At 44.4% G+C, this 234,894-nt stretch overlaps 1 protein-coding gene and 1 long non-coding RNA gene across 2 annotated transcripts; both read left to right on the forward strand.

The window, feature by feature from the left end:
• Positions 1-14,815: 14,815 nt before the first annotated feature.
• LOC134408486 (uncharacterized) lies at positions 14,816-16,589 on the forward strand. The gene is made up of 3 exons (XR_010026100.1): positions 14,816-14,874; positions 15,516-15,539; positions 16,525-16,589. It is a non-coding gene; the product is annotated as an uncharacterized LOC134408486 (long non-coding RNA).
• A 3,743-nt stretch (positions 16,590-20,332) lies between these two features.
• On the forward strand, positions 20,333-197,440 carry LOC134408390 (uncharacterized PE-PGRS family protein PE_PGRS10-like). Its single transcript, XM_063140649.1, has 23 exons — positions 20,333-20,353; positions 20,764-20,787; positions 21,368-21,433; positions 23,317-23,382; positions 24,046-24,069; positions 24,816-24,881; positions 26,325-26,348; positions 27,155-27,220; positions 29,744-29,770; positions 55,955-55,993; positions 60,496-60,540; positions 61,609-61,674; positions 66,669-66,731; positions 67,015-67,044; positions 68,393-68,455; positions 68,739-68,768; positions 71,689-71,766; positions 72,021-72,050; positions 73,460-73,537; positions 73,791-73,820; positions 75,232-75,309; positions 75,562-75,591; positions 197,237-197,440. The coding sequence occupies exons 1-23, from the start codon at positions 20,333-20,335 to the stop codon at positions 197,438-197,440; spliced, it is 1,248 nt and encodes a 415-aa protein (XP_062996719.1).
• Positions 197,441-234,894: the final 37,454 nt, after the last annotated feature.

A 234,894-nucleotide genomic window follows, 5' to 3' on the forward strand; every position in this document is an offset into this window, starting at 1 on the left:
TTTAATTTCAAGATCACGACCACCCCCCCTCTCTCTTTAAGAATGTTAAGAGAGGAAGCGTACAAGAAGCTATGGGGTATTAATGACAGAAAGCACATGAGAATGTAAGAAGAGCCCATCTGGATCAGACCAAGGCCAGATCTACACCAAGCAGGATATAGCACTATGAAAGCTATATGAAAGCGGTATAGAAAAGGCAGGAGCCACACTGCTGCTTTATAGTGGTATTGAAGTGCACTGAGAACTGTTGGGGCCCATTGACACAGACCATATACTGCTTTCATAGTGCTATATCCTGCTTGGTGTGGCTCCTGCCTTTTATATTCTGCTTTCATAGTGCTATATCCTGCTTGATGTAGATCTGGCCCAAGAGTCCATCTAGTCCAGCACTCTGTTCACACAGTGGCCAAGCAGCTGTCAACCAGGGACCCACAAGCAGGTCACGGGTTCAACAACATCCTCTCACACATTTTCCCCAGCAACTGATATACCTAAGCTTACTGCCTCCGATACTGAAGGAAGCACAGAGCCATCAGGACTAGTGGTCATCGATAGCCTTCTCTTCTAGGAATTTATCACATCCTCATTTAAAGCTGTCCAAATTACCATATCTTGTGGTAGTGAATTCCAGAGCTTAACTACAGCGGTGTGAAAAAGTACTTCCTGTGAAGAAAGGGTGTGGTGGCCCTGCCCACTGCTGGATATACCCCTGCCCCCTACCAGCAGGTGGTCCCTGAGGAGATGTCCTTTGAGGTGATGTGGCCCTCAATTGCAGAAAAATATCTCTCTCTCCAGCTCTGGCAGGAACAGGGTTCCTGGTGTAGTACCCACTTCTCTCATTGGCATAGCTCTCTTCTCAGGATAGAACCCTCCATCCTCACACAAACACCTACTCTGCTGGTCCTTCCTTTAGTGCTATACAAGGCACAAAGCAGGAGGGCTGCTGGCCAAATCTGACTCCCAGTGACATCACTGGGAGCATGGGAAGGACGTGTCTCAGAATGGGACCAAGCCAAAATGAGCTGAATTCAAACTAAGTCAAATCATATCCAAGGCCATAGCTAGACCTAAGGTTTATCCCTGGATCGTCCAGAGGTCAAACCTGTTCATCTAGGTGAAACTCAGGGGATCCAGTTCTCAGGCAGTGGTGAACCCTGGATGATCCCAGGATAAACCTTAGGTCTAGCTGTGGCCCAAATGAGTCAGTAGTTGTTTCGGAGTGGGGTACCTCCAGTCACATTCCAATTTGGTGATTGAAGACTTTCTTTTTGTCATTTATTCATTACAATAGATGCATTACTGCCCCACCAGTTTTTGAGGACCCTTGGGCAAGGCACCCTCCACAGGCTCCCTTACTCAGTGAGTCTAACTTCTTGCCACCATGGTCACTAGCTGTCCTGATTCCAAGCCCTCCCACTGGAGTGCGAGACAATAAAGAGGTCTGCCAAGTAATCTTCAAAGTTTTATTCAGTAAGTAAACATCTAGTTGCACCTCAAGAGACTTTAAACTTAGGGACCTTCCTTTAGGCTAGCACTTGGCTAAACTAAGCGAGACAATTGTCCTTTCAACAAAGGCAATGGTCTTTTCCCTGAGTCCCTTTCATTTCAAGCAGGATTTCTTTGAAGCAGTCTTTGGCGAGAGGCTAGCTGAGATGACCGCTTCTTGCCTACCTTTACTTCCACCCATTTGAATCTACGGCTTACTCTGGGATTGGACAGCTCTGAAGTCCCTTTCCCCTCAGAGGATTCCTGAGTTCCCACAAGCTGTGTGTTGTTAGTGTTCTCACTGATAATGTCCTGTGAAGATTCATCCCTGGCAGGTGAAGAGCCTGGGAGAATCACCTCCCCCATTTCCTGTGTAGGGTGAGATGTTTCCAGTCCTGTTTCTTCAGCTTCAGAATCTGATTCTTATTGATAGCCTGAAACCCCTTCCCTCACACCAAGAGGAACAGGCCTGGTCATGACACTAGCAGCTCTTGCTCCTCCTCTTTTCTTCCTTGACAAGCAACCAGCCAGTGAGCAAGTGGGCAGCAGCACCTACTGCTTCTCCTATCTCCCAGATAACCTCAGTTATCTGGGCCAGACTGACAGGCAGGTGAACAACCAGGTTGCAACAGTGAAGAAGACAAGCAGGTCCAGATGTTTCTGGTCAGTGTACCCTTGTTGGGATGTGGTCTTCCAGCAGGTGCCCATCCATGCCTATCCTTGCTGACCAATGCTAATCAGAGACATTTCAGTAATTACCTTTGTTTTCATTGTTATTGTGCACGGTTGTCCCCCTTCCAACTTTTTGTTGTTTGGGTGGGGTGGGGAGCACTACCACCTCCCCTTTTATTTCCCCCTATTGGCCATTTGGAGTCCTACCGAAGAGGTGGGACACTGACTATGAAACACACACACACCATTTTTTCACTTGTACCATAGGGGGACATGGCCATAACACCCACATGTTCCCCCCTTCATTTTGATTCCCATTGAAACTTGTTAAAAATGTCATATGAACAGAAACTTACCAGTACATTTGTGGACACTGCCCCAAGATCTTTTCCTGCCCCTTTGGTAGGGCTTTATCTTCAAATCATGTTCCTAGGACTCATGCACCATCCACCTTAGGCAAACAGGAATCCCAGCCAAATGGATGTGTGTTCGTGTGTGATCATAGCTCCTATAACTTGCTGTCCAGTACATGTTTGTGCCTATGTAAGTATCTAGGGATGTATGGATATATGGATTTTGTAAAATCATTTCCATCTGCATTTCACAGATTCTCAGATGCCTTTCATTCCATTGTACATTTATTGGCAGAATCAGTTTCCCCCCAATTTCCTCAATTTGTGCAAATTCACATTTATGCAAATTTGCACTTGCAAAAATGTACAAATTCTCTCTTCCTAAATGTGCATTTTCGTGCGTTAACCTAGGAAGGAAATGCAAATTTAACTGCATCATCATCATCATCATCATCATCATCATCATCATCATCACCATCAATTCTTTTATGTAGTTTTCTATGGCCTAATATACACCAAGCAGGATATAGTTCTGAAAGTGGTATGAAAGCGGTATATAAAAGGCAGGAGCCACACCAAGCAGGATATAGCGCTATGTAACTGTGAACCACCCAGAGAGCTTCAGCTATTGGGTGGTATAAAAATAAAATAAAATAAATAAATAAATATAAAAGCGGTATATGTCATATGTCAATGGGCCCCAACCATTGTCAGTTCACTTCAGTACTGCTATAAAGCAGTAGTGTGGCTCCTGCCTGTTTTATATTGCTTTCATAGTGCAATATCCTGCTTGGTGTAGATTAGGCCTATGACTACTTTCTCCTATGAAGCTAGTGGGATGGCTACTTATGACTTGCCCATTTACTGACACACACACCCCAAAAAATGAAAAAAGAAAGAAAAGAAAGATGAAATGCCTCATCCAGAAAAGAAGAAAGAATAAGACAGCAATTTGCATACAATTTACACATGCTATTGATATGGTGAAAAAAAATGAAATAATTATTATGATTTAAATAAAAATACAGTACATCCCATCATACTGTGGAGGCCTGTAACCAGATCATAGAATCATAGAATCATAGAATAGCAGAGTTGGAAGGAGCCTACAAGGCCATCGAGTCCAAACCCCTGCTTAATGTAGGAATCCACCCTAAAGCATCCCTGACAGATGCTTGCCCAGCTGCCTCTTGAAGGCCTCTAGTGTGGGAGAGCCCACAACCTCCCTAGGTGTTCTTTCTTATAGTTCATTATCTTTATATTGGAATTGGACCAGACAGACTTTCAAATAGACAAAGCCTTCAAATAGAAGACAGTCCTCTGTAAAAGGGGACACCAGGCCGCCTTAGAGCCAGGAGAAGGCAGGAGACTTCTTCCAAGTCTCTGCAGGACTGAGGCAAATTCTCTCTGGCCTTCTCCTGGATTCTCCATAATGCTAAACGAATGAGAGAAGGCTGCAGTGCACCCTCTCTCTCTGTTTCTTTCCCTTGCTTTCCTTTCCAGTTAATCATGTTGACAATATGCCTTATCAACGCTCGAGCAAATCCCAGCTTATCGGTGGATTTGCCGACGCCTTCCCAAAAGCTTTTCTTGCCCCTCCCACAGGCTTTATCTCCGAACTGAGGTCCCCGAGGCCTCGGTGCACCTTAGCCCAATTTACGCAAACCAACTTTCTGTCCACCTTAAGCAAATAAGAAGAACATAAGCAAATAAGAAAGTCAGGATGGTGTAGCAGTTGGAGAGCCAGATCAGGGAGAGATGAGTCCAAGTCCCCCCTCAGACATGAAGCATGTTGATTGACTAGGTGAGTCTCTCCCACCCCACCCCACCCCACCCCGCCCCTCTCTCAGTCTAGGCTACCACAAAAGAGTTCTTGTGAGGATAAACAGACAAAGGGAACCACATACACTGCCTTGAGCTACTTGTAGAAGGTATAACAAGTGAATAAAAATAAAATGAAACATATATGAAGGGAGGAAATGAGGACAGGGCTCCTGTATCTTTAATAATTGTACTGAAAGGGGAATTTCAGCAGGTGTCATTTGTGTGCATAGAATCATAGAATAGTAGAGTTGGAAGGGGCCTATAAGGCCATCGAGTCCAACCTCCTGCTCAATACAGGAATTCACCCTAGAGCATACCTGACAGATGGTTGTCCAGCTGCCTCTTGAAGGTCTCTAGTGTGGGAGAGCCCACAATGCAGCACCTGGTGAAATTCCCTCTTCTTCACAACAGTTAAAGCTGCAAGAGCCCTGCCCTCTTTTGTATCTGGTTGAGAGCAGAAGACCAAAGATCCATAATGCAGAATGAGCAGGAGTTCCCGTAAACACCACAGGGCTAGTTTACCACATTTTGAAACAAGTGAAGTAATATCCATCACCATCCAAAGTGTGTCTGTGTGTGCAAGACAGTGTAACTTCATTAAATTCAAAAGCTGAAATTATCTAACTGGAATATGTGGATTCTGGCACAAGCCCCAATTGGAAAATTCAGATTTGATCTTTCTATCATTTGCCATGCTTTTGACAGACCCACCTCTGGTTTATATTTACAAGCACTAGCGTGATTTATTCTGACAGTGTTTGCATTGCTTTTTCAGCGTCTTCAAGCCCAAACCATCTTCCTTCACTCTGTCAGTACACTAATGCTTTTGTGCCAAACTGAGTTAAACATGCTGAATGATTATTTCTGCAAAATGCCTGTGCCAAAAATGTGGTTAGGATGTGTTTGCATAAAGCAAAAACCAAACCAAAACACATAATAGTGATCAAATGGATATAAAGCTGTTCCCCTCTGAAATTTAAATAGGGCCACTGAGTTTCCCATGAAAAGGCTAGAAAAAAAGAAAGGCAAAAGCAAGCAAGCTAACAAACAAACCAGGATTTCTCTCCACCGTGTGGGTTTTAATGCTCTGCAAAAACAGAAATGGGGAACAAGAGGGACAGGAGCAAAGGAGTTAGATGAGGCACAGGAGAGAGGACCCTGGGAAAGGTTAGAGGGCGGGGACCCTGGATTGAAAGGGCTGGGTGAAGCAGGCATTTGGTCCTTCCAAGGGTGAGTCATCAGGCTCAGTCCACAAGGTTCAGCCCTGCCCATGATAGCAGCCAGTATAAATAGAGCCCTCCGCTTTGCCGTCATTCCAACACAATTCGCGAGTGAAAGGGACTAAGAAGCACAGCCAGCCAAAGATGAAGATGCACGTGGTGGCTGTTTTCCTTGCCACCTGCCTGCTCAACCTGCAGAGCGCCAGAGCTGCACCTGCGGTAAGGATGAACGATGTGGTTTACTGGGCGAGGGACAGCAGCCACGAGGCAGGCTGTTTCAAGCCGGACTTCAATTTCACACACATTGAAATCTGGCCCAATTTCAGATGTCAGGTTTGACTTCTCAAATTCCAAAGCTTTCCATTATTATTATTATTATTATTATTATTATTATTATTATTATTATTATTTCTTACCTGCTTCTTCCTCTGGATCAAGGTGGGGAACAACATCAAATACAAAAATAATATAAAATGCATCAAACTGATTAAAAGCATATGAAACTTTTAATTTCATATTAAAAGAGGCAGCTGGACAAGCATCTGTCAGGGATGCTTTAGGGTGGATTCCTGCATTGAGCAGGGGGTTGGACTAGATGGCCTTGTAGGCCCCTTCCAACTCTGCTATTCTATGATTCTATGAAACCAATACATTATTTTTTTTAAAAAAAACAGCCAGGCAGCTTAAAATTCAACTGGGTAGGCCTGCTGGAAGAGATCAGTCTTTATAGCTTTTGTTAAATTCAGAAAGACTGTTAAGCTGGCGAATCTCTCTTGGCAGGCCATTCCATAGTCTGGGAGCAGCAGAAGAGAAGGTCCTCTAGGTAATGGTTGTCAGCCTAGTTGTTGTTGTTTTTATATAAGTGGGGTGCAGTGACACCTGCATGAAACATCATCTTAAGCTGTGTATCAAAATATTTCAAGGCAACCATGAGGACCGGCCCTACCATTACGCAGAGCAGGGCAGCTGCCTTAGGCTGCATATGTTGGGAGGGCAGGGTGAGATTTTGAAGGACTGAGCTGCAAGTATCATGCAGCCTGTCACGCACCCTTCCTGCGCTCAACTGTGGTGGAGGATGCTGTCATGTCATCAGTATTGTACTATGATTTAATTGCTAATCCAGTTTGGTTTACATGCATGGAACGGCGGAGGCAGGGCATTTGGCAACAAAATGTTTCTGACAGGCCTTGGCAATCATGTTAAATATTGTCCTGACAAACTCCATACTGTGATGTATTGCTCATTCTTTTCCTGGATTAACAGAGTCCGTAACTGAGCAGGAATATTAGGTGGAACATAGCCAAATATCATTTTCAATGTTTGTAAGTAAATTTGAGTTAGGAAGGTGTTTTTACAACTGGACCATTACCCAGACCCCTGTAATAATTTTAGCTTAGTGGTAATAGAGTGGCCACTAACGGATCGCCCCAAAATAGGACAAAACGGGATGCTGGTTTGCATAAAATTTGCATATGCTAATTTATATGTATAGCCACAAAATTAGAAACTATTAGTATAATATAAATAGAAATGCAGTAGATCTCACCATAGTGCAGAAGTCTGTGTGTAGGAGACCAGTGTACCTGCCCGTTCAGTTTGCTGTCCAGGTGCTAACTGTTGATACACAACAGCGCTTTTGGTTTTCCTTCCTTGTTTTCTTCCTTCCTTCTTTGTTTTGTGCCCTCCTTTGTATGTAAAAAAGGTGCTTCAAGTTAGAATAGAGGTCTGCAGAGAGGACATATGACCACCCTAAGTGGAAATATGCTGGACATACAAAGGAAAATGTTGTGCTGCTCGAAGAAAAAGAAGAAAGAGAGGAAACTCTGGGTCCTAGCTCAATTTCTACCGTGATTTGCAGTGGCCCTCAGGCAGAAGTCTTTCCCATGAAAGTGCAGCCTGATCCCTCTTGCTGGAGATACCCTTTCTATACCTAAGGATTATCCCAGGCAAATGGAGGGATTGTCCCTGCCTGCTCCCGGGATCCCCTGTTTTTCATTTGGGGCTCATCTACACCAAGCAGGATATTCCAGTATGAAAGTGGTATATAAAAGGCAGGAGCCACACTATTGCTTTATAGCAGTATTGAAGTGCACTGCAGGATCTACACTACTGCTTTATAGTGGTACTGAAGTGCACTGACAAGTGTTGGGGCCCAGGACACATCTACACCAAGCAGGATATAGCACCATGAAAGTGTGTATGGAAGTGGTATATGGTCTGTGTCATGGGCCCCAACAGTTGTCAGTGCACTTCAATACCACTGTAAATCAGTAGTGTGGCACCTGCCTTTTACATACCGCTTTCATACTGGAATATCCTGCTTGGTGTAGGTGAGCCCTTGGATGCACAGGGCTGATCCCTGGATGATTCAAGGATATAGTCATGGTGTAGACATGCCTACTGAGTATTAAACTGGAGATCTTTTTCCATGCTCTCCCACTGAACCATGGTCCCTCTTAATGAAAAATTTAACCAGGAACCCAGTACTATCTGGACACAGCAGCCTTGGAAAGCAGATGCTCTTTCTACGATTGTACTACTTTAAGCTATAGTTAAAGAATTGCATGTCTGAGATCCCTAAAGTGTGTGTGTGTGGGAGATTCTCTGCAAATGGAAAGCTAGCATATCAGATAATCAAGAATTCTACTTGATATGCTACCTTTCCATGTGTAGAGAGCTTTCGCATGTAGATGTAGACATTCAAACTTGCAGTACCAACTGACCAGGGGGGAAAAAGGTCCAAATTCTTCCAATTATTTATCAGTAGTCTGGGAAGTGCATATCTCATTCGTTCACTTAAAAATGCGAACAAAATCCCCCCATCTCTACTCCCAGCCCAAATCTAGTACTCATTTGCCTTGTGTACCATTCACTTCCAACAGCTGAATCACACTTTTAGATGACTAAAAAACAAAGCAAAAACCCGATAGTATTAACATTTCCACATAAACAATTTGGTTAAGAAAGAACAACAAATCCTGTCTTTGATGTTATTATTGTGGGGGGGGGTGCGGTTGATATCATATGCTGTTGCCCAATTAAAACTACATAAATACCTCATATTTTTGTCCATTGATTTATATGGGTAACTCTCACTTCTACCCAATGAAAGAGGTGGGGGAGAAGAGAATCCAGAGCTGTGTATCGTATATACTAATAGCAAACTCAGGCCACAGCTAGACCTAAGGTTTATCCTGGGATCATCCAGGGTTCACTCCTGCCTGAGCACTGGATGCCCTGTGTGTCACCTAGATAAACCTTAGGTCTAGCTATGGCCTCAGTCACCAAAGGTAGGTCCTTCTGTAGTCAAAAGGGCATCATCCATGCACAAAAGGGAGGTATTGCATATTTGAAGGTATGTGGGAACACCAAGGTGTTTGCACTTCCCAGAGTACTGATAACTAATTGGAACAACACACATTATATCAAGTAGGGGGAAAAATCTTTAGAGAAAAACATCACTGAGATGTGAGCATGTTTAGTGAGCAAGGAATTCTGTGGGGGAATGGAATGGAATATCCCAGAAGTGGGCATGGCTGGCTGGAATCCTGAACATGAGCTCACTATGCTGCATTTTTTTGTTGCAAGTCCCATTTGAGTGATAACAACTTTACCAAGAGAACTACATAATGTTGTTTCCTAAAAATGAATTTGCTAATGCTCAATCCTGTCTGGTAGCCATACCTATTTACCTGGAAGCCATTAATGCCCAAAGCCCACGTTTCTTGGGTTTTATATTACCTGTATTATATCTAGCTATGTTGGAGGAATCCATCTGAGTGAAGAAGTTCACTGAGCTTTCATCAGCTCCCCACCACCACCAACCAACCCCCAAAAAACTTTGGCTCATTTTTTCCCTGCAAGCTGGCCCATCTCAGTCTTGATCAAATTGGGCCACTCACAGAATTTCTGTTTTGTGGGGTTTTTTTTTTTTAAAAAAAATGTAAATAGAAATTTGTGGATTTTGAGAAAAACCCATGGCTTGGCTTACAAATCCAAGCTGAGCCAGGAGCACCATGAAAATCTGGTGAGTCCAAAAAGAGCCAGATTTCCTGGCAACAGACATCCCTGACTATTCTATACTATTCTGTTTTCTGAAAATATGACCGACACTTTAAGTGCCAGAAGCTTATTGTCAACTTCAGTTTGGCCATTCCAAACTCTGTCCGGAAGCATGTCCCAGATCACTGAATGGAACCTATTCACATCTCTGATACAGAATAGGCCCCCAGAGCTAAGTTGGGAGGATTTTTCCATCATCCACCTAACAAGATGGTCTTTCTTTTTTTTTTTTCCAGAATGGAGGCACCATTGATCAAAATGATGTAGTAGGTGTCAATAAAGTAGGAGGCAACGGTGATGCCGTAAGTAGCAGGTCCCAGAATTCCTCTTTATTTTGAGCTGATCACTTTTGTGCAGTGCTCAGTAGAAACATGGCATCGCCCATTTTTTGAAAGCAAAAATGTGTGTAGCAAATGTTTCAGCTTCTTCTGCTTCATTCCCTTTATGATACCCTATAGCTGCATTATTGTGATTGGTGCATAACTGAATGCTGATCAGAAAAAAAAAGGTCCCTTTCGCAAGGAGTTTACCATCTAAAGTTTAAACATGAGGGAAGAAGAGGAAGAAAGATTTAGGTGGGGTGAATGGCAAGAATATGCCTTCAGTTTGGTTCTATGTCTTTGGACGTTGTTCCATCTGGGGATGTCAAAGGTATATGGGAAAAGGGGAGTTGAGAAAGAATTAGAAGGAAGAGAGAGTGAGACAGGCCAGATCACAAAAATGTTCAGGGCGGTGGTTCCAATTTTTGTGAACCGCCCAGAGAGCTTTGGCTATTGGGCAGTATAGAAATGCAATAAATACATAAATAAATAAATAAGGGATTCTTACTTATGCTAGTCCTGCTCTCGTGCTCGCAGTACATTATCTGATCTTCCTGGGTGGGCTTTGTATTGAGATAAAACTTTTGTTATAGGGATATAATGGTTGTTCTTTGCTGCTTTTAAAATGATTACGGTCATAGCTAGACCTAAGGTTTATCCCTGGATCATCCAGGGGTCAAACCTGTTCATCTAGGTGCCACACTGGGGATCCAGTGCTCAGGCAGGGGCAAACCTTGGATGATCTCAGGATAAACCTTACGTCTAGCTGTGGCCAAAGTAAGGAGACATGTGCTCCAGTGACAAAAGCTTGAATATTGGTGGATGTTCTTAATACCTCCACTTTTTTTTTTCATTGCAGAATGTCTATGCAGCTCTTCCAGGAGTAAGTATCATCAAGCAGTTGTGATCTGTCTAGTAATCCTGTTTGTGTAAATAATGGAAATTATGGGTGAAATTATGGCTATCATTTGCATGCAGTTTTCACTTGTGAAAGCTACTCACATCTCTCTTGCAGAGATGTGAGTAGTCTTCACAAGCTCTGTTGGGAGGATTTTCCCATCATCCACCTAACAAGATGCTCTTTCTACCCTTTCCCAGAATGGAGGAGACATTGATCAAACGAATGTAGTAGGTGGCAATAAAGTAGGAGGCAGCGGCGATAACGTAAGTAAACGTTCCCCAGAATTGCTCTGTATTTTGAGCTGATCAGTTTTGATCAGTCCTTAATAGAAAAATGGCATTCCCGTTTTTGGGAGCGGGGGAATGTTTGTAACAACAGTTTTTGCTGCATTTGCTTCCTCCCCTTTAAGAAACTCTATAGCTGCACCATTGTGCTTGGTGCTTAACTGAGTACTGATAAGAAATGTCCCTGCCCCAATGAATTTACAATCAAAGATACAGTACATGGGAGCATGGTGGGAGGAAGATGTAAGATGAATGGCGAGAATACTCATTCAATTTAGTTCTACATACTTGGGCAGGACTTCACTAGGGGATGCCAAGGATTTATGAAAGAGGTGGGTTCTGGGATGTAGTTACAGGCATGTGGGATGGAAGGGGAGAAAGGGCAGAATTGTTTGAGGGAGAAGGACACCCTTATTTATGCTATTCCTGCTCATAGTATGTTCTCTCACCTTCATGAATGGCCTCTGTAGGGACAAAGTAACTTTCAGTATGGGGGACATAAATTGTTATTATTTGCTGCTCAAAAAACAAACAATCTGGGATATTGATGGACATTCTTAACATCTCCTTTGTTGTCATTTTCATTTTTTCAACTGTAGAATGTCTATGCAGCTGTTCCAAATGTAAGTATCATCAAACAGTTGTAATCCATCTAGTAATCCCACACTTTCATATTTAGTATTCAGTATCACTGCTTATTTCCTGGATTCTAATACCTTCTTAAAAAACAAGAACAAAAAATAAGCAAAAAACCAAAGACAGGCTCAGGAGAAGGGAAACTGCATTAGGGCAGAATCCTATGCATGCTCAGACAGGGTAAAAAAGGCCTACAGCTCCCAGCATGCCCCAGCCAACTACGCTGGGAGTTGCAGGCCTTCTTCTGTCTAAGTATACATACATAGCATTGTGCCTTTAGGCATCCTTTTTGGTTGGAAAGATGTTCTAAAGAAATCAACATTTGGAGGAGGGTCCAAACTTGTTGACGTGGGATTAATGTGGTAACATGGTGGGTAGGTGGAGTAGAGAAGGTTCTCTGGGGGATCTCCTAGGATGTTTGAACTCTTTTGAAGAGTTCTGAATTCACATTGGGGCTGCCAGGGCAAAGTTCTCTGATATCTCCTCCCCCACAACCTTGAATTTCCATGCTTCTGTTGCCCATCTAGAAAAGTTAACATAAAAAAATCACCTGTCCTGTAATGTAACCCCCAGGTTTATGGTGACCATATGAAAAGAAGGACAGCACTTAAGGAAATTCAGCAGGTATCATTCTTATACATGCAACACCTGGTGAAATTCCCTCTTTATCACAACAGTTAATGCTGCAGGAGCCCTGCCCTCTTTTGTATCTGGTCACTCTAGTATAGCTCCTGCAGCTTTAACTGTTGTGATGAAGAGGGAATTTTACCAGGTGCTGTATGCATACAAATGACACCTGCTGAAATTCCCTTTTTTCTACATCTGTTAAAGATTCAGAAGCCCTGTCCTCCTTTTCATTTGGTCAGTCTATGTTGGGCTGTCAGATTGATGACAGGACAAGGCTTTTGTGCTTCTTGGAGTTACTATCTGGTTTCAGCAGGTGCTCTGATGTTTTATAAACCTTATACTTGATCTCATTGTGCCTTGGGTACATTGATATTTAAAGACTCCATTGTTGCTCCTCCGCCATGGGCATTGGGATTCTGCATTTCCCATATAACAAGGATTCCAGGGATAGATACCTGCTGAGCCTGGGAGATTCCACAGAGGGGAAATGGCTGCAACTCTTTGCACATATAGCTGGGAGTAAGCCCCATTGCATCCAATGGGACTTTCTTTTGACCAAGGATGTATTTGATGGCACTGAATGCTCTGGTTGTATTTGGCTCAACTAAAGCCAACTCCAAAGATCCACAAGCTGGAGAGCTGGGTTCTAAAACTATTCTACCTGAATCTGGATTAGTTGGAATGGCAAAACTTTGGACAAGTGTCTTCTGTGGTTCAGATCTGGCTCTATAGATCTCAACATTAGCAATCATGGTGTCTTGACCTGAATATCTTAGTATGGTTTCAGTTTGACTCATCAAGGGTCTGTGGGACCTATATGGATCCCAAATAAAAATGTAATAGGAATACTATTGTATATATTGAAGAGATAGAATCCCTCGGCTTTGCTTTCACGGATGTGATGGGGGTTCTTTAATGGCTATTGGTAGCTAGAAGGTGTTTGCTTAAATTATTCTCATATCTCTTATTATACAAAAAAATTCCTATATACAAATAACAAACTCATCCTCTCCTTATGGACTGTTGTATTGCCCAAACAGTACAATCCGTGTGCAAGAGAGCTGTATCCGCAGCATCGTGGAATCCCCAAGGTTTGTAGAAGTTCCAAACCGAACCAACCAAAAAAACCCCAAACCCCAAAACTAAACCCTAAGTGTGGGGGGGGGATGGGGAGACCCCAAAACATCCAACTCCAGACTGAGCTTACTTAGTGACTTAGTGCTGGAGGGGGTTGAAAAGGGGGGGGAGTATAGAATGGAGTATCCTTGAATGTATTTATTTTATTTACTATTAATGTTTTGAATTTTGAATTTGAGATTTGAAAATGCTCTGCAAAACTTGCTGTGTGCTGTGTCCTCCACAGCTAGCAATTTTAAAACTGTTGTGGACCATATCTAGCAATTTTGGCTAGCTAGCTGGCTGGCTGGAACTCCAAGTAAGAATACTTCAGATAACAAGGTTGTGTTGCAAATCCTGTTAGCCTAGCTGTTACAAAGAGTTTACAGAGAGTTAGGCCATGGCTAGACCTGCCGATATCCTGGAGATCACCCCGGGATCATCGCTGTGCATTGACATGATGCACAGGGGATCCCAGGAGCAGGGAGGGATGATCTCTCCCTTGCCCCGGGATATCGGCATAGCCTTAAATCCCGATTTTCCCCACTGTCTTGGGATGATCGTGAGTCCTTTGTACAGAAAAAAAGACCCTAGCCACTGCCTCTGTGGTTGGTTTGTTCATCCCTGCCAGGAAGTATTCTAAATACTGCTCAGATGACCTTCCAGGGCATTTCCTCATGAAAGGACCAAGAAGTCTATTTTAAAATTGGACTGGGTAGGCCTGCCAGAAGAGATCAGTCTTTATAGCGTTTTTAAATTCAGAGAGACTGTTAAGTTGGTGAATCTCTCCTGGTGGGGCATTCCACAGTCTGGGAATGGCAGAAGAGAAAGTCCTCTGGGTAATGGTTGTCAGCCTAGCTTTCAGTGACTGAAGTAAATTCTTCCCAGAAGCCCTGAATGTGCGGGGCAGATTGTACGGGAGAAGGTGATCCCACAGGTAACCTGGACCTAAACCATGTAAGGCTTTAAAGGTAGTCTAGACGTTATAAGTCTACCTTTACCAACAAATCTACCTTTAAAAGAAAGGTACACAACAATTATTTCCTAAAAAGAAACTTCTTAGGTCTGAACTCTCTCTCATAGCTACAACCATTGGCCTGGAAGTTCTTAATCCAAGAAATCCAAGTTTCATGGATTTTATCTTACATGTATCAACTCCCATGTTCTGGTATGTTCTGAAGGCACATCTGGGACTTTCTAAGACAAAACATGTCTTATCTACCACTGTTACTTCAGTCCAAATTCTACTCAAACTCCAAGTAGTTCTGCTGCTTTTCCTACTAAAACAATCTTTCTTCTTCTTTATAGAATGGAGGTGGAATTGATCAAAATAATGTATGGGGCGGCAATAAAGTAGGAGGCAATGGCAATAGCGTAAGTATTGGTAGTACCCAGAATTCCTTTGCAGTTTGAGCTCATCAGTATTGCTCTATCCTCCATAGAAAAATGGTCTCTTTTTTAAAAAAATGTACTGAACATATCCACTGAAGCTGCTTCCTTCTGCATGTGATATTTCATAGCAGAGTCAATGTGCACAATGCTTAACTGAGTATCTATAAGAAGAAATGACTCTGCCCCAAGGAGTTAACCATTTACAATTCAACACAGGGGTGGAAGGGGAAGAGAGAGGGTAAATGGCACGTGTACACATTCAGTTTAGTTCTACAATCCTTGGGCTTTCTTTCATTTGGGGATGTCATGGAAATGGTGGATATTAAGGAAGGAGGTAAAAGGGAGGGGAAATCATCACATTTGTTTTCAGGAAGGTGGTTCCAGATATATGGGGCAGAGGGAGAGAAATTGCTGCATCGTTTGAGGTGCAGGACTCCCATATTTATGTTATTCCTGCTCTAGTTTTCTTACTAAGTCCTTCCATCATCATGAAAGGGATCTGTAGGAACAAAGTCCTGTGGTGGATATAACTGCTTGTCATATTACTTTAAAAACAGTTAATCAGGGATGGAAAAGCTTGAATATCTGTGACATTGTTAACTCCGCTTTTTTAAAAATTGCAGAACGTCTATGCAGCTGCTCCAGGAGTAAGTATCCACAAGTGCAGATGATCTCTCTGTTAATCTGTTGCCTTCAAAAATTTAGTTTAGTTGGTCTAAACAATTTAAAGACATCAGCATTTGGACTAGTTACCCAACTCGTTGGTTTTGGATTAATGTGGTAACATAATGTATGGGTGGAGTACAGAAGGGTCTTTGGGGAACCCTAGAGAAAACAATCCTTAGTGCTCAGTTTGATGCAGAATTACTCTGGTTGAGGGAAATGGGGGAGTACCCTAGAAGAGGGCTAGGAATTCAACCAAGAATGCTCCAGACTTAAAAGTTTTGTTGAAGGTCCCACATTACTTTAGATATTACAAGGCCATAGCTAGACCTAAGGTTTATCCCTGGATCATCCAGGGGTCAAACCTGTTCATCTAGGTGACACACAGGAAATCCAGTACTCAGGCAGGGGTGAACCCTGGATGATCCCAGGATAAACCTTAGGTCTAGCTGTGGCCCAAGTCTCTATTTACCAAGCGATCTTAACAATTACTGTTTCTTAAAAAGAAATTTATGAGGTCTCTACCCTGTCTAGTAGCCACATCCATTAAAATGGCAGCACTTAATCTAAGAAGGCCAGGTTTCATCTATTTTACTCTAGACCAGCCTTCCTCAACCTGGGCGCTCCAGATGTGTTGGACTACAACTCCCAGAATTCTCCAGCCAGCTGGCTGGGGCATTCTGGGAGATGCAGTCCAACACATCTTGAGCGCCCAGGTTGAGGAAGGCTGGTCTAGACATATTATTTCTAATGTAGAGTTCTGTTCTGAAGTTACATCTTGCATTTCAAGAGACAGAAACATCTTATCTGCTTCAATCTCTGCAATCCAAATTTTGCTCGAGATGTATCTCCCAGATCCTGTCCCAGAAAGTGCTGCTTATGTCCTCCAACATAGATTCAGCTCCAGGATGTAAAGTTGCTTTTCCCCCAGTACCCACCTCACAAGATCCTCTTTTTGCTCCTTTCCAGAATGGAGGTGGCATTGATCAAAATAATGAATGGGGTGGCAATAAAGTTGGAGGCAGTGGCAGTGGTGTAAGTATTGGTACCCAGAATTCCTCCATGTTTGTATTGATAAGTATTGCTCTACCCTCAATAGTAAATATGGTCTATTGTTAAAATTGTCTCAGACTTTTCAGTTGATTCTGCTTCTTTCACTTTGAGAAATTGTCTAGCAATGTGACTGTGCATGGCAAAATTGCCAAATTATTTAAGGGAGCAGGGATCCCATATATATCCCTTTTTATACTCTAATAATGATAGCACATTATCCTGTATTCATACATGCAATTTTTAGTGATAGAGACATTTTTTTCTGTGGTGGATATAATTATTTTTCCTTGCTGCTTTAAAAGCAATAAATCAAGGTGGGGAAAACATGGAGATTAGTGGATGTCTTTACAAATCTCCCCTCTTTTTAAATTGCAGAATGTCTATGCAGCTGCTCCAGGAGTAAGTATCTTATAGTGCAAGTCATCTAACACTGCTGCTTTCAAATATTCAGTGTGGTGACTGACTTCTTGGGTTCCAATAACCTGCCAAAAAACACCAAAACATTGACCATGACAGGGAAAGATGGTCCAGGGCAAATGTCTCTCAGATCCACACCCTCTCCACAAAATGTTCATGCTTCAGCATCCTATCTGGTGCAGCCCATTCAGCATGTGCGCTTTTCCTATTTGAATGAAAAGAAAAAGAATGGGAGTGAGTTGAACTGAACTGCAAAGTGGAGGTCAAAGAATTTCAGTGAATGTGAGAATCACTGGTTCTTTCATGCCTGACACTTTCAGAGGAAGAAAGTTCTTATCTTCCTCCATTTTTTCAGCCCAACTTCTGCCCAGATATATCTCCCGGAGCTTAATCCAGTACATGCAGTCATATCCTTCACCATAAGCCATAGCTTGATGAGGCGATCCCCTGGGGTGATCCCCAGGATCGTCCTTGTGCATCCACATGATGCACAGGGGATCCCAGGAGCAGGGAGGGATGATCCTTCCCTTTCCCCGGGATGTCACCCTACCCTTTCAGCCTGCTTTTTCCACTGTCTCAGGATGATCCCAAGACCACGGAATGTGTGGGCAGGTGTCGCAGTTTGTCCTGGCTCCTCGCGGTTAGTCACGAGGAGCCAGGAACTGTGCATGGGGCATAAAGCACCTCAGGAGCAGTGCAACCATCAGGGGTGGGATGGGGGAGTGGGGAAAATTGTTAAAAATAAAAAAAACACTCACCATTTGCGCACAAGTGCAAAAAGATTTTCCTTTAAGTAAAAACAAAACAAAATGGCAGGCACGACGTCCTGTTCTTCTGAGGCCATTGCGTGCCATGTGTACAGAGGGGGAGATCTCATGATAAAAGTATTGCAAGATCCTCACCCCTCTGTCACGCTAGACCCGTAGGTCTAGCTGAGACCATAGACTCTGCTCCAGGGTGTAAAGTACTATTCCCACAGCGTCCACCTCACTCACAAGCTGCCCTTTCTGCTCCATTCCAGAACGGAGGTGGCATTGAACAAAATAATATAGCAGGTGGCAATAGAGTTGGAGGCCGTGGCAGTGGCGTAAGTATTGTACCCAGAATTCCTCTGTGTTTTGTGTTGATAAGTATTGCTATACCCTTGGTAGTAAATATGATCATTCCTTCAAATTGCCACAAAATGTGTAGGGGGGATTCCGCTTCCTTCTCTTTGAGAAATTCTCTAGCAGTGTAAATGTGCTTAACTGAGTACCGAAAAGCAGCAAACTCCCTTCCCTGAAGAGTTTGCCATCAAAAATTCACATGAGGAAGAAAGGGGGAAAAGATGAGAATAGATAGTAAGAATATGCTACAGTTTAGGTCTATGTACTTGGTTTTAGCTTCACTAGGGGATGCTAAAAGCTTATGGGAAAGGGGGATTGAAGCCTCATCTACACCAAGCAGGATATTGCACTATTATTATTATTTATTATTATTATTTATTTATATAGCACCATCAATGTACATGGTGCTGTACAGAGTAAAACAGTAAATAGCAAGACTCTGCCGCATAGGCTTACAATCTAATAAAATCATAGTAAAACAATAAGGAGGGGAAGAGAAGGCAAACAGGCACAGGGTAGGGTAAGCAGGCACAGGGTAGGGTAAAACTAACAGTATAAAGTCTGCACAACATCAAGTTTTAAAAGCTTTAGGAAAAAGAAAAGTTTTTAGTTGAGCTTTAAAAGCTGCGATTGAACTTGTAGTTCTCAAATGTTCTGGAAGAGCGTTCCAGGCGTAAGGGGCAGCAGAAGAAAATGGACGGAGCCGAGCAAGGGAAGTAGAGGCCCTTGGGCAGGCGAGAAACATGGCATCAGAGGAGCGAAGAGCACGAGCGGGGCAATAGTGTGAGATGAGAGAGGAGAGTTAGGAAGGAGCTAGACCGTGAAAAGCTTTGAAGGTTAACAGGAGAAGTTTATATTGGATTCTGAAGTGAATTGGAAGCCAATGAAGAGATTTCAGAAGCGGAGTAACATGGTCAGAGCGGCGAGCCAAGCACTATGAAAGCGATATGTAAGCAGTATATACAAAGCAGGAGACACACTACTGCTTTACAGCGGTATTGAAGTGCGCTGACAACTGGCCCATGGACACACACCATATACAGCTTTCATAGTGCTATATCCTACTTGGGCCACAGCTAGACCTAAGGTTTATCCTGGGCTCATCCAGGGTTCGCCCCTGCCTGAGCACTGGATCCCCTGTGTGTCACCTAGATGAACAGGTTTGACCCCTGGACGATCCAGGGATAAACCTTAGGTCTAGCTATGGCCCCGGTTCCATTGATAGGGTCTTTAGGGATAGAGTCTTTTTTCCATGGTGGGTATAATTGGTTTTCCACACTGCTTTAAAAACAATAAATCAGGGTGGGAAAGCTTGGATATCAGTGGATGTTCTTACCCAACTTCCCTCTTTTTAAATTGCAGAACGTCTATGCAGCTGCTCCAGGAGTAAGTATCCATTAGTGCAAGTAATCCAAAACCATGTCCTTCAAGTATTTGATATGACTACTTACCTCCTGGGTTCTAATAACCTGCCCCAAAATCCCACACACAATGTCTATGATAGGGGCAGCAGCACTAGCTTAAAGGAAACTTCCTGGGGTATCCCTTTCATTTGGAAAAGTGGTCTAAAACTATTGAGGAAGTCAACATTTGGACAAAGTACCCAAGTTGGTTTGAGATTAATGTAGGAATACACTGTATTGGTGTACCAGGGAATGTTCTTTGGGGATGCTACAAGTCTATCTTCACCAATAAATGTACACAACACTTATTTCCTAAAACGAAACTTCTTCAGTCTCAACTCCAGGGAATGTTGTTGTTTTCATTCTAACTTCATCTTTTTGCTCCTTCATAGGATGGAGGTGACATTGATCAAAATAATATATCGGGTGCCAATCAAGTAGGAGGCGATGGCAATGGCGTAAGTTGGGGTACCCAAAATTCCTTTGCAGTATGAACTGATCATCATGGTTCTACCACCTAAGAAATTGGGGCCACAGCTAGACCTAGGGTTTATCCTGGGATTATCCAGGGTTCGCCACTGCCTGAGCACTGGATCCCCTGTGTGTCACCTAGATGAACAGGTTTGACCCCTGGACAATCCAGGGATAAACCTTAGGTCTAGCTATGACCATGGTCTCTCTATAAAGTCTTAGCACATGTTTCAGTAGATTTTGTTTTGGTCTCTTTCTCATATTCTATAGTAGCACCATTGTGCGTTGTGCTTTGACCTGAAGAGTTTGCCATGAAAATTTAACAAAATGGCGGAAGGGGAGAAAGACGTAGGTGAGGGTGGATAGAAAGAATGTGCCTGTAATTTAGTTATGTTTACTTCACTTTAGCTTCACTAGGGAATTCCAAGGGTTTATGGAAAAGGTGAGATGTTGAATATTGGAAGCAGGAGGGAGAGCGAATGTTAATCACAAATGTGTTTAGGGAGGTGGTTCCAGGCAGGAGAGAAATTGCCAAGTCATCTGAGAGAATAGGGGATCCTTATTTATGTTAGTCCTGCCCTAATGGCTGTAGTACATAATGCCGATTTCATTGATAGGGTCTTTATGAACAAAGTATTTTTTTTCCCCATGGTGGATATAATTGGTTTTCCATACTGCTTTAAAACCAATAAATCAGGGTGGGAAAGCTTGGATATCAGTGGATGTTCTTACCCAACTTCCCTCTTTTTAAATTGCAGAACGTCTATGCAGCTGCTCCAGGAGTAAGTATCCATTAGTGCAAGTAATCCAAAACATGTCCTTCAAGTATACTTACCTCCTGGGTTCTAATAACCTGCCCAAAAATCCCACACACAATGTCCATGGCAGGGGCAGCAGCACTAGCTTAAAAGAAACTTCCTGGGGTATCCCTTTCATTTGGAAAAGTGGTCTAAAACTGTTGAGGAAGTCAACATTTGGACAAAATACCCAAGTTGGTTTGAGATTAATGCAGGAATATGGTGTATGGTTGTACCAGGGAGTGTTCTTTGGGGATGTTACAAGTCTATCTTCACCAATAAATGTACACAAGAATTATTTCCTAAAACGAAACTTCTTAATTCTCAACTCTATCTCAGAGCCCCAATCATTGACCTGGAAGTTCTTAATCCAAGAAGCCCAGGTTTTATGGATATTAATTTTTATCTATGAGTTCCTATGTACTGGTGTGTTCTGAAAGCACATCTGGAACTTTAAGAGACAGAAATGTCTTATCTACCACAGTACCTTTAGGCCAAATACTGCCCAGACTCCAGGGAATATTATTGCTTTTCATTCTAACTTCATCTTTTTGCTCTTTTCCAGAATGGAGGTGGCATTGATCAAAATAATGTATGGGGTGGTAATCGAGTAGGAGGCAATGGCAATGGCGTAAGTTGCAGTACCCAAAATTCCTTTGCAGTATGAGCAGATCAGCATTGTTCTACCTCCTAAGAAATATGGTCTCTCCCTAACGTCATAGCAAATTTTTTAGAAGGTTTTCTTTTGGTGTCTTTCTCATATTCTGTAGTAGAGTCTTTGTACATTGTTCCTTGACCTGAAGAGTTTACCATGAAAATTTAACAAAAAACGTGAAAAGGGAAAAAGATGTAGGTGAGGGTGAATAGAAAGAATATGCCATAGTTTAGTTCTATTTACTTCACTTTGGCTTCACTAGTGGATTCCAAGGGTTTATGGAAAAGGGGAGATGTTGAATGATTGGAAGCAGGGGGTGGGGGGAAGAGAACGTTAATCACAAATGTTATTTATGGAGGTGGTTCCAGGCAGAAGGAGAGAAATTGCCAAGTCATTTGCGAGAATAGGGGAGCCTTTTTTATGTTAGTCCTACCATAATTGCTGTAGTACATAATCCCAATTTCATTGATAGGGTCTTTAGGGATGGAGTCTTTTTTCCGTCGTGGATATAATTGGTTTTCCATACTGCTTTAAGAACAATAAACAAGGTTGGGAAAGCTTGGATATTGGTGGATGAACTTACCCATCTTCCATCTTTTTAAATTGCAGAACGTCTATGCAGCTGCTCCAGGAGTAAGTATTCATTAGTGCAAGTAATAATAAAAAAAACCCAATGCCTTCAAATATTGAGTAGGACTACTTACTTCCCGGGTTGGAATAACACACTCTTAATAACATGCAAAGGAGTTGCCCATGACAGAGGCAGCACTAGCTTAAGGAAAACTCCCTTGGCCATCCATTTGTCTTGGAAAGGCGGTCTAAAACTTTTAAGGAAGTCAACATTTGGCAAAGTACCCAACTTGTTGGTTTGGGATTAATGTGGCAATATGGCATACGAGTGTTAGTTGGGAGTGGTTTTCGGGGACCACCAGGGATGTGTGCTTTGTGTAAGGCAAGATCTCAGTTATTGCCATGCAGGGCAATTCTCTCTTGGATTCACTGCTTCTCCCCAGAATGTTCATGCTTCAGCATCCCATCTAGAAGAGACAACTTGCACTGAGAATTGTGTGTCCCATATTCTGCTGCCAGAATGAAGACAGGACAAGGCTTCCAGGCTTCTCAAAGCTGCCAAATCAAGATTTAGCATGGGCTAACTTGTACCCTTTGATGAACACCATTTCCCTTCCCCTCAGACCATTGAAAACTGCTGCCCTGATCTCACAGTTCAGTGGATGTATTTTCCTGCCCTCTAGTGGTTACAGAGAAAAACCCTTAGAGCTCAATTCCATGTAGTTGGGCTGTCTTGTAGAGAAGGGGAGGGAGGATAAAAAAAAAACAGCTGGAGTGGGAACGGGATGAAGGAATCTAGAAGACATGATTACCTAGCTGGAAATGTGAACAGTAATTCTCCACATTACATTTTTGGTTTGTTTGCAAGTTTCTCTTGTGCGCCCAGATGTTACAAGGCTAAGTTTACCTAGAGATCTTCTCCTTCTCCTTCTCCTTCTCGCAAGATTCTCCTGTGAGCCCAGATGTTACAAGGCTGTGTTTACCAAGAGATCTAAAGAAGTTGTAAAAGAAATTTGCTAGATCTCAATGCTCATAGCCACACATATTGATTTGGAAGCCCATAATTAATGATCTCCAAGTTTCATATATATATATATATATATATATATATATATATATATATATATAAATTTTCTATGAGTGGTATGTTCTGAAGGCACATCTGAAATGCCTTGTCTTCTTCAGTTTCTGCAGTTCATATTCTCTCCCATCTGGCACAGAGCACCAGAGAGTTAACTTATTTTTTAACAGCATTCACTTAACAAGATGCTCTTTCTGTTTCTTTGTAGAATGGAGGTGGTGTTGATCAAGATAATATATATGGTGGTAATAAAGTAGGAGGCAACGGCAATGTCGTAAGTTGGGGTACCCAGAATTCCTCTGCAGTTTGAGCTGATCAGTATTGCTCTACCTACATAGAACAATGGTTTCTTCTTAAAGGTGTCACGATTCCCACCCCCCCAGTAGATTCTGATTTCTTTCTCTTCATCATATTCTGTAGTTGTGTCATTGTGCATTGTGCACTGTGTATGTGATAAGAAGAAATTCCCTGGATCTGGGGAGTTTACCAACAAGATTTAACAAAATGGTGGAAGGGGGGAAATGTGGTGAGGGTGGAGTGAAAGAACATGCCTGTAGTTTAGAGTTCTATGTTCTTGGACTTTTCTTCACTAGGGGATGTCAAGGGTTTATGGGAAAGGGCAGATGTTGAGTGATTGGAAGCTGGGGGGAGAGAGAATGTTAATCACAACTGTGTTCAGGGAGGTGGTTCCAGGCAGAAGGAGAGAAATTGCTAAGTCATTTGAGAGAATAGGGGATCCTTATTTATGCTAGACCTGGGCTAGTGGCCAAAGTACGTGATTCCATCTTCATAGATGGGTTTTTTTTAGGGACAGAGTCTTTTTTCTGGGATGGATATAATTGTTTCTTCCTTACTGCTTTAAAAACAATAAATCAGGGTGGGATGGCTTTTACATTGGTGGATGTTCTTACCCATCTTCCCTCTTTTTAAATTGCAGAACGTCTATGCAGCTGCTCCTGGAGTAAGTATTTAATAGTACAAGTGATCCAGGACCATTGCCTTTAAATACTGAATATGACTACTTACTTCCTGTGTTCTAATAACATGCTCTTAATAACATGCAAAGAAGTTGTCCATGACAGGGGCAGCACTAGCCTAAGGAAAACTCCCTTGAGCATCTCTTTCCCTTGGATCTCATAATTCAATGCATGTATTTTCCTGCCCTCTAATGGTTAGAGAACTTCAGAGCTCAATTTTATGTAGAGTTGGGCTGTCATGTTGTTGTAGGAAAATGGGGTGGTGGTGGTGTTTTAAAATAACAGATGGAATAGGAATGGGATGGTGTAATCGAGAAGAAGAAAGGATTACCTGGATGGAAATGCAAATCTTAGTACTTCACACTTCATTTTTTTTGCAAGTTTTTTGGTGAGCCCAGATGTTACAAGCCTATGTTTACCAAGAGATCTAAACAACATTTGTTTCTTTAAAAGAATCTTGCTATATCTCAACCCTATGCAGTAGCCACACCTGTTGGTCTGGAAGCTCATAATCCATGATCACCATATTTCATGGATATTTCTTACATGTATGATTGTGTGGTATGTTCTGAAGGTACATCTGAAATGTCTTGTCTTCCTCAGTTTCCTCAGTCCATATCCTGTCCAATATTCTGATATAGCAAATGCTGCTCATGTCTCCTGGCATGTAGTTAACTTGCTTTTTTTAACAGCACCCACCTAACACTATGTTCTTTCTGCTTCTTTGTAGAATGGAGGTGGCATTGACCAAAATAATATATATGGTGGCAATAAAGTTGGAGGAAACGGCAGTGGCGTAAGTTGGATACCCAGAATTCCGCTGCAGTTTGAGTTGATCGGTATTGCTCAGTAGAAGATATGGTCTGTCCTTAACACTCTAGCAAACTTTTCAGTTGATTCCACTTCCTTGCCTTTGAGATATTCCATAGCAACATCTGTTTCAATGGCATTTAACTGATTACCAATCAGAAGAATGGTCACTGCCCCACGGAATGTAGGAGATGGTACATGGCAAGAATATGCCTATGGTTTAGTTGTATGTACCTGGGCTAAACTTCACTAGGGGTTGCCAAAAATTGAGTGACTGGAAGGGGCAGAGAGCTTTTATCACAGAAATGTTTGGGGAGGTTGTTTCAGCCAGAAAGAGAGAACTTGCTAATCTATTTCAGGTAGCATGGGAGCTTTATATAAGTTGCTCCTGCTGTAGTGGTGGAAGTCCATTATTCCATCTTTATGGGTGGGATCTATGGAACTATGGCCATAGCTAGACAGGACAATATCCCAGGGATCGCCCTGGGATTATCCCTGTGCATTCACATGATGCACAGGGGATCCTGGGGGCAGGGAGGGATGATCAACTCCCTTTCCCCGGGATCTCACCGTACACTTCTAGACCACTTTTTCTGTGGTCTCAGGAATGTGTGGGCAGGCGTTGCAGTTTGTCCTGGCTCCTCGCGAGTAACCATGCATGGGGCACAGAGCTCCTCAGGAGCTCTGTGACCATTGGGGGTGGGGTGGGGGGAGTGAGGAAAGTATTTTTTTTAAAAAAAAACCTCAATTTTTCACATGAATGCTTGTGTGCTTCATCAGCTTTAACAAAAAAACCAAAATGGCAGACACGATGTCATGCACCGCGTGTAGACCAGGGCAACGATCTCGCAATCATAAAATCACAAGATCGTCACTGTAATACCCCCTGGACTAGCTGAGGCCAAAGTCTCTTTGCTGTGGTGGATATAATTCTGAATGTGCCTGGTAGTTAACTGAATACTGATAAGAACCAAAGTCTCTTCCTGAGTTTAGGATCCAAATTTTAACATATGGGAGAAAGGGGGGAAGGTGTAGGTGAAGTTAGATAGCAAGAATATGCCTACAGTTTTTATATATCTGGGCTTAGCTTCACTAGAGGACGTGAAAGGTTTATGGGAAAGGGAAAGGTGGGGGACTTAAATCAGAGGAGAGAGGGAACTTGAATTACAAATGTGTTCAGGGAGGTGGTTCCAGGCAAAAGGGGTGGAAGGGGAGTACAAAGCTCTTATTTACAGTATGCGAGTCCTGCTGTAGTGTCCATAGAACATGTTCCCATCTTCATAGATGGGGTCTTTACACAAAAAGAGTATTTTTTTCCACCATGGTGGATATTTTTTTCCCCCTTGCTGCTTTAAGAACAATAAACCAGGGTGGGAAAGCTTGGATAGTGGTGGACATTCTTACCATCTCCCCTCTTTTTAAATTGCAGAATGTCTATGCAGCTGCTCCAGGAGTAAGTATCCTATATTGCCAGTGATCCAATGCCATTGTCTTCAAATATGTAATATAACTTCCTAGAACCTGGGTTCTAACAGCCTGCTAATCCCAAGATCTATGATATCCACATCATTAGTTTAAGGGGAACTTCTTTGGCATTCCTTTGGGGTGGAAAGGTGGTCTAAAGCTTTTAAAGAAGGCAATATGTGGACAATGTACCCAACTTGTACATTTGGGATTAATGTGGTAGTGTGCAGAATGGGTGGAGTGCAGAAGGTTCTTTTTCAGACCTTCAAGGATCAGTTTATTCGTAAGACAAGTTTTCAGTATATGGCACTCAGGGCAAATTGATCTGGGGTTAAAGTGGTAACAAGTGTGTATGAGCAGAGTACGGAAGGGTCTTTGAGGGACATCCAGGGGTGTGTGGATTGGGAGAGGACCCTTTAATTGGACCATGTAGGGCAATTGACTATCAGGTCTACCTCCCACCCCCAGAATTGCATTGATTCAGCCTCAATGTAAAATCATCCTACCCCAAATTCTATGCCCCATACAGGATTTCTGTACTGAAGATATGATAAGGAACCAATGAGACATATCTTTACATCCATATCTAGCAGCTTTTTTCATTTTTACTGTAGAGTGGGGATAGGGAGACTGATCAGGATTGTGATCTTTGTGTAGGGAGTAGGGGAACTTTTAAGATCCAGTAGATGCTGCTCACATCCTCTGACATGGATTTTACTGCAGGGTGTCAAGTTGCTTTCCCCACCCACCATCATCCATCCACCTAACAAAATGCTTTTTCCTGCTTCTTTCCAGAATGGAGGCGACATTGATCAGAGTAACACATATGGCAACAATGGTATAGGAGGCAATGGCAATGGCGTAAGTAGTGGTACCCAGAGTCCCTCTGCATCTTGAAGCTGATGGGTAGTGCCCCATCCCCAGTAGAGAAATGGCCTCTCCTTACCATTGCAAGAGAAGTTGGGATTGATTCGGCTTCCTTCTTTTTGAGACATTCTATAGGAATGTCAGTGCACAGTGTTTAAGAGCTAATAAGAAGAAAGGTCTCTGCTTCAGGGGGCTTAATAAGAAGGAAGGAAGAAAAATATACAGGTGTGGAGAAATGGCAAGAATGAACATTCAGTTTAGTTCTACATCCTTGGGCTTAGTTTCATTATGGGATATCAAAGGTTTATAGAAATAGGGAGGGGGTTCAGGAAGAGCCTCACGGGTCAGAGAAGGAGAGAGGTTGCACCACAAAAAGTGTTTGGAGAGGTAGCTCCAGATAGAAGGATTAGAAAGGGAGAACAGGCAGTATTATTTGAAGTGTTTATTTAAAAGAGGGCCCTCACAAGATGGCTCACACAGTTATATTACATCAGATTATATATATACACATTATCCCATCTTCATGAATGGAATCTTGTAGGACAGAGTGTCTTTGCAGTGGAAATATAATTGTTGTTCATCACTGCTTAAAAATCAAAATCAGGGGACTCTGTGCTTTGATATTCGTGAACATTCTTAACTGTCCCCACCTTTTATTTATTTATTTTTAATTTCAGAACGTCTATGCAGCTGCTCCAGGAGTAAGTATCCCCAAGTGCATGTGATCCATTTATTAATCCATCACCATGAAATATTTAATATTGCTATTTACTTCCTGTTTGATTAACCCCCCCCCCCAAATCCCAAAGTCTTCATTCACCACAGGCCCAGCACTCACAGAAGGGAAACTGTGTTGGGCATCCTTTGGAGTTGGAAAGGTGGTCTAAACATTTTAAAGTCCCCAACGTATTATCCATCTAGGAAGGAACATGGGGTATCAATGTAAATAGGAAAGGCTTTTCTGGGGTGGATTTATTAGAGGACACCTCCGTTGGTGCTACCTAGGGCAAATTCTCTGGAGAGCTTTAAAACTTAGCCAGTTCTTGGAATGATTATGTCTTACCTTCCCATCTAGCAAAATCAACATAAAATCAACCTACCCTGAACTGGGTGTCCCATAATGGGCTACCAGATTGAAGATGGTTTGAGTCCTCTGTGCTTTCATTACCAAGTTTCAGCAGATGCTGAATTTATCCCTTTGATGAGCACAATTGCTCTGGCCACTGGAACAGCAACCCTGATCTCATAGTATTTTCTTGCCCTCTAGTGGTTAAAGTGAACAATTGTTGAGCTCTATTGGGGATTTTGTAATTTTTGTCATGTACAAAGCCTTCCAATGATTGAGTCTTGGGGGGAATCTACACGTTGTCGCGAAGGCGCTTCATTTAGGTACATCTTTTAAAAAGGCGCACGGAAGCGCCTCTTTCTTCACTGTGTGTACTGGAAAACGCTCCACCTCAACTTCCCAGCCCCTACCAATGGCTCCAACGCTCATCGTAGAGCTCCGGCTTTTGGGCGGTATAGAAATGTAATAAATAAATAAATAAATAAATAAATCGTAGTTTGTGAAGGAGCGGCCGCTCGGCTCTTAAGGAGCACGGTAATGTATCTTTGCAGAACTAAAAGCATCTGCCTTGTAGAAGTGGGGGTGGGGGTGAGTGGAGATGTACCCTCCGTGCGCAGGGGGAACTTACTTCTGAGTAAACACATCTTCCTGCCCACATCTATTCCTTCCTGTGTCAGAGTAACTTAAACAAATGCCATGCTTAGCACACACCCCCCACAGAAACACCGCCACCCCCAGCTCCACTTTTTTGGTGGAGAGAGATGAGTGCGGGGTGGGTGGAGGGAGAATCCGATTTTGGCGACGGAACATGTTGGAGGGGACGGGGTGGGGTGGGTGGCTCCAATGCTCGTTTTCCAGTACACACAGTGAAGAAAGAGGCGCTTCCGTGCGCCTTTTTAAAAGATGTACCTAAATGAAGCGCCTTCGCGACAATGTGTAGATCCCCCCCTTGGAGATTCCACAGATGGGATATGCTCTGATTGCTCTGAGCTCAAAGGGGGTGGAGCCAGGAGAAGGCACATGACCTTCTGGACAACCCAAGAACATTGAGATGGGAATCTCAGAGGGCCAAATTCAGCCCCTGGCCTGAGGTTGCCCACCCCTGCTGTAGAACATGAAGCACTTTGGATTAGCAACATTGGTTTTAATTATGTAGCTACCATGGCAAATCACGCCACTGTATAAATAATATAGTGATGATTATCAAATAATGATGAGGGGCTTCATGCAGTTATTGTAAAGAATATCTGGTTGTTGTTGTTTTTAAGAAAACATTCCTCTTGGGTCAGTATAAAGTGGGCATGATTCTTGATCAATGCTTGAGCATTCTCCAAGTCAATGGGTGCTGTGCTACAACAACTCAAGAAATCATGGATTTGAGCTAGGTATTTGCAAGTGTACTAGTGCAGGAATAACATTCTTCTTTTCTTTGGTTTTGTTCTGCCTTACAGAATAATAAGGACAGTATCGAAATTGTGGTGAGTATTAGTACCTGCTTGTTTGAACCTTCTATCAGTTATAGAGTTTAGGGGCAAAAAGATACTGAGACCACCTCACCGGGGAAAGTCAGCTGCTAACCAGATGTTGTTGATATTATACAGAGTTACCTTTCCACAAATGAGATAATAATGACATATTGTTTCAGAGCATTTTACCAGGGAAAATCCCACAACTTTACAATAGCTTTTCTCCTTTAAACAAGAGTTCTACATGTTTTATTTATATAGCCACAAGATGGTGCTGTAGTCAGCCTCTTCTTATGTCCTGATTTCCTCTTTACATGCTGAAATGGAAAGGGGGGCTTTTTGTTACTAGTTCCCCTCCCCCCTGTTTCAAATTAAGCTGCGGGAATCCTTCCAAGGAACAAGAGAGGCACTGGAGGTTTACAGCATCATTTACACCACCCAGAAACTTCCTAGAGTGGCCAGTCATGCGCACATTGTAAATAGCTCATTAAGAGAAGCCCTCAGTCTTCTCAGCAGGGACTGGTGTGGCTCTGTGATACGTGATACTTGCCTGGCTAAAATACACCACAACTCCATCTAATAGAGATGGGAGGATCTCTCATTTTGCTTCTTCCACATTCTTTTTTTAAATAAATAAATCTCAAGTTCCTTCTTTCCTAAATATGAACTTCACAAATTTTGGAAAATTCTTATAAAAAACAAACTGCAATGAAATTCTTGCCTGTTTGCACCAGCTAGGTTCAATAGCTACAGCTATTCCCATCATGGAAATGGTAACACTTGTCTGCCAGGCAGCTATTGGGAATAAAGGAACATAGGAAGCTGCCTTATACTGAGTCAGACCACTGGTCCATCTTGCCCAGTATTGTCGACACCGACTGCCAGTGGCTTTTGAGGGTATCAAGCAGGAAGGTTCCCCAGGGTTTCAAGGCAAGAGAATGCAGCCTCCAGGAGCCTCTCTGAAATTGAATCCAGCCCTCAAGCTGAAAAGGGGTTCAGCAGTGTATACTATCACTGGATATGGAAGCTCCATCTAGTGACCACAGCTAATAGCTTGGGAAAGGTCAGGAATTTGTCCTCAGGGTTTAAGTGCAGGCTATATCACTGGCATAGGGGCCATAGATTTGACATCATGTAGCAATCCATAGAACCACAACTGCTGTTGCCACTGCTGTGTGCTTCTTTCTCCTACTGGGGCTTAAGTCTTTCTACACCTAAGGATTATCCCAGGAAATTGGAGGGATCATCCCTGCCTGCTCCCAGGATCCCCTGTGTGTCATTTGCATGCACAGGGATGATCCCTGTGGAAAAGGCAGGTGTAGAAATGGCCTTTATCTCAATACCAGACCTAAAAACTCAGCTTTTCTTTTTATATATAAAAATGCCCCATTACAGCTCTTTTTGGTTCAAAATCTTACCATTGTTTCTTTTTCTTCTTTTACAGTATTAAACACTGAAAAGTCCTCCACCAAGCTTCTCAGATGCTATTCACCATGTTTCTGTCATGACTTCTTGAGTGACTCTTGTAGAAGATAAGCTAATCTTCACTGCAGTTTTTCCACCTAGCCCCTTTTGCAAATAAAGAAACCTGACTTCTCAAAAAACAAAATAAGTCTCTCTCTCTCTCTCTCTCTCTCTCTCTCTCTCTCTCTCTCTCTCTCTGTGTGTGTGTGTGTGTGTGTGTGTGTGTGACTTTCTGGTCTAATAACACAGATGAGATGTTCTAAGCTTTACAAGGCCAGAGATTAGGGTGACCATATTTGGGAAACCAAAAAAGAGGACACCTAGTGTGTGTGTGTGTGGGGAAGCAGCTTTCTGAGTCCTGCAGAAAGTACGTTATTCCCCCGCCACCTTAAAGAACCTGATTGGAGTGGAGGAGGGGAAAGGATTTCATTCTGCACCACCACCATCCACTCCAATTGGGGCCTTTTCTATAATGTCCACGAATGACCCACTTTCCCCTTTAAGACCTCAATTGGAGCTCGGGGTGGGGGAATGATGTGCCCCAAGAAAGCATGTCATTCCCTCCTGCCATGCTAATGGAAGCCTTAAAGAGGAAGGTGTGTCATTCCAGGACATTATTGAAAATTATAGAAAATCCCCCCTGACACCATGGAAAGAACAAAAACCAGGACAAATCCGGGGAAATCCTGACAGTTGGTCACCCTACCAGAGATTGGAGTGAATACTGGGCATAACTGCCAAGTGCATCTCCCTAATATTTTATTATTTGCCCTACTTCTTGGCTGAAAAAAGCACCTTTCAAAGCAAGTTACATGGGTGAGTAGTATGTGAGTCCCTGGCCTAAGGCTTATAATCTAAAACAGGGGTGACCAGAAGTTAGATTGGGAACTATTGTTGGAGCCCTGGGTGATTTGCAGCAGATCAGCAAATGTTTCTTCCTCCCAGTGGTCTATGAAGAGCAAAACACAATGTACTTGCCCACTTCCACCACCTCAGTTAGGCTGCTGAAATCTTAGATTGGGAGGAGTGGACTTTGGGGCAAAAGGAATGTGAGTTCAGCTCTATTCCAGTTCATAGGTTCAGGATATTTGCTCAGAGGCTCCCTGTTCTTTCATTGGATGATATATTTTACTCCTGGATGTGGTTGGTGGATCTGGAGGTTCCAATGAGGTGTGGGGGGGAGTACGTCCAACAAGACTTCTAGGCAACGGAAGTGTAAATAAATTGAAATTGAGTTGGTTCTTCTTTCTTTTCTTTTTTCTAGTCTCTGTGTTTCACAAATGACTAACATGGCTGTATTTGAGAAGGCAGCAGGGCCAGATTCATTTGGTGGTTTATTATTATCATTGGAGGGAGGGGGCTTCAGCCGGCTGCCCTCAGTGGCTGCTCAGCACAACCTTCCCCCACCCCGATGTGCCCACCACATGCGGGGCTGTCTGATAATAGTGTTGCTTCAGCAGTGGTCTGCACCTTCCCCTCTCAGTCTCATGAGGGAGCAACTTTATTTAGCTATGACAACAGTTCTGTAACGGTCTGGGAGCCGAGTGGCTGCTGCCATTTGGTACGCCCAAAAGGAAGTGTGCGAGGGGGTGGGGCCAGTGCCAACCTCCCGCTCACACTCACAACAGTGCCTCTGGGTAAGCATGCAAGCTGCCAAGTGACCAGGAAGCTTGTGGTTTCAGAAGCACCACTGCAGGGGGTGAGTAGTATATGCTGGGTGGAGGTAGGCCTAGTGCCAGCCATGGTGGGCTCTGCCATAGTACATGGGCTTCAACGAATGTCCCAGGATGCCTGGTGATGGTGTCAGGCCCAGAACAGAACAAAGATAGCATTTCTTGCTGTTGCGTAGTTACTGAGGACTAGTAATAATTTCCATGGCATTTAAATTAGAAGAAATGAGAAATTAGAAGAGCGAGTGCTTTATTGTCATGAAGCTTTCTTAAACGCAGCAGAAAGTAGCAAGGTCTATGGGAGAATCTACATCTTTCACTAGGAACCACCAAACATCATCACCAAAGCTCAGATTATTTCATCATGTGTTCTGTTGTCTCTGATTAGAAGGGAACAGGAGATATTGTCTAGTTGCCAGGCCTTGCTTCAGACATCAATGGAATTTAGGTGAAGTCTGGAATGAAGAGAAGGGCAAATTGAGAAAGCTGTAAACAAATGTGAATCTATATACATTAGAGTAAATCTTCAAGAGGTGGTGAACATAAATAAGATCCTGGCCTCTCAAGTCTCCTCCCTGCCCTGACTACAGGAATGCCCCTTCCCCCCCTCTTTTTTGGACCCAACAGATCCTCGCAGCACTCCTGACTCAGCTTGCATTTGTGAGCTGAGCTGCGGGTTAATTCCTGAAACTCGAGAACTTTATCGCATTTTTAAAAGTGTAAATAGTGCAATTTGCACAAAAACACACACCCTATACCTGCATTTTTGTGCAAATCATGCTATTTTCAGTTGTGGTTTTGTGTAAATCATGACTTGCGCAATTTTTTAAAATCCCCGAAAAGTCCGCACGCTGGCCTGGCTCATCATATACCGCGTTGGGGCAGTTCACGAATGAGTGAGCCAGACTCTGGAGGTCTGAGCTGGTGAAAACATGTCAAGCTCCACCCCATGAATAGACCCCTCCCACTGCCAACCTCTCGTACCCTGTTGCTCCTCCTCCTTACTTTCTCTGCTTTTCATCTGCCCCTAAAAGTGAACAGTGATTTGAAAAAGGGAAAGAAGAGCCTATGAGTGGCTCTGCAGATTGGGCCCAAAGGGCTAAAGTGAAGGACCATGGAAGAAGTCAATCCACTCCAGGAAGGGTCCACTGACAGCACTTTGGCCAAGAGCCCCCCTCCCCCTCACAAACCAGGACCTGACACTGCCCATGTTGCAGCTTGGTGTTAAAGTTGGACCTTGACTTAGGCCACAGCTAGACCTAAGGTTTATCGTGGGATCATCCAGGGTTCGCCCCTGCCTGAGCACTGGATCCCCTGTGTGTCAAATAGATGAACAGGTTTGACCTCTGGACGATCCAGGGATAAACCTTAGGTCTAGCTATGGCCTTAGAAAAAGTTGAAGACTACAGACCTTGAATTTTAAGAAATTGATCTCCTGCATTCGAGAACTTACCAATAGTGACATCAATATTGCTCTTCTTCATCCTAGAGTGAACACAAGGTTTGGTACATTTTGATCCTTATCAATAGACAAACTTGACATTTAGTAACAGCCTAATTAATAGTACACTGAAGGGCCTAATACAGGGGTGAGCAACACAAATGCACCACAACCCTTGTGTGGCCACCCCACTTCCACACCACCAGAAACACATTTTTAATGCCTTCCTGCAATCCAAAAGTCAGCAAACAGGAAAAGGGCTGGGACATTGTGCTTTCTTTTAGTAACAAAGAGGAGCATTCCAAGTAGTGTTTGAAAGGGTGCAGTCCACGTTTCTTGAACATCAGCTCTCTGTTCAACTCTCCATGATTTGCACTCACATTTGCAATTGTTGTTTGTTTTGCATGAAGAGAAAAACTGTGCAAATCGAACAACTATAGAACTTGAAAGTTGTGGAAAAATCCACAAATTTCCACAAATTTTCTCCAAAGATGTGTGGTTGGGGCGGGGGAGCACATTTTTGAGATTTGTAAAAACAATAAATCAGAATTTGCTCAAATTGAATGTGAACATATGTTTGAGAATTTGCGAACATTTTGGGTGGCGTTCTCCTTCTTGCACTCACGTTCTGGGTTGTGAATAGGACATGCTCACATATTTTGTAAGCAGAAATGATTATTTTTCTACATCCCTAGTCCATTCTGCCTCCTCATTCTGCCACATGTGTCAACTCAACCCGATCAAGATTGAGAATGATGGAAGAACCAGCGGATTGATTGGGGCAAAGGGAAAGGCAGAGGCTGCAAAGCTGGACAGACAGCAGGAATGGAAATGAACAGCAGCAGGAATGGAAATGGAAATGTTTGGCCTATGGAAAAGGAGATCTCAGGACCTATAAAAGGGTTTGGGGGAGGAAGAGCTCTTTTGGGCATACCCATGGACTCCTGCACCCAGTGTGGCTTTGAGTATTTCCCCTCTGAGACAGTAGCATTCAACAGCATCTCATGCAGTATAAGGCCATAGCTAGACAGGTCAATATCCCAGGGATTGCCCCAGGATCATCCCTGTGTGTTCACATGATGCAGAGGGGATCCCGGGAGTAGGGAGGTATCATCCCTCCCTTTCCCCGGGATTTCACCCTACACTTCTAGCCCACTTTTTCCACAGTCTCAGGCAGATACCAAGACCATGGAACTTGTGGGCGGGCATCACAGTTTGTTCCGGCTCCTTGCGAGTAACCGTGAAGAGCTGGGAAGCATGGATGGGCCACAGAGCTCCTCAGGAGCTTTGTGACCATCAAAGGTGGGGTGGGGTAGGGTGGTGCAGGGAAAGTCTTTTTTTAAAAACACACACAATATGTTTTGTGTGCTCAGTCTGCTTTAACAAAAATAAAACAAAATGGCGGACGCGATGTCACACACTGCTTGTAGACCAGGGCGATGATCTCGAGCTCATAAAATCACAAGATCGTCGCTGTAATACCCCCTGGACTAGCTGAGGCCAGACAGCAAACAAAAAGGGTGGGTGCATGGACTGTCATGTTTCTCAGAAGACTCCTGCTTTCAATGGGAGGCAAATAATGAGGCTTGCTAAGTAATCCACAAAGCTTTTATTAAGCAAGGCACTTCTCAAACGCCCATAACTTCAGAGCGCCTGGTGCGGAGGCAGGTTCTGGCATAATCTAACTGACTTTCTCACACCTTCCTTCCATGCCGTGTGTTTCAGCTTCTGGCGAACGCTTGCATCAGCTAGCTTGTCGGGACGCTCACCTTTGGAAGAAACCTCACTGTCTGTGGGATTTGGCCTTGAGGAGATAAGCTCTAGAGAGAGCTGACTCCCAGCTGGGGAATCACCTGTGAGAACTTCCTCCCCAACTGGTACAGGCTGGCTGGTGTCTGGTGCTGCTTCTTATAGTTCTGAATCTGATTCTGATTGATTACCTGAAACATCTTCTCCCAAAACAGGGGCAGTAGGGTTAGACATGACATGGACCATGTCAGATTGTGGCCATTGGTAGTTGGGGCTTGGCACACACAACTGCTGCCATATTTTGCAGCTTCCTTTATAGAACTCTGGAGCTGAAGGATGACTTGTAGGCCATCTAGTGTAACCTTCTGCCCAGTATATGAAATTCAAAGCTCAAGCATCCCCAACAGATGGCTGTCCAGCCTCTTTTCGAGATCTCCAGTGTGGGAGAACCCCTCACACCAGCCAGTAATTGACTCCATTGTTGAACTGCCCTTACTGTCAAGACTTTATTATTATTATTATTAATTATTTATATAGCACCATCAATGTACATGGTGCTGTACAGAGTAAAACAGTAAATAGCAAGACCCTGCCGCATAGGCTTACAATCTAATAAAATCATAGTAAAACAATAAGGAGGGGAAGAGAATGCAAACAGGTACAGGGTAGGGTAAGGAGGCACAGGGTAGGGTAAAACTAACAGTAGAAAGTAACAGTAGAAGTCTGCACAACATCAAGTGTTAAAAGCTTTAGGAAAAAGAAAAGTTTTTAGTTGAGCTTTAAAAGCTGCGGTTGAACTTGTAGTTCTCAAATGTTCTGGAAGAGCATTCCAGGCGTAAGGGGCAGCAGACGAAAATGGACGAAGCCGAGCAAGGGAAGTAGAGACCCTTGGGCAGGCGAGAAACATGGCATCAGAGGAGCGAAGAGCACGAGCGGGGCAATAGTGTGAGATGAGAGAGGAGAGATAGGAAGGAGCTAGACTGTGAAAAGCTTTGAAGGTTAACAGGAGAATTTAGCTCAGGAATAGAGAACCTATGGTGCCTCAGATGTCCTTGGGATGCAACTCCCATCAGCCCTAGCCAGTGTGGCTAATGATCGTGGATGATGGAATGGGTAGTAGTAGTCCAACAACATCTGGAGGCCCCCACCCCTGCTTTGGGCGCTGCCTAGAAGTGGGTCCTCTGTAATTCAGCCATAGGATGATGGACAGGAAAACCAGGGCCTCCTGAAAGAAATCCTTGGCCGCAATGTAGGGAGGGGCGGATGAGATATGCTTGTCCCCATTCTGGATTTCCCAACCAAAGGCATGAATCAAAGACAAAGGGCAAAGCTAGAGGGAACTCAAGGGAAGCAAGAGATGGCAAGACACCCGGGAACATGCATCGAGGACCTTGGGGCAAAGGTCGTAGCATTATGCAGCGTTATGACTGCCACCCAGGTTGAATTGGGTAGACAGTCGAGCATCAGAATGATGGATGGAATGGGGAGACTATCGGGAATGTATTCTCCTTTCTCACCTCAGGTTCTTTGTCTTTTTTTCCTTTGCCTTTGCCTTTGCCTTTGCCTTTTTTGCCTTTTTTGCCTTTTTTGCCTTTCCCCTTGCTTCCTTTTCCACCTCCAACTTCCTCTAGGTCCTCCTGAAAGCAAAGAAACATTATCATGTGATTGTCATGAAATTTTAAGCTGGTCTAAATGACCTTTCAGGGGTTTTCCTCACAGCATCTTTCTCCAAATTGGTTTATCTCCAGATGCATTGGACTTCAGCTCCCTTGGGCATCTCAGAGGTTAGGAAAGGCTGCCTTAGAGCTGGGTGCACCCTTCCACAATCTGGTATTTGTTTGTTTATTTTATTACATTTATATCCCACCTTTCCCCCCTCCAAGGTGGCATACACAATCCTCCTCCTGCTCCTCCTCTCCATTTTATCCTCACAACAACAACCCTGTGAGGTAGGCTGGCAGGTTGGGCTGAGAGTCTGTGACTGACCCAAAGTCACCCAATGAGCTTCCATGGCTGAGTAGGGACAAGAACCCAGAACTTCTAACTCCCACTCCAACACTCTAGCCACTATACCACACTGGCTGGAAATGATGGGGTGAGTACAGCTCAAACCATCTGGAGGGCACCGGGTTGCAGAAGATGGGCCTAGTGACTCTAAATGAGCCAGTGTGGTGTAGTGGCTAAAGTGTCAGATTGGGAGTTGGGAGATCTGGGTTCTTGTCCACACTTGGCCATGGAAACCCACTTTGGGCAGTCACAGACTCTCGACCTCAGAGGGTTGTTGTTGTGAGGATAAAATGGAGAGGAGGAAGTTTATGTACACCACCTTGGGTTCCTTGGAGGAAAAAGGGTGGGATATAAATACAATAATATAATACAATACAAATGTATCAGGATTAGTGGGAGGCCAAAACTGGCTGAACAAGTTTAAGTCTGACGTGTCCCCATTGACCCATTGGGTGTCCGACAGCTCTTAAAAGGCAGTTAAGGGGCAGCAAAGACCTGAAATCACCCACTCATACATCCCTATTCAGGATGAGCAAATTCCCTCTGTTCTGTTCTTTTATTGCACCATGGAGTCCATCACTTTCCCCCACTCTGTTTGGGTTCACTTGGAAATAATCAGAGCTTTTATAAAGGGTGGGGTCAGAAATACACCAATCAGAGGCCTTAGCTAGACCTACCTTTAATCCCGCGACAGAGGAGGGAAGATCCCGGGATCTGTATATCGCGAGATCCCTCCTCTGTTTACACATGACATGCGACAACCTCAGCAGGTGAGGCCTCACATCCTCCATTTTTAAAAAACAGGAAAGAGTGCATGAACGCTCGTGCACTAAAGGTAAGCGGGGTTTTTTTAAAAAAAAAATTTAAAAAATCCCGCTCCCCCCACCCTACCCCCAATGGGCGTAGTGTGGCTCCAGGCGAGGAACTGCACAGAGCCGGGTCAACCTGCAGCAAAGGGCTACACATTCCGCGATCTCAGGCTCAGCCAGGACCATGGAAAAACTGGGGCCAAAGTTTAGGGTGGGATCCCAAAGCAAGGGAGGGATCATCCCTCCCTGATCCCGAAATCCCCTGTGCGTCATGTGGACGCACAGGGACGATCCCGGGATTCGCCCCTTGATAAAGCCCCGTCTAGCTAAGGCCAGAGGCTCCAAAATGAGCACAGCTTCCCCCCGCATTCATCCCAACAGCTCTCTACACCCCTGAAGCATACTTTCCCTTCCAGCTACTCTCCAATATGGCCCTGGCATCTTGATTCTGGCTACCATGTGAAGCAGTCCTCTTGTTTGTTTGGGGCCTGAGCCTTGCGCTGCCCACAGAATACTAAGACAATGAAACAGAAGCCCAGATGCTACTTGTGGGTCCCCCCCCCCCGATCTCTAATTGCTTCCCTTGAGGGGGAGTTGGGTGCATGTCATTCGCCAATGTGAAAAGTTACAGCATACTCACAGCAACTCTTTTCACCAGGAGATGTCCTTGGAGGCCAACAGGAGGGACTGTTTGGAGGCCAACAAGAGGGACTGATGGGACGTCAACAGGAGAGACTGATGGAAGGCTAACAGGAAGGTCTGGAGACTGAGGAAGGACAAACAATAAAGTATGGTTACTGGATTCCGCTGTCCCATCTCCATTCATGGAAACAGAAATGACATTCTGTTGTCAGTTCCTTAGAGTCAGAGGCCATGGAAAGCCCATCCCCAGGGCTTTGGTTTTCTCAACTGCTATGCTGCTGGCAAAGCTTGAGACAAGGACCCACTCTATAAATCTGACATGTGGAGGCTTGGTGTCCATTCTCAAGCTCTGTTCCATGTAGGCTAGTGGGAAGAAGCATTCTCCCTGTAACTTCTGATCATTGAGATAATTCTGGAGCATATGGGAGGAGGGCTCCTCCTCCCCACACCTCAGTTGAGCTGGCTTGCACGACCATGGGTTTCTCCAACCACTGCAAACCTGAGTGTCACAACTTCCTGATGTCAACCAGGAGTTGGCAGCAGGGGTTAATCTGAAGAGGTTCATCAGTTCTGTGCTAAGGGATAGGTTGCCACCAGTATCACTAGATCATTTGCAATGCACACCGCCACATTTTCAGGAACAGTGGGCTGTGCAAAGGAAGGGAAACAAAAACCAGATGTTACTCATGACTTTTTTGTGTGTGCCCCAAGGGCAGGTGTAGAGTGCTGCCCAATGGGGTCTGCAACAATCAGAAAGAATGACTAGGGGATGCTATTGCTGCTGCCATCACCACCACCATCACCACCCCAGCTGTGAATTGCCTCGGTTAAAATGGCCACTGCTGAATTAAAGGACATAAGAAGAGCCATGCTGGATCAAACCAAAGGTCCCTCTAGTCCAGAATTCTGTTCACACAGTTGCCAACCAGCCATCAGCCAGGGATGAACAAGTAGGACATGGTGCAACGGCACCCTCGCGCCCATGTTCCCCAGCAACTGATGCATACAGGCTTACTGCCTCGTATACTGGAGATAGCACACCACCATCAGAGCTAGTAGCTGTTGATAGCCTTCTCCTCCAGGAATTTATCCAACCCCCTTTAAAAGCCATACAAATTAGGGATGTGATCCGCTCCGATTAGAAGTGGCGAATCAGAAGCGAATTGGCCTGCTCCGCCTTGCCCAGACGCGGAGTAGAAGCGGACCGGGGACCCGTAGAAGCAAGGCGAAGAGAACCGGCCATTGGCAGAGCACTTCTCTTTACGCGGAGCGATCCAATCGCCATTTTGAAAAATTTTGCCCATAGGATTGCATTGTGGAAAAGAATCGGGGATAACTATGTTGTTTTTTAAGCTATCTTTCTGAAACTTATTGTGCTTAGAGAGTCATGGATGGGGGTCATTTTGAGCCTACTCTCAGCTCTCTGCGTGCTGTGGTTCGCTTGCTAGAATTTTTGGAAAAGTCGGAAAAACAAACAGGGACAGCGGGTAAACCGGCGGTTTTTTGGTTTTTTTTAAGCGATGACAGGCACATTCAACTCCCAATCCTGATGAGAATTGATCACCTCATGAAGCATCCTCCAATCCCAGCGTTGGAGGGGGCGACTAAGGCAGAGGCACCCTCAGAGCTTTGAGCTCTCAGCGTCTTGTGGGTTTTGCGTTCATGGGGAGAGGGGTTAGTTAGGTGCTGCTGCTGTGTTTGGAGATAGATTAGATTTAGCTTGGCATGTGTGTGTGTTTGTTTGCTTCTTTCTGACTTTTTGCTTAGTTTGCTCTGTGTTTTTCCCTTACTTAGATTTAATACAAACTTTATTTTTAAATTTTGGAGTGTTTGTTTGTTTGGTTGGTTCCCCCCCCCTTCCCTCTCTTAAAGCCTGACTGCGTTTCATCTTCCTTCTTTCTTCTAAATACAAAAAAATACCCCCAAAAAATTCTCTATTTCTTCTCTCTGTTACTTGGACTGTGTGTGTGACTGTGTTATTGTGTGAGTGTGCTGTGTGCACTGTTTGTGAAGTGCAACAGCCACAGATTGAGCATTTCAAATCCTGTTTGGGCAAAGCATACACACTTCATGTCCCATTTCCCTACATATAGTATTAGTAATATTCTTATACATGTTATTATTAGTATTAGTATTATATTCTTATACATATTATAATTAGTATTAGGGTGGCATCTGGGAGGGTGCCCGCTTCAATTTTTTTTATCTGTCAAACCGTCGGAGAACAGCCCATGTCTGCAAATGGGGTGTCCAATTTTCATAAATTCCCCAAAAATCAGGGGATGATGGGATTGGCTTGAAACTTGGTGTCTATGTGGACACATGGATGAGCTGTCATGGACCAAACATCAGGTTTCTGACATGCAAATTGACGTAGTTGTAGCATGGGACTTGATTTGGGGTGAGTTAAAAGGTTAGAGCCCTGCCAAAAATCAGGGGATGATGGGATTTGCTTGAGTCTTGCCATGAATGTGGCTGTAGATGGCATCTGTGAGGGTGCCTGCTTCAATTTTTTTTATCTGTCAAACCGTCAGAGAACAGCCCATGTCTGCAAATGGGGTGTCCGATTTTCATAAATTCCCCCAAAATCAGGGAATGATGGGACTGCCTTGAGTCTTGGTGTGCATGTGTTTCCCTGGATAAGCTGTCATGGTGGTGAGTTTGAGGTTTCTAACATGCAAATTGACGGAGCTATGGAAAGGGGTGTGAATGGGATGCCCGATTTTCATAAATTCCCCAAAAATCAGGGGATGATGGGATTGCCTTGAGTCTTGGCGTGCATGTGTATACATCCATGAGGTGTCATGGTGCCAAACTTGAGATTTCTAACTTTAACAGAAAAAAAGTTGTATACTTTTTTAGCTTAATGCAAGCCTATGGTGGGGAAAACAGAGCTCCGATGCGGATCCGGAGCTCCGCAGCGGAGCGGAGCGGACATAGGCGGAGCAAAGCGGCCCGATCCACAAATCATGGATCTGGAAGAGAAGCGGAGCGGGGGGTCCGTGCACACCCCTAATACAAATTGGTGGCGGGCTCCTTACCGGGCTCTGCCGCCGTTGCCGCATGGGCGGCGATGGCAGCAGGGCCTGGTAACCCCCCCTATGGGTGGGGAACGGAGCTCCGATCCGGATCCAGAGCTCCGAGCGGAGCGGAGTGGGCACAGGCGGAGTGGGGGGCGGGGCGGAGTGGGCCAATCCGAAAATGGCGGATCTTAAAGTGAAGCAGAGTGGGGGGTCCGTGCACACCCCTAATTAGCATATGCAAAAGGAATACAAATCTGTATCGGCTTTTGTCTGCTTTTGCAGTGAAGCAGAAGTGGTGGTCCTAATGATCTAGCCGGTCTTTCAGAATGCCTTGGGTCAATAGTCCGTCCAGGGATTTATACTAGAAAGAGGGATTCTGGGAGGGAGAACAGGACTCTACTTGGAGCAGTATGCAAGGAAGGAAGCAGAAGCAGAAACTCAACATCATGAACGCCTCTGAACACAACATGCAGGTGAACGTGTTTGCCCTTGTTCATGAATCAGAGGCATAGCACCCCTGCTCTACATGTTCCAAGAATATCTGAAGCATGGAGTGGATATGCAGACACAGATCCTGCCATGTTTACAGCAAGAAGAATGGAACTCAAAGGATACTATAGCCCCAGAGCCCCACAACCAGTTCTTACCACTTTGGGTAGTTCTTCTAGTTTCTGAAAAACAAAACACATACTCGGGGCCTTGCTAGACCTACCAGTTAATGTGGAGAGGAGAAGGAGCAAGGACGCGCTGCAGCTAGTGCAGGCCGTCGCCCTTTTCTACACGTAAGATGCAACGGGGAAAGGAAAGCCCCGTCGCGTCCTGCATTTCAAAAAAACCTTAAAGGGCCATGTGTGCAGGAGCGCACCAATGATAAGGGAAGTCCTTATGATAAGGGAAGTTCCCCACTCCCCCTGCCCCCGATTCTCCCCCACAATGTATGATGCCCCCCGCTTGCGCCTTCGCTCGCCCGTCCGTCCGCTCACCCCCCCACTTGCCCACTCACTCGCTCGCCTGCTCGCCCCCACTCCCCCCCCCCGCTCGCCATGTCCACCCCCCGCTCGCCATGTCCACCCCCCGCTTGCCATGTCCACCCTCCCCGCTCACCTGTCCACCCCTACCCCCGCTCGCTCACCCCATTTGCCATGTCGGATACCCCCTCCGCCGACCCTGTCAGTGATCTCCCCCCCCCGGCCTGATGGACACAGCGCCCGTGCTGTGCCCAGTGTGCAGCTTCTCCCAGCTACTCGTGAGTAAGTGAGCAGCCGGGAAAAGCCATGGAACTAACTAGACCTTCTTCCCGGGGCTGTGGAAAAACCGGGCCATAAGCGGATCCAGTTATCCCAGGTCAAGGGAGGGTTTAGCCCGGCATGACCCCGGGATCCCTTGTGTATCGTCTGCACGCACAGCAGGGAGCCCGGGCCTCACACCGGGCTAAACCCTCATCTAGCAACCACCTTGTTGTCAACTGTTTTTAGGAAGCTTTGGGGCTGGATGTAACCTAAGCTTTTTGCTTCAATTCAGGAAAGTATTGCTTTGGTCTTTTGAAGAGCACAGTAACCCACTGGATGGGACAGTTCGCAAAAGTTCTTTAGTTGAACAGCATCACGTATTTTAATTTATACCCCCAGATGCTGAATGTGATCCAGTGCTTGGGCTTTTGGAAAGCTTCCTGTGACTTACTTCTATGCTACGAACTGACACCCTTTGTTCACTCTTGTTTTTTTTAGCAGAAGTGGCTGAATAAAGCAGACTGAATCCAGAAAGTGAAGGACTTGGCAAGCTTCAATAAGTCCTAAATTGATAGTTTCCTGGCTAAGCAGTGAATATATAAAACAGTAGAACAAATCAGGCCAGCCTTTTAACAGAATGAAACCATTACTATTACAGAACATATTGAACTTACTAAAAAAAATTTACACAAGTCACGCAAGCTAAAAAGGAAACTTGGGCCTTAGCTAGACCTAAGGTTTATCCCGGGATCGTCCCAGGGTCATCCCTGTTCATGTAAATGACACAAAGGATATCCCGGGAGCAGACAGGGATGACCCCGGGATGATCCCAGGATACACCTTAGGTCTAGCTAAGCCTTTATTTGACCTTACCTGGCTGCTAGGCAATATCCCATACACCCTTGTGACCCCTATTTGCATCCAATGGTCTCTGTAAATTAACTGTTCTTTACCCTTGCAGAACCTTCCCATCTTTGTTGTTCTCTTGTCTTTTTTCAGACTTGATTTGTGACTGTTGTGAGTGGGGGGCAATGACTTAAAATGCAATTGCTATGCCAGCCTGTCTAGTGTAAACTAGGGCTGTGATCCACTTCTCCTCGGATCGGAGAATAAGAAGCGGATCGGGGTGATCCACCTCCACTACAGGCGGAGGAGAAGTGAATCACGGGGCTGGGGAAGCATGGCGAAGAGAAGCAACCATAAGTGGATCACTCCTCTTTTCGCGGAGCGCTCCGCCCGCCATTTTAGATTTTTTTGCCCATAGGATTGCATTGCAGAAAAGATTAGTGGATAACTTTTCTGTTTTTCAAGCTATCTATTTGAAACTCACTGTGCTTAGAGAGTTGTGGCTGGGGGTCATTTTGAGCCTACTCTCAGCACTCTGCGTGGTGCAGTTTGCTTGCTATATTTTTTTTAAATAGGGTAAAAAAGTGGGAGAGGTACCTTTTTGAAGTGCTGAGAGGCAGATTCAACTCCCAGTCATGATCACCTGATGAAGCATCCTCCAATCCCAAGGTTGGAGGGAGGGATAAGCAAAATGGGATACTTAGTAACTTGGGATACTGGGAAACTTTTCTTTCTTAGTCTTTGAACGGACTTTTCCCAGTGTTTTTTGAAACAGTAGCCCCACCAAACACACAAACACAACCTGAAATCATATGCTGAACAAATAAATAACAGATACAAAACACAGCACTGCTACCCACCCTAACCTTGGTGAACAACTGAATAGATGTGGGTGCAAGGGGATGAGGTCCCCTAGGGCATGTGGACGTGCCCAGTGCACACACTCCTGTCCTTGGAGGGTCATCAGAGCCCTCCAAAGTTTAACCAGTGGAGAAGCTATGCCTGTCATGAGTTGAAGTGTCAGGTAGCTTCTTAAAGACTGGTACTTACTTAGGGCCAGTCAAATTGGCATATCCCCCTCCCCCTGGGCACGTCCACTTTCCTCTTACTGGTAAAAGACAGACATAGCCTTTTTTAAAAAAAAAATCTTCTTGTTGTTTATTCAGCAACACTGCTGCTTTTAATTCCACCCCTCCTTTGTTTATTTATTTATTTATTACATTTTATACACCCCATAGCCCAAGCTCTCCTGGCTTTTCCACTTCAGTGAAGTCAGGCAGGCTTTCATTGTGGTTCAACTCCTTATTGTTGCTGCTGTTGTTGTTGTTTTTATTATTATTATTATTATTATTATTATTATTATTATTATTATTGCTATTAATATTAATTAGTACTGCTATTATTAACATTATTATTTTGTTGTTGTTTAATAATGGCTGTGATCACAATGCAGTCAATCAACTCTGAAGCAAGGATCACAAAGCTTTACTCTTATCCTCCTAGCCTCCTAGTTATGGGATGCAAAAGAAAAGGCTGCTCCCACCTCACAGGGATGGTTTGCATTACTGGCTTTGAAACAATCCTTGGCTCACTTCGTTGTGCCCCCAGAAATGTCTGCTGCATGCCTGCCTTCCCGTCTCTGCCTGGGTGCTGTTGTTTTGGGGTATCTGCTGGGAGTGACTTCCCCATAGGTCTATGGCATATCTCTGCCTGCCTCTCTGCCCACCTGATGCCTGGGAGCTGTACTACATGATGGGCTTTGTGGTTCAACCCCACAAGCCTCCAGCGTGCTTGCTCCCAGTGCTGCCTGTCCTCCTCTGTGCCCACCTCACAGGGATGGTTTGTGTGTGTGTTGCTTTGACTCAGGGGATAAGTCCTTCCCGCGCTCACTTAGACTTTTTGAAGTTCCAAATAATTTTTTTCAAGTGTGGAAGAAGATTCATATTTAGGTTTATCTACTCCCCAATTCATAACATGTTGGGATTTCCTTTGAAATGGCCATATATAAAGAAAGCCCACTGAGCTGTCTGCAGCTTTAAAAATCCTTGAGATACTGGGGTGTAAGATTTTCAAAAATCCCCCCAAAATCAGGGGATGCTTGGATTTGCTTGAGGTTTGGCATGCATGTGTATACATGGATCAGCTGTCATGGTGCCTAATTTGACGTTTCTAACAAGAAAATTGACAGAGATATTGATAGGGGTGTGAATTAGGGTTAGGGGTGATGCTTTAAAGGTTAAAAACCCTGCCAAAAATCAGGGGATGATGGGATTTGCTTGGAACTTGCCATGAATGTGGATCTAGATGGCATCTGTGAGGGTGTCCACTTCAAAGTTTTTATCTGTAAAAATGTCAGAGTAAATCCCATTTCTGAAAATGGGGTGTCGGATTTTCAAAAATCCCCCCAATATCAGAGGATGCTTGGATTTGCTTGAGGCTTGGCATGCATGTATATACATGGATAAGTTATCATGGTGCTGCGTTTGAGGTTTCTAACATTAACAGAAAAAAAGTTGTAGGCATTTTTGGATTTCAATGCAAGATCCAGAGCTCCACAGTGAAGTGGAGTGGACCATAGGCGGAGTGGAGCAGAGTGGAGTGGACCCAATCCAGAAGTTGCAAATCTGGAAGAGAAGCGGATCGGGGGGTCCATGCACAGCCCTAGTGTAAACTGGAAATCACTATTGAGTTATTTGGGGGCTAATTGCATTTAATAAAAAGCTTCCTCTTTGTCTCTCTTCCCCCCTTTGAAAAGGGCTAATTGTTTATTTCCTGTTCACCCACATAGAGCATTCCTGAATTGCCCTTAATTAGTCTACTCCATACTGGCTTAGATAGACCAATGGTCTCACTCAGTATAGGGCAACTTCTTCCTTTCCTAATATTATGATATATCATGCCATCATGACTGACTATATCATGCCATCATGATTGACTATTATTAAGCCATTGATAGCCTTCTCCTCTATGAATTTGTCTATTCTCCATTTAAAGCCATCAAAATGGGTGGCCATGACTACATCTTGTGGTAGTGAATCCCATAGTTTTAACAGTGCACTGTGTGAAGAAGACCTTTAATATGCCTTGATTCATCCACCATTCAGCTTCACTGTATGATCACGGGTTCTAGTATTATGAGAGAGGGAGAAAAAACTTATCCCTATCTACTTCCTCTGAACCAAGCATAATTTTGTAGACTGCTATCTTGAAGCTACAATGTAGCTTTCCAAAAGCTGATAACTCTAAGGAAGATCTATGCAACCTTGAGAACTCGAGATGTTGCAGCCCGTCTACTTTTTCAGTTTAGAACATGCCATTTTTAAGACTTTACAGCTTCTGAAGGTCCTTGTGGTTCTTGCTGCCTATATTGTATAGAGTTTCTTTAATCTGTATTTTAACCACTAGCTGTATTTTGTTTTTACACAAATCACTAAATTTCATTGAAGAGTACTCTAGAAATACTTCAAACAAACAAACATTGAATGGGGTTTGAATCAAATTCAGGTTAAGCAGTAAATTTTATCCACTAAGCCAAAATGTTCTGAGAATATTCTTTTCAGACTCTGGGAGAATTCCATCCCTTTTCACCAGAGAATATTTGTTAAAATGGCCACCCCAATGGTTATGCTCTCAAATAGGGAGAAGAATCCTGGGAGGCCATTTTCACACCAGGTATCCATGGGCTTAATTTCTCTGGCCAATAAATGGTTGAGGGGAAGGAAGTAAGTCTATGTAAAAGACAATATTCCAGTGGAACACTTACATCATTAAGTTTAGGATCAACTGGACTCAGCACAGGTAGTAGTTCATAAACATAGATTTATCCAGGACATTCTGATTGGAAAATTCACATCTTAAAATCTCAGATGATTTTTTTCTTTTTCCCTCAGGGGGAAATAATAATAATAATAATAATAATAATAATAATAATAATAATAATAATAATAATAATCCTAACATTGGTATTAGAATTTATGGAAGAGAGGCCCGTATATAGTGGAGATCCCCAGAGGTGGAATGCATGCTGTGTACACAGAGGTACACAGTGGTTAGAGAATGCCACCCAAAGTTGGAATTATTGCCCAGTTCAATAAATGAATTTGTTGGGCTCCTATTGATCTTGGTTCATGCTAGTTCCATAGGGAAGTCTTTTCCATCTTGGAATGTGAAAAGAGATTTTGTACATGTGTGATCAGCATTCAACAGATCAAGAAGCCCTCTGTTTGGTCAAAAAACAGTTGCACTGGAATCTAAAACTTCAATAAAAGAATCAAAAACAGTTGCACCTGCTTTACATTTCCACATTGCAGGGAATTACATCCATTCAACCAATAAGGGAAGATACAACCCTCAGCCATTCAACCAAAGACAATACAATTGCTCTGAGGATTTCAACAAATGCTACTGTGGGATAGTTCTTGGGACTGACAGGCAAAATCAAGCAAGTAAAGCTAAGGTTCTTTGGTGAAGGATAATACAGGTTATTACATGCCACAGAGAGAGGATTTGCAATACTGACTACTGAGAAGCTACTTACCGCTGAAAGTTTCTTAAAAAGAAGAAGAAAAGAAAAGAAAGTTATTCCATCAAGTTTCCTCGCAGCAAGTGTGGTTTGAAATCACTTCTGCTACACTGAAGCTGCCTGTCTGCCTTCATCCTTGGAAAATATTTCTTAGATGCAAAATGGCCCATTATACTGGATTATCTTGACACCCCTCCTTGCTAAACCTAAAACAATTCTGGGAACCCTGGAACTGAGCAAGTATCAGCAACCTTCACATGGCAGGAGAATATGTTGGAAAGCCATGACAATGAAATTCATATAAAAATGATATAAAGGACTGATCCAGGAGAATGAGGGGATAAGAAGAAGGCCAGAAAGCCGAGCCTGAGGATAGGAGAGGAAAAATGGGTGAGTGAATAGACAGAGGTTCACAGGATCCCAAGCATAGATAGCTGAGGATTGATATGTGAAATCTTCAGCGGAAGCCTCTAATTTGCTTTTAACCTTGCCAATACGAGAAGAAAAGCAGCATGCTAAATGAATTCTCTCTTACCAAGCTGTGGGCGGACACCACCAGGAAAAGAGCAGCTAGAAATGGGAGCATCGTCATCTTGATTCTCTGCAACTTGTTGCTCTTTCACAAATCCTGGACAAACTTTTGTGCTGCTGTCTGAACCTGTGGCATTTATAGTTCACTTTGCAATCTTCACTGGGCTCACATCAAGGCCTTCATTGTCAACTGGTGGGGAATGATCATTTCATCAGTATGGAAAGGTCACAGGATTCATTGCATCATTAGCCATCCTAAGGAATAATATCGCTGCATCCAACAAAAATAGGAGCTCAAAGGGCAACTGGACGCGTGGCATGATGTGGAAGGTGGCATTTGGAAATCTTGAGCAGGCAGGGGAATCTACACTGGATCTGCCACTTCTCTGATGCTTGGAAGAACATTGAGTGCCAACTCCAGGCACTCTTGGATGAGACGGATTATCTGGATCCATTTCAGTCAGGTTTCAGGCCTGGTTTTGGTATGGAAACAGCCTAGGACACCCTGTATGATGGCCTATGTCAGGAGAAAGACAGGGGCCATCTGATTCTCCTTGATCTCTCAGCAGCTTTTGATACCAACGACCATGGTATCCTTCTGGGACGACTGCCTGAGTTGGGAGTGGAAGGTACTGCATTGCAGTGGTCCCACTCCTATTTGATGGGTTGGCTCCAGAAGGTGGTGCTTGGGAGACATTGCTCGGCCCTGTGGATTCTCCAGTATGGGGTTCCAGAGGGGGTCAGTCTTATCCCCCATGCTGTTCAACATCCACATGAAACTATTGAGTGTGGTCATCCAGAGTTTTGGGGGGTGTTGTCATCAGTATGCTGATAACATGCAGCTCTATTTCTCCTTTTCATTCTTATTAGGTGAGGCTGTGGATGTGCTGAACTGGTGTCTGGCCACTACAATGGACTGGATGAGGGCTAATGAACTGAAACTCAATCCAGACAAGACTGAGATGCTTTTAGTGGGGGGTTCTGCTGACTGGATGGAGGGTGCTCAACCTGTCCTGGATGGGGTTGTGCTCCCCTTGAAGGAGCAGGTTCATAGCTTGGGGGTTCTCCTAGAACCATCTCTGTCCCTTGAGGTTCAGGTGGCCTCAGTGGCATGGAGTGCCTTCTACCAGCTTCAGTTGGTGGCCCAGCTATGCCCCTATCTGGACAGGGATAACCTGGCTTCAGTTGTCTACACTCTGATAACCTCCAAGTTAGATTACTGCAATGCACCCTATGTGGGGCTGCCTTTGAAGTAGGGGTGTGCTCTGCTCCATTACGGATCCAAAGTGGAGTGGACCATTCCAAACCTCCAAAGCCTGGTTCCGGAGTGGATTGGGGGAGGTCTGAATCAGCCCGAAGCAATTCAGACTGGTCCGAAGCTCCGGAGCCAGATAAGTGGGGAGGGGAGCTTACCTGGCTCCCTGTCCACCGCCGCAGTGGTCGGTGCAGTGATGGTGGGGGAGACAGGAAAGTAGAGAGGGGGGAGGGGGCTTACCTGCCTCCATCATGGTATGGGCAGCAGCTTCAACTGACGCCCAAGCCTAAGGCCAGAAACAGACCATGGTCTGTTTCCGGTCTTAGGCCTGGACGTCAGTTGAAGCCGCTGCCCGGACCACGATGGTTGCCGAGACAGGTAAGTGGAGGAGAGGGGCTTCCCTGGCTCCATCATGGTCTGGGTGGTGGCTTCAACTGACACCTAGGCCTAAGACTGGAAACAGGCCACGGCCTGTTTCTGGTCTTCGGTCTGGGCATCAGTTGAAGCCGCCACCCGGACCACCATGGAGCCAGGTAAGTGGGGCAGGGGGGCAGGGGGCTTACCTGGCTCCACTGTTCGCTGCCACCACGGTCCGTGCCATGGCAGATGGCAGAGCCAGGTAAGGGAAGGGGAGCTTATTTGCCCCCCATTTTGTCCCCCCTTCCCCACGTACCTGCCTCCGCCATCCACCATGGACACAAGTAAGTGGAGAAGGGGGGAAATGGGGGCTGAATATTGATCTGGACCTCCAGATCTCGCTCCGGATCTGGTCCCGGAGTGGATCAGGGGAGGTCCAGATTGGGATCCGAAGTAGTTCGGGGGCCCTGTGCACAGCCCTACTTTGAAGATGTTTTGGAAGCTGTAGCTTGTGCAAAATGCTGCAGCCAGAGTGCAAATGATAAGGTCATGGTCTCATGTAGCCAATCTGATATGGCCAGGTGGTGGTATCAGTCGGAACTAGCTGTCCCTTTGCCTTGACTCAAAGCAGTATAATCCAGTCAGTTAAAGCCACAATGTTGTTCTGACTCAAATGTGTCTTTGCTACTCTTGGACCAGCCTCAGATGGCTTTGACGATTGTTTGTTAAAGGAAAATGAGAACTGATAAGGGAAGGTGAAGCAATGAATCTTATCACCAAAAGGGCATATGACTGAAAGAGCACCACACGTCGTCTTAGATAAAGTCACTTGGCAGACCTGTTGAGGACCCAAAAGATGAGCCAAAACCATCAAGCTTCTGGCAGGGATAGAGAGAAAGCATAAGCAAGAAAAGCATCTCATGAAGTCCCCAAAACGTTCTCCTCAAAGGAAGCTCAGATTATGCCTTGTCCATACATGCAATAGAATGAGGTGGGAATTAGGGATGACTGAACAAGCAACATTCAAGGTTGCTAGGATTCTCTGAATGTTGCCTTACAACTCATCTCATGCCCTATTTCTGTTCGCATTTGAGATTGCTGCTCGCTCTTCACGAACGGGAAAACTGCACAAATCAAGCAGCAACTGAACAAGAAATGTGTGCAAATTTCCCCAAAGTTGCCTAAATCCTCCAATTTGCACAACTTTCCTCCACAGACTAGAGCAGGGCTGACTCAGTCTACAGGGGAAATTTGTGCAAATTCAGAACTCAGTCCAGAGAAATGGTTGCTCTGTACTGTCATAGCAGCTGTAACAGTATTTGCTACACATAAGAATGAAGATAAAATAACAGCAGCAAATGTAATGCTCAAGAAGATGTGAAGTTATCCAAAAAATGTCCAAATGCATGTTTTTATTCCTAAAAGGCATATGTTCATTACATTTTTATCCCACTTTCTGTCCAATGAACTCTGGGCCTTTATTTTACAACAACCCTTTGAGTAGGTTGGTCTGACATATGGTCACCCTAGTTCACCCAAAACTAAGCACTGGCTTATTTTAAATTTGTATTTTAAATTTGTATTTCTGCACTGCTGCAGATTTTATCCTGGTTGTGCTTTTACATCATATTTTATATCATGTTTGTTTTATACTTGGAATGGTTTTAATTTTTGTGAACCACCCAGGGAGCTTCAGCTACTGGGCGGTATAAATATGCAAAAATAAAATAAAATAAAATAAAATAAAATAAAATAAATAAATAAATTCTAGTTGACACACCCAAAAGAAATATTTTCTGAATACTACAAAAATAGCCATGTTTTGATAAACATGATTTGATCATTACTCATTGTTGTTGGTAGTGTTTTGTTTTGATGTTTGAAGACCCCATTCATACTGAGCAAAGATACAGTTTATCCTGTGTTACTTCTCTTAGCTGTGGACAACAAACTCACTTTATGTGACGCAGTTCAACCTTCAGCATTTCCTTGTAGATGAACGGATAGGCGTTGACAATAGAGGCATTTGATCTGGGCAATCAGGCCTGCCAAATGAGGTATTAAAACTAGCTGAGGAGCTGGGTAATGTCACTGCAAGAACATCAAAGTCTGGAAGAGTCCGAGAGCAGCAAAGAAGATGCAGCTCATTTTCGTGGCTGCTCTACTCTTTGTGGCCCCTGCACAAAGTTGGGTAAGAGAGAATGTGCCCTGTGGGTAAGAGAGAATGTGCCCTGTAGGTAAAAGAGAATGTGCCCTCTTTGGTTGGTGTGCCTCAAGGCAGTGCCAGATCTAGGTGTTGGAGGGCCCTTGGAGAAAGCAACCTCCATGGGCACCCTCTCTAGTGAGTCTGCCTTCTCACCCCCATTGTCGCCAGCTGCCATTGCTCCTCATCGTCTTTCTCATTATCGCTACCACTTGTTTGCTCGATAGGAAAGAGAGGCACTGAGCGTCATTGTCTGGGACAGAGGGAGAGGCAGGCAAACAAGCAGGCCCCAATGGCAAAGAGGAAGAGCAGGTCCAAGAGGCTCTTCCCAATGGGTCCTTGCTGGTGTATGGGCCCAGGGCAGAAGCCTGACTATGCCTAACCTTGATGCTGGCCTTGCCAGAAGAGCCTGGGTCCTCTACCTTCACTACCCAAACTCTTGACAGGTTTAACTTTAACCTTTGGAGTTATCCTTTGTCTAAAGCAACCAATCCAGATTTAGTCAGACATATCAACACATGCATGACCTGAGACAATAATGTAGCATCACTTTGGGACAATGTGGGAAATTAAAAGGGGGTGGGGATAAATAAATAAAAGATAGGCATTATTGGTGATGGTTTTGCTGGGTGCTAATGGTTGCAGATATGCATTCCTTATTTATTTATTTATTTATTTATTTATTTATTTATTTATTGCATTTCTATACCGCCCAATAGCTGAAGCTCTCTGGGTGGTTCACAAAAATTAAGACCATGCATTCCCAAATGTAAGGATGGCCAACCAGCAGCAAAGGAATAGAAAAAAAAAGATAGCTGGCAGGGTTCTCCTATGACCAGCTTGGGGGCCATGGGTTGGATCCGCCATCCAAGACCATTTTCTCTGGCTCCTGTTGACACCTTGTCCAATTTGAATTGATGGTCAACGATTTGGTCACAGTTTCATTTGTGAAGAAAAGAGACAGTTTTTGTATTTCTGCACTGGGTTATTGTCTGACCTTTTAATGCGACATCTTTGTTTTGGTTTGGATTTAGCAAGTTCATAACTGATATGCACTCGCATGCATAGCGTAGCCACATGAGCCTTAACAGGGAACCAGATGTTGCTAGTTATCGAACGGGACCCCATGGGATGGCTTTAGCTTGTGCAGCAAACTGTGGTGTGGACTTTCCTCCTCTTCAGCACCATTGCTTCTAGCTCAGGGGGTCCCCAACATTTATGGATCTGTGGTCACATTTGGGAATACGAGAAAGGGCTACGGGCGACACCACAAAATAGCCGCCATGGAGGATGCGACTAGTCATATTAGGGGTGTCGTGGGGGACTGGCTAGTCAAAAGTGAACTAAAGAGGTGTGTGCGAGGGGGAGAGAAATAGTGAGGCTAGAGGCTGGGAGGAGAAAATGACAAGAAAACAGGGGAAAGGGGAGAGAGAAAGCAAAGCTAGAGGCTGGGAGTTGGGAGAAAAGGCATAATAAGTAGGGCTGTGCAGGAACCCCCCGACCCACTCTAGATCCCGATCCAGACCTTCCGGATCAGGTCTGCACTGATCTGGATCGATCTGGACCTCTTCCGAATCGATCTGGATCCAAATCCGGAGCAAGATCTGGAGGTCTGGATTCCACCACCCCCCATAGACTTACATAAGAATTTAGAGGGTCCGGATTGGCCTGATCCACTCCAGATCCGAGGATCCGGAATAAGTCAGAGAGAAAGAGCAGGGCTATGGGCTAGGAAGGGAGAGAAAGAAGAAAGCTAGTGATAGGGAAGGAGAGGATTAGAGAGGAAAGGGTTTGGATGGAGAGGAATAGCAAGGCTACAGGCTGAGAGTAGAGAGACAGAAAGGCCGTTTCTACACCTGCCTTTCTCCCCAGCATCGTCCTGGGATTGTTCCTGTGTATCCAAATGACACAAAGGCGATTCTGGGAGCAGGCAGGGATGATTTATTTATTTATTTATTTAATTACATTTATATACCGCCCCCAGCCGAAGCTCTCTGGGCGGTTTACAACATTTGATCCCTCCATTTTCCTGGGATACACCCTTAGGTGTAGAAAGGGCCAAAGAGAGAAAAGAGGAAAGGTCTGCAGAGATGGAAGAAGATTTGGTGGGGCCAGGAAATGACACTTTCCTTCTCTTCCTGCCCACTGAGCAGCTCATCCGCACCAAGGAGGACCGAGATGTGTGCAATTTCAAAGGAAATGAGTACCTTTTAGAAGAAGCATAGACCGGGCAACATCCATGTTCTAGACTCATCTCTACAACTGTTGAAAGCAGGGGTGGGGAACATGGGGCCCTATAGAGGTTGTGGGACAGCAACCCCCATCATCCCCAGCCAGCATAACCAAGAGGAGGGTTAATGGGAACTGCAGTCCAACAACCATGCCTGCATCCCTCTCAGGTTGAAACCATCCCTCTGTAAGTGAAAGTCATGAAGTTTTGTTTTGCAGGACGCCGGCGATGACGATGACAATGAAGGTGAGATGCCGGTAAGTCATGTAAAGCTCAGTTTCAGACACAACTATTTCACTCCAAAATCCTAACTCAAGGGTGAGGGTTGGGGAGAATAGGGTTATACTCCCTCTAAGGAGTTGAAAGAAGCCTGCACGGTCCCCCCAGACCCATTTTGTCCTCATAACAAACCTATAAGTAGGGATGCGTGGGTTGTGATTAATCCAGTCCAACTATGTTTTGTGGATTGTCAGATGCTGTCTGCTCTGTCATCCTCTGTTTGATGGACTCAGATCCTAACCCAGGGCCTTGCTAGACCTACCACATAATCCAGTGGGGAGTAGGGGCGACGGCGCGCTACAGCTAGTGTGCACTGTCACCCTTTTCCAGACGTAACACGCGACGGGGTAAGGGAAAACCTCATGGCGTCCAGCATTCTTTTTTACACTTAAAGGGCCATGTGTGCAGGAGCGCACCGCCGCACCAGGTAGGTTTTTTAAGTAAATAAATAAATAAAGGGTTCCCCGCTCCCCCTGCCCTGATTTTTTCCCCACACAATGCTTGATGCCCCTTTGACCGCTCACTCACCTGTCCTCCCCCTGCTCCCCATGCCCGTCCCTGTCCCCGCTCGTCATGCCCTGTCCCTGTCCTTCTTCCCTCCCGTCCCCGATGCCCATCCCCGTTCTTCTCCCACCCCCTCCTGCCAGGTCCGGTCTTTCCCCCGGCCCCCATCTCCACCACCACCCGTGATCCCCCCCCCGGCCTGACGGGCACAGTGCTCCTATGAGCGCTGTGCCCAGTCCATGGCTTCTCCTGGCTACTCACGAGTAAGCGAGCAGCCGGGAAAATCCATGGACCTGGCTAGACTTTCCACAGCCCCGGCCTCAGCTCGGGGCTGCGGAAAAGCCGGGCCATAACCGCATCCGGTTATCCTGGGTTAAGGGAGGACTTAGCCTGGCCTGACCCCGGGATCCCCTGTGTAGCATCTGGATGCACAGGAGGGAGACCGGGCCTCACACCGGGCTAACGCCTCGTCTAGCAACGGCCCCACTCCTGCTTTGGAAACACACACACACACACACACACACACACACACACACACACACAAATACCCACAATTTATGGAACATTTGCTGGTTGATAACACTGCATATTTTTCTTAGCTCACTGTAAAATCAATGAAAAAAATAACGGTTGCTACACAGCTGAAGCTGAAGAGGGATCAGAGAAATATATAGCATTGTGTGTGTGTTTTTAAAAGGCTTATACATTAGTGTCTTTTGTAATGGTGTTCGACCAAATTTGCATACAGTTTCAGAAAGTTTAAAAAAACACTAGGGCTGTGCACTTGTTTGCATACAATTTCAGAAAGTTTAAGGGGGTGGGAAGTAGGCACTGCCAAACCAGCCATATCCAACTCACATTTTTGATGGAGCGAGTCCTTGCTCTTGCACAACCAGCCCTGCTGCTTCGAAAAAGAAAAAAAAGAAAGAAAGAAAATGTCCCTGGATGTGGTGAGGGCATATGGACCAGGGGGAGGATCTCAGAACCAGGAAATTCTGAGATCCTCCCCCTCCCTCCCAGAACACAGGAAGTGTAGAAAGGGCATCACACAGTTAGGACACAGAGGAGGACTCCTCCAACAGATCTCAAATCTTGGGGAGGCATATATAGGGAGAGTCGCACCCTCACGTATTGAGGTCCCAAACCATTTAGGCCTTTAAAAGTCACTGCCAACACCTTGAATCCTATCTGGAAGTGTATAGGCATCAGAGTGGTGCTATATGGTCTTTAAGTTATGTTCCGGTTAGCAGTCTACCTGCTACATAGCTGCAGCTTCCAAGGCCTTAGCTAGACCTAAGGTTTATCCTGGGATTGCCCTGGGATCATCCCTGTTCATGTAAATGACACACAGGGGATTCCGGGAGCAGGCAGGGACGACCCCGGGACGATCCCAGGATAAACCTTAGGTCTAGCTAAGGCCCCTGTCATCTCATCCAGTATTAAGAACACAAGATTTCCACCTGGAGATGACTTGAAAGGTTGGCTAACCTAACCTTGACTATTTTCTTTATGCTCAAAAAAATTGTTACACTGAACAATCACAAAACTGGCACATGAAACTCAGCTTCCCAGAAATTAAATCAATCCCTGTCTCTCAGCACCATGTCAGAAGATTTCCTGACCCATAAAACGAGCAATTCATGAATGAACTGCTCAAGATGGGGGAAGGATATGTCAGGAATTTTCTTTAGCAGAGATTTAAGCAGTAATGCAGCAGCTTCAGTGATTGATTCCTCTGTATGGATATTGAGCTATTGTCCCTCAGAGAAGAAATAATACTCATGACACGTATAAATTTTGTCAGTAGAGTTTTACTGAGGTATAACGTCATCTATACATAGTCTTCCAGCATACAAAACATCCCTCATCCAGCATCCACCCACACCACCATTACATCTGGACAACTTTATATACATTTTCATACAAGGTATTGCACTCAGTTCATTCATTCATTTATTGTTTGTAGCCAATGGCCATCACAACATCATAAAACATTAAAACATTAATCTAATTAAAACCGTTGAAACAGAAAAAACAAGTTAACACATTAAGCAAAGTAGAACAGCAACAAAACACGTTATCTTGAATCAATGCCATACTCTTTGTGTTATTATCTACCTTGCCCAAGGTCAGAATCCAGACCCGCCACAAAATCTCTCCTTAACTTTCATGCTGCTAGGGCAAATAGGGCCACCCTGTAGCTTACAAAGTTGTCCGTGTCTGCCAGCAACCACCTGATTTTGAACTCTTCCATGTGGCCTTCAAGGACGTTTAGAAAGAGGAAGATGAATTTGGTCCGTGGTGATTTATCTAAGTGGCAGTGAAGAGCATAATGAGCCAAGTCCTCAACTTGGCCTGCTCCGCATTTGCATAAACGCTCACTTAAGGGACAGTTACCATATCTCCCCTTCAAGAGTTCCGTAGGCATCTGTTGAAATCTTAATTGCGTAAATGCTTGCCTGACAGGGAAAAGGGTTCATTCCTTAAAATATGAAGCCATTTGTGGTCCTGCTTGAACTTAGGATATCAGATGACCAACTTACATTTCCTAACCTGTTCAAGGTCGATCCCAATATCATTATTGAATATTAAATCACGGATTTGGCGAACAGGTAAGTCGTGTAAGGTTGTGACTGAGAGAGGTGAATAGGATGACATCAAACTTCTACCAGTACACACCCATCCCTCTCTATCCTGTAGGTGCAAAAAGCACACTTTTGCCAGGTGTTGCTCAGACATCTGACAATTAACAGTTGTGTCATGAGGCCTTGACATTTTACAATCCAGTAATAATGTCTAACACCTGTTGAGAATTGAGTATCCAGAGATTGTGCAAATGTCCATTCTTCTTCTTCTTCTTCTTCTTCTTCTTCTTCTTCTTCTTCTTCTTCTTCTTCTTCTTCTTCTTCTTCTTCTTCTTCTTCCAGGGCTTAAGCCTCTGTAGGTAAAATTTCCAGCCCTGACAGGATATCCATGAGTGTTCATCAGAGGAAGACTGACACCTTTCCTTTCCTTTGTAGGATCTAGGGGATATGCTTGGAGGTGGTGGAGGACTCATGGTAAGATGTCTGTTACCTTCTCCCATTTCCTTCTGTGAACTTCCTATGCTGACGTTTCAATTCATCCCAAAACATGACTGATGTCTCTATTGGGCAGCACATAGCATCACCCTACGGGACTCCCTTGTGACGACATCCCCTTTGGGTCCCCTTTATTTCTCTCTATAATCAAAGGATTTCAATTCTGGGACTAGTCATCAGAATGCTGCTCACTGATTCTGTGGCTCACTGACTCTTTTTGACCTCACAGCAACCAGCCCAGCACTCTTTATTCATAGAATCATAGAATAGTAGAGTTGGAAGGGGCCTATAAGGCCATCGAGTCCAACCCCCTGCTCAATGCAGGAATCCACCCTACAGCATACCTCACAGATGGTTGTCCATCTGCCTCTTGAAGGCCTCTAGTGTGGGAGAGCTCACAACCTCCCTAGGGAACTGGTTCCATTGTTGTACTGCTCTAACAGTCTGGAAGTTTTTCCTGATGTCCAGCTGGAATCTGGCTTCCTTTAACTTGAGCCTGTTATTCCGTGTCCTGCACTCTGGGAGGATCGAAAAGAGATCCTGGCCCTCCTCTGTGTGACAACCTTTTAAGTATTTGAAGAGTGCTATCATGTCTCCCCTCAATCTTCTCTTCTCCAGGCTAAACATGCCCAGTTCTTTCAGTCTCTCTTCATAGGGCTTTGTTTCCAGACCCCTGATCATCCTGGTTGCCCTCCTCTGAACACACTCCAGCTTGTCTGCATCCTTCTTGAATTGTGGAGCCCAGAACTGGATGCAATAATCATTTATTATGATTATGATTTTGTACAAAATATCGGGAGGGCGAAAGGTGGCCTATTCTGATCTAAGGCACAACCAAGACAGAATCGTGATTATGTGCGTCAGAGAAGATGATGTTCTTCTTGTCTTCCTTGTAGAGCATGATGTCTTTGGCTTCAGGAGGCGGTGCTGGAGGTCCTATGGTAAGGAAATATCCATGTCTATGTCAGGGCTATTTTGTCATGAAGTCAGAAGTTAACTTAAAACAAGATAATTGTTTTAATACTGTCAGCCAACATTAACATTAAACATCTAACACAAACTCTACAAGAGTTTCAAAATTCTAAAAGTTGATATGAATTTATCAATGTTGTCATATTTGGACAAGAGTTCACATCATGTCTACCAGAAATATGGAGAGTGAACTTTTTTCTTCCCTTGTAGGGCATGTTGGAGAAATTAAAAGATGTTGCGGTAAGAAACTATTCATCCTACTGCTTCTATTGTTATCACTGTGAAATATTTCTAGGCTTTAGGAGGACATGAGAAGAGACCTATGGGATCAGACTGAAAGCTTATCTAGTTGAGCCTTGTGTTCTGACAGTGCTGAACCTGCTGGGCCAATGGGAAGCCCACCCACTCAAGTCTGCAGTAGCTGGTACTGAGAGGCATTCTTGTTCTGATACTGGAAGTAGTGATAGTTAGGGAGGCTACACACACTCTGCTCCCACACCCTCTTCTCCATGTGACAAGCCTACATGTGAGTAAGGTCTGAGTCCTTGTATAAAGGAATCTTTATAAGAAGCCCAGTGGTATCTCCTGAAATGACCCCAAATGAGGCAAGTGGCAGTATGCGAGCTCACCCATCTCTACTCAAACTCATTTATATATATTGCATGCTAACCTTTCAGTCTTGAGGAAAGTTATTCAAAGGAACTTGCCTGCTTGGTGGATGTACTTCCACCCTGGAGCCCCTGAATGTTTCAAAGGATTCTGGGAGATGTATTGTAGAACAGCAGTGTGAAAGCTGTCCATCAGGGGAGATTGCTCCCCATTACTGAACTTCTCAAGGACTACCAAGCAATCCCAGGTTCCCCCAATTACAGTATGAACACCCCTACACTACATGACTAGGATCTTGATGATGATGATGATGGCTCCCAAAACATTTGGAGGGCAAGAGATTGCCTACTCTGATGTAAAGCATGATCAAGACAGAATCATGGTTATGTGCATCAGAGAGCATGATGTTCTTCTTTTCTTCCTTGTAGAGCATGATGTCTATGGCTTCAGGAGGCGGTGGTGATGATGATGAAGAGAGTGGCGGAGGTCCTACGGTAAGGAAATATCCATGTCTATGTCAGGGCTATTTTGTCATGAAGTCAGAAGTTAACTTAAAACAAGATAATTGTTGTTGTTTAGAGATGTCCTGGGAGCCTGACTGGGTACAAAATTCCAACGAACTCTTCCGCATTCTCCCCCCCCCCCAATTCAGTTGGGTTCCCATGGCATGTTGTGGACTCACACTTTGAATCCCTGCACAGCCCAACATGTACCTGGCTGTTGTCCACCTTCATCTGGAGCCTCCATTGAACTGCTTTCCTTTTCCTTTTCCTTGTAGGGCATGTTGGAGAAACTTCAAGGTTTAGCGGTATGAATCTATTCATCCTACTGCTTCTTTTATTATCACTGTGAAATCTTTGTAGGCTTTAGGAGAACATGACAAGAGTCATACAGGATCAGATCAGAAGCTTATCTAGTCAAGCATTGTGTTCTGTCAGTGTTCAACCAGATGAGCCAAAGCTCCTAAGCTGGGCATAAGTGCAATGGTGCCCACCTGCTCAGGTCTGCAACAGCTGGTACTAAGAAGCATGCTCATTCTGGATGCTATGAGTGTCTGATCAGGTCCAGGAGTCCGACAGACACCTCCCCCCCCCACACACACACATCCACACCCCTCTCTCCAGAGGCCAGCTCACAGATTTCTGACTTGCCAGACTCACATAAGGCAAGCTTGTTACTTCCTGCTTTTCCATTTAGACCATTTACACCTGCAATTTTGTGCATTTTGTTTATTTATTTATTTCATTTTTATACCGCTTAATAGCTGAAGGTCTCTGGGCAGTTCACACAAATTAAAAACCATTCAAAATATAAAACAAACAGTATAAAAACATGATGTAAAATCAAATGTAAAAGCACAACCAGGATAGTCGCACAGCGGAGCTGCTGTACTGCTGTGTAGCTGCTGAAGATCTCCAACCAGCCAACCAGCAGCAATTTGTAAAAAACATTTTAATTACTTTTTAATATGGGCCTGGGGAGCTCTGGGGGATACGGGGATGCCCACATAACTGTGGTCACGGGTAGGGGGAGGTATGGTGCTAGGGGAGGAACAGGCCAGATGAGGAGAAGAGGGGATAGATTTCTTACAGCTATCCCCTCTTCTGGTTCCTACCCCAACCAGATAGTTCCTGGCAGCCATATCAGCTTGCTCTTGGGTCTGGTGGTTCTGCTGCTGAAACGCTAGGTCAGTCCAAAACAAAATCTCCCTCATCCATGATTTGATTGTGGATGAGGGGGCTGACCTGGTATGCATCACTGAGACCTGGGTGGGTGAACTGGGGGGGGTTGCTCTCACCCAGCTCTGCCCTCCTGGGTACTCGGTGCAGCACCAGCACAGACTCGAGGGCCGGGGAGGGGGGGTTGCCGTGGTCTATAGGAATACAATCTCCCTCTCTAGGCTTCCTGTTCAGTCGAGTGCTGATCTTGAGTGTTTGTACTTTGTGTTGGGTACTCAAGACAGATTAGGGATTCCGCTGGTGTACCGTTCACCCTGCTCCCTGCCTGAGCTGACGGAGGTTGTCTCGGACCTGGTGTTGAGGACCCCCAGGATGGTGGTTCTGGGGGATCTCAACTTCCATGCCGAGGCTGCTGTATCCGGAGCGGCTCAGGACTTCATGGCTGCCATGACAACCATGGGGCTGTCTCAACATGTTACTGGCCCAACGCATGTAAAAGGACACACGTTTGATCTGGTTTTCTCGACTGGACAAGAGGATGGTGATCTGGAAGTGGGGGAACTAACATCTACTCCCTTGTCATGGTCAGATCACTTCCTATTGAGGTTTAGACTCTCGGTGGCCTTTCCCCTCTGCAAGGGTGGGGGGCCTATTAAAATGGTCCGCCCTCGGAGGCTAATGGACTCCGATGGATTCCAGAGGGCTCTGGGGGATTTTCCTGCTGATATGGCCGGTGCTCCTGTCAAAGCCCAGGTCGCTCTGTGGAATGCAGAGATGACTCGGGCGGTTGACACGATCGCGCCCAAGCGCCCTCTCCCTCTGAGCAGAGCCCAGCCAGCTCTTTGGTATACACCTGAGCTGAGGGCAATGAAGCAAGAGGGGAGACGGCTAGAATGCAGGTGGAGGAAAACTCGTGCTGAGTCTGATCGAACATGGGCTAGAGCTCACTATCGAGCCTACTCTGTGGCGGTGAGGGTGGCAAAGAGACAGTTCTTTTCCACCAGCATTGCATCTTCTCAGTGTCATCCGGTGGAGCTTTTCCGAGTGGTTCATGGCCTGTTACACTCTGGGCCAGGGCGTGAGATAATTGAACCCTCAGTAGCACGCTGTGACGAGTTTGCACAGCACTTTGAAGATAAAGTCGCTCAGATTCATCATGAATTGGACACCACACTTCATGCAGCTCCACTAGTAGAGGCGTTCAGAGCGCCGTCCGGTTCAGCTTTATTGGATGAGTTTCAGTTATTGAGGCCCGAGGATGTGGACAAGGTGCTTGGCCAAGTCCGGTCGACCACCTGTGTGCTTGACCCTTGCCCTTCATGGCTCATTACATCAAATAAGGAGGGGATCGCCGGCTGGGTCCAGGAGGTTGTACATGCCTCCTTGAGAGAGGGAGTGGTGCCGGCCTCTTTAAAAGAGGCGGTAATTAGACCACTCCTGAAAAAGCCAAACCTGGACCCAGAGGATGTTAACAACTACAGGCCGGTGGCTAATATTCCCTTCCTGGGCAAGGTGCTTGAGCGGGTGGTTGCAGGACAACTCCAGGCACTCTTGAATGAAACAGATTATCTAGATCCATTTCAATCGGGTTTCAGGCCTGGTTTTGGAACAGAAACTGCCTTGGTCGCCCTGTGGGATGACCTCTGTCAGGAGAGAGACAGGGGGAGTGCGACCCTGTTGGTTCTCCTGGACCTCTCAGCGGCCTTCGATACCATCGACCATGGTATCCTTCTGGATAGGTTGTCTGAACTGGGAGTTGGAGGTACTGCGTTGCAGTGGTTCCGCTCCTACTTGGATGGCCGATTCCAGAAGGTGGTGCTGGGGGATTATTGCTCTGTGCCGTGGCTCCTAAGCCATGGGGTTCCGCAGGGCTCTATTTTATCCCCTATGCTGTTTAACATATACATGAAGCCGCTGGGGGAGGTTATCCGGAGATGTGGACTGAGGTGTCATCAATATGCAGATGATACCCAGCTCTACCTTTCCTTTTCATCAAATCCAGGTGAGGCAGTGACTGTTCTGAACCAGTGCCTGGGCACGGTGATGGACTGGATGAGGGCTAACAAACTGAGACTCAATCCAGACAAGACGGAGGTATTGTTAGCGGGTGGTTCATCTGTCCAGCGAGGTGATGTTTGCCCTGTCCTGGATGGGGTTGCACTCTCCCTAAAGGATCGGGTCTGTAGTTTGGGGGTGCTCTTGGATCCAGAACTGTCACTTGAGGCACAGGTGAACTCAGTGGCAAAGAGCACCTTTTATCAGCTTAGGTTGATATACCAACTACGCCCTTATCTGGACAGAGATAGCCTAGCTACAGTTATCCATGCTCTGATAACCTCTCGCTTGGATTACTGCAATGCGTTATACGTGGGGCTGCCTTTGCAAATGGTCTGGAAACTTCAATTAGTACAAAATGGGCAGCCCGTTTACTAACAGGGACTGGCCAGCAAGATCATATTACGCCAGTCTTTTTACAACTTCATTGGCTGCCAATCCAGGTCCGGGCCCAATTCAAAGTGCTGGTATTGACATTTAAAGCCCTAAACAGTTTGGGACTAGGTTATTTGAAGGAACGCCTCCTCCCATATGTACCTGCCTGGAAGTTAAGATCATCTTCAGCGGCCCTTCTCCGTGAGCCCTTGCCAAAGGAAGTGAGGCAGGTGGCTACTAGGAGGAGGGCTTTCTCTGCTGTGGCACCCCGGTTGTGGAATGAGCTCCCCAGAGAGGTCCGCCTGGCACCTACACTGTACTCCTTTCGTCGCCAGGTGAAGACCTTTTTATTCTCCCAGTATTTTAACACTTAATTTTAACTTACTACATTTTACTGTTTTAACTCTGTATTTTAATTTTATATCAATTTTGCTGCGTGGTTTTTATTCTGGTTGTGCTTTTTATATTGTATTGTGTATTTGTGCTTTTAACCTGTTGATTGTCTTGCTATGATTTTAATTTTTGTGAACCGCCCAGAGAGCTTCGGCTATTGGGCGGTATAGAAATGTAATAAATAAATAATAATAATAAAAAATCAGTAGCAATGCAGAAATGCAAATTTAAAATACAAATTTAAAACAGCAAAGTTAAAATTAAATTTATAAACTGTTAAAATGCTGAGAGAATAAAAAGGCATCTGAAGCATATAGTGTAGCTGCCAGGCGAACCTCCTTAGGGAGCTCATTTCACAGCCAGGGTGCCACAGCAGAGAAGGCCCTCCTCCTGGTATCATGAAAAATATGGTCTCCAATTTGTGCAAAATAATGAATTCTGTAAATAGCTTACCCACTATTTTGTGCAAAATCACTGCGTGCTCATGGACCATCTAGTAGCTCAGCCCTGCATTCCTACCAGGACTGGGGCCAGTGGTAGGAGCCCAGTGTGCAACGTGTAAGCAGGGTGTAGGGGAACTCACCCATCTCTACTCAAACTCATATACTATTCTTGCAATCTTGAAAAAAGTTATTCAAAGGAACTTGCCTGTTTATCTGATGACTCAGTGTACTTTCACCCTAAAGGCCCTTAATATTTCAAAGGATTTTAGGAGATGTCTTGCAGAACAGCAGTCTGAAAGCTTTCCATCAGGGGAGATTGCTCCCCATTACTGAACTTCTCAAGGACTGCCAAGGAATCCCAGGTTCCCCCAATTACAGTATGAACACCCCTACACTACATGACTAGGATCTAGATGATGATGATGATGACTCCCAAAACATCTGGAGGAGAAGAGACTGCCTACTCTGATGTAAAGCATGATCAAGACAGAATCATGGTTATGTGCATCAGGGAAGATGATATTCTTCTTTTCTTCCTTGTAGAGCATGATGTCTATGGCTTCAGGAGGCGGTGGTGATGATGAAGAGGGTGGCGGAGGTCCTATGGTAAGGAAATATCCATGTCTATGTCAGGGCTATTTTGTCATGAAGTCAGAAGTTAACTTAAAACAAGATAATTGTTCTTGTTTAGAGATGTCCTGGGAGCCTGACTGGGTACAAAATTCCAATGAACTCTTCCGCATTCCCCCCGCCCCCAATTCAGTTGGGTTCCCATGGTATGTTGTAGACTCACAGTTTGAATTCTTGCACAGTTCAACATGTACCTGGCTGTTGTCCACCCTCATCTGGAGCCTCCATTGAACTGTTTTCTTTTTCCTTTTCCTTGTAGGGCATGTTGGAGAAACTTCAAGGTGTTGCGGTATGAGTCTATTCATCCTACTGCTTCTTTTATTATCACTGTGAAATCTTTGTAGGCTTTAGGAGAACATGACAAGAGTCATACAGGATCAGATCAGAAGCTTATCTAGTCAAGCATTGTGTTCTGTCAGTGTTCAACCAGATGAGCCAAAGCTCCTAAGTTGGGCATAAGTGCAATGGTGCCCATCTGCTCAGGTCTGCAACAGTTGGTACTAAGAAGCATGCTCATTCTGGATGCTATGAGTGTCTGATCAGGTCCAGGAGTCCGACAGACATCTCCCACCCCCCAAAGCACACACATCCACACCCCTCTCCCCAGAGGCCAGCTCACAGATTTCTGACTTGCCAGACTCACATCAGGCAAGTTTGTTACTTCCTGCTTTTCCATTTAGACCATTTACACCTGCAATTTTGTGCATTTTGTTTATTTATTTATTTCAATTTTATACGACCTAATAGCTGAAGGTCTCTGGGCAGTTCACACAAATTAAAAACCATTCAAAATATAAAACAAACAGTATGAAACATGATGTAAAATACAATGTAAAAGCTCAACCAGGATAAAATCAGCAGCAATGCAGCAATGCAAATTTAAAATACAAATTTAAAACAGCAAAGTTAAAATTAAATTTATAAACTGTTAAAATGCTGAGAGAATAAAAAGGCATCTGAAGCATATAGTGTAGCTGCCAGGCGAACCTCCTTAGGGAGCTCATTCCATAGCCAGGGTGCCACAGCAGAGAAAGCCCTCCTCCTGGTATCATGAAAAATATGGTCTCCAATTTGTGCAAAATAATGAATTCTGTAAATAGCTTACCCACTATTTTGTGCAAAATCACTGGGTGCTCACGGACCATCTAGTAGCTCAGCCCTGCATTCCTACCAGGACTGGGGCCAGTGGTAGGAGCCCAGTGTACAACGTGTAAGCAGGGTGTAGGGGAACTCACCCATCTCTACTCAAACTCATATACTATTCTTGCAATCTTGAAAAAGTTATTCAAAGGAACTTGCCTGTTTATCTGATGACTCAGTGTACTTTCACCCTAAAGGCCCTTAATATTTCAAAGGATTTTAGGAGATGTCTTGTAGAACAGCAGTCTGAGAGCTGTCCATCAGGGGAGATTGCTCCCCATTACTGAACTTCTCAAGGACTGCCAAGGAATCCCAGGTTCCCCCAATTACAGTATGAACACCCCTACACTACATGACTAGGATCTAGATGATGATGATGATGACTCCCAAAACATCTGGAGGAGAAGAGACTGCCTACTCTGATGTAAAGCATGATCAAGACAGAATCATGGTTATGTGCATCAGGGAAGATGATATTCTTCTTTTCTTCCTTGTAGAGCATGATGTCTATGGCTTCAGGAGGCGGTGGTGATGATGAAGAGGGTGGCGGAGGTCCTACGGTAAGGAAATATCCATGTCTATGTCAGGGCTATTTTGTCATGAAGTCAGAAGTTAACTTAAAACAAGATAATTGTTCTTGTTTAGAGATGTCCTGGGAGCCTGACTGGGTACAAAATTCCAAAGAACTCTTCCGCATTCCCCCCGCCCCCAATTCAGTTGGGTTCCCATGGTGTGTTGTGGACTCACAGTTTGAATTCTTGCACAGTTCAACATGTACCTGGCTGTTGTCCACCCTCATCTGGAGCCTTCATTGAACTGTTTTCTTTTTCCTTTTTCTTGTAGGGCATGTTGGAGAAACTTCAAGGTGTCGCGGTATGAATCAATTCATCCTACTGCTTCTTTTATTATCACTGTGAAATCTTTGTAGGCTTTAGGAGAACATGACAAGAGTCAAACAGGATCAGATCAGAAGCTTATCTAGTCAAGCATTGTGTTCTGTCAGTGTTCAACCAGATGAGCCAAAGCTCCTAAGTTGGGCATAAGTGCAATGGTGCCCATCTGCTCAGGTCTGCAACAGTTGGTACTAAGAAGCATGCTCATTCTGGATGCTATGAGTGTCTGATCAGGTCCAGGAGTCCGACAGACATCTCCCACCCCCCAAAACACACACATCCACACCCCTATCCCCAGAGGCCAGCTCACAGATTTCTGACTTGCCAGACTCACATAAGGCAAGTTTGTTACTTCCAGCTTTTCCATTTAGACCATTTACACCTGCAATTTTGTGCATTTTGTTTATTTATTTATTTCATTTTTATACCCCCTAATAACTGAAGGTCTCTGGGCAGTTCACACAAATTAAAAACCATTCAAAATATAAAACAAACAGTATAAAACATGATGTAAAATACAATGTAAAAGCACAACCAGGATAAAATCAGCAGCAGTGCAGAGAAGCAAATTTAAAATACAAATTTAAAACAGCAAAGTTAAAATTAAATTTATAAACTGTTAAAATGCTGAGAGAATAAAAAGGCATCTGAAGCATATAGTGTAGGTGCCAGGCGAATGTCTTTAGGGAGCTCACTCCACAGCCAGGGTGCCACAGCAGAGAAGGCCCTCCTCCTGGTATCATGAAAAATATGGTCTCCAATTTGTGCAAAATAATGAATTCTGTAAATAGCTTACCCACTATTTTGTGCAAAATCACTGGGTGCTCACGGACCATCTAGTAGCTCAGCCCTGCATTCCTACCAGGACTGGGGCCAGTGGTAGGAGCCCAGTGTACAACGTGTAAGCAGGGTGTAGATCACCCATCTCTACTCAAACTCATATACTATTCTTGCAATCTTGAAAAATGTTATTCAAAGGAACTTGCCTGTTTATCTGATGACTCAGTGTACTTTCACCTTAAAGACCCTTAATATTTCAAAGAATTTTAGGAGATGTATTGTAGAACAGCAGTCTGAAAGCTGTCCATCAGGGGAGATTGCTCCCCATTACTGAACTTCTCAAGGACTGCCAAGGAATCCCAGGTTCCCCCAATTACAGGATGAGCACCCCTACACTACATGACTAGGATCTAGATGATGATGATGATGGCTCCCAAAACATCGGGAGGGCAAGAGATTGCCTACTCTGATCTAAAGCATGATCAAGACAGAATCATGGTTATGTGCATCAGAGAGCATGATGTTCTTCTTTTCTTCCTTGTAGAGCATGATGTCTATGGCTTCAGGAGGCGGTGGTGATGGTGATGAAGAGGGTGGCAGTGGAAAAAGTGGGCTCAAAGGGTAGGGCAAGATCCCGGGAAAGGGAGGGATCATCCCTCCCTGATCCTGTGATCCCCTGTGCGTCATGTGGATGCACAGGCACGATCCCAGGGATCGCTTCAGAATATCACCCCATCTAGCTATGGCCTCCACATACAGTTTTCAAACCATTTTGAAAGTGTCATATCCTGCTTGGTGTAGATCTGGCCCTGGTTGGCCACTGTGAGGACAGAGTGCTGAATTAGATGGACCCTTGGTCTGATCCAGCATGGAACTGCTTATGTTCTTATCAGTGCAGTAGTACCCATCCACTCATGATCTCCAGCAACTGGTACTGAGAGGTATCCTCACTTTGATACTGAAAGTGGTTACAGTCTGTCAGTACAAAAAAATGCATACCATCTATTAATGTCTGTTGCAGTATACTACACCAATGTAATTCAAAGTAAATATTTATTTAATTATTTAATTTTTATTTACAATATTTATATACTGCTTCCCATTCAAGAACCCCTTCATGGATGCCTGGGACCCCCTAAAACCTCATCACACAGTCAGGCTTCTTTTCCCCAGCACCCCTATACACATACGCGAACGAAGGAAATCTCGCAGGGCACGGATATGCAATGAGCCGCTTTCCAGAGATGTTTGACCCCAACTCCCATAAGCCAAGGCCATATGGCCCATGATAAGTAGTCCAAAAGATCTGGAGGTCACCGGATTGCCCTGTACCTGATCAGGATGGAGACATTTGCGAGCAGAGAAGGAAGTCCTAGAAATAATCACACAGACACCAGAGCTTGGGATTAAATAGGGCCTCTTTATTTATACATGGAGATCCTTCCCTCCATGGATCTCTGTGTGAACATGCAGGAATCAAGCTAATTTCCTCAGGCAACCAGCCTGTCCATCAGGGCGAGCCACTCAGCTGAAAACAGGGGTCGCGTCATCTCCACTCAGACTGCATAGCTGAGTAGATGAGACAAGAAGGTCACCAAAGGCAAACCATATCCTGAAACAAAAGCTTCAAAGCCCCCGAGGAGCAGGACCTCTGGATTGCCAATCACCATAAAGGTGCCAGAGTGCTCACCGTCCCTAGCCGGACTTCCCCAAATTCCCGCACAACCCTGCCTTTTAATAATCAACCGATTTTATCCTCCACTTCTACCGATTGGATCCAGTATGGAGTAGGCAAAAACCTGCGCATTACTAAATGATAGGTAAAAATCCTACTCAAGCCTCTTCTGCAAATAGGACAACTGGTTATTCCCATAATGGTTTGTAGGGAGGGAGGGTGGGGCCGAAATTGAAAAGATGCCGATACCTTGTGGGTGCAAGCCTTTACTCACTTGTCTCCGCCCCCATTACGAGGTTGTTCGTGTGCTGAGCACGCACAGTGTCCTCTCATTATTCCTGGCTCCCCCCCGCCCGCAAAAAACATCCTCCACCCAAGCCGTACTGGCTGGGTGGTGATCGGGCCTGTTGCATTGGTGATGATGAGGACCTTTTCTTCCTTTTAGAGCATGATGCCTATGATTGCACAAAGTCTTGGCGGTGGTGGTGGCGATGATGACGGAGGAGGTGGTGGCAATCCTATGGTAAGGAACTTAGCAGGGTTATTCTTGGGATGAGGTCCGAAGTCATCCTGAAACTGTGTTGTTGATGTTGATGATGGAAGTTACGATGTAAAATGAGTGAACTCTCCTATTTCAAAAGCAAATTTTGGAAGGAGTTCCAACATGCCCAGAGTTGATCGATGTTCTGTAAGGTTGTCAGATTTGAGTGAAATTTCATTTCCTGTCTACCATGAAAAAGAAGAAGCTTGAACACATTTCCCCCCTTTTTCTTTCAGGGAATGTTCGGACAACTAGGAGGACTTTCGGTAAGAAGTTACCATTATAGTCCCTGTACTGTTGGCATTCTGAAATCCTTGTAGGCCTTTGGGTGCTTGTTTGGAAACAGTGGCAGTGTGTCAGAGTAGGGATGCCGTGAGCATCTAGTCGGAGCTGGACATTGGGCAATTTCTTGCTGGCTTGAACTTTCAGACTGGAGCCAAGCCAGACAAGCACAATGGTTGCTGCTGGTCTGCTAAGCTACAAAATCGAGGCTCAGACCGTTCCGTAAAAGAGCTATTTTTCTCAAACGGTGTGCTACCACCTTGGCCATTTCTGTAAAGATAGGGTGACCATATGAAAAGGAGGACAGGGCTCCTGTATCTTTAACAGTTGTATAGACAAGGGAATTTTTATTTACAATATTTATATACTGCTTCCCATTCAAGAACCCCTTCATGGATGCCTGGGACCCCTAAAACCTCATCACACAGTCAGGCTTCTTTTCCCCAGCACCCCTATACACATACGCGAACGAAGGAAATCTCGCAGGGCACGGATATGCAATGAGCCGCTTTCCAGAGATGTTTGACCCCAACTCCCATAAGCCAAGGCCATATGGCCCATGATAAGTAGTCCAAAAGATTGGAGGTCACCGGATTGCCCTGTACCTGATCAGGATGGAGACGTTTGCGAGCAGAGAAGGAAGTCCTAGAAATAATCACACAGACACCAGAGCTTGGGATTAAATAGGGCCTCTTTATTTACACATGGAGATCCTTCCCTCCATGGATCTCTGTGTGAACATGCAGGAATCAAGCTTATTTCCTCAGGCAACCAGCCTGCCCATCAGGGCGAGCCACTCAGCTGAAAACAGGGGTCGCGTCATCTCCACTCAGGCTGCATAGCCGAGTAGATGAGACAAGAAGGTCAACAAAGGCAAACCGTATCCTGACACAAAAGCTTCAAAGCCCCCGAGGAGCAGGACCTCTGGATTGCCAATCACCATAAAGGTGCCAGAGTGCTCACCGTCCCTAGCCGGACTTCCCCAAATTCCCGCACAACCCTGCCTTTTAATAATCAACCGATTTTATCCTCCACTTCTACCGATTGGATCCAGTATGGAGTAGGCAAAAACCTGCGCATTACTAAATGATAGGTAAAAATCCTACTCAAGCCTCTTCTGCAAATAGGACAACTGGTTATTCCCATAATGGTTTGTAGGGAGGGAGGGTGGGGCCGAAATTGAAAAGATGCCGATACCTTGTGGGTGCAAGCCTTTACTCACTTGGCTCCGCCCCCATTACGAGGTTGTTCGTGTGCTGAGCACGCACAGTGACCTCTCATTATTCCTGGCTCCCCCCTGCCTGCAAAAAACATCCTCCACCCAAGCCGTAGTGGCTGGGTGGTGATCGGGCCTGTTGCATTGGTGATGATGAGGACCTTTTCTTCCTTTTAGAGCATGATGCCTATGATTGCACAAGGTCTTGGCGGTAGTGGTGGCGATGATGACGAAGGAGGTGGTGGCAATCCTATGGTAAGGAACTTAGCAGGGTTATTCTTGGGATGAGGTCCGAAGTCATCCTGAAACTGTGTTGTTGATGTTGATGATTGAAGTTATGATGTAAAATGAGTGAACTCTCCTATTTCAAAAGCAAATTATGGAAGGAGTTCCAACATGCCCAGAGTTGATCGATGTTCTGTAAGGTTGTCAGATTTGAGTGAAATTTCATTTCCTGTCTACCATGAAAAAGGAGAAGCTTGAACACATTCCCCCCTTTTTCTTTCAGGAATTGCTTGGAAACCTAGGAGGACTTTCGGTAAGAAGTTACCATTATAGTCCCTGTACTGCTGGCATTCTGAAATTCTTGTAGGCCTTTGGGCGTTTGTTTGGAAACAGTGACAGTGTGTCAGAGTAGGGAATGCTGCGAGCATCTAGTCGGAGCTGGACATTGGGCAATTTCTTGCTGGCTTGAACTTTCAGACTGGAGCCAAGCCAGACAAGCACAGCGGTTGCTGCTGGTCTGCTAAGCTACAAAATCGAGGCTCCGACCGTTCCGTAAAAGAGCTATTTTTCTCAAACGGTGTGCTACCACCTTGGCCATTTCTGTAAAGATAGGGTGACCATATGAAAAGGAGGACAGGGCTCCTGTATCTTTAACAGTTGTATAGACAAGGGAATTTTTATTTACAATATTTATATACTGCTTCCCATTCAAGAACCCCTTCATGGATGCCTGGGACCCCTAAAACCTCATCACACAGTCAGGCTTCTTTTCCCCAGCACCCCTATACACATACGCGAACGAAGGAAATCTCGCAGGGCACGGATATGCAATGAGCCGCTTTCCAGAGATGTTTGACCCCAACTCCCATAAGCCAAGGCCATATGGCCCATGATAAGTAGTCCAAAAGATTGGAGGTCACCGGATTGCCCTGTACCTGATCAGGATGGAGACGTTTGCGAGCAGAGAAGGAAGTCCTAGAAATAATCACACAGACACCAGAGCTTGGGATTAAATAGGGCCTCTTTATTTACACATGGAGATCCTTCCCTCCATGGATCTCTGTGTGAACATGCAGGAATCAAGCTTATTTCCTCAGGCAACCAGCCTGCCCATCAGGGCGAGCCACTCAGCTGAAAACAGGGGTCGCGTCATCTCCACTCAGGCTGCATAGCCGAGTAGATGAGACAAGAAGGTCAACAAAGGCAAACCGTATCCTGACACAAAAGCTGCAAAGCCCCCGAGGAGCAGGACCTCTGGATTGCCAATCACCATAAAGGTGCCAGAGTGCTCACCGTCCCTAGCCGGACTTCCCCAAATTCCCGCACAACCCTGCCTTTTAATAATCAACCGATTTTATCCTCCACTTCTACCGACTGGATCCAGTATGGAGTAGGCAAAAACCTGCGCATTACTAAATGATAGGGAAAAATCCTACTCAAGCCTCTTCTGCAAATAGGACAACTGATTATTCCCATAATGGTTTGTAGGGAGGGAGGGTGGGGCCGAAATTGAAAAGATGCCGATACCTTGTGGGTGCAAGCCTTTACTCACTTGGCTCCGCCCCCATTACGAGGTTGTTCGTGTGCTGAGCACGCACAGTGTCCTCTCATTATTCCTGGCTCCCCCCCCGCCCGCAAAAAACATCCTCCACCCAAGCCGTACTGGCTGGGTGGTGATCGGGCATGTTGCATTGGTGATGATGAGGACCTTTTCTTCCTTTTAGAGCATGATGCCTATGATTGCACAAAGTCTTGGCAGTAGTGGTGGCGATGATGACGGAGGAGGTGGTGGCAATCCTATGGTAAGGAACTTAGCAGGGTTATTCTTGTGATGAGGTCCGAAGTCATCCTGAAACTGTGTTGTTGATGTTGATGATTGAAGTTACGATGTAAAATGAGTGAACTCTCCTATTTCAAAAGCAAATTATGGAAGGAGTTCCAACATGCCCAGAGTTGATCGATGTTCTGTAAGTTGTCAGATTTGAGTGAAATTTCATTTCCTGTCTACCATGAAAAAGGAGAAGCTTGAACACATTCCCCCCTTTTTCTTTCAGGAATTGCTTGGAAACCTAGGAGGACTTTCGGTAAGAAGTTACCATTATAGTCCCTGTACTGCTGGCATTCTGAAATTCTTGTAGGCCTTTGGGCGTTTGTTTGGAAACAGTGACAGTGTGTCAGAGTAGGGATGCCGTGAGCATCTAGTCGGAGCTGGACATTGGGCAATTTCTTGCTGGCTTGAACCTTCAGACTGGAGCCAAGCCAGACAAGCACAGCGGTTGCTGCTGGTCTGCTAAGCTACAAAATCGAGGCTCAGACCGTTCCGTAAAAGAGCTATTTTTCTCAAACGGTGTGCTACCATCTTTGCCATTTCTATAAAGACAGGGTGACCATATGAAAAGGAGGGCAGGGCTCCTGTATCTTTAACAGTTGTATAGACAAGGGAATTTCAGCAGATGTCATTTGTATATACGGAGAACCTAATGAAATTCCCTCTTCATCACAACAGTTAAAGTGCAGGAGCTATACTAGAGTGACCAGATTTAAAAGAGGGCAGGGCACCTGCAGCTTTAATTGTTGTGATGAAGAGGAAATTTCACCAGGTTCTCCATATATACAAATGTCACCTGCTGAAATTCCTTTTTCAATACAACTGTTAAAGATAGGGCTGTGCTCTGCTTCGCTTCAGTTCTTAGAACCGATAGCGAAGTGACCGGATCCTCCTCCGACAAAGACGGAGATGGATCGGGTCGAGGGAGCTGTGGATCGAGACGAAGCGGATCGAGACCAAGCAGATCAAGACAAAGCGGATCCTTCGCCTCGATCCGGAGCTCCGAAAAAAAGGTAAGTGTGGCGGGAGGGGGGCTTACCTGGCACCACCCCAGTCCATTCAGAGATGGTGGCAGAGCCAGGTAAGGGGGCAGGTGGGAGGGGGCTTACCTGCCTCCATCGTGTTCCGGCAGTGTCTTCAACTGAGCCGAAGGCCTCAAACAGGAAGACCAGGCATGGCCTGGTCTTCCTGTTTGAGGCCTCAGGCTCAGTAGAAGCCACTGGAATGTGATGGAGGCAAGTAAGTGGTGAGAGGAGGGGGCCTTACCTGGTGCCGCCGCCACCACCGCAGTCCATGCAGCTGTGGCGGAGCCAGTTAAGGGGGCAGGGGGGAGGGGGCTTACCTGCCTCCATCACATTATGGCAGCAGCTTCAACTGAGCCCGAGGCCTTAAACAGGCCTGGTCTTCCTGTTTGAAGCCTTGGGCTCAGTTGAAGCTGCCGGCGGAATGTGATGGAGGCAGGTAAGTGGTGAGGGGGGAGGGGGCCTTACTTGGTGCTGCCATCTATGGGGGGGAACACAGAGCTCCGATCCAGATCTGGAGCCCCGCAGTGGATTGGAGAGGACCGTAGGTGGATCAATGCAGGGCGGAGTGGACCCAATCTGGAAATTGCAGATTGGGATCCAGAGCAGATTGGGGGGGTCTGTGCACAGCCCTAGTTAAAGATACAGGAGTCCTGTCCTCCTTTTCATAATGTCACCCTATGTAAAGAGGTCAATTTATGGCAACTTACAGGCAGAAATGGTCTGACTAGACCATTTATACCTGTAATTTAGCATAAGTGGTCCTCTTTACAGAAATGGCTGAGATGGTAACACAGCCTGGGGTAAATTAAACTATTTTTTTTCAGAGCAATGGGAAGATTTCTTCACCCAGCCATGATGATATGCTAGGGTGACCAAATGTCAGGATTTCCCTGGATTTGTCCTGGTTTTTGTTCTTTCCATGGTGTCAGGGGGATTTTCTATAATTTTCAATAATGTCCTGGAATGACACACCTTCCCCTTTAAGGCTGCCATTAGCATGGCAGGAGGGAGTGACATGCTTTCTTGAGGCACATCATTCCCCCACCCCAAGCTCCAATTGAGGTCTTAAAGGGAAAAGTGGGTCATTCGTGGACATTATAGAAAATACTCCAATTGGAGTGGATGGTGGTGGTGCAGAATGAAATCCTTTCCCCTCTTCCACTCCAATCGGGTTCTTTAAGGTGGCGGGGGAATAACGTACTTTCTGCAAGACTCAGAAAGCTGCTTTCCCACACACACACTAGGTGTCCTCTTTTTTGGTTTCCCAAATATGGTCACCCTAGATATGCATGAGAAAGGATGACACTATTTTTCTCCCTTGTAGGGCATGTTTGGAGGAGGAGAAGGTGGCATGGTAAGGAAACATCCATTTCAGTCTCAGTGTTCATCTTGTCCTGAAGCCAGATGCCATTCTGAAACATGACTGACATCTTAAATAGCAGGAATTTTTTTCTCTCCTCTGTAAATCCCCAATACATCCTCAGCAAGCTAGGAATTTATTTTTATTTTTATTTCTACTTACATTTTTATTTTATTGTTAATGATTTTTATTTATTTTAATGGCATTTCTATACCAGCTTTCTGGAACTAACCAAGGCATTTTACCAAAACCAAAACAAAACAAAGAACAGAAAACAAAAATCATAAACTAATAAAGGTATAGTAAAATATTGAAAACTGTTTTAAAACAACAACAACAACAACAACAACACAGAGACATTTAGGAGGGACAGGCCTTCCCACCGAGAGCTCTGAGCTAGTCCCATGCACACCACACAAGGCATTCACATTTTCCAGCTTTAGAGAGCTCTTTTCACATCAGCTTGCTAGATTTGCTCTGTAACTGTGGCATGCTGCAAAGGATTCTGGGAAGTATGGCTGGATAGTGGCAGCAAGCTTTTCTTTCAGGGAAACCTGCCAGGTCATCACTGGTCTTCTTGTGGACTGTAGCAGTTAACACAGCTTGGCAACCAGTGCACTAAGTCATGGCAGAGATTTTTCTCTGTGAACAAAATCAACCACAGCAAAGAGGAAAACATGCCCAAGAAATAAGGTGACCCTATGGAAAAGAGGACAGGGCTCCTGCATCTTTAACAGTTGTATAGAAAAGGGAATTTCAGCAGGTGTCATTTGTATGCATGCAGCACCTGGTGAAATTCCCTCTTCACCACAGCAGTTAAAGCTGCAGGAGCCCTGCCTTCCTTTGTATCTGGTCAAGAGGGCAGGGCTCCTGCAGCTTTAACTCTTGCAGTGAAGGGGGAATTCCACCAGGGGCGTCATGCCTACAAATGACACCTGCTGAAATTCTCTTTTCTAAGCTTCTGTTAAAGATACAGGAGCCCCATTCTGCTTTCCATATGGTCATCCTGCTTGACAAGTTAGGAACTGCCATTTTTCAATTAAAGGATCTTTTCCTTTCCTTGTAGAACCCAATGGCTATGCTTGGAGGAGGAGACAACCCAATGTCGGTAAGAAACCCTCCGTTTAGGGACCTTTTGGGGCAATACTGTAATTTGCAAAGAAATTCCTTACTGAGTTATTTCGGATGATCCCAATGTCTTCTTCTCAGCAAGCTTGTCGGATTTGTGTGTGTGTGTGTGTGTGTGTGTGTGTGTGTGTGTGTGTGTGATGCATCCAATACTGGGTAGGAATGAACAAGAATTATGTTTCTGTTCAAAAACCATCAGGGTTTGCCGTGTTTGCAAATGCAGGGGCAAATGCATTTTCATGATGTGATTGCAAGTTCGGGGATGTGTGCTCTTTTCCAAGAAAATGCATTTGCCCCTGCATTCAGGGTTGCAAACTCAGCAAACCCTGATGGTTTTTGAACAGAAACATAATTCTTGTTCATTCCTACCCAGTATTGGATGCATCAGCTAATTTTGAAAAAAATGTGCAGAGAAATTCACACTTTTCCCAGGGATACAAAAATAAAACCAGGTCAATGCCTTCTTTTTGTTCATCATGGGATGTTCCCTTTTGGCTACATAAGGATTTGGCTATCCAAGAATTGAGATTGTTGTTTATAGATGTGATGATGTTTTCTTTTTCCCCACTTATAGAAACTATCAGGTTTTCTTAGTAAAGGCAAACAAAGGGTAAGAAACTCTCCTTCATTTATTATGTTAAGTCATTCTTTACTTATTTATTTATTTTATGGGCTCACCTTTGCTATTTTTCTTGTGGTCCAGCAGCCTTTATTTGGCAGCCAGACTTCCAGGTGGACACCCACAGAGTGGTAGGTGATGGTCACCTTGGGTAACACAAGGGATGTATGAGCATACCCGGTTCAAAGCTCCAAATGTGAGCGCAAACATGTGTCCACTGAAAATATTGGCAAACTCCACAACATATGCTCCCATTCATTTCAGTCCCAATGCCCGGCTTGATTGGCGCAAATTTCCTAATTTGCACACATTTCCTTAATAGACTCAATCAGGCCCACTTTAGTCTATGGAGGGGATTGGGGGAGATCTGAGCAATGCTCCCATTAGATCACTGGTCAAGTAGCCAATGGCTGGCTGGCCACTGCGTGAACAGAGTGCTGGACTAGATGGACCCTTGGTCTGATCCAGCAGGGCTCTTCGTATGTTCATATGTTCTAAGTAGCACATCAAAACATCAAAAATGTTTACAAAAAACCTCCAGAAACTGGGCCTACCAAAATACATCCACACCAACATCCAGAAAGCAGTCATACTTAAAACATGCCAATTGTCAGGAAATTCCTGAATCTGTAAAACACAGCATGATCATAAATATCATAAACTAATAAAGGTATTAGTTTACTGTACTTTCCTTGGAGACTAGAAACCGGATCTCCCAGGTCACCAGTCCAACGCTCTAACCACTATACCACAATTGCTCTCTCAGTTGATGCAGGGCTGGGCAGAGGGGGACGATTGGGGCCAGTTGGCATGGGCCTAAGATTTTGAGGGGGCCTACTCCGAGTCCCCCTCTGCCCAGAGTCCCCCTCCGCCCAAAATCAAAAGTTGCTTGATGTTTCTGTTGTTGTTGATGAATTTGCCCAAAGAAAACCATGTAAAGCGTTTCTGAATGTGAAGAAGTGATGTCTTATATACAGCTTGAATAAAAGTGCTTGCCGTTACCTTTTTTATAAATTGTTCTAGTTCATATGTATATAGAACTGATTAAAAATACTTAATGAGCAGTTTGAAATGGGGCCTACATTTCCAGCTATTACCAGCTTTGCCCGGCCCTGAGTTGATGTTGTCTTCCCTGTTCATTAAAACATCCTGGTGCTTCGAACCTGCAGTCCCGGGTCCCACTACAACATTGTGGAGCAACTCTAGGCAACATTGGGACCAAGGGCAAGGTTGCCATTGTTTTCACAAGACAAGAAATCATTTGTGATTGTTTTATTTCTTTCAGCGTCAAGGACGTCGTCAACAAAGAAGAAAGGTAAAGATGAGCCATAGGAAGTAGTGCTGTTTTCTTCCAGAATTGTGTCCGCAAATGTAATTCGCCCTTTTCATGCATTATATGCATGCAGGGCTGCCATGTGTCATGACTAGTAGGGGTGTGCACGGCCCCCCCGATCCGCCCCATGGGCCAATCCAAAAATTTCGGATCGGCCCACTCCGCTCCGTGCCGCTCCGCCCATAGTCCACTCCTCTTCGCCACGGAGCTCCGGCTCTGAATCGGAGCTCCACAGTGGAGGGGAGTGGCGCCAGGTAAGGCCCCCCTCCCTCCTCTCCCTTACCTGCAGAGACCAAGGGGGAGGGGGGCCTTACCTGCATCCATCCGCGGTCCCTTGGCTTCTTCAATTGAGCCCGTGGCTCAATCAGGAAGTCTGGGCCGCAAGTGCTAACCATCTTCATAATCTGTATTTTTGTCTGCCATCCAGAATGTGTGTTTAATTATCCCATGCTGAAAAGAAAACTTGGCACATTAATACAGCACATGCTTTTGATGTCTATTTGCGCCGCACTTTGGGTTGTATCCAGAGTAGATGCTCCTATTACTCCACACAAACTACACAACTGAACTGAACAAAGGTTTATGGCTTGGGCTTCTGAAGGACTGTTTTTGACCATATGAGTCTGCCCATAACTTTAAAAGAAGCATCAGAGGCCCCTGTTCTAGATGCCACCACATTTGGAAGCCAGGTATTCCCCACCCCCCACCCCATTTGCAGCAAATGATTGTGTTTAAACCATGATTATGGAGCTACCATGGTGAGGAATGGTTCACACGACACACTAAGCCATCATATTTAGCTTGAATGCTTAACCACTGTGGCTTAGTGTGTCATGTGAACAGGGTAAGAATGATTTTAAATCTGATACATCCCATTAAAAGATGATTCTGAAAACTAGAGTTGGGGGATTGTGACAAGAGTTGAATGCAAAGTCCCATGCTCCCTCTTGTGGCTTCCTCTCTTAAGGTTGGCAATATCTTTATGAATCATTAATTTGCGACATTCCATTGCAGGGAGGCAGGCGCAGGAAGCCGCAAAACGACGTGAGTACTGAAAGTCCCAATGCTGGACACTGCCTTTCCCCCTAGAAATCAGCTGGGTAACGTCTGAGACATTTGGTCCTCATCCCATGAAGCTGATTGTGGGAGATTCAGGACAGATAAGAGGAAATACTTCTTCACCCAGCACGTAGTCAAACCATGGAATTTGCTACCAACAGACGTAGTGATGGCATTGCCCGTCAATTTGGATGACTTTAAAAGGGGGTTAGATAAATTCCTGGAAGGGAAGGGTTATTGATGGTTACTAGTCATGATGGCTATGGGCTACCTCCAGTAGCAGAGGCACTAGGCCTATGTACACCTGTTGCTGGGGAACATGGTCAGGAGTGTGATGTTGCACTCATGTCCTGTTCATGAGTTCTTGGTCAACAACTAGTTAGCCACTGTGTGAACAGAATGCTGAATGAGATGAACCCTTGGTGTGATTCAGCAGGTCTGCTCATGTTCTGACGTTTTTATTTACCACATTTTATTTGTAAGCCACTTGAAGGACCTTCTCATAAACCAGGATAGAAGTAACAATAATAATTGCTGTTGTTGCTGTTACTACTATTATTAATGTGAATGACAGACATCATATCATGATGGATTTGCACCCATTGCCAATCACAACAGGATCCAGGAACTGCATTGGCCTAAGCTGCTTGCTACATGTTCTGCATGGTCCTCCATCAAGTCAGGGAGAGAATATGCTTAGTTTTTTATGAAAGGGAATTAAAAACATCAACAATTATTATTATTTTCTACTTTTTTCTCACAGGATGATGAGTAACAAGCAAACAAGGGGTAAGTCCTTTGTAGGCACATCTGCACTATTTATTTATTTATTCATTACATTTCCAAGACACTCAACCATCATGAACTTCCTGTATAGAATTCTGGGAACTGTAGTTACTTGGGGGCCACTTTCTTGGGGAGCCCTAGCTCTTGATATATATGCCATTCCCAATGTTGAGCCACCTTCAACATTTACGGAAATAAGTAGCATGACTCTCATGGACTTGCAATGCCTTAAACTGCGTCCGGGCTTCTCTTCCGCATTGCTCATTAGTGATGGGGTTTCTCCTCAGGACGCTAGAGAAATTCATAGCCTCTGCATGCTTATTCAGTTGCCCCACTGTATGAGGCCTACTCCCTTTTAAGGACTGCACCTTCTGTCAATGCTAGGGTTACGATATGAAAAGGAGGACAAATTTCCTGTATCTTTAACAGTTGAATTTCAGCAGGTATCATTTGTATGCATGTTGCACCTGGTGAAATTCCCTCTCCGTCACAACAGTTAAAGCTGCAGGAGCCCTGCCCTCTTGACCAGATACAAAAGAGGGCACTGCTCCTGTATCTTTAACTGTTGTGATGGAGAGGGAATTTCACTAGGTGCAACATGCATACAAATAACACCTGCTGAAATTCATTTTATTATTCAACTGTTAAAGATACAGGAACCATGTCCTCCTTTTCATACCATCACCCTAGTCAATACAAATGTGAAATTTTCATTTCATTTATTATATTTCTATATCATCCCATAGCCAAAGCTCTCTGGGAAGTTCACAAAGATTAAAAACCACTGAAAATACATTATACCAAGTGCACGCAGCCAGACAAAATATATCTAAAAGAAATGAACATTCAGTCAAAAACAACTGGAAAAACCCAGCCCAAAGTAGGTGTTGTGTTCCCCAAAACCTCCCACCTTATTGGGAGAGAATAAAGAGGTCTGCCACGTAATCCACTAAGCTTTGTTCAGGCAATAAACATCTCTTCCCACATGAAGAAAGTTCAACCTCTAGGAACTTTCCTCTAGGCAAAACTATGCAAACCAAGCAAGACAATTGTCCTTTCAAGAAAAAAGGGGAAGCCTTTTCCCAGAATGCTTTAACTTCAAGGAGGCTGGTTCTGAAGGAGACTTTGGAGAGAAGCAAGCCGGGCCAACCTTCTCTCATGTTCCTTTAGCTCTGCCCGTTTGAGTCTGCAGCGTACTCTAGAATCAGCTAGATCTTAAGTGCCATCCACCTCAGAAGAATACTGATTTTCCACAGACTGTGTGTTGTTAATGTTTCCAAAGATAAGGTCTGGCAAAGGTTCATTCCCAGCTGGTGAAGGGCCTGTGAGAGTCACCTCCCCCACTCCATGTAGGCTAGTATGTTTCTGGCACCATCTCTTGCTTCAGAATCTGATTCCGATGGATCGCCTGAAACTCCTTCCACCAGCCTAAGGGAAAAAAGGCCCAATCATGACAGATAGCTCCTTTAGCGTTTCAAACATAAGCCCAGAATGGTTCCACAGCCTCACCAAAATTGGATCTATCAGCCGCCATTGGTAGAACATAGAGATGCAAAAGTTCTGGAAATTTTGAGGCCATGAGGAATTTATTTAATTATTTATTGGAATAAGTGGAAATATGGTGGAAAACTGAAAAATAAGCAACACTTTTCAGCACTTTTTACAGTGCCACAATGCTGTATCCCTAGAATAATAATTGACAGGCCCAGGAAGCTTCTCTTGTGATGGGGTGGATTTGATCTCATGATTTCCAGTTGCTCACCCCAGGTCTTCTCACAGTGTTAATGTAGGTACGCTCTTCCCCCCACTCTGTTCTTTCCCAGATTTTCTGGAATTAAGCACTTGCCTGAAACAAACAGATCTGAAAGCTGACGTGGCTGATCCAACTAACAACTGCTGCAATTTTATCCTTTTAGCTGAAAAGGTCTCAAGCCTGGCTCATGTCTGCGAAATCAGTGGAGATGCTTCTTATCCTGGTCAATGCATCATGCAGCCTAAGCAGAGCTTGGTGGTGGCAGCATATGCATGGCTTGATTTTCCCTTGGTTTCTTTGATGGAATGTTCTGTTGCCCGTTGGCTTGGGGGAAAACTTCAGGACAATAAAACAGATTTCAATTGCACAAACATGACTGTTGATTGGTGTTTACGAGGAAAACTGGTGAGGCTGATAGGAGCCTAGATTGTGCTCCTAACTGTAGATGCCACCACCATGGGATGTTGGAAAGGGTCTCAAACTAGAGGTTCTGAATGCCTTACTCTGTATGCCACCTGGGTATCCTCTTAGAAATGGAAGCTTTCTGCTGTCCTTCAGTGAAGGCAGAGGGCTTGGGCTAGTAGTGCAAGCAGGGAGAACAAGTTTGTTCACACTGAACACAAGGTAAGCTGCCACCAACCATTGCATTCATAAGGACATAAGAAGAGCCATTCCGGTTCAGACCAAGGGCATAGCTAGACCAGCTGATATCCCGGGGATCGCCCCGGGATCATCCCTGCGCATTCACATGATGCACAGGGCACCTTGGGAGCAAGGAGGGATGATCCCTCCCTTTCCCTAGGATATTGGCACTGACTTTCCCCCTGCTTTTTCTACAGTCTTGGGATGATCCCAAGACCCCGGAATGTGTCGGTGGGCATCACGGGTTGTCCCGGCTCTTTGTGAGTAACCACAAGGCGCCAGGCATGGGGCACAGAACTCCTCATGAGCTTTGTGCCCATCGGGGGTGGGATGGGGGGAGCAGGGAATTTTTTTAAAAAAAAAAATTACATTTTTGCTCGTGCGCTCCTTCTCCTTTAAAAACAAAATGGCGGACATGATGTCCTCTTCCTCCTAGGACATCACGCGCCACATGTAGACAGAGAGGAAGTGTCCTGAGAGAAGATAGTCTGTAACCAGCCACTTTCGCTTATCTCTTTGGGCAGTGTGCCCAGACTGGGAAGCCCGCCAAGAATCAGACCAGACAGCACTTAATGATATAAATAATAATGCGTATTGAGCACACAAGTTAAACACAAAATAGAACAGTCTTTTAGTGCTCATGTAAAGTTCCAAGCCAATTCCATATAACAGTCCAGGGTTCAAAAGGCACAAGAGAGCAAGTCACCAGAGTCGATAAGCCAGTCCAAGGTTCAAAGGGCAGGAGAGAGTCACAGGGTCCAAGCAGTCCAGAGTCCAAACGATCCAACAGGAACACGGCACGGTCAAGGGTACACGGTCCAGAGCTTCTCCCAGGCAAACCAGATAAGCTCTGACAATTTGCTGGCCTGCGCACTGCTACCTAAATACACCAGCTCAGCCTCACAGCTGTTCCTTGTTCAGCTGGCGTTTATTAGCAATCCGCTTGGATCGGCGTAAAGCCTCCTTCTCTGCCCTTTGTTGTTTGAACGAGGGCACGTGTAACAAGTCTGTTTGCTCCTCTTCTAAGTTTGCACTGGATGAGGCCTCTGCTGGCTGTTGAGCAGCCAAGCTGGTACTGGGTCCCGCCTGTGGCTGCTCATCCCCAGAGTCCTCATCCTCAGAAAACTCACCGTTCCTCACAGGAAGATCTCGCAATAACCATATCGCGAGATCCTCCTCCTCTGTTGTGCTAGACCAGGCAAGTCTAGCCATGGCCCAAGGTTCCACCTATTCCTGCTGTCTGTTCACACAGCGGCCGACCAGCTGACCTGGAATCCACAAGCAGGACATGGGTGCAACATCCAAGTCACCCTGAGGTAGGGGATTCTCAGAGCTTACAGGAGACCCATTAGGCTTGTGAAATAGGGGGACAAACCAGCCACTTCAGTTCTAAGGCCTAGAACCTTAGACAGTAGTATGAACCAAAAGGAAGGTTCTGGATCTAGCCTTGAGGCAATTTAGAACGAAGCACACTGACAACCAGTTTTCTGAGTTTGCAATTTGATTTGCAAATTTAAAAAGTGTTCAGCAGCATGTATACATTTCAAAATGTGTGCATTTCAGAAATGCACACAATTAATGTATACATTTAGGTGAAATGCACTTGGAAATATGCATGGATCTTCATGTGAAAAGAAAAGAAAAAGCTCAGAATCTGATACGGGGTTGAGTCAGAGCGAGTTTTGAGATGGAATTCAGAGAACATCCATGAGCTGGAAATGTAGTTGATCCTCATCAAATAAATAGCGGGGACCCACAAGGATCGGTATTGGGACCAATTCTTTTCAACTTGTTCATACATGATCTGGAATTAGGAGTGAGCAGTGAAGTGACCAAGTTTGCTGATGACACCAAATTATTTAAGGTTGTTTAAACACAAAGGGATTGTGAAGAGCTCCAAAGGGATCTCTCCAAGCTGGGAGAGTGGGCGTCCAAATGGCAGATGTGATTCAATGTAAGCAAGTGTAAGGTGATGCACATTGGGGCAAAAAAACAAAAAAAAACATCTTCAAGTATAACCTAATGGGATCTGAGCTGGCAAAGATGAAACAAAAAAGAGATCTTGGGATTGTGGTGGACAGCTTGATGAAAATGTCCACCCAGTGTGTGGCTGCTGCAAAGAAGGCAAACTCCATGTTAGGCGTTATAAGAAAAGGAATTGAGAATAACACTGTGCATATCATATTGCCTTTATACAAATCTATGGTATGATCACACTTAGAATACTGTGTACAGTTCTGGTCACCACAACTAAAAAAGGATATTATAGAGTTGGAAAAAGTGCAGAACAGGGCAACTAAAATGAGTAGGGGGCTGGAGCATCTCCCCTGTGAGGGAAGGTTACATCAGCTGGGATTGTTTAGCTTGGAGAAGAGGAGGTTGTGGGGACACATGATAGAGGTGTGCAAAATTATGCATGGTGTGGACAATGTGGATAGGGAGACATTTTTCTCCCTCTCTCAAATTATTAGAACCCGGGGTCATCCCATGAAACTGATTGGTAGAAGATCCAAGACAAATAAAAGGAAGGACTTCTTCACACAGCACATAGTTAAGTTATGGAACTCACTACCACAGGATGTGGTGATGGCCACCAATCTGGATGGCTTCAAAAGGGGGTTGCATAAGTTCCTGGAAGCAGAGGCTATCAACGGCTACTAGCCTTGATGGTTGTGTGCTATCTCCAGTATTCGAGGCAGTAAGCCTAGGTGCACCAGTTGCTGGGGAACATGGGTGGGAGGGTGCTGTTGCACCATGTCCTGCTTGTCCATCCCTGGCCGATGGCTGGTTGGCCACTGTGTGAACAGAGTGCTGGACTAGATGGACCCTTGGTCTGATCCAGCAGGGCCCTTCTTATGTTCTTATCTTCATTGTAGTCACCCTTGGGAAGATAACTCACAGCATCCCCAACAGTTGTGCGAATCACCCTCCATTTCAATTTATTTCAGATAGTCAAAACACACCATAATTTCCATCTAATTGTGATTTGGCCTGTATTTAGTAAATTCCAGTGGCACACAATCAGTTCCATGCAGCGAGCAGTGGACGGGGGAAGGGTTATCACATTTTTGTAATGTACGGACTAATTCTGAGAAATTCAGAATTCCTGATTAAAAACAGCTAAATCCTGAGTGACGCTCATGTTGTGTCAGCAACAGCCAGAAAGCAAAAAAGAAAAAAATGTGCGACTCAGACTACTAATACAAATAAACAATGTTAATGGAATTGCAACTTTTTTCCATTTAATTTTTATGCAAAGCTTTTACCATCCTCCACAGTAATAATGAGCCTCCATCACAAAGGCAACAAATACAATTAGTGTTACAGAATTTATCTAGATTGTACTAATATATTTTGTTATTCTTTGTTTTATTTTGATTGGTTTGGGGGTGGCACTGTAGAACATGCAAGAGCAGGAAATCTTCACCAACATGGTACAGGATCTTCAATGTGTCGTCCTATTAACATACCTGGAAATACAAAAGTCAATCATAGCTTAAACATTCCCATGAAGCCGTTTTGGGAATGAAGTTCAATGACTTTGCCAGTTTGGTCCCACGGATGCCAGCTCATGGATGCCTGAGCTGGCTCAACTCAACAGTTTCCAGCTATTATTTATTTATTTATTTATTTATTACATTTCTATACCGCCCAATATCCGGAGCTCTCTGGGCGGTTCACAAAAATTAAAACCATTCAAAGTATAAAACAACAGTATAAAACCATAATATAAAATACAATACAAAAGCTCAACCAGATAAAAACAGCAGCAATGCAAAATTACAAATTTAAAACACCATGTTAAAATTTATTTATAGACTGTTAAAAAATGCTGGAAGAATAAAAAGGTCTTCACCTGGCGTCTAAAGGCATATAATGTAGGTGCCAAGCAAACCTCCTCAGGAAGTTCATTCCACAGCCGGGGTGCCACAGCAGAGAAGGCCCTCCTCCTGGTAGCCACCTGCCTCACTTCCTTTGGCAGGGGCTCATTGAAAAGGACCCCTGTGGATGACCTTAGGGTCCAGGCAGGTATATAATAGGGAGAGTTCCTTCAGATAACCTGGCCCCAAGCTGTTTAGGGCTTTAAATGTTAATACCAGCACTTTGAATCAGGCCTGGACCTGGACTGGCAGCCAATGAAGCTGGAAAAGGACTGGTGTGATGTGTGGTCTCATCGGCCAGTCCCTGTTAGTAACCGTGCTTCCGTGTTTTGTACCAGTTGAAGTTTCTGGACCGTTTTCAAAAGCAGCCCCATCTATAACGCATTGCAGTAATCCAACCAAGAGGTCATCAGAGCATGGATAACGGTAGCTAGGCTATTTGTGCAAATTGGGATTTGCTCCAAATTTGTAGCTGGAAACATTTATGGAAATCATGATTTGTGGAAAATTGTGGTTGTAATTAGAACAATTTGTGCCAAACTGCAGGTGTAAATTGTCCATTATGCCTGCATTTTAGTGAAAATTGCATCATTTAAGGCTGCGAGTTTGCACAAATTGCAATTTCTGTAACTATTCTGAGCCTGAATTCTGGTTCATGTGTAGGTACAGGAAATGTAGGTTTGGTATGTTGACATTCACATTGCAATATGCACTACACAAAGTTTTTACACATTGCCAGATTTAACATCTTCTACTCTTTATGAGGAACTAACCCCATATGCAATTTTATATGGAAGAGGGTGTGTGTGTGTGTGTGTGTGTGTTTTAAAATACAATTTCCTCACTTGTAGTGGCTCACTCCCACCAGGAACATATCACATGATTTTACTGAACCCATGGACCATCACAAGCACAAGAATTTATCATACTTACCAAATTTTTCTTCGACATCTGTGAAACTCAGGAGCGGCCCTGGTTAATGAGAAAGTATCAGAAGACATATGTTATTTCTGTGTATGTGGTCTTTTTTATTAGTTTCAGAAGGACCATCTACACAAAATTACATGTGTAAGTGGTAGGGATGTGCTCCGCTTCTAATCGGACCGGTGAATTAGAAGCGGAGCGGGGGGCTTCGCCTGCCCTTAAGGCGGAGGCGAAGAGGATTGGGGGGCCGGCGGAGTGTGGCGAAGAGGATCGAGGTGAAGGCGGATCCTTCACCTTGATCCGGAGCTCCGCCGGAAAGGTAAGTGGGGTTTACCGGGCCCTGCCGCTGTCACTGTCGCCCATGCGGCGACAGCAGCAGGGCCTGGTAAACCCCCCCTCCTCTCCCTTACCTGCCTCCGTCCGCGGTCCGTCAGCGTCTTCAATTGAGCCCATGGTTTCAGCAGGAAGTCTGGGCCGCTTGCGGCCCAGACTTCCCGGTGGAACCGCGGGCTCAATTGAAGACGGTGACGGACCGCGGACGGAGGCAGGTAAGGCCCCCCTCTCCCTTGGTCCCTTACCAGGCTCTGCCACGGTCGCCGCATGGGCGGCGATGGCGGCAGGGCCCGGTAACCCCCCCCCGCCCGCCTCTCCCTTACCTGCCTCTGTCCGTGGTCCGTCAGTGTCTTCAATTGAGCCCGTGGTTCCAGCAGGAAGTCTGGGCCGCTTGCGGCCCAGACTTCCTGGTGGAACCGCGGGCTCATTTGAAGACAGCGATGGGCGACAGACCACGGACGGAGGCAGGTAAGGCCCCCCTCCCCCTTACTGGGCTCTGCCGCCGTCGCCCGGTAACCCCCCCTATGGGGGGGAACGGAGCTCCGATCCGGATCCAGAGCTCCGAGCGGAGTGGAGTAGGCAAAGGCGGAGTGGGGGCAGGGCGGAGTGGCCCGATCCGAAAATCGCGGATCTGAAAGTGAAGCGGAGTTGGGGGTCCGTGCACACCCCTAGTAAGTGGTTCATTTATGCCTGTAATTTTGGGTAGATGGCCACTTTATGGCCACCATTTGCATAAATGGGCATTTGCGAAAAAGGACAAGCTACCATTTTTACATAAAATGTTGGCTTGGTGAGGGATTGGGTGCCCACACACCATGCACTGGGCATCTGTGAACCACCCAGTGGATCGCCACACATGGTGCGCAGAGTTGTCCAGCTGGTGGTGGGATCCAGTGAGTGGAGCTTGACCCTAATACCAAGTGAGTGCACTGCTCCATTTGCATGAGAAAGGTAAGCAAACACTTTGTTTGCAGATGTGCTGACGGAGATAGAAAGCTGGCTTTGATCTATCCCCCCAGGCCTAACCTACACCAAGCAGAACATAGTGGTATAAAAGCAGCATATGGTATGTGTCAATGGGCCCCAACAGTTGTCAGAGCACTTCAATATCATTATACAACAGTAGTGTGTCTCCTGCCTTTTATATACCACTTTCATAGTGCTATATTTCTTGTCCTTCTCTTCAAACAAGCAACAGTAGCAAAAACAGCAAGCCAGCAACAATTAACTAGTGTCTCATTGCTTTTGACTCATCCTGCCCCCTTATTTTCTGGAAAATATGTAGACACTCCCTATTAGATTGGAAGATATCTGCCAAGGCAGTACACCTCAACCTTCTTGGTTGAGTGCCTTCCTCTTGTGCACTTCTTTGGTGTAGATTTGATTTTAAATTTGATTTTAAAATCAAGTTAAAATGTTCTTTAACTTTAAAAACAGAAACAACACACACACACACACACACACACCAAAAATCCATCCCCTGACATCCCCAACCCATTTATTCAGAGGATGAGGAGAGACAGACAGGAAATTGGAGGTTACCCATTTCAACTGAAAAATCCCTTCTCTGTATTCAATGTGATTTCATCAATTAGAAATACTCACTAACAGAGCACCGGCAACTTCTCCAACAACTCCTCCATCCAATACGGAACCAACTATCTGAAAACACGGAAGGAAAGCTATTTCTTATGCTTAAAAAAAAGAGCAGAAAAGAACAAGCCTCTTATTTGGAAAGATGGGTAAAAATTGGTTTTCTCACTGAGAAAACTCTCCAGGATCATGATATTCCTCCATATTTGTCATCTCTTTTTCTAAGGTCAGGGCAGACATTCATTCCCTTACTCATCTTGAGTATTGCATCCAGTTCTGAGCACCACACTTCAAGAAGGATGCAGACAAGCTGAAGCGTGTTCAGAGGAGGGCAACCAGGATGATTTAGGGGTCTGGGAACAAAGCCCTATGAGGAGAGACTGAAAGAACTGGGCATGTTTAGCCTGGAGAAGAGGAAATTGAGGGGAGACATGATAGCACTCTTCAAATACTTGTTGTGGAATGTGGAGTGCGTGAAATAACGAGTCAGAGACATTAGCTGGGTTTTAAACAGGGCCACATTTGTTGATGGATCTACAGAAGGGAACCTAAGCAGGCATCTTCTTCTAAAACGGCATATATCCGTTAACTTAAAATGGGCGAGACATTCTCAGCCAAGGTGCAGCGCCTTAAATTTCGCCGCCCCCAAACTTCCCCTTCCGGGGTAGGGAGGCCTTCCGTGTCAAACTCCCTCCCCCCCCCCCCCCCGCGTTATGTAACCGCGAGTGGGTGAGAAAAGGTTGGCCTCAGAGGTAATCCTTATTTCCCCTGCTGGGTCGCAGGACTTGCAGCTGTTGAACCTCAGGTATTTACCAATCACCGCCTGGTGCCTTAGAATGCTCACCATCCCTTACCAGGTGAAGATGCCTGTATTCCTGCCATTAATGTGACCAAATTAAACCAATCAACCTATTAATACTCCCTATCTGTCTTGCAGGATGAAGTAGGCGAAAAAACTCACAACCAATCTCAGATTGTGAGCAAAAAATTCCTACTTGGCTTCCATTAAAGGACAACTAGCAAGCCCACACTGCCTACAGGGAAGGAACAGAGGGAGGGAACCGCGTTGCAAAGGTGAGGCGGGGAGGCACGTGAGCCCTTAATAGACTCCTAGATCCTCCCCGAGTCACGTGGGCCCCAGAGGAGGCCGCCAATTGGCAGCCTCCACACCTCGTTCCATGCACCCCCCCCACAACAGCCCCACCCCACCCAAGCTACGCTGGGCGAGGATTTAGGGCGTAAAGGTTGTCACAAAGAGGAGGGCCAGGATCTCTTCTCGATCCTCCCAGAGTGCAGGACACGGACTAATGGGCTCAAGTTACAGGAAGCCAGATTCCGGCTGGACATCAGGAAAAACTTCCTGACTGTTAGAGCAGTATGACAATGGAACCAATGACCTAGAAAGGTTGTGGGCTCTCCCACACTAGAGGCATTCAAGAGGCAGCTGGACAGCCATCTTCAGGTATGCTTTGGGTTGGATTCCTGCACTCGATGGCCTTGTGAGCCCTTCCAACTCTACTTTTCTATGATTCTATGGTTATATTAAAGGCACCCACCAACAGCTCTCAAGTTAAGAGACGGTAACTGATTTCTTCAAATTGTATTTGCCTTTTAAAATGCCTTCTGTGCTTGTCAATGACTGGGTCATTGACCTCCTTCAGACGGGGTGGGGGATTGTTTTCCCTTACCGTGGCTGTGCTTGCTGCATCTCTCCCACTTCTGCAACCAAGAAGAGAGCAGGGAGAGAGCAGCAGCCATGTGGCTTGAACAGCCTCAATGCAGTTGAATGGGACAGTGCCCTCTAGTGGGCATTCTATACCACAACTTTCCTTGCACGTGGCAGGAAAACCTGACAAATATCGATTCATCCCAGAAGAGTTGGGTTCTCTGAGGTTTTATTTTTAGTGCTACAATGGGGAAATTGAGAGGCAGGTGCACAGGAGGCTGACCGCGTCATCAGAATGTCCTGCAAACATCTGTGAGGGGCCAGTAATGAGCATGCTTTGAAACGCTCATTTAAAGAAGCCCAATGTCAGTTAGCTCCAACATGCATCATGAATGCTAGACCGTCTGCTCCTTCTGTTCAGCCTACTCACCACCATGGGTCGCCCCAGGCAATGAGACAAGGCGGGAGCACCCTAGGTAGGAATGCTTTGTTGGTCCAGAGGCAGTAAGGCTATATACACTAGTTTCTTGGGAAGGTGGGTGGAGGGTGCTCTTGCACTCATGACCCTGCTTGTGGGTCTCTGGCTGATGGCTGGTTGGCCACTGTGTGAACATAGTGCTGGACTAGATAGACCCTTGGTCTGATCCAGCAGGGCTCTTCTTCTGCTCTTATGACTGTCTTCATCCTGTCACCAAGGATGGACTAGATGGACCCTTGGTCTGATCCAGCAGGGCTCTTCTTATGTTATGTTCCTATGTTTTTATGATCTTATGTTTCTGGCACATATTCCCATCCACAATTCAGCCATGGCAGAATTCATGAGACTCATCAGGAACATTGCAGCCCTTATAAAACCCAGCTGTGACACCATTTCCAAACTATGTTCTCCCTTGTTCTTAGACCATTCACAAAAAAACTGCTCTTTAAACAGTTCATGGGAAACACAATCCAGGAATGCATCTAATGCTTAAATGGAGTGAGATCCTGTTAGAACTGGAGTGGGGAATCCTGTGTCCAGTCAAATAAATTGAATATGATATCTCAGTTTCAACTAAATGATTCTCCATTCAAAATTTGCAAGGGAAAAAAATACTCACGGGCAGTTTAAGAACCTAAAATATAAAAATATGCAGTTAATTCTTAGCCTTATTTTTACATCACATACTATTAATTTACATGGGAAGACTGGATAATCATTGCCTCCATCCCTACTGGGGGTGCTTAGTTCTTCCAGGATTAAATGTGAAGTAGCTGATTAAGTTTTATTTGCTCTCCAGAATTTTTCTGCCACTAAAAGAAAGAAAGAAAGAGTCTGTTTTGCATTTATTTTATTGAGATTTTATATTGCCATTTTCTTGTAAACCACCCTCATGGTTTACTGGAGGGTGGGTGGCCTAAAATCAGAGAGAGAGAGAGGCCATAGCTAGATGGGGCAATATCCCAGGGCAATCCCCAGGATCGATCCCTGCGCATCCACATGACGCACAGGGGATCCCTGGAGCAGGGAGGGATGATCCTTTCCTTACCCGGGGATGTCACCCTACCCTTTCAGCCTGCTTTTTCCATGGTCTCAGGCTGATCCCAAGACCGCAGAATGTGTGGGCAGGTGTCATGGTTTGTCCCGGCTCCTTGAGGTTACTCTCGAGGAGCTGGGAACTTCGCACAGGGCACAGAGCTCCTGAGGAGCTCTGTGCCCATTGAGGGTGGGGTGGGGTGAGCAGGGAAATTGTTATTTTTTAAAATAATTTACTGTTTCTCAGATGAGAGCTCGTGCGCTCCTTCTCCTTTAAAAATTAAAACATATTAGCGGCTGCGATGTTGTGCGCCGCGTGTAAATGAGGGCGACGATCTCACAATCATAAGATTGCGAGACCATCGCCCTTTCACCTCCTCGTCTAGCTGACGCCAAAGTCAATTTGTTTCCACCATACTTTTAGTTTTAGCATTTCTAAGACAGTGAGAGAGCAATGAAAGCCACAAAGATCTTATACGTACTAAAGCTCTCTTCCTTCGATGTATCTGTTGAGAAAAGACCAAAATACTATGGGTAATGGAATATCAATTGGGAAGGATAGTATGATCCCTGCAACCAGTCAGAGGGAAGTTGCAATCCCATATGCATATACAGAGATATAGAATAAGAAAGAAAAGTATCTCTTGGTGATAGTCATCTGTCAGCATGCCGATAGAGATCCAAGTCAGAAGGAGTTCAATAATTAACAATAATTTATACTTGTATTAGAGCTTTCTCCTCTTGCATCATTTTTGTACAGACTTGATTTTAATGTCCGTCACCTATCTTAAAAGAACGGAATATGCATTCCCTGCATCTAAAAACACAAAACACAACCCACTTCTTCAGAAAGTTAAGCAAAGGAAGGGAGGACAGACAAACAGGCTGAAGTTAACATTTTTACTCAAACAATTGCCCCATCTGTATTTGATTTTTCACAGCATAAAATAACAGATAGGGTGACCGTATGGAAAAGAGGACAGGGCTTCAGTTGTACAGAAAAGGGAATTTCAGCAGTTGTCATTTGTATATATGGGGAACCTGGTGAAATTCCTAGGGCCATGCAGGGACACCCTGATCCACTCTGTGTTCCCTTTGAAGTGCTAAAGTTGTCCTAAGATGTACTTTCGATTAGCTCCTTCCGATACATATTTTATTTCTGAAGGATATTGTGGTTGAGGTTTAACTTTAAAAAATCACTAAAAATCAGGGCATGATTCGATTTGCTTCAAAGTTGGCAGGCATAAGATCCTATGTGGATATCATGGTGCCCAGTTACATGTCTTCAACTGTAAAAATGACAGAGATTAATGCAGTTTTGTAAATGGGGGGAATGCTGAAATCTTTAATAATTCCCTAAAAATCAGGGGATGATTCAATTTCCTTCAAAGTGGCCATGCCTAAGGTCCTATGTTGAAGCTATCATGGTGCCCAGTGAAATGTATCTTGAAAAAATGATGGAGAAAAAATGGGGGGGGGGACTTTACAAATTCACCCAAAATCAGGGGATGATCCCATTTCCTTCAAAGTGGCCATGACTAAGGATATATTTAGACGCTATCATGGTGCCCATTTTCATGTTTCTATCTTAAAAACTAAAAAAGTTATAGGCGTTTTTCTTTTCCAATGCAAGTCAATGGGGGGAGAACACAGTTTGACCCAAAATGACGTCTGGAGCTTCGGATCGACCCAAACCGATCCTAGTTGATCTGGACCTCCCCTGACCCAATTCGGATCTGAATGTAGGGGGTCCAGACTGGCCCAATCTGCTCCAGATCTGGGGATCCGGAACAGAGTGGAGCAAAGCCCTAGAAATTCCCTCTTCATCACAACTGTTAAAGCTGCAGGAGCCCTGCCCTCTTTTGTATCTGGTCAAGAGGGCAGGGCTCCTTTAGCTTTAACTGTTGTGATGAAGAGGGAATTTCAACAGGCGATGCATGCATACAAATGACCCTGTCCTCCTTTTTATAGGGTCAGCCTAATATCAGGTGTTTGCCTAAACAATTAATTAGAAATACTCACCCCAAGAACCTTAAAAACGCCTTTCCCAAGGCCTTTGCCAAGACCCTGGCCAACACCACTGGCAAGTCCAGCAGTTAGGTCGGAAGTCTAAATATACAGAAGAAAATAGTTAATTCAAGGTTTTTTTCATTCTAAAAATAGCAAAGACTTCTTATTCAGAAAAGTAGGCAAAAGTTGGGTTTATTATTAAGAAATCTCTCTGGGATCATCAGATTCCTCCACATTTGCCAACTGTTCTTCTAAGGTCATGGCAGAGACTAGTTCCCTGACTTATATCAAAATCGCCCACCAATTGCGCCAAATTAAGAGCTGGGAATTGATTTCTTCCAACTTCTATTTGCCTTTTAAAATGCCTTCTGTGGCTGTCAGCGACTGAATCAATGTTGTGTTTCTGCCACTTTTGCCCATCCACACTCCAGGACCAGATCTACACCTTGTGTCAAATCATTACAATCCCACCACGGTAACGCTATGTCCCTCTTGCGCATGTGTTACCAATCTGCTCAGTCACTGAGGTCATTGAAGGGCCTGCTCCTGGTGGTTCCACATGGAGCTATGGCCCAATTGGAATCCACCAGGCGAAGAAGAGCCTTTAGTGTGGTGGCCCCTTCTCTTTGGAACTCCCTGCCCCTGGAGGTCAGGCAGGCGCCAGCACAGTGCTACTTCTTGCGCCTCCTGCAAACAACTCTTTTCCAGGAAGCATTCCTCATGTTTTAATTTGCTGTTTTAATCGTTTCATCTTTCTCTTCTCAGTATAAATGAAAAGATTCTCCATTCAAAATGAACAGCAATACTCACTGGCAATCGAGGAAGAACTTTTCCAGGCTAAAAAAGTAGAATTGCAGAGTTAATTCTTGTTCCTATTTCTACATCATATAATGGCACATTGTTTCAGTTGTTTTTACTGCTTTTAAATTATATATTGTTTTAGCTTATGGCTGCAAACCCATTGTCCCTGGGGAAGGCATCCAAGGGTTTTAATTTTTGTGAACCGCCCAGAGAGCTTCGGCTATTGGGCGGTATAAAAATGTAATAAATAAATAAATAAATAAATAAGGGGCCATAGAATATAGTGGAACGCTTTCTCCTTCTCCCATATTCCCGGGGGTGGGTGGGTGGGAGGATGCCAGCTGTGGATCTGGCATAATTTATTTCTCTCCTATCGAGAGCAATTGGAAGGGAAATTTCACAAAGGAAAAAAGCACATCTCCAAACAATGCTCTCCTTGCCACCACCATAGATTTGCCCTACCCAACCCTTTTTGTTATTTTTATTATTAAAATTATGGGTTGGTCCCAGACACTGGAGGCTGGTAGCTCCTATGTCAGTGGAGCAGGGAATCCCCTCCAGGTTTCAGCCAGAACCAGTCAGAACTCTAAAGGAGTTGTCCATGATCTACGAGTGGAGGGACTCACAATCTAAAAACCAACACAGGGGAAGCAAGCAGCAAAAAGAAGGGGAGCAAGATGGAGGGGAGTGTAACGGGGTGGGTGGGTAATTTTGTCTATTCAGCTACTGTTCTGCTTTGTGTCCATTTTATTGTGATAATTACAAGGGCTGTGCATGCCTCCCCCCAAACTGTTTTTAGATCCCGATCCAGGACACACACCCCGACCCTCTCCAGAACTGGATCCAGAGTGAGATCTGGAGGTCTGGATCGATATTCAGATGCCATTTTGCCACCCTTCCCCACTTACCTGCCTCTGCAGCAGATGGTGGAGGCAGGTATGTGGGGAAGGGGGGACAAAATGGCATTCGAATAAGCCCTCCCCCCCCTTACCTGGCTCCATCGTCTGCTGCTGTATGGACCGCAGCGGCGACAGACTACAGAGCCAGGTAAGCCCCCTCCCCCCTTACCTGGCTCCGCCGCTGTCACTGCACGGACCATGGCAGCAGTGGACGATGGAGTCAGGTAAGCCCCCTTCCCCACTTACTTGGCTCCACCGCGATCACCACACGAACTGTGGCGGTGGTGGACGGGGGAGCCAGGTAAGCCCCCCTCCCCACTTACCTGGCTCTGAAGCTTTGGAACAGTCCGAATCGATTCAGACCACTCCAAACCACTTTGAGTCGATCCGGACCTCCCCTGATCCGCTCCAGAACCAGGTTTAGGAGTTCTGGATCAGCCCACTCTGCTTCAGATTCAGGGATCCAGAACGGAGCAGAGCACACCCCTAATAATTACATTTATGATTTTTTTATTATTATTATTTTCTGTTGCACCACTCTTGTAGTGTTAATGAAGGGTGTTCTAGCAATGTTTAAAAATGCATGAAAGAAAGAATGAAAACTGGGGGAATCACAAAAAAAAGTTGTATACGTACTACGCTTCTCTCTCCTCGGGTTTCCTATTGAGAAAAGATCAAAGCAACATGGTTTGTGCCCCCAGTCGGAGATCCCTGCCCCCACCCCAGAAAGTTCACAATGAAATGGGGGAAAGCCAGTTTAGAACCTTCTATTGGTCAAGAGACCATGTCAAGAACTCACTGCTAAGCCATTTGCAGAAGTACAGGCAGTGTTTGGGCAGAGCTCACATTTGCACAAAGGACTTCTTAATTTGCAGCTAGTCAGTTAGCTGCAGTACTACACTATAATGCAGACTTTATTGGAGATATCTGGCAGTAGGTAGCCAAAGACAGAAAGAAAGGAAGAGAGAGAGAGAGAGAGAGAGAGAGAGAGAGAGAGAGAGAGAGAGAGAGAGAGAGAGAGGATCTCATTCCCCAGAAAAGTTAACTAGGATGTGTCTGGATAAATTAATTCTGAATATTATTTATTTATTATTTATTTATTAAAAATTGAATTGAATTTTATACATACTGGAGCGCTCTGCTTTCTATACGTCTATTGAGAAAAGATCAAAGCAAGATGGTTAATGGAGTATCAAATGGAAAGACAGGCTGGTCTCTGCCACCAGTCAGAGCCCCCTACCCCACCTCCAGGAAGTTTACAATGACAAGGGGAATCCCAGTTAAGTGCCAGCCATTAGCCAAGTGACCAGCCGAGGTTAAGAAATTACTTCTCTTCTCCATGCCAAATTTGCCCTGATCCCAATGACAGCTGTGGTGCTGCACTGCAGTAAAGAGTAGGGAATCAATCCGGCCTCTTTCACTAGTCAGAGGACTAGATCATTGCTAAGCCCTTTGCAGAAGTGTAGCAGTCAACTTACTCCTCCAGCACTGATGACAAGCAAAGTTCACGCATCGCCCTAGAAACCATCGGGGAGATCGGGAGGGGAGCTATCCAGTCAAATGCTCCCCTCAATAATATAAAACAAAGAGTTTTCCATGTATAGATAAGAAGATGGCCCATCCATATAAATTGATAAGTGGTACTCACAAAAAGCTTAAAAGGAAGACTCTCTCCCTGAAATGCAGAATGTGTAGCGTTATTTCTCATTCTTTTTTTTGTTTCATGTATTATTCACTGAGATGAATGGAGGCAGAACCATCCTTAAGACATGCAGCTTAGGGAACCTGGGAGTCTAATAGGTAGCATTTTCCCCTCTGTTCTTTCACTCCATTCTAAGGCTCAGGATAGGGATGAGAGACAAATTCAATGAGCCCATAAATCTATACAAACATATCCTCTTTGCAACCCCATTGGAATCCAATGTCGGCCTGAATACAATCAGAAATTGGAAATCCATATACCTATGAGTTTTTGATCTGATTTGCATACCACCAACACCAACACCCTCCCCCCCAAAAAAAAACCTTGCAGAAAATGTGCAAGTTTGAAAAATTCACTGGGGGACAACTTTGGAATAAATTCACTGAAGATGCAATCCTATGAGTTACGCCCTCAATGATCGTAAGCCCCTGAAACTGGAGGTTATAGAGCATACAATGCAGAGCACAAGGAGCAGTGGAGGTGATCTTTGCCTCCCCATCCTCCTGCCCAACATTTTTGCTAGATGGGCTTTTTTGCCCATCTAGCAAAAACTTGTCAGAGGGGAAGGGGGAAAGGCTAGAAAGACCTCACACCAGATAGCTCTTATCCCGGTCTCTCCCCTCCCCTCCCCTCCCCTCCTCACTGAGCAAATCACCCCCTTCTCCAAGGTCCCCTTTCTGTGTTGGCTGCAGGGTGGAAAGAGGGTGAGTGTTCTGATCCCCAGCTATGAGGCCAGAACACTGTCTACAACCTTGTAGCTGAAAACAGCTTATGGCACCTCAGACGCTGTCTAGAGGACATAGGATTGCCTACTGAGAAAAGATCAAAACAAGATGGCTCATGGAATATCAAGTGGAAGGACAGTCTGGTCTCTGCCACCAGTCAGAGGCCCCCATCCCAACCCCAAGGAAGTTCACACTGACAAGGGGAACCCCATCTTATAGTACCTGCCGTTGGTCAAGGAACCAGCAGATTTTAATAAATCACTTCTCCTTTCCCTGCCAAATGAGCCTTTATCCCACTGTCAGCACTGACACTGCACTGCTGGAGAGTGTGGGAAATCATTCTGGCCTCTCTCACCTGCAAGAGGACTAAGCCACTTGCAGGAGTATAGTAGTCAATTCACTCCCACATCATTGATGGCAAGCAAAGTTCATGCATCACCCTGGAAGCCACTGGTGGTGGTGGTGGGGGAACCATCCAGTCACACACATGCTCCCCTCAATACAAATTGAAGAGTTCTCCATAAGAAGGCAACCCATCCATGCATGCAAAATGCTAATACTCACCGCAACCTTAACACGATCATTTATATTCTGAAATGCAAGATGTCTACAGTTATTTCTCATTCTTATTTTTCCTTCATGTATTATTCACTGACATAAACAGAGACTGAACCATCCTTATGGCATGCAACATAGTAGGGCTGTGCTCCGCTTCTCCTCGGACCGGAGAAGCAGAAGCGGATTGGGGTGCTTCGCCTCCCCTTAAAGAGGAGGCGAAGAGGATCGGGGGAGCAGTGGAGCATCGGGGAGCGGATCGAGGTGAAGGCGGATCCTTCACCTCAATCCAGAGCTCCGCAAAAAAGGTAAGGGGGGTTTCTTGGCCCTGCCGCCGCCGCCCATGCAGTGACAGCGGCAGAGCCAGGTAAGGGGGCAAGGGGGAGGGGGTCTTACCTGCATCCTTCTGCAGCCCCGCGGCTGCTTCAACTGAGCCCGAGGACTCAAACAGGAAGACCACGTTTGAGTCCTCAGGCTCAGTTGAAGCAGCCACGGGGCTGTGGATGGATGCAGGTAAGGGGAAGGAAGGAGTGGGGGTTCCCTGGCCTTGCCGCTGCTGCCTGTTCAGTGATGGCGGCAGAGCCAGGTAAGGGGGCAAGGGGGAGGGGGTCTTACCTGCGTCCGTTGCGGCCCGTCACCGGCTTCACTAGAGCCCGTGGCTCAACCCGGAAGTGTAGGCCGCAAGTGGGGCCTACAGTTCCTGGTTGAGTAGCGGGCTCTAGTGAAGCTGGCGGCGGGCTAGGATGGAAGCAGGTAAGGGGGGAGTTGGGCCTTACCTGGCACCGCCCCCCACTGCTGCGGAGCTCCGATTTGGAGCCGGAGCTCCGCAGTGGAGCAGACCCTTGATGGATCAAGGCGGGGCAGAGCGGGTCTGAGCCGCAATTTGTGGATCGTGAGCGGGGGGTCCATGCTCAGCCCTACAATATAGGTCTTAGCTAGTCCTAAAGTTTATCCTGGGATCGTCCCTACCTGCTCCTGGGATATCCTGTGTGTCATTTACATGAACAGGAATGACCCCGGGACAATCCAGGATAAACCTTAGGTCTAGCTAAGGCCTCAGAGAACCTGAGCATTTCTTCCTCTAGTGTTTCACTCCATTCTCAAGCTCAGGACGGGGATGGGGGACAAATTCAGGGATCCCATAAATCTATAGGAACATACCCTATTTGTAGCCCCATTGGAATCAAATATGGGCCCAAATCAAATCAGAAATCCATATATGTATGAGGATTGGTTTTTTTTAAAAAAAATGATTTGTGCATCACCGAATACAACACTTTCAGTTGTAACATTTCTGAAGGATGAAGAGAGCAAGCATCCACCCGATATGATGGAGGCTGGATGGGAGTGCACTGCTGGGTTTATCTCCTGCCAGACTGCATGTGTGATATAATCTTTCTTGTCATTATATACTTATGCCCTTGGCTCTCAAATTACCGCAGGCTAGCGACAGAGGTGGAAGGTGGGTGAGTCACTCTGCCACCTCTGGAGAGTACTAATGAGGTGAGTGGGGGAACATTCGGGGGAGTTAACATGCATTATCTATAACCCTGTAAAGTAAGGGTTATTATCCCCCAATACAGATGGGGAGACTGAGGCAGAGAGAGAAGTTTGCCTAAGGCCATCTAGTGAGTTTTTGACAGAACTGAGATTCCAATGAGTAGGGTGACCATATGGAAAGGAGGACAGGACTCCTGTATCTTTAACAGTTGCATACAAAAGGGAATTTCAGCAGGTGTCATTGTTATGCAAGTGGCACCTGGTGAAATTCCCTCTTCATCACAATAGTTAAAGCTACAGGAGCTCTGCCTTCTTTTGTATCTGGTCAAGATGAAGAGGGAATTCCACCAGGTGTTGCATGCATACAAATGACACCTGCTGAAATTCCTTTTTCTTTGCAACTGTTAAAGATACAGGAGCCCTGTCCTCCTTTCCATATGGTCACCCTACCAATGAGAAACCTTCTGATTTTCACCTGTTAGCAACAACATTACAAGTACTGCAGTGTTCCTGGAAATTATTTTATTTTATTATTTATTGCATTTTTATACTGCCCAATAGCCCAAGCTCCCTGGGCAGTTCACAAATTAGCTTGTGATAGATGGCTTTCTGTTGGAAGGAAGGCAGGAAGGCCATTTCCTCAGATAATATAAACCAGGATCCATCTGCAAACCTCTGAACATTAAAAATAAAAATAAAAATTGAAAAGGCCCAAACCAGATTGTATACATATCATAGGGTGACCCTATGAAAAGGAGGACAGGGCTCCTGTGTCTTTAACAGTTGCATAGAAAAGGGAATTTCAGCAGGTGTCATTTGTATATATGGAGAACCTGGTGAAATTCCCCCTTTATCAAAACAGTTAAAGGTGCAGGAGATATACTAGAGTGACCAGATTTTAAAGAGGGCAGGGCTCCTGCAGCTTTAACTGTTGTGATGAAGAGGAAATTTCAACAAGTTCCCCGTATATACAAATGACACCTGCTGAAATTCCCTTTTCAATACAACTGTTAAAGATACAGGAGCCCTGTCCTCCTTTTCATAGGGTCACCCTACATATCAGCTCTCTTCTTCCTCGAATTAGCTTTTGGGGCAAGATCAACATGAGATGCTTAATGGGATATCCTGTGGAAGGATAGTTTGATCTCTGCCATCCATCAGAGGGCTTCCCCACCCCACTCCCAGGAAGTTTACACTGACAAGACCATTGGTCAAAGAATCAGTGGATGTGAAGAAAATGGGGTTTTGCTAAAAATTGTCTTTAGCTGTAAACATTGTTTTAAATTTTGTTTTTAGACTTCCCCGGGGGGGAAAGAACCTGGGATACATCTGAATATCTCTGATCATTGAAATAAAGATAAAAATTGAGAAACTACAAAGATTTTATACATACTACAACTCTGTCTCTTCGAATTACCTAGTGGGGTGGAAAAATCAAAACAAGATGGTTAATGGATGAATGAATGTCTTTTTTGCTCATTGATTGTAAGCCGCTCTGAGAGCCTTTTTGGGCTGAGGAGTGGGGTATAAATATGATAAATAAATAAATAAATAAAGGAATACGAGACTGGAAGGACCGTCTGTTCTCTGCCAGGAGACAGATAATCTGGTATAAAAGGAGTGTGGACTGCAGGCTCTATGAGATCAGAGCTTTCACTTTTCTACTATTCTCCATTATCATTCATTGTATTATTTCGATGATGACGACAACATTGATAATATTTGGTTTCCATATAGTGCATTCAAATGTTTGAGTTGCTTTACATTCATTTTCTAGTTATAATGGTTACAACAACCCCTATAAAGTAAAGTGAGGCAGAGAGAGAGAGAGAGAGAGAGAGAGAGAGAGAGAGAAGCATGCTGAAGGCCAACTGGTATGCATGGTAGAGCTGAGATTTGAACAAAGTTCTCCCTGATTAGCAGCTAAGTCTGTTAGCCACAATGTTACATCATACTGCTGCCTTCCTGGAAAGTAGCTGGTGGTCGATAGCCAAGAGAGAGAGAGGGAGGCCTTAGTTAGACCTAAGGGTTATCCCGGGATCATCCCGGGGACATCCCTGTGCATCTAAATGACACACAGGGGATCCCAGGAACAGGCAGGGATGATCCTGGGACAACCCCGGGATAAACTTTAGGGGGAGAGAGAGAGAGAGAGAGAGAGAGAGAGAGAGAGAGAGAGAGAGAGAGAGAGAGAGAGCTCACTTCCAAAGAAAAGGGTCTCTCTACATACCTCTGAACATTAAAATAAAAAAGGAGAAGCCTCAAAAATAGATTGGACTCATATTGGAGCTCTCTTTCCTTGAGCTTTCTAAACAAGCAAGCAAGCAAACAAAAACAGTAACACCAAGCCTAATTGCTGTGTGAGGGAACAGGTTGAGGAGGGAAAGCCATGACCCAATGGTGAGGCCCTGTGGGCCAAAGACCCTTACCCCCCCCCACACACACACACCAGTAGAATCATAAAATGCTTGGTGCCATGTACGGAGAATAAAACAAAAGTACAGTGCAGTTTCAAGCCACCTCTTTGAACTTCTCTGGAGAAGACTTTTATGTCCCAAGAAGTCTTGCAAGGCTAGTTCTACAGCTCACAGAATATCTTCCTAAACATTTATTTATTTATTTATTTTTGCATTTTAACAATTGTATTGTTTTCTACAAGAGAACAGAGGGGGGAAAGACAAGCAAAGAAAGAAAACAGAACAGAACATCACACACTTAACTAACAATACAATACAATACATCTAATAAAAAGACAAATGCAAAACATATAAGGCCATATTCCATTTGAGGCAATCTTTTCCTAAACATTTATGAAGTGTATCACTTGGCTCCTTTAACAGCAAACAACGAAAACAACAAAAACACCCCTTACCGACATGCTTTCCTTTGGGAAACAGACAAAGGTGAGAAAGACTGGAATCACAATATGGAGATACATCTTGGCTTCTCCTTGGCACCATTCAGGTGTGAAGACACCGTTGTGAGGGCTGGCCACCTTTAGCTTCTGTATTTATGGCATACATCTCTCTAGAAATGTCGGTCAAGGTGGGCCGATACAATAACTCCATTGTCAAAGGGGCACTGATCATTTCTGTCAATGAGGAAAGATTAACCTTATCATAACCATCATTACATGGAAAGCAATTGTGAAATCCAAAGGGCAGGACCAACTTGGTGCAAAAGAATAGACTGCATTATTCTGCCTAAAGTGGGTGTTAAAGTGGTTCAGCTTAACCTTTTCCAGACGTGTGCAAGGAGTTATGTGCTAGAACATGCAGTTGGCACAGAGAGATTTCCATCATTCAAAGCTAGAATGATGGAAATGTTAAAGTACATTCAAGGAGGAAAGAAGGCCTAAAAATATAGGGTTGGATCCTGCCAGGTATGAATGGAGTGGACCTGTTGAAAATAATGGGACTTAAGTCATGAGCAATAAATCTTAGAATCATAGAATAGTAGAGTTGGAAGTAACAGGTGGACTTTCTGGAAGGAAATGGCAAAGCAAGCTCCTTCTCTGCCTGATGGATGGATCCAGGTGTCCTATTCCATCAGAGATTCTATCATCCTTACTAAGCAGCAGCCCAAACAAGAGAGCATGGCGTAAGGTATCTGGCTGAATTAGGTCTGGGATACTACAGGTTCAGAATTCAGGACAGAACTGGAGGTAGTGATCCAGGGACTGTGGGGGTCAAATTCAGGACCATGGAGAGCAATCTTGCAGCTAATATAAGGCAACGTGCCCCAGCGCAGGCCTAGGTAGGATTTTATACACAGGCCAGGAGTGCCCTGGGAGCTCCACCTCCTCAAGACCTATGTTTGTCTTTTTTAAAGGGAAGTGCCCTTTTCTGTAGTCACTGCCTTCTACAGGAAGGTGATGGTTTGAGGAATTGGAGAACACTCTCGGGAGCCTCCTTGCTCAATGGAAAGGTCAGAGGTCCACACCTTAGAGTCAAAGGGAAGGGGCATCTCCTAGGATGAAATGGCGAGGACCTCCTTTGTTCTGGAAGGACCGAGAACTGATTCCTCCTCCTCCTCCTCCTCAGAGTTGTTGTCATTGGAAACCTCAGTCTCCAAAGGCTCTGAGTCCTGGACTGAGCTGTTTTTCCTCTTGCCACGATGTTCTTCCTGTGAGGAAAAGGGTTCAACTTCTTGGTCATCCTTGGTGTCCTGCCCCCTTGGTCTTCTGATTAATACAGGAACTATGATTGCAAGCAAGCAAAAGCTTTATGCAACGTATTTCAATTGGCTCATAAAAAGGATTAGTGGGAGATTCGGGACAGATAAAAGGAAGTACTTCTTCATACAGTGCATAGTTAAACTGTGAAATTCATTGCAACAAGATGTAGTGATAGCCACCAATTTGGATGGCTTTAAAAGGGGGTTGGATGAATTCCTGGAGGAGAGTTACTAGTCCTGATAACTCCAGTAGCAGAAGCAGTAAGCCCATTGCTGGGTAACATTAGTGGGTGGGTGCTATTGCATTCATGCCCGGTTTGTGGGTTCCTGGTCAACATCTGGTTGGCCACTGTGGGAACAGAATGCTGGACAAGATGGACCATTGGTCTGATCTTCTTATGGCTCTTCTTATGTCCCTATGTTCTTAAGGGTGTGCTTCTCGCCAAGAATAGAGAGGTAAGGTGAAGACAGGGTCAGCATGTACTACCACACCTAAAATAGTCCAAGAATTCAATGAAAATTTTATTTTGGTTTACACTTGATTAAAGCTGTTGACACAAAGGGCTGAATAAATGTTACAAATAAATGTAGTCATCAATCATTTGATAAAATCAGTGGGTATAAATATTAACAGAGTTGCACTTGGTATGTGTGTTCGTCATAGCAGGCTCAAAGAAGTAAGAGAATGCCATTCAGAGGAGTTATTGCATCTGGTTAACATTTTTCGCCTCCTGGGAGATGCAAAGAGCTTTAATTTGGTATTGTATGATACCTGGTATAACACTTAGCAAATTGATTCAGTAAAACAACCTTCACACCTTAAAGGTAGTTATTGATACATCTGCCAATATTGATACATCTGCCAATGTCGGGAAAGGATGTTTAAGTCTGCATAAAAAAAGTTTGCATTTTTGTGTGCATTTATCCTAAATTTTGTATATAGTTTTGCCTAGTATGTAGCATTTTGCAAATAATTCTCCCTAATATAATATGCCCTTGCATGTTATTTTCACTAATATATGCATGTTTGTGTGCACTTTTTTCTTAACCAGAACATTTTTCTGTACATGTCTTCCACTGGAAATCAGTATTGCAAAAATTGGAAAAATGCAAATACTTGGAGGAAAACTCCCAAGGAACAGGCATATGTGGACTCATCTGAATATGTGAGACAATCTTCTTCAAGCAACCACAAAATCGTGATTTCTTTATTAGAACATTAATTTAAAAAGGAAGCAAACAATTTTAGTGCAATTGCAAATTTTTATTAGTATTTGTGCAAACCTTCTGCCATCCTCCATGGTAGTAATGGGCTAGTACTTATTGCCCATTTCAAAGGCGACAAAATCAATTAGTGCTACAGAAATGAACTAAATTGAACTAGTTTGATGCATGATTCATTTCATAGACTTGGGGTGGAAGTATAGAATGAGTAAGAGCAGAAAGCCATCGTCATCAATGTGGTCCAGTCCAGGAACATCTCTCTGTCCAGTTCTTAATGCAACTAGAAAGAAGAAAGTACATAACCTTAGTGAACCCAAATATTTATACCCAAGGAAGTAGATGTGAAAACCTTAATCTGTAGATATGAGTTTGCTACCTGAAGACTCCGGGTAGGATTCAGCAAAAGCTTAGCACCTACAGATCCCACTGATTTCAGTGTATATGCTTAACACTCCCACTGAAATACAACCCACAAGATATAGTGATAGCCATCACCTTAGATGTCCTTAAAAGGAGATTAGGCAAATTCATGGAGAGTAAGGCCTTAGCTAGACCTACCTTTTGTTCCGTGACAAAGGAGGGAAGATCTCACATTGTGATTAATGTTGGATCCCTCCTCCATTTACATGTGAGGCCTGATGACCTCAGGAAGAGAGGCCTTGCACCCGCCATTTTTTATTTTAAAAGAAGATGGAGCGCACGAACGCTTGTGCGCTGAAGGTAAGGGGTTTTAAAATTTAATTTAGTTTCCCCACTCCCCCAACCCTAACCCCAATGGGTGCAGCTCCTGGCTCCATACGAGTAATCATGCAGAGCCGGGTCAAACCGCGGAAAAGGGCCACACGTTCTGCAGGCTCGGGCTCAGCTCGAGACCATGGAAAAAGTGGGCCCAAAGGGGAGGGCCTTATCCCAGGGCAAGGGAGGGATGATCCCTCCCTGATCCCAGGATTCCCTGTGCGTCATCTAGCACAGGGACGATCCCTGGGTTCACCCCAGGATAAAGCCTGGTCTAGCTAAGGCCTATGGCTATCAATAGTGTAGTTGTGATAGCTATCTACTGCCTTCAGGATCAGAGGTACCATGCCTCCAAATCCCAGGGGCTGTTCTATACATAGTGTTTTCCCCAGAATGGCTCCAAATCCATGCTGCATCAATTATATGATGCAGCTGCCAATTCAGAGCCACCATGGGCCAAAGAGCCAAAGAGCCACAGCTGAAAAGTTAGGGACTTTTCCTTCCTAAGTGAGGACCCTAACTTTTCCTTCCTAAGTGAGGTTAGATGGCTCTCCCGCTGTCTTTCCTCACTCAGGTGCTACACCAGGGGCGTTCCCAGGCTCAAGGCAACTGCCCATTGGTCACCAGAAACTGGGGTAGGGGGCAGCCCAGCAAGCCTAATGGCCACCAGAAAGCCGTGTCGCCTCCCCCAGTGGGGATTATTCTCTGCAACCCTGTTCAGACAACACGCTAAGCCATGGTTAGGCTGCTAGCTCTTTTGCACCAAATGGTTAGTGAGTGTGTTTAAACTGTGGTTATGTAGCCACCATGGTTAGGAATGGTTCGCACAACACACTAAGCCATAAGGTTTAGCTCAAAATGCTTAAACACCATGGCTTAGTGTGTCATCTAAACAGGGTCACTAGCTAACTTGCAATGTCAGCAATTTGCTGAATAAGAGGCGTCACAGTGTCCAGCAAGTCAGTGCCGCAGTGGCGACCCACTGATTAGCCATTTTGTGGTGTTGCCCACAACAGTTTCTCAAATTCTCAAATATTCTCGCAAATCCAAAAATGTCAGGAAGATTTGTTCTAGGAACCTGCTCCAGAAGACCCAGAACCCAGTGAGCTCTGCAGGTTCCTGAATGGAAGGAGTCATTTCACCTTGTTAACATTGTCAAAGTAACATCACTACTGCTGCAATTGGGACTCCAGGTGAGCTAGAGTTGGCTCACACACCTGAGGATCAACATCCCTTTCTAGTCTCTTTCTCTAAGCCTAGCCTACCTCTAAGGGAGGTTGTGATAAAAGTGAAGTGCAATACTCACATCCACCTCCACTACTTCTTTGAACTAAAACAGAAAGCAAGAAATCATGATTTCATTAATTAATTATTGTTACATTTATATCCCGCCTTTTTTCCTCCAAGGAACCCAAGGTGGCATACATAATCCTCCTCCTCTCCATTTTATCTTCACAACAACAACCCTGTGAGGTAGGTTGGGCTGAGAGTCTGTGACTGGCCCAAAGTCACCCAGTGGGTTCCCATGGCTGAGTGGGGACTAGAACCCAGATCTCCCAACTCACAGTCCAACACTTTAGCCACTACACCACACTGGTGTAGTATCTTTTAAAAACATTTTCTTAGTTAAGAATGCTCAGTACCCTCATGAAAGCACAGAATATCAGATGGAGTTGTGACATAAAGGTGTGCTCTTCTAGCTCTTTCAGTCAAAGGCCCTAACATAGAAAATCCTGTATTGGAAGAGATCATCTATCTTAGTGTTGTGCAGAAATCAGTCCTACATTTTCTCCCAGGTTTTCTTCCCCCAAGAAAGCGGGGGAAAGTCATTGTGCTAACCCAACTGGGAATCAGGAATGAGGCAAATGTGGGCATGGGTTTATCAACTTGTGAGTATTTTCGATGGACATGTGCTCATGCTCCTATTTGGAGCATTGGAGGGGGCATGCTCACCTGTCTTGTGACCATTAATGAAATTTCTCAACATCTCTGCTCAGTCCAATTGAAAACACTGACAAACTCATAGTTCTCTACAACTAAAAATATAGAAGACAGCTCTCTTTACGGGTCCTTTTCAATCCATCACCTTGGATCTCTCCACCCACCCAATGGGAGCCTTCGGTATAGAGAAGAAATAATCTGGTATTGCCCAAGCTGAAGGTTTCAGGATGGAAGCCTCTTCTGGAAGTTGACATTGAATCTACCAGGTGGATTGCCCTGTCTTTCTCTCAGCACGGCCTAACTCAGCTGCTTCCTATTTCACCTCAGCAAACCCATACTACTGGAATAAAGTATTTCTATCCTTCTGGCTCATAGACTTTGGCAATTCCCTCACAACTGGCATTTGCTGGCAGCTACAGCTGTTCATCAATAAACTCAGCTGTGTGCCTTCTCCTTCAGATCCCAGGAGTGTCTTGCAGTTCATTTGAGACTTCAGGCTCTGTGCTTTGCAAAATTGTAGTTCTCTGGGGTTAGCACTAACCAGAAGCCATGCTGTCACGCACAACGCTTTAAGCCATGGTTAGAGCTGCTAACCCTGCTGCAGATGGTCTGACCGTGTTTAGTGAGAGAGCAGGGTTTAGCAAAATGCATCACACCGTAAACCCTGCTGCTTAACCAAAAACCTTAAACAGCAGGGTTCGAGGTGTCTTTTGAACAGCCCCAATGTCACAATCCTGAATGCTGGGATAGATAATTCATGGAAATAAATAAACAGTACTCACGGGCAAAGCTGGAAAAGCACCCTAAAAAGTTTTTAAAAGTAAAGTCAAGTCATCATTTCTTACTGATTTTAGCCACTGAACATTGCATTTCTATCCAAGAGAGCTATGCACAAATGGTCTTTCAAAATTCCCCACTCATGTGGATGCACAGGGACGATCCCAGGATGATCTCCAGGATATTGTCCCATCTAGACATGACACAAGTATGATCACATTCAAATGTATCTGTTTATTCACTGAAGGGGGAGAAAAAGCAGCTGCAAGAATAAAGGCCATGGCATGCAGGTGTTTAATCATTTTCCTCTCTGCCACAGTCCCAATGAAAATGGACAGGAGGGATGCTGCTATAGGCACCAAGAACCAAAAGATATAAAGTCTACTGTGTGACCTTGATTCAGTCTAGGGACCAAGTTCAATTTTAGAAAAGCACTTGAGGGCCAGTGGTGGGTGTGGCAGAAGGCAAAAGGGGGAGGGGCTCGATAATTTCAACCTTCTGGAATGGGGGGAGACTCTGTGAAGGTCAGGAAATCAACAAATGTCTTGCAGTTGGGGGAAGGGGGTGTAGCCCCCTAGGAAACCCTCGGCAGTCCGATTGGGGTGCCACAACCAGGTTTGACTCACAGACCTGACGATCAACATCTATTTCTAGCCTACCTCTCAGGGAGGTTGCAATAAAAGTGATATGTAATACTCACGTCCACAGGCATTAATTCATCATGCTAAAATAGAAAGCAAGAAACCATTATCTCATATTAGTAACTTCTTAAAAAACGTTCAGCACCCTCAAGGAAGCATAGAATGTCAGGTGGTGAAGTGACATAAATGTGTGTTTCTCTAGTTCTTTCATTGGAAGGTGCTAACATAGAAATCCTGTATTGGAGGATATTGTCTATCTTAATGCTGTGCAGAACTCTGGCCTACAATTTCTCCCAAGTTTTCTTCCCCCATGAAAGAAGGGGAAATCATTGCGCAAACTCAACTGGGAACAAGGCAAACAAGAGCGCATACGTTCATCAACTTGTGAATATTTTCGATGGACATGTGCTCATGCTCCTATTCAGAGCTTCAAACAGGGCGTGCTCATCTGTCTTGTGAACAAACATGAAATTCTCAACAGCTCTACTCCTCGGCAGTCCAAATGAAAACACTGACAAATTCACTGTTCTCTACAATTAAAATTATCAAAGGCAGCTCTCTTCTCAGAACCTTTTAAATCCAGCTCCTTGGTTCACTCCACCCACCCAATGGGAGCCTTCGGTATAGAGAAGAAATAATCTGGCATTGCCCAGGCTGAGAGTTTCAGGATGGAAGCCTGTTCTGGAGGCTGACATTGAATCTACCAGGTGGATTGCCCTGTCTTTCTCTGAGCATGGCCTAACTCAGCTGCTTCCTATTTCACCTCGGCAACCACATACTGCTGTGATAAAGTATATTTATCCTTCCAGCTCATAGCCATTGGCAATTCCTTCTAAACTGGCATTTGCTGGCAGCTACAGCTGTTCATCAATGAACTCAGCTGTGTGTTTCCTGCTTCAGATCCTAGGACTGTCTTGCAGTCATTGACCCCAGTTAGGGTGACCATATGAAAAGGAGGACAGGGCTCCTGTATCTTTAACTGTAATGTAGAAAAGGGAATTTCAGCAGGTGTCAATTGAAGAGGGTGAAATTATCTCTTCATCAACACAGTTAAAGCTGCAGAAGCCCTGCCCTCTTTTGTATCTCGCCACTCTACTATAGCTAGTGTAGCTTTAACTGTTGTGATGAAGAGGCAATTTCACCCACTTCAATTGACACCTGCTGCAATCCCCTTTTCTACATTACTGTTAAAGATACAGGAGCCCTGTCCTCCTTTTCATATGGTCACCCTAACCCCAGTAGCCTGCATAAGTTGCCAGGGCTGGGTTAAAAGGGACTGTCTCAATTCCAAATGCTGGGATAGATAATTCAGGGAAATAAGTAAGCAGTACTCACAGGCATGGTCGGAAAAGCACCCTAAAATAAATAATAAACACACACAAAAACTCATCATTTCTTAATGATTTTTTATTAGGGTGACCATACGAAAAGGAAGACAGGGCTCCTGTATCTTTAACAGTTGCATAGAAAAGGGAATTTCAGCAGGTGACATTTGTATATATAGAGAACCTGGTAAAATTCCCTCTTCATCCCAACAGTTAAAGCTGCAGGAGCTATACTAGAGTGACCAGATTTAAAAGAGGGCAGGGCACCTGCAGCTTTAACTGTGGTGATGAAGAGGAAATTTCACCAGGTTCCCCATACATACAAATGACCCCTGCTGAAATTTCCTTTTCAATACAACTGTTAAAGATACAGGAGCCCTGCCCTCCTTTTCATAGGGTCACCCCATTTTTGATACCTGTTGAACGATGCCATTGAGGAATTCTACATTACTGCTTTAAAGCGCTTTATAACAGTTTTGACAACTGTTGGGGCCCAGAACACACTGCATATACAGTTTTCAAAACGTTTTCAAAGTGCTTTAAAAGCAGTAGTGTAGATCCCCCCATTCTCTCCAAGAGAGTCGGGAGATCTGGGTTCTAGTCCCCATTCGGCCATGGAAACCCACTGGGTGACTTTGGGCCAGTCACAGACTCTGAGCCCAGGCTACTTCACAGGGTTGTTGTTGTGAAGATAAAATGAATGGAAGGAGGAGGATTATGTACACTGCCTTGGGTCCCTTGGAGGAAAAAGGCGGGATATAAATCCAATAATAAATAAAAAGAATAGGTGCCAGATTTTGATTACCCCAACTGCAAGAACAAAAGGCTCTACTCTTCTAGAGGGATCTAATGAGGGCTACTAGAAGGAGGGCTTTCTCCACTGTGGCACCCCGGTTGTGGAATGAGCTCCCCAGAGAGGTCCGCCTGGCGCCTACACTATATTGCTTTCGTCGCCAGCTGAAGACCTTTTTATTCTCTCAGTATTTTAACACTTAATTTTAACTTAAATTTAAATTTTACTGTTCTAACTCTGAATTTTAATCTTATATCAATTTTGTTGTTTGGTTTTATCCTGGTTGTGCTTTTTATACTGTATTTTGTAATTGTGCTTTTAACATGTCGGTTGTTTTATTATGGTTTTAACTTTTGTGAACTGCCCAGAAAGCTTCGGCTTTTGGGCGGTATAAAAACGTAATAAATAAATAAATAATAAGAGAGCTATGCACAAATGGCCTTTCAAAATTCTCCACTCTGTTTGTGGACTGAGGAATTCTGAGACCATTGCACTGCACTGCCCTTTGCCAACTCATTGCTCTATTTGGAGCTTCAAATGGGGGCATACTCATATGTTTTGCAAGCAAGAATGAGGTCCAGAACATCAGGATTATGCCCACCCCTCCATTGCACAAAGTTTTGATAACCCACCTACTCACAGCTGCCAAATTTCTGATCAATGCTTACTGGAAACATGCAAAGTCTCTGTTCTGAGCTGCACAGTTTTGCAAAGCATGAGAGATCCTCACTCTTTACAGAATTCCCTCACTGATCCATGCCTACTTGAAAGCCCTTATTACAAAGATGTATTTTTAGAGGCATGGTTACCTTTTAACTCTTTCATTGATGAAAAAAGAAAAAAAAGTACTTTCAAAATCTCAGAGGATGCCATGTTTTTATTTCATCACAAATCTAAACTGTAGTTTTATTTGTAATATTTTGTTATATTTTTGTGGCATAGTGGCTAAAATGTTGGACTGGGAGTCAGGAGATCTGGGTTCTAGGCCCCTCTTGGCCATGGAAGCTCACTGGGTGACTTTGGGCCAGTCACAGAATCACAGCCCACCCTACCTCACAGGGTTGTTGTTGTGAGAATAAGAAGGAGAGGAGGAGGATTATGTAAGCCCACTTGGGTTCCTTGGAGGGGGGAAAAAAGGTGGGATATAAATGCAATAAATAAATGTTATAATTATAGTTTCTTATAATTTTGGTAGCAAAGTCGACATGATTTGGGTTGTTATTCATTTACTATCTAAGGTTGTGACTCCACTGTCATTTTGCTAACGTATTCATGCCTTGTTGAACTCATGTCATATTAATGATACTTTTCCTTGTGTTTTGAAATAAAGTAGGGGGGAACAATAATGAGAAGTGCTATCTATCTATCTATAGATGAGTTGCACAATAGCATGAGCAGTAACACCTTCACTTTAACTGTCAGCCGGGACAAAAAAAAGTTTTACCAAACTCCTTCCTCGTTGGGATAGCATCAACAGTGCAGTTCTTACTTTGGGACTGGGAACTCAAAGTTGTTCACATTGGGAAATTGAAACAATTATTTCAATTTACAGTAGATGTATAATACTCACCCCAACACTAAGAAATGAAGGTGCCTAAATTTAAAAAGTAAAAAGAAAAGAAAAATAAGCTGATTACTTTTGATTTTGATTTTAGTACCAGACCTAAAATTCTTTCCCTCAATTTGAAAAAATCATTTGTTCTCTACAAAGATGGGGAGTGGGGGGGTGGATATTGATTCTTTTTTAACCTTCTATGATTTACAACCCCCTTAAATTTCAGGATGAAAGCCATCCCAAGCCAAATTGGAGGGGGGGCAAATACTCTCCCTCCCTCTCCCTCCCTCTCTCCCTCCCTCTCCCTCCCTCTCTCTCTTTCTCTCTCTCCCTCTCTCATTACAAAGCTTTTGCCACTGCTTCAACTCATCATTCTTCATTGTTTCGCTCTATAAAATCGTTCAATAGGGGTGATGCTATTACAAGTCCTAGCAATGCCTCTGGGAAACGAAGCTATGGTGTGATGAAGCAGCATTCCCATTGGGGCATTTTATACAAGTGCCAGCAAAACTTTGGAAAAGAGACCGAGAAAAGAACTTTTAATATTTGTGCCATCTTATGCATGGTTTGGAGAAAGTGGACAGGGAGACTTTTTAAAAAAATGTTCAGTCTTTTAATCTTTGTAAACCTCCCAGACAGCTTCAGGTATGCGACAGTATATATATATATATATATATATATATATATATATATTAATATTAGGATGCTCTTAGGATGCTTTTAGGATGTTTTAACAATGTATATTATGCTTTTAATCAGTATTTTATGTATTTTATACTTACTGTTGTTCCTATCTTGATCAAAATGGAGAGGAGGGTAAGAAATAAATTATTATTATTATTATAAATAAATAAATAAATAATAGAACCTAGTAGGTTCATCCCATGAAGGTGTTTGGTGGGAAATTCAAGATTGATAAAATGAAACACTTCTTCACACAACTCATACTTAAGCTATGTGTATTCACTACCACAATTTGTAGTGATAGCCACCAAATGTAATAAATAAATACTCAATCAACTCAACAGTTGTTTATCTAGGGGGTATTCCCCATGCAACATGACAATAATCAACTGTGGTGTAGATTAGAATCAGTTTTGAGTTGAGTATTAGTCTACACTGAGTTGACTCAGGCCACAGCTAGACCTACAGGTCTACCACGATGGAGGGTTGAGGATTTTGCAACATTTTTATCATGAGATCTCCTCCTCTGTTTATATGCAGCCGATGGCCTCAGATGAACAGGACGTCATGACCGCCATTTTGTTTTTTAAAAAGAGAAGGAGAAGGAGGAGGAGGAGGAGGAGGAGGAGGAGGAGGAGGAGAAGAAGAAGAAGAAGAAGAAGAAGAAGAAGAAGAAGAAGAAGAAGAAGAAGAAGAAGAAGAAGAGCATGAGTGCTTGTGTGCTCAGAGGTAAGTTTTATTTTTTAAAATAAATAAATAAATTCCCCACTCCCCCCACCGCACCCCCGATGGGCACAGAGCTCCTGAGGAGTTCTCCCCCCATGCGGGGCTCCTGCCGCCTCGCGGGTAACCATGAGGACCTGGGACAAACCACAGTGTCCACCCACACATTCTGCGGTCTCGGGATTATCCCAAGACCATGTAAAAAGTGGGCTGAAAGGGTAGGGCGATATCCCGGGCCAAGGGAGGGATCATACTTCCCTGCTCCCGGATCCCCTGTGCGTCATGTGGATACACAGGGACAATCCTGGCCAGGGGGAAAAGAACAAACGGATTTCTTTTCTTAGTGTGGCCAAAAGGAATGCATTCCCACGGAAAGAGAAAAGTAAGAAAACGTTTTAAAAACGGCTACGTTTTAAATCGTTCAAAAACAAAACGTTCAATGACTATGAAAACAATGTTTCATATACTAGTTTAGATTCCCTCTATGTTTCTCTGATGGGATCATGATGATTATTATCCCACCTATGGGAACAACTTTTTGGTGACTCCTTGGGTTCATCTACACCAAGCAGGATATTCCACTATGAAAGTGGTATGAAAGCGGAATTATTATTATTATTATTATTATTATTATTATTATTATTATTATTATTATTATTATTTCTTACCCGCCTCTCCCTTTGGTATATAAAAGGCAGGAGCCACACTGCTGCTTTATAGTGGTATTACATTCCCCTGCAACTGTTGGGGCCCATTGACACATACCATATACCACTTTCATAGTGGAATATCCTGCTTGGTGTAGATGAGCCCCTTGGCTCTGCTTATAGTGGCCCTAACCCAACAGCTCCAATTGACATTGGCCACCACTGGATTGTTGGGGTGATGTATACCAGTCTCCCCCAACCTGGTTCCCTGCAGATGTGTTGTACCACAAGTTCCATCATCCACAAGCTAGTTTGGGATGATAGGAGTTGTGGTCCAATACTTATTTATTTATTTATTAATTATTTATTTATTTATTACATTTTTATACCGCCCAATAGCCGAAGCTCTCTGGGCGGTTCACAAAAATTAAAACCATCATAAAACAACGAACAAGTTAAAAACACAAATACAAAATACAGTATAAAAAGCACAAGCAGGATAAAACCACGTAGCAAAATTGATATAAGGTTAAAATACAGAGTTAAAACAGTATAATTTAAATTTAAGTTAAAATTAAGTGTTAAAATACTGAGTGAATAAAAAGGTCTTCAGCTGGCGACGAAAGGAGTACAGTGTAGGCGCCAGGCGGACCTCTCTGGGGAGCTCGTTCCACAACCGGGGTGCCACAGCGGAGAAAGCCCTCCTCCTAGTAGCCACCTGCCTCACTTCCTTTGGCAGGGGCTCACGGAGAAGGGCCCCTGTAGATGATCTTAAGGTCCGGGCAGGTACATATGGGAGGAGGCGTTCCTTCAAATAAGCTGGCCCCAAACCGTTTAGGGCTTTGAATGTCAATACCAGCACTTTGAATCGGGCCCGGACCTGGACTGGCAGCCAAAGAAGTTGTAAAAGGACTGGCGTAATGTGATCTCGCTGGCCAGTCCCTGTTAGTAAACGGGCTGCCTTGTTTTGTACCAGCTGAAGCTTCCAGACCGTTTTCAAAGGCAGCCCCATATATAACGCATTGCAGTAATCCAAACGAGAGGTTATCAGAGCATGGATAACTGTAGCTAGGCTATCACTGTCCAGATAAGGGCGCAGTTGGTATATCAGCCTAAGCTGATAAAAGGTGCTCTTTGCCACTGAGTGCACCTGTGCCACAAGTGACAGTTCTGGATCCAAGAGCACCCCCAAACTACGGACCCAATCCTTTAGGGAGAGTGCAACCCCGTCCAGGACAGGGCAAACATCACCTCACTGGACAGAAGAACCACCCACTAACAATACCTCCGTCTTGTCTGGATTGAGTCTCAGTTTGTTAGCCCTCATCCAGTCCATTACCATGCCCAGGCACTGGTTCAGAACAGTCACTGCCTCACCTGGATTTGATGAAAAGGAAAGGTAGAGCTGGGTATCATCCGCATATTGATAACACCTCAGTCCACATCTCCAGATAACCTCCCCCAGCGGCTTCATGTATATGTTAAACAGCATAGGGGATAAAATAGAGCCCTGCGGAACCCCATGGCTTAGGAGCCACAGCACAGAGCAATAATCCCCCAGCACCACCTTCTGGAATCGGCCATCCAAGTAGGAGTGGAACCACTGCAACGCAGTACCTCCAACTCCCAGCTCAGACAACCTATCCAGAAGGATACCATGGTCGATGGTATCGAAGGCCGCTGAGAGGTCCAGGAGAACCAACAGGGTCGCACTCCCCATGTCTTTCTCCCGACAGAGGTCATCCCACAGGGCGACCAATGCAGTTTCTGTTCCAAAGCCAGGCCTGAAACCCGATTGAAATGAATCTAGATAATCCGTTTCATTCAAGAGTGCCTGGAGTTGTCCTGCAACCACCCGCTCAAGCACCTTGCCCAGGAAAGGGATATTAGCCACCGGCCTGTAGTTGTTAACATCCTCTGGGTCCAGATTAGGCTTCTTCAGGAGTGGTCTAATTACCGCCTCTTTTAAAGAGGCCGGCACCACTCCCTCTCTCAAGGAGGCATTTACAACCTCCTGGACCCAGCCGGTGATCCCCTCCTTATTTGATGTAATGAGCCACGAGGGGCAAGGGTCAAGCACACAGGTGGTCGACCGGACTTGGCCAAGCACCTTGTCCACATCCTCGGGCCTCAATAACTGAAACTCATCCAATAAAACTGAGCCGGACGGCGCTCTGAACGCCTCTACTAGTGGTGCTGCATGCTACCGAGGGTTCAACTATCTCACGCCCTGGCCCAGAGTGTAACAGGCCACAAACCACTCGGAAAAGCTCCGCCGGATGACACTGAGAAGACGCAATGCTGGTGGAAAAGAACTGCCTCTTTGCTACCCTCACCGCCACAGAGTAGGCTCGATAGTGAGCTCTAACCCGTGTTCGATCAGACCCAGCACGAGTTTTCCTCCACCTGCGTTCTAGCCGTCTCCCCTCTTGCTTCATTGCCCTCAGCTCAGGTGTATACCAAGGAGCTGACCGGGCTCTGCTCAGAGGGAGAGGGCGCTTGGGCGCGATCGTGTCAACCGCCCGAGTCATCTCTGCATTCCACAGAGCGACCTGGGCTTCGACAGGAGCACCGGCCATTTCAGCAGGAAAATCCCCCAGAGCCCTCTGGAATCCATCGGAGTCCATTAGCCTCCGGGGGCAGACCATTTTAATAGGCCCACCACCCTTGCAGAGGGGAAAGGCCGCCGAGAGTCTAAACCTCAATAGGAAGTGATCTGACCATGACAAGGGGGTAGATGTTAGTTCCCCCACTTCCAGATCACCATCCTCCTGCCCAGTCGAGAAAACCAGATCAAGCGTGTGTCCCTTTGCATGTGTTGGGCCGATGACATGTTGAGACAGCCCCATGATTGTCATGGCAGCCATGAAGTCCTGAGCCGCTCCGGATACAGCAGCCTCGGCATGGAAGTTGAGATCCCCCAGAATCACCATCCTGGGGGTCCTCAACACCAGGTCCGAGACAACCTCCATCAGCTCAGGCAGGGAGACTGTGGGGCAGCGGGGTGGACGGTACACCAGCAGAATCCCTAATCTGTCTTGAGTACCCAACACAAAGTACAAACACTCCAGACCAGCACTCGACTGAACAGGAAGCCTAGAGAGGGAGATTGTATTCCTATAGACCACAGCAACCCCCCCTCCCCGGCCCTCGAGTCTGTGCTGGTGCTGCACCGAGTACCCAGGAGGGCAGAGCTGGGTGAGAGCACACACACCCCCAGTTCACCCACCCAGGTCTCAGTGATGCATACCAGGTCAGCCCCCTCATCCACAATAAAATCATGGATGAGGGAGATTTTATTCTGGACTGACCTGGCGTTCAGCAGCAGCAGCACCAGACCCGAGAGCAAGCTGATATGGCCGCCAGGAACTATCCGGTTGGGGTAGGAACCAGAAGAGGGAATAGCTGTAAGGAATCTATCCCCTCTTCTCCTCATCTGGCCTGTTCCTCCCCTAGCACTAGGGGTGTGCACGGACCCCCCGCTCCGCTTCACTTGCAGATCCGCCATTTTTCGGATCGGGCCGCTCCGCCCTGCCCCCACTCCGCCCACTTCCGCTCCGCTCGGAGCTCCGGATCCGGATCGGAGCTCCGTTTTTCCCCCCATAGGCTTGCATTGAAAGCTAAAAAATTATACAACTTTTTTTCTGTTCAAGTTAGAAACCTCATGTTTGGCACCATGACACCTCATGGGGGTATACACACGCACACCAAGTTTCAAAGCAATCCCATCATCCCCTGATTTTTGGGGAATTTTTGAAAATCGGGCACCCCATTCACACCCCTTTCCATAGCTCCGTCAATTTGCACGTTAGAAACCTCAAACTCACCACCATGACAGCTTATCCATGTGTCCACATGGACGCCCAGACTCAAGGCAGTCCCATCATCCCCTGATTTTTGGGGAATTTATGAAAATCCAACACCCCTTTCCATAGCTCCGTCAATTTTGCACGTTAAAAAACCCCCTCAAACTCACCACCATGACAGCTTATCCAGGGATACATACGCACGCCGAGACTCAAGGCAGTCCCATCATCACCTGTTTTTTGGTGGGGCTTATACTTGCAAAATTTGGAACTTCCAAAACTCCAAGTGAGTGCAGGAAGGACTTCTCCCCTGAGTCAAAGCCACACACACACAACATCCCTGCGAGGTGGGCAGGGGAGGAGGGAGGGAAGGCAGGCAGGCATGCAGCTGGCATTTCTGGGAGCATAAGGAAGTGAGCCAAGGATAAGCCAGTAATGCATATAAAATGGAATAAATCAATAAATAAACAAAGGAGGGGTGGAATTAAAAGCAGCAGTGTTGCTCAATAAACAGCAAGAAGAATTTTTTTAAAAAGGCTATATCTGTCTTTTACCAGCAATAGGAGGACGTGCCCGGGGGAGGGGGAAGCAGCTGCCAGTTCAACTCAAGACAGCCATTGCTTCACCAACAGCTCTGAGATTGAGAAGTAAATGCTCACTTCAACTCATAATAGGCATCGCTCCACCACTAAGAAGTAAACGCTCACTTCGACTCATGATAGGCATTGCTCCACCGGGTTACTCTCTTTGGAAGGCTCTAATGGCCTTCCAGTGCAGGAGAGAGTGGGGGCACGTGCACGATGAGATGCCCTAGAGGAGCTCATCCCCTTGCACCACATCTTTTCAGTTGTTCCCCAAAGTTAGGGTGGGGAGCAGTGCTGTGTTTCTATCTCTTATTCTTGGCTTAGTATATGATTTCAGGTTGTGTTTGTGCATTTGGTGGGGCTACTGTTTTAAAAAACACTGGGAAAAGCCCGTTCAGATGAAGAAAGAGAAGTTTCCCAGAATCCCAAGTTACCTGTTTTGCCTATGCCCTCCTCTAACTTTGGGATCATGTGATCATGACCGGGAGCTGACTCTGCCCCTCAGCCCTTTGAAAAAGGTATTTTTCCCGCCGATTTTTTAAAAAATTCTAGCGCGCGACCCGCACGACGCAGAGAGGTGAGAGTAGTCTCAAAATGACCCCCATCCACGACTCTCTGTGCACAAGAATTTTCAGAATGATAGCTTAACCCCCCCCCCGGGTATCCCCGATTGTTTTCCGCAATGCAATCCTATGGGCGAAAACCTCCGTTTGACCCGCGCTGTCCCTGTTTGTAATGTTTGTTTACCCGATTTTTAAAAAAATATAGCACGCGAACCACATGACACAGAGAGGTGAGAGTAGTCTCAAAATGACCCCCATCCACGACTGTCTAAGCACAAGAATTTTCAGAACGATAGCTTAAACCCCCACAGTTATCCCCGATTCTTTCCCGCAATGCAATCCTATGGGCGAAAAGCCGAAAATCACAGTTTGAGCCGCGCTGTTGACCCGATTTTTAAAAAATTCTAGCGTGCGACCCGCATGACGCAGAGAGGTGAGAGTAGTCTCAAAATGACCCCCATCCACGACTCTCTGTGCACAAGAATTTCCAGAATGATAGCTTCAAAAACAACGTAGTTATCCGCGATTATTTGCCGCAGTGCAATCCTATGGGCGAAATGTTTTCAAGATGGCGACCGGAGCGCTCTTCCTGAACTAGGAGCTCCGAAAAATGGTCGCTTCTCTTCGCCTTGCTTCTAGGGGTCCGCAGTCCGCTCCTACTCCGCCTCTGGGTAAGGCGGAGCAGGCCAATCCGCTACTGCTTCTACGCTCCTAATCGGAGCGGAGCACATGCCTACCTAGCACCATACCTCCCCCTACCCGTGACCACAGTTATGTGGGCATCCCCGTATCCCCCAGAGCTCCCCAGGCACATATTAAAAAGTAATTAAAACGTTTTTACAATTTGCTGCTGGTTGGGTGGTTGGAGATCTGCAGCAGGTACAGCAGTATGGTAGATCCTATGTGCGATGCCGAGTGTAGCACGTCGCCAAGGCACGCGCCAAGGCACTGCCTCTGGCAGGCTGCAGATGTACCTGGAGAAAGAGGGTGGAGCACTTGGTCAGCTGACGCCCAGCAGGTGAGGGGAGAGACTGCAGAGGCAAGCCCCAGCAGTCTCTGTTCTTCTTCCCCCCCCACCAGCCAAACACACCCCACCTTCCCAGCCTCTGGCAGGCTGCAGATGTATACTTCTAGAAGGCACTGGGTTAGAGACGGTTGATGTATGTGAGGTGCAATAGGAACATTGCTATATAAAAACTATGTTGTCTATGTAGTCTCTGCAGCAGTTATGGAAAGACACAGGGCAGGGTCGTGGGTGGGTCAGTTTTGGAAATGTTTGCACGCTCGTTTGAAAAACTGCTGGCATCCCATCCTGCTTTTCAAAGAACAATGAGTATGTCCTGCTCACTTCATCAATAGCTGAAGAACATGTGTGGCTCTTCTATCTTGTTGATTCCCCCCTTCCGTGGCCTGGTGTGTGGCATGCCACTTTGGATGAGTGCTCATGTACAGAACATCTCCTAGTTATTTCAGGGAAAGGGAGCTGGTTCCATTCCAGGGGAGATGAACCCCAGCTGGGCTGTTCTCTTCCACTGGCTCCATCCACCTGCTCTCCACCCACTTCTGGTTCTGTCACTTGCCTCTTCCCTAATTCTCATTATGTACACCTCCTGCCCAGACACCTTGCATTTCCCCCATCACAAATTAAAGCTGAATAATGTCCCCCTATCCATATTCCCTCCTTTGGTTATATAATATTCATAAAAGTCTGTGAACTCTGACATTGCAAGGAACACACTGACCACATAAGCGACATGTTTTCTTGTGAATTTTGGGTAAAAACCTCTGTACATTACTCAAAGATATATATATGTTCTGCTCTGAAAGTTCTGCCCCAAATGATGGAAAAACCTGCTCCAAGTTCAGACGTCATGCTAAGTCATCCTGCATCCACCCATGATTGATAACCCACTTTGGCTTAGCATGATATGCAAACCAGATCAACAGCTAATTTCTGAGAAAATGCAGGTAGCACAGCTGACAAGCTACCAGGGAAACTGTTGCATTTCAAATGTTGCTGGGCTCTGAATTTAGAGAAAAGAACAATGTGTGAGTCAGTAAACAAAGCACTCTAGCCTCTCATTTCCAACAGGGCCCAGCCAGATGCCTCCAGGGAGTCATAACTAGGGATGTGCTCCGCTTCTAATCAGACCGGCGAATTAGAAGCAGAGCGGGGGGCTTCGCCTGCCCTTAAGGCGGAGGCGAAGAGGATTGGGGGGCCGGCGGAGCGTGGCGAAGAGGATCGAGGTGAAGGCGGATCCTTTGCCTCGATCAGGAGCTCCGCCGGAAAGGTAAGTGGGGTTTACCGGGCCCTGCCGCTGTCGCTGTCGCCCATGCGGCGACAGCAGCAGGGCCTGGTAAACCCCGCCTCCTCTCCCTTACCTGCCTCTGTCCACGGTCTGTCAGCGTCTTCAATTGAGCCCGTGGTTCCAGCAGGAAGTCTGGGCCGCAGACTTCCTGGTGGAACCGCGGGCTCAATTTAAGACGGCGACGGACCGCGGACGGAGGCAGGTAAGGCCCCCCTCCCCATTGGTCCCTTACCAGGCTATGCCGCCATCGCCGCATGGGCGGCGATGGCGGCAGGGCCCGGTAACCCCCCCCTCTCCCTTACCTGCCTCCGTCTGCGGTCCGTCAGCGTCTTAAATTGAGCCCGTGGTTCCAGCAGGAAGTCCAGCAGGACTTCCGGGTGGAACCGCGGGCTCAATTGAAGACAGCGACGGACCGCGGACAGAGGCAGGTAAGGCCCCCCTCCCCCTTACCGGGCTCTGCCGCCATCGCCGCATGGGCGGCGATGGCGGCAGGGCCCGGTAACCCCCCCCGCCCTCCTCTCCCTTACTTGCCTCCGTCTGCGGTCCGTCGCTGTCTTCAATTGAGCCCGTGGTTCCAGCAGGAAGTCTGGGCCGCACGGCCCAGACTTCCTGGTGGAACCACGGGCTCAATTGAAGACGGCGACGGACCGCAGACAGAGGCAGGTAAGGCCCCCCTCCCCCTTACCGGGCTCTGCCGCTGTCGCCGCATGGGCAGCGATGGCGGCAGGGCCCGGTAACCACCCCTATGGGGGGGGGACGGAGCTCCGATCCGGATCCGGAGCTCCGAGCAGAGCGGAGTGGACATAGGCAGAGTGGGGGCGGGGCGGAGCGGCCCGATCCGAAAATCTCAGATCTGAAAGTGAAGCGGAGCGGGGGGTCCGTGCAAACCCCTAGTCATAACCAGTTTTTGAAGGCAAATGCTCTATCTCACAGTCATTTCCCAGCAACTAGCATTCAGTTAGAGAGATAGCACTCTTCAAATACTTGAAAGATTGTCACACAGAGGAGGGCCAGGAACTCTTCTCAATCATCCCAGAGTGCAGGACACGGAATAATGGGCTCAAGTTAGAGGAAGCCAGATTCCGGCTGGACATCAGGAAAAACGTCATGACTGTTAGAGCAGTACGACAATGGAACCAGTTACCTAGGGAGGTTGTGGGCTCTCCCTCCCTAGAGGCATTCAAGAGGCAGCTGGACAACCACCTGTCAGGTATGCTTTAAGGTGGATTCCTACATTGAGCCGGGGGTTGGACTCTTCCAACGCTACCATTCTATGATTCTATGAGTGTTCTACAATCTGAGAGTAAGAAGATTCCATTTAGCCTTGTGACTCACAGCCACCAATAACTTGTCCTCGTCCATCAACTGGTCTAATTCTAATTTCAAATGGATGGGGTTGAATATTCCCTTTATTCCTCAATCAGTGAAAGTCAATCTAAAACAATCCCAACTTTTCCCAATGTTTTACAGCACGAGTATGTAGAAGTAAGATCTTCAGATGTTTGGACTTTAATACCCAGAAGCCCCTGCCAGCAAGGCCAATGGTCAGAAATTCTGGGAGTTGAAGTCCAAAACATCTGGAGACTGATTTTCTAACATGTAACACCATTCTAACATGTAATACCATTGCGAAGCAAATAAATCGTACAACCAGGTCGCCACAGGCATCGCCTAGGTTGATGTTTGCATGCTGCTGTTCAATCCAGCATTACAACATTAAACAGAGGGGTGAATTAGTTGTCTGTACTGGGATGGTAAATAGGCATGTGCTCCGCTCCGATTAGGAGCGTAGAAGCAGTAGCGGATTGGCCTGCTCCGCCTTACCCAGAGGCGGAGTAGGAGCGGACCGCGGACCCCTAGAAGCAAGGCGAAGAGAAGCGGCCATTTTTCGGAGCTCCTAGTTCAGGCGGAGCGCTCCGGTCGCCATCTTGAAAACATTTCGCCCATAGGATTGCATTGCGGCAAATAATCGCGGATAACTACGTTCTTTTTGAAGCTATCATTCTGGAAATTCTTGTGCACAGAGAGTCATGGATGGGGGTCCTTTTGAGACTACTCTCACCTCTCTGCGTCGTGCGGGTCGCGTGCTATATTTTTTTGAAAATCGGGTGAACACACAGGGACAGCGCAGCTCGAACGGCGTTTTTTCGGCTTTTCGCCCATAGGATTGCATTGCGGGAAAGACTCGGGCATAACTGGGTTGGTTTTTAAGCTATTGTTCTGAAAATTCTTGTGCTTAGACAGTCGTGGATGAGGGTCATTTTGAGACTACTCTCAACTTTCTGTGTGGTGCGGGTCGCGCGCTAGATTTTTTAAAAAAAATCGGCGGGAACAATACTTTTTTCAAAGGGCTGAGGGGCAGAGTCAGTTCCCGGTCATGATCACATGATCCCAAAGTTGGAGGAGGGGATAGGCAAAATGGGTAACTTGGGATTCTGGGAAACTTCTCTTTCTTAATCTGAACGGACTTTTCCCAGTGTTTTTTAAAACAGTAGCCCCACCAAATGCACAAACACAACCTGAAATCATATACTAAGCCAATAATAAGAGATAGAAACACAGCACTGTGCTACCCACCCTAACTTTGGGGAACAACTGAAAAGATGTGGTGCAAGGGGATGAGCTCCCCTAGGGCATCTCATTGTGGACGTGCCCCCACTCTCTCCTGTACTTGGAGGGCCATCAGAGCCCTCCAAAGAGAGTAACCCGGTGGAGCAATGCCTATCATGAGTCGAAGTGAGCGTTCTACTTCTCTCGTAGTGATGCAGCAATGCCTATTATGAGTTGAAGTGAAAGTTCTACTTCTCTCAGCTCGTGGTGAAGCATGAGTCGAACTGGCAGCTGCTTCCCTCTCCCCTGGGCACGTCCCCCTATTACTGGTAAAAGACAGATATAGCCTTTTTTAAAAAGTTCTTCTTGTTGTGTATTCAGCAACACTGCTGCTTTTAATTCCACCCCTCCTTTCTTTATTTATTTATTCCATTTTATATGCATTACTGGCTTATCCTTGGCTCACTTCCTTATGCCTCCAGAAATGTCTGCTGCATGCCTGCCTGCCTCCCCTCCCTCCTCCCCTGCCCACCTCGCAGGGATGTTGTGTGTGTCTGGCTTTGACTCAGGGGAGAAGTCCTTCCTGCGCTCACTTGAGTCTCGGCGTGCGTATGTATCCCTGGATAAACTTTCATGGTGCCGACATGCAAATTGACGGAGCTATCCCAAGGGGTGTGAATGGGGTGCCCGATTTTCAAAAATTCGCCAAAAATCAGGGGAAGATGGGATTTGCTTGAAACTTGGCGTGCGTGTGTATACATCCATGAGGTGTCATGGTGCCAAACGTGAGGTTTCTAACTTGAACAGAAAAAAAGTTGTATACTTTTTTAGCTTTCAATGCAACCCTATGGGGGGAAAACGGAGCTCCGATCCGGATCCGGAGCTCTGAGCGGAGTGGAGTGGAAGTGGGCAGAGCGGGGGCGGGGCGAAGCGGGCTGCTCCAAAAATGGCGGATCTCTAAATGAAGCGGAGCGGGGGGTCCGTGCACACCCCTAATGGTAAACATGTATGATTGTACCACCCCACAGTGAAGATGGCCCAAATCACCTCCAAGTGAATGTGTTTGAATCAGTCTTTGGGTCAGGGACAATGTGGTGCTTCGTGCAGGTGGTGGTTGGGTGGGTGTGAGAGAGAGAGGGAGGAAGAGAGAGAGAGAGAGAGAGAGAGAGAGAGAGAGATTCCTCCCCACTTTGCATGAATGACCATGAAGTTACTTGCCTAAGTTTGTCTTCTCTGTGTAGTGGGGATTCCGATTGCAACAGGGGGGAAAAAGAGGTCCAAAGGAGAGTTTCCATGTTGCCGTGTGGATCTCCTCACCCCACTGCTCTGTTTTACATGCACAATCTTTTCTGTACAACGGGTTGCTCCTGTGGATCACTGTGACCCCTTGGCTCCACTTTCTATTCTTTGCTCTGCCCTCCACCCCACCAGTCCCAATCGCACCACCCACCACTGCTACAGCTCGTTTCAGGGCCAGCCCTGCCATTAGGCAAAGTCAGGTGGCTGTCTCAGGCAGCACAGGCATGGCCAAGCAGATATTGGGAGGGGGGCATTAGCAACTGCCTCTTTTCCCTAACCATTTCCCCTGAAACCTAATGTCCCACCCAACATGGATAGGGTCAGCCTTGCCGTGTAATTCGTCACAGATAAATTTAACAAGGGAGAGTGAGGAGGTAACGTGTTCAGAAACCCACAGGATATTTATCCCTGACTCCTCCTATGATTATTAGAGTATCAGGGCCCATATCTCTGTTCCAATGGGAACAGTAGACACAGGGCATAGTTGTATGGCTTACGTTTGCTTTATTTGCTGCTCAGTCATCGTCTGTTTCATTTAAATCAATTCTCCGCGTGTTTGGGGTATGTACCCTGAAATGCTGTTTCCTAAATTGAACTATCCCCAAAACAGGTACATGTGGTCTCTTGTGAGACATGTGAGAAGAACTCCTTCTAGCAAAAACAAAAAAAAGACCCCATGATTTCTTAATTAGGATGTTAATTTCAAAAAAGGAAGCAAACCAGTTTAGTGCAATCGCAATTTTTATTATTATTATTTTTGCAAAGCTTCTGCCATCCTCCACAGTTGTAATGGGACAGTTCTTATTGCCCGTGGTCCTCCATTGCAAAGGCCACAAAATCAATTCAGGTTACAGAAATTAACTAAATTAAACTAGCATGATTTGTGATTCGCTGTTTTCATTTGATTGGCTTGGAGTGGCAGTGTAGAATGCGTAAGAGCAGGAAGCCGTCATGGAAGCTGTCCGGGAAAGCTGCTGTGTCCAGTTCTTACTGCCCCTAGAAAGAAGGAAGTGAATAATCTCAGTTAGCCCAATTATAGCTGAAAACCTCAATCTGTAGGGGTTTGGCTGTTTCCTGCAGATTCTGGGTAGGATCCAGTGAAAATGAAGCACCTTCAGGACCCACTGATTTTAGAATGCATGCTTAACTCCCCCGCTGAAATGTTTTCCACAAAATATGGTGATAGCCATATGCCTTTAAAAGGAGATTAGGCAAATTCATGGAGGGTAAGGCTTTCAACAGAGATTAGTTATGTTGGCTATCTACTGGGGTGACCCTATGAAAAGGAGGACAAGGCTCCTGTATCTTTAACAGTTGCATAGAAAAGGGAATTTTAGCAGGTGTCATTTGTATATGTGGAGAACCTGGTGAAATCCCATCTTCATCATTACAGTTAAAGCTGCAGGAGCTATACTAGAGTGACCAGATTTAAAAGAGGGCAGGGCACCTGCAGCTTTAACTGCGGTGATGAAGAGGAAATTTCACCAGGTTCTCCACATATACAAATACAACAGTTAAAGATACAGGAGCCCTGTCCTCCTTTTCATCTGGTCACCCAATATCTACTTCCTCCAGGATCAGAGGTACCATGCCTTAAATGCCAGTTGCTGCAGAAAAGCAGAGGGAGAGTACTATTGCCATCATGTCCTATTTGAGGATTTCCCAAGGGACACCTGCTTGGACACTGTATGAAACAGGAAACACTGAACAAGATAAGATTTTGCTCTGATGCAGCACAGCTGCTCTTATGCTTGAATGGGAAGGCTTGATCTTTGCTGGATCACACCCCATATATTGAGGATTTTCAGATGGACAGGAAATGTCTTTGCCATGAACATGGAAAGGTATTGTATGAGAATATTCAAGGGTCAAGTGTAGAATAGCTGTTTAATATATAGAATAGCTGTTTAATGTAGTTTCATGGGTTTGAGCCCACTTCATCAGATGATCAAAGTGAAGCTGGAGGCTTTGAGTCTCAAAAGGCAGATCTGAATAGCTAGCACTTTGCAGAAAAAATCATTCAGGGCTCTGTACAATTCCAACCAGCTGCTATCCATAGATATTTCCATTTTTGTAGATTATCCATTTCAGGACAACAATCTTCAGAACACACATAGCAAAGGATATCACAGAAAACAAAACCCAAGAACAAAACCATGGTGACATGGCCTAAGGATGCTGGGACTGGAAAGGACAAACTCATGGAATGGAATACATCAGCAGTGTAATCACCCCGGGATTTTGCCCCATCTACCTATGGCCTTAGAGTAACATGTGAACCATTCCTAATCGAGGTGGCTATTAAACATGCTCACTAACAATTTGCTGCAAAAGGGGTGGCAGCCTAACCTCACCATGACTTATAGTGTTGTCTGAACAGGCCCATTATTGATACAGCACCATCAATGTGCATAATGAAAACTCTCAAACCATAGTCTGTGAGCATTTGCTCCTACCCCCTTCTATTCACTGATAGGGAAACCATGCAATCTCATGTTCATTTGTAATAGCTGAGGCACTCTTCCATGGAGATTCAGACTGCTGAGTGGAAGCTGAGTTTTAGTTATGGTACATTTCAGGCGGACAGCATCATCTACTTGCATGTGTGAGGATGGTGAATCTGGTACCAACTCATGAAGCTCTCATTCAAAAGACAAACAAACAAGCAACCACCCATCGCATTGTATCTAAACTGAAGGACTGCTCAAATAAAGTGATATGCAATACTCACTCCTAGACCCGATACACCTCCAAGCTTAAAGAGAAAGGAAGAAATCATTCATTCCTGATCAATGTATTTTTTTTTCTTTTTTATACAAATTGTTCCGCATCTTAACAATCCTTAGTATCCTCATGGATGTGCAGAAAGGCTGCCATGGTTCTGACATAATCATCTCTTTCCTAGGACTGCTTGGGCCACACTTTCAATGGGGAGCCAAAACATGAAAATGGTATATTGGGAGAGATCATCCATGTGTACAGTTCAGGGAAGAATTAGGACAGCCATTCCCAAAATAGCAAACTCCAGGTGCCCAATGGCAATGACAGCTGGGAATTATGGGAGTTGTAGTACAACACATCTGGCTGGTCCCACGTTAGGGAATGTTGAAGTTGAAGCTCAGTACAAGATGCCTCCTAATGTTCTGGTCACATCTTTGAGGTCTATTAGTTCCAGGCTAAGGATTTGCTTCTCCAATTCCTTATATGCTCTCAGATGGATTGGATTAAGACAAAAAACCCATCATCTCTCACTATTGCCTATACTGGCTAGATCAGATGCGAGATGCGGTTTCAAACATCTTCTACCCCTGTTGTACATCATGAAGGTGCATGAAGGTAAATGATTTCATATAAGCAGGTTGCCCAAGTCAATCATTCAAAAAAACAAACAAACAAACACCATCCCATTGTATCTAAACTGAAGGACTGTTCAAATAAAGTGATATGCAATACTTACTAATGGTAAAAGTCCAATTATTATTATTATGATTATTTATTTATATAGCACCATCAATGTACATGGTGCTGTACAGAGTAAAACAGTAAATAGCAAGAGCCTGCCGCATAGGCTTACATTCTAAAAAAAAAAATAAAGTCCAATCTTAAAGAGAAATGAAGAAATCATTCATTCACAATCAATGTCTTTTTTTTCTTTTTTATACAAATTGTTCCACATTTTAAGAATCCTTACTAACCCCATAGATGTGCAGAAAAGCTGCCATGGTTCTGACATTATTATCTCTTTCTTAGGACTGCTTGGGCCATACTTTCAATGGGTGTTGGGAGAGATCATCCATGTGTACAGTTCAGGGAAGAGTTAGGACAGTCATTCCCAAAATAGCACACTCCAGATGCCCAATGGCAATGACGGCTGTGAATTATGGGAGTTGTAGTCCAACACATCTGGTAAGTGCCATGTTAGGGAATGTTGAACTTGATGCTCTGTACAAGATGCCTCCTAACTTTCTGGTCACATCTTTGAGGCCTATTAGTTCCAGGCTAAGGATTTGCTTCTCCATTTCCTTACATGCCCTCAGATGGTTTGGAATAAAAAACCCATCATCTCTCACCATTGCCTATACTGTCTAGATCGAATGCGAGATGCGGTTTCAAACATCTTCTGCCCAAGAACAAAACCATGGTGACATGGCCTAATATGAATCCCGCCGTCTCTCAGGCTCTGTGATAACAGCTGCTTCCTGAGAGATGACTCCCAGTGCAGGTATCTTGCAGCAATTGCGTCCTTAGATCAGCCCAAGACCACAGAAAAAGTGACATCTCCGTTGCTGAAAGCAACAGGGATCAGAACAGTAATTATTTGTTTATTTGTGCGTGTTAATTTCTCATATATTTTATTATCACAATTAAAAAGAAATAGCCAAAATAGGGCAAAAGTTATTTCTTTCTCTTGACGTTGACGTTGGATACCATTTCTATTCACAGCTGCATATTACCGAAATGAGGCTAGAGTTAAATTATTGGGCAAGAGGAGATTCCAGAATTCTGCCTGGATATGCAAATTTCTCCCTTCCAGTCCTGGGAACTACAATACCCAGGGAGCCATAGGAGAAGGTGCAGGCGGACAGCACCATCTACTTGCATGTGTGAGGGATGAAACAGGAAACACTGAACAAGATAAGATTTTGCTCTGATGCAGCACAGCTGCTCTTATGCTTGAATGGGAAGGCTTGATCTTTGCTGGATCACACCCCATATATTGAGGATTTTCAGATGGACAGGAAATCGTGTTTCGCTCCACTTCCTGGTTCTCTTCCACAATAGGGATGAGCAGAATGACCCAGGGAAGAAAGGAGCAACCATGTGGCCTGTTCAGTTCAGTGGGACAGCACTCTCCAGTGGGCGTTGTATAGTGCAACTTCTCCTGCACATGGCAGGAAGTAGTGACAAATATCGCTTTAGCTCAGAAAAGTTGGGAAATTGGATCGAGCCCCTCTGCACCTACACTAGAGTAAAAATGGCAGGAGGCTTAGATACAGGTTTAAATTATTGTACATTTCAGTTCCTTGTGATGTGCTAATTGAAAGCACATTGGCTGTTCTTTTGTTATGCCAATGTCTGATCTGTGGGTTCTGGAAATCACAATCCTGATTGTTCATACAAAAATATTAGCAATACTCACGGCTGATGTCAACTTTTCTTTAACCTACAATGTAGAAGTCTACAGTTACTATATTACCTTTATTTTTACAACATAAACAATGTTCATTAGGGGAGCAATGGCTAAACCATCATTAAGTTTTCTGAAAAACATTCATTAGTATCATTATTTTTTTATTTTTAGAGCACCGTCAATGCACGCAATGCTTAAGATTGGGACAAGGGGTCCCTGCCCCATTAAGCTTCCGTTCTAAATTTTGACAGAGAGAAGACAACAGAGGAGAAGTTGGAGAAGAGGGTAAAGTGAGGTGTTATATTCTGTTACGAGCAGTTTCAGCACTGAATATGGATTGCGGCAGCGTGCCTGAAGCACTATGGAGAAGGATGCTTTCGAAACAAGAGAGAGAGGCGGCCTCCTCTGGGTATTGAGCAAAGCATTCCAGGCATAAGGGGCAGTAAGGGTGAAACCATAAACTCATGGAAGGAACTCTCTGATACCTAAGGATGCTGGGACTGGAAAGGACAAACTCATGGACTGGAATACATCAGCAGTGAACTCTGGGGAGTGATGGACACATAGTTAGACTGCATTGGACAGGTGGTGACAGTGAGAGAAAATAAAGATGTACGTGCCTCCTGAGAAGTCACAATCCACAAATAATAATAATAATAATAATAATAATAATAATAATAATAGTAATAATAATTTCTTACACGCCTCGCCATTTGGATCGAGGCGTGGAACAGCAATAAGTATAAAATACAGGTAAAAATATAGTATACATTGTTAAAACTCCCTAAAAACATCCTAAAAGCATCCTAAAATTCCACTGGATTGGCCTGCCAGAAGAGATCAGTCTTTATAGCTTTCTTAAATGCTAAAAGACTGTAAAGTTGACGAATCTGAAGGTGATATTATTATTATTATTATTATTATTATTATTATTATCATCATCATCATCATCATCATCATCATCATCATCCAAACGCACTCAGCCTATATTGGCCATGCAGAATTCTTAGCAATACTTACATCTCCTGGAACCTTGTCTCTCAAGCTTTCAAGCTGTAATGTAGAAATATATACTTAGTCCTTTTCCTTATTTGTACATCACAAAACATGCAGGGCTGGAGAGATGCTGAATCATCATTAAGTCTATAGTGGCCATTTATTATCATTCACATTCATTATTAACCCTGCTCAGACAACACACTAAGCCATGGCGATTAAGCATTTTGAACTAAACGTTATGGCTTAGCATGGCGTGTGAGCCAAGACTTCAGCCTCAGCTAGACCTACCTGGTCTAGCATGACAGAGGGGTGAAGATCTCGTGATATTTTTATCACGAGATCTCCCCCTCTGTTTACACATGGCGCGCGATGACCTTGGAGGGAGGTTGTCGCGGCTGCCAATTTGTTTTTTGTTTTGAAAGAGGAAGGAGCGCATGAGTGCTCGTGTGCAAAAGGTAAGTGTTTGTTGTTGTTTTTTAAATCCCACTCCCACCACCCCACCCCCGATGGGCACAGAGCGCCTGAGGAGCTCTGCCCCCTGTTCGCAGGTTCCGGCTCCTTGGGAGTAACCATGAGGGGCAGCGACAAACCGCGACGCCAGCCCACATGTTCCACAGTATCGGGATCAGCCCAAGACCACAGAAAAAGTAACATCTCCGTTGCTGAAAGCAACAGGGATCAGAACAGTAATTATTTGTTTATTTGTGCGTGTTAATTTCTCATATATTTTATTATCACAATTAAAAAGAAATAGCCAAAATAGGGCAAAAGTTATTTCTTTCTCTTGACGTTGGATACCATTTCTATTCACAGCTGCATATTACCGAAATGAGGCTAGAGTTAAATTATTGGGCAAGAGGAGATTCCAGAATTCTGCCTGGATATGCAAATTTCTCCCTTCCAGTCCTGGGAACTACTATACCCAGGGAGCCATAGGAGAAGGTGCAGGCGGACAGCACCATCTACTTGCATGTGTGAGGGATGAAACAGGAAACACTGAACAAGATAAGATTTTGCTCTGATGCAGCACAGCTGCTCTTATGCTTGAATGGGAAGGCTTGATCTTTGCTGGATCACACCCCATATATTGAGGATTTTCAGATGGACAGGAAATCGTGTTTCGCTCCACTTCCTGGTTCTCTTCCACAATAGGGATGAGCAGAATGACCCAGGGAAGAAAGGAGCAACCATGTGGCCTGTTCAGTTCAGTGGGACAGCACTCTCCAGTGGGCGTTGTACAGTGCAACTTCTCCTGCACATGGCAGGAAGTAGTGACAAATATCGCTTTAGCTCAGAAAAGTTGGGAAATTGGATCGAGCCCCTCTGCACCTACACTAGAGTAAAAATGGCAGGAGGCTTAGATACAGGTTTAAATTATTGTACATTTCAGTTCCTTGTGATGTGCTAATTGAAAGCACATTGGCTGTTCTTTTGTTATGCCAATGTCTGATCTGTGGGTTCTGGAAATCACAATCCTGATTGTTCATGCAAAAATATTAGCAATACTCATGGCTGATGTCAACTTTTCTTTAACCTACAATGTAGAAGTCTACAGTTACTATATTGCCTTTATTTTTACAACATAAACAATGTTCATTAGGGGAGCAATGGCTAAACCATCATTAAGTTTTCTGAAAAACATTCATTAGTATCATTATTTTTTATTTTTAGAGCACCGTCAATGCACGCAATGCTTAAGATTGGGACAAGGGGTCCCTGCCCCATTAAGCTTCCGTTCTAAATTTTGACAGAGAGAAGACAACAGAGGGGAAGTTGGAGAAGAGGGTAAAGTGAGGTGTTATATTCTGTTACGAGCAGTTTCAGCACTGAATATGGATTGCGGCAGCGTGCCTGAAGCACTATGGAGAAGGATGCTTTCGAAAGAAGAGAGAGAGGCGGCCTCCTCTGGGTATTGAGCAAAGCATTCCAGGCATAAGGGGCAGTAAGGGTGAAACCATAAACTCATGGAAGGAACTCTCTGATACCTAAGGATGCTGGGACTGGAAAGGACAAACTCATGGAATGGAATACATCAGCAGTGTAATCACCCCGGGATTTTGCCCCATCTACCTATGGCCTTAGAGTAACATGTGAACCATTCCTAATCGAGGTGGCTATTAAACATGCTCACTAACAATTTGCTGCAAAAGGGGTGGCAGCCTAACCTCACCATGACTTATAGTGTTGTCTGAACAGGCCCATTATTGATACAGCACCATCAATGTGCATAATGAAAACTCTCAAACCATAGTCTGTGAGCATTTGCTCCTACCCCCTTCTATTCACTGATAGGGAAACCATGCAATCTCATGTTCATTTGTAATAGCTGAGGCACTCTTCCATGGAGATTCAGACTGCTGAGTGGAAGCTGAGTTTTAGTTATGGTACATTTCAGGCGGACAGCATCATCTACTTGCATGTGTGAGGATGGTGAATCTGGTACCAACTCATGAAGCTCTCATTCAAAAGACAAACAAACAAGCAACCACCCATCGCATTGTATCTAAACTGAAGGACTGCTCAAATAAAGTGATATGCAATACTCACTCCTAGACCCGATACACCTCCAAGCTTAAAGAGAAAGGAAGAAATCATTCATTCCTGATCAATGTCTTTTTTTTTTCTTTTTTATACAAATTGTTCCGCATCTTAACAATCCTTAGTATCCTCATGGATGTGCAGAAAGGCTGCCATGGTTCTGACATAATCATCTCTTTCCTAGGACTGCTTGGGCCACACTTTCAATGGGGAGCCAAAACATGAAAATGGTATATTGGGAGAGATCATCCATGTGTACAGTTCAGGGAAGAATTAGGACAGCCATTCCCAAAATAGCAAACTCCAGGTGCCCAATGGCAATGACAGCTGGGAATTATGGGAGTTGTAGTACAACACATCTGGCTGGTCCCACGTTAGGGAATGTTGAAGTTGAAGCTCAGTACAAGATGCCTCCTAATGTTCTGGTCACATCTTTGAGGTCTATTAGTTCCAGGCTAAGGATTTGCTTCTCCAATTCCTTATATGCTCTCAGATGGATTGGATTAAGACAAAAAACCCATCATCTCTCACTATTGCCTATACTGGCTAGATCAGATGCGAGATGCGGTTTCAAACATCTTCTACCCCTGTTGTACATCATGAAGGTGCATGAAGGTAAATGATTTCATATAAGCAGGTTGCCCAAGTCAATCATTCAAAAAACAAACAAACAAACACCATCCCATTGTATCTAAACTGAAGGACTGTTCAAATAAAGTGATATGCAATACTTACTAATGGTAAAAGTCCAATTATTATTATTATGATTATTTATTTATATAGCACCATCAATGTACATGGTGCTGTACAGAGTAAAACAGTAAATAGCAAGAGCCTGCCGCATAGGCTTACATTCTAAAAAAAAAATAAAGTCCAATCTTAAAGAGAAATGAAGAAATCATTCATTCACAATCAATGTCTTTTTTTTCTTTTTTATACAAATTGTTCCACATTTTAAGAATCCTTACTAACCCCATAGATGTGCAGAAAAGCTGCCATGGTTCTGACATTATTATCTCTTTCTTAGGACTGCTTGGGCCATACTTTCAATGGGTGTTGGGAGAGATCATCCATGTGTACAGTTCAGGGAAGAGTTAGGACAGTCATTCCCAAAATAGCACACTCCAGATGCCCAATGGCAATGACGGCTGTGAATTATGGGAGTTGTAGTCCAACACATCTGGTAAGTGCCATGTTAGGGAATGTTGAACTTGATGCTCTGTACAAGATGCCTCCTAACTTTCTGGTCACATCTTTGAGGCCTATTAGTTCCAGGCTAAGGATTTGCTTCTCCATTTCCTTACATGCCCTCAGATGGTTTGGAATAAAAAACCCATCATCTCTCACCATTGCCTATACTGTCTAGATCGAATGCGAGATGCGGTTTCAAACATCTTCTGCCCAAGAACAAAACCATGGTGACATGGCCTAATATGAATCCCGCCGTCTCTCAGGCTCTGTGATAACAGCTGCTTCCTGAGAGATGACTCCCAGTGCAGGTATCTTGCAGCAATTGCGTCCTTAGATCAGCCCAAGACCACAGAAAAAGTGACATCTCCGTTGCTGAAAGCAACAGGGATCAGAACAGTAATTATTTGTTTATTTGTGCGTGTTAATTTCTCATATATTTTATTATCACAATTAAAAAGAAATAGCCAAAATAGGGCAAAAGTTATTTCTTTCTCTTGACGTTGGATACCATTTCTATTCACAGCTGCATATTACCGAAATGAGGCTAGAGTTAAATTATTGGGCAAGAGGAGATTCCAGAATTCTGCCTGGATATGCAAATTTCTCCCTTCCAGTCCTGGGAACTACAATACCCAGGGAGCCATAGGAGAAGGTGCAGGCGGACAGCACCATCTACTTGCATGTGTGAGGGATGAAACAGGAAACACTGAACAAGATAAGATTTTGCTCTGATGCAGCACAGCTGCTCTTATGCTTGAATGGGAAGGCTTGATCTTTGCTGGATCACACCCCATATATTGAGGATTTTCAGATGGACAGGAAATCGTGTTTCGCTCCACTTCCTGGTTCTCTTCCACAATAGGGATGAGCAGAATGACCCAGGGAAGAAAGGAGCAACCATGTGGCCTGTTCAGTTCAGTGGGACAGCACTCTCCAGTGGGCGTTGTATAGTGCAACTTCTCCTGCACATGGCAGGAAGTAGTGACAAATATCGCTTTAGCTCAGAAAAGTTGGGAAATTGGATCGAGCCCCTCTGCACCTACACTAGAGTAAAAATGGCAGGAGGCTTAGATACAGGTTTAAATTATTGTACATTTCAGTTCCTTGTGATGTGCTAATTGAAAGCACATTGGCTGTTCTTTTGTTATGCCAATGTCTGATCTGTGGGTTCTGGAAATCACAATCCTGATTGTTCATACAAAAATATTAGCAATACTCACGGCTGATGTCAACTTTTCTTTAACCTACAATGTAGAAGTCTACAGTTACTATATTACCTTTATTTTTACAACATAAACAATGTTCATTAGGGGAGCAATGGCTAAACCATCATTAAGTTTTCTGAAAAACATTCATTAGTATCATTATTTTTTATTTTTAGAGCACCGTCAATGCACGCAATGCTTAAGATTGGGACAAGGGGTCCCTGCCCCATTAAGCTTCCGTTCTAAATTTTGACAGAGAGAAGACAACAGAGGGGAAGTTGGAGAAGAGGGTAAAGTGAGGTGTTATATTCTGTTACGAGCAGTTTCAGCACTGAATATGGATTGCGGCAGCGTGCCTGAAGCACTATGGAGAAGGATGCTTTCGAAACAAGAGAGAGAGGCGGCCTCCTCTGGGTATTGAGCAAAGCATTCCAGGCATAAGGGGCAGTAAGGGTGAAACCATAAACTCATGGAAGGAACTCTCTGATACCTAAGGATGCTGGGACTGGAAAGGACAAACTCATGGACTGGAATACATCAGCAGTGAACTCTGGGGAGTGATGGACACATAGTTAGACTGCATTGGACAGGTGGTGACAGTGAGAGAAAATAAAGATGTACGTGCCTCCTGAGAAGTCACAATCCACAAATAATAATAATAATAATAATAATAATAATAATAATTTCTTACACGCCTCGCCATTTGGATCGAGGCGTGGAACAGCAATAAGTATAAAATGCAGGTAAAAATATACTATACATTGTTAAAACTCCCTAAAAACATCCTAAAAGCATCCTAAAATTCCACTGGATTGGCCTGCCAGAAGAGATCAGTCTTTATAGCTTTCTTAAATGCTAAAAGACTGTAAAGTTGACGAATCTGAAGGTGATATTATTATTATTATTATTATTATCATCATCATCATCATCATCATCATCATCATCATCATCATCCAAACGCACTCAGCCTATATTGGCCATGCAGAATTCTTAGCAATACTTACATCTCCTGGAACCTTGTCTCTCAAGCTTTCAAGCTGTAATGTAGAAATATATACTTAGTCCTTTTCCTTATTTGTACATCACAAAACATGCAGGGCTGGAGAGATGCTGAATCATCATTAAGTCTATAGTGGCCATTTATTATCATTCACATTCATTATTAACCCTGCTCAGACAACACACTAAGCCATGGCGATTAAGCATTTTGAACTAAACGTTATGGCTTAGCATGGCGTGTGAGCCAAGACTTCAGCCTCAGCTAGACCTACCTGGTCTAGCATGACAGAGGGGTGAAGATCTCGTGATATTTTTATCACGAGATCTCCCCCTCTGTTTACACATGGCGCGCGATGACCTTGGAGGGAGGTTGTCGCGGCTGCAAATTTGTTTTTTGTTTTGAAAGAGGAAGGAGCGCATGAGTGCTCGTGTGCAAAAGGTAAGTGTTTGTTGTTGTTTTTTAAATCCCACTCCCACCACCACACCCCCGATGGGCACAGAGCTCCTGAGGAGCTCTGCCCCCTGTTCGCAGGTTCCGGCTCCTTGGGAGTAACCATGAGGGGCAGCGACAAACCGCGACGCCAGCCCACATGTTCCACAGTATCGGGATCAGCCCAAGACCACAGAAAAAGTAACATCTCCGTTGCTGAAAGCAACAGGGATCAGAACAGTAATTATTTGTTTATTTGTGCGTGTTAATTTCTCATATATTTTATTATCACAATTAAAAAGAAATAGCCAAAATAGGGCAAAAGTTATTTCTTTCTCTTGACGTTGGATACCATTCCTATTCACAGCTGCATATTACCGAAATGAGGCTAGAGTTAAATTATTGGGCAAGAGGAGATTCCAGAATTCTGCCTGGATATGCAAATTTCTCCCTTCCAGTCCTGGGAACTACTATACCCAGGGAGCCATAGGAGAAGGTGCAGGCGGACAGCACCATCTACTTGCATGTGTGAGGGATGAAACAGGAAACACTGAACAAGATAAGATTTTGCTCTGATGCAGCACAGCTGCTCTTATGCTTGAATGGGAAGGCTTGATCTTTGCTGGATCACACCCCATATATTGAGGATTTTCAGATGGACAGGAAATCGTGTTTCGCTCCACTTCCTGGTTCTCTTCCACAATAGGGATGAGCAGAATGACCCAGGGAAGAAAGGAGCAACCATGTGGCCTGTTCAGTTCAGTGGGACAGCACTCTCCAGTGGGCGTTGTATAGTGCAACTTCTCCTGCACATGGCAGGAAGTAGTGACAAATATCGCTTTAGCTCAGAAAAGTTGGGAAATTGGATCGAGCCCCTCTGCACCTACACTAGAGTAAAAATGGCAGGAGGCTTAGATACAGGTTTAAATTATTGTACATTTCAGTTCCTTGTGATGTGCTAATTGAAAGCACATTGGCTGTTCTTTTGTTATGCCAATGTCTGATCTGTGGGTTCTGGAAATCACAATCCTGATTGTTCATACAAAAATATTAGCAATACTCACGGCTGATGTCAACTTTTCTTTAACCTACAATGTAGAAGTCTACAGTTACTATATTACCTTTATTTTTACAACATAAACAATGTTCATTAGGGGAGCAATGGCTAAACCATCATTAAGTTTTCTGAAAAACATTCATTAGTATCATTATTTTTTATTTTTAGAGCACCGTCAATGCACGCAATGCTTAAGATTGGGACAAGGGGTCCCTGCCCCATTAAGCTTCCGTTCTAAATTTTGACAGAGAGAAGACAACAGAGGGGAAGTTGGAGAAGAGGGTAAAGCGAGGTGTTATATTCTGTTACGAGCAGTTTCAGCACTGAATATGGATTGCGGCAGCGTGCCTGAAGCACTATGGAGAAGGATGCTTTCGAAAGAAGAGAGAGAGGCGGCCTCCTCTGGGTATTGAGCAAAGCATTCCAGGCATAAGGGGCAGTAAGGGTGAAACCATAAACTCATGGAAGGAACTCTCTGATACCTAAGGATGCTGGGACTGGAAAGGACAAACTCATGGACTGGAATACATCAGCAGTGAACTCTGGGGAGTGATGGACACATAGTTAGACTGCATTGGACAGGTGGTGACAGTGAGAGAAAATAAAGATGTACGTGCCTCCTGAGAAGTCACAATCCACAAATAATAATAATAATAATAATAATAATAATAATAATAATAATAATAATTTCTTACACGCCTCGCCATTTGGATCGAGGCGTGGAACAGCAATAAGTATAAAATACAGGTAAAAATATACTATACATTGTTAAAACTCCCTAAAAACATCCTAAAAGCATCCTAAAATTCCACTGGATTGGCCTGCCAGAAGAGATCAGTCTTTATAGCTTTCTTAAATGCTAAAAGACTGTAAAGTTGACGAATCTGAAGGTGATATTATTATTATTATTATTATTATTATTATCATCATCATCATCATCATCATCATCATCATCATCATCCAAACGCACTCAGCCTATATTGGCCATGCAGAATTCTTAGCAATACTTACATCTCCTGGAACCTTGTCTCTCAAGCTTTCAAGCTGTAATGTAGAAATATATACTTAGTCCTTTTCCTTATTTGTACATCACAAAACATGCAGGGCTGGAGAGATGCTGAATCATCATTAAGTCTATAGTGGCCATTTATTATCATTCACATTCATTATTAACCCTGCTCAGACAACACACTAAGCCATGGCGATTAAGCATTTTGAACTAAACGTTATGGCTTAGCATGGCGTGTGAGCCAAGACTTCAGCCTCAGCTAGACCTACCTGGTCTAGCATGACAGAGGGGTGAAGATCTCGTGATATTTTTATCACGAGATCTCCCCCTCTGTTTACACATGGCGCGCGATGACCTTGGAGGGAGGTTGTCGCGGCTGCCAATTTGTTTTTTGTTTTGAAAGAGGAAGGAGCGCATGAGTGCTCGTGTGCAAAAGGTAAGTGTTTGTTGTTGTTTTTTAAATCCCACTCCCACCACCACACCCCCGATGGGCACAGAGCGCCTGAGGAGCTCTGCCCCCTGTTCGCAGGTTCCGGCTCCTTGGGAGTAACCATGAGGGGCAGCGACAAACCGCGACGCCAGCCCACATGTTCCACAGTATCGGGATCAGCCCAAGACCACAGAAAAAGTAACATCTCCGTTGCTGAAAGCAACAGGGATCAGAACAGTAATTATTTGTTTATTTGTGCGTGTTAATTTCTCATATATTTTATTATCACAATTAAAAAGAAATAGCCAAAATAGGGCAAAAGTTATTTCTTTCTCTTGACGTTGGATACCATTTCTATTCACAGCTGCATATTACCGAAATGAGGCTAGAGTTAAATTATTGGGCAAGAGGAGATTCCAGAATTCTGCCTGGATATGCAAATTTCTCCCTTCCAGTCCTGGGAACTACAATACCCAGGGAGCCATAGGAGAAGGTGCAGGCGGACAGCACCATCTACTTGCATGTGTGAGGGATGAAACAGGAAACACTGAACAAGATAAGATTTTGCTCTGATGCAGCACAGCTGCTCTTATGCTTGAATGGGAAGGCTTGATCTTTGCTGGATCACACCCCATATATTGAGGATTTTCAGATGGACAGGAAATCGTGTTTCGCTCCACTTCCTGGTTCTCTTCCACAATAGGGATGAGCAGAATGACCCAGGGAAGAAAGGAGCAACCATGTGGCCTGTTCAGTTCAGTGGGACAGCACTCTCCAGTGGGCGTTGTACAGTGCAACTTCTCCTGCACATGGCAGGAAGTAGTGACAAATATCGCTTTAGCTCAGAAAAGTTGGGAAATTGGATCGAGCCCCTCTGCACCTACACTAGAGTAAAAATGGCAGGAGGCTTAGATACAGGTTTAAATTATTGTACATTTCAGTTCCTTGTGATGTGCTAATTGAAAGCACATTGGCTGTTCTTTTGTTATGCCAATGTCTGATCTGTGGGTTCTGGAAATCACAATCCTGATTGTTCATGCAAAAATATTAGCAATACTCATGGCTGATGTCAACTTTTCTTTAACCTACAATGTAGAAGTCTACAGTTACTATATTGCCTTTATTTTTACAACATAAACAATGTTCATTAGGGGAGCAATGGCTAAACCATCATTAAGTTTTCTGAAAAACATTCATTAGTATCATTATTTTTTATTTTTAGAGCACCGTCAATGCACGCAATGCTTAAGATTGGGACAAGGGGTCCCTGCCCCATTAAGCTTCCGTTCTAAATTTTGACAGAGAGAAGACAACAGAGGGGAAGTTGGAGAAGAGGGTAAAGTGAGGTGTTATATTCTGTTACGAGCAGTTTCAGCACTGAATATGGATTGCGGCAGCGTGCCTGAAGCACTATGGAGAAGGATGCTTTCGAAAGAAGAGAGAGAGGCGGCCTCCTCTGGGTATTGAGCAAAGCATTCCAGGCATAAGGGGCAGTAAGGGTGAAACCATAAACTCATGGAAGGAACTCTCTGATACCTAAGGATGCTGGGACTGGAAAGGACAAACTCATGGAATGGAATACATCAGCAGTGTAATCACCCCGGGATTTTGCCCCATCTACCTATGGCCTTAGAGTAACATGTGAACCATTCCTAATCGAGGTGGCTATTAAACATGCTCACTAACAATTTGCTGCAAAAGGGGTGGCAGCCTAACCTCACCATGACTTATAGTGTTGTCTGAACAGGCCCATTATTGATACAGCACCATCAATGTGCATAATGAAAACTCTCAAACCATAGTCTGTGAGCATTTGCTCCTACCCCCTTCTATTCACTGATAGGGAAACCATGCAATCTCATGTTCATTTGTAATAGCTGAGGCACTCTTCCATGGAGATTCAGACTGCTGAGTGGAAGCTGAGTTTTAGTTATGGTACATTTCAGGCGGACAGCATCATCTACTTGCATGTGTGAGGATGGTGAATCTGGTACCAACTCATGAAGCTCTCATTCAAAAGACAAACAAACAAGCAACCACCCATCGCATTGTATCTAAACTGAAGGACTGCTCAAATAAAGTGATATGCAATACTCACTCCTAGACCCGATACACCTCCAAGCTTAAAGAGAAAGGAAGAAATCATTCATTCCTGATCAATGTCTTTTTTTTTTCTTTTTTATACAAATTGTTCCGCATCTTAACAATCCTTAGTATCCTCATGGATGTGCAGAAAGGCTGCCATGGTTCTGACATAATCATCTCTTTCCTAGGACTGCTTGGGCCACACTTTCAATGGGGAGCCAAAACATGAAAATGGTATATTGGGAGAGATCATCCATGTGTACAGTTCAGGGAAGAATTAGGACAGCCATTCCCAAAATAGCAAACTCCAGGTGCCCAATGGCAATGACAGCTGGGAATTATGGGAGTTGTAGTACAACACATCTGGCTGGTCCCACGTTAGGGAATGTTGAAGTTGAAGCTCAGTACAAGATGCCTCCTAATGTTCTGGTCACATCTTTGAGGTCTATTAGTTCCAGGCTAAGGATTTGCTTCTCCAATTCCTTATATGCTCTCAGATGGATTGGATTAAGACAAAAAACCCATCATCTCTCACTATTGCCTATACTGGCTAGATCAGATGCGAGATGCGGTTTCAAACATCTTCTACCCCTGTTGTACATCATGAAGGTGCATGAAGGTAAATGATTTCATATAAGCAGGTTGCCCAAGTCAATCATTCAAAAAAACAAACAAACAAACACCATCCCATTGTATCTAAACTGAAGGACTGTTCAAATAAAGTGATATGCAATACTTACTAATGGTAAAAGTCCAATTATTATTATTATGATTATTTATTTATATAGCACCATCAATGTACATGGTGCTGTACAGAGTAAAACAGTAAATAGCAAGAGCCTGCCGCATAGGCTTACATTCTAAAAAAAAAATAAAGTCCAATCTTAAAGAGAAATGAAGAAATCATTCATTCACAATCAATGTCTTTTTTTTCTTTTTTATACAAATTGTTCCACATTTTAAGAATCCTTACTAACCCCATAGATGTGCAGAAAAGCTGCCATGGTTCTGACATTATTATCTCTTTCTTAGGACTGCTTGGGCCATACTTTCAATGGGTGTTGGGAGAGATCATCCATGTGTACAGTTCAGGGAAGAGTTAGGACAGTCATTCCCAAAATAGCACACTCCAGATGCCCAATGGCAATGACGGCTGGGAATTATGGGAGTTGTAGTCCAACACATCTGGTAAGTGCCATGTTAGGGAATGTTAGGCAAGATGCCTCCTAACTTTCTGGTCACATCTTTGAGGCCTATTAGTTCCAGGCTAAGGATTTGCTTCTCCATTTCCTTACATGCCCTCAGATGGTTTGGATTAAAAAACCCATCATCTCTCACCATTGCCTATACTGTCTAGATCGAATGCGAGATGCGGTTTCAAACATCTTCTGCCCCTGTTGTACGTCATGAAGGTGCATGAAGGTAAATTATTCAGTGTAGCACTCAGGCTCAGATGCAGATTTCATCATACTTGGACTAGACTCATCAAACACACTGGTTATTAAGTTATTCACCATTGACTTAAGTCCCCTTGACTTCAAAAGTTCTACTCCAACACCAAAACGAACAAATCAAAGTCAAACTTATGTGCTCAACTCTCTGCTTACTTTGTAGTTAAAACCACCTAACACCAATATGATGCATCTCCATTTCAGATTTCATGGGTTCTGAATCTCAAGTATGGCTTGATAGGAACTTTCATAGAGAATGTTCCCTTCAAGAAAGAAGAATATTCGAATGCTCCCTCCCATACCATATCCAAGTATAAAAATAATTAAGAGTGAAACTTGCAAGGTCAAAACATTCTATGTCTGAATCCCAAATGCTGGATACGTTATTCAGGGTAATATACTACTGAGGGTGGAGGTCAGTTAACGCAACAGGGATCAGAACAGTAATTGTTTGTTTATTTGTGCATGTTAATTTCTCATATATTTTATTATCACAATGAAAAAAAATAGCCAAAAATAGGGCAAAAGTTATTTCTTTCTCTTGACATTGGATGCAATTTCTATTCACAGCTGCATATTACCTGAATGTGGCTAGAGTTAAATTAAGGCTCAAGAGGAGATTCCAGAATTCTGCCTGGATATGCAAATTTCTCCCTTCCAGTCCTGGGAACTACAATTCCCAGGGAGCCATAGGAGAAGGTGCAGGTGTACAGAACCATCTGCTTGCATGTGTCAAGACAGTAAATCTGGATCCAACTCTTGAAATCCTCATGGAGAAAGTTGGTAATTTCTGAGCCAATTCTGAACTGAGCCATGAAGCACTGATCCATCGCAACTTCTGGGGAGTCAGATCAATGACTCTCTACCCCAGGGGTGTTGACCCTCTTTCAACCCAAGTGGTGCATTCCTTTTCAGAGAAGATCTCAGGGGCTTCATTTCAGTGGCAGCTGGGACCAAAAGCCAAGGTGGCAGGGCCAAAGGGCAGAGGTCATTTAGGGAAATATATGAATTTGTACTCACGTGCAAAGCTGAAACGTCAGCGTAAAATTAAAGAGAAAATAACATCATTTTTTCTCCCTCATTTTTGATACCTGCTAAACTTTGCAATCGTTCATCAGTGCTGTGCAACAGAGCTAGGCCCAAATGGCCGATGCACAGAGAAGGAATTCCCTTCCAGAAACCAGACTATTCAAATGCTCCCTCCCATGTTATATCGAAGGATAAAAATAATTTAAAGTGAAACTTAATTGTGGAAAACATTCTATGTCTGAATTCCAAATGAGGGGAAACATCATTCAGGGAAATATGTGAATGTGTACTCAAGGGCAAAGCTAGAAAGGCAGGCTAAAATTAAAGAGAAAATAAAGTTAATTGTTTCTCCCTGATTTTTGATATGTGCCAAACATTTTAATTGTTGAACAGTGCTAGGCAATACACCTATCTTGCCCAAATGTCCCCACCTTGGGCATTTCTACACAAGGCTTTAATTGTGTGCTCATGTGGGGTCACTCACGGAGGTTCATGCATCCTTTACACGTCACCATCCTCGAAGGCCTCTACCATGCTTTAGAACTTTTATCAAGACTTTTTGTTTGCATGTTTTGTTTGCTTTTAAGACCCCAGGAAGTCTGGATAATGGCTGGATGTACTTCTCCATTTTTTTCTATACCAGATGGAGCCCTCCAGATGCCCAATGGCTACAATGGCTAGGAATTATGGAAGCTGGTGCCCACCACATCTGGGCATACCAAGATGAGGAACGTTGAGTTCGATGCTCTGTGCAAGTTGCCTACCAAAAACCCGCTCACATCTTTGAGGTCTATTAAGTCCAGACTAAGGGTTTGCTTCTCCAATTCTTCATAGGCACCAAAAGCTTAAATTAAAGGTGGTGCTGTCTCCTCCATAGACCCTTTGAGCTATAACGTCTTCTGGATGATAGTATTCCATAAATGAGGTAATACGTCTAGAGGAGAACAGTCTTATCTGGAGGCACCAGACATCACACTTCCCCCCAAAGAGATTAAAAGGAATCAACCCACATCCTACTGAAAGTAAAATACTACTACTACTACTACTACTACTACTACTACTACTAATAATAATAATAATAATATAAATCTCACATAGAGGACTGTGAACTTACCACATTTCTCTTCTTTCGTAGAACCTATTAGAAGAGGTGGGGGATCAAAACGTTGGTTAGTTATTTCTTTGTGTGTGGTAATTTCTCATGTATTTTATTATCACAATTAAAAAGAAATAGACAGAATTAGAGCAAAAGTTACATCTTTTTCTTAACGTTGAAAGCACTTTCTATTCACACCTACATGATACCGGAATGGGGCTAGAGTTAAATTAACGGGCATAGAAGAATTCATAGAAGACGTTCCGTTCAAGAACCTTGGGCATCTCTACACAAGGCTTTAAATGTGCGCTCATGTGGGGTCACTCACGGAGGTTTACACGTCACCAACCTCGAAGGCCTCTACCATGCTTTAGAACCTTTATCAAGACTTTTTGTTTGCATGTTTTGTTTGCTTTTAAGACCAGGGGAAATCTGGATAATGGCAATTCCACCTGGATATGTAGATTTCTCCCTCCCAGTCCTGGGAACTACAATTCCCAGGGAGCCATAGGAGAAGGTGCAGGCAGACAGCACCATCTACTTGCATGTGTGAGGATGCTGAATCTGGATCCAACTCTTGAAGCTCTCATTCAAAAGACAAACAAACAAGCAACCACCCATCCCATTGTATCTAAACTGAAGGACTGCTCAAATAAAGTGATATGCAATACTCACTCCTTGACTTTCGCCACCCTAAAAGAGAAAGGAAGAAATCATTCATTCCTGATCAATGTCTTTTTTTCTTTTGTATACAAATTGTTGCGCATCTTAAGAATCGTTACTATTCTCATAGAAGTGATTAGATCAGCCCAAGACCACAGAAAAAGTGACATCTCCGTTGCTGAAAGCAACAGGGATCAGAACAGTAATTATTTGTTTATTTGTGCGTGTTAATTTCTCATATATTTTATTATCACAATTAAAAAGAAATAGCCAAAATAGGGCAAAAGTTATTTCTTTCTCTTGACGTTGGATACCATTTCTATTCACAGCTGCATATTACCGAAATGAGGCTAGAGTTAAATTATTGGGCAAGAGGAGATTCCAGAATTCTGCCTGGATATGCAAATTTCTCCCTTCCAGTCCTGGGAACTACAATACCCAGGGAGCCATAGGAGAAGGTGCAGGCGGACAGCACCATCTACTTGCATGTGTGAGGGATGAAACAGGAAACACTGAACAAGATAAGATTTTGCTCTGATGCAGCACAGCTGCTCTTATGCTTGAATGGGAAGGCTTGATCTTTGCTGGATCACACCCCATATATTGAGGATTTTCAGATGGACAGGAAGTCGTGTTTCGCTCCACTTCCTGGTTCTCTTCCACAATAGGGATGAGCAGAATGACCCAGGGAAGAAAGGAGCAACCATGTGGCCTGTTCAGTTCAGTGGGACAGCACTCTCCAGTGGGCGTTGTATAGTGCAACTTCTCCTGCACATGGCAGGAAGTAGTGACAAATATCGCTTTAGCTCAGAAAAGTTGGGAAATTGGATCGAGCCCCTCTGCACCTACACTAGAGTAAAAATGGCAGGAGGCTTAGATACAGGTTTAAATTATTGTACATTTCAGTTCCTTGTGATGTGCTAATTGAAAGCACATTGGCTGTTCTTTTGTTATGCCAATGTCTGATCTGTGGGTTCTGGAAATCACAATCCTGATTGTTCATGCAAAAATATTAGCAATACTCACGGCTGATGTCAACTTTTCTTTAACCTACAATGTAGAAGTCTACAGTTACTACATTGCCTTTATTTTTACAACATAAACAATGTTCATTAGGGGAGCAATGGCTAAACCATCATTAAGTTTTCTGAAAAACATTCATTAGTATCATTATTTTTTATTTTTAGAGCACCGTCAATGCACGCAATGCTTAAGATTGGGACAAGGGGTCCCTGCCCCATTAAGCTTCTGTTCTAAATTTTGACAGAGAGAAGACAACAGAGGGGAAGTTGGAGAAGAGGGTAAAGTGAGGTGTTATATTCTGTTACGAGCAGTTTCAGCACTGAATATGGATTGCGGCAGCGTGCCTGAAGCACTATGGAGAAGGATGCTTTCGAAAGAAGAGAGAGAGGCAGCCTCCTCTGGGTATTGAGCAAAGCATTCCAGGCATAAGGGGCAGTAAGGTTGAAACCATAAACTCATGGAAGGAACTCTCTGATACCTAAGGATGCTGGGACTGGAAAGGACAAACTCATGGACTGGAATACATCTATTAGTTCCAGGCTAAGGATTTGCTTCTCCAATTCCTTATATGCTCTCAGATGGATTGGATTAAGACAAAAAACCCATCATCTCTCACTATTGCCTATACTGGCTAGATCAGATGCTCATGGGCAATGCTGGAAGGGCAGACTAAAATTAAAGAGAAAATAAAGTTAATTTTTTCTCCCTGATTTTTGATATGTGCCAAACATTTTAATTGTTGAACAGTGCTAGGCAATACACCTATCCTGCCCAAATGTCCCCACCTTGGGCATCTCTACACAAGGCTTTAAATGAGCGCTCATGTGGGGTCACTCACGGAGGTTCATGCATCCTTTACACGTCACCAACCTCGAAGGCCTCTACCATGCTTTAGAACCTTTATCAAGACTTTTTGTTTGCATGTTTTGTTTGTTTTTAAGACCAGGGGAAATCTGGATAATGGCAATTCCACCTGGATATGTAGATTTCTCCCTCCCAGTCCTGGGAACTACAATTCCCAGGGAGCCATAGGAGAAGGTGCAGGCGGACAACAACACCTACTTGCATGTGTTAGGATGCTGAATCTGGATCCAACTCTTGACGCTCTCATTCAAAAGACAGACAAACAAGCAACCACCCATCCCATTGTATCAAAACTGAAGGACTGCTCAAATAAAGTGATATGCAATACTCACTCCTAGACCCGATACAACTCCAAGCTTAAAGAGAAAGGAAGAAATCATTCATTCCTGATCAATGTCTTTTTTTTTTCTTTTTTATACAAATTGTTCCGCATCTTAAGAATCGTTACTATTCTCATAGAAGTGCAGAAAGGCTGCCATGGTTCTGACATTACCATCTCTTTCATAGGACTGCTTGGGCCACACTTTCAATGGGGAGCCAAAACATTAACATGGTATATTAGTTCCAGGCTAAGGATTTGCTTCTCCATTTCCTTACATGCCCTCAGATGGATTGGATTAAAAACCCTTCATCTCTCTCATTGCAAAGTGATATGCAATACTCACTCCAACACCCGGTGCACCTCCAACCTTAAAGAGAAAGGAAGAAATCATTCATTCCCGATCAATGTCTTTTTTTCTCTTTTTTTATTCAAATTGTTCCACATCTTAAGAATCCTTAGCATCCTCATAGATGTGCAGAAAGGATGCCATGGTTCTGACATAATCATCTCTTTCCTAGGACTGCTTGGGCCACACTTTCATTGGGGAGCCAAAACATGAAAATGGTATATTGGGAGAGATCATCCATGTGTACAGTTCAGGGAAGAGTTAGGACAGCCAAAATAGCACACTCCAGGTGCCCAAAGTCAATGACGGCTGGGAATTATGGGAGTTGTAGTCCAGCACATCTGGCAAGTGCCATGTTAAGGAATGTTGAGGTTGGAGCTCTGTACAAGATGCCGCCTAACGTTCTGGTCACATCTTTGAGGCCTATTAGTTCCAGGCTAAGGATTTGCTTCTCCATTTTCTTACATGCCCTCAGATGGTTTGGATTAAAAACCCATCATCTCTCTCATTGCCTATGCTGGCTAGATTGGATGTGAGATGCGGTTTCAAACATCTTCTGCCCCTGTTGTACGTCATGAAGGTGCATGAAGGTAAATGATTCAGTGTAGCACTCACTCAGGCTCAGATGCAGACTTCATCATACTTTGACTAGACTCATCAAATGCACTGGTTATTAAGCATATAGTGTGTATGTGAAGAGGAGAGAAAGGGATGGGATCTGGGTTTGTCTGAGGAAGTGGGGAGAGAGAGAGAGAGAGTAGGATCAATGTGTTTTGTTATTTTGGGGAAGAGTGACTGGGAGGAGGGAGTGTAGTCTAGAGGGTAGAGCAGGCAGGATTGCAAATGAAACTGTATTAAGTAATCAAACATTGCAACAGCTGAAACCATAAACTTTGTACCTGCATAACTTTACTTATTGTTAATTAAAAGATATTTCTATTTCATAAACTGGAGTGGATTCTTAGTGTGCCAGAGACAGGGTACAGTGTTCAGTGGTGGCAGTGGTGAAGGGAAAAGTGAATAGAGCGTGCTGGGCTGGTTGCTGTGGTGAGTCACGGAATCACGTGAATGATATCCTCCCTGCTTGGGATCCTTTGATAAATAGTAGGAATAGAGGAGGAATGACAGAGGTATCACAAAGTGTAGGAAGGCAGTCGCGCTTCTAACATACAGGTCTCCTGCAAAGGAGCCCCTCTGAAAGAGATTTCCTATTCCAGGTGCCAGAGATCCCCAAGGTTTCTGCTCAGCCCACTTAACATCAGTATGATCTCTGTCTTCATTCCAAATGTGACTTTCCCTGGATAATTAACATGCACAGTAAAACCATTGAATCCATGGTCTGTGCGCACGCACGCACACCCACCCATACACCCTTTCTCTCTCTCTCCACTGTTAGAGAAACTCTGAAGCCTTTTGTTACACTGCCCACTGATTCCCTTGCTTATAGCTGAAAATACTCTTTCACACTCTTTAATACTCTTTCACACTCTAGCATGAGACTTAATGGTTTACAGCCCAATTCATCAGATGCTAGAAGTCAAGCTGGAGACTTTGAGGCCTTTGCTAGACCAGCCTATATCCCGGGGTGATACCCGGGATCGTCCCTCTGCGTCCAGATGATGCACAGGGGATCTCGGGCTCAGGCAGGGATCCACCCTCCCTGGCCCCGGGATATAGCCTACCCCTTCAAGCCCGCTTTTTCCCACGGTCTTGGGCTGAGCCCGAGACTACGAGCGTGTGGCCCATTTTCGAGGCTTTCCCCGGCTCTGCACGATTCCTCGCGAGGAGCCGGGAGCCACACATGGGGCGCAGTGCTCCTCAGGAGTGCTACGCCCATTGGGGCTAGGGTGGGGGGAGCGAGGAAATCAAGGGTTTGTGTTTTTTTAAAAAAAAAAACACACACCACCTTGCTGCTCATCCTCTCATGCGCAGCCAGCCCTTTAAAGGTTTTTTTTTTAAATGGCGAGGGTGCGACAGCTCTCTTCTTGAGCTCGTCACGCCTCGTGTGTAAACAAGGGCGAGATCTCACGTTATTCATAACGTGTGGTCTTCCCTCCTCTCCCCTGGATTTTCACTTAGGTCTAGCAAAGGCCTGAGTCTCAAAAGTCAGATTTTATTAGCTAGTCTATGGCAGAAAAAAACATCATTAGTGGCTCTGTACTAGATTATCACCAGCTACAGCCCTTAGTTATGTCTGTTTTCCTGGATTATCCGTTCCAGCATGACAATCTTTCAGAACACACATAGGAGAGGATACCCCAGGCCTTAGCTAGACATAAGGTTTATCCCAGGATCTTCCTGGGGTCATCCCTGTGCATCTAAATGATACACAGGAGATCCCGGGAGCAGGCAGGGATGACACCGGGATAAACCTTAGGTCTCGCTAAGGCCCCAGAGAACAAACCCCCAAAACGAAACCATAGTGACAGGCCTAGGATGAATCTCACCACCTGTTAGGCTCTGTTAGGGTGACCAACTGTCAGGATTTCCCCGGATTTGTCCTGGTTTTTGTTCTTTCCATGGTGTCAGGGGGGATTTTCTATAATTTTCAATAATGTCCTGGAATGACACACCTTCCTCTTTAAGGCTGCCATTAGCATGGTAGGAGGGAATGGCATGCTTTCTTGAGGCACATCATTCCCCCACCCTGAGCTCCAATTGAGGCCTTAAAGGGGAAAGTGGGTCATTCGTGGACATTATAGAAAAGGCCCCAATTGGAGTGGATGGTGGTGGTGCAGAATGTAATCCTTTCCCCTCCTCCACTCCAATCGGGTTCTTTAAGGTGGCGGGGGAATAACGTACTTTCTGCAGGACTCAGAAAGCTGCTTCCCCCCACACACACTAGGTGTCCTCTTTTTTGGTTTCCCAAATATGGTCACCCTAGCTCTGTGATTAAGGGTGCTGAGAGATAACTCCCAGTGCTACCTATCACAAGGTAACATGTACAATTGTGTCTTTTATCTTCCTTAATAGATTTTTATTGTTGAAAGAGGAACATGAATTAGAAGATCACGTGTACAAAATTATTAGCAGTACTCGCTCTAGCCAGTAACTTGCTAAGTGCATCATCAAGCTACCATGTAGAAGTGTATAGTCAGTTTTTGTTCTAACTAGCAACAATTAAAAAATGAAATCTTCTCCTGAATCAAGTTGCCGAAAATAAACGCTTGGCACTTTGTAGAGCATTTACTGTGGGGGAAGTGGCAAATACATATAGCAAATGGGAAATTATTAGCAATACTCACGAGTGGTTTCACTAACCCATTAAAATATAATGTAGAAGTGTACAGTTACTGTATTGCTCTCATTTTTACATCAAAACAATGCCTGATGGGAGGGGAATGGCTAAACAATTACTTAGTTATCCAATTACTAATTATTAGTATAATTATTATTATAGCACCATCAATGCACACAATGCTTCAGATTGGAACAACAGGTCCCTGCCCCATGGAGTTTCGTGAAGAGCTCCAAGTCCCATACCCGGTTCTCAGCTCCTCACGTTTACTTGAGAGGAGCCAGGAAGAAACTGGGATGGCTGCCCACACATCTCACGGTCTCGGGACGATCCTGAGACCATGGGAAAAGTTGGGATTAAAGCCGTCCCGGCTATCCCAGGGAAAGGGAAGGATCATCCCTTCCTGCCTCCGGGATCCCCTGTGAGTCATGTGAATGCACAGGGATGATCCTGAGGTGATCCCTGGGATATTGCCTGGTCTAGACATGCCCTTTGTGTCAATCACTCCCCAGAGTTCATTGCTGTTACTTTATCAGGTAAGTTGTTAAGGACATCTAAACCCTACAACATAGAAGTGTACAGTCAGTTTTTGTTCTAATTAGCAACAATTTTTTTAAAAAAACATTTTTCCTCCTAAATTAAGTTGCTGAAAACAAATGCTTGACACGTTGTGTACATTTACTTTGAGAAAGTGCCATATATATGTAATAAACAATTTGGGGCTAGGTTAGGTGAAGTATCACAGTCACCCATCACAACTGGCCTACACTCTGAGGTGAATACGGGGCACCATGCTTGCCTGCCGTCCTCTCAAGTCAATTAGGTTGGTGGTCGCAAGGTTTACTGCCTCTTTGGTAGTGGCTCCCTGCTTGTGGAAATCTATTCCAATTGATGTCACCCAGGCTCCATCATTATAAGCCTTCCAGTAGGCCCTAAAGACACACACACACACACACACACAAACACACACATGAAGGCCTTCCCCCCCATCTCCCCCCCCCCCCCGGGATCCCCCCGGCCCGATGGTCACAGCGCTGAGCACTGTGCCCAGTCCGTGGCTTTTCCCGGCTACTCGCGAGTAAGTGAGTAGCCGCAAAAAACTACGGACCTTGTTAGACGTTCCGCAGCCCTGGCCTCAGGCCGGGGCTGCGGAAAAGGCGTGCCATAAGCGACTTCGCTTATGGCGCGTTAGGGGAGGCTTCAGCGCAGCCTGACCCCGGATCCCCTGTGCGTCATCTGCACGCACAGCAGGGAAACCGGGCCTCACAGCGCGTGAAGGCCTCGTCTAGCAAGGCCCTAAGACACAGTGTTGAAGCACTTTGAGCTAAACATTATTGCTTAGTGTGCTGTGTGAAACATGATGTAGCATCTCATGTGAACCATTTCTCACTATGGTGGCTACATAACCATGGTTTAAACACGCTGACTAAACAGCTGCTGTAAAAGAGTTAGCGGCCTAACCATGGTTTAGAAGGTCATCTGAACAGGCCCAAAATGTATGTGGGGGGTGGGGTGGAATCTAAAATGAAAAGTGCTTTTTTAAAAATGAGCTGAGTTTCACAATAGCATGAACAGTCACTTTAAATGGAAGGCCGGACAAAAAGATTTCCCCAACCTCCTGCCTCTTTGGGATGCGACTTATCTGCGACTAAAAAGGTTCAGTTTTCATTTGGGGGCTGGGAAAACAAAGATTTTTGCAGCGTTATGCAAGCCATTGGCAAGCACATCCCTGCCTGTGTGACACCCTTATCCACAACAGCACACATGAAATTTTCACACTGGCCCTGGAAAATCAAGGCCACTTGGCAGGATTCTGAAAGAAGGACCCTCAAACTAAATTACCATGCAAGCAATATTTTGTAATACTTACACCGCCGCCAAGCACCTCACTAAGCTGTAAAAACAAACAAAGAGGTATCAAATTTACTTTTTTTTTTAAAGTGATATACAAGGACAAAAATGTTCCCCCAATCTCATGCCTCTTTGGGACGCGACTTATCAGCAGGGACAGGCATTTGTCCTCCACCTTTGATGGGATGGCACAAAATTCAAGTCTTTTTCAGTAAAAATTCAGTAATAATGGATTATTCAGTAATAATCCCGGGAGCAGGCAGGGACAATCCCGCCATTTTCCTGGGATAATCCTTAGGTATAGAAAGGGCCCAGAATTACCATTAAGTGGTAATTCCCTATTGAATTTCCCGCTGAAATGCCCTATTTATTTATTTATTTATTTATTACATTTCTATACCACCCAATAGCCGAAGCTCACTTGGCGGTTCACAAAAATTAAAACCATAGTAAGACAACCAACAGGTTAAAGGTCTTTGTATTCTATCTAAAGTAAAATCTGTCTACATAAAACGAATAAGCAATACTTACTGCACCCTCACCTAGCAATCCATTAAGAGGCTAAAATAAAAGTTATCTGTGTATTTTCGAGGTATTTGTATTACTGTATGGATGCTTTCTTTTGATATATTTGTCATGGCCTTTCGCTAGTGCAGTAAACTTTGGATTGATTGATTGACTTTGCCATGAACATGGAAAGGTATTCAAGGGTCAAGTGCAGAATACCTGTTTAATATATAGAATAGCTGTTTAATGTAGTTTCATGGGTTTGAGCCCACTTCATCAGATGATCAAAGTGAAGCTGGAGGCTTTGAGTCTCAAAAGGCAGATCTGAATAGCTAGCCCTTTGCAGAAAAAATCATTCAGGGCTCTGTACAATTCCAACCAGCTGCTATCCATAGATATTTCCATTTTTATAGATTATCCATTTTAGGACAACAATCTTCAGAACACACATAGCAAAGGATATCACAGAAAACAAAACCCAAGAACAAAAACATGGTGACATAGCCTAATATGAATCCCGCTGTCTCTCAGGCTCTGTGATAATGGCTGCTTCCTGAGAGATGACTCCCAGTGCAGGTATCTTGCAGCAATTGCGTAAAAGAGCACATGTGCAAAAGTATTAGCAATATTCACTAAAGGTTTCACGTTGTTAACGGCTTCACCACCCTAGAATAAAACGAATAAGCAATACTTATTGCACCCTCACCTAGCAATCCATTAAGAGGCTAAAATAGAAAGTAAGAATCTATTGTAGCCACCTGAAAGTAGCCTACGCTGTGCAGTTATAAATGATCCTCAAAATGTCCTTCAAGATCATTCCTCACAAGTTGGCTTTCAGCAACATCTCCGTTGCTGAAAGCAACAGGGATCAGAACAGTAATTATTTGTTTATTTGTGCGTGTTAATTTCTCATATATTTTATTATCACAATTAAAAAGAAATAGCCAAAATAGGGCAAAAGTTATTTCTTTCTCTTGACGTTGGATACCATTTCTATTCACAGCTGCATATTACCGGAATGAGGCTAGAGTTAAATTATTGGGCAAGAGGAGATTCCAGAATTCTGCCTGGATATGCAAATTTCTCCCTTCCAGTCCTGGGAACTACAATTCCCAGGGAGCCATAGGAGAAGGTGCAGGCGGACAGCACCATCTACTTGCATGTGTGAGGATGAAACAGGAAACACTGAACAAGATAAGATTTTGCTCTGATGCAGCACAGCTGCTCTTATGCTTGAATGGGAAGGCTTGATCTTTGCTGGATCACACCCCATATATTGAGGATTTTCAGATGGACAGGAAATCGTGTTTCGCTCCACTTCCTGGTTCTCTTCTACAATAGGGATGAGCAGAATGACCCAGGGAAGAAAGGAGCAACCATGTGGCCTGTTCAGTTCAGTGGGACAGCACTCTCCAGTGGGCGTTGTATAGTGCTACTTCTCCTGCACATGGCAGGAAGTAGTGACAAATATCGCTTTAGCTCAGAAAAGTTGGGAAATTGGATCGAGCCCCTCTGCACCTACACTAGAGTAAAAATGGCAGGAGGCTTAGATACAGGTTTAAATTATTGTACATTTCAGTTCCTTGTGATGTGCTAATTGAAAGCACATTGGCTGTTCTTTTGTTACGCCAATGTCTGATCTGTGGGTTCTGGAAATCACAATCCTGATTGAATTTGTCTCAGCTCAGTCCAAGAGAAAGTATCTCTCAGACTTGTCTCCCATAGAACTTACTTAGGCTGTTTCTACCCCTGCCTTTTTCCCGGGATCGTCCCAGGATCATCCCTGTGCATCCAAATGACACACAGGGGATCCTGGGACCAGTCAGGGACGATCCCTCCATTGTCCTGGGATAATCCTTAGGTGTAGAAAGACTGAAATCATGGCATTATCTTTTACAGCGTTTATGTAGAAGTAGTGAGCGAAAACTAGAAAACCAAAGCCAATACATCAATATGGGAGAAGGGAAACTGGGGAGGAGGACAGACAAACAGACCGACAGAGGCCCCATTCTGAAGACACCCTAAACCATGACTTTAACCATGTTGAATAAAGCGAAAAGCCTTACTCACCATGGTTAAAGCTGAGGTTTAAGGTGTCTTCTGAACATGGCCTGGCTTTGGGGCTTAATCACCATGGTTAAAGCCATGGTTTAAGGTGTCTTCTGAATGGTCCCAGTGGAACATACAGCCAAATATCTACTTGATTTTTGTCTACTTGATTTTTCACCATCTTAGCAAAAAGGCTTTTCATATCAATTATTAATTAGCAATACTCACTTTCAATTTGCTTAGAAGATCGCCAGCCTGAAATACAGAAGTGAGCGGTTATTCCTACTTTCAAGAACAGTCAGACAATTAATTCTCAGTAAGACTGGGATTTTTTTTTTACTTCAACCATAAAGGGGGGGGGGGGCGCGGAACTGCTACAAGAGAAATGTGCATTCCATGGAAACCATGAACTCTCTCAGCCTACTTTCCTCACTTCTTACAACTTCTATTCACTCTCTAGAGTTAGAGAAACTCAAAATCTGGGTCCATTAGTTTAACAATCAGAATACTCCACTTACGCATACACCTTTGATGGCGCTAAGATCACAAGCAAAGATCACAGGTTATCGTGGAAGTCACTGTGGGCCATACAACAAACATCCCTCTCCTAATACACAAAAATTACGGATCTCTAGGTATGAACCATATAACTTTAAATTATGAAACAGGTCATGTCCCTATGGCAAGGTTAATCTCATTGGGGTTCTTTGTTTTTCACTTGTTTCATGAGATTCCTCTCCCCAGCCCACCCGCACAGAATTTTGAACTTATTTTGTGTCAATTTTTCAGAGAGTTTACATTTTAGCGCACTTGGTTTTTTTTTTAATTGTACAGTAGTACCCATCAACTAAAGAGCGTGCATGTTTTGAAAAGGCACACCACCATTTTCTTTGCCCATTTTTCAAACATGCACATGTTGTCATAAGCAATACTTTTGCTTTGTGGAATGCATCACAAACTTGGAAAGCTATGGATTTCTGAGTGAATTGCATTTGGGTCTGGATTTGGATCCAGGAGGTGTGAACTAGGTAAATCCATTAAAAAATAATTTTAAAAATGCCCAATAGAACAAATGTGCCACCTATCCTGACTCAAAATCAAAATTGGTTAAATTTCTGTAGGCAGAAATTAGAGCAGGCTGTGGATCTACAAGAATTTCTAATAATGGAAACAATTAAAACAACAACAACAACAAATGTTCTCCAAAATTAATTTGGATTTTATCATTTTATTATTGTGTTAACACTCTTTCATTGGGTTTGTGCTTTAAAATTGTATATACTGCCTTCATATGGGTTTGCCCTAAAAGTGAGCTTATAAATTACTTTAGCTAATAAACAATACATTCCGAGAGATTGTTCATGCAAAAATATTAGCAATACTCACGGCTAATGTAAACTCATTTTTAACTTACAATGTAGAAGTCTACAGTTACTATATTGCCTTTATTTTTACAACATAAACAATGTTCATTAGGGGAGCAATGGCTAAACCATCATTAAGTTATCTGAACAACATTCATTAGTATCATTTTTTTTTTTTTTTAGAGCACCGTCAATGCACGCAATGCTTAAGATTGGGACAAGGGGTCCCTGCCCCATTGAGCTTCCGTTCTAAATTTTGACAGAGAGAAGACAACAGAGGGGAAGTTGGAGAAGAGGGTAAAATGAGGTGTTACATTCTGTTAAGTGGCAGTTTCAGCACTGCATATGGATTGCGGCGGTGTGCCTGAAGCGCTATGGAGAAGGATGCTTTCGAAAGAAGAGAGAGAGGCGGCCTCCTCTGGGTATTGAGCAAAGCATTCCAGGCATAAGGGGCAGTAAGGGTGAAACCATAAACTCATGGAAGGAACTCTCTGATACCTAAGGATGCTGGGACTGGAAAGGACAAACTCATGGACTGGAATACATCAGCAGTGAACTCTGGGGAGTGATGGACACATAGTTATGGCTTAGCATGGCGTGTGAGCCAAGACTTCAGCCTCAGCTAGACCTACCTGGTCTAGCATGACAGAGGGGTGAAGATCTCGCGATATTTTTATCGCGAGATCTCCCCCTCTCTTTACACATGGCGCGCGATGACCTTGGAGGGAGGTTGTCGCGGCTGCCAATTTGTTTTTTGTTTTGAAAGAGGAAGGAGCGCATGAGTGCTCGTGTGCAAAAGGTAAGTGTTCGTTGTTGTTTTTTAAATCCCACTCCCACCACCCCACCCCCGATGGGCACAGAGCTCCTGAGGAGCTCTGCCCCCTGTTCGCAGGTTCCGGCTCCTTGGGAGTAACCATGAGGGGCAGCGACAAACCGCGACACCAGCCCACATGTTCCACAGTATCGGGACCAGCCCAAGACCACAGAAAAAGTGGGCTTGAAGTGTAGGGCAAGATCCCTGGGCAAGGGAGGGATCATCCTTCCCTGATCCCGGGACCCCTTGTTCATCATGTGGACAGAGGGTGAAGCATTATTAGGTTCACAACACTCATTATTGCTCCTACTGTTACTTCTTATTTACATTGTCCCATGAATGCACACATTGCTTGAGACCCATGGAGGGCTGGGATGGAACCTTAATCAGGCTGGCTTTAGCCCATGGGCCTGAGGATGAAGGCTCCTGCCCTATGCCCTGCTCACAGCTACCAAATGCCTGAACCTTCTCATGAAACTTCTGTTAGAGAGGCATGGCTTGACAAAATGTGAGAAATTGTCATTTCTGAAAGGCTTTTGATCAAAGTAACCTCGAACCCCTCTGCTTACATTATAACTCACCCCACCACTACAAACCCTGTCTTCATTCCAGATGTGGAAGTCTATAGATCCCAGGTACAGTCTGACTAGGGCTTCCTAGTCAGACCGTACCTGACTAGGTTTTTCTCCCTTCCAGTCCTGGGAACTACAATTCCCAGGGAGCCATAGGAGAAAGTGCAGGTGTACAGAACCATCTGCTTGCATGTGTCAAGACAGTAAATCTGGATCCAACTCTTGAAACCCTCATGGAGAAAGTTGGTAATTTCTGAGCCAATTCTGAACTGAGCCATGAAGCATTGATCCATCGCAACTTCCGGGGAGTCAGATCAATGACTCTCTACCCCAGTCAGTTTTTGTTCTAACTAGCAACAATTAAAAAATGAAATCTTCTCCTGAATCAAGTTGCCGAAAATAAACGCTTGGCACTTTGTAGAGCATTTACTGTGGGGGAAGTGGCATATACATATAGCAAATGGGAAATTATTAGCAATACTCAGGAGTGGTTTCACTAACTCATTAACCTATAATGTAGAAGTGTACAGTTACTATGTTGCTCTCATGTTTACATCAAAACAATGCCCGATGGGAGGGGAATGGCTAAATAATTACTTAGTTATCCAATTACTAATTATTAGTATAATTATTATTATAGCACCATCAATGCACACAATGCTTCAGATTGGAACAACAGGGCCCTGCCCCATGGAGTTTCGTGAAGAGCTCCAAGTCCCATACCCGGTTCTCAGCTCCTCACGTTTACTTGCGAGGAGCCGGGAAGAAACTGGGATGGCTGCCCACACATCTCACGGTCTCGGGACGATCCTGAGACCATGGGAAAAGTTGGGGTTAAAGCCGTCCCGGCTATCCCAGGGAAAGAGAGGGATCATTCCTCCCTGCCTCCGAGATCCCCTGTGTGTCATGTGAATGCACAGGGATGATCCTGAGATGATCCCTGGGATATTGCCTGGTCTAGACATGCCCTTTGTGTCAATCACTCCCCAGAGTTCATTGCTGTTATATTCCAATCCATGAGTTCATTGCTGTTATATTCCAATCCATCGCTGTTATATCCTCGTGGATTGGAATATAACAGCAATGAACTCTGGTCAGAGCTAAGCCAGCAGCAGCATGAAAGGAAACCAAATATCTACTGTCCATATATATTTCCATTCTCATGGATTATCCATTTCAGCACAACAATGTTCAGAATGCACATGGGAGAGGATATCAAAGAAAACAAATCCCAAGAACAAAACCATGGTGACATGGCCTAGTATGAATCCTCTCAGGCTCTGTGATAAAGCCTGAGAGATGACTCCCAGTGCTACCAATCAAAAGGCATCATGCAGCAATTGTGTCCTTTCCTCCTTAACAGATTTTTATTGCTGAAAGGGGAAGATGCATTAGAAGAGCGTGTGTGCAAACTAATTAGCAATACTCACTTTATCAGGTAAGTTGTTGACATCTAAACCCTACAACATAGAAGTGTACAGTCAGTTTTTGTTCTAATTAGCAACAATTTTTAAAAAAACATTTTTCCTCCTAAATTAAGTTGCTGAAAACAAATGCTTGACACGTTGTGCACATTTACTTTGAGAAAGTGGCATATATATGTAATAAACAATTTGGGGCTAGGTTAGGTGAAGTATCACTGTCACCCATCTCAACTGGCCTACACTCTGAGGTGAATACGGGGCACCATGCTTGCCTGCCGTCCTCTCAAGTCAATTAGGTTGGTGGTCGCAAGGTTTACTGCCTCTTTGGAAGTGGCTCCCTGCTTGTGGAAATCTATTCCAATTGATGTCACCCAGGCTCCATCATTATAAGCCTTCCAGTAGGCCCTAAAGACACACACACACACACACACACACACACACACACACACACGAAGACTTAAATAAGTCTTTGTGCGTGTGTGTGTGTGTGTGTGTGTGTGCATGTGTGTGGTTATCATGGCCAATTCCTCAATCAGGGTTTTCTGGGCTGCTGAAGGGTATATGGTTTTATCTGTTTTTAACTGGATTTCAACATTTTATTATTATGTTAACACTCTTTTATTGGGTTTGTGGTTTAAATTTTGTGCACTGCCTTGAGAGGGTTTTGCCCTAAAAGGCATCTTATATATTACTTTAGTTAATTAACAATACATTTGGAGAGATGTCAACCATCGCTTCCCAAGAGGATTAGGCGAGAAGATGACGGAGCTGGTAGGAAAAACACATCAGCTTGCAAGAATTGAAATATAGTGGAGGGGCAGAAGCATGGGAAATAAAATAGCGTGTTGGAACAAATAGTCTTTTTTAGGAAACAACCAGGTGTTTCATATGAGTTAAACGCCAACTCCTATTACCAAGTCTTGTTTAAGAGACCTTTAAGAGATTTGTTTAAGAGACCATTGGATACCAAAGCGGGGGGAGTGAAAATCACAGGCAGGGATATAGCAAGACAAAAGAGCAGAGAGCTCTGGAGAATGGGACAAAGTGAAATGGGCAGAGCATAAGGCTGCTCCTTATGTTACTATAGGCAGGATCTACACTACCGCTTTATAATGGTTTATAACAGTAGTGACAATAGTTAGGGCACAGGACACACTCCATACAAGACAGTTTTCAAAATGTTTTCAAAGTATCATATCCTGCTTGGTGTGGATCTAGCCTATAAAATAGCCCAGAGAGGTTTGGCTATTGCACAGTATACATATGCAATAAGTAAGTAAATAAATAAATGAAGGCAGTCCACTGTCATTATATGAGCACTCATCCCCCTTGCAACTCCAGCAAAGAGTTTTGCCCCTATTCTGCCCATTTCAAAAGCCCCGTTTTGAGCAGTTGTGACAATGAGACAAACAAAATAAGCTTGTGGGCACCACTGGAAGGGACAGTCTCTCAGAGGACTGTCCTCCATCGTGTGCGTTTCTCTCCAATGTTCAGGAAATACATGATGCTGGATAGAGAGGAGTGCTAGGGGAGACATGATAGAGGTGTACAAAAGTATATATGGTATGGAGAATGTGGATAAGGGGACATTTCTCCCCCTCTCTCAAAATACTAGAACCTAGGGGTCATCCCATGAAGCTGATTGGTGGGAGATCCAGGACAAATGAAAGGAAGGACTTCTTCACACAGCGCATAGTTAAATTATGGGACTCACTACCACAAGATCTAGTGATGGCCTCTGTATGAACTAAATGCTGGACTAGACACCCCCTTGGTCTGACCCAGCAGGGCATTTATTTATTTATTTATTTATTTATTACATTTTTATACCGCCCAATAGCGGTATATCTTTTCCAATGTTCTTATGAAATAGTCAGTATATGATATCGACAGGGAAACATTTAAAAAACAAACAGACTCCACCTTTTCTGGGATAGAAGCTGATTTTACTTTTCTTCGGGAGCATATCTGCCCCATGGGCTTCAAAGTCAGAGCTAAGGCAGGAGCAGAGCTATGGGAAGAAACTTTCACTCATGCTGCATTTATGGCATTAGTTGCCAAGTGTCTCAAGCAAAGGTGTCATATGACCATGAAAGCCCCAGGGGAAATCATTCCATCAGACTAATTCTCCTAAGCATTAGACTCCTCTGTATAAACAAACAAAAAATATCCATGGAAAATTATTAGCAATACTCACGAGTGATTCCACTAACCCATTAACCTATAATGTAGAAGTGTACAGTTACTATGTTGCTCTCATGTTTACATCAAAACACTGCCCTGGGGGAGGGGAATGGCTAAACAATTATTTAGTTATCCAATTACTATTCATTAGTACCATTTTTTAAATTATTTTTATATAACCATCAATGCACGCAATGCTTAAGAGTGTAACAATAGGTCCCTGCCCCATGGAGTTTCCAGTCTTTGAGGCCATATATGGAGAACCTGGTGAAACTCCTTCTTCATCACAACAGTTAAAGGTGCAGGAGCTATACTAGGGTGACCAGATTTAAAAGAGGGCAGGGTACCTGCAACTTTAACTGTGGTGATGAAGAGGAAATTTCACCAGGTTCCCCATATATACGAATGACACCTGCTGAAATTTCCTTTTCAATACAACTGTTAAAGATACAGGAGCCCTGTCCTTCTTTTCATATGGTCACCCTAGTTTAGCAGGTCATCTGAACAGGCCCAAAATGTATGTGGGGGATGGGGTGGAATCTAAAATGAAAAGTGCTTTTTTAAAGTGATATACAAGGGCTTCAAGATTGATCTATAAACCTGTCACAGCAAAAAAAATTGAGGCCATTTGTTCTTCGTAAAAATAAAGACAGAAGGCTCTCTGAAAGGTTTGGGGTGTGTTAGTATAACACACGTCACTGATCCAATTCACTGTTGTGTGTTTGGTGACAACGCCCAAAGAACAAGCCATTTCTGGCCAAAATCTTGCAATATTGCAAGAATACAGGACTGCATCTCCAAGTGATGGACATTACTTTACCACACAAGCATAAATGGGAATCATTCTCAATAATAAGAATAAGAATAAGAATAAGAATAATAATCCATAATTAACCCTTATCCACAATAGCACACATGAAATTTTCACACTGGGCCTGGAAAGTCAAGGCCTCTTGCTAAGATTCTGAAAGAAGGACCCTCAAACTAAATTACCATACAAACAATATTTTGTAATACTTACAGAGTCGAGCGGGCCATTACCCTGTACAAAGAAACAGATATCAAATTTTACTTTTTTTATAAAAAAGTGATATACAAGGGCTTCAAGATTGATCTACAAACCTGTCACAGCAAAAAAATTTGAGGCCATTTGTTCTTCGTAAAAAAAAAAGACAGAAGGCTCTCTGAAAGGTTTGGGGTGTGTTAGTATAACACACGTCACTGATCCAATTCACTGTTGTGTGTTTGGTGACAATGCCCAAAGAACAAAGCCATTTCTGGCCAAAATCTTGCAATATTGCAAGAATACAGGACTGCATCTCCAAGTGATGGACACTACTGTACCACATAGGCATAAATGGGAATCATTCTCAATCCTTCTACTACTACTACTACTACTACTACTACTAATAATAATAATAATAGATCCATTTAAGTCCATACAAAAGAAATAAAACCAAGTTGGACTTAAGTTAATCATAACTTATTATTTATTTATTTATTTATTTATTACATTTTTATACCGCCCAATAGCCGAAGCTCTCTGGGCGGTTCACAAAATGTAGTCCCATTCATTTGAATGGATTTTCTCTAAGTAGGACTTTAGTTGGATTCTACCTTATAATTTACTAGAAACTTGGTAGTGAAGTCTGTGTAATTCCCAGTGTTGTGATACATGTGTCTTGTATCACCATCTGTTTCAAAGATTTGCAGGTTTTGAGTCCTCTGTAATCTTGACATGCCTCGTTGGGCCTACGTCATGTTAACAATACTTTCCCTTTTATGTTATATCAAGAGTGTGTGTGTGTGTGTGTGTGTGTGTGTGCGTGTGCGTGTGTGCAACCTAAAATGAAAAGTGCTTTCAAAATATGAGCTGAGTTTCAAAATAGCATGAAAAGACATTTTAAATGGAAGACCAGACAAAAATGTTTCCCCAATCTCATGCCTCTTTGGGACGCGACTTATCAGCAGGGACAGGCATTTGTCCTCCACCTTTGATGGGATGGCACAAAATTCAAGTCTTTTTCAGTAAAAATTCCACGGGCGCCAGGTTTTTAGGGGCCCATGGGCAAGACACCTTCAGTGGATCTTCTTCTCAGCCCCATTGTATTAAATAATGTCCCTGTTCATATGTTACACTAAGGGCCTTGCTAGACCCAGCCGGATAAGCCAGCAGGGAGGTGGGGCGACGGCGCGCTAAATTTAGTGCACGCCGCCCCGCCTCCTAGACGCACAACGCGCAGGGATTGCGGAAGCCCTGCAGCGTCAGCCATTTATTTATTTTTTTGTTAAAGGGGCCACATGCACCCCGAAGACTCCGGAGAAGGTAAGTGGTTTTTTTTTTCTAAAATTATCCGTCCCTCGGCCCCATCCTATCCCCGGTTGTCTGTCCTTCGCCCCCATCCCCGGTTGTCTGTCCCTCGCCCCCATCCCCTGTTGTCTGTCCCTCGGCCCCATCCCATCCCTGGTTGTCTGTCCCTTGGCCCCATCCCATCCCTAGTTGTCCGTCCCTCGCCCCCATCCCAGGATGTCTGTCCCTCGCCCCCATCCCCGGTTGTCCATCCCTCCCACCATCCCATCCCCGATGTCCAGCTTCCCCCCCCTCTCCTGCCGGTCTGGCCTTCCCCCCCCATCTCCCCTCCCGGGATCCCCCCGGCCCGATGGTCACAGCGCTGAGCACTGTTCCCAGTCTGTGGCTTTTCCCGGCTACTCGCGAGTAAGCGAGTAGCCACAAAAAACCACGGACCTTGCTAGATGTTCCGCAGCCCCAGCCTGAGGCTTATGGTGCGTTAGGGGAGGCTTCAGCACAGCCTGACCCCGGATTCCCTGTGCGTCATCTGGACACACAGCAAGGAAACCGGGCCTCACAGCGCGCGAAGGCCTCGTCTAGCAAGGCCCTAAGACACAGTGTTAAAGCACTTTGAGCTAAACATTATTGCTTAGTGTGCTGTGTGAAACATGATGTAGCATCTCATGTGAACCATTTCTCATCCTGGTGGCTACATAACCATGGTTTAAACATGCTGACTAAACAGTTGCTGTAAAAGAGTTAGCGGCCTAACCATGGTTTAGCAGGTCATCTGAACAGGCCCAAAATGTATGTGGGGGATGGGGTGGAATCTAAAATGAAAAGTGCTTTTTTAAAAATGAGCTGAGTTTCACAATAGCATGAACAGTCACTTTAAATGGAAGGCCGGACAAAAAGATTTCCCCAACCTCCTGCCTCTTTGGGATGCGACTTATCTGCGACTAAAAAGGTTCAGTTTTCATTTGGGGGCTGGGAAAACAAAGATTTTTGCAGCGTTATGCAAGCCATTGGCAAGCACATCCCTGCCTGTGTGACACCCTTATCCACAACAGCACACATGAAATTTTCACACTGGGCCTGGAAAATCAAGGCCACTTGGCAGGATTCTGAAAGAAGGACCCTCAAACTAAATTACCATGCAAGCAATATTTTGTAATACTTACAACGCCGCCAAGCGGGCCACTAAGCTGTAAAAACAAAGAAAGAGGTATCAAATTTACTTTTTTAAAAAAGTGATATACAAGGGCTTCAAGATTGATCTATAAACCTGTCACAGCAAAAAAATTTGAGGCCATTTGTTCTTCATAAAAATAAAGACAGAAGGCTCTCTGAAAGGTTTGGGGTGTGTTAGTATAACACATGTCACTGATCCAATTCACTGTTGTGTGTTTTGTGACAGTGCCCAAAGAACAAAGCCATTTCGGGCCAAAATCCTGCTATATTGCAAGAATACAGGACGGCATCTCCAAGTGATGGACACTACTGTACCACACAAGCATAAATGGGAATCATTCTCAATAATAATAATAATAATAATAATAATAATAATAATCCACAATTAACCCTTATCCACAATAGCACACATGAAATTTTCACACTGGGCCTGGAAAGTCAAGGCCTCTTGCTAAGATTCTGAAAGAAGGACCCTCAAACTAAATTACCATACAAGCAATATTTTGTAATACTTACAGAGTCGAGCGGGCCATTACCCTGTACAAAGAAACAGATATCAAATTTTACTTTTTTTATAAAAAAGTGATATACAAGGGCTTCAAGATTGATCTACAAACCTGTCACAGCAAAAAATTTTGAGGCCATTTGTTCTTCGTAAAAAAAAAAGACAGAAGGCTCTCTGAAAGGTTTGGGGTGTGTTAGTATAACACACGTCACTGATCCAATTCACTGTTGTGTGTTTGGTGACAATGCCCAAAGAACAAGCCATTTCTGGCCAAAATCTTGCAATATTGCAAGAATACAGGACTGCATCTCCAAGTGATGGACACTACTGTACCACATAGGCATAAATGGGAATCATTCTCAATCCTTCTACTACTACTACTACTACTAATAATAATAATAATAATAATAATAGATCCATTTAAGTCCATACAAAAGAAATAAAACCAAGTTGGACTTAAGTTAATCATAACGTATTTATTATTTATTTATTTATTACATTTTTATACCGCCCAATAGCCGAAGCTCTCTGGGCGGTTCACAAAATGTAGTCCCATTCATTTGAATGGATTTTCTCTAAGTAGGACTTTAGTTGGATTCTACCTTATAATTTACTAGAAACTTGCTAGTGAAGTCTGTGTAATTCCCAGTGTTGTCATACATGTGTCTTGTATCACCATCTGTTTCAAAGATTTGCAGGTTTTGAGTCCTCTGTAATCTTGACATGCCTCGTTGGGCCTACGTCATGTTAACAATACTTTCCCTGTTATGTTATATCAAGAGTGTGTGTGTGTGTGTGTGTGTGTGTGCGCGTGTGCGTGTGTGCAACCTAAAATGAAAAGTGCTTTCAAAATATGAGCTGAGTTTCAAAATAGCATGAAGAGACATTTTAAATGGAAGACCAGACAAAAATGTTTCCCCAATCTCATGCCTCTTTGGGACGCGACTTATCAGCAGGGACAGGCATTTGTCCTCCACCTTTGATGGGATGGCACAAAATTCAAGTCTTTTTCAGTAAAAATTCCACAGGCGCCAGGTTTTTAGGGGCCCATGGGCAAGACACCTTCAGTGGGTCTTCTTCTCAGCCCCATTGTATTAAATAATGTCCCTGTTCATGTTACACTAAGGGCCTTGCTAGACCCAGCCGGATAAGCCAGCAGGGAGGTGGGGCGACGGCGCGCTAAATTTAGCGCACGCCGCCCCGCCTCCTAGACGCACAACGCGCAGGGATTGCGGAAGCCCTGCAGCGTCAGCCATTTATTTATTTTTTTGTTAAAGGGGCCACATGCACCCCGAAGACTCCGGAAAAGGTAAGTGGTTTTTTTTTTTCTAAAATTATCCGTCCCTCGGCCCCATCCTATCCCCGGTTGTCTGTCCTTCGCCCCCATCCCCGGTTGTCTGTCCCTCGCCCCCATCCCCTGTTGTCTGTCCCTCGGCCCCATCCCATCCCTGGTTGTCTGTCCCTTGGCCCCATCCCATCCCTGGTTGTCCGTCCCTCGCCCCCATCCCAGGATGTCTGTCCCTCGCCCCCATCCCCGGTTGTCCATCCCTCCCACCATCCCATCCCCGATGTCCGGCTTCCCCCCCCTCTCCTGCCGGTTGAGCCTTCCCCCCCCATCTCCCCTCCCGGGATCCCCCCGGCCCGATGGTCACAGCGCTGAGCACTGTGCCCAGTCCGTGGCTTTTCCCGGCTACTCGCGAGTAAGCGAGTAGCCACAAAAAACCACGGACCTTGCTAGATGTTCCGCAGCCCCGGCCTGAGGCTTATGGTGCATTAGGGGAGGCTTCAGCACAGCCTGACCCCGGATTCCCTGTGCGTCATCTGGACACACAGCAGGGAAACCGGGCCTCACAGCGCGCGAAGGCCTCGTCTAGCAAGGCCCTAAGACACAGTGTTGAAGCACTTTGAGCTAAACATTATTGGTTAGTGTGCTGTGTGAAACATGATGTAGCATCTCATGTGAACCATTTCTCATCCTGGTGGCTACATAACCATGGTTTAAACATGCTGACTAAACAGTTGCTGTAAAAGAGTTAGCGGCCTAACCATGGTTTAGCAGGTCATCTGAACAGGCCCAAAATGTATGTGGGGGATGGGGTGGAATCTAAAATGAAAAGTGCTTTTTTAAAAATGAGCTGAGTTTCACAATAGCATGAACAGTCACTTTAAATGGAAGGCCGGACAAAAAGATTTCCCCAACCTCCTGCCTCTTTGGGATGCGACTTATCTGCGACTAAAAAGGTTCAGTTTTCATTTTAGGGCTGGGAAAACAAAGATTTTTGCAGCGTTATGCAAGCCATTGGCAAGCACATCCCTGCCTGTGTGACACCCTTATCCACAACAGCACACATGAAATTTTCACACTGGGCCTGGAAAATCAAGGCCACTTGGCAGGATTCTGAAAGAAGGACCCTCAAACTAAATTACCATGCAAGCAATATTTTTCAATACTTACACCGCCGCCAAGCGGGCCACTAAGCTGTAAAAACAAACAAAGAGGTATCAAATTTACTTTTTTAAAAAAGTGATATACAAGGGCTTCAAGATTGATCTATAAACCTGTCACAGCAAAAAAATTTGAGGCCGTTTGTTCTTCGTAAAAATAAAGACAGAAGGCTCTCTGAAAGGTTTGGGGTGTGTTAGTATAACACACGTCACTGATCCAATTCACTGTTGTGTGTTTGGTGACAATGCCCAAAGAACAAAGCCATTTCTGGCCAAAATCTTGCAATATTGCAAGAATACAGGACTGCATCTCCAAGTGATGGACACTACTGTACCACACAAGCATAAATGGGAATCATTCTCAATAATAATAATCCATAATTAACCCTTATCCACAGTAGCACACATGAAATTTTCACACTGGGCCTGGAAAGTCAAGGCCTCTTGCTAAGATTCTGAAAGAAGGACCCTCAAACTAAATTACCATACAAGCAATATTTTGTAATACTTACAGAGTCGAGCGGGCCATTACCCTGTACAAAGAAACAGATATCAAATTTTACTTTTTTTATAAAAAAGTGATATACAAGGGCTTCAAGATTGATCTACAAACCTGTCACAGCAAAAAAAATTGAGGCCATTTGTTCTTCGTAAAAAAAAAAGACAGAAGGCTCTCTGAAAGGTTTGGGGTGTGTTAGTATAACACACGTCACTGATCCAATTCACTGTTGTGTGTTTGGTGACAATGCCCAAAGAACAAAGCCATTTCGGGCCAAAATCTTGCAATATTGCAAGAATACAGGACTGCATCTCCAAGTGATGGACACTACTGTACCACATAGGCATAAATGGGAATCATTCTCAATCCTTCTACTACTACTACTACTAATAATAATAATAATAATAATAATAATAATAATAGATCCATTTAAGTCCATACAAAAGAAATAAAACCAAGTTGGACTTAAGTTAATCATAACTTATTTATTATTTATTTATTTATTTATTACATTTTTATACCGCCCAATAGCCGAAGCTCTCTGGGCGGTTCACAAAATGTAGTCCCATTCATTTGAATGGATTTTCTCTAAGTAGGACTTTAGTTGGATTCTACCTTATAATTTACTAGAAACTTGGTAGTGAAGTCTGTGTAATTCCCAGTGTTGTGATACATGTGTCTTGTATCACCATCTGTTTCAAAGATTTGCAGGTTTTGAGTCCTCTGTAATCTTGACAAGTTATTCATGCCTCGTTGGGCCTACATCATGTTAACAACACTTTCCCTTGTATGTTATATCAAGTGTGTGTGAGTAACCTAAAATGAAGAGCGCTTTCAAAAAATATGAGCTGAGTCTCAAAATAGCATGAAGAGTCATTTTAAATGGAAGACCAGACAAAAATGTTTCCCCAACCTCCTGCCTCTTTGGGATGCGACTTATCTGCATCGGGAAAGAGTCAGTTTTCTCTTTGGGACTGGGAAAACAAAGATTTATGCAGCATGGTGCACATTGGGGAATTGGGACAATTCTCTCAATACATGGATGATTTCTAATACTTACCACATTGCCATGCAGTGGAACCTAAATTTGAATACAAATTAAAAAGAAAGAAAGAAAGAAAGAAAGAAAGAAAGAAAGAAAGAAAGAGAAGAAGTTATTACTTCATGCTTTTGAATTTTATATTTTTAGTACCTGAGCAAGATCTCACCACCACCACCCCAACACACACACCTATAGCCATTTGTCCTCCACAAAGACGGGGTGGGTGCGGTATTTTACAGCCACCTTTGATGGGATGGCACAAAATTCAAGTAATTTTCAGTAGAACATCGCAGGTCCAATTAGAGTGACCAACGGTCAGGATTTGCAGTGACGTGTCATTCCCCCCTCCACTGCTCCAATCAGGGCCTTAAAGGGGAAAGCGTGTCATTCCCAGACATTATAGAAAAGGTCCCGATTGGAGCAATGAGGGGCAATGACATGCTTTCCCCTTCTCTTCTCCTAATGGTGGCCTCTATAAACCTGTCACAGCAAAAAAATTTGAGGCCATTTGTTCTTCATAAAAATAAAGACAGAAGGCTCTCTGAAAGGTTTTTGGTGTGTTAGTATAACACATGTCACTGATCTAAATCACTGTTGTGTGTTTTGTGACAGTGCCCAAAGAACAAAGCCATTTCGGGCCAAAATCCTGCTATATTGCAAGAATACAGGACGGCATCTCCAAGTGATGGACACTACTGTACCACACAGGCATAAATGGGAATCATTCTCAATACTTCTACTACTACTACTATTACTACTACTACTAATAATAATAATAATAATAGATCCATTTAAGTCCATACAAAAGAAATAAAACCAAGTTGGACTTAAGTTAATCATAACATATTTAATTATTATTTATTTATTTATTACATTTTTATACCGCCCAATAGCCGAAGCTCTCTGGGCGGTTCACAAAATGTAGTCCCATTCATTTGAATGGATTTTCTCTAAGTAGGACTTTAGTTGGATTCTACCTTATAATTTACTAGAAACTTGGTAGTGAAGTCTGTGTAATTCCCAGTGTTGTGATACATGTGTCTTGTATCACCATCTGTTTCAAAGATTTGCAGGTTTTGAGTCCTCTGTAATCTTGACAAGTTATTCATGCCTCGTTGGGCCTACATCATGTTAACAACACTTTCCCTTGTATGTTATATCAAGTGTGTGTGAGTAACCTAAAATGAAGAGCGCTTTCAAAAAATATGAGCTGAGTCTCAAAATAGCATGAAGAGTCATTTTAAATGGAAGACCAGACAAAAATGTTTCCCCAACCTCCTGCCTCTTTGGGATGCGACTTATCTGCATCGGGAAAGAGTCAGTTTTCTCTTTGGGACTGGGAAAACAAAGATTTATGCAGCATGGTGCACATTGGGGAATTGGGACAATTCTCTCAATACATGGATGATTTCTAATACTTACCACATTGCCAAGCAGTGGAACCTAAATTTGAATACAAAGCAAAAAAGAAAGAAAGAAAGAAAGAAAGAAAGAAAGAAAGAGAAGAAGTTATTACTTCACGCTTTTGAATTTTATATTTTTAGTACCTGAGCAAGATCTCACCACCACCACCCCAACACACACACCTATAGCCATTTGTCCTCCACAAAGACGGGGTGGGTGCGGTATTTTACAGCCACCTTTGATGGGATGGCACAAAATTCAAGTAATTTTCAGTAGAACATCGCAGGTCCAATTAGAGTGACCAACGGTCAGGATTTGCAGTGACGTGTCATTCCCCCCTCCACTGCTCCAATCAGGGCCTTAAAGGGGAAAGCGTGTCATTCCCAGACATTATAGAAAAGGTCCCGATTGGAGCAATGAGGGGCAATGACATGCTTTCCCCTTCTCTTCTCCTAATGGTGGCCTCTATAAACCTGTCACAGCAAAAAAATTTGAGGCCATTTGTTCTTCATAAAAATAAAGACAGAAGGCTCTCTGAAAGGTTTGGGGTGTGTTAGTATAACACATGTCACTGATCTAATTCACTGTTGTGTGTTTTGTGACAGTGCCCAAAGAACAAAGCCATTTCGGGCCAAAATCCTGCTATATTGCAAGAATACAGGACGGCATCTCCAAGTGATGGACACTACTGTACCACACAGGCATAAATGGGAATCATTCTCAATACTTCTACTACTACTAATAATAATAATAATAATAATAATAATAATAATAATAATAATAATAGATCAATTTACGTCCATACAAAAGAAATAAAACCAAGTTGGACTTAAGTTAATCATAACGTATTTAATTATTATTTATTTATTTATTACATTTTTATACCGCCCAATAGCCGAAGCTCTCTGGGCGGTTCACAAAATGTAGTCCCATTCATTTGAATGGATTTTCTCTAAGTAGGACTTTAGTTGGATTCTACCTTATAATTTACTAGAAACTTGGTAGTGAAGTCTGTGTAATTCCCAGTGTTGTCATACATGTGTCTTGTATCACCATCTGTTTCAAAGATTCGCAGGTTTTGAGTCCTCTGTAATCTTGACATGCCTCGTTGGGCCTACGTCATGTTAACAATACTTTCCCTTTTATGTTATATCAAGAGTATGTGTGTGTGTGTGCGTGTGCGTGTGTGCAACCTAAAATGAAAAGTGCTTTCAAAATATGAGCTGAGTTTCAAAATAGCATGAAGAGACATTTTAAATGGAAGACCAGACAAAAATGTTTCCCCAATCTCATGCCTCTTTGGGACGCGACTTATCAGCAGGGACAGGCATTTGTCCTCCACCTTTGATGGGATGGCACAAAATTCAAGTCTTTTTCAGTAAAAATTCCACGGGCGCCAGGTTTTTAGGGGCCCATGGGCAAGACACCTTCAGTGGGTCTTCTTCTCAGCTCCATTGTATTAAATAATGTCCCTGTTCATATGTTACACTAAGGGCCTTGCTAGACCCAGCTGGATAAGCCAGCAGGGAGGTGGGGCGACGGCGCGCTAAATTTAGCGCACGCCACCCCGCCTCCTAGATGCACAACGCGCAGGGATTGCGGAAGCCCTGCAGCGTCAGCCATTTATTTATTTTTTTGTTAAAGGGGCCACGTGCGCCCTGAAGACTCCGGAGAAGGTAAGTGGTTTTTTTTCCTAAAATTATCCGTCACTCGGCCCCATCCTATCCCCGGTTGTCTGTCCTTCGCCCCCATCCCCGGTTGTCTGTCCCTCGCCCCATCCCCGGTTGTCTGTCCCTCGGCCCCATCCCATCCCTGGTTGTCTTCCCTCGGCCCCATCCCATCCCTGGTTGTCCGTCCCTCGCCCCCATCCCAGGATGTCTGTCCCTCGCCCCCATCCCCGGTTGTCTGTCCCTCGGCCCCATCCCATCCCTGGTTGTCTTCCCTCGGCCCCATCCCATCCCTGGTTGTCCGTCCCTCGCCCCCATCCCAGGATGTCTGTCCCTCGCCCCCATCCCCGTTTGTCCATCCCTCCCACCATCCCATCCCTGATGTCCGGCTTCCCCCCCCTCTCCTGCCGGTCCGGCCTTCCCCCCCCATCTCCCCTCCCGGGATCCCCCCGGCCCGATGGTCACAGCGCTGAGCACTGTGCCCAGTCCGTGGCTTTTCCCGGCTACTCGCAAGTAAGCGAGTAGCCACAAAAAACCACGGACCTTGCTAGACACCTTCAGTGGGTCTTCTTCTCAGCTCCATTGTATTAAATAATGTCCCTGTTCATATGTTACACTAAGGGCCTTGCTAGACCCAGCCGGATAAGCCAGCAGGGAGGTGGGGCGACGGCGCGCTAAATTTACTAGAAACTTGGTAGTGAAGTCTGTGTAATTCCCAGTGTTGTGATACATGTGTCTTGTATCACCATCTGTTTCAAAGATTTGCATGTTTTGAGTCCTCTGTAATCTTGACAAGTTATTCATGCCTCGTTGGGCCTACATCATGTTAACAACACTTTCCCTTGTATGTTATATCAAGTGTGTGTGAGTAACCTAAAATGAAGAGCGCTTTCAAAAAATATGAGCTGAGTCTCAAAATAGCATGAAGAGTCATTTTAAATGGAAGACCAGACAAAAATGTTTCCCCAACCTCCTGCCTCTTTGGGATGCGACTTATCAGCATCGGGAAAGAGTCAGTTTTCTCTTTGGGACTGGGAAAACAAAGATTTATGCAGCATGGTGCACATTGGGGAATTGGGACAATTCTCTCAATACATGGATGATTTCTAATACTTACCACACTGCCAAGCATTGGAACCTAAATTTGAATACAAAGTAAAAAAGAAAGAAAGAAAGAAAGAAAGAAAGAGAAGAAGTTATTACTTCACGCTTTTGAATTTTATATTTTTAGTACCTGAGCAAGATCTCACCACCACCACCCCAACACACACACCTATAGCCATTTGTCCTCCACAAAGACGGGGTGGGTGGGGTATTTTACAGCCACCTTTGATGGGATGGCACAAAATTCAAGTAATTTTCAGTAGAACATCGCAGGTCCAATTAGAGTGACCAACGGTCAGGATTTGCAGTGACGTGTCATTCCCCCCTCCACTGCTCCAATCAGGGCCTTAAAGGGGAAAGAGTGTCATTCCCAGACATTATAGAAAAGGTCCCAATTGGAGCAATGAGGGGCAATGACATACTTTCCCCTACTCTTCTCCTAATGGTGGCCTTTGGCGGCCACCATTAGGATGGCGGTGGTGGGGAATGACAAACTTTCATCTTTGCTATCATTTTCGTGCTTGCCAGGCAGGGAGCCAGTGAGGAAGTAGGCAGTAACATCTACCTCTCCTTCTTCTCACCCCCTCCATCATCTGGCACAGAATAATTGGCAGGTGAATGATCTGGTTTGCAAGGAGGAGGAGGAAAAGTGAGCCCCTTTTGGATTGTGGGCCCTTTGCAAATGCCCGGGCACACCTACCATTAATGCCGACACTGCAGGGGCCATACCATTGAGATGGTGACAGAGGATTTAAAGATTATCCTCTGTGTGTGTGTGTGTGTTCACATAGCTTTGCTACTGCTTCAAGCAATGGCAAACCTACAGTTCTTCAGCCCTATAAAATGACTCAATACATGCAATGTTATATCAAGTCATAGGACTTAGCTAGATCTAAGGATTATCCCAGGCAAATGGAGAGGTCATCCCTGCCTGCTTCCAGGATCCCCTGTGTGTCATTTGGATGCACAGGGATGATTGCGGTTCAACCCCGGTATGTAGGCCTGGTCTAGCCATGGCCATAGTGTCATTCCTAGAGGCAGCATTACAAAAACTGTGCCTCTGGAAATGATGCTACATTGTGATGTAATATGATTCCTTTGCGGGTATTTATACAGGTGACAGCAAACAAGAGAGAGGGAGAGAGAGATATCTTTTCTACACCTAAGGATTATCCCAGGAAAATGGAGGAATCATCCCTGCCTGCTCCCGGGATCCCCTGTGTGTCATTTGCAGGCACAGGGATGATCCTGGGAATCGTCCTGGGTAAAAAAAGGCAGGTGTAGAAATGGACAGAGAGAGAGAGAGAAGAACCTTTAACCTCTCATCCACTTTAGCTTAATGGTCCCTCATCCACCAAAAAATACCTGCATTCACCCTTATCACAAGAGCAAAGCATGCCTTTGCTTGATTTCCTCACTACCAGCACCAGTCTTCCGAAACTGCCCACAAAGCATGGGGTGAATAATTTGGTCCTGTTCTCATTTTTTCCCCCAGTAGTGATTTAGGAATTCTCATGATCTCATGAATCCAACCACTTTGATTTATGCCCAATTCTTTGTTCATTTGTTTAGTCTCTTAGAATTTAGTGGGACATATTTCCCAGCAAATATGAAAACTGATTGAGCTGCCAATTTGACTACTTGGAGCTCAGCAGTTACAGCTTATTTTTTTCAGCTTGCTCTACAACAGCAAGACAAATGGGAAGTTTGAAGAATCACTGCTAAGGTTTACCTTGTGCAGAGTGTTTATCATAGACTTCCCCAACTTGGTGCCATTCAGATGTTTTGGACCCAAACTCCCAGCATTCGTGACCATTGGCTATGTTGGTTAAGGCTGCTGGGAGTTGTAGTCCCAACCATCTGGAGGGCATGAGGTTGGAGAAGGTTGGTTTATCTCCTAGCCTCCATGTTCCTCACCTGTAAACTATTGAGTATTAATTAGTCACCAGATTCTTTGTGCAACTCTATTGGCCATCTTGATTCAATGTGTCAGAAGGCCTGTTCTGTAGATCTGTAGATCTATACTGGCCCCATTCAGAAGACATCTTAAACCATGGCTTTAACCATGGTGGTTAAGACAGAGAGCCAGGCTGTGAATAAATCAAAAAGCCTTATTAGCCATGGTACCATGGTTTAAGGGGTCTTCTGAACATGGCCTGGCTTTCTGGCTTAACCACCATGGTTAAAACCATGGTTTAAGGGGTCTTCTGAACAGGCCCACTGTTTCTGGCCTAATAAAAATAAATAAAGTAGTTCTAACAAGCCCAAAGTCTGCCCATCCTAGAGATGAAAGAGAAATCAAATGTCTTTATTTTTAGACTGAATGGAAAGCATTGACAACTGAAACAATCCCCCGAGCATAACTGTAGGATTCTTGACACCACAAATAGAATAGCCACAAAAACAATGGTAGTTTTCATACCATCTAGCCTGTTGACATATCCTGCACCCCATGAAACATTCAGCCCTATTTCAGCAGCTCACTGAATAGCCAGTTAAATGTCCAAGAAAGATGTAGCAATCTTGCTTAAGAGCTAGTGCAGACTTACCGATGCGCTTTCCTTGGGGCAAAGGAGAGAGACGAGAAGCACAGCAGCCACGACCTGGAACGTCATCTTGGCTTCTTTTGGTGTCTTTGGGATCAGAAGTCACCGATGTGAGGACTGACAAAGTTTCCCTGCAGTATTTATACTCTTCAACCCTCCTGAATGTTCAAGCCTGGTTGATCAAATGCAATGCCTCCTTTGTCAAGGGGACCCACCACTTCTGTCAATAAGGAAAGGTCAACTTATCACAACCGTCATCATTTGGAAAGCAATTGCTGACACCAAAAGCCAGAGGCCAACTGGGTGCCAATGAAAAGATGTCATTCTTCTTCCTAACTGGGATGTTAACATGCCTCAGCCTTTGCCAAATCGGTGCAATGAAGTACGTGGCAGAGTATCTGGGTAGCATGGGTAACTTTTTTGCATCACAAGACAATCGATGGGGTTTTTACAAAGATGGAATGAAGTGGGGAAGATTCCTAAGCAAACTCAAGGAATCAAGAAAGTCTAAGATAGGAGTAGGCGACATGGTGCCCTTCAGATGTTTTGGACTACAACACTCATCAGCCCCACACAGCATGACTGATGGATTATGGAAGTTGCAATCAAAAACACCTGGAGGGATCAGGCTGACTTTGCCTTGTCTAAAAAGTACAGGGAATGGCAGAGTGAAAATTCAGATATTTTTTGCTTTAAATTACAGCAACAAGACTATTCAGTATTCTGAAAGTATGCCTCAAAAGCAAAAGCAAATAAACAAAATGTAAAAACATTTGGCATCCATGGTTAAATTCAAATAGTTGCTGGATTTCAAACTTGATTACTTTTGGTTTCTTTATTTAATCAATTTGTATACCACCTACCACATTTGAACTAGTTGCTGCATTTTGTGCATTGTACCTGTCCTGACCCATGAACTATTACGGCCCATTCACATGTTCTATAGCACCAAACCTAGGTTTGCCACCAAGTGTATGTTAGAAAGGAGCCACTACCAATCCTGGTTCTTGGTTGGGTGTGCCCCATGATGGGAGCATTTGCTAATCCAAGCACTGTGATTTTTAAGTGCACACTTTCAGGCCCATAGCTGTACACCTGGAGGTGGGGGGATGTGATGTGTGAAGAGATCCTCAGAGCCCTTGAGAATGAAGAAGTGTCAAGGAGAGTTAGGTTTTCCTTTGCAAGGGACACACATGCAGTTCAGCAAAGGGGATGAAATGGAATGGAGTGTTAGGATCAAGAGCTTCTAACTGCAGAAGGCAGAAATGATGGTGGACTTCCCCAAACCTTTGTAGAATCTGAAGCAAGGAGAAGAGATGTGCCATAGCTAGACCTAAGGTTTATCCCTGGATCATCCAGGGGTCAAACCTGTTCATCTAGGTGACACACAGGGGATCCAGTGCACAGGCAGGGGTGAACCCTGGATGATCCCAGGATAAACCTTAGGTCTAGCTGTGGCCATGGTGACAGGTGGGATGCTTCTACTATATGCACCCTTCAAATTTCCCTCTGAAATGTGGAGTTCTGGATTGTTGCTTTTGAAGTGGAATCACTGTATTAGGGTTTCTTCATTGCTCCTTTTTTAAAGTCTTTCTTTTTAATTTATTTGTAAAGAGCACCTTGCAAGCACAGCCTTGTTTGGAATGAGGTGAATTTATTCCACCCCAGAGCTGTCTCAAGGGGCAGGGTGGAGGCAAACCAGGAGGCTGCTTTAGGTGCCATTTTCTGGGGGTGCCCAATGACCCCTCAAAGGTGGCGATAGCCATGGCCATGTGGTGGTAGTGGCTACACCGGGGCTCTTGCTCCTCCTCCTAGCCAGTTCACAGTAGCTGCAGCTGTGCACCAGTCTGGCTCTGTAGAGTAGTGGGCCAATGTCTAGCTCTGAGGGATTCTCAGAGCTAGGCGTCGACCTGTGTGTCACCCCAGAGAGGCATGCCAGGCAATCTCCTGCTGCGTCAAATGCTGCAGCAGAAGAGTGCCTGGTACAGCTGCCTGGAGCACTTCCCGTTCACTCCATGTCTAATTCTGAGAACCACTCAGAGCTAGTCATGGGGCAGGTAGGCTCTCTGGGAAGACCAACTGGCTCTGTCCCTGCTGCGGCAAGTGCTAGCTAGTCCTCCTAGCCAGTCCACAGTAGCTGCAGTTGTGTGCCACTCTGGCTCTCTGGAGTAGTGGGCTGATGCCTAGCTCTGAGGGATTCTCTCTCAGAGAATTAGAAAACCAGCTGATGCAGCTCTCTGGAGAGTCTACCTGGCCCAAATACCATGCTGTGAGGAGACTTTCTTCATAGGAAGGCATTCCGGGTGAGTTGGCCCTCAAGGCTTCCTGCGCTGCCAGCGGAGGCTGGTATCTCCAATGTGAATTCATCCTGGGTGTTAGTCAGAACTAGCCAGAACTCTAAAGGAGCTGTCCAAGGTGCTGAACCCTACCCCCAAAATGGGTTCAGCCCCTTGGCTCACTTCTTTAGAGTTCTGGCTGGTTCTGACTAACACCCAGGATGGATTTACAGCCCTAGCAGAATTGGAGCCTCCATCCTCCACTATGTGCTGCTGCAGCCCAGGTAGATGGGCCGTTGGTCTGATCCAACATGGCTCTTCCTATGTTCTTAAGAGCCTTTTTGTATAACATTTTACCAATATGCCAGAGGAGTGCATTTGTGGATCAGTAAAATAGCACAAAAGCAATTCTATGCCACTGAACTCCATGTACCCTGAACCTGCAAACCAGGCAGTAGCTATGCCATGCTTTTCCTCCCTACGTCCTCTCATGTGTACCAATTAGAACGGAACCTGCCAAAACGCCAAAAGGCATGCAAAGATAGTCCTCTGGGCACTGTCTAATTTTATCAGTTGCCTGGATCTTTTCAGGGTCTTAACTGTTCCTGGAGATGGAACAATGTTTGCAAGAACACAGCACCACAATGGGTCTTCTTGTTCCGCCCTGTCAAAACTGCCTTGGCATTGATTCAAACTAATAACAGGCCTTTTATCAAGACCTCTGTTCCTGACAAATGCATGTTACCTATTTGATAAATGGAAATTAATCACCTGTCTGCCCAATAAATACCACAAGCCAAATTAGCTTCTGAATGTCAGTGGGCATCACCTGAAAATACCTTTGGTTGTTTTCAAAGGAGGCCATGTGCCCAAAACAATCCATGTGTCACTGGTTTTGACACCCAGATCAATCTCAACATTACATCTGAATCAGGCCTGGCTGTGCAGGTAGGTCCTGGACTAGTGCCTGGATCCATCAGTGGGTCGAATGTGGGCTAATAAACTGGGTAAATGGAAGCCTTGTGGGTAAGTGGGTCCTAGGCCTGGGTGATAGGAAGGGTACCTCTTGTGGAAGTGATTACACTCCTTCCATGGGATCAGGTAGACAGTCCTGAAGTACCTCTGGATCCATTTTTCTTGCTAGAGGCCCAAGTAGCCTCAATGACTTTGAGTGCCTTTTAGCGGCTTCCTACTGGTATGCCAACAGTGGCTATGTATATACTAGCCTGGTTAGTACTAGTATACTATATACTAACCAGGTTTCACCCTGGTTACCGCTGAAACCACCTTCTTCCCTATAAACTTATTCAGTTCTTGAGGTCATATGGTGAGGTTGTTGTAGTGGTGCCACATACTTCTGAGATCAGCTTTGCAGTTGTTCAGAGCAGCACCCATCATGCAAAATAATTTTCCTCTGAAATTAGGCATGCATCCACACTGATTTTAAGACAGATGCTGAAAACATAACTGTTCAAGCAAACCTTAACTTATATTGTATCTGCACTTCATAGCGAAGTGTAAGTACAATATATATTCTATGTACATACTTGTCTTAAAAAATGATTTGTGTACACTGCTTAGAAATCTGTAGATGTACGTAGTTTTTAAATATCCATAAATAAATACTAATACGTGACAAAAGTTTCCCAACAACTACTGACCTGCCCCAATGGAAAAACGATCATTTCTGCTCATTTTCAGCCTCCCTCTGGCAAATGCTAAATCACTCTTGCGCAAGCAGTGGGTCCCACTCGTGCAACGGAATCGGTGGGACGCACCACTTGCGCAACAACAGTATCAGTGGGGGCGCAAGAGTATTGGTGGAGGCATAAGTGCCCTGTTGGATTCTACCCTTTGTTCCAGATTGGTCATGCTGAGCAATGTGGATGATTCTATTTATATGTCTTGTAGATTTTGTTCATGCATGCTATTGTGTGATCTTCATTTCCAGCAGTAAGACTCAGGTGAACCTCACAATGTCCTCTGGTGCTGTATTATCTTATCTTTTCATACCATTTAGTTCAATCAGACCCCATGTGTATGATTGTAGACTGTGAACCACTGTGCCAAGGCAGTGGCTACTTCCAGATGATTTTCCCCCCCAGTTACCATGCCTTTCAGCCTATAGTGTATGAAGTTGATCACGCTCTCCAGCTTCATAATGTAAGTTGTCCTGACAATGAAGTGTAGGGTTGCCACTGTGTGGATGTTGTCTATGATATCTTTGAACATCTTTTCATCTAAATTCTGTACCAAGCGTTCCACCACACTCTAAAGATTATCTCCATTGGCTTGACCTCTACACCAGAAAACATCCACTACATTTTATGTTTTTTTTGTATGCATTTATTATATTTATATCCCACCTTTTTCCTCTAAGGAATCCTTAGTGGTGTACATAATTCTTCTCCTCTCCATTTTCTCCTCACAATGACAACCCTGTGAGGTAGGCTGGGCTGAGAGCCTGTGACTGGCCCAAAGTCACCCAAATGAGCTTCAATGGTCGAAGGGGACTAGAACCCAGATCCCCCAACTCCCAGTCCAACACTCTAGCCAATACACCACACTGGCATTTTATGACATAGAGTTCTTGATGATTGGTTGGCAACCATGACAACATGGGCTGATGTATGAGCCACAGTTCTTCACATGTCAATATGCTTACATGATAACATGCTTTGCCTTCCATCATAGCATGCATACTGTTTGATGCATACACACTCATCAACCAAGTCAACATTTTGCATGTATCTCATGTACAAAGATGACGACGATGTTCTGAAACTCTGCTTTTGCTCAGGCCACCTATTTGCCCTCACTGTACATGGCTGTCAGTTGACAGTAACTATTGTAAATTTCTATCCCAGATGTTGCGAGACGTTCATAAAGACACTGGTTATTTTGTAAATGTTGTACCTTCAGATAATTAAATCTGATTATTTATACATCACCCAGTTTGGACATTCTATGCATCAGCACATAGGAAATGAGATGGCTACCAAATGCATAATCAGATTGAAAATGGATGTGGAATGGTTAAAATGGAACTCCAGACTGTGATGAAAGCCATGCTTTTGCCATAATTTCCGGTGGTTTTGTCACTCAAGTATGTATAGCAATTCTCCCACCAAAGATAGTATTCCACCATCCTGGACATCAGGAAAAAATTCCTGACTGTTAGAGCAGTACGATGATGGAACCAGTTTCCTAGGGAGGTTGTGGGCTCTCCCACACTAGAGGCCTTCAAGAGGCAGCTGGACAACCATCTGTCAGGGATGCTTTAGGGTGGATTCCTGCATTGAGCGGGGGGGTTGGACTCGATGGCCTTGTAGGCCCCTTCCAACTCTGCTATTCTATGATTCTATGATATATATCTGATAGCACATCCCCTTATCTTCATTTTGGTGAATCACATATCCAAATTGGTCAATTACTTTCAGAGCGTGATGATTTCTCTGAAAGTTGCCTAACCCATACTGTGCAGTGATGTGTGACCTTGACCTTCAAGATAATTTCAAGAATGGCAGCCATCCATATCACCTTTGTCACCCTGTGTACAATCTATCTGCATGGATACCTGAGTTTAACAAGCCAATGTTGGTTCAAGTACAAAATAACATTGCGGCTGGCCTGCTGAAAGTCTTTTCTTTTTCTTTCCTGCTTATCTTTCTGATTTGGCTATAGATATCCATTTATTTAAGATACTGTGTCGCTTTTACGTAGATTATTTAATTAGTTCTGCCACTCACTTCCAATCTTCCTTCAACTTCCTTATCTTATATCATATTGCACTGCTATTTCCCCCTTGGCTTGCTTCTCCCTCTCAAGAGATAAGCCATCTTTCCTCCTGGGACTGTTCCATGAAGGCAGAGGGGAGAAATCAAATTTTTGCACTATCCAAACTCGTAATGTGAAAATTTTGAATGCAGTTAAATGTCAACATCTGCACTTTTCTAAAAGTTTGCCATAAAAGTTTGCACATCAGTAAAGACATGTACAAAGTGTATGCTAGAGAAAAGTGCACAAACAAAAATGTGTATATTACAGTAAAGTATGCACAAGAACGTTTTAATTTAAGGGAAACTGCCTGCGAAAAAATAAAGCATATACTTTGAGAAATGCATACATTTTGAGAAATGTCCATGAATACCTGCTCAAATCCTAAAATCATCTTCAGTGTTCTTCCTCCAGAAATCCCTGCCAAAGGAAGTAAGGTGGGTGACTGCTAAGAAGAGGGGCTTCTCTGTTGGGGGACTCCGGTTGTGGAAAGAGTTTCCCAGAGAGATTCACCCGGCACCGACATTAAAGAGCTTTTTTTTTTTTTTTTCAAGCATTTGGTCTTTCAGTATCTTGCATTTTAAACCTGTTTACTCTGTTTGAAATCATTTGCACTGCTACAAAGTTTTAATTTGGTTTTAACTTTTATTTTGTGCTGTCGTTTTAAACTTTTATACTGTATTTTATCATATTGCATTTTATGGTTTTAATTGTTGTGAACAGCCCAGAGAGCTTTAACTGTTTTAGCAGTAAGGAAATGTAATAATTTTTTTTAAAAAAAATCATCATGAATTGTCAAGCAGACTTTTAAGGAATCACAAAATGATGCAGAAATGGGACAGAACAAACATCGCTTTGAAAAAGGGATAGATGTAATCATATTCTAGTTTCACCTTCTTTTTCTTTGTCTCATAAGCCTTCTTTGTATGTTCATTAGGTACAATGAATGAAAATTAAAAGGTAGCATTATGGTGGCTAGCTCCAGCCCTGGGCTACAGTCGTTCATTAAAAAGTCTGTAAGGAGACTGCCATGAGCACCCAAATGGAAACCTGAAGTGAGCTTTTGTTATGCTACGAATAGGGATGGGTGAACCCCCTTTGTATGCACGCAGCACCTGGTGAAATGCCCTCTTCATCACAACAGTTAAAGCAACAGCAGCTGTACTAGATTGACTAGATACAAAAGAGGGCAAGGCTCCTGCTGTTTTAACTGTTGTGATGAAGAGGGAATTTCACCAGGTGCTGCATGCATACAAATACCACCTTTTCATATGGTTACCCTATTGTAGGGTGACCATATGAAAAGGAGGACAGGGCTCCAGTATCTTTAACAGTTGCATAGAAAAGCGAATTTCATGGAGAACCTGGTGAAATTCCCTCTTCATCACAACAGTTAAAGGTGCAGGAGCTATACTAGAGTGACCGGATTTAAAAGAGGGCAGGGCACCTGCAGCTTTAACTGTTGTGATGAAGAGGGAATTTCACCAGGTTCCCCATATATACAAATGACACCTGCTGAAATTCCCTTTTCAATACAACTGTTAAAGATACAGGAGCCCTGTCCTCCTTTTCATATGGTCACCCTATCTGATCTTCCTCTTCACTTTATCCTCACAACCACCCTGTGAGGTAGGTTAGGGTGAGAGTCCGTGACTGGCCCAAAGTCATCCAGTGAAATTCATGACCGAGCGAGAACTAGAAGAACCTGGATCTGTCCTTCCACCCACCAAACAAACAATGGACACATAATATGTTCTGGCTGTGTGTTGTGTCTGTTATGGGAAAATCTCCTTCTATGCTCGGTGTCCCGGGTTCAGTGACAGATACACTCCCCTTCCAGGCAGAGCGTGTGGCTGCCTTGCGTTAACAACGAGATGCTCGCCTCTCGGCGAATGTCTTTGCTCAGAGCCAAGAGGAGATGGTTTGTTTGCCATATCGGGGTAATTGCTTACCCAAAAATATAGCAGAGTGCGAAATAGCAGCAGCGTAGAGTCTGGAAATGGTTTCAGCTTGAATTTAGGAACAAAAAGAAGCACTCACGGTCTTTGGTCAGTAAGAAGCTTTACTGACACTAAATAAATTACTTACAGAATAAATGGTCATATATACAGTCCTTTCACAGTACAGCAACAACGTAGCAGTATAACATCAGCAGTAAGTTCCAGCAGTAAGTTCCAGCAGTAAGTACCAGCAGTAAGTTCCAGCAGTAAGTTCCAGCAGTAAGTACCAGCAGTAAGTTCCAGCAGTAAGTAGCCATACAACATGGACTTCTTAAATACACTTTTCTCCTTGGCCCAATTAACCAATAGTCTCTTCATCTTGTACATCTCGTACCGCACGTAGGCCAGGGAAGAATCTGCTTCATACTGGACTTCTCCTGGCAGAGACAATCTGGCCAAGGACATCTTTTTAACTCTTTAGAGTCCTTTTCCTTCTGTGGTTAAAAACCTAACCACAACACCCTTTCATTTTTAACTACAGAAAAAATACAATTTACATTTCATTACATTTCACCTGTAAGAAATCAACTTTACATGTTTACAACAATCCCAACATTGTGTACATTTCTCTGTGTTTTACATTTCCCAGAGACTTATTTATATGTAAGTTTTTCTTTTCTTCTTCTTCCAAGCACTGTTAAAAAACTTTGTGCTTTGGGGCGTTGAACTACTTTGCAATCTTCCAACTTGCAAACTTTCAGCAATTTTAAAACTTTCTGCTTCTGGCTTTTTAGGTAATTTCCTTTGGAAACTTTTCTACCTCTACACCAAGGTAACACCTAACTTTCCCCAGAGACTTCAGTTTCAACCCTTCCTGCAGCTTTGGGCTGAGTTTTCTTGAATGTGGTCTTGGGAACTCCCTGCCACCAGTAGACGAACCACTAGCTCCACAATCATGTACTCTTTTGCTTGCCCCTTTGCATACAGACACGTGTGTTTGAAAACACCCCCTTTCAGTTTTCGCTGCCTGAAAACACTTTTCTTGCTCTTGTTCAGACAATTTCAACACATCACTGTAACTCTCAGGTTCAGACTTCACACAACACACACTGAATTCATCTGAATACTTTAAAGGTGGAATTCCTTTGTTTTTTCTTTGTGAACGACGAGGTACACTGGAAATTTCTTCCTCCCTTTCATTTCCCTCCTCCCTTCCACTTTTGGGAGTGGAAACACTCTTCTCAGAGATGTGAGGGCTCTGAGAAGTTAACCCCTGAGTTACTGTTTTCTCCTGGTTGTTCACAGTTTCTAACAGAACTTGGGAACCTTGAATCCTGTCCCAACCTGCCTCCTGAAAAGTAGCAGACCTAGAAACAACCACCTTCCCATGACTTAGGGAAAAACGCCAAGATTTGGATTGCATGCCAGAATAACCCACAAAACGTAATTTCACAGACTTGGTTTCACCTTTAGATCTTTTGGACTTTGGGATATGCACGTATGCCCAAGACCCCCATGTTCTCAAGTGAGACAAATCTGGCTTTGAACCAAAAAGTAAACAGTAAGGCGAACTGCCTGTAACCCTGCTCCAGGTTCTATTACACAAATAGTTTGCGGTTAAAAATGCTTCTCCCCACAAATCTTGCTCAGCGTTTGCATCAGCCATGAGAGAATCTTTCTTCATTTGAAGTACTCCAATTCTTCTCTCAATTGACCCATTTTGAAAAGGAGTTTGGGGATCTATTAACCTGTGTGTGATTCCTGTTTTCCTAAACCACTCACAGAACCTTCCAGAAACAAACTCACCCCCACGGTCCGACTGCACAGAAATAATGGGCTTGTTAAAGAACTTTTCCGCCCAAGTTTTCCAATCCCTAAAAGTTTCAAAAGCTTCTGATTTTCGCTTCAGTAAATAACACCAACTAAAGCGTGTGTAATCATCCAGAATTACAAGCACGTAACTGGATCCCCCTTGTGTAGGCGTGAATGGCCCTACCAAGTCAATAAACACCAGTTCAAAAGGCTTTTGTGACACCCTGTCACTTTTCCTGCAGATATTCTGCACCCGGGATTTGGTCTGATGACAGATTGAACAATCCAAGAAATTTTTACAGTTTCGCAAGCTTAACCCTGTACACACTTGAGGCATGTGACTTAACACTTTAAAACTTGCATGACCTAAACGCCTGTGCAACTCATGAACACAATTTTTATGGTCTGGCACGTTACCAGTTTGTGCCACCCTTTCTTTACCTGCACCCATGTAAAACAGTCCATTTTTAACATGTCCCAGTGCCACATTTTGTCCATCCTTAATCACTTGGCACTCATCCTTCTGAAACGTAACAACATATCCTTCAGACGTTAGAGCACTAACAGAAAGGAGACAAAAATCTAAATCTGGAACATACAGAACCTGTTCACACTCCTTTTGCAGACATGGAACGTAGCAACAGCCAATTCCTTCCACCCTCGACGTTCGTCCATCTGCAAGCGTGATTGACTTCACCTTGCTTGGTTCCAACTTCCGAAACGCCTCTGGATTATTAGAAATTGTTCTGGACGACGCAGAATCAATCAGCCAAACCTCTTGGGCCTCGTTACACCTCACTGTGGCTGAAACAAATGCATTCGAGCATTCCTTCTCCTCTCCAGCCTGTGTAACTCCCTTCTTCCTCTTTTTACAGAAGCGTTTGATATGACCCGGCTGTTTGCAAAAATAACACTTTCTTACTGCAACTGCGGTTCTCTCCACATTGTTGTCTTGGAAACACTTATCTCTCTGCATTCTTTCTCCGCTGCCAAGGGCTGACTGCTTAACCCTTTCCTGGCAGTTTTCCTCCTTCCTGGAAAGACGCCGTTTCTCTTCTTGGAGCAAACGACCCGTCAAATAATGAAGAGTGAGTTCATCAGTCTTCATACTTTCCAGACTGGTTGTCAGAATGTCCCAGCTTTGAGGCAACGACCCCAAAATCAGGTAGCACTTATGCTCTTCCGTAAAAACGATTCCGACCTCCTGCAACTGGACAAATAGAGATCTCACCTGTTGGAGATGATTTGCCAAACTTCCAGCCTCCTCCAACTTTAACCGATACAGCTCTCTGGTGAGGCTCAGCCGTGTGCTTGCCGACGCACGCACATAAATCTGTCTCAGCGCATTCCAGCTGTCTCTTGCCGTCTCATCTCTGTTGATATGGACAATTTGCGAGTCCTCCATACTCAAGACAATGTTTGCTTTGGCCCTTTCATTCTGCTCTTCCCACACTTGTGCTTCTTGAGCAGTCTGACCAACCGGCCTCGGGACACTCACGACGTTCCAACATCTGTCCCGCTTCAAAAACATTTCCATCTTGAATGACCACGTTAAGTAATTTCTCTCATTCAGCCGTTCCACCGGAATACTGGATGCCATCTGAACCTGGGCCATCCTCACCGGCTGGGCTGGAGCGCGACTCACACTGGATACAGACCCGTCTGAGCTCGATGAACTGCCTGAGCTCGACTCCGTCTTTCCCTCCAGCGTTCCTTTGCTCTCAAGCTTTCCAGCAACCAAAAATTATGCCTTCCAGACTTTCTCTGGGCGCATAACCTATCGGGGTAATTGCTTACCCAAAAATATAGCAGAGTGCGAAATAGCAGCAGCGTAGAGTCTGGAAATGGTTTCAGCTTGAATTTAGGAACAAAAAGAAGCACTCACGGTCTTTGGTCAGTAAGAAGCTTTACTGACACTAAATAAATTACTTACAGAATAAATGGTCATATATACAGTCCTTTCACAGTACAGCAACAACGTAGCAGTATAACATCAGCAGTAAGTTCCAGCAGTAAGTTCCAGCAGTAAGTACCAGCAGTAAGTTCCAGCAGTAAGTTCCAGCAGTAAGTACCAGCAGTAAGTTCCAGCAGTAAGTAGCCATACAACATGGACTTCTTAAATACACTTTTCTCCTTGGCCCAATTAACCAATAGTCTCTTCATCTTGTACATCTCGTACCGCACGTAGGCCAGGGAAGAATCTGCTTCATACTGGACTTCTCCTGGCAGAGACAATCTGGCCAAGGACATCTTTTTAACTCTTTAGAGTCCTTTTCCTTCTGTGGTTAAAAACCTTCCACCCACCAAACAAACAATGGACACATAATATGTTCTGGCTGTGTGTTGTGTCTGTTATGGGAAAATCTCCTTCTATGCTCGGTGTCCCGGGTTCAGTGACAGATACACTCCCCTTCCAGGCAGAGCGTGTGGCTGCCTTGCGTTAACAACGAGATGCTCGCCTCTCGGCGAATGTCTTTGCTCAGAGCCAAGAGGAGATGGTTTGTTTGCCATTGCTCCACTCTGCTTGCATCCCTGATTGGGATTTGGCTAGGCTCCAGCCAATCTGGCTCCGCTCGGTCGGCCAAGTGTAGACCCAATGGCGCCAGGCAGCTCACCTTATTATTATTATTTATTTATATAGCACCATCAATGTACATGGTGCTGTACAGAGTAAAACAGTAAATAGCAGGACCCTGCCGCATAGGCTTACATTCTAATAAAATCTTAATAAAACAATAAGGAGGGGAAGAGAATGCAAACAGGCACAGGGTAGGGTAAACAGGCACAGGGTAGGGTAAAACTGGAGACAGGAAACAGAGTCATCGTGTGAGCACAGGGGGAGCACGATGGAAGACAGGACAGAACAGCACTGTTGTGACATAATAGGTGTGAAGTAGTGTAGTGGTTAGAGTGTTGGACTGGGACTCTGGAGATCTGGGGCTCTAGTCCCCACTAGGCCATGGAGCTCACTGGGGGACTTTGGGCCAGTCACAGACTCTCAAGCCCAGCCTACCTCACAGGGTTGTTGCTGTGAAGATAAAATGGAGAGGACTACCACATAAGTTGCCTTGGGTTCTTCGGAAAAGCAAAAACAGGAGGGGTAGGATATGAATATATAATAATATTATATATTAAAATCAACCAATCAATAAAAAGGCATAACTCCCGAATCCCCTGCTCCTGAGTTCCCAAAACAAAAGTGGGGTACAAGTGGTATATGTGTCTTGTCTACTAATAGCACATTCATTTCCATAGTGCTGGCTGGTCTATTTGCAAAATAGGATATTACAAGTGCTCTTGTTCAGGATTCCAGCCAGCCATACCCTTTTCTAAGATGCTCCATTCCATTTCCCATTTCCCCCTCCAACATTCAACCAACATCCCATGGTCAATGTACCTGCTCTGATCCCATAAGAATCAACACCTGGAGAGTTAGTTTACTATTAGGATAGAGGACTGGAACTCAGGAGCCTCTGAGAGCAACCAGCAGCCATCTGAGGGTTGCCAACTGACCGGATAAAATGGGCTCACCTGTGCCAGTTTGCTCAGCAGGTGAAACATTTGAAAGAATGAAAACAAGCAGGGTTGGCCCTGCTGGGCTCTTGCCAAGGCCCACAGCCCAGCAAGGACACCGCACTGCTGATGCTCCAAGCTCCCTGAGCCCTGCTGCTATTCCTTCTTGCTGTTGGTGTCTGTCCACCTCTCCTCAACAAGCAAATGGTTGACCCTAACAAGGAGCACCAGCCCTTTCTTGCCTTGCCGTCTCCTCTTGGGCAGTGGTGTGGATCAAACCCACCAGGAGAGGGCAAGTGAATGGGCAGTGGTGACTATATTGGGCCTGCTCAGAGAGGTCGAACCACAGGATACTGGACATGGCCAACATTCCCTTCTAATATCTACAGGCAGAAAGCCTATATACACGAGTTGCTGGGGGACATCCTATTGCACCCATGTCCTGCTTGTGGGTCCCTGGCTGACAGCTGGTTGGCCACTGGGTGAACAGAGTGCTGGACTAGATGGACCTTCAGTCTGATCCAGCAGGGCAGGATCTACACTACTGCTTTAAAACGGTTTATAACAGAAGTGACAACTGTTGGGGCCCAGGACACACTCCAGATACAGTTTTCAACCCCTTTTCAATGTGTCGTATCCTGCTTGGTGTAGATCTGGCCTCGTCAGTCTCTTCTTGTGTTCTTATAGATGACACTTCTTTAAGGTCACGGGAGTAACTGTTGCCAACCCATCTTCTTCCTTTGGCACGCTAACTATTCTAAGGCTGTTGTGTCATTTCTGCACCCCACAGCCTAAAAATTACTATTGGTCTTTCTGTTATTGGCAACAATCAAATGCACCATTGCCAGCAAGAACAGGAACGTTCTGGGGTGATGTCTCAGGGTACATTATATTAAAGTGCAAGAGCGCCCACCGTGTCTGCTTCACTATGTGCGGAAAAAGGTGACGTGGCCTGTGTAAAAAAAGCACGCCCAGCAAAGCTGGCTTTTCCACTGGATTTTGCACAGATCCCCAGAACAAATGCACACACCTCGCAGTCTGGAGGGTTAAGCCCAAATTTATTCAGGATAAGGGTAGGATACATAGGATTAGCATTCTAAAACTATTAAAACATGCAGATATATATAGAACCCAGACCAAGCAAACTAAAACTAAGTTGCAATATCATACATCACCCAGCCATGATGTCTGCCAGCTCAGAACAAAACCCCTTTTCATAGAATACCCTTTATAGATACTTTTCTTACTCCTTCCCCCCTCCCTTTGGCTCTCCCTGCGAAGATCTTTCACACCTTCCCCCGAGATGTTAATTTTTCCACTCAAGGCCAGTCGGCCTTGCCCCAAGCGGTTCCAGGATGCACCAGAATGCCCACATGCAGCTGGCCGCTTATCTGTTCCGCTCCTAAAACCATAACAATAGAATAATTTAACATTTTAAAAACAGCCATTCCTAGTGTGAATTTACCCCTTCCTTACAGCCTGTGTCCGAAATGTTGGGTCAAATAAGGAAATGGAACATGACAGCCAATGGGCCTCCTGGTATCTCATGCGCTTCTGCCGCCTTAGGGAACTCCACCTTGTAGGTCCTGCTATTTATTGTGTTATCTGTACAGCACCATGTACATTGATGGTGCTATATAAATAAATAATAATAATAATAATAATAATAATAATAATAATAATAATAAGTGCATCTCTAAACTGGAATAAAGCACATCGCCTAGACCCGAACGGAGAAAATCTCTCTAGGGATAGACGCCCTCAAAATGCAGGTCAGGGAACGTCACCTTGTGATGCTCCATCTGCAAACAAGCTGGGAGAGCTTGCGACAGAACCCTCTTTGCCCTCTTGATGTCTCCCCCCCCCAATGTGGGGCACAGACGGCGACAGCCAAGACCTCAGATTACGGATGGCGCCAGGCAGAGAAACGGACAGGCGACAGGCAGGCTGGCCAAGTCACTCGCAAACCCCCACCGTCCCCTCTGGGCAGCCTGTCCTGCGGCGCCCTTCGCAGGGTGGAGTGGATGATACCTTGCTTGTTTTCAACGCAGCTCAAGGCCACCGTTACTACAGGCAGAGGCTAGCACTCAGGAAGGCGGCCACGGTGGCATACGGGGGGTGGGGGGCAAATGCAGAGGGATTGGAGGAAAATCAACATTCGCAACTAGGGTTGTGCACGGACCCCCCAATCCGCTTCTCTTCCAGATCCGCAATTTGTGGATCGGGCCACTTCACGCCACCCCGCTCCACCTATAGTCCGCTCCGCTCCGCTGTGGAGCTCCGGATCCGGATCGGGGCCCCGCTTTTTCCCCCATTGGCTTGCATTGAAATACAAAAAAGTATACAACTTTTTTTCTGTGAAAGGTAGAAACCTCATGTTTGGCACCATGACACCTCATGGACGTATACACAAGCATGCCAAGACTCAAGCCAATCCCATCATCCCCTGATTTTGGGGGAATTTATGAAAATCGGTCACCCCATTTGCAGACATGGGCTGTTCCCCGGCATTTTGACAGATAAAAAAATTGACACGGGCACCCCCCCAGATGCCATCTAGAGCCGCATTCATGGCAAGACTCAAGCCAATCCCATCATCCCCTGAATTTTGGCGGGGCTCTAACCTTTTAACTCACCCCAATTCACACCCCTTTCGATATCTCCGTCAATTTGCACATCAGAAACCTCACGTTTAGTCCCGTGACAGCTTATCCATGTGTCCACATGGACGCCAAATTTCAAGCCAATCCCATCATCCCCTGATTTTTGGGGAATTTATGAAAATCGGACACCCCAGTATCTCAGGGATTTAAAGCTGCAGACAGCTCAATGGGCCCATTTCAAAGGAAATTCCAAGATGCCATGAATTGGGGAGTAGAGATCAACCTAAATATGAATCTTCTTCCACACTTGAAAAATTGATTTGGAACTTCCAAAAGTCTAAGTGAGTGCAGGAAGGACTTCTCCCCTGAGTCAAAGCAAGACACACACAAACCATCCCTGCGAGGCGGGCAGGGGAGGAGGGAGGGAAGGCAGGCAGGCAGCAGACATTTCTGGGGGCATAAGGAAGTGAGCCAAGGATAGTTTCAAAGCCAGTAATGCATATAAAATCAATGGAATAAATAAATAAATAAATAAATAAATAAATAAATAAACAAACAAACAAACAAACAAAGGAGGGGTGGAATTAAAAGCAGCAGTGTTGCAACAAGAAGAATTTTTTTAAAAAGGCTATATCTGTCTTTTACCAGTAAGAGGGGAGTGGACGTGCCCAGGGAGAGGCGGAATCATGCCAATTTGACTGTCCCTGTCTAGGGACCAGTCTTTAAGAAGCAAACTTTCACTTCAACTCATGACACGCATTCTCTCCACGGGTTAACCTTTGGAGGGCTCTGATGGCTCTCCAAGGTCAGGAGAGTGCACTGGGCACATGCCCTAGGGGATCTCATCCCCTTGCACTACATCTATTCAGTTGTTCCCCAACGTTATGGTGGGTTAGCAGTGCTGAGTTTCCTATCCGTTATATTTGCTTAGTATATGATTTCAGGTTGTGTTTGTGCATTTGGTGGGGCTACTGTTTTAGAAAACACTGGGGAAAGTCCGTTCAGAGTAGAAACAGAAGTTTCCCAGGATCCCAAGTTACCCGTTTTGCCTATCCCCTCCTCCAACTTTGGGATCATGTGATAATGACCGGGAGTTGACTCTGCCCCTCAGCACTTCGAAAAAGGTACCTTTTCCCACTGTTTTACCCGATTTTTTAAAAAAATATAGCAAGCGAACCGCAGCACGCAGAGAGCTGAGAGTAGGCTCAAAATGACCCCCAGCCACGACTCTCTAAGCACAAGAAGTTTCAGAAAGATAGCTTTAAAAACAACACAGTTATCCCCTATTCTTTTCCTCAATGCAATCCTATGGGCGAAATTTTTCAAAATGGCGATCGGATCGCGCCGCGAAAAGAGAAGCGTTCCGCGTATGGGCGCTTCTCTTCGCCGTGCTTCTACGGGTCCCCGGTCCGCTTCTACTCCGCCTCTGGGCAAGACGGAGCAGGCTAGTTTGCTTCTGATTCTCCGCTTCTAATCGGAGCGGAGCACATCCCTAAAATAAATTATGCCACTCCATCTTACTGTTCCATTTTACTGCTCTTTTACTGTTGTTGGAAGTGATTTAATGCTGTGTTTTTATGCTATGTTTTAATGCTGTGCTTTAACGTTGTGTTTTAATGTTGGGATTTTATTATATTCAGTGGTATATAAATGTTACAAATAAATAAATTGTACATGCTGTTAATTTCGTGTTTTGCTTTGAGGGTCATGGCTGAGAGGTCAGGATATAGATGCATATTATAAATCATTATAAATACATGTGCAAATGGGGGGGATGTGATTGTTCCCACAAAATGTAAGCCCAATTCAAAAAGTGGATCCATGTGATCATATTGGGAAATGCCTCTTATTAGCTGTTCAAGGAAAAGAGAGAGTTCTACATTCAGCTCTTTCCCTACGTCTTATTGCTTCTACTTCAGAATTGCCCTTGCTGGTGACATCGAGATGTTTTGAACTTCAAGTCACATCTGTTCCGGTCGGCATGGGCGATAGTCAAGAATGCTGGGAGTTGTAGGGCACCAGATTTGGAGAAGGCTGATCTAGTATGTATAGATTTCTTTTTAAGGGCTCATCTACACCAAGCAGGATATTCCACTATGAAAGCGGTATAAAAAAGGCAGGAGCCACATCAAGCAGCATATAGCAGTATGAGACCAGTATAGTATGTCTCAATGAGCCCCAACAGAGGTCAGTGCACTTCAGTACCACTATAAAGCAGTAGTGTGGCTCCTGCCTTTTATATACCGCTTTCATAGTGGAATATCCTTCTTGGTGTAGATGAGCCCTCTGTCTAAAGCTGGAGTGTTGAGCCTCTTTCAACCCAAGGGATGAGTTCAATGTTAGAGAAGCTCTTAGGTGCTGAATTCCAGTGGTGAGTAGGGGCCAACGACAGAGGGGAGAGGGCTAAAATGCCAGCAATAGTTTAGCTTAAAACTCTTCACCAGTAGCGAAGTCTTGAGAGAGATGTTTCAATCTTTTAGAATGGAAAGAAAGTTTTACAAAAGCTGGGGAACCCCCAAATGATTGGCAATCAGGGGGAAGGGTGTGGCCAGTGGAAGGGGTGTGGTCAGTGGAAGGGTGTGTGGTCAGTGGAAGGGGGTGTGGTCAGTGGAAGGGGTGTGTCCATCTGGGGAATCCTGCAGGACTAGATTGTGACCTCAAATAGGCCGTATTTGACCTGATGGTCAACACCCCTTTGTTTTAAGAATGTTAAACTACAGTTAAATTATGACATTCACAACCACAAGATGTATTGTTGGCCACCAATTTGTATGGCTTTAAAAGGGGATGGGTGGATGCATTCCTGGAGGAGAAGGCTATCAATGGCTACTAGTCCTGAATGTTGTGTGCTACCTCCAGTATCAAAGACAGTAAGATATATACACTAGGGAACATGGGTGGGAAGGTGATACTGCACCAGTGTCCATCTCATGGATTCCTGGTTGACAGCTGGTTGGCCACTATGTGATCAGAGTTCTGGACTAGATAGACGCTTGGCCTGATCCAGCATGTCTCTTCTTAAGTTCTCATAAGAGAAACCTGTATGAATTTTGGTGTTGGGTTCAAACTTGCCCAAATATATACACCTCCCATACACACCCGCCTAAGGTAATCTTCAGCACTTCTTCACTGGGACCCCCAGCCAAAGCAGGTGGGGTGGGTGGCTACCAAGAAGAGGGCCTTTTCTGCTGTGGCACCCCAGTTGTGGAATGAGCTTCCCAGAGAGATTTGCATGGTGGCTTTGTTGTGCTCATTTCAGCACCAGATGAAAACCCTTTTGTTGTCCCAGGCATTTCAGTTTTTCAGTTTCTTTTTATCTTTTGTTTGGTTACTTTTATATTGCAGTTTTAAATTTTTGAACTTTCATGTCATAATTTATCGCCTGCATTTTATTGTCTTGCATTTGATGGTTTTAATTGTTATGAACTGCTTTGGCTATTGGGCAGTATAAAAATGTAATAAATGAAAAATGAATGAATGAATGAATAAAACAAAGCACATGTGTCTGTGGTCAGCTTATTACCTATCAGAAAGACCAAAGCATTAGAAGTGGGGGGGGGGGCAACTAACTTAAGCGTAGAAGGAAATTAATTTCACAGCACAATGAAATGACAACATTTTAGAATATAACTCTTTTATTATTATTATTATTATTGTAAAGCAGCCAGTATTCACAAGGAAACCAACCCCCTGAACTTGGTTGTAGTAAAGGCACCCAAAATCATCATCAACAACAGCAAAACTATGGTCACCAGATCCCCCTCTGTTAGAAAGAATTTGCAGTTCACGTCTGGAACTTGATTGGTAAGAAATGAGTGAAGTTTGTAAATGGAAAGCGTAGCAGCTGGCATTGTGAGTTCTCAGCATATCCAGTTTGCAGATCTAGAGAAATTGAAATGAGTGGAAAGACTTTTAAAAATTGCACTTGTTAAATTTCTATGACAGTCCTCCCGTCTGGAATAAAGGGCTCCTCGTGCATGTCATAATGCCAGGATCCTCAATCTTTTTGTGTTGGTGGGCATGTTTGGAATTTCAAGAGTCTTGGGCACTCCCACAAAATGGCTGCTATTGGGGGTACTCACCTATTCATAACTTGGCTGCCATAGTAGGCATGGCTGGTCACAAAACACTCATTTCCCAACAGGCAAACTAGCAAGACTAAAAGAAAAGTTACTTGCTCAAAAAACCTAATTACAAGGCAAAGCTGGAAGTTGGGCTCCAACATATAAAACCACTCTTTCGAGCATAAAGATGGCACTGGAGGGCACTTCACAAAGCTTCCCAGTTTGGGGGGGTGTTTTTTTTAAAAAGTTGTTTAAGTAAAACAAAAACATCTTAAGAAATAAAATAAAAACTATAAAAAAAATCAGGAAGGGCAAGGAGCCAGGTGAGCACAAGGAGAGGTGTCTGCAGGGATATTGGTGTTCATGTTGGAGACCCTTGCCATAGAGCAGAGATGCTCCCAAATAAAAGATAGTTCTTAGCATAGGTTATTAAAATAATGTGTTTCTAAGGAGCTACATCCAAAACAGTCCCTATCTTATGTGGCTGGTATTTTATGTTTTGCCTTCCGTCTCCCTTCTTCAATGCCAGTAGTCCTTTATAGTGGTATCCCAATGTTTATGAGCAAACCAGCAAATTTTAAACCTGTACTGTCTGCAGCAAAGGTAGCAAGCATCCTCTGTACTCACCTGGTTTCCCCAGGGAAGATGGTCACTTTTCTCATGCCTGGAAAAACAAAAGGAAAAACAAAACTCAGAGCGAGGCCATGGCTAGACCTACCGGATCTAGCGTGACAGGGGAGAGAGGATCTCACGACATGGTTATCACAAGAGCTCCCTCTCTGTCTACACGTGGTGCTCGACATCCTAGGAGGAAGAGGACAACACACCCGCCATTTTGTGTGTGTGTTTTCTTAAAGGAGAAGGAACGCACGTGCGCTCAAGTGCAAAATGTAAGTATTCCTTTTTTTAAAAAAAAATATTCCCCGCTCCCCCCACCCCATGCCCGGCTCCTCACGGTTACTCACGAGGAGCCGGAACAACCTGCGACACCCACCCACACGTTCCACAGTCTCGAGATCATCCCAAAACCATGGAAAAAGTGGGGGGGAAAGCTATGCCGATATCCCGGGGCAAGGGAGGGATCATCCCTCCCTTCTCCCAGGATCTCCTGTGAACGCAAAGGGATTATCCTGGGGCAATCCCCGGAATATCAGCTGGTCTAGCCATGGCCGAAGTGTTAAACAACTTGAAGGTGGATGATCTTGACCTCATGGGAGAAAGTTCAACATATAATTGCTAAGAAAGGGTGAGGGTGGATCATGATGCAGTTGGAAAGAATAAAGAAGAGGCTACTGAAAAGGACCCAGAGGGAACCTAAATGATTTTTATCAGTAAGACGATACAGGAATTTTGCAAGTCAGGATTCTGAAGAGTTCCTAGGGCAATTATGGTCATGGCTAAGCTGTGTAGAAGCTTATTGAACACAGGAGACAGTGAGTTAAATCCAGACCAGGGCAGGATCTACACTATTGCTTTAAAATGGTTTATAACAGTGGTGACAACAGTTGTGGCCCAGGACACACTCCATATACAGTTTTCAAACTGTTTTCGAAGTGTCATACCCTGCTTGGTGTAGATCTGCCAAAGTCATACTTAGAGTAAGCCCACTGAAATAAATGGATCATGTTAATCATGAGTAACTTGAGTCATTTCAATGGGTCAACTCTAAATTTTATTTATTTATTTATTTAATTACATTTATATACCGCCCCACAGCCGAAGCTCTCTGGGCGGTTTACAACATTTACAAATATGGCTCAATGACAGTGTTCAGTTGACACACTAAGCCATGGTGGTTAAGCATTTTGAGCTAAACATCATGGCTTAGCGTGCCATGTAAACCACGACTTAGCATGTTGTGTGAACCATTCCTAACCAAAGTGGCTATATCACCATGGTTTAACCATGTTCAATAACCATTTGCTGCAAGAGGGTTGGTGACCTAACCATGGCTCAGTATGTCACCTGAACAGGCCCAGCAAGGACCAAAGTAGATGTGATGATAATTGCACAACTAGCAATCGTGTGAAACAGCAGCCAAGAAGAAGGTGACCTATGTAAGGACCATTGTACAGCAAACAGTCTCTTCCCCCAACAAGATGGTCTCAAATGGGATCACACACACACATACACATGTCTAGTTTGTCCCTAATTCAAGCTGGAGAAAAAGGGATGGGAAACATCCTCATTCTGTTTTGAACTGCCATGGGGCAAAACCATTCTTTCTGGCAATTTCTAAAAAAAAAAACTGGGTGAAAATTTCAGAGCAAAGAACTTATCCGTGCATCTGTTGACATTTGAATAGCCTGGCTAATGCAAAGGACCCTTTCTGCAAAGTGTGACACTCACCTGCATTGGTTTAATTGGAGAAGGCTAAAAGAGAATAAGAAGAAGAACATAAGAAGAGCCCTGCTGGATCAGACCAAGGGTACATCTAGTCCAGCATCTGTTCACACAATGGTGAACCAGCTGTCGACCAGGGACCCACAAGCAGGACATGTGGGTCCTCCATGTTTCCCAGCAACTGGTATATCTAGGCTCACTGACTCTGATACTGGAGGTAACACATTGCAGACAGGGCTAGTAGCCATTGATAGCCTTCTCCTCCAGGAATTTATCCAACCCCCCTTTTAAAGCCATTCAAATTTATGGCCATCACCACATCTTGTGGTCTGTCATGTATCTCCCACCAATCAGCATCATGGCATGATCCCAGGTTCTAGTATTTTGAGAGAGGGTGAAAAATGTCTCCCTGTCCACATTCTCCACACCAGGCATTACTGTGTATACCTCTACCATGTCTCCTCTTAGCCTCCTTTTTTCCAAGCTAAACAATCCCAGCTGTTGTAACCTCCCCTCCAGTCCCTTGAACATTTTAGTTGCCCTTTTCTGCACTTTTCCCAGCTCTAGAATATCCTCCCCCCACCTTTTTATATAGAGTTACTTGTATATCAACTAGCTCTAAAAGACCCTTTCTGCAAAGAGGAATTGTAATATCTACTTCGTAAGTCTAGGGGTGTTCCCGAGGAGGCTAAAAAATATGGGGAGGGGGAAAAACAGTAATTACATGCAATTCCCTTAGGAAGGAACACTTACATCGTTAGCTTCCTTTTCAGGTCCCACCTGAGTAGAGAAGAGAAAAAGAAAGAATTACTCATATTTCAGGACGATATAAAACACTGAAATCCGTTTCTGTGAAAGGAATACTCACCTGGGTTACATTTTCTGCATTTTCTGGAGGAACCTAAGCAGAAAAGATGGGAATTACTCTTGTTTCAAGGTCATACAAAAGTAGCTAATGTTATTAGTAGAACATAAAGATTTACCTGGTTTTCATGTTCATTGGGTTTCTACAAGAAAAAAAAGTTAGGAATTACTCCCATTTTAAGATATTGGGGCCTCAGCTAGACCAGTTTTTTTTTTGTTTTTTTTTTACAGCAATGGTCTCGCAATTTAATGATCGTGAGATTGTCGTCCTGGTCTACACGCGGCGTGCGGCATCACACCCGCCATTTTGTTTTTTCTGTTAAAGCAGACGGAGCACATGCACGCTCATGCAAAAAATGGTGAGGTGTTTTCTTGTTTTGTTTTTTAAAAATACTTTCCCCCCTCCACCCCACCCCCCAATGGGCACAGAGCTCCTGAGGAGCTCTGCATCCTGTGCATGGTTACTCGCGAGGAGCCGGGACAAACCGTGATGCCCATCCACATGTTCTGCAGTCTCAAAATCAGCCCGACTGCGGAAAAAGTGGGCTGGAAGTGTAGGGTGAGAACCTGGGGAAAGGGAAGGACCATCCCTTCCTCCCCCCCCCCCCCCGATCCCCTGTACGTTATGTGAACGCACAAGGATGATCCCGGGGCAATCCCCAGGATATTGCTCCATCTAGCTATGGCCTATGAGTCTTGTTCAAATGTTCTTCTTCAGTGTAGAATTGACATGCAAAGAGCAAAGTGAGGGCTACTACACTATGTCTGGTGCCCTCCATGAACTGGAGACAAAGGTGAGCAGGGGGCATCCATTTTTACCCAGGTAGGTTCCTCCACATCATTTAGAAACCTGATTTTCCAAGGATTTCCTAAATCATGAGGGGATTCTTCATGAGTAGAAACAGCTTCTTTCTTCAGAAGATATCTTCGAACTCATGGAAGGTGATCAGAACAACAACAGGGAGATGCAGACCTAGCGTGATCATTTTTGGCGTCCTCAATCATGGTTGAATCTACACTGAAGAAGGCTACCTGAATAGGGCTACAGAAGATCTAAAATCCTGTTTGTAGGAAATTCATGAGGAGGCTATGAAGGAAAAGGCAAGAACCCAAATGTCAAGATAATACAAGGGTTGTGTTCTTTTTGGATGAAATGAATACTCACATATTCTGGAAACCCTGGATAAGGCTAAAACAGAAACAACAGGAAATATTTGTATTTTACAATTATTTTTATTTTTTTAAAAAACAAATGATTCAAATCCCCTTTTTAGGAAATGAAATGTATACTTACATATCCTGGAAATCCCTGAGGAGGCTAAAAGAAAAATGGCAGAAAATGTGTATTTCACAATTATAAATAGTAAATAGTAAATAAATAAATAAATAAATAAACATTGGGGGAGAGAGATTCAAATCCTGTTTGTAGGAAATGAAATGAATACTTACATATTCTGGAAAGCCCGGAGGAGGCTAAAAGAGAGATGGCAGGAAATGTTGGTATTTCACAATTATATAAAACATGCAAATCCTATTTGTAGGAAATGTAATAAATAAATATATAAAGGAAAGGAACACTCACCATTTCTTCTAAACCTGCAGGAGGCTAAAAGGGAAGAAGCAGGAAATGTTTACATTTCCTGTTTATACAAAAATTGCAAATCCTGTTTGTTAGTAGGAAATGAATACTCACATAGTCATCATATTCTGGAAATGGTAGAGGAAGAGGAGGCTAAAAGACAGAAGGTAGGAAGGATTGATATCTTTGTGCAGTTTTCTAACTTTCCTTTCTTAGCAAAATACATTCCTCCTCCACGTCTCCGTGTTTTCGTTTCTGGAGGGGCTGTCTTCATGGCACTGAGTTGGTGCCATGTTACTCCAAAATCCTGTGGTTTTCACTTACCTGGGGTGACATTGGGTAATCCCCACACCAAGGAGGAAGCGTGGGGTTTCCGGGTACTAGAGCCACACGCCCCCCCCTTTTCCTGGCTTCTGGCGACCAATCGCCAGTTGCCTTCTGCCAGGACCACTCACTGTATCAGCCACAGTGCAAGGTTAGATGGTGGAAGAGCTGGGATGACCTTGCTCCCACTGAAAATGTCGGGGAATGTCCATGACTTTTTAACTCCACAGCTTCGCAGAAAAGCCACACGGTGGCTGCGAATTTGCAGCTACGTCATATAACCAACGCAGTGCAGATTTGCAGCTACCGCTTTGACTGCATATAGATAGCCCCCGGGTGGTGAGGTTGTTCCCCCCTCCCCCAGCCAGGATTCAGAAAATCCAACTTCTTTTAAACACAACAGTAGTTCCCTTAATTGTCGATAAAAGACGCATGTACAGTAAAGAATGATAAAGAAAAACTCCAAGTTGCCTATAGGTTCCACCGATATCTCAGTTTGTAAAGTAAAGAAAAAATATACATATATGTTAAAACTATTACCCTCTGCCAATCATTAGGTTTAAACCCAATGTGCATTTATTTATTTGCTTACTTACTTATTTTACTGTTGGTTTAATTTTATTTTGGAAAATTAATAAAATCTTAAAAAAATAATTAAAGATGGATATGAGATACAAACAAACAAGATTATCCTACTCACTAGGCCATTGAATGCACCAGATTCAAAGAAACGACCAGGGTAAGGCTTAATCTACAGAAAAAATGCAAAAAACCCCACATTGGTCTTGTTGGTTTCCATAAACGTTATTTTATTATTAGGCATCCTAGTAGCCAAGCTTGTGTGTGTGCACATGCAGTATTAATACAGAGCAATATGAGCAAGCAGAAAACAATTTGCTGCAAACCTTTTCCCTGGGTGGTTCCATCATCTGCCTTCCCACAGGGATGGAAATGAAATCACCTTAGGAGAAACAAGCCCCCTTTAAATATTCCTCCAAAGAATGATTCAAAATTGGCTTAATTCAGATGAGGGTGGACTTCTAAAACTTCTTCCTCCTAATGCAATGACTGGAGTTGAAGAATTGAGCCTACAAACTGGGTATGATCTAGATATAACACCATCCATGCATTTAACAAATGCATGGATCTTTTTAAAGAGTAAATAGCAGACCCCAGTCTGAACCGGGACCCGGAGGGGAGGGGAAGGGTTAGGGGGCTTTAACCCTTTGCTCCCAATCCAAGTTGGTACTCCCATGTGTGCTATTTGCATCTAAACAAAAGTTCTGCTTTTGATATAAATGTAAGGGGAGAGCTTCTCATGGTATATAGTGGCACTATAGCCATACCCTCTTGTCGTCAAAGGAATGGAGTCAGGCAGTTCACAGGATATCTATCAAAAGTAGGGTGGGCAAATCTCTCAAGCTTTATTCCACTTAGGATCTCATTTTTCCAATGCTCAGTTCATCCTATCCCAACTCAGCATAAACATGTGTACATATTTGAGTGCCTTTTGGGGGGGGGGATGCACATTTTTGTATGCATTGCTTTCTAATGTACATATTCTCAGATGCCCTTTTTCTAAAATATTTGAATTTTCCTCTTCCCCAATGAATCAAGCATTTTTTTGTGCATTTTTGCAAGTACGTGCATTTTTTCTGCATTCTTTGACATATGTGCTTTTTTGTGTGTATGCACTGTTTCAAATGTATGCATTTTGGTATGCTTTTTCTGTGTGTGTGTGTGTGTGTGTGTGTGTGTGTGTGTGTGTGTGTAAGAGAGAGTAATGTTCAGATTTCAAGGGCAAACTGCATTCTAGTTTGTGTTGAGGTTCAGGAAGTGCAAATCTGGTAAACCTGCATTGAAATTCAAGCTGAACAAATTTCTCCCCCACCCTTAATTCAAAAGGATGATATGACACAAACACACAAATCACACTTGTCCTACTCACTGGGTCAAGGTAGCCAGAATAACTAGAAGGAAGAAGGAATTCACCATAGGCAGGGCCACCCTGCAGAACAGAAGGGGGGAAATATAGTAATTGATCTTGCTTTTCTCCACAAACATCATTTATTTTTTAAAAAAATTAAATCACATGGAAGACCAAATTTATTTACATTATAAAGGAAAGCGGAGGATGAATATTTAAGATGTGATAGATAGATAGATAGATAGATGTGACTTTGAAAGAGATTAAATGAGTTTCTGGTTGCATGGCTGAAGACCGGATGTTTTGGATGCAACTCTGGCCTTAGCTAGACCTAAGGATTATCCCAGGCAAATGGAGGGGTCGTCCCTGCCTGCTCCCGGGATCCCCTGTATGTCATCTGGATGCACAGGGATGATCCTGGGATATAGGCCTGGTCTAGCTATGGCCTCTGTTGTTATCTGGTCAACCCACGACAAGTTTTCCTAGGCCCCAACTTTATGCTATGGATTTAAGCAACGCATGTGTGAAAGTAGGGGTTGCATGTCATCGGGAAGGGAGTGCTCGTTTATCTATCAAGGGGAGGATGTGGCACAAGGAAGCAAAGAAAATCATCATACTCACTGGGCCAGGGAAGGAAGGAGCTGGGAACCCTAGATTTTCATAGCTGCCGTATCCAGGACCTGCCTACAGAAATTAAAAGATATTTCCATTGTTTTTGTTTGCTCCACAACAAATAAAACTGCATAGATTGGAGGAGATTTCCTGGGGGAGGGTGGATTAAGTTTTGTAATTCCTCTTTGCTGGTGGCCTTTGGCTGGGTTTGCACATACTGATGGCCCTGACATTGCTTACAATGGGAGTCCATCAGCAGTCCATACTGAGAAGCAGCAGCAGCCATGCTCTTCCTCACCCCCTTATTCTCTGCATGAGTGATGAGGAAGAATGGATGGCTCTTCCGTTGCAAGCGATGGCTGAGTGTGTCTCAATGGGCTCAGCATTGAACATGCTGAAAGTCCCCAGAGATGGAAGCCTCCAGTGACAGTGCTTCTGGGGAGGCACTGGAACCAGTTCCTGATTCCTTCTGAACTGGGCCTCATGTCCTATGCATGCAACCCCTAGGAGTACCCACTGCCTCCCAATTCAAAAGAGTGGGCCTCAGACTCTACTAGTGTACTGGAAGAGCCTAAGAAGTGATCCCTTCTCTCCTCCAAAGTTCCAGGAGAAGTCAACACCTACAGTAATTGTCTGATACCCCTTTAACAGCTAGATACAGCACCTGAGGGGGCAGAGTTTCCAAAAAAGACTCAGGAAAGGACATCCTGACTATAAATCCCTACCAGTTGTTCTTAGCCAGTGCTTGAGTAACCCGTAGGTTCTCTAGCTCAGGATTGCTGTCTATGGTCCTGAAACAAACCACGTCCCAGAAGTTATCCAGCCACCCGTTCCACACTGTCCTTCCTCACCTGAGAGTTTGCCCAAAGTGGATGATTCACTCCCAGATGGGGCATGACCGGGATGGGACATAAACTGACAGACCAAATTTGCCATACTCACTGGTGCATCATAGCCAGGACTTCCGTAGCCAGGACGACTCCATAGCAATAGAAAGTTGACACTGTTGATTTCCCCAGATTTAATCTAAAATAAACCTGCCTGGCTCTTGTCAATATCCTATTTCAACTGTAATGGTTTTAGGAGAGAATTCAATTATACTTATATAAAAGAACTTGCTCTGTTTCCAAAGCATTTTCTGTAGACTAGGGGCTTGTCTGTATTTAAGGGTGTAGATCAGCCTTCCTCAACCTGGGGTGCTCCAGATGTGTTGGACTGCATCTCCCAGAATGCCCCAGCTGGCTGGGGCATTCTGGGAGTTGTAGTCCAATACATCTGGAGCGCCCCAGGTTGAGGAAGGCTGGTGTAGATGAAGGGAGAGGACAGGATCATGGATCTACCCGCTTCTGTGATCCTCCCCCAGTGTCCAAACAGAAGTGTGGCATCACAGAAGTAAGAAGAGATGTTGCGGCTGCCTTTTTTTTTTCAGAAGAAGAGGCCCCTGCACATGCAGCAAAAAAGATAAGTTTTTTTTAAAAAAAAACACCTGTGCCCCAACCCCCTGCCATCCTGGGGATGGAAAAATTGCTGCCCCACCCCACCCCCATGGGCATGGAGCCACTGCACATAGCTCTGTGTCTGCTTCAGGTCCCAGGAGTGCATGGCACAAAAGCCATGGTCCTTGGGATGGTCCCGGGACTGCAGGGAAAATTGGGATAACTAGGGAGGCAGTTACCCCAGAAAAATGGAAGGGGTCAAACCTGCCTGCCCCAAAGATCCCCTGTGCATCATTTGGATGCACAGGGATGATCCAGGGATGACCCCAGGAGAAAAGCATAGTGTAGACATGCCCTAGATTAAGGGCCTTTAAAGAGATCCATTTCTGAAACAAGGAAGCCTAACTATGGCTCTTTTGTTGTGTGGGATCAGAGGGGATCTACACTACTGCTTTTAAAGTGCTTTAAAGCACTTTGAATACGTTTTGAAAACTGTTTATGCAGTGTGTCCTGGGCCCCAACAGTTGTCAAATCTGTTATAAAGCTCTTTAAAGCGGTACTGTAGATCCTGCCCTCATCACTAAGAGCAGTCCATCATTACTAAATCCATTAGGTTAGAGGTGTGGATCTATGTGTGTGTTTTGTTTTCTTTTTTCCCATTATCTTGAAGTACAGTTAACTTTTGTAAACCACCCAGAGAGCTTTGGCTATGGGGTGGTATATAAATCAAATAAATAAATAAATAAATAAATAAATAAATAAATAAATCATCCAACCATCATCCCAATGGTGCAGTTGAATATTTCAGCTATTGCATCTTGGGTAACCAAATTCTCTCGGAAATTCGTTGCGGTGGGTGGGGGGATGCTGTGCCCTCATCACTAAAAGCAGTCCATCATTACTAAATCCATTAGGTTAGAGGTGTGGATCTATGTGTGTGTTTTGTTTTCTTTTTTCTCATTATCATGAAGTACAGGAGAGCTTCAGCTATGGGGTGGTATATAAATCAAATAAATAAATAAATAAATAAATCATCCAACCATCATCCCAATGGTGCATTTGAATATTTCAGCTATTGCATCTTGGATAACCAAATTCTCTCGGAAATTCCTTGTTGGGGGGGGGGGATGCTGTGCGCTGTCACTTTGCCCAAAGCCAACTCATTAGCCAAGCCCAGGAGTATAGAAGAAATCAGAGGAAGACTCCTTTCAAAGTCTAACATATTTAGAGGCATGAGGCCTTTTCACTGAGAGAAAAGGCTGTGAAATGGCTACGTCTGTTAACTTAAGGAGAGCACCTGCCTCAGTATAGGGCCCTTTATGTTTATCTTAACTTCACCTTCCATTCAAATAGTCACAGTTACTCACCGGATGATGTTTGTTTCTCTTGAAATGTTTCTGGGGGGAAAGGAGAAGGAAAGGTCAGCTTTTAATTTATATTGCACTTGATTCCAATGTCCTCTAGAGCAGTAGAGATGGGCTCAGTATCTCCATGACAAGAGATACTCGTCTTTTGCTTTCTGTGCACAAAGAAACACACCCTTTTTTTCAGATTCTTGGCTCAAGAGCTTAACTCAAGCTACCAGATGAGAAACAGATAACTTAAAGATCCCATTTGAAACTGTCTTGGGCATTCCAAATTAAAACGTCTCTCAGGTGCCTTTGCAGATACAAATCCTCTTGGAGCTAGTTTGCTAAACAATGAACAAATGCATGTACGGACGCTACACAAATCTATGTGAAGGATTTTTAACACACATTGACAATGGCTAACATTCCACCTTCAGGGGATTTTTTTTTTAAAAAAATTGGCAAGTAAGGGTGCATTTGTATGCATGTTTAGACAGAAAAAAAAGCCCTAAAACTCCCAGCATCCCTCAAGCAACGAAGCTAGATGTGAATTATTCAGCTGTAGGTCAATGTAACTTCCAGAAACCACCCATCAATTTCTGAAGTCTATTTAGCAAAATCAAGGGTAAAAGTTTGTCTAGGCTGTACCACTTCAGACTGCAGGTGTGAATCAATGTTTGAATGCATAGCCACAAAATATGCTTCTTTTACACAAAACTTTGTCCTTCTGCCTTGCCAGGTAAGGGAACATCCCAATATGTGACTCTACGACCACTGGCAAACTGAAATGGTACAGTCCTACTTGATTCTGTTGAATGTACAAGGTACCCTGAGTCACAAGAGGTTATTATTTTTAACCTGTCCTTTTTCTGAGAAGCTAGGCCTCATTCCCCTCCCAATTTCTTTTAAAACAACATTTTTAATTAGTTTTCTGTTTATATAACAAGTTCTCTCTTCCCCCTTCCACATTTTTACAACAGGTCAAGGCTGAGCGGAGAGGACACACATGGAGTTTCATGGCTAACCAAACATCTGAACCTGGGTCTCTCCAGTCTACCACTTCTATAACATAGTGGTGAAAATCCAGCCACTTTTTTCATCCAGTATTGACAAGTACTGACGCAGTATTTAGGTGCTTCCAGATGAGGCTTTTATGATGCAGCTGCTCTGCCTCATTCATGGATTTCAATAGGGCATCTAGACAACATCAACTTCCATTCGTAACCCTCCCGTGTTTTCTCACCGTTTCTTCTGACTTTTTTTCCTACCACAGAAAAAATGTTAAGAAGGAAAAGATGGAGCAGCGGCAGCATGCCTTTCAATTGGTAACACCTCCATCTGGAAACACTGAGATCATATGAAACAGGCCAAGGAGAAAACTGCTTCTGATCTACTTACTGGCATCCAGTCAAAGAAAGTGGGCTGCGAAGAAAAAGGTATAGATTATTCAGATAAGCTCATTGTGGGGCGGATGCAAGAAATAAGAGACGACACAAATGCTGGGTTTAAACTGGGCCCAACTTTATGCTATGGATTTAAGCAACACATATGTGAAAGTAGGGGTTGCATGGCATCGGGATGGGGGTGCTCGTTTATCTATCAAGGGGAGGATGTGGCACAATGAAGCAAAGAAAATCATCATACTCACTGGGCCAGGAAAGGGAGGAACTGGGAACTCTAGATTTTCATAGCCGACGTATCCAGGACCTGCCTACAGAAATTAAAAGATACTTCCATTGTTTTTGTTTGCTCCACAACAAATAGAACTGCATAGATTCGAGGAGATTTCCTGGGGGAGGGTGGATTAAGTTTTGTAATTCCTCTTTGCTGGTGGCCTTTGGCTGGGTTTGCACATACTGATGGCCCTGACATTGCTTACAATGGGAGTCCATCAGCAGTCCATACTGAGAAGCAGCAGCAGCCATGCTCTTCCTCACCCCCTTATTCTCTGCATGAGTGATGAGGAAGAATGGATGGCTCTTCCGTTGCAAGCGATGGCTGAGTGTGTCTCAATGGGCTCAGCACTGAACATGCTGAAAGTCCCCAGAGATGGAAGCCTCCAGTGACAGTGCTTCTGGGGAGGCACTGGAACCAGTTCCTGATTCCTTCTGAACTGGGCCTCATGTCCTAGTTATGGTCCCAAACTGTCTTACAGTGTGGAGTAGGCGAAACAACGCACGTCCAGTTCAGAACGTGAGCAAAAAAATTCCTACTCGGCCCCCTATTGGCAACCAGCGAACTCATACTGTCTACAGGGAGGGAGCTGCAGAAGCAAGAGGGCTTGGAGGGGTGTGAGTTCGGCCTTTAACAGGCCCCAAACCCCTCCCCAGCCCATGTGGCGCGAAATCCTGCCAATGCAGGATTGCCACGTCTCCTTCTTGCTCCGCCCACAAATCCCTCCCCATGCCCAGGCTTTGCCGGGCATGGCAGAATGGGCATTCTCCCTTGCCCAATCCTATTCCTCTTGCCACCTGGAGAATACAGCTTTTGAGGGACTAACAACACTTCCCCCCCCCCCAAAAAAAAATCTCTTGGTGGATTTTAATGTCATTGACTGTGGCATCCAAATTCTTAACGTACCCATAAGCCCTAAAAGGTTGCCTGTCCCTGTTATAGCTGCTAAATTAAGGAGAGCAAAGACCCTCCTGCAGGATAAAGGCCTTCCATGTTTAGCCTGAAAACATCTATTTTTAAAATAAGTGAGATAGTGTGAATATATATTTTTCCAGAAATACTCACACGTCTCTTTTCTCCTAGGAATTGCCCAATAAACTAAAAGGGGAAAAGGCAGGAGTTATTTTTGCATTGCACTTCACCCATGTCATTCATTTCCCATCCACCCACCCACCACCCACAGCAGCAAGGATGTATCTATTATCTCTGCAATGGAATATATTCCCCACAGTCTTTTTGTCCAATGACAATGCCACTTGACTCGGTTTGTACGCTCAAGGGCAGAATTCACACCAGGCTTTCCAGCATTACAGACCCCGCCCTATAAACTTTCACCATTCAGATAAATAAATATCCTACAACTCACGGCAATCAAATACCTAACTCTCCTGAAAGCAACTACAACAGCTGGGATTGTTCAGCTTGGAAAAAGGAGTCTAAGGGGAGACGTGACAGAGGTGTACAAAAGTATGCCTGGTGTGGAGAATGTGGATAGGGAGAGACCTTTCTCCCTTTCTCAGAATACTAGAACCCAGGGTCAATCCCATGAAGCTGTCTGGTGGGAGATCCAGGACAAATAAAAGGAAGAACTTCTTCACACGGTGCATAGTTAAATTATGGAATTCACTACCACGAGATGTAGTGATGGCCACCAATCTGGATGGCTTTAAAAGGGGTGGTGGTGGATAAATTCCTGGAGGTGAAGGCTATCAATGGCTACTAGCCCTGATGGTTGTGTGCTACCTCCAGTATCAGAGGCAGTAAGCCTGTGTGCACCAGTTGCTGGGGAACATGGGTGGGAGGATACTGTTGCACTGTGTCCTGCTTTGTTGGTCCCTGGTCAACAGCTGGTTGGCCACTGTGGGAACAGAGTGTTGGGCTAGATGGACCCTCAGTCTGATCCAGCAGGGCTCTTCTTATGTCCTTAACTAACATATATAAAAGCAGGACCTATGTCTTGCTATTCTTTGATTCATTGGGAACTATGAATTGTTTATCACCCATTTCCCAGACATTGATCAAATACTGCTTTATGCAACTGAATAAAATGGTTAAACTTTTCCTGCACCCCCTGAATTCTGGCTACAGGTGTGTGGGTTGAACTGAATTCTAACCCATGAAGTCTGCTTCCAATACAGAAGACTCTCCCTCCTGACATGCTGTGTGCACATATATATTAGTGTGCAGGTAATCCAGAGGCACATTCAAAGTCCCCTGCCTGCCAACTACATCCTCAGGTGGTACAGTCCTTGCAGGTTCTGCTGAACCATCCAACCCGCTGTCTCAGTATGAAACTCTGACATCATATGAAAGGGGCAGACAAGAAAGATGCTTCCATGTACTTACCGGTATTGGTTTGAAGAATTCCAGCTGTGAGAAGAAAAGGCCATAAACCATTCATTCATTCATTTTATTAATTAAATACCTCATTGAATCTCTCTAGGCATTGTACTCAACATAATAACAACACACACAAAAATCCCAATAAAAACAAAAATAATACACGTGCCCACACAACATAAAATATAATAGGAATGTGCCTTTTCATGCTTTAGCCTATGGGAAAAATACACATTTTTAGTTGGGTTTTCTAATTTTGCATGCATATCTACCAAATTTTTGCAAAATTCTGAGTGGGGGAAAGCCAGTTCCCTGCAGATTCTTCAGGGGGAGATTGATAAAAATCCAAATTCATTTGGTTCCATTGTGGGTTTCTCTGACATGCCTAGCTGAGATCCAGGCACCACTTTGATACTCAGCAGAAGGAGGCACCCCGGCTCTGGAATGCCCTCCCCCTGGAGGCCTGACTGGTGCCAGCACCAGCTTCATTTCAGCTCCAGGTTAAGCCATGACATTTTAACAAAGCCTTTGATGGCTACATCCACCAGCCTGCACACTGTCTTGTTTGAATTGGATTTTACTGTTTTAAAATTTCATATTGGTTTTTATCATATTAATGGCTTAATTTGTATATTTAGTATTTGTATATTGTTTGTATATTTGTATATTGTATATTTAGCTCCTTCCTATCTTTCCTCTCTCATCTCACACTATTGCCCCGCTCGTGCTCTTCGCTCCTCTGATGTCATGTTTCTCACCTGCCCAAGGGTCTCCACTTCCCTTGCTCGGCTTCGTCCATTTTCTTCTGCTGCCCCTTACGCCTGGAACGCTCTTCCAGAACATTTGAGAACTACAAGTTCAATCGCAGCTTTTAAAGCTCAGCTAAAAACTTTTCTTTTTCCTAAAGCTTTTAAAACTTGAATTGTTCTGACTTTTATACTGCCTGTTTGGTGCATTCTCTTCCCCTCCTTATTGTTTTATTATGATTTTATTAGAATGTAAGCCTATGCGGCAGGGTCTCGCTATTTACTGTTTTACTCTGTACAGCACCATGTACATTAATGGTGCTATCTAAATAAATAAATAATAATAATAATAATAATAATAATAATATATTTATTGTTCTATTTTATCTGTATGATTTTATCTGTACACCGCCCTGAGAGCCTTGTGATATAGGGTGGGATGCAAATGTTTTAATAAATGAAATAAATAATAATAAATAATTAAGTAAACAAAATGTATTTACCCATCCATTACTGCTGCTAGAACTCCCCTAGGAAAATAAAATACAAAATTATTATTATTTGGGGGTGTTTGTTGTCCCATCAGAAATTAAACTGCAGAGATGCCCAGATCACTGCACATACTAAGCAGGCCTGATGCCAGAGGTTAGCATTCAACCCCTAGGAGTACCCACTGCCTCCCAATTCAAAAGAGTGGGCCTCAGACTCTACTAGTGAACTGGAAGAGCCTAAGAAGTGATCCCTTCTCTCCTCCAAAGTTCCAGGAGAAGTCAGCACCTACAGTAATTGTCTGATACCCCTTTAACAGCTAGATACAGCACCTGAGGGGGCAGAGTTTCCAAAAAAGACTCAGGAAAGGACATCCTAACTATAAATCCCTACCAGTTGTTCTTAGCCAGTGCTTGAGTAACCCGTAGGTTCTCTAGCTCAGGATTGCTGTCTATGGTCCTGAAACAAACCACGTCCCAGAAGTTATCCAGCCACCCGTTCCACACTGTCCTTCCTCACCTGAGAGTTTGCCCAAAGTGGATGATTCACTCCCAGATGGGGCATGACCGGGATGGGACATAAACCGACAGACCAAATTTGCCATACTCACTGGTGCATCATAGCCAGGACTTTCGTAGCTAAGACGACTCTATAGCAATAGAAAGTTGACACTGTTGATTTCCCCAGATTTAATCTAAAATAAACCTGCCTGGCTCTTGTCAATATCCTATTTCAACTGTAATGGTTTTAGGAGAGAATTCAATTATACTTGTATAAAAGAACTTACTCTGTTTCCAAAGCATTTTCTGTAGACTAGGGGCTTGTCTATATTTAAGGGTGTAGATCAGCCTTCCTCAACCTGGGGTGCTCCAGATGTGTTGGACTGCATCTCCCAGCTGGCTGGGGCATTCTGGGAGTTGTAGTCCAATACATCTGGAGCGCCCCAGGTTGAGGAAGGCTGGTGTAGATGAAGGGAGAGGACAGGATCACGGATCTACCCGCTTCTGTGATCCTCCCCCAGTGTCCAAACAGAAGTGTGGCATCACAGAAGTAAGAAGAGATGTTGGGGCTGCCTTTTTTTTTTTCAGAAGAAGAGGCCCCTGCACATGCAGCAAAAAAGATAAGTTTTTTTTAAAAAAAAAACCTGTGCCCCAACCCCCTGCCATCCTGGGGATGGAAAAATTGCTGCCCCACCCCACCCCCATGGGCATGGAGCCATTGCACATAGCTCTGTTCCCGCTTCAGGTCCCAGGAGTGCATGGCACAAAAGCCATGGTCTTTGGGATGGTCCCGGGACTGCAGGGAAAATTGGGATAACTAGGGAGTCAGTTACCCCAGAAAAAATGGAAGGGGTCAAACCTGCCTGCCCCAGAGATCCCCTGTGCATCATTTGGATGCACAGGGATGATCCAGGGATGACCCCAGGAGAAAAGCATAGTGTAGACATGCCCTAGATTAAGGGCCTTTAAAAATTATTATTATTAATTATTATTATTATTATTATTATTATTATTATTTATTTATATAGCACCATCAATGTAAAGAGATCCATTTCTGAAACAAGGAAGCCTAACTATGGCTCTTTTGTTGTGTGGGATCAGAGGGGATCTACACTATTGCTTTTAAAGCGCTTTAAAGCACTTTGAAAATGTTTTGAAAACTGTTTATGCAGTGTGTCCTAGGCCCCAACAGTTGCCAAATCTGTTATAAAGTGCTTTAAAGCAGTACCGTAGATCCTGCCCTCATCACTAAAAGCAGTCCATCATTACTAAATCCATTAGGTTAGAGGTGTGGATCTATGTGTGTGTTTTGTTTTCTTTTTTCTCATTATCATGAAGTACAGGAGAGCTTCAGCTATGGGGTGGTATATAAATCAAATAAATAAATAAATAAATAAATAAATCATCCAACCATCATCCCAATGGTGCATTTGAATATTTCAGCTATTGCATCTTGGGTAACCAAATTCTCTCGGAAATTCCTTGTTGGGGGGGGGGGATGCTGTGCGCTGTCACTTTGCCCAAAGCCAACTCATTAGCCAAGCCCAGGAGTATAGAAGAAATCAGAGCAAGACTCCTTTCAAAGTCTAACATATTTAGAGGCATGAGGCCTTTTCACTGAGAGAAAAGGCTGTGAAATGGCTACGTCTGTTAACTTAAGGAGAGCACCTGCCTCAGTATAGGGCCCTTTATGTTTATCTTAACTTCACCTTCCATTCAAATAGTCACAGTTACTTACCTGATGAAGTTTGTTTCTCTTGAAATATTTCTGGGGGGAAAGGAGAAGGAAAGGTCAGCTTTTAATTTATATTGCACTTGATTCCAATGTCCTCTAGAGCAGCAGAGATGGGCTCATTATCTCCATGACAAGAGATACTCGTCTTTTGCTTTCTGTGCACAAAGAAACACACCCTTTTTTTCAGATTCTTGGCTCAAGAGCTTAACTCAAGCTACCAGATGAGAAACAGATAACTTAAAGATCCCATTTGAAACTGTCTTGGGCATTCCAAATTAAAACGTCTCTCAGGTGCCTTTGCAGATACAAATCCTCTTGGAGCTAGTTTGCTAAACAATGAACAAATGCATGTACGGACGCTACACAAATCTATGTGAAGGATTTTTAACACACACTGACAATGGCTAACATTCCACCTTCAGGGGATTTTTTTTTTAAAAAAATTGGCAAGTAAGGGTGCATTTGTATGCATGTTTAGACAGAAAAAAAGCCCTAAAACTCCCAGCATCCCTCAAGCAACGAAGCTAGATGTGAATTATTCAGCTGTAGGTCAATGTAACTTCCAGAAACCACCCATCAATTTCTGAAGTCTATTTAGCAAAATCAAGGGTAAAAGTTTGTCTAGGCTGTACCACTTCAGACTGCAGGTGTGAATCAATGTTTGAATGCATAGCCACAAAATATGCTTCTTTTACACAAAACTTTGTCCTTCTGCCTTGCCAGGTAAGGGAACATCCCAATATGTGACTCTACCACCACTGGCAAACTGAAATGGTACAGTCCTACTTGATTCTGTTGAATGTACAAGGTACCCTGAGTCACAAGAGGTTATTATTTTTAACCTGTCCTTTTTCTGAGAAGCTAGGCCTCATTCCCCTCCCAATTTCTTTTAAAACAACATTTTTAATTAGTTTTCTGTTTATATAACAAGTTCTCTCTTCCCCCTTCCACATTTTTACAACAGGTCAAGGCTGAGCGGAGAGGACACACATGGAGTTTCATGGCTAACCAAACATCTGAACCTGGGTCTCTCCAGTCTACCACTTCTATAACATAGTGGTGAAAATCCAGCCACTTTTTTCATCCAGTATTGACAAGTACTGACGCAGTATTTAGGTGCTTCCAGATGAGGCTTTTATGATGCAGCTGCTCTGCCTCATTCATGGATTTTAATAGGGCATCTAGACAACATCAACTTCCATTCATAACCCTCCCGTGTTTTCTCACCGTTTCTTCTGACTTTTTTTCCTACCACAGAAAAAACGTTAAGAAGGAAAAGATGGAGCAGCGGCAGCATGCCTTTCAATTGGTAACACCTCCATCTGGAAACACTGAGATCATATGAAACAGGCCAAGGAGAAAACTGCTTCTGATCTACTTACTGGCATCCAGTCAAAGAAAGTGGGCTGCGAAGAAAAAGGTATAGATTATTCAGATAAGATGATTCTCCCTTGCCCAATCCTATTCCTCTTGCCACCTGGAGAATACAGCTTTTGAGGGACTAACAACACTTCCCCCCCCAAAAAAAAAATCTCTTGGTGGATTTTAATGTCATTGACTGTGGCATCCAAATTCTTAACGTACCCATAAGCCCTAAAAGGTTGCCTGTCCCTGTTATAGCTGCTAAATTAAGGAGAGCAAAGACCCTCCTGCAGGATAAAGGCCTTCCATGTTTAGCCTGAAAACATCTATTTTTAAAATAAGTGAGATAGTGTGAATATATATTTTTCCAGAAATACTCACACGTCTCTTTTCTTCTAGGAATTGCCCAATAAACTAAAAGGGGAAAAGGCAGGAGTTATTTTTGCATTGCACTTCACCCATGTCATTCATTTCCCATCCACCCACCCACCACCCACAGCAGCAAAGATGTATCTATTATCTCTGCAATGGAATATATTCCCCACAGTCTTTTTGTCCAATGACAATGCCACTTGACTCGGTTTGTACGCTCAAGGGCAGAATTCACACCAGGCTTTCCAGCATTACAGACCCCGCCCTATAAACTTTCACCATTCAGATAAATAAATATCCTACAACTCACGGCAATCAAATACCTAACTCTCCTGAAAGCAACTACAACAGCTGGGATTGTTCAGCTTGGAAAAAGGAGTCTAAGGGGAGACGTGACAGAGGTGTACAAAAGTATGCCTGGTGTGGAGAATGTGGATAGGGAGAGACCTTTCTCCCTTTCTCAGAATACTAGAACCCAGGGTCAATCCCATGAAGCTGTCTGGTGGGAGATCCAGGACAAATAAAAGGAAGAACTTCTTCACACGGTGCATAGTTAAATTATGGAATTCACTACCACGAGATGTAGTGATGGCCACCAATCTGGATGGCTTTAAAAGGGGTGGTGGTGGATAAATTCCTGGAGGTGAAGGCTATCAATGGCTACTAGGGGTGTGCACAGACCCCCCGCTCCGCTTCACTTGCAGATCCGCCATTTTCCGGATCGGGCTGCTCCGCCCCGCCCCCGCTCCACCCACTTCCGCTCCGCTCCGCCCGGAGCTCCGGATCCGGATCCGGAGCTCCGTTTCCCCCCCCCATAGGCTTGCATTGGAAGCTAAAAAATTATACAACTTTTTTTCTGTTCAAGTTAGAAACCTCATGTTTGGCACCATGACACCTCATGGGGATATACACACGCATGCCAAGTTTCAAAGCAATCCCATCATCCCCTGATTTTTGGCGAATTTTTGAAAATCGGGCACCCCACACACAACATCCCTGCGAGGTGGGCAGGGGAGGAGGGAGGGAAGGCAGGCAGGCATGCAGCTGGCATTTCTGGGGGCATAAGGAAGTGAGCCAAGGATAAGCCAGTAATGCATATAAAATGGAATAAATCAATCAATAAACAAAGGAGGGGTGGAATTAAAAGCAGCAGTGTTGCTCAATAAACAGCAAGAAGAATTTTTTTAAAAAGGCTATATCTGTCTTTTACCAGCAATAGGGGGACGTGCCCGGGGGAGGGGGAAGTAGCTGCCAGTTCAAGACACTGACAGCCACCAACAGCTCCGAGAAGAAGTAAAACGCTCACTTCGACTCAGAACAGGCATTGCTCCACCACTGAAAAGTGACCATTCACTTCAACTCATGATAGGCATTGCTCCACCGTTTTACTCTCTTTGGAAGGCTCTAATGGCCTTCCAGTGCAGGAGAGAGTGGGGGCACGTCCAAGATGAGATGCCCTAGGGGAGCTCATCCCCTTGCACCACATCGATTCAGTTGTTCCCCAAGGTTAGGGTGGGGAGCAGTGCTGTGTTTCTATCTCTTATTCTTGGCTTAGTATATGATTTCAGGTTGTGTTTGTGCATTTGGTGGGGCTACTGTGTTAAAAAACACGGGGAAAAGCCCGTTCAGATGAAGAAAGAGAAGTTTCCCAGAATCCCAAGTTACCTGTTTTGCCTATGCCCTCCTCCAACTTTGGGATCATCATGACCGGGAGCTGACTCTGCCCCTCAGCCCTTTGAAAAAGGTATTTTTCCCGCCGATTTTTTAAAAACGTCTAGCCCGCGACCCGTACGATGCAGAAAGTTGAGAGTGGTCTCAAAATGACCCCCATCCACGACTCTCTGTGCACAAGAATTTTCAGAACGATAGCTTAAACCCCCCCCAGTTATCCCCGATTCTTTCCCTCAATGCAATCCTATGGGCGAAAAGCCGAAAACGCAGTTTGAGCCGCGCGGTTGACCCGATTTTCACAAAAATATAGCCCGCGACCCGTACGATGCAGAAAGTTGAGAGTGGTCTCAAAATGACCCCCATCCACGACTCTCTGTGCACAAGAATTTCCAGAACGATAGCTTAACCCCCCCCCCAGTTATCCCCGATTCTTTCCCTCAATGCAATCCTATGGGCGAAAAGCCGAAAACGCAGTTTGAGCCGCGCGGTTGACCCGATTTTCACAAAAATATAGCCCGCGACCCGTACGATGCAGAAAGTTGAGAGTGGTCTCAAAATGACCCCCATCCACGACTCTCTGTGCACAAGAATTTCCAGAACGATAGCTTAACCCCCCCCCAGTTATCCCCGATTCTTTCCCTCAATGCAATCCTATGGGCGAAAAGCCGAAAACGCAGTTTGAGCCGCGCGGTTGACCCGATTTTCACAAAAATATAGCCCGCGACCCAGACAACGCAGAAAGTTGAGAGTGGTCTCAAAATGACCCCCATCCACGACTCTCTGTGCACAAGAATTTCCAGAACGATAGCTTAACCCCCCCCCCAGTTATCCCCGATTCTTTCCCTCAATGCAATCCTATGGGCGAAAAGCCGAAAACGCAGTTTGAGCCGCGCGGTTGACCCGATTTTCACAAAAATATAGCCCGCGACCTGTACGATGCAGAAAGTTGAGAGTGGTCTCAAAATGACCCCCATCCACGACTCTCTGTGCACAAGAATTTCCAGAATGATAGCTTCAAAAACAACGTAGTTATGTGCGATTATTTGCCGCAATGCAATCCTATGGCGAAATGTTTTCAAGATGGCGACCGGAGCGCTCCGCCTGAACTCGGAGCTCCGAAAAATGGTCGCTTCTCTTCGCCTTGCTTCTAGGGGGTCCGCGGTCCGCTCCTACTCCGCCTCTGGGTAAGGCGGAGCAGGCCAATCCGCTACTGCTTCTACGCTCCTAATCGGAGCGGAGCACATCCCTAATGGCTACTAGCCCTGATGGTTGTGTGCTACCTCCAGTATCAGAGGCAGTAAGCCTGTGTGCACCAGTTGCTGGGGAACATGGGTGGGAGGATGCTGTTGCACTGTGTCCTGCTTTGTTGGTCCCTGGTCAACAGCTGGTTGGCCACTGTGGGAACAGAGTGTTGGGCTAGATGGACCCTCAGTCTGATCCAGCAGGGCTCTTCTTATGTTCTTAACTAACATATATAAAAGCAGGACCTATGTCTTGCTATTCTTTGATTCATTGGGAACTATGAATTGTTTATCACCCATTTCCCAGACATTGATCAAATACTGCTTTATGCAACTGAATAAAATGGTTAAACTTTTCCTGCACCCCCTGAATTCTGGCTACAGGTGTGTGGGTTGAACTGAATTCTAACCCATGAAGTCTGCTTCCAATACAGAAGACTCTCCCTCCTGACATGCTGTGTGCACATATATATTAGTGTGCAGGTAATCCAGAGGCACATTCAAAGTCCCCTGCCTGCCAACTACATCCTCAGGTGGTACAGTCCTTGCAGGTTCTGCTGAACCATCCAACCTGCTGTCTCAGTATGAAACTCTGACATCATATGAAAGGGGCAGACAAGAAAGATGCTTCCATGTACTTACCGGTATTCGTTTGAAGAATTCCAGCTGTGAGAAGAAAAGGCCATAAACCATTCATTCATTCATTTTATTAATTAAATACCTCATTGAATCTCTCTAGGCATTGTACTCAACATAATAACAACACACACAAAAATCCCAATAAAAACAAAAATAATACATATGCCCACACAACATAAAATATAATAGGAATGTGCCTTTTCATGCTTTAGCCTATGGGGAAAATACACATTTTTAGTTGGGTTTTCTAATTTTGCATGCATATCTACCAAATTTTTGCAAAATTCTGAGTGGGGGAAAGCCAGTTCCCTGCAGATTCTTCAGGGGGAGATTGATAAAAATCCAAATTCATTTGGTTCCATTGTGGGTTTCTCTGACATGCCTAGCTGAGATCCAGGCACCACTTTGATACTCAGCAGAAGGAGGCACCCCGGCTCTGGAATGCCCTCCCCCTGGAGGCCTGACTGGTGCCAGCACCAGCTTCATTTCAGCTCCAGGTTAAGCCATGACATTTTAACAAAGCCTTTGATGGCTACATCCACCAGCCTGCACACTGTCTTGTTTGAATTGGATTTTACTGTTTTAAAATTTCATATTGGTTTTTATCATATTAATGGCTTAATTTGTATATTTAGTATTTGTATATTGTTTGTATATTTGTATATTGTATATTTAGCTCCTTCCTATCTTTCCTCTCTCATCTCACACTATTGCCCCGCTCGTGCTCTTCGCTCCTCTGATGTCATGTTTCTCACCTGCCCAAGGGTCTCCACTTCCCTTGCTCAGCTTCGTCCATTTTCTTCTGCTGCCCCTTACGCCTGGAACGCTCTTCCAGAACATTTGAGAACTACAAGTTCAATCGCAGCTTTTAAAGCTCAGCTAAAAACTTTTCTTTTTCCTAAAGCTTTTAAAACTTGAATTGTTCTGACTTTTATACTGCCTGTTTGGTGCATTCTCTTCCCCTCCTTATTGCTTTATTATGATTTTATTAGAATGTAAGCCTATGCGGCAGGGTCTTGCTATTTATTGTTTTACTCTGTACAGCACCATGTACATTAATGGTGCTATCTAAATAAATAAATAAATAATAATAATAATAATAATAATAATAATAATAATAATATATTTATTGTTCTATTTTATCTGTATGATTTTATCTGTACACCGCCCTGAGAGCCTTGTGATATAGGGTGGGATGCAAATGTTTTAATAAATGAAATAAATAATAATAAATAATTAAGTAAACAAAATGTATTTACCCATCCATTACTGCTGCTAGAACTCCCCTAGGAAAATAAAATACAAAATTATTATTATTTGGGGGTGTTTGTTGCCACATCAGAAATTAAACTGCAGAGATGCCCAGATCACTGCACATACTAAGCAGGCCTGATGCCAGAGGTTAGCATTCAATCAATCAATCATAGTTTATTGTGTCTTAGCAAATTGCCATTATCATAGAATCATAGAGTTGGAAGGGGCCTATAATAGGGTGACCATATGATAAGGAAGACAGGGCTCCTGTACCTTTAACAGTTGCATAGAAAAGGGAATTTCAGCAGGTATCATTTGTATATATAGAGAACCTGATGAAATTCAGTCTTCATCACAATGGTTAAAGGTGCAGGAGCTATACTAGAGTGACCAGATTTAAAAGAGGGCAGGGCTCCTGCAGCTTTGTTTTATTATGGTTTTAATTTTTGTGAACCACCCAGAGAGATTCAGCTATTGGGCAGTATAAAAATGTAATAAATAAGTAAATAAATAAATAACTGATGTAATGAAGAGGAAATTTCACCAGGTTCCTCATATATACAAATGACACCTGCTGAAATTTCCTTTTCAATACAACTGTTAAAGATACAGGAGCCCTGTCCTTCTTTTCATATGGTCGCCCTAGCCTATAAAGCCATAGAGTCCAACCCCCCGCTTAATGCAGGAATCCACCCTAAAGCATCCCCCACAGATGCTTGTCCAGCTGCCTCTTGAATGCCTCTAGTGTGGGAGAGCCCACCACCTCCCTGGGTCATTGGTTCCATTGTCTTTCCTGCTCTAACAGTTAGGAAGCTTTTCCTGATGTCCAGCCAGAATCTGGCTTCCTGTAACTTGAGCCCGTTATTCCGTGTCCTGCACTCTGGGATGATCGAAAAGAGATCCTGGCCCTCCTCTGGGTGACAACCTTTTAAATCTTTGAAGAGTGCTATCATATCTCCCCTCAATCTTCTCTTCTCCAAGTTAAACATGCCCAGTTGTTTCAGTATCTCTTCATGGGGCTTTGTTTCCAGACCCCTGATCATTCTGGTTGCCCTCCTCTGAACAAGCTCCAGCTTATCTGCATCCTTCTTGAAGTGTGGTGCCCAGAACTGGATGCAATTCTCAAAAGGATGCCTAACCAGGATCGAATAGAGAGGAACAATTTCTTTGTGGCCGGAGGTGGGGCAGATACCCCTATGGAACTGGGCTGGAACAAGTTTAGCAGTAGAAAAAAGCTTGAGTGGGATTGAGGCTGACAGACCCACCCATCCTTGCTGTAGATAAAGAGCCCTCGGCTCACACCTTTAGACCCACACCTTGAGCCCCAGTGATGAAGCATCAGTCAAATGGCAGCATGATGAATAAAAGATGTCAGTGGGAAGCCTTTAGGAACAGGAGAGTTTTCAAAGCCTTTTTCAACACCCCAACTGAGGGGATCAACCCGATAGCTCTTGGAAGGGAGTTCCATAAGATAGGAGCCAGTACTAAGGAGTCCCTGCTCCTTGTTCCTGCCCTCAAATCCAACTGATCTTAAAGTCCAGCCAATAAGAGGCAAAGAAAATGGCCATACTCACTAGAGGAACAGGATACCCTGAAGCACCGTAGCCACCAAATCCAGGACCCTCTTGCAGAAATTAAAAGATGGATTCACCGCTCTTGTGCATATATGAATGTACCCTATTTCTTCGATTCTAAGACACACTTTTCCCCCCATATAAACATCTCTAAAAATGGGGTGCGTCTAGAATCACGGGTGTGTCTTAGGGTTTTTTTCTGTCGGTGGTACTGAAATTAGTCTGCGTCTTACAATTGATGGCGTCTTACAATCGAAGAAATACGGTATATGTGTATTTCTTGGGGATAGGGAGGGGAGGCCATGGTGGCTCTTGGCTGGATCTGTACATAGTGATCCACTTTCCAGTAATTATGTCGGGAGGTCCATTGGCATGCCCATGCTGAGAAACTGTAGCAGCCACACACTACTTCAACCCCTCCCATGCTCTGCACATAAGCAGCAGGAGTGGGGCAGGGCTGTTCTATTGCTCTACTTGGAGGGATGGAGGAGCCTTCTGCATCAAACAACATTTGAGAACATTTCAGTGAGCCCCACATTGAATATACCAAGATAAGGGACGGCAAAGGGAAGGGAGGGAAAACACACACAATGGGATTAGAATTGAGGAGAGCACTGCTCCTTCTAATAGCAAACTTGGGTGTTGTGTGGCGACAGGACTGGAGCCAAAACAAGGCCATGGAGAAGGAAGAGGGAGGGGTCCATAGCATACTTAATAGATCCCCAAGGTTTGCAGAAGAGAAATATATATTAGAAATATATATATATTAGAGCAAAACAAGCAAACAAGACCACCATCCAAATAACCCAATGAGCAGGGCCGGCACTACCATTAGGCCAACTAGGCAGCCGCCTAGGGCACAGACCTCAGAGGGACACAGTACTGCCCTTTAAGGGTCACAGTTTTATACAAATTAATTGTTTTAAGAAAAAAACACATAATAATAATACAGAAACTCTTCTTAACAGCTGAATCAAAGTTGACAATTTTTTTGGGGGGGGGGGCTGCAAGTAGCTCACCTTGCCTAGGGCACAAAATAGTCTGGCACTGGCCCTGCCAATGAGGACTCAGCATGGTCACTTGTCACAGAATATTGGAAATGAAAAAGGGAGAGGATGAAAAATGTTAGGAGTCCCTAACAGTAGCCTGCCTGGAAAAGGCCATGGCTAGCTAGCATGAGCCTGGAATAGGAAGATTCCTATGAAGAGTTGAGGATCTACCAGTGACACCTTATATTAATTAATTGATTAATTAATTAATCAACCAAATCAAAACATGATGTGGGGTGTGTATATCATAACTGAGCCATAGAGTTAGATAGCCCACATCAAGGAAACTAAAAATTTCCCAGAGTTTCTCATACTTACTTGGGGAGGAGGTAGAGGTGTGGGCCTACCGTAGGGACGCTGTAAAAATAAAGATAGACAGGTTACTCTCTGTCCTACTTATTGCCTAATACAAATTGACCTGGTTCACACAATATGGCCGGGCCATCCAGGAACAGGAGAAAGCGAACATGATGCCTGCAGTGCACCCGCTACTTCTGCATTTTCTTAGTAACCCACAAGCACCTCCTCCATACATTGCTTCATATGTCATCCAATCCCAGAGCACTGGGTTGTTTAGAGGCTAAATAATGCAGCAATTAACCCATGGCTTGTTGTTTAATCCATTGGCTACCATGTTATATGAATTTGGTTACAAGTAACTTGCAATGGAATCTACCGGAAACATAGAGCCTACCGATGAGTGAAGTCAAATTGCCTCACATTTCAAAATACAATAGAATTAGAAACCACATTTCGATTCACACATAATTACAATTTTGTTGGATAAGGACAATTCCTGGGTGATTGTTCGGTAAACTCCTTGTTGTTCAATCCCTAAATACTGCAGAGTTCTGGGTTAAGACATCACAATAACAGCCCAGGAATGGAGCATTCCTTGTTGTTGACTGAAAGCAGAAGCAATGACCATAAGGGAGGCAGCGTACTTGTTCACTGCCACTGAGCCCTGACAATTTCTGGGTTAAGCAAACCAGGAATTGTTGGTATATGTGAACACACAGTCATGGCCAGTTGCTGGCTTTCTTAAATCATGACCGGTCATGATATCTGAACCCACAACTGTGGCTTATACCTGGTTTAACTGCCCTGCTGTCTGCCCTGAAATGGAGGTGCCCAACAAGAGCGGTCTGAAAATGAAACTGTTTTGAAGGTTGGCAAAATGGGCAGGAGAGAAACAAACCAGAAATAGGGAGAAACAAGCCATGGTTTGTTCAGTCATTTGCAAGACAATTCATGGCTAAGGCAACAAACCATGGTTAACATCAGTGGGGGCACAAGGGGTCCCACCTCCTGAGGCACTCAAGCTCAAATTCTGTTTTGGGGGGTCCTTCCTCAAAGCGCAGCCCTGGAGACTGCCTTTACAGAAAGTCTTCAAGCCATCTTTTGAGGAAGGACCCCTTAAAGTGTAGCATTCAGGCCTGGCCACCTCTCTGGAGAAACCACCCCTTCGATCTCTCGTCTATGGGTCTCTTCCAGAGCCTGTCCTCCTGACCTCATGTCCTTGAAAGAGAGATTGTGAAGGCAGAGATGTGTGTCAGCTGTTTGTGAGACTAATGTGTCTTTCCAGAGAGGCAACTTGCCTGCATGATTTGGGGGACTCTCCCAGAGCAAGAAATTGGGTAAGCAAGCTGTTGGGTGAGCAGGCTTTCCAGAGAATCTGCTTACCCAGTCTCCCGCTCCAAGCCCACTTCCAAAGCAAGAGCTTTGGTGGGCAGCTGCTCTGGAAAACTCACCTAGTTGATCTCTCACTTTGGCAGAGGTCTCAGGGATCGGGAGGGGGTGTCAGCATCTCCAAGGAGTCCTACTTGCCTCTCACCTGCTATGGCATTTGCCATAACGGGCAAGTGGGTCCAGCAAGTGGGTCGAGGGCTTTTAATGGTTTGAGGGTGAGGGTTTTAATGGATTTGTTTTAATGTGGGTTGAGGGTTTTAATGGAATTGTTTTATATGTTATTGTAAAGTGCCTCGATGCCAGAAATGGTGAGGCGGCGCTATAAAAATGCTTTAAATAAATAAATAAATAAATAAATAAAATAAACAGTACAGTGGTGGTGGCAAAACCCACAGAGGCCCTCCCAGCAGGGTGGGGGTGCAATCCACTACCCCTCCACATCTTCCACTTGTGCAAAGGATTCACCCTGCCTCATGGAAGTGCAAGCCCTAGATAAAAATTATCCATGGTTTAGCATGATGTGCAAATGCAGTCTTTGTAGATTAAGTTGAGGGACTTTTCACAAGACTTGTTTCCTTGTATCTTGTGGGATCCAGATGTCTTCCCTTAAAGAAGCATTTCTATATTCCCTTGTAAAGTTCCTGGGAAATAAAGAGATTAGATGTATATATGCCATACTCACCGGTCCAGCATAAACAGAGCTAGCATAGCCAGGACCTGCCTATAGAAATTAGGGATGTGCTCCGCTCCGATTAGGAGCGTAGAAGCAGTAGCGGATTGGCCTGCTCCGCCTTACCCAGAGGCGGAGTAGGAGCGGACCGTGGACCCCCTAGAAGCAAGGCGAAGAGAAGCGACCATTTTTCGGAGCTCCGAGTTCAGGCGGAGCGCTCCGGTCGCCATCTTGAAAACATTTCGCCATAGGATTGCATTGCGGCAAATAATCGCGCATAACTACGTTGTTTTTGAAGCTATCGCTCTGGAAATTCTTGTGCTCAGAGAGTCGTGGATGGGGGTCATTTTGAGACCACTCTCACCTCTCTGCATCGTGTGGGTCGCGTGCTATATTTTTTTGAAAATCGGGTCAACCGCGCGGCTCAAACTGCGTTTCGGCTTTTCGCCCATAGGATTGCATTGAGGGAAAGAATCGGGGATAACTGGGGGGGGGTTAAGCTATCGTTCTGAAAATTCTTGTGCACAGAGAGTCGTGGATGGGGGTCATTTTGAGACTACTCTCAACTTTCTGCGTGCTGTGGTTCACGTGCAATGTTTTTGTGAAAATCGGGTCAACCGCACGGCTCAAACTGCGTTTTCGGCTTTTCGCCCATAGGATTGCATTGAGGGAAAGAATCGGGGATAACTGGGGGGGGGGGGGTTTTAAGCTATCATTCTGAAAATTCTTGTGCACAGAGAGTCGTGGATGGGGGTCATTTTGAGACCACTCTCAACTTTCTGCATCGTACGGGTCGCGGGCTAGAAGTTTTTAAAAAATCAGCGGGAAAAATACCTTTTTCAAAGGGCTGAGGGGCAGAGTCAGCTCCCGGTCATGATGATCCCAAAGTTGGAGGAGGGCATAGGCAAAACAGGTAACTTGGGATTCTGGGAAACTTCTCTTTCTTCATCTGAACGGGCTTTTCCCCGTGTTTTTTAACACAGTAGCCCCACCAAATGCACAAACACAACCTGAAATCATATACTAAGCCAAGAATAAGAGATAGAAACACAGCACTGCTCCCCACCCTAACCTTGGTGAACAACTGAATCGATGTGGTGCAAGGGGATGAGCTCCCCTAGGGCATCTCATCGTGGACGTGCCCCCACTCTCTCCTGCACTGGAAGGCCATAGAGCCTTCCAAAGAGAGTAAAACGGTGGAGCAATGCCTCTCATGAGTTGAAGTGAATGGTCACTTTTCAGTGGTGGAGCAATGCCTGTTCTGAGTCGAAGTGAGCGTTTTACTTCTTCTCGGAGCTGTTGGTGGCTGTCAGTGTCTTGAACTGGCAGCTACTTCCCCCTCCCCCGGGCACGTCCCCCTATTGCTGGTAAAAGACAGATATAGCCTTTTTAAAAAAATTCTTCTTGCTGTTTATTGAGCAACACTGCTGCTTTTAATTCCACCCCTCCTTTGTTTATTGATTGATTTATTCCATTTTATATGCATTACTGGCTTATCCTTGGCTCACTTCCTTATGCCCCCAGAAATGCCAGCTGCATGCCTGCCTGCCTTCCCTCCCTCCTCCCCTGCCCACCTCGCAGGGATGTTGTGTGTGGGGTGCCCGATTTTCAAAAATTCGCCAAAAATCAGGGGATGATGGGATTGCTTTGAAACTTGGCATGCGTGTATATATCCCCATGAGGTGTCATGGTGCCAAACATGAGGTTTCTAACTTGAACAGAAAAAAAGTTGTATAATTTTTTAGCTTTCAATGCAAGCCTATGGGGGGGGGAAAACGGAGCTCCGGATCCGGATCCGGAGCTCCGGGCGGAGCGGAGCGGAAGTGGGCGGAGCGGGGGCGGGGCGGAGCGGCCCGATCCGAAAAATGGCGGATCTGCAAGTGAAGCGGAGCGGGGGGTCCGTGCACACCCCTAATAGAAATACAAAAAAAATTGATCTTGTTAGAGTTAATGTACTATATAAATAATAAAACCTGCTTGTCTGTGGATAGGTTTCAGCTGTTCTCCTATATGCAAGTACACAACGGGTTGGATGTAAATATGTTCTCCATTACAATGAACTCAGATCATGCATTCTTGATCCCCACAGTATGGGCTAAAAGACACACTATGTTAAATAAATTTATCAGACACAACAGCATGCTATTGCTACACATTCTGAGCAATTTACAGAAATTACAGCAGAATTTACACAAATTAGAGCTGAATTTGCATAATGTGCACACATTTGGTTGTAATTCACTCAGACATTCACACAAATTGCAGAATCTTGTGCCAAAAATGAACAAAAAATGTTCTTGGAGTTCAGGGAACCACCTACAGCTCAACCCGCAGACATAAAGTGATTCTTACTCGAGACAGAACTCAGTCAAGCCACACGCACACACAAAGAATTGCATTTCCTAGTGATGGACATCCTTAGCACACATACACAAACAAAATTCTGAGAATCAGCTATATGCCACATATTTAACGTAGCACGTAGTTTAGCCCCATGTGTCGGTGGTACTACTTTTACCTCTAGGACAATTTGAATCTCTCTGAATGCTCCTTAGACTTCCGAATACGAGGGTCACTTTGCCCAAAGTGAACTCAATGGCCATGAATAAAGAATACCAACATTACAATCTAGTATAGATACAGTATCTGTACATTTTGGGACCTGGGTACTTGAGAGAGTGGACCAGTTCACACCATCAAAGAAGGCACAGTGGCTTAAAGAAGTTGAAGTGGCTTATTTTAATCCCCAGTGTAGGGATTTCTATAAAGTGCCCAGAGAGCTCTAGCTATGGGGGCGGTATATAAATGCAATAAATAAATAAATAAATAAATAGGAAATTTGGTGCCATCTTGATACTTTGGACTAGGGATGTGCTCCGCTCCGATTAGGAGCGTAGAAGCAGTAGCGGATTGGCCTGCTCCGCCTTACCCAGAGGCGGAGTAGGAGCGGACCGCGGACCCCCTAGAAGCAAGGCGAAGAGAAGCGGCCATTTTTCGGAGCTCCGAGTACAGGCGGAGCGCTCCGGTCGCCATCTTGAAAACATTTCGCCATAGGATTGCATTGCGGCAAATAATCGCGCATAACTAGGTTGTTTTTGAAGCTATCATTCTGAAAATTCTTGTGCACAGAGAGTCGTGGATGGGGGTCATTTTGAGACCACTCTCACCTCTCTGCATCGTACGGGTCACGGGCTATATTTTTGTGAAAATCGGGTCAACCGCGCGGCTCAAACTGCGTTTTCGGCTTTTCGCCCATAGGATTGCATTGAGGGAAAGAATCGGGGATAACTGGGGGGGGGTTAAGCTATCATTCTGAAAATTCTTGTGCACAGAGAGTCGTGGATGGGGGTCATTTTGAGACCACTCTCAACTTTCTGCATCGTACGGGTCGCAGGCTAGAAGTTTTTAAAAAATCGGCGGGAAAAATACCTT

Source organism: Elgaria multicarinata, chromosome 13 (genome assembly GCF_023053635.1).
Source record: "Elgaria multicarinata webbii isolate HBS135686 ecotype San Diego chromosome 13, rElgMul1.1.pri, whole genome shotgun sequence".
In the NCBI taxonomy this organism is placed as follows: domain Eukaryota; kingdom Metazoa; phylum Chordata; class Lepidosauria; order Squamata; family Anguidae; genus Elgaria; species Elgaria multicarinata.

Excerpts from the sequence above, each read along its gene's own strand:
- LOC134408390 (XM_063140649.1), top strand. The coding sequence starts at position 20,333 with ATGGCGGAAGGGGAGAAAGAC. Across the intron at positions 21,434-23,316 it reads TAGGAGGCAATGGCAATGGC|AATGGAGGTGGTGTTGATCA; the intron begins GTAAGTTGCAGT and ends GTTTCTTTGTAG. Across the intron at positions 27,221-29,743 it reads TAGGAGGCAATGGCAATGGC|AATAATAAGGACAGTATCGA; the intron begins GTAAGTAGTGGT and ends TCTGCCTTACAG.